The sequence below is a fragment of the Salvia miltiorrhiza genome, chromosome 3 (assembly GCF_028751815.1).
Source record: "Salvia miltiorrhiza cultivar Shanhuang (shh) chromosome 3, IMPLAD_Smil_shh, whole genome shotgun sequence".
NCBI classification, from domain to species: domain Eukaryota; kingdom Viridiplantae; phylum Streptophyta; class Magnoliopsida; order Lamiales; family Lamiaceae; genus Salvia; species Salvia miltiorrhiza.
This window is the reverse complement of record NC_080389.1, coordinates 58,012,178-58,247,043: the sequence shown is the minus strand read 5'-3', so window position 1 is coordinate 58,247,043 and position 234,866 is coordinate 58,012,178. Positions and strand designations below refer to the sequence as shown.

General features: G+C 35.1%; 20 protein-coding genes, 2 long non-coding RNA genes, 1 other non-coding gene and 1 pseudogene across 32 annotated transcripts; 11 read left to right on the top strand and 13 right to left on the bottom strand.

Annotated features, from left to right (window-relative positions):
• Positions 1 to 14,699: 14,699 nt before the first annotated feature.
• On the top strand, positions 14,700 to 17,091 carry LOC131014771 (phytol kinase 1, chloroplastic). Its single transcript, XM_057942860.1, has 6 exons — positions 14,700 to 15,132; positions 15,932 to 15,999; positions 16,094 to 16,225; positions 16,312 to 16,427; positions 16,502 to 16,616; positions 16,788 to 17,091. The coding sequence occupies exons 1-6, from the start codon at positions 14,836 to 14,838 to the stop codon at positions 16,972 to 16,974; spliced, it is 915 nt and encodes a 304-aa protein (XP_057798843.1). The 5' UTR covers positions 14,700 to 14,835; the 3' UTR covers positions 16,975 to 17,091.
• A 6,158-nt stretch (positions 17,092 to 23,249) lies between these two features.
• Positions 23,250 to 24,341, bottom strand: LOC131019060 (uncharacterized). Its single transcript, XM_057947741.1, has one exon. It carries the CDS (start codon positions 24,339 to 24,341, stop codon positions 23,250 to 23,252), a length of 1,092 nt encoding a protein of 363 aa, XP_057803724.1.
• Positions 24,342 to 38,808: 14,467 nt separating this feature from the next.
• LOC131014770 (glucosamine inositolphosphorylceramide transferase 1) lies at positions 38,809 to 44,078 on the top strand. The gene is made up of 4 exons (XM_057942859.1): positions 38,809 to 39,420; positions 40,316 to 40,438; positions 42,001 to 42,168; positions 42,253 to 44,078. The coding sequence occupies exons 1-4, from the start codon at positions 39,130 to 39,132 to the stop codon at positions 43,939 to 43,941; spliced, it is 2,271 nt and encodes a 756-aa protein (XP_057798842.1). The 5' UTR covers positions 38,809 to 39,129; the 3' UTR covers positions 43,942 to 44,078.
• Positions 44,079 to 45,578: 1,500 nt separating this feature from the next.
• On the top strand, positions 45,579 to 51,265 carry LOC131014769 (3-phosphoinositide-dependent protein kinase 2-like). The gene is made up of 11 exons (XM_057942858.1): positions 45,579 to 46,387; positions 47,725 to 47,905; positions 48,003 to 48,055; positions 48,553 to 48,654; positions 48,719 to 48,827; positions 48,912 to 48,990; positions 49,101 to 49,266; positions 49,453 to 49,590; positions 49,817 to 49,974; positions 50,156 to 50,378; positions 50,819 to 51,265. The coding sequence occupies exons 1-11, from the start codon at positions 46,172 to 46,174 to the stop codon at positions 50,900 to 50,902; spliced, it is 1,509 nt and encodes a 502-aa protein (XP_057798841.1). The 5' UTR covers positions 45,579 to 46,171; the 3' UTR covers positions 50,903 to 51,265.
• A 1,056-nt stretch (positions 51,266 to 52,321) lies between these two features.
• Positions 52,322 to 54,613, top strand: LOC131014768 (V-type proton ATPase subunit G 1-like). Its single transcript, XM_057942857.1, has 4 exons — positions 52,322 to 52,535; positions 53,455 to 53,562; positions 53,940 to 54,040; positions 54,160 to 54,613. Exons 2-4 carry the CDS (start codon positions 53,478 to 53,480, stop codon positions 54,301 to 54,303), a joined length of 330 nt encoding a protein of 109 aa, XP_057798840.1. The 5' UTR covers positions 52,322 to 52,535; positions 53,455 to 53,477; the 3' UTR covers positions 54,304 to 54,613.
• A 9,431-nt stretch (positions 54,614 to 64,044) lies between these two features.
• Positions 64,045 to 72,666, top strand: LOC131014763 (dihydrolipoyllysine-residue acetyltransferase component 1 of pyruvate dehydrogenase complex, mitochondrial). 2 transcript variants are annotated; one of them, XM_057942850.1, is made up of 23 exons: positions 64,045 to 64,274; positions 65,125 to 65,172; positions 65,508 to 65,562; positions 65,639 to 65,672; positions 66,429 to 66,478; positions 66,567 to 66,611; positions 66,743 to 66,816; positions 67,243 to 67,312; positions 67,767 to 67,955; positions 68,066 to 68,110; positions 68,192 to 68,265; positions 68,704 to 68,773; positions 68,915 to 69,304; positions 69,771 to 69,831; positions 69,915 to 69,959; positions 70,039 to 70,122; positions 71,021 to 71,097; positions 71,184 to 71,246; positions 71,354 to 71,424; positions 71,517 to 71,577; positions 71,819 to 71,879; positions 71,963 to 72,043; positions 72,266 to 72,666. In XM_057942850.1, the coding sequence occupies exons 1-23, from the start codon at positions 64,174 to 64,176 to the stop codon at positions 72,322 to 72,324; spliced, it is 1,908 nt and encodes a 635-aa protein (XP_057798833.1). In that variant the 5' UTR covers positions 64,045 to 64,173; the 3' UTR covers positions 72,325 to 72,666. The 2 variants fall into 2 exon arrangements, with proteins under 2 accessions (XP_057798833.1, XP_057798834.1); XM_057942851.1 differs by lacking the exons at positions 64,045 to 64,274; positions 65,125 to 65,172; positions 65,508 to 65,562 and having other exon boundaries at positions 65,656 to 65,672; positions 66,429 to 66,488.
• A 27-nt stretch (positions 72,667 to 72,693) lies between these two features.
• Positions 72,694 to 74,540, bottom strand: LOC131014767 (uncharacterized). The gene is made up of 4 exons (XM_057942856.1): positions 74,352 to 74,540; positions 74,162 to 74,281; positions 73,255 to 73,485; positions 72,694 to 73,165 (listed from the first exon to the last, which is right to left on the bottom strand). The coding sequence occupies exons 1-4, from the start codon at positions 74,538 to 74,540 to the stop codon at positions 72,815 to 72,817; spliced, it is 891 nt and encodes a 296-aa protein (XP_057798839.1). The 3' UTR covers positions 72,694 to 72,814.
• Positions 74,541 to 74,813: 273 nt separating this feature from the next.
• LOC131014765 (mRNA cap guanine-N7 methyltransferase 2) lies at positions 74,814 to 80,241 on the top strand. Of its 7 annotated transcripts, none has more exons than XR_009098316.1 (13): positions 74,814 to 74,947; positions 75,072 to 75,150; positions 75,322 to 75,416; positions 75,563 to 75,634; positions 75,726 to 75,835; positions 76,174 to 76,296; positions 76,390 to 76,482; positions 76,858 to 76,926; positions 77,500 to 77,588; positions 77,684 to 77,781; positions 78,447 to 78,528; positions 79,710 to 79,764; positions 79,903 to 79,993. XR_009098316.1 is itself a non-coding variant. In XM_057942852.1 (11 exons), the coding sequence occupies exons 1-11, from the start codon at positions 74,840 to 74,842 to the stop codon at positions 80,059 to 80,061; spliced, it is 1,095 nt and encodes a 364-aa protein (XP_057798835.1). In that variant the 5' UTR covers positions 74,814 to 74,839; the 3' UTR covers positions 80,062 to 80,241. The 7 variants fall into 7 exon arrangements, 3 of the variants coding, with proteins under 3 accessions (XP_057798835.1, XP_057798836.1, XP_057798837.1); XR_009098314.1 differs by lacking the exon at positions 79,903 to 79,993 and adding an exon at positions 78,293 to 78,361 and having other exon boundaries at positions 79,710 to 79,756; XR_009098315.1 differs by lacking the exon at positions 79,710 to 79,764 and having other exon boundaries at positions 79,903 to 79,969.
• Positions 80,242 to 80,310: 69 nt separating this feature from the next.
• On the bottom strand, positions 80,311 to 83,717 carry LOC131014764 (pyruvate kinase 1, cytosolic-like; annotated as a pseudogene).
• A 688-nt stretch (positions 83,718 to 84,405) lies between these two features.
• Positions 84,406 to 88,842, bottom strand: LOC131014762 (pyruvate kinase 2, cytosolic-like). Its single transcript, XM_057942849.1, has 16 exons — positions 88,598 to 88,842; positions 88,163 to 88,259; positions 87,601 to 87,698; positions 87,299 to 87,454; positions 86,983 to 87,060; positions 86,739 to 86,870; positions 86,559 to 86,639; positions 86,381 to 86,452; positions 86,203 to 86,292; positions 85,984 to 86,128; positions 85,741 to 85,829; positions 85,449 to 85,544; positions 85,223 to 85,290; positions 84,999 to 85,098; positions 84,839 to 84,898; positions 84,406 to 84,685 (listed from the first exon to the last, which is right to left on the bottom strand). The coding sequence occupies exons 1-16, from the start codon at positions 88,667 to 88,669 to the stop codon at positions 84,533 to 84,535; spliced, it is 1,587 nt and encodes a 528-aa protein (XP_057798832.1). The 5' UTR covers positions 88,670 to 88,842; the 3' UTR covers positions 84,406 to 84,532.
• An 11,817-nt stretch (positions 88,843 to 100,659) lies between these two features.
• On the bottom strand, positions 100,660 to 101,594 carry LOC131014761 (probable thionin-2.4). Of its 2 annotated transcripts, none has more exons than XM_057942847.1 (3): positions 101,203 to 101,594; positions 101,047 to 101,127; positions 100,660 to 100,975 (listed from the first exon to the last, which is right to left on the bottom strand). In XM_057942847.1, the coding sequence occupies exons 1-3, from the start codon at positions 101,441 to 101,443 to the stop codon at positions 100,887 to 100,889; spliced, it is 411 nt and encodes a 136-aa protein (XP_057798830.1). In that variant the 5' UTR covers positions 101,444 to 101,594; the 3' UTR covers positions 100,660 to 100,886. The 2 variants fall into 2 exon arrangements, with proteins under 2 accessions (XP_057798830.1, XP_057798831.1); XM_057942848.1 differs by having other exon boundaries at positions 101,047 to 101,115.
• A 2,991-nt stretch (positions 101,595 to 104,585) lies between these two features.
• Positions 104,586 to 105,285, bottom strand: LOC131014760 (uncharacterized). Its single transcript, XR_009098313.1, has 2 exons — positions 104,980 to 105,285; positions 104,586 to 104,862 (listed from the first exon to the last, which is right to left on the bottom strand). It is a non-coding gene; the product is annotated as an uncharacterized LOC131014760 (long non-coding RNA).
• Positions 105,286 to 114,314: 9,029 nt separating this feature from the next.
• Positions 114,315 to 116,028, top strand: LOC131014759 (uncharacterized). The gene is made up of 2 exons (XR_009098312.1): positions 114,315 to 114,967; positions 115,760 to 116,028. It is a non-coding gene; the product is annotated as an uncharacterized LOC131014759 (long non-coding RNA).
• A 5,131-nt stretch (positions 116,029 to 121,159) lies between these two features.
• On the bottom strand, positions 121,160 to 124,574 carry LOC131014758 (uncharacterized). The gene is made up of 2 exons (XM_057942845.1): positions 124,363 to 124,574; positions 121,160 to 123,492 (listed from the first exon to the last, which is right to left on the bottom strand). The coding sequence occupies exon 2, from the start codon at positions 123,422 to 123,424 to the stop codon at positions 121,652 to 121,654; it is 1,773 nt and encodes a 590-aa protein (XP_057798828.1). The 5' UTR covers positions 123,425 to 123,492; positions 124,363 to 124,574; the 3' UTR covers positions 121,160 to 121,651.
• A 7,945-nt stretch (positions 124,575 to 132,519) lies between these two features.
• On the top strand, positions 132,520 to 135,151 carry LOC131014756 (phosphoribosylamine--glycine ligase-like). The gene is made up of 4 exons (XM_057942843.1): positions 132,520 to 132,990; positions 133,428 to 133,801; positions 133,893 to 134,423; positions 134,605 to 135,151. Exons 1-4 carry the CDS (start codon positions 132,762 to 132,764, stop codon positions 135,019 to 135,021), a joined length of 1,551 nt encoding a protein of 516 aa, XP_057798826.1. The 5' UTR covers positions 132,520 to 132,761; the 3' UTR covers positions 135,022 to 135,151.
• A 151-nt stretch (positions 135,152 to 135,302) lies between these two features.
• LOC131014757 (GABA transporter 1-like) lies at positions 135,303 to 138,251 on the bottom strand. Its single transcript, XM_057942844.1, has 7 exons — positions 138,004 to 138,251; positions 137,444 to 137,674; positions 136,977 to 137,074; positions 136,464 to 136,650; positions 136,187 to 136,317; positions 135,878 to 136,111; positions 135,303 to 135,798 (listed from the first exon to the last, which is right to left on the bottom strand). Exons 1-7 carry the CDS (start codon positions 138,104 to 138,106, stop codon positions 135,418 to 135,420), a joined length of 1,365 nt encoding a protein of 454 aa, XP_057798827.1. The 5' UTR covers positions 138,107 to 138,251; the 3' UTR covers positions 135,303 to 135,417.
• A 19,467-nt stretch (positions 138,252 to 157,718) lies between these two features.
• LOC131014755 (uncharacterized) lies at positions 157,719 to 160,826 on the top strand. 2 transcript variants are annotated; one of them, XM_057942841.1, is made up of 6 exons: positions 157,719 to 157,914; positions 158,321 to 158,905; positions 159,064 to 159,152; positions 159,249 to 159,348; positions 159,826 to 160,032; positions 160,433 to 160,826. In XM_057942841.1, the coding sequence occupies exons 2-5, from the start codon at positions 158,360 to 158,362 to the stop codon at positions 159,955 to 159,957; spliced, it is 867 nt and encodes a 288-aa protein (XP_057798824.1). In that variant the 5' UTR covers positions 157,719 to 157,914; positions 158,321 to 158,359; the 3' UTR covers positions 159,958 to 160,032; positions 160,433 to 160,826. The 2 variants fall into 2 exon arrangements, with proteins under 2 accessions (XP_057798824.1, XP_057798825.1); XM_057942842.1 differs by having other exon boundaries at positions 157,730 to 157,914; positions 160,475 to 160,826.
• A 14,321-nt stretch (positions 160,827 to 175,147) lies between these two features.
• On the top strand, positions 175,148 to 187,604 carry LOC131019059 (transcriptional activator DEMETER-like). Its single transcript, XM_057947740.1, is given in 26 exon segments — positions 175,148 to 175,300; positions 175,836 to 177,093; positions 177,945 to 178,312; positions 178,314 to 179,663; positions 179,743 to 179,749; positions 179,792 to 180,139; positions 182,410 to 182,500; positions 182,592 to 182,814; positions 182,816 to 183,144; positions 183,146 to 183,573; positions 183,649 to 183,956; positions 184,046 to 184,125; positions 184,303 to 184,387; positions 184,467 to 184,558; positions 184,629 to 184,697; positions 184,802 to 184,838; positions 184,942 to 185,024; positions 185,163 to 185,594; positions 185,696 to 185,732; positions 185,820 to 185,877; positions 186,141 to 186,187; positions 186,189 to 186,281; positions 186,402 to 186,467; positions 186,662 to 186,776; positions 186,855 to 186,893; positions 186,985 to 187,604. Coding segments are annotated over 25 exon segments (6,057 nt in total). The 5' UTR covers positions 175,148 to 175,300; positions 175,836 to 175,931; the 3' UTR covers positions 187,095 to 187,604.
• A 486-nt stretch (positions 187,605 to 188,090) lies between these two features.
• TRNAR-UCG (transfer RNA arginine (anticodon UCG)) lies at positions 188,091 to 188,164 on the bottom strand. Its single transcript has one exon. It is a non-coding gene; the product is annotated as a tRNA-Arg (tRNA).
• A 920-nt stretch (positions 188,165 to 189,084) lies between these two features.
• Positions 189,085 to 189,698, bottom strand: LOC131014754 (protein LE25-like). The gene is made up of 2 exons (XM_057942840.1): positions 189,550 to 189,698; positions 189,085 to 189,466 (listed from the first exon to the last, which is right to left on the bottom strand). The coding sequence occupies exons 1-2, from the start codon at positions 189,622 to 189,624 to the stop codon at positions 189,188 to 189,190; spliced, it is 354 nt and encodes a 117-aa protein (XP_057798823.1). The 5' UTR covers positions 189,625 to 189,698; the 3' UTR covers positions 189,085 to 189,187.
• Positions 189,699 to 194,085: 4,387 nt separating this feature from the next.
• LOC131014752 (cytochrome P450 77A2-like) lies at positions 194,086 to 196,056 on the top strand. Its single transcript, XM_057942837.1, has one exon. It carries the CDS (start codon positions 194,371 to 194,373, stop codon positions 195,886 to 195,888), a length of 1,518 nt encoding a protein of 505 aa, XP_057798820.1. The 5' UTR covers positions 194,086 to 194,370; the 3' UTR covers positions 195,889 to 196,056.
• Positions 196,057 to 196,489: 433 nt separating this feature from the next.
• LOC131014753 (RING-H2 finger protein ATL73-like) lies at positions 196,490 to 200,157 on the bottom strand. Its single transcript, XM_057942839.1, has 3 exons — positions 198,937 to 200,157; positions 198,371 to 198,468; positions 196,490 to 197,012 (listed from the first exon to the last, which is right to left on the bottom strand). The coding sequence occupies exons 1-3, from the start codon at positions 199,093 to 199,095 to the stop codon at positions 196,643 to 196,645; spliced, it is 627 nt and encodes a 208-aa protein (XP_057798822.1). The 5' UTR covers positions 199,096 to 200,157; the 3' UTR covers positions 196,490 to 196,642.
• Positions 200,158 to 228,831: 28,674 nt separating this feature from the next.
• Positions 228,832 to 230,224, bottom strand: LOC131014751 (auxin-responsive protein SAUR32-like). The gene is made up of 2 exons (XM_057942836.1): positions 229,693 to 230,224; positions 228,832 to 228,967 (listed from the first exon to the last, which is right to left on the bottom strand). The coding sequence occupies exon 1, from the start codon at positions 230,080 to 230,082 to the stop codon at positions 229,741 to 229,743; it is 342 nt and encodes a 113-aa protein (XP_057798819.1). The 5' UTR covers positions 230,083 to 230,224; the 3' UTR covers positions 228,832 to 228,967; positions 229,693 to 229,740.
• Positions 230,225 to 233,239: 3,015 nt separating this feature from the next.
• Positions 233,240 to 234,178, bottom strand: LOC131014750 (DNA-directed RNA polymerase II subunit RPB1-like). Its single transcript, XM_057942835.1, has 2 exons — positions 233,885 to 234,178; positions 233,240 to 233,776 (listed from the first exon to the last, which is right to left on the bottom strand). Exons 1-2 carry the CDS (start codon positions 233,966 to 233,968, stop codon positions 233,399 to 233,401), a joined length of 462 nt encoding a protein of 153 aa, XP_057798818.1. The 5' UTR covers positions 233,969 to 234,178; the 3' UTR covers positions 233,240 to 233,398.
• Between the last annotated feature and the right edge of the window lie 688 nt (positions 234,179 to 234,866).

Sequence of the window (234,866 nt, the reverse complement as noted above, 5' to 3'; positions counted from 1 at the left end):
GGTAAATTAATTTTATGGAAAAATTGAAACAAATGCAAAGTTCATAATTAAAAATGTAAGTTTCAAAGTTCGTGTGCAGAATGAAAAAGTGACTATAGTTCATGTATTTTCATGCAATTAACCCATATATTTAAGAAAGTAATACCAAGTGCATCTAATTTCTAGGCAGGGTTAATTACTGAATTTAGAAAGTAAATAAATTGTAAAAAATCTGTATTGAAATTATTTAATTATTAATTTATTTTTCTTCTAATTTTACATACTTGCTCGTTTTCGATTATATATTTTTGCACCTGAAATGACAATATGAAATTCTATATGTCCAAATTTGCCGCTCGATTCCTTATATCAAGGAATCTTATGAACATTTTGTGCCACTCGAGCCTCTCTGTGTCTGTGTCGAGGAATTTCTCTATCCAAAAACAATAAGACTAAAAACTGAATGTTTAATTGAATTGTTATTATTGCAATTTTGATTGCAACAAGTAGAAATCGTGTGAAATTCCAACAAGAAGGAATCCAATGAATTGAATGTTTTGTTGCAGCAATTTTAATTTTAATTAGATAATTAGTGTTTGGGATGATAAAATACAAGGATAAAAGAGTTTTACGAATTTTAATTGTCTAGCAATTTTAAATGACGTCATATGTAATGTCACCGCGTCAGTATTCAACGAATATGTAAAATTAGAAAGAAAAAAAAATTAATAGTTGAATCATTTTAAAGTTGATTCAAAAATTCAGTAACTTATATACAATTAATGTTATAAAGTGTCCATCACTTTTTTTAGATACAAGTATCATGAAATTGTATAGTACATCGACAAATTAATCAAATAACATTCGTATTATTATAAATAAATAAAGTCAAACAAGTACAATACAATAAATTAAATAAAATACAACATTCTTATTATAATAAATAAATAAATAAAGTCAAACAAGTACAATACAATAAATTAAATAAAATACAATCCACACACCATCGGGGACAGTAAATGAATTTAAAATACATATTATAAATTGCCCATCATTTAATTAATGTAAACTATTTCCGAATATTCACCCTAATTTAACCTAATCATTGATTTAAACGATCCTAATTCCTAAAGGACAATAAATGATAATCTTTTGGAAGTAAATGCAAAACAAAGGATTATTTATAATCCACATATCGATCATAAACAAGCCATACTTTTTAATTAGTTCATAGCACATCAACCGTCAAATTCAAATATGCACTTTTATACTCATTTAATGAGTTGACTATTAATTATAGGGATAATTAGTGGTGCAACTTTAAAGTCAACGCTTTGCTGATTTATTGACTGAATCCGATAACGAGAAGAATATGCTCTTTTTTATTGGAATTCCATTGACAAGCAAGAATATATTGAAATACTCGTCGTTTTAAAATATAGTTCCAAAACTATAATTAAATATTTTAGCTCTTGTAGTTGCAGGCACAATTAGTTGGATTTTGCGGAGATTTTTGGGTCCTCTTCATTGTTATTTTTCCAATATTAATTTTGTGTTTTGGTAGTTTCTTGCAAAACTTTTTCTTCTGTCCTCTTCTTATATATATTTATTTATATATTAGAACTATATTACTAAATGATATATGAAGAGATCATTGTCGTATTCGTGTAAGCAAGTTGTGGTGCAACTTATATAATTTTACACGTACGTATGTTGCGTCAAGTTTTTTTTTTTTTTTTTTTGGAGGAGAATGTTGTGTACCTGTGTTGGCTTTTTATCATAACCAAAATTTTTTTTGTGAAAGTCAATAAAAACATCGATGAATATGTGGAATCCGGCGTGGATTCAAAACGTTCAATCTTCTCTAATAAATACCAACGATCTTTATGTTTCACGAGTCAAATTAAAAGGAGAAGAAAATGATTTTTCAAAAGAACGCTAACTTGAAAACTTAAATTGCTCAAGAGTAGAATTATCACAATTTCCTTGAATATTTCTATATTGTGTATAATTATAATGAATTTTAATGTCATTTATATACATTCATATGCTAGGGGCATAGTAGACTTTTCAACTATGCGGGCAAAAGGGTCCAAACCTTTCTCTTATAAAAAAATTGCTCATAATATCATCCACATTAACGTGTGACATGAACTCGAAATAAATAATACTAGAGTGGATGCGAATATAAGTAAATGAGGATACAAATTTTTTCTTGGACAATTTAGGGGGAAAAAGTATTACTACCCCATGAATAAAATACAACAAATTAGCGTAAAGAAAATGCAACAAAATTTTCTGCTATTTTAGATGATTTATAAACATTCTATCTTCTCAATAAAAACTCATGCACATGCTGAATTTTTATTTAAAAATAAAGCCCAATTCTATGTTTTAATAACAACCTACACAGGCCCATTTATATACTAGTCCCAAATAAAAACATCATAATCTTCTTATCATGTGGTGTGCATGAATAATAACACAACAGTCTCTTTCGTAAACCTAGCCCACACACCCATTAACCACACATAATATTTTAACAATCATTTTTTAAATCATTAAAATGGCACTCAATTTGTTATAGGAACTAGCAACTCAATATAACATGCCCCCACTCAACACGTGTACACCGCAGGCTCAACTGAAAATAAAAAACTAAAATAATAGTACTAATTGGATAAAAATATGTCCAAATAAAAATGATTAAATAATTTTAAAATTTAATTTACTTAAAAATTTTGATTCATTTTTTTTTTAAAAATAGTTTATTTTATTGTTTTCTTCACATTGTAGTTTTTTATACAATTTTTTAAATATTTTATAAATTTTTATTATTTTTTGTAATATGTATGCTTAAAAAATATTAAAATTTTAAAATATATATATTTAAAATTACAAAAAAAATAAAATACAAATAATATTAGAAATTAATTAAATTCTTTTTTTATTTGTAATAAAAAAATTAATTAATTTTTGTCCAAAAAGCATTATTAAAACTAAAAAATATGTGGATGGAATGGTAAATGCTAATAATTGTGGATTGTATTGAGTCGGGTTTTCGAGATATTTATCTATTTATTATCTGTTTATACGTGTCATCTTTGTGGAGTGACTTCCTGATTTTATATTTTTAAATATAATACAGTTTATATAATAAATTTGAATAATCTAATTAGTATAAATTAAATCAAACATTTAAATAAAATAAAAATACAATCAATTATCCTCCATCCAACCCTTCAATTATTTAAATTATATATATATATAATACTATAATATAATTATTGAAATTAAAAAATTGAGAGTTTGATGATATATAATTATTAAAAAAATCCTCATCTTTTATGTTATATTGTAAGCAATAGAGTTTAAAGGGCCTGATTTTAGAGGAAGAAAAGGATATCATTTTATTTAATTATATGAAACACTATATTTTAATTATCGACTAAAATATCACCTAATAAAATTTCGGTATTCATATGGGACTAATTGTTGCTGGAATTTTAATTAGGATTAAATTTTAAAATGGTGAAACTTCATATATTAATTGATAAAAAATAATATTAATTAAAAATTAAATATATTACTATATATTTATATGCAAAAAGAAGAAAGTTAGTGACCAAATTTCATTATGGTCACCTTCAAATTAAACCTATTACTAAACATTAAGCAAAAAGCGCCAAAAAAAAAAAAAACTAAATATTTAAGCATTTCATTTAAAAAATTAAAGATTGGACTTTTGACAGAGTTCAAAATTAAATATTTTGGCATATAAATCGAAATTGTCGGAGCATAACTTAGGGGGGTGTATTCGTTCTGAATTTCCACAGACTTTAAAAAGTCCATGGAATTCACATAGATTCCAGACGACTTTCAAAGAATTCGTGGTTGGATTTCACCCCGATTTTCACTGATTTTCGAAGACTTTACGGGATAATTTTGGAATTGAATTCTATGAAACCAGCGCCCGCGGAGAATCAGCGCCCGCTAGAAGAGACCCAGCGCCCGCGGAGTCCCAGCACCCGCTGGAAACCCAGCGACCGCTGAGTTCCAGCGAGCGCTGGAAACCCATTCAAACATAGAGTTAACACATTCAACATCTCAGCGAGCGCTGGAGTAGTTGTTGAATTCTTTGTGCTTCCAATAATCTCAAAATCATGAGCACTTTCACTCTCGCTTTGATTCTTTTCGTCACCATATGGAGCTCACGAGTAGCAGCATTATCATCTACTGACAATTTTCTTGAATGTCTGCACAAAGAATTCAACAACTACTCTTCCATCGCCATCAACGTCTACACCCCAATCAAGGCTTCTTACTCTTCCACCTTGTGTTATTCCGTCCATAATCTGAGATTCGCGTCGGATTCCACTCCAAAACCCTCCGTAATCGTCACCCCGGAACACAAATCCCAGATCCCGCCGCTCCTCTACTGCGCCAAACTGAGCGGTCTGCATATCAGAACTCGAAGCGGCGGACATGACTACGAAGGGTTGTCGTCTTACGCATCACAAGTCCCGTTTCTGATCCTCGGTTTGATCAATCTCAGGGAGATAACAATCGACGTCGAGCACAAAACTGCTTGGGTTGGCGGCGGCGCTATCATCGGCGAGCTGTATTACAAGACCGCGGAAACCCAGCGGCCGCTGGGAATTGCTGAGTTCCAGCGCTCGCTGGCTTCTTTGCCGCGAGCGCTGGAACTCAGCGCTCGCTTAAAATTTCATGGATTTCAATTCTCGTGGTTCTTGGCCGGATTTCGTCATGTGTATTTTTTGGATGAAATCCATGAAAGTCATTCCGGATTTTAAGTCAATGGAATAACGAATACACCTAGATTTGTATGGATTTTAAAAAGTCTTGAACGAATACACCCAGATTTATATGGACTTTTAAAAGTCTTAAACGAATACACCCAGATTTCTGCAGACTTTTAAAAGTCTTGAACGAATACACCCAGACTTTTAAAATCCATAGAAATCCATCAAATTCCACAACGAATACACCCCCCTTAATGGTGATAAGTAATCGATACTGTTACTCCAACAATAATAAAACTTACTCGGCAACTCCCACAGTTCGTGGTATCATTTTTATTTTTATCATTTTAATATATTTACAATATCACTTTCACTTCTCTTTATAATAATAGGGTCCACAAATTCCACTCATAATAATAGTGGAACTCAAACTTCACTCACAACAATACTTATTACTATTCATCATTTTTTTTAAAATTTGTGCTATCAACAAAGTGAAAACGATATCATAGACGAATGGAATATTAAAAATCAATCAATATATTGTTAAACTATTTATGAATTCGATATGTCAAAGCCCAATTTTTAACTTACGAATATGAACAACGGATGAATTGATTGAATTTCAAGACGAGCGTACATTTATAATAATTTAAAAGTAATATTGTAATTATTTAATGTGAAATAAATTCGAGTAAAATTTTGGAATAGCCAAAATGGATCATAAAACACAAATTATGGCCACTCATTGAAAAAACATAAATTTTGGCCATTTTTATAGCTTTGGGACGTTTTTGCCCTTAATTGGGCGGACTGGGTATGGTCAAGAGCGCGGGTCGCGTGCCGGGTAGAATCAGGCACGCGGGTCGGGTTAGGCACTTATGACACTATTAGTGCCATAAGTGCCAACGAAATTTTTTTTACTCCCCCTGCCCTGTCTACCCCCCCAGACCCCCGACCCCACCCACCCCCAAGCCAAAAACAAAAAAAAAAATTACTCCCCCTAGATAAAAATAAATCAAATTTTACTTTTGTTATTTTATTTTATGGCACTAATAGTGCCATAAGTGCCAACGAAAATCCAAAATAAAATAAAGTAAAATGGTCTTTTTAGCACTTATGGCACTATTAGTGCCAAACATGCAGAACAAATATAGAAACAATAGCATCATCTAAACCCTAAATGGAACATTTAAACCCTAAATGGATAATCTAAACCCTAAATGGAATATCTAAACCCTAGGGGAAGTGTTTAAAAAGTTCCTTTTGGCTTGGGGATGGGTGGGGTCGGGGGTCTGGGGGGGTAGACAGGGCAGGGGAGTAAAAAAAAATTTTCGTTGGCACTTATGGCACTAATAGTGCCTAATCCGACCCGCGTGCCTGATCCTACCCGGCACGCGACCCGCGCTCCTGACCCTACCCAGTCCGCCCAATTAGGGGTATTTTAGGCATATTGCCTAATTAATGGCCATAATTTGTGTTTTTTCAATTAGTGGCCAAATATTGTGTTTGCATGTTCAATGTGGCCATTTAACACCATTGTTTCAATAAATTCTTATATTTTTATATACTCTCTAAAATAAGAATAAATGAGATATTATTAGTTATAGAGTAGTATCATAAAATAAAAAAAGAAAATTACTTGAAGGATAACCCCAAAAATAGTTAAGAATTGTTGTATTTTTTTTGGGTCGTCCCAACAAAAGTGCATCGTTTTCTTTTTTGATAATAAAAAAGGAAATTTAAGACCACATTAATAAAACTAATTACATCCTTTTTTTTATCATAATGAAATTGGGATTGATATATAAAAAAGAAAGAGAAAACTAAAAACCCTTGTAAGCACAAAGAAGGAGACTAAGGGTCGAGCGTAATTAAAACATCGTTAAGGAAAACTCAGAGAGAAATAATTGAAAGTTCCTTATTCACGTATCCCTTTTTCTAAAATTATTTGTTACTAATTTTTTTAAAAATTTTAATTCCATATATAATTAAATACATTTACAATAATTTAGAAGACAACTTCTTAAATCTCAAAACCAAAAAAAACCGTTTCGCTTACGAAGGCACGGATGAAGTAGGTAGCTAGGCATGTGAGTAAAAATTTCAAGACAACCCACTGCAAGTCTACAACCATGTACATGTTGCAAGAAAAAAATAGTACTCACTCCGTTCCGCTTGAAATGTCATGTTTCTTTTTGGCACGGTTATTTAGGAATATGTTAATTAGATTATTAAATAGTGTGGTGTAGAGTTAAAAAGGTGATGTGGGCCCTAAAATTCCTACTTTTTGAGAATAACTTTTGCCCAAAAAGAAAAACAAGACATTTGAAGTGGGACGGAGGGAGTATTTCAATAGTTTAGTTTGGGAACAATATCTCATAATTTTGTGTGTATCATATATTCAGTCTTATAATTATTGTTTTAATAATATTTTTTCTAAAAATAAAATTTATTATGATACTATAAATTATACTTAACTTTTATTTCAACAAATTAAAAAATATTATATAGTAATTTTTAATTTATCAGCCTATTATTAGCTAATAAAAATATAATTAGATGATAAAAAATAATTATATACCCTAACTAGACAAAATAAACCCTAGTTAATAATTATAAAATTAAATTAAAGCAAACAAAGGTGAAATTATTAGCTCAGAAGTTGACTATTTTCGACTGTGTTTCTGCTCCTCACTATTTTCTTGCTCTGATTAGGATGAATTAGCTTGGTTATCCTAACTTTAGATTTAGATCTCATGTTGATAGTTAGTTTGTTTTGGTTTGTTTTTTGGTTCGTCTTTTTTCCGATGTTGTCTCTTTTGACCTTTGATTGTAGTTACTTTTAGGCTACAATTTTGTATGATTTTAATCTGTATGATTAATTTTTCTCTCTGTGATTTATGTTGGGCGTTGTCACTTTTGAACAACGTCATTTATGGGATAGTGGTTGAGCTTTTATTTATAGGTTGGGGGTCTGCCTAACCCCTTACCTCTTGGGTGTTTATTTTCAAAAAGAAAAGATGTTGAAATTGAAAAAAAATTATAAAAGATTAAATGAAATTAAAAATGGAACACAAAATGAGATATCAAATGTGATACACTCCCTTTTTTTTCACGTCCAAAATGCCCCTATGTATATCTTTAATATAATTTCAAATCTGAATTAATAATTTGTAGTTGAACTAAATTAAATTGTTTTAAGTAAAGATGAAGATTGAATAAAAATTTAAAAATAAATAAATTGAGAGTAAATTATTACAAGAAAAAAAAATATAGGAAAGATGCCCCTTTATTATTTTATTTTATTTGTACCGCCTTTAATTTTCTCTGCCAACAAGAACCATACAAAAATTTCATTTGTGGTGGATGCCGAAGAATTTATGGGTATTAAATAATTAATAATATAAATATCTCGTGATTCTCGTTTGTGATTGTGCATATGTATCGTGTATTGTTTTCTTAAAATCCCCGACGCGGCGCTATTTATTGATACTTGGTAGGTTGTACTCCCTTTCTTTTTTTCTTTTTTTTAAGGGAAACTATTTATCGATGGTTGATGGTTGCCTGTTAATGACAGTATTATTTATTGATAGAGTGTACTCTCTCTCTCTCTTTTCTTTTTTTAAGTCAAGCTATTTATTGATGTTGCCTGTTAATGATAATAAATCTTTCTTGGTTCTACTTTATTACAATATTTGTTGGATATAGAGTAAAATAATATTTGATAGATTAATATATTCTATAAATTAATTAATAAATTTATTCGATTTCGACTTAGGGTTCCATTGGCTTTGCAACAGCCGTAACAATAATCCCATTTTTTGTTGCCCAATCTAATAACCCCTACGAGATTTTCTAACCCCTAGGAGATTTTCTGTAGTTTTTTTTTTTTTTATCGGATAAAGTTATGTTAGATGTTAACAATTAGTTCTCCAAACACTCCAAGAATTCACCAAGCCCACCTTATCTCTCCAAACACCAAATTCGCTCCTAAAAGGGATCGAACCCGGATCTCATCACTTAAGTGAGGCCCGGTGGCCAGGTGAGCTAAGCCCCTGGTTAGGAGATTTTCTGTAGTATATGTCGGTTTTGCCATGCAATCAATTTCAGAAAGTTTTCCATGTTCCATAAGAGCATCCGCAATGGGTTACATATAACTTACATGATAGCCTACTTTATGATGGGGGATCACATGTTGTAAAGATGCTGCAGTGGGGTTACATGATAGTTTACATGATAGCATTAGTTTTGATTTTTTTATTTTTCATTTAAGTTTAATTTCATAAATTTAAATTACACAATTTACTTCAAATTTAAATTGCATTAATTTTGAAAACGCCGTCGGAAAAATGTAGGTCCGTACGTCAGATTATCGTTGAAGTAGTCTTGCATAAGACGTAGATGGGCTTCCTCTCTATCACGGTGGACGTAAGATCGGTGACGTTTCACACGTCCCGCCTCCGGCGCCGGCTGGGCATAGATGTGAGCAAGCAGTTGTTTCTGCAACTCTATCTCCTCCATGATCGCATGAGCTACACTGTCGGATGAATCAGACGAAGAACCGTGGTTGGATTCCGCCATTGTCGGAAGAAAGAAGATGAAAGTGCTTGAAGGAGGAAGAAGAATGAAAGAAATTGAAAGAAGAAGGAGAATTGTGGAGTGAAAGTGAGGAAGAAGGAGGAAGATGGATTTATAAAGAGAAGAAAAAAAAAATCAAACGGTCAAATTTCGGCACGGAAACCGAGAAGTCAAAGCTGCCAATTCATTCAAAATTCGAATTTTTGATTTTTTTTATAGAGGCGCGTGTTTTACGTTTAAAGGGCTACACGATAGAACGTGTAGCCCTCGTGTAAGCTGCGCCCGCAACGTTTACACGATAGCACACTTACACGAGTAAGCAGCTATGGTGTAGGCGTTGTGGATGCTCTAACATCACAACCCACAATTCATATTCATCATCAATAAATTATTGTAATTATCATCCCTTCTAGTGCTATTAATTACTTCATCCGTCCCGCGAAACATGAATCGTATCATTTGGACACGGAATTTAAAAAGGTAATATTTAAAAAAGTGAAAAGATGAATAAAAAAAATTGTCATATAAAGAAACATAACAAGTTTCATTGAATGACTTAAAAAAGAATACGATTAACCATGTTTATTGGAGGGAGGAAGTATTAATATAGCGTTGGTGGTAGTTCAGGAAATAAAAGCAACTTTGAGATATTTATTAGAACATATGAATCATATGATATGATACATTTTACTTTTATTCATATTTTTTTATTTACCTCGTATAAGTACTGAATGAAAAGGATAGACTGCGACACGACGGAGATCGCGCATCACGAGATGCGTGGAATTTTTATCTAAATAGAGACGTTTCATTTTCATAATCTCATTAAATATCACTTAAAATTAATATTATATTGATTTATTGATTTTTTTTTAATTATCAATTCTGTATTATCTCCCATCTATTTTCTGATTTCAAAAAATTGACGTAACTCGTCAAATTATCGCAGACTTGACAGTATATTTTACAATTCTTTTAACTGGCATAACTCAAACAATGTTGTTTAAGATATTACAAAAAAAAAAAAAAAAAATCGAGCTCTTTCAAATTTATTTAAAATAAGAAAACAACTACTTGAATTTATTTATTATTTTGAACAAACAGCAACAATGCACAATTCATTCCAAAAAAATATGTTGTCGTGCATTAAAAAAAACTTATTGCCCGCTAAAAAATGAAGAATATAATGTGATGAATCCCCAATTTTAAAATTAAGAACGAGATTTCACCATAATCCAAAGATTCGCGTAAATCTTGAATACACACAAACATCATTAACAATGGCCAAGAACACAACCATTTCATCTTGTTCAATTCGAGCTTGCTCCAAATTTAACACCATTTATTAAGATTTTTCATCGAATAATGTAATCGATTATCTTGGATTGGAGTGAAATCCCATTCTTAAAATTAAGGATTCATCGTGTTCTTTTTTCTTTTTTTTTCCTAGTGGGCAGTACTGGGTTTTATTAAGTGAGGGCAACTATATAGTTCTTTTTTTTTCTTTTTTTCTTTTTAATAAATTGTGTAATTAATTAATGTAATTTGTTCAAAATAATAAATTATAAAAATTTAATAGTTGTTTTATTTCCTTCAATAAATATATGATAGAACTCAACCTATTTTTCCATCTTTCCAATGTTTTCTTATGGCTACAACGACATCATTTAAGTGCCATTAGTGTTTTAAAGTTTTGTAAAATACCACTTTGCAATTTGGGAGTCACGTCAATATTTCGGAACTGAATATGGATACGGGTGTAATTGGTATAAAATCGATAATTTGAAATTAAGAAAATGTTTTTAATAATTTATGATATAAATGAAAGTGCGAAAATAATTTAAAGCTTAAAATGATAATTGAAATTAAATTGTTTCAGTACTACTAATATCATAAATTTTCAATTGTTAATAGGTTAAAATACCCTTACGGCCATACTCATAACTTGAATGCGGAAAATATCCACTTCGTATGAAAAATATGTAGAATCTATTCAAATTTAGGTAAATTAAAAATACATCTTTGATGTTGATTACTTTGCATGGATTTTTATGAAAATTTAAAATTTTTTTGTAGAATCTATTCAAATTTAGGTAAATTAAAAATACATCTTTGATGTTGATTACTTTGCATGGATTTTTATGAAAATTTTAAATTTTTTCTTATACAAAGGTATTTGCATAAGAAAAGTTATCAATGATAACACATTTCTTACATAATTGTCGATAAAGATGAAATCACCTCAATACACATGATTAAATTGTGTGATAAATTTAAAACATATAGTTAAATTGTTTTTAGAAAAAATAGATCATGTACATGTGAAATTAAAACACTAAATCTCAAAAAAGTCAAAATTTTATATCCACTCTAAAATTTATTTTTACACCTAAAAAATTAACTAATGTCGTATACCTAGCCTTTAATTACACCATCTGACCATCACTATCAAATACTTAGGTACGGTCGGCTAGTAAGATTGAGGTGGTCTCCTATAAAATCGATTTTATGGTGAAACCAATTTCACAATGACATTACTTCAACATACAAATAATACTTTAACATTTTAAAGTATCAAATCTATGTTGAAGTAGTGTCATTGTGAAGCCGGTTTCACCATAAAAGAGTTTTTGTGAGTAAGATTTTGGCATTTATTTTTGTTTTGTAAATTACTTTTTTAATCGCATTTATAGAAAAAAGAAAAACAAGAAAAAGAAACAAATATCCAAAATCATTTAATTTCTGAAACAAAAAGGACCAAAATCGTACTAGCCGGTCTAGCAGTTAGTTGAGAATTAAGATGGTCGGGTAGTGTAATTAAAGGTTGTCGTACGACGACTAGTTAATTTTTTTGGGCATGCAATTAAATTTCAAAGTCATAAAATTTTGATTTTTTTGGGCTTAAATTAATGTTTTAATTCAAATTTTACATGGTTTATAAAAAATATTATGTGTCCCCAAAGGGACACCAAGTGGTGCGACCTCCTATGTGTGAACAGTGAGGTCCCGGGTTCAAATCCCACTGCTCCCCCTCCCCAACTCCCCAAAATAAAAAATATTATGTATTTTAAATTTAACGCACAATTTAGTCATACGTGTTCTAACGTGATTCCTTCATTTCCAGCAATTATGCCAAAAAGGTGTATTATTGATAAATTTTCTTGTATAAGTAACTTTGTATAAAGGTATAAGAGCACCCGCATCGCGGGCTCCTCGAGCATCACTCGAGTAATGTACCATCCTCGAGCATGGCGTTGCAACTAATGTCTCCTCGAGTAATCGGGTAGTACTCAAGCCTCAAATAAAAAAAAAATATATATATATTTTAATTTTCAATGGCTGTTTTTATTTTGTTTTTTTTTAATTTTTTTATTTTATTAAAGTTTTATGTAATATTTAGGATTTTATAATTAATGCAATTTAAATTTGAAATAAATTGTGTTATTTAAATTTGAGCAATTAAATTTAAATGAAAAACATAAAATCAAAACTAATATCATCAAGTAGGCTATCAAGGAACCCCAATGCAGCACTACCTACTCAATAACACAAACACTATCAAGTAGGCTATCAAGTAGGCTATCAAGGAACCCCCAATGCGGATGCTCTAAGAACTTCAAAAAAAATCCATGCAAACTATTCAAACATCAAATGTGTATGTAAATTTTAATAGATTCTACTCCCTCCATCCAAGAAAATAGATCCTATGACTATCATGAAGGTGACTCTCTCGAGGGTCACTCAAATAGCACAGAATTACTTTTATTATTATTATTATTATTATTACACTTTTTGACTGAATGCTATCACCATTGCCTTTCTTCTTTGAAAATTTCCTTCTACGAAGTTTTATTCTTTGGCTTCATTTGTAATTTTTATCCACTAGACTTGACCCTAAAAAATGAACATAATATCATCCACATCACTAATACACAAAAAAAAACTATTATATCTAATCAAACTAATTTATATGTCGGGAGAGAATGGGAACATATCACATTATTTTAATCATTATAGCTTTACACTAATTGCTTAATATTATTATTATAGTACTTTGTTATATATATATATATATATATATATATATATATATATATATATAGGGAAGGGCTAAAATAAGAGCATTTCTTAAGATATAAAATAAATATCATTTTCAGCCCTTAGATCATCAAGATTTACGGTTGATTCGTAATCCTGTAGGATGGATTTATGGTCCTGAGTTCGAATCCCAAAGGTAGCAAAAAATTATTTTTCACAATTCATACCTTTTTACAGCGAATTCATACGTGTTCTACATAAAATTCATACATTAAAAATTGCTCTTATTTCTTATTTTAAGATGTGCTCTCACAGTAACCCACTCCTATATATATATATATATATATTGTCTCATTTATCTCTCCTGGTTAATTTTCAATATTGAGTTTGAGTCAATACTTTAGTTGAAATAAGATTGTGAACCAATAATCAAAATTAGTTTATTTTTATAGACGATGCAACGATTTGTAGAAGTGGTTATTTATATAATTTCAATATACTTGTAGTTGAATCAATGAAAAAAGAATAGTTATTCATTATAGTAAGCAACTGAGCCTAATTCTAAGTCATTCGAATTTCATCTGAAATACTAACTACTCAAAATATTTTTACTCCAAAATTACAACTCTCGAATCTTCGTATATTTACCTTCAAATTCTATACTTCAATAATTTCAACTCTTTATCGATAATTCTTCAATAATTTCAACTCTTTAGCGATAATTCCTAAATCTTCCTCTATATCAAAGTATTCCTTTTTCATTTTAAGCAACTAGAATGTATGTGCGGTAGCTGTTTATACACTTGCCTTGACCCCTTCGCGTAAAACAATAATTTTATCCAAATTATGTCATATAAAATAAAAAATATTTTTACAAGGTTCACTAGAGAATAAAACTAGACATAGAGAAAATTAACTAATAGATACTCTGTATTAATTAAAAAAATTGATATGATTTTTTTTCAGATCTGTTCAATAAAAGTTTGATATGTTTCATTTATAATAATATATAGAGAAAATTAACTAATAGATACTCTGTATTAATAAAAAAAATTGATATGATTTTATTTCAGATCCATTCAATAAAAGTTTGATATGTTTCATTTATAATAATATATAGAGCTCACATAATTTCACTCATATTTAATTAAAATGAGAGCTTTACTCTATTGATAACTCCATTTATATTTTATTACAAATTGTATCGTAAAAGTTCACAAAGTGATAAATTTTTTGTGGACGAACACAAAAAACAAAGAAAATAAATTATTACATATCTGATTAAAGAATAAATTAGTGCATATATGTCCCCACCGTGATATAAACTAGAACTACTATAAAGTATGTACTCGCCTCAATAAACGTTCAATTGACATCAATTAGTGCGGCAAATAAAATCAAAATTGGGTCGAAAAGGAGAGAACCGTACGGACCCTACCGCACTGCGTGAGTGACCTTAATATTTTAGTTACTGATGGGCTACGGTGCTATCGTGAGCCGAGGTGCTGCAACCACAGCCGCCACCTTATCCTCCGCACACTATCTCTGCCGCGGCGTGACAACTCCATCCTCCACTCCCCCGCTCCTTCCCGCCGCCCTCTCCGCACGCATTCTGATCCAGCATGGTAAGCTCCGCCGCCCGGGAACCGCCGCCGCCGGAGTTTCCGGCGAACTGCTTCAGGACGCCGGCGCCACCGCGCTGGTTTTCGGCGGTGCTTATGGTCTAGTCTCCACCTTCGATAATCTCACCCGCCGCAACATCATCGAACAGGTCTCTCCTCTCTCTCTCCTCCGGCTCGGTGCACGTATACATGCATGTCTGTGGATGTATACGAATTTCTGTGTGCTCTGTATGTATGTGTGTCAGTGTGTGTGAGAGAGAAAGAGGTCTCGTCTGACCTAGATCGGAAAGCTAAATCTGACATAAATATACATAGAGACTAGAGAGAGTATATAGCTGATTGTGCGGTGAAAATGGTAAAGAAGATTGTGCGGGTAACGGATTGCAGGCCGCAGATGACGAATCAAAAGAAAACTTTCCAATATTGGCAATAAATTTCCGTCACGCTTTTTGATTGCCATTGGTCTTATCCAAATACACGAAAGTCATGTTAGGGATGCAAATAGGGATAGGATTCTCTCTCCTCCTCTCCCTTTTGCTGGGAGTTGCTAGTTTTGTGGCTGCCTTTTTTCTTCTTTTTATTTGGGTGTACGCATATTTATGTAGAATTGATACTGCACTTGGTGTAAGCTTAGGGAATTTCATTTATGTAAAAGCAAGATTAGACTCCCATCTATGGAAATCTAAAATCACAATTTCTCTGTAGACCTGCATTTATGGAAATTATAAATCTGTATTAGCTGATTGCCCTAATTAAGAAGATTAAGAAGGTTAAAAGACCATTAGCACTGATTAGATATTGTAAATCTTGCATCCTTGATTGTAAATTGGAAAAAAATGATTGAATTCTGTATAAAATGTGATACTCTGATTAATGACATACATATAGATCTAACTAGAACTGTATTAGCTTTCATCATTTAGCTCTTCATCTCTTGTGCAACAACAGAAACTGAGCCGGAAACTGGTCCATATATTCTCAGGGCTGCTCTTTTTAGCATCATGGCCGATTTTCAGGTTTGGAAACATTCCTGCACTCTGCTTTCTTCTCTTGTTTCCATTTAAGAAATCAGAAACTTAAGCTAATGAGGGCTTTTACTCTTAAGATTAGCATCTCCACGGGCGCTCGTTACTTCGCCTCATTAGTGCCTTGTGTGAATTGCTTGAGGCTTGTGATAAATGGTCTATCCTTGAGCACGGATGAAGGGCTCATCAAATCAGTTAGTCGAGAAGGGAAGCCCGAGTAAGTGTTTGGACGTCGCGTTGATCTGCACCTTAATTTGTTGTAACTAGCAACCTAGCTGATGAATATTTGGGTTGATTGTGCAGGGAATTGCTTAGAGGTCCACTTTATTATGTTCTTGTACTGATTTTATGTGCAATTGTGTTTTGGCGTGATTCCCCTGTTGGAATGATTTCACTTTCGATGATGTGTGGTGGCGATGGTGAGATCTCCTCCGCCTTTCACTTCTCTTTATGATTATCTTGTTCGACCCCTTTAAAACTCGGCGAGCTGCAGGCATTGCTGATATCATGGGACGGAGATTTGGCTCCACAAAAATTCCTTACAATCCGCTCAAGAGTTGGGCCGGTAGCATCTCGATGTTTCTATTTGGTTTCTTGGTTTCTATTAGGTGTGAACAATCCTTCATGTTCTTGTCAATTGTATATGTCCTTTTGAAATTTGATTTAGGGTACCTATATTCGGATCTGGACGAGGGCTAGGATCCGATATAGGTACTTTTGATATGTTAGACGGTCTGACATAAGTTTTTGTGCAATATGAATGGCTCGTGTTTTGCCAGTGTGTTGTATTACTTTTCGGCCCTCGGATATGTGGAACTGGATTGGATGACGACTGTGGGAAGGGTCGCGTTGGTTTCGTTGGTGGCATCATTCGTGGAATCGCTCCCGACTAACGGAATAGTCGACGACAACATTTCGGTTCCTTTGGCAAGCATGGTAACTTCATTTTTGGTTTTTGGTTGGTAGCATTTCATGTCATAGACTGACAATACAGCCTGGGCTCAGATTTACTCTTCTATTTTGTTGTAGTTAATGTTCTGAAGTGTTTCTTTTAAGAAGTTGGAATTGTTTTCCTTGTTTTAATCTGTCCCTCTATTTATTGTTCATAACTTTTTTGACTGTGTGTTTATTGGTACATAATTAATTATTTACTCCATATGTTATCATGAGTCTGTGACCCATGAACAATTATTCCACTTCATCTATACTTACTTAGTTCGCTAATTATATTCCAACTAGACACACGTCACACACCAATCCTAAAATTTATCTCTTATTAGTTGAAATTGATCTTTCTCTTTTCTACATATTTTAACAAGTATATTTAAAAAAAATTACTTTCTCCATCCCACCGTTCCATTATTATTGGCATGTTTTTTTTGGGTGTCTTATTAATATTGATCTATTTTTATTTTTGATAATAATTATATACTATAAATAATATGATCCCATTATAATTTTATTTTTGTGTCTAAATAAAATAGGTTAATAATAATGGGATGGAGGGAGGAGTTTAGTTTATCTTGTTTTATTAAAAATTACTTGTTTCAGTAATCATAGCGTTAGATAGGGGACATGTAAACATGTTGCGTTGCATGACTGAGGGTCCTATCTAATTACATTCTGTTTATAACGTGTGTTTCTAACTTACTGTGTATGCATATTTTCCTTTTTTCTTTTTATAAAAGTACATGAAATTTAAAGATCTGTAAAAATATAGGCACAGTATTTTTTTTTTTTTATCAAAAACAAGTGTTCTTCCATTTAAGAATAAGTGGGTGTTTTTTTCAAAAAAAAAGAAAGAAAGAATAAGTGGGTGTTTTGGTTAGGTTATTTTAGAGAGATTATAATTTTTTTGATAAATTACATAATGAACTCGAACTCAGGACCTTAGGCCCTGGGTATTAACTAATAACTACCTACCGCTAGGTCAATACACGCACACAAAACAATAGTTTTATAAATAAATTACAAAGTAAATTCATAACTACTATAGTTTAGAACTTAAATATGAAGCACAGTGTCGTCAACCACGATTACTTAACATTCTCTTGAATATTGTAAGAAATATCAACTACATACGCTAATGCGCATTTTGATACAAAAAGTTAATTTCGTTCGATGCATTAAGATTTTGTTTGAGCATTGTATATTTCTAACATTTCCTACACAAAGTAAAATATAAAGAGACTCAATCCCTATAATTGATTTTTCGTTAAGTTTTCAAATTTCAAGAGGATCGTCAACGGTGAATTAAAGGAGCCAAGAGAATTTCTAATTAGTTAAATCAGATTTGTTTGGTGCTTGTAGACTTGTAGTTGAACCCAAATGCGAAGGAAAAATATATAAACATAAGCTCACATTTTTTTCCCAATATAACAGTAAATATTTTTTTGGAAATTTTGGACCTTAAATGGTAGCACTCATAGCTTATGGGCGGGCTATAGTCAGCCGGGCTATTTTATGTGATTGATGCTCAACAGTATAAAGGTGCATAGCACTCAATATCAGGGGCTGAAGCCCCCCCAATTTATTTTCTTATATAATTATTAAAAATTAAGAATTTAGATTTGATGCTAGGTTAAACTTTGTTGAATTTATGTTTATTTGTAAAAGTTATTATTCCTATTTAAATGATTGAGTTCAATTAATTTAAAGTTTTTATTTTAAACTTAATCAAAGAAGGATTTGAATGTTGTATATATTTCATCTTAAATATATTTCTAATTACAAAATCTTTTATTTGAAAAATCCTGACTCTTTTCCTACTCATAACTACATAAGTTCAATTAAAAATATATTTTTAATTAATTATTTTCCTATAATTGCATAATTATCGTTGTTATACACAATCCCTAAAAAAAAAAAATCATGGCTCCGCCCTTACTCAAAATCCGTCGTATTGCCCCTCAAAAAAAAAAGAAAAACCGTCGTATAGTAAGACTTTCAGCCTAATCGTATGGAAATTGCTGAAAATTTGTAATTGGCTTTTTTTTTTCTTCTAGTAATTACTAAAATATTGTTTCTCAATACACACTCATACCATCTCTAATAAAATAAACTATCCTGGCATGAATTCTCGTGAAATTATTTTTTATGGCGATTTATTTTTTCAATATGTGGATCGCATATTTTATGTCGATTGTGTAAGACATCATATGTTTGAAAAAGATAAGAATCGTAATCCACTTAGTTCGCCTCTACGTGTTCGTGCATCACTGTTGTGACTTGTGAGGTAAAGAAAAGAGTCAAATCCAACCTCGATTTGGTCGGTTGGATTTTCTTTTTTAATAAATTATATAAATAAATAAAGAAATTTTAAAGATCGTCCGATAGAGAATTGGAACTTAAGAGCTCAGATTTTGAACGTTAACCTCCTACCATTAGGTCAATACATACGTACAAACATAGAAAACCTAGGTTGGATTTTTTAAATATTGGTTAAGTAGTGAATATTTTACTAAAAATAAAGAAAATGTTACTTATTAATTTTATGGTAATTCTTTTATAAAGTTCTTTTTTATGATTTAAACTTTAATTTATTTTTTAAACAATATAGTCAAATGGTCATAATGAAGATTGAAAATCAATTTTTGGCCCCTAATCTTAAAACATCAAAATATGACCATTAATTAGGTGGTATGCCTAATTTGCCATTTTTACTCGACCGATGGAGTGATTGCTCGGCCGTTGGGATGATTGCGCGGCCACTGGAGGCTTATGGGTGAGTTGCGCGCTATGGTGGAAAAGCCAACGCTCGCTGCGCGTATGGCAGTTATCGCACTAATAGCGCCATAAGTGTCATACGCATCATTTTATTACTTGGTTTTATTTTGGATTTTCGTTGGCACTTATGGCACTAATAGTGCCATAAGTGCCAAAATGACCATTTTAAACACTTCCACGTAGGGTTTAAATGTTCCATTTAGGGTTTAGATTATCCATTTAGGGTTTAGATGTTCGATTTAGGGTTTAGATTATCCATTTAAGATTTCTTGATTCTATTATTGTTGTTTCTGTTGCACGTATGACACTTATGGCACTATTAGTGCCATAAGTGCCAAAATGACATTTTACTTGGTTTTATTTTAAATTTTCGTTGGCACTATTAGTGTCATAAGTGCCAACGGAAATCCAAAATAAAACCAAAGTAAAATCTTGGCACTTATGACACTAATAGTGCCATAAGTGCCTAACCCGACCCGGCATGCGACCCGCTTGTCTGATCCTATCCGGTCCGCCTCATTAATCGTGATTAATAAAAATGACCAAAAAATTATGTTTTATGCTTTATTTTGACTACTTCAAAATTTTACTCTTTAAATATTGTGTGTTGCAAATTTGTTTAACTTTTTTTTTTCCAAATAACAAAATTGGAATCAAATACTTGGATAGGTTAACTCTGTAATAAATATTCCTCGCGTCGTAGCTTCATTTATTTTAACATTTTAGCTCGAAAAATGAGTTTTGCGACTAATCTAGTTAAACATATCCAATGTCGGAATTTTGACGTGAAACATAATTAAACAAATTTACAGGTTCATTATTTAATAATAATAATAATAATAATAATATTATTATTATTATTATTATTATTATTATTATTATTATTATTATTATTAAAGGTTCTGGGCCTTCTGGTCTATCAATCAACTATTGCTTTTTCTTTTTAGTTTTTGCTGCCCTTTTTTCTCATTTTCTAACCTTTTGAAAATCTCTTTTAACTTTTCTAGAAATAATAATTATGTTTATTTTAGTTTTGACAACATTTACGCGGAGAAAGGTGTTCTTTTACAATATTGTCATAACAAACAAGAATCCACTAACTTTATTGTTTGCAGTCCCAATCACATCTATTTCAAACTTGAATTTATTTGACGTACGACAAACAAAAGTGACGCCATACCACACATCATATTAGTATATGTTATGTTGCACCGTCCATGCCATCAAATTAATACTCCCTCCCTCCATATTTGTTTTGAGCACCAAAATTAAAAATAGAAGATTAAAAGTGTAAAATGAGTATGAATTATTTATTTTATGTGGGTAAAGATGATAGAGACCACATACCATTTTAGGAAAGTATCATTATAAATGAAATAAATTAAAAAAGATAAGTGGAACGGAAGGAGTATTACTATTTTTGTAAAAATTTATAAAGGGATCAACCTTATATAGTTAGGTGTGACATATACCACTTTGGACCTAAATCACCACTTCACCTCATTGTGATAAAAGAAACAATTAAACAATGTGCGCTCAATATTTAATGGGAATGTTCCTTTATTCTAAACAAATGCACACCCCACTTAATAAAGAGTGAAAAAGGAAGCAAAAATAAATAAAACACACGCACAAGGCTTAGATAAACTCTTGAGTCCCCAAAGTAGTTAATTATATATCCATTGGCATAGGGAAAGGATAACTGTATTAAAATTAAATAAAGTAGTTAATTTTATATGAAACATTGGTTGATGGAGCGTAAGTGTTAGTTAAATGTTTCACGTTAATTATAAGTGGGATCCATCAGACAAAATTAATCTAGTACTTGTAACTACGAGCAAGGGCAGACCTAATTAAGAGAATATAGACCATGTGAAAAAAAAATTAATTTGAATTCTTTATTCATAGATCATAATTGAGAAAAAGATTATAAACTAAAAATATTTGATTAAATTAATAAATTTTTTTGTCAAACTGCTTAATAAATATATAAAAAATTAAGTCATATTACTTAAAAGTATATAAAAAAAATAAGGTGAAAGAAAGAAATTTTAAAAAGAGAAGCATAGAAGCGTCTGATTTGATTGCAGGCGTGTGATTTAGTGTGGTACATATATAAAAGCTAATTTGACAAAACAAAAAGAAAACTATGAGCTTCACAAATACAAAAAACTATGCTAACAAGAATTGATCCCAAGGTTAACATAACTTAAGTAGCGACCTTCGCCATTACATTATATTAAACGATTTAATAATCATATGAGTTTATATATTATTGAGGTATATATATATATATATATATATATATATATATATATAGGGAGAGGTTCAGGAAAGAACCATAAATAAAAAAAGAACGGAGAACCATTTTCAGCCATTCGATCATCAAGATCTACGGTGGATACATCATCTTGTTGGATGAATGCAGATCCTGGGTTCGAATCCTGAAGGGAGCAATTTTTTTTATTTTTTTGAGTGCATTAATTTTAACAGCGAATGCATTAATTTTTACAGTGAATGCATTAGATTTGATGGTTCTCCCGTTCTCACAAATAATGTAGTTCTCTCTAGAACCACACCCTATATATATATATATATATATATATATATATATATATATATTATTGAGGCCTCTACCATTTTGAAATCATGTGCGATTGATCATCCCACACAGCACTTAAAATCGTCCCTAATTACAAATTTACTTTGTGATTTACGTACGTTGGCTATCATGATATAGAGATATGAGTGTTACTCAAGAATGTTCCTGATTCTTGAGTAGATACAAATTTACCACATTACTTTAGAAAAAAGAAAAAAGTGAATATGAAGAACAAAATTTATTCACTTATTCAATGTAATATGATAAGTACTTAAGTAGTATAGAGTAACGATAACAAAGATGAGGACCACCAAATGGAATATCAAGAATATTTTTTCACTTGTCCGGTTGTCACAAAATGAGTCCAGAACCCATAATTTTTCACATGGATATTCCCAAGAATCATATTTTTGCATTTATCTAAATTACAGGAAATTTCAAGAATGCTATAAGCTTCTTTTAGCAAATTTAATGGAGTAATAAATTTATTCTCCCTCACATCGTAGTTAATTTCACATCGTAGTGTAAATAGTTCTGACATTGTCAAATAAATATACCATATGTATGAGGTAGATTTAAAAAAAGTGAGAATATCTAATATTATCCAAGTATCTCAAGCTCAATTTACAAAATACCCACTTTTTAAAAATGATTCAGCCTATGACCATTCCCATTATTAAATATTAAAAGGTACACTGAGTACCCTTAAACTTTGTGTCCCTTTGTGCGTGTCAAATTTGGGAGTTGTGTACAATTACTGAATTTAGTGAAGAAAGAGATGGGTAGGTAGAATTCTATACACATTGTAATTCTATGCACATAATATATGCGCATTTTATATGCATTGTAATTCTCTTTTTTTTTATCAAGAAAATTTCATTAATAGAGGTACCAGAGGTACCCAAAAATCATCTTACAGCATAGTTTTGAGCAGCTCATTTGAGCACCAAGATGTAAGATCCATCTCCATTCCAACTATCCCGAAGATCTTATTCCAACACCGCGTCCTAATTTTGATCTCCATGACTATGTTCTTTGACTCCCATTCCTTACGTTCAAACCGTTTCTCATTCCTTTTCTTCCAAAGAATCCATACACAACTTACCCAAATAGCGGACAAGAGCTTTGTAATCTTTTTTTCTTTCCCGAAGCAAGTAAACATACCATAGTGGCTTTCAACCCTTTGAGGACGCACCATTTCAATTCCCAGCCACTTCTGGAGCTCGTTCCAAACTTCCTCCGTCTTCGGACACGTAAGAAAAAGGTGATTTGTCGATTCTGGAAGGAGTTTGTATTCGTTGCACTTGGATTCTTCTTTTCCAAAATCAATACTTCTCTTCCTCAAGTTATCGCAAGTTGGGAGCCTATTTCGCATCAGCCTCCATGCTGTGACAATCGCTTTTTGGGGAGCCGGCGACTTCCAAATTGTTGCACGCCTTTTCTCTTCGCCGTTCGTCCTCGACTCCATAATTCGGCTTGCTTTTATAGTTAAGTACGCCGATTTTGTGGAGAATTTACCGTCTGGTGATACCTCCCAGACCCAGCTGTCGACTCGACCTGGAACCGGTACATAATGAGAGATAGAGTTTTTTAGTTGTTCAATTGCCTCATTTTCTCTCTCGAACAAATCTCGCATCCACTTCATCTCCCAAATCCAAGAGCCCTCTTCCCAAGTTCCCCACTCCCCAACTGTGACATCCTTATTGGCACTTAGTTGAAACAATCTAGGGAAGACGTACTTTAGTGGTTTTGTCCCTACCCATTTGTGCTCCCAGAACTTGGTCTCATTCCCGTTCCCAATCTTTCGACAGATATTGTCCAGGAACCATTTCCCAGATGTTGTTCCCCCCACTGACAAGACTTTCGGCCACCATCCACCCTTATTTCTTCTAGTACCCCTGAGGTGAAGGCCCTCCTCTCCACACTCAACGTCTCCATATAATGATCTCACGACTTTTGCCCACAACAACTCTCTCTCTTCCCAATATCTCCATATCCATTTCATGACTAGAGCAAAGTTAAACCATTGTAATTCTATGCGCATACTATAGTTTGCAAAATTTCTATGCGCATAGTTATTCTTTGCGCATAATATAGTCTGCACAATTTCTATGAGCATAGTTTGCATAATTTTATTTATATACTTTGCACAATTTATTTGTATGCGCAGTTTTATTGTTGCACTAATTTGTGTTGTGAGTTAATTTATTTAGTTTATTATAAAGCCAATTTATTTCGAAATGAAAATCCCTCATTTTGTAATTGCCAATAGGAACTGCGCATTGTTTACTTGTCTATAATTTAAAAAATTGCTTTAAAATGCGCATATATATTTATGAAATGTTAATTGCGAATTTTGTTGTTCATTTAGAAGTTTGAATTTTAAGTTTTGCATTGTAGAAATTGTGCATAGAAGCTTGCGCATAGAAACTTGCATAAAGAAATAGCGCATATAAATTAGATATAGGAATATATGCGAATATATATGAAATAAATAAAATTTTCAATTTAATGTGACGTAATTTCACCATTACTATTTTTTGTAATTGGGTATAGGAATAATGCGAATTGGAATTCCAGTCTGCGCAAAAAAAAAAATGGAATTTAACTTTGCGGAAAAAAGAGTCCTACAATTCTGCACAGATTGTGCAAATTGCGCATTTTACATTCTTATTCTGCGCAAAAAATAATCTAATCATATAAAAATAACAAAAACGCATACAAACGCAATAATTAGGAATTAATGTGCAACAAATTCCGCATAACATTAGAAGAATGCACAAATATCATCTTTGGAACAAAGTACAACTGTACTTCACACGCAAAACAAAAATCTTTCTAACACTCCCAATCATCAGGTATGCGAAAAATAATTGGATTCAAAGCTTTTCAAAACCAAAGAAAAAAAAAGATGGTTATGGGCTGTAGCAATTACAAAAAGTAGGTATTTTCAAAATTAAGTTTGTGGAATGTGGGTAGAATAGAATTTCTCCCTTTAAAAAATGTGGCTAGAGTTTAGTACATGTACATATGGTAGATTTAAAAAATGCGGCTAGAGTTTAGTATATGATTAAGGTGCAAATGCACCCCTAAGGTAGAGACCCTTATAGCGTATACCCTCCATTCTCGACATTGGATCAAATAGGCTCCCGAAGTCCCAAAATTCATGCAATTATACCCACCGTACAAACAGCGTTACACGTTCGTTTCTTTTTTTTTTCAAACCCTCTCCAGGCATCTCCGACGGCCATGGCCATGGAGGAGATCTTCAGCGGCACCAAGCAGTTCAAACATGAGGTCTTCAACAAGGTCCAGCTCGAGCTCAACCACTTCGGGCCAAAATCGACGTCGTTGAGGCCAGAATGAAGAGCGAGGTCGGCGCCAAGCAGAGAGACGGCCAAACCAAACAGAACGTCGCCATGATCGATGCCGAGACTAAGATCGTGTCCATGCAGAGTGGGGCGAATGGAAGAAACATGAAATCAAGGTCGTTACCAAAGTCAAGGTGTATCAAAATCAACAGGAGGTCGTGGCCGCTGCCAACCTCGCTAAGAAGAAGGCCAGGTGGGCTAAGGAGGCGGAAGTCGCACTGGTGCAAGAAGACAATTATGTATTCTACCAGAAGCATAAACTCGCGGAGGCGTGCCTCTACCAAAAGCAGAAGGAGGCAGAGGCAGAGGCGGAGGCTGAATTCTACGGGCACAAGCAGAAGGTCGACGACGATCTCTACGCCAAGAAGAAAGAAGTGGAAGGGCTAATGGCGCTGGCGGAGACGCAAGGGACGTATGTACGCATCCTTCTCAGTGCATTCGGAGGGAACTACGCGGCCATGAGGGATTACTTGATGATCGATGGGGGATTGTATCGTGATATTGTCAAGACCAACGAATCGGCACTGGAGAGGTGGAAGAGAAAGAGAAAGAAGAGTGGAAGGGGACATGTGACCTTCAACTATTGGACTATCGAAAATGTGGGACCCACATTTAAAATTAAAAAAATTAAAGAATTAACGGATGTGTAACGCCGTTTGTACGATGGGTTTAATTCCTTGAATTTTGGGACTTTGGGTGCCTATTTAATCGAATGTCGAGAATGAGGGGCATACGCTTTAGGGGCCTCTACCTTAAGGATTTGCACCTTAACCCTTTAGAATATAGGGTTAAAGTACAAATCAACCCCTAAAGTGGACACCCCTAGAGCGTTGGGCTCCCCATACTCGACCCAGGCCCAAATAACTCCCCAAAGCCCATGAAAATACTACGCTTAAGCCCACCCGTCAAACGGCCCTTTCACGCCGTTTCTTAATTATTATTTTTTTCGCATGGGGCCCACCTGTAATGTTCATGCCGCTACTCCTCAATTCGCCAGCGTCGATCATAGTTGGGTTAGGGTTTATAACTTTTTGATTGCTTCTGCACGTAAATGTGTGCAAACTAGAAATCGAATTTTCGAGTTTCTCTATAGATCATTTTGTGAGTAGATTACGTTATCAATCAATCCATGGCATCATTTGTTCCGGCGAAGTCTCAGCCGCTGCACAATTTTGAATTGTCGCCGCTGCTTAAATGGAGCAAGGACGGGAAATCGCAGCGATCGTGTGCTGCTTTCGACTCCCCAAATCGGTATTCTCCGCTGCGTGATTATGCTGTGGCGACATCGCCTCAGAGTCGGTCTCCGTCGCCCGAGTATCCGATTTTCGGGGATGAATCAATGAAGCATGCGTTCGTTTGTGAGATGATAAAACACTTAGCAGTCAGAGGAGATTCAGAGAAGTTGTCATTGCTTCGGGAGGAGGCACGAAGGTCTTCTCGCGACGGCGATTGGTCGACGGAACCAGAGGCTTTGCGGAAGGGCAAAAAGGCGTTGTAATTGAACACCATAGAAATCAATTGCAAAAATCTGCATTCTGTTCATCGATTTCAAAAGAGAGAAAACTTGGGAAAAAATCCAAGGCAGCAGAAGTCGATGCATCCGCAATCAGAAAATGTAACTTGTCGATTAAAATTGGTAGCAACAAGAGCAGCAAAGAGGAGGAAGAAAATCGCAAGGAATCGCCGGCGAATTGAGGAGCAGCGGCGTGAACATTACAGATGGGCCCCATGCGAAAGAAAAGAAAAAAAAATAGAAACGGCGTGAAAAGGCCGTTTGACGGATAGGCTTAAGTGTAGTATTTTCATGGGCTTTGGGAAGTTATTTGGACCTGAGTCGAGTATGAGGAGCCCAACACTCTAGAAGTGTCCACTTTAAGGGTTAATATGTACTTTACCCCTAGAATATAACAATATATTTTTCATAAATTTTCTAACGCAACAAACAAGTTGCCAAATTTTACTTTTCTTGAATGTCACATACATATTGAGATGTCAAATCGTCGCACCTAAATTTTGTAAACAACTCGACTAAAAGAAGAAAGAAGAAAGACATTCAACTAATTCCCCTAACAATTGTTTTCACCGAACAATTGTTTTTGAGCATATAACTTAGTCACGTTTTGCTTTCTATGGGAGAACTTGGACATATGCATGAATTCAATGCGTACGTAATTGATTAATTAGTGCAAAAATTATACTCCTCCGTCCCACCATTTTAGTCCCCACCCATTTTTCACACATATTAAGAAAATGCATTTAATTTTTATATTTTTATCTTTTATACCTTTATTTATTATTTTCACACATCATTTTCACATTTAAGTGAAGAAATAAATAAGGTTAATTTAGTAAAAATGATATTTTTATATAGTATTAATTAGAAATGTGGACTATCTTTTCGGGGCATCTCAAAATGGAATAAGAGACTAAAATGGTGGGACGGAGGGATTATGGAATTAATATATACAAAGCATGAGTCATATTAATTACATAAATTTGATTTTGTTTAAAATAAGTGAGATTTTTATCAAAAGTAAATAAGAGTTAAAAAAAATAAAAATAAGATTTTACACATAAAGCATAAGCATGAATAATTTTTCTTAAAAATAAATAATTTTTTCTTAAAAATAAATAATTTTTTTTATATAAAAGTAAATGAGACTTTTAACTGGTTCAATTGAGCGTAGATCTTGACACAAATCGAATCAGATTAAGGACTCGGAATCTCAATGGAATACATATGGCTTGTCGCATAGAAGTGTTTGTGAATGTATTAGGTTGCGATAAGAGCACATTGATTAACGATAAGAACGAATTAATGAACTCGTGTTTTTATTTGTTAATGAGCATCACTTTTGAATATTAAACTCACATGCCCAAAGGGGGAAAATAACTTTTGTTAAATAATGAATGCTTTGTATGGTTAAAAATAATAATTAAGAGGCATATGCAAGGTGCCGTACAGCTTGTACAATATATGATGTGACTTTAATTCCCTACATTATCCAAATTCCATATCTCCCTAGGGCTGGTAATTCGGTTCCGATTTATCGGTTATAACCGTAATCGAACCGAAAAAATCGATTAATAGATTAACCGATAATCGGTTTTTACCGGTTCAGTTCGATTATCGGTTATCAACTTTTAAATATACCGGTTAATCGGTTTAACCGGTAACCTACTGATTAATCGGTTTAACCGGTAATCGATCGGTTAAACGAATTAACCGGTTTGTAATTAAAATTTCAATTTCATGATTTTATAATTTTATTTCATAAATTAATAGAAAATAGAAGAAAGAAATAGGGCTACAACGCCTCTGTCAACACTCAATCTGTGACGACGCCTCCCCTAAAAGAAATAGGCATAACTTCAAATAATAGGTTTGCTACACTATTTCAATCTGCGACGACGCCACTCCTTGTGAGGAAATGTGAGAATTGCAAGGTAACTTGACCATTTTATTGAAATACATAGCAATACGTGTCCACTAGATGAACAATTGATGCTTGTCTAGTTTATAGGTTTGCTGCACTATTTTCTCATATAATTGCGAGGGGTGGGGAGAATTGGAATGACGGTCCATCTTGGTTATTTTCTGAGCGATTTAGTATATAGTCGAATTAACCGGTTAATTCGGTTAATCGGTTAACCGAATCAAAAATCAGTTTGATTTTCGGTTATCACTTTGGCCGTTAATCGGTTCGGATTAATCAGAAAATCGGTTCAGTTATAACCGAACCGAACTGATTATCAGCCCTAATCTCCCCCATTATATGAATAATATGATTATTAATACTATCCTTTTGAGTTTATATATATTTATTAAATAAGAAATATTTCAATACATTTTTCTTACAAAAAAATAAAAACGGAAAAACATATAAAATATTAAGATTGGACATTTTCGCTCACACATCAAATTGAAAATAAAATTCATACAAATATATTGAAAAAAATTAGGATTAATATTTGAAGTCAAAAGTCTTCAATTCGAGCTCATATTATCTTTAAAATTATTTATTGTTTCACTCAATGAAAAAGCCTCATGAAGTAATTAAAGGTTTGGGGAAAATGATGGCATACTTCGAATTTTAAATAATTTATCGTTTCACCATTTTTTTTGAGAAACTACAACTTTATATATAGTGAATATCTTTATAAAACTCGACAAATATTAATATCATGATCAAAACAATATGATATTCTCAAAATAATGGAGAGAAATTAGATACGCACTAGAAATGATAATGACATCGAGTCTTATGAATATATTAATCTTTCGCAGATTATTGGGTGCGACCGTTGCACAGGTGTGCGACGGGTCGATCCGGCTTCAAACCCGCCCTCCTGACCCGTGTGAATTTGACCCATACTCCTAATTATTACATTTGTTTATAATAATTGTTACTTTTAATAAACATAATATATACATTTGTTCATATAAATGTATATTGATATGTATAATGTTTTATATTGAATGAAGGTAAATATTTATATTAATATAAGTATACATTTGTGCGACCAAATATATATCTTATGCTTATTAAAAGTAAATACTCCCATTAGGGTTTAGTCTTCAGGCTTAGGGTTTAGTTTACAGGGTTTAGGGTTTAGTTTATAGAATTTAGGGTTTAGAAAATATAAAACTTTATATTAAATGAAGGTAAATACCTATATTTATATAAGTATATATTTGCGCGAACAAATGTATATTTCATGTTTATTAAAAATAATAATTATTATAAACAAATGTAATAATTTAGGATTCAGGATTTTGGGTCTGGGCACGGGTCGGGTCGGTCGCGGGTCGGGACGGACCCGTCACACTGGAGTGCGACCGCCGCATGCAAGACCGGCCCTTAATCTTTTTATTAATGAATGGATATGAATAAGAACAGACATGTTCGGTAACTATATTATGATAAATATCATTAAATTTTGTTTTTAAAAAAGACAAAATATACACGCAAAGGTAGAATAACAAGACGTGCAAATGTGGTGTGAAACGTGAACACACGCGTAAATGCACTAAAAAAAAGTCAATTAAGTAACAGAACGAAAGCGAAAAAGATATAATTTCCCAAAATATATAACAAAAGTACATTTTGATGTATGAATATTCAGATAGCGAAACAACAAAATGTGTGATGAAAGATGCAATTGGATGCATGTCAAGTGTTAACCACGTCTTTCTTTTTTTTTCTTTTTTTTAAGATTTTTTTTTTTGGGAAATGATCTTATTTTTAATTATAATTTTTTGTTTTGAAATTACAATAGGTATCTGAATATGATCAATTATGCAACTCGGATGCAGGCATGATCTCAACACCATCCAATAGCGGGAAAACATCACTTGAGAAACGCTCTGTTGGGACCTCAACACCAAACAACACCGCACATAGGCGAAAATACAACACTGCACGTACACGGGAATACAAAATTTCGGTTAATCCCAAGATGGCCATGTTTGTAAGTTTAATTATTTTCGTATTTTAAATACTCACAAGTATAGGATTTTCTGCACAAATAAAATCAAATAAGGAAATAAAATAATAAAACGAGGATGCCAAAAACTTCTAACAATATATGGCGGTGCATGCATGATAAAGTTATGTACATGTTCTTTTTTTCTTTTTTTTTTAATTATGGTTTGATTAATTTTGATGCAATGCAACTCCGAGCTTGCCCTAACCTTAAAATTTGAGAAACCATTTTTGGCGATCTTAAAAAATATTTATTGTTGACTGTCAAAGTGATATTAACTTCAACGGAATTAAATTACAAAAGTGGATTAATGTCCACGAGGATAAATAGAGTGACCTTGTAGTCGGAAACTACGAATTGAATCTGAATTTCAAGTTTCCACCAATATCTTACAAATTAAACTTATTGCATGTATATTATTTGTCTAATTCAATTTAATTTTCATATATTATGGAACGACATCTTCATAAATATGCATTATATATTTGAAAGTATATATGAAGTCAACAAAGTCATGATCAGTAATCCGGGTAGTTTATACGCCATTATATAGAATGATAAAAACACATGTGTTCACAATTGTGAAAATCTATGTGAGTATTGAAAATGATCGAAGAGCTTATAAGTTGTCAAAGTGTTTACCTGATTGAGCTTATAAGCTATAGAGAGAATTTTTAGTTAGTGAGAGAAAATTTTTGTTAGAGAGAGAAAATCAAAGAAAAATGAAATTAAAATGTTATATGATGAAAATAAAAAAATCATAATTGAATTTTTTTTGTAAAATGATTGTTGCTTATAAGATAATGAGAAAATAAGTTAGGATAGAGAAACTTATTTTTTTGAGAGCTTATAAGGTCTTAGAGCTTATTTTTACAGCTTAAAAACTGTTTATGAACTTATTTTGCCAAACACTTTGAAAGAATTTATAAGCTCCTAAATAGCTTATAAGCTGTTTCCAAACACCCTCTTAATTAATTGACAAAATTTCCGCTCCCTTTATTATTTGAACCCAAGTAAGATTTCGTCATTTAAATAAAAATAGGTAATATGAATTGAAAATCTAACGTTACAGACTTATTCTCAGTTCTTATCATACTTGTTTATTCTCATTTGATCTTCTTCCACGTGGGGATAAGATCTAATAAGAATAATATTTTGATGAGAAATGAGAATCATACATAAATACATAAAATACAAGAGATTATGACATTGTGAATAACTAAATACAACGCATGCACAAGATTGAAAATCAACTAATATAATTGTTTATGTACTATATTAAGTTGTTCAATCGAATTATATTTTATTCATAATTTTATGAATTTATATAATATTTTTACAATTCTCACGTAAAAATATTCGCCGTGTGTGCGCCCGCGCCAACACACATAAATATAAGCATATACTCCTCTGTCTCATAAAAGTATGTACTTCTTTCTATATTGGGACGTATCATTCATAAGAGTGTGTATTTGTCATTTTTGAAACTATCAATTTCTTATTTTATTTTTTTTGTATAAAATTATACAAGTAAATAAAGAAATTCAATTATAATCGTATCACGATGGATTCGAACCTAGGACCTCGGACTTTGAATATTAACCACCTAACACACACACTATTTCTTATTTTATTTTACAATAGAGTGAACAACTTTCTCCATTTTTAATATATGCATTTAATATTTATTAAAATTAGTGTCCATAAAAAATCATGTATATATATTATTATGGGATTTTGGTGGAGTAGTTCGTAAGAATGTGATCGTTTTTATTGCATGTTGTGGAAACATCCAACATGCTATATAAACCAAATTATTTTATTGAATATAATACTAATTTCAATATGCATTATATTTTACAACAGGGATCGTCGTTTACACTCTCGTATATGCATAATATATATATGAAAAAAGCGTGTGAATTTTGCTTTTAATAAATATATTTAATCGATTGGAGAGATCGGCCGCCAAATATAATTTGACCATTGGAACTTCCGACTCGCGGTGTCGGCGGCTGACGGCGGCGTTTCCCATAATTGGCGACGGAGACACCAACAAAAGTAATTAGCTCGAATTGGTCCAACTTAAATCTCTATAGCTCGCCGGCATAATATAACCAGACTATTTTTAATTACCATTTCATCATTGAATAATTTTATTCAAGAATTTTGGTTCTTAACAAATAATCGTGATAGATAATATGTGCTCTATTGCATAAAAGCAATCCCACGTTCAATAAATAATTTAAACTTTAAAACCCAATTCAGTTAATTAGGTATTAGTACTTAATTCTGCACATGACTTAATTTCTCCATATGCCCTGATAATATGACACCGTTAGCTTTTTTAATGACCTGAATTATCATTTTACCATTTTGAATCCTACAAATTACTCCCCTCATTTCACTATGCATAGTAATTTTTTTTAGCACGCGAATCAAGAAAAAATGAAAATGAATTAAAGTTGATAGGAACGATACTTTTTTAAGAATTAATTTTGCAATGGGGCAATCCAAAATAAAATACAAGTCACTCTTAATGAGACGGAAATATATATTGATCATGTTTAAACAGTCACATATGCTTGCCATATTTTAATACTAAATAAAAGCCTACCAAGAGAAAATATGACCAGATGAAATTAAATTAAAATGAGTATTCAATTCACTCAAACCTAATTACCATAGATTTCAACTATTGATTTTATGATGGAAAAAGAAACTATATTGGTTTTAATTAATGACTAGCCCTAACCTAGCTATTATGCTGTCACTTACCCTATAATATACTATATTACTCCCTCCGTCCCATTATTCATGGCTCGTATTCCTTTTTGGGCCGTCCCAAGCTACTTGGCTCGTTTCCTTTTTGAGCCATAATTAGGGAACTAATTAACAACTTAATCAATAGGTGAATAAAACCTTAAATTCTACCTAGATTTTCACCCCATCAATTCTCTCTCTTCTCAGCCACTCTCTCCTCTCTCCCTCTCGATTCATTTGCTCTCTCCACCAGTCGCCGGCCATCGCCGCCGCCGCCGCCTCCGCCGCGTCCGCCACATCCTTTGCCTCCATCCTCCGCCGTGTCCACCGCGTGTTCTACCTCTGCCTCCATCCTCCGCTGCATCATAAACTACTCCACCTCCACCATCCACTGCCTCGCGCCTCCACCTCTCCTTCACTGTTTTCCCGGCAGGTTCGCGGCGGCGGCTGAAGCCATAGCTTGGATTGTTGTGTATGCCCAGAAAAGGGAAGGGTTAGCGCGGCCGCCCCTTCTCCCCAAACCCTAGATCCTTCAAATTGCAGCCCCTGGCCTCGATTCCCGGCGATAGCACGACCGGAAAGCCACCGTCGCGTGAGATCTGCCATCTCTACCACCCTCACGCCTCCCGCCTCCTGCGCGCTCCACCGCCTCCATCATTTTCCCCTCTCTTACTATTTTGATTTTTGATTTTTGCTGTTATTGATTTTGAAGTTATGAGTTTTGATTTTTTCTGTTGTTGTCAATCGGAGCAAGAGGGAAAAATGGTGGTGTTGGCTCTTTTGCGGCTCTGTTTCAGATTTTGAGGGAAAATTGTAAGTTTTGAGTTTTGATTTTTGTTGTTGCTGTCAATCGGAGCAAGAGAGGGGAAACTGTGGAAGGAGAATATGAGAGGGAGAGGGAGAGCAGACGCTGGAGACGCCGGAGAGTGAGAGCAGACGTCGGGGACGCCGGAGACGCCGGAGTTTTCATTTCTGTTCCAGCCCCATTTTTTTGTTTGAATTTTCAATTATTTTTATTTATTTTATTGTATAAAGCACCTTATTAAGCAAAAGTGTTAAGGAATAAAATAGTTGAAAGAAATACCTTAATCTTGTGGTCCCTACTACTTTTACAACTACTTTAGCTCTCCTAAATACCCGTGCCGAAAAGTTTTGAGCCATGAATAATGGGACGGAGGGAGTAATATTTATACACACACGAGCAATCTTTTCCATTATAGATGTGACCACTCTCTCATTTAACATAAACTCGTATAATTTTTTTAGTCCACAAATTCGGTTATGTTTCTCTTATTTGTTGTAGATAAATTAACACGAACCCAAATTTTCAAATGCGTGACAGATGTCTAACATAAATTAGGCATATATAGATTCGTGCAATCTATATCTATATAATATATAAAAGAGGAGTTTTCTCCCTCTATTTTTTCCCACCATTTTTCCTCTCTCTTCTCCAATCAATTTTTTCATTATTTTTCATCTCTTTTTTCTTTTACAATTTTAACACTTTTTTAAATAATATCAAATTTAATTTATGAAGAAATATTTAATAAGCATCTTATGTTTAAGTTTGTAACAAAATATTTAATATGGTATAAAAATTATTAAAAATAAATTTAAAACAAATAAGTTCCTAAAATTTTAAAATATTCTATTTTCTTTCTCTTTGTTAAAATTTTACAATTCTTTTATTTTTGTCTGTGTATGAAAATATTTATTTATATATGAAAAAATTGATGGGAGAAGAAAGAGAAAAAATGGAGGGAGAAAACTTCCCTTTTATATATTATATAAATTTTTAAAAAATGAATTTCTTAATTTTGTGAAAGAAATTTTGTTTATGGGTTTAATTGTAGTACTTAATGAACTTTGGGGTGTTAGTTGCTATCAACGTTATGTTAGGGGCTTAAGTGTAGTTGGGGTGGTAACGTTAGGGGTGTTTTTGCATATTAGCCCTTTAATATACTGTGTGTATATTATATCATCTTAAATTTTTTCATGTATGTTTTGATTTGGACGAAATTAAAATTCAGGGCAAATTCTGAAATGAGCTAATGTTTATGTATTTATACTACAACTTTATATAGCTAAAAAAATATATCAAAATTCCCTAATAATTTTTGGATTTACAATCAATTAACGCCTCAAAAAAATATGTTGTAAAATGGAAATCAGTAAAAAGTAATTAAAAGTTCCAAAAACCCTATCAAGACCAACAGAAAATTTGAAAGAAAAATATCTAGATATTTTGGTGGAAATTTTAAATAGATAATAATAATCATTAGATGAAAAGGTTTTGTCAAGTTCTTGGTCATTCATTTGATACACCTCCAATTATAAGAGGATTTCATTTTTATTTTAAGGCTACTATCTTCATTTTAAATATAATATTTTAAAATATAATTTTTTTATCACCAACTATAAGATGGTTTCATCTTCATTTTCATGCTACTATATTCACATACTATAATATTTTAAAATATAATTTTGTTTTGCTATTTTAATTAAATAAGTATTACCGTGCATCGCACGGGAGTAAAACTAGTATTGATTATATATGACTTGTACGTAAATATTGCTTATAAGTAATTATAACTAAAAAAACATAAGCGCCGTTGAAATTACAATAGTTTGAGGAAAATCCATGAGATAATATTAAATCCCAAAATCACAAACGAGAATTAATCTATCGGAGCCACACATGAAATATTGATCTCGAGTCAGCCTCACTATTAATATCTAAAGTAAATTTAGCAAACACATTTAGATTATCTCAATCTCGATAACTACAAATTCGTTAATTAAGAAAGAAGGTTGTATTTTTTGGAAGAAAAAAAAGAAAAAGAAAAAAACAAGTTATAACACGAACTTAGTAGGTTTCGATTTGATAATGTAATTCACTATATATAACTCATATCTATAATTTCCTCCTAACAAAAAATGACATATTTAAAATTTAGAATTTAAAATAAGTAGGGGTCACGATGGTGCTGTTTTCACGTTTTGTTCACTAACGTACAATTTAACATCAAAGCACAATCGTAATAATTTAATAGTATATCATATCATATACAATATAAGTACATACTATATATTTTCAAAGTTTGTTAGCTGATAAAAATAAATTATATTAATTGACGAATTAAAGATACCTATATTATATTTTACAATATAAGTACATAGCTATTTTCAAAGTTTGTTAGTTTAATTGTAAATGACATGAGTTTTAATAAAATAGTTGAATGTATTGTGAGTGGAGTAATCTCACTTTATTGTGAGTGAAAAATTTACTAAAAATAGATTGTATACATTTTATATGTACTAAAATGTTAAAAAAGAAAGGAAGCATTTAAAGACAATAAATTTTTATTATCCACCATTTTCTCATGATAAATTTATTCATCAAAGTAAATGCAACTTTATAAAAAAAATTTATCATGAATCCTTTCTATTTATGAATCCTTTATAAAAAACATCAAATTTTCACGTAAAGCTCCAACGAAAAAAAATATGTTATTCAAAGTAAGGTGTTATCTTTTTGTCTAACTCAGAAAATGTGAATAGTTAGTTATGCATACTGTTCAAAATTTGAAGGCACAAATTCTTTAAACCTGCAAAAGTATCGGAAATAATGTAACTTTGCATAATTATTGGAAATACAAATAATTTTGCTTTACTCATTGTTTTTTGCTTCGAAATTCTATCTGAAGGCAACGTTATTATTTAAATAAATATATAAAATACAGTGCAAGGTTTAGTGTTGGAACCAACACAGATTTGGTTGGTAGCACATTATATTAATTCTAAATTTGACCACCCACGCAAAAATAGCAATTGGCACTAAGAAGCAAACAAGGCCAAATATTGAAAGCACAAATTTATTTATAGTCAAATATTAGATATATAGTACAAGTTAAAATTTAGCGAGTATAGACAATGTTAAACTAATTTAATAAAGCATTCTCTTTTTCTTTTTATTTTTTGAAGGAAAAGCATTCTCTCTTTATCACAAAAGTGGAGGATTTATAACGAACCGCTAAACCAAACACCGCGGCATAAATAAACCAAACACAATGGTGTGGTTTTTTCTTTTTAAATTACAAGAGATATCTATAATATAATTAAATAAATAATTCGCACGTGACGACCTGCATGTACGTGAGATTGAATCAAAAGACATTTCACAAAGAAATTTTTTTAAATATCTCAGTTTTGTCACTTAAACTAAGTCTTATTGATCATAGTATGAAAATCGATTTTAGTAATTTTCGCTATCACGTATCTGAAAAATGGATATTGCATCTTTAGATTCTGATTAATTTAAGAATGATATTCCCTCCTCAAAAATCAAAATCAAAATCGGGGGCATTGATTAGGGATGACTCCATAAATAATCGAGTCACATTGACATAAGTATTAAAAATAAATCACACACAAACCAAACATGAGGCGAGATTTATTTACTGTAATTGCAATTAAATTAAAAGCATGCCCCCCAAATAGAAAAAGCTCTCATGAAAACAAAATGCAAAAGTTCAATAAATAATTAAAAGAAAAATCTATTTAGTTCAGAATCTTTTCTCACTCACCGCATAATCGAGAGATTATGATCTCGGATTTCACTAAACATTGTAAGTAATCGTTTTAGAATTATCGTATTGGATAACAGAAAGCGCTAAAAACGTGTTGGCATATATGCAGAGAGAGAGAGAGAAAGATTACGTCTATGTATCTAAATTCTGAAACGCTCAGAAAAAGAGATGGATTATGAAATTGGAGTGATAGAGAAGGTGCCAAACCCTCAAATCCACCACCCCACCCCCACCCACCCCCCCTACCGCCCACCCATTTAAAACTGTCCGTAAATTCCATCACCTTTTCCAGTTTGTGTGTGTGACATTACATTCAAGAACCCAAAAATCTTTCTAGATTCAAATCACAATAATACGAAAAAAAAAAAAAGAAAAAAAAAGGAAAGGCGAAATTTTCAGAATTCGAAAGGTTTCCTTTACGGCGGACGAAAATTAATGCAGGAAATTATAGTTTATCCGTCGCATGCAGAGCCGGGGCTCCGACGGTGAGACTTCTCCGGCGGCTGCGGCGTCGATGGTTATATAACCCTTTTTGATTTTTTTTTAAAAGAAAGAAGAAAAAGGAATATTGTTTGAAGAAATGGGTTCGAGCCCGACCCCGAGCACCGGCGGCGGAGGGTGGCGGTGGCACGGAGGCGGGAAAAATAGCAACGGGAATAACGAAGCGTGTGTGTTATCGTCAACTTTTGCGTATTTCTTGTCGTCGTTTGTGGTATTGGGCGTGATTGGGAGTTTGTATGGGAGGTACATGGTCACGCCTAACGTGCGCCGGGGGATCGCGGCGCTTGGTTGTTTAGACGACAGTGAGGGCTCGTGGGCCCTCGGCGTTTTCTATGGGGACTCGCCTTTCTCTCTCAGGCCCATTGAAGCTGTACGTTTCTTTCATTCTTCCCAATTAACAATATATATATATATCTATATATATATATGTATAGTCTATAGAGAGATGATATTTGAAGTTTTTTTTATAAATTCTGGGTTTTCGGCTTTCTTCGTATTTCTGAATTCTGGAGTTATTTTTGGTAGAGAATGAGTTTAAAGTCCAATTTTTTATTTTGATATAATGATGTTTCGCCATCACGGTCTAATGTTTCTCTCTCTACTTCTTCTGGGCTGAGAGAAGTTTGACCATTCAAGAGGAAAATTAAGTTTAAATTCCTTTTTGGCCTATTGAAGGATTTCGTTTGATGACAAACAGTTGCTGAAGTATATAAAAATGAAAACTTCGGAGTAATAAATTATATTAGTAAAATGAATTAGAAGCATTGCATGAACAAAATTCATTTGAGTGGATGTAGATCATTCCCCCCTTAATTTTTTTTTTCTCTCTTGTAGTGGTTCCACTATTTTGAGGTATTTGTAAAGTACAGAACTTTATTAAGGTACAATTTTAGTGGGAAAAAAAAACGTTTCCTCTTGAATAGATTATTGTCTCTTTCAAAATTTCAACAGTAGAAAGATTGTGTATGCATCTGCATGCTTGTTGAACCATAGCCTTTATGATTCTTCTAGCAATTTTTTTTACTTTCTGCAAAAAGGTTTTCTAGAATTTGGATTCTATCAGTATAGTTCCTCTGGCGCTCTTGTTTCTCTTTTCTGAGAGTTCTAGGTTGAATACCAAGAATCATTGTTTAACACAACTCATGCTTTCTAAGATTCTATTTAATAGACTTAATAGTAGAAGTATTGGAGTCGAGAAGTGTGTGCTAATTTACATATGGGGTAAAGTCCCATGATATCACAACTTATTGAATATTGGATGGCAGATGAATGTTTGGAAGGATAAGAGTGCAGCATGGCCCGTCGCCAACCCAGTGATGACTTGTGCGTCTCTCTCCGATGCTGGATTTCCTAGTAACTTTGTTGCGGACCCCTTTCTTTATATACAGGTAATTTTTTTATGTTTCTTAAAGCAATCCATAATCACTTGCTGTTTTCAAGAATATGTTAGATACAGTTTCGTGAATGCTCTTTCTCTGACTTTGTTCTGTAACATTATATCTGCAGTTGAATTATTACTTGCAAGGCGTCTGCTTTCCAATCCTCTAACTTACTAATTTACGTTTCAGTGGCTTAAAATGTGCTATATTACTTTCAATGGACCCTGTGATAGTAAAAAATCATATTGTAATTAGCATCACATGGGATTTCCTAGTATTATTTTATCTGTGAAGTGGGAGGATGCTCGGAAAGATAAAGCAGAGTATAAAGTTGTAAAACTGGATATGGGGTGGAAGGATAAAGATTAAATTTTTTAATGGAAGAGCATTTAGGTCTTTATTGCTAAGCATATCCTTGCCTTTTGGGCAGCATGTTCCAACTATGGTTGTTCAAAGTAAGTTCTTGCCAGTTTAGAAGTCCATATGCTTAGTTTGGTCCAAAACAAAGGCAAACAGGCTCCGAGGGAAGATTATGTTTTCTTCTAGTATCAATGTGTTTGAAGGAGGAGTTTTCTTCTAGTATAAATTAGATTTAGTTTGACAAAGAAACATTTTGGATAGTGGGAACATTGTCTGCTGTCACCAATAAATTTCCTTGGAAATTTTAATGGTTGAAGACTTCGTCATGCAGTACACTGCTGTTCGAACCTAATAATATAAGGTTTGCTGTGAATTTTTCGTTGTAATTGTAAAAGTAAGGTTTGCTGTGAGTTTGGAGTTCAAAATCAGTTTAGTTGAACTCATGTATGAAGTATGCAAATATATTCATTTATGTGCCGAAGATCAATGGCAATAACTCTTTGATATCAATGATATGTCCTCTAGAATGTGGAGGACATATTTTCTAAACATAAAGCCCAATTGTATTTGACTTGATGTTTCCCTTAAAATTTGAGGAAGTAAATCTTTTCTACTTTGGTTTCTAAGGTAGATGTGGTAAAACAAAATTAATAGCTCAAGTACTAGTTTCATGATAATTTAACTTACACCTTGGAACAAGTGAAAGTGATTAATACTTCTTCGTTCAAACAAGTTACATCTACTCCAGTACATTGGCCTCTTAATAATTTAACGAAAGATGTACAGATGGTGTCAAATTAAATGTCTATATCTTATAATCGGTGTGTCTTCGTCATATCTCGTTGTTTAATACTAAGCTTGAATTCTTTGGTGTTCATGATGGGCAATAAATTCTCAGTTATTTCTCGTAAAATCATTAACACCTTTTTAGGGGAACAGACGAGCTGGCATATACATCTTCATGGCTTCCTGTGCCTTACAGTTTACTACTCCTTTTGATGCCGGTTATCGTATACAGAACCAATATATTATTGCTAGTTGTCTTTCTGAATCTTCGTATTGCCCAGCTGTGAATGTTACATTGAAGTTCTTTGTCATGTTTAAGTTCTCAGTTGAAAGATTACACCATTCCTAGTGGTGTGTTAGATGTTTATCTTCTGTGTCTGAGCACATAACTTCGTCTGATGTTCATGTTTGATCAAATGATTCAGGGTGATGTCCTTTACCTATTCTATGAAACGAAAAATTCGGTTACATGGCATGGAGATATTGGAGTTGCACAGAGTGTAGACAAGGGAGTGACGTGGAAGCAGCTGGGTATCGCTCTAGATGAAGAATGGCACCTGTCCTATCCTTATGTCTTTGATTACAATGGAAACGTAAGATCCCGACTTCCAGCAGCCTGCGTATTTTTTACCCCATTTTCATTTCTCGATTTCTTCAATTTCAATTGTTGCTTGCAGATATATATGGTGCCGGAGGGCAGTCTAAACGGGGACATTCGTCTGTATCGTGCAACTAACTTCCCGTTGGAATGGACACTCGAGAAGATAATTTTGAAAAGGCCACTTATTGATTCCTCTATCGTTGCACACGAGGGGAAGTTGTGGCTTTTTGGCTCGGATAACAGTTGGATTGGCACGGAGCAAAACGGTCAGCTCGAGATTTGGTATAGCGACTCGCCTCTTGGTCCTTGGAAGCCTCATAAGAAGAACCCCATATATAACACATACAAGACCATGGGAGCTCGGAACGGAGGCAGGCCTTTTGTGTATAATGGAGATCTATATCGCGTTGGTCAAGACTGTGGTGCGACGTACGGGCACAAGACTCGTCTGTTCAAAATTGAAGTTCTGACCAGCGATGAGTTCAAAGAGGTGAATGTTCCCTTCAGCCTTGAAGATTCAAATAAGGGAATAAATGCTTGGAATGGCGCCCGCAACCATCACCTAGATGTTCAGCAGCTGAGTTCGGGTGAATGGATTGGAGTCGTTGATGGCGACCGAGTCCCCTCGGGAGATTCCATTCGTCGTTTCATTCTGGGATCGGCTTCAGTTGTTGCCGTTGCTGCATTGATCATACTCGTTGGAATCCTAGTCGGGGCCGTGAGGGGTATCGTACCGTTGAGTTGGTGCCCTCACAACATGGGGAAGAGAAGCGACACAGTCGCTGTCTTGGCTTGGGAAAGACCGAACTTATCTTCGAAGCTCAGACTTTTATGCAGTCGTTTGAACAGAGCGAGCTCGACTCTCCGTGCCAGAACAAGGTCGAACACCTGCATTGGAAGCGTCATCCTCGCTCTGACAATCATGGTGGCCGTGGCGCTGACATGTGCTGGAGTGAAATACATATACGGTGGGAGTGGCGCACAGGAAGCCTATCCATTGAACGGTCACTACTCCCAGTTCACTCTCCTAACGATGACCTACGACGCTCGACTGTGGAATCTGAATATGTACGTGAAGCACTACTCGAGATGCTCCTCGGTGAGGGAGATCGTCGTGGTGTGGAACAAAGGAGCGCCTCCGCGGCCGAGTGATTTTGACTCGGCGGTGCCGGTGAGGATAAGGGTGGAGGAGAAGAACTCGCTGAACAACCGGTTCAGGGTGGATCCACTGATCAAGACCCGAGCGGTTCTTGAGCTGGACGACGACATCATGATGACGTGTGATGATGTGGAGCGCGGTTTCAGGGTGTGGCGCGAGAATCCGGACCGGATTGTTGGTTTCTACCCCCGCCTCGTTGATGGCGCCCCGTTGAAGTACAGAGGCGAGAAGCATGCGCGCAAGCATAACGGATACAACGTCATCTTGACCGGGGCTGCCTTCTTCGACAGCCAGGTAGCATTCGATAGGTATTGGAGCGAGGAAGCCGCCCCGGGTAGGACGTTGGTCGATACGTTTTTCAACTGCGAGGACGTCCTCATGAACTATTTGTACGCCAACGCGAGCTCAGGCTCGAGCTCGGTGGAGTACGTGAGGCCCGCGTGGGCGATCGACACGTCGAAGTTCTCGGGAGTGGCCATCAGCAGGAACACTCAAGCTCACTATGGGATCAGAAGCAAGTGTTTGCAGAAGTTCTCTGAAATGTATGGCAGTTTAACTGAGAGGAAGTTGGAGTTTGGTAGGAGAAATGATGGGTGGGATGTATAGTAAATTAAATTACTTTGAAAATTGTAGTTTTATTTTGCTAGTGTATTTCTACCTCCTGCTGTGAATTTTTTGCTTTGGAGGGACTTGCTATGGATAGTTTTGGTCAGATCTTCAATATTCTCAGTTTTGATTCACAATTTGAAGTCTAGAAATTAAGATTTTTTAATTTATACTCACGTGAATAGCAGCCTAATCATTTAAGATTAAAATTTGATTCGACATTATTGCTAAGTATTACAGTGAGTAATTATTGCTTATTCATCAGTGGTGAAGGATCCTTTATATTAACAGAGAGCTCGAAGGTATTAATAGAGAGAGAGAGAAAAATATATAAAATGACACTCATTAATAAAACTATTAGTACAATTTGGAATAGACATATTAAGTTGGTCGTAGTGAGTTTGCTATTTGTATACTATTATTAAATTGTGGGAGTGTGTGTAGGTGGCCTTTAAATATAGTGACAAGGGCTCCAAGTTTATATATAAATGTGATGTGATTTAGGACCATTCTTGAGAGAAGTGGATAAGGATACACATTCGATTGCAACTGTAATCTTTTTCTCCTCTGGAAATTAAGAACTATATATATTACTATTTTATATGTTAATATTGTTTATGTATATATTTTAATTACTTTCGTTAAAGCTCTTTATACATCATATTTAACGCTTCTTTTTATGAAAAATTTATCAACGGTTCAATTAATTTTTTTTTTTGAGGGAAAACAGGAGCCTTTCATTAAACCACCAAAGTAGAGTTTACAGATAAAGGCCACACATTCAAAGAAATAAAACCAGAACGAGAAACAAAAGCATAATTTGCTAAACTATCAGCAACAGAATTATCCTCCCTCGGGCACCTGCTAAAAACCACTTGGTTCAAAGAATCCACAATGCTAATTTTTAATTGATATGAGAAACTTCTATTTCATCATCTTCATAATCTAATATATATATATATATATATATATATATATATATATATATATATATGTGTGTGTGTGTGTGTGTGTGTGTTGTTTTTGTTTTACACTAGTTATGTATGAAGATTAAAGTTCACAAAAGTAATTTTGCTAAGGGTTGCTTTTGCTAATATTTTTGTTTTTGCAATGTAACTATATTAATAAGATGTAAAACATTTTGGTTTCAGTTTTACAAAGAGAAAAATAAAATAAAAATAAAATATATTTTTGCCTCTATCATTATTTTGGATATATTTTCGTTCACATGCATATATTCTTCATAGTGATTGCAGATATCCAGATTTAAGATGAAAAAGACACTAATTATCTATGAAAAATATTATGTTTAATTTTCAAATATATAATAAAATTGTTGAAATATATACAACTAGTATCATTACATTAACACTTCTACCTGTCAATATATTGTTATATTATTTCCACAACCATTAATATGGTATTATTAAAATAAAAAAACACGGTCAAACACACATTTAAATAAAAATTATTTACTTTACATAGGATTTTTTAAAATAATTTAATGCCAAATTACTACTAAATTCAAATTTTCATATAGAGCCATTAATTGATGATGAGATATACATATCACAAAAATGTATTGAAATTAAACACTTGATACAATATATAGATACATTAATTGATGGAATTTAAGTGAAAAAAGCAATGAGATATAGATGGTGGCCATCATTCAATTTCATGTGCTCTTCGATCTCCATACATGCAGAGACACACACACACACACACACACACACTTCCCCTCTCAATCCCACATTCATAGCCTTTTCCTTTTTGGGGCCTTGCAAAAATCATAAAGCTTTCACCTTTTTCAGGGAAGAATACATTCTCACATTTGCATACAAACACAAAACTCAACACCAAAAAGCATTTATAAAAGAAAACCACAATACATTGATCCATACATTAATATGTGTATGGAATCATTCGCTTTCTTGGGCCAATTCGAATTGGGTGTCGCGGCTTTATTACAGAGAGAGAAAAGGAATATGTGCATAGTGAAAAAAATCTTGATCTGATGTGTGATGGGCTGTCTTCTCTCAGGTTTCTGAGATTGATTTCCTGCTGTTCAACGGTCTTCGCATTCCCTTTTCACTTTCCAAGATTTTCTTTTTTTCCCAGTGAGAGAAAGCTAGAGATATATATATATCTGTATTCGTGAAAATTGAAGGGATTTAGCATGTTCTCTGCATGTGGGTGTGGAGGTGAGAGTTAGAGGATTTTGGGGGAAATGGCATTAATGGAGGAAGAAGGAGGATCAGTTGGCGAAATGGACAAGGAATTTAATTCGAAGCTGAAGATTGAGAGCAACAGTTCCTCTTCTAACAATAGCAGCAGCAATACACCTCAGAGATCTAAGAATTTTGCATTCAGAGCGCCACAGGAGAATTTCAGCATCCAAGATTTTGAACTCGAGAAGATTTATGGTGTTGGTTCTTATTCTAAGGTCTAATTTCTTCTTGTTTATCATCTATTTCTATGTGTTATTTTTTGGTTAATTCTTGTTTCTTTATTCCCATTTTGCTGTTTCTATACGCCCATTCTTGAAGCATTGATTTTAATGTATATTCATCTTTTGTGAAGTTGGTGAGGAAAATGAGCATATGGTCAATTCAATGTGTTTGGTGAGTTGTTTGTTCATTGATGATTGCCAAGTACTCCCTCCGTCTCACTTCACTTGGCCTAGTTCTTTTCGGAATGATTATTTAGGAGTAAGTGTTTATTGTGTATAAAGTGTTATGGACTAGGCCAAGTCGTATGGGACAACCTGAAAAGAAATGCAGGCCAAGTGAGGCGGGACGGAGTGAGCATTTGAATTTCTTCTATCTCCTAGCAGATTATTGGTAACTATTTTACATAAATTTCTGGTACTAGTTCTCTTTGGTAGGGGCCTTCTCTTGATGAGTTACTCTCGTGCTTAATCTGGAAATTCAGCACGAGGGAGAGATAGACCGTACTGTTATAAGTACAAGTAGAATTGGTATACGAGGAAGCTTTGCAGCAAACACAAGAAATCAGCTTCAGTGCTGATTTATGTCATTTAGAAATAAACTAGACTTATGGGCAATGTATGGGTGTGTTAACTCTCTTGAATGTGACTGTCTAGAATTTGGAGCTTACCAGTAATATGAGAGAATTAGTATAATATACTAATTGATGGATGGTAAAGGCCCCTAAATGAGTTATTGGTAGACATTATGGATGTCAGAGGTGAATTCCCTTGTGGTATCCTCGTATACATGATTACTTGCTTGACTATATTTTCAGCTTGATAATATGTTATTTTGAAGATTTTGTTTGCTGAGTGAGGATGGATGTTAGATAAAGTTGAGGGGTGATAGGAGAAAGAGTTATTTCTACTAATTTACCAGAGCTACTATTCCTGGTTCCTTCTGGCTGGTTCCTGCTTTTCGTATTTTAATGGTAAATTGTGTAATGAGCCAGAGATGATTGCACATCTATTCTATACCATTGATAGCAAGAGCTTGCCAATTTCTTCTAATATGTTCTAGGTCATGATCAATAGGTTTAGGCTTTTTGCACTAGATGTTTCGATGATTTTCCTATTGGTACTACATATAGTTTGCAATGCTGCTTATATGAAATGAAATACTTGACGATGACTAGTTACCTTTAGACATTTCTTAGCTTTTTCTCCTCTTCATTTCCAGCACTTCAATGGATATTCTTCCAAAATGGTTTAGAAGGAAAGAGGGGTTGTACTAATGTTTGGGCCGTGGTTGCAGACTGAGCATTTATTTGTTTTCTTCTTTATGTGCACAGGTTGTTAGAGCAAGAAAGAAAGACACGGGAATGGTTTATGCCATGAAGATCATGGACAAAAAATTCATCACTAAGGAAAATAAAACTGCATATGTGAAATTGGAGCGCATAGTACTGGACCAATTAGACCATCCTGGTGTAGTGCGGTTGTATTTTACTTTTCAAGATAGTTGTTCGCTCTGTAAGTATTCTCGCGTGACACTACTCGTGTTTCTTTTCCATGTCGGTTGATTGTTTTGTGAGGCTAATTTGACATTCTTGCATTTAACGTTATGAAGACATGGGGCTTGAATCCTGTGATGGTGGTGAGCTTTTTGATCAAATAACCAGGGTAAGTGAACTTTACAAGTAAAAAATGGGCTTCTATTTTTATTTTTGTTTTATTTTATAGATCTTTCTTGAAACATTACCATATAATAATGAATAATCCAACCATTAATATTTCACATGCTTTTGTGGGAAGAAAGAGCAGATATGAGAAGGATAGCAACAATGACTAATTAGATTTGCATGTGCTGTTGTTTTCTTTGTTTGTTCTGGAAAAAAATAGGATGAAAACGAGAGGCGTGTCAATTATCAAACTATATCTTTTATCACATGCTCCTGCTCATGGCACATACAAATCAATAATTGAACTTTCTGATTTCGTCTTCTACTTTGACCCATCAGATTGATCAATTGTTGCATTTTTCGTATATTTGAAGCATAGTACTCCGGTGGTAATTTTCGATAACAAAATTCTATAAAACAAATTAAATGCCAATTTTTCCTAGGAAGTCTATATCGTGTATCTGAGTAATTTTGATCTAGTTGGTTTTATTGGTGCAGAAAGGTCGTTTGTCTGAGGATGAGACTCGTTTCTATGCAGCTGAAGTTGTGGATGCTCTTGAATATATACATAGTATGGGATTGATACATCGAGATATTAAGGTACTTCACAACGTGGCACATTCCTATTTTCATATCAGTATGCTAACATTTCCTAAAATACCAGCCGGAGAACCTGTTACTTACTACTGATGGCCATATCAAGATTGCCGATTTTGGTAGTGTAAAGCCCATGCAAGGCAGCCAGATCACTGTCCTTCCGAATGCAGCATCAGGTAGTTCCACATTCTGCTAATACTTATAGGAAATAAAAGCCACATTATAAGACTAATTCGTCAAAACTTTTCTTGTATTTTCAGATGATAAAGCGTGCACCTTTGTCGGGACAGCTGCTTATGTACCTCCTGAAGTTTTAAATTCCTCCCCAGCCACTTTTGGGTATTAAAATTGTATTTTCCTAATTCTTTGTGTTTGCTCTTACATTTGTTTCAGAATTGACTGGGCAGTAGTTTTCTAGCTTTCAAAACTGACTCGAGACGTTTATGCAGGAATGACCTTTGGGCACTTGGATGCACCGTGTACCAAATGCTTGCAGGGATTTCACCTTTTAAGGACGCGAGCGAATGGCTTATTTTCCAAAGAATTGTTGCTAGAGATCTCAGATTTCCGGATTACTTTTCAGATGAAGCGCGGGACCTCATTGATCAATTATTGGTAACGCATAACCTCACTAAATTTTTATAGCTCCTGTTGATATGTAGTTGTATATGAATGTAACTATATCATCTCGAACTATTGGAATAGTTTTAGTATCATTATGCTTGAGGTTTCCATATATTGTATTTTGATTTACTATAAATTGTATCTTATTTGTCTAACTATATGCAATGTTTGGTGTAGGACATGGATCCGAGTAGGCGACCAGGTGCAGGAACTGGTGGTTATGCTATACTAAAAAACCATTCCTTTTTCAAGGGTATCGATTGGACTAATTTGAGGCAAGGAACAACCCCACCTATACTTTCCTTGGAACCGAGAGTAAGACTTCTTTTCGTTTTCCCATGCATGATTTTTCACTGAGCCTTCGATGGAAGTATGAGGAATAACACTTACAGTTACAGATCAACTAATAGTGACAAAGTAGCTCATTGGTTGAGTTTTTTCTATTTACTTGTCGGAAAAAAGGGAAAACGCAAAATGGCCTGCCTACATTTCATTGGTGTCAAATACTTCTGGAAGCTTGTCTTCATCTCTGTTCTTTCAGGGTCACTCGACAGGCGAAGACCAAGATTCCTCATGGAACCCATCGCATGCTGGGGATGGTTCAGTGAGAACTAATGACGGAAATGGTGGTGCTACATCATCTTCTGAAGCTGTTAACGTAACTAGGCTTGCTTCGATTGATTCATTTGATTCAAAATGGTTGGTGCAAAGAATTTTTCTTACTACTAACTGATAGACTGATAACTGAGCTTTCTTATTCTTTCCACAACCTCCATTACAAGCTTTTCCGTTTAGCTCATACTCTGCATCATCACATTGCGCGAACTAACCATCAATTTGTATCCGTGAGTTTAACTTAGGTTTCGTTTCTCTCGTACAGGCAACAGTTCTTGGAGCCTGGGGAATCTGTTCTTATGATCTCCTTGGTAAAGAAACTGCAGAAACTGACGAGCAAGAAAGTGCAGCTTATCCTTACCAACAAACCGCAGTTAATTTACGTGGATCCTGCAAAGTTGGAGGTCCGAGGAAATGTAGCATGGTCCGACAATCCTAATGAGCTCAATGTTCAAGTCATGAGCCCTTCAAATTTCAAGATTTTCACCGTAAGTCATGCTCTCTCCAAGTATTTGTTTACTGCAATCACTTTCTCATTGCCATATTCTTCAAACATATGGTTGTCCATTTAGAAGGCTCGTTGATATTGCAATTTTCTACAGTTTTATAAGAGAATGTTGACAAAGATACTAGACATATTAGAGAACTCATCTCATTTCTTGATTTCATATACTTAATGCATAAGCTGCGCATTTTTATGCAGAATTTTTCAAGAATGCATAGGTCTATCTAGTATTCATCTAGGCCATTGCGCAGCTGTTTCCTTCCCGAGTTTGTTTAACAACTCTTGAGTCCGTTGTTATCTTTGATGTCCCGATGGATCTATTGTCGAGTATCTTAAGAGAACTGTGCTTATGTCTATTACTTGTACTAGATGGATAATCGTAGTTGTTTGTGCATCTTATGCTTGGATTATCTGTTGTTACAGCCCAAGAAAATTTTCTCATTTGAGGATTCAAAACAAAGAGCAACACAGTGGAAAAAGGCAATCGAGTCTCTCCAAAACCTCTGAGTTCTTATTGATGATCTCGACAAATCATTTTCTAGGTATAGCGACACGCTGGTACAAAAACACGACGTCACTGGTTACTCTCAGCTGAAACCGGTTACAAAGATCGTCACAGATTTGATTCTTCTCGTAAGCTTACAAATGAGTCATCTGCAGTGCGACGACATCCACCATTTTTGACACTGTCTCTTTCATAATCTGTCTATTGAACCTCATTTGTTTATAGCAGGACCTCATTTTATGTTTTTTTATTATTTATAAATGTATTTCACTTCAGAAAAATATCGAATGAAATGTGTAACAGTGCACAGAAACATTGATGTATAGAGAGATCTGTGGTTAATACAGTCCATGTTTGCTGCTTCATTTATTTTTGCTGTGTTGTGGAGAAATTTGAAGTAGTTGAAATGGATGTATCACTTGTTTTCTTTTTATAGGTACTGTGAAAACATATTTTTGGGGAAACATATTTGTTTTATTGATACGAAAAGCATTTTACTGTCCCATAATTGAGGTGCATGTCTTCAATAAGATTTTTATATATATATATATATATACTTTAGTTTTATTTATTTATTTTATTTTAATAATCCGACATCCCACCATTTTATAACAGCACGTCTCATTTGTTGACTTGAACAAAATGAACCCTACTGATTATGGTGGATCGCCAATTTACATTAGTCATTTACAAATACTATGTGTTACCAATGAATGTTTGACTCATGTAATTTTGGGTAGAATAAAAACTGTGACAATAATCTTTATAACTAATTTATAAATTTGGTCCCTTCAAAAAAAAAATTTGGGCCGAAAAGTCACATGGATTTATAGTTCGGATTACTTTTCAGTGATAACTCATACTATATGATATGATTTGGATAGAGTGAAAATATACCTTATTTTAAAAAATGCGATGACTTATAGACCTTGTTAGATCTACTGTCCAATTATAAGATCTACGAAAAAATATATGTAATAAACATAGTTATAAAATCTACGAACAAATTAGTTATAATTCACGAACAACCGTATTAAATTAACGTGGTAAAATTTAGTCAATTTTGAGATTCGAAATCCTAGTTATAATGATGTTCGTCCGTTTTATTATCTTTTTTGTTAATCGCAGTTTCATATTTGATCTTATTTCTCATTTTAAAGAATTTTCTCATTTGATCTATTATATATAATAGAATAATATTAAAATTATATTTATTTGAAAAAATAGAAAGGTAATTTTGACGGATAAGTATAAATTATTATTTCCGACAATTATTCCCCTTTTATATGTATAGATTAGTAGCTGAATTTTGCTCTTCTGAATTTTGTCAATAGTTTTATTTCAAAGTAAAACCTTTTCTCCTCTAAGTCCTAAGTCGGTAAGTCCTAACCCTATGTGAAATCCAGTTTATCTGATTTATGGAATATTCGAATTGGTCTCTCTTTTTTTTTGCTTGCGAATTTGAATTCTACCAGACCCTCGAGTCTATTAGGAAAAAAAAAAAAAAAAAAAAGTTACTATTGTTTCGTCGGATTCTAATAATAAGAGCTAAAGTATTTAGCAACATACGTATTATAATAAGCCCCTGTCTTCCTCCTACACGCTCTGCTATATTGTTACTTTCTCTCTCTACAGGTGCTTACACTTCTCCAATCTCTCTGCTTTCTTCCTTTAACTGTCGGAATTTTGTTCACCTTTCTCAATTTGCTGATCATGTTCGATTTCTGCAATTGTTGGATGGTTAGATCTGTTGTTGTGCTAGAGCAAATTTCTCGTTAGATTGACTGGAATATGCAGATCTTGTAGTGATATACTCGTTTTTGCTTATTAGCCTGCCTTTTTTTAATTCTCGGGGTTTAGAATTTGGTTTCAAAACGTAATCTTGTTTGCGGGGTGTGCTGATTTGATGATGGGTTTTGGCAGTGGTGATCGTTTCAATCACCAGTATTGCGATCTTTTAAGTTTTTGTATGTAGTGATTCGATTTTTGCTCTAAATGAATCTATGCTTTTGGGATCGCATCAGAGTTGAGCTGTTGGCTTCCACTAATTTCGAGTAGAGGGAGGTTATGTAGTGAGGTTTGAATTGGATATAATTAGATAAGGGGATCTGTTGCGCTTCTTAGTTTTCTCAGATTAATGCGTGAATCTGTCTGAGATATCTACTGGCTTTTGGATTTGTTGTTTACTGAGAAATTTTGTACGGAAGGGTTATTCAATTCTGCTTTTAGTTCTATGAAGATCTAATCTAATAATCAAATTAGTTGTAGTAGTAGTAGTTAGTACTTAGTAGTATTCTTGATTTTATTTGAAACTGGTTGTTTCCTAATTCAGTTCAGTTAATTAAAATTGCTTCTAGATAGGAGTACGATTTATGTCTTCTTGTTTGAACAATTTTGTGAGATTTAATGGAACTTCATGAAGGTTGATTTGTTCTGGAAGATGTGCACGTGTGAAACAAAGTCTATTGCATTCAGTTTTGTGATTTCACGCTGCTGATGCTTTGGCATCACATTGATGCGAGTTTAATTTGTTTACATCGTTTTATCTCTGCAGCCTCATTTCAATTTTCCCCCGACATGGCCTCCAGTAGCCAGAATGGAATTCAACTCTTGCTAGCTGCAGAACAAGAGGCTCAGCACATTGTGAATGCTGCTAGGACTGGTGATGATTTTTTACTTTAGTAATGGTTTCTTGCTTTGCTTTGTTTAGTACAGAAACCTACGAACCCTTTTTCTGGAGACTGAAAATATGATGATGACGTGACTGTACGAAGTCTAATGTAGGACAATATTTCTCCATCATATAATACCCCTTGCATTCCTCTCATGGTTGTGGGGGATAGATGAACGTGATCTCATGCAAATGTGCCTTAAGTTTCTAGCCGCAATAAACGCCAGTTTATGTGGTGCTTCGTCTCAAAGGACTATATATAGTTTATGTGGTGCTTCGTCTCAAAGGACTATATATTCTTTGTGCTGAACTGCTCATAGAATAACTCTCTCACTTTTAGCTTTGTGTGCTTTGGCTATCATGAGCAGCAAAACAAGCCAGACTTAAACAGGCAAAGGAGGAGGCCGAGAAGGAAATTGCTGAATTCCGTGCTCAAATGGAAGCTGAATATCAAAGGAAGGTGGCCGAGGTAATAATTCAATAGGAATATTACACAAGATTTTATTTCATTAGCCCCATTAATCAATCTTCTTCAGTAGGAAGTTGTGCTCATCTGTGTTGTTGAACTTTTCTCCTTCACGTGTACAGAGCAGTGGAGACTCAGGTGCTAATGTGAAGCGCCTTGAAGAAGAAACGAATGGAAAGATCCATCACCTGAAGGCAGAAGCTTCCAGGATCTCTCCTGACGTCGTCTCCATGCTTCTGAGGCATGTGACTACAGTAAAGAACTAGGTCTTGGTTGAGCAGAGCACGCTGCAACTGCGTTGTCTTGCACCTGCCCTGATATGGTGGACTTTTCATTTGCTATTGTTTTATTTGGTGTTGCTGCAAATTGTTTCCTTGTTATCGAATAAAGCCGTGAAAGTTTTAGTGTTGATTTTTGGGGAGATAGACCTTTGTTGAATGACTGTGTCAGCAGTGTATATTTTGTTGTTGAGAATCAACTATGTAACTCAACTTCAAAACTTGTTACTCGACTTCCTTTCCCATGAGGTATTTCCAACTTTATGCTAAATTATATAAGTAAATAGATATTTGAATTTTCGTTTTCTTTTTTATTAATTGAGTTCTTCAGATTTTGCTCCCCTTCATTAGGTCCTTGAACATGTATTGTAATGTAATTGTGTAATGTAATTGTGTTTCTATTTCATTGAGTTAGATCATTAAAAATTGGGGAAATGCCTTCTTTAAAAAAAAAAAAAGATCAACAATGGTGCGGAGTTTACTCACAACTAGTTTTGCTCCCGTGCGATGCACGGTAATAGTTATTGCGATGCACGGTAATAGTTATTTAACTAAATTATTTAAAAGTATAGATTAAATGTTGAATGTCTTTTTATATTATACTAATATTTTTATAACTTAAAAGATAATATTGATAATTTTTTAAACTTATACAAGAGAGATCTCACTAATACTATAATTGTTTAAATAAAGGTGACTTTTATAATTGTTTAAATAAAGGTGACTTTTTATAGTTGTATGTAAGTTAAATCAATGACCAATATCAATTAACAACATACTTTTATCAACTATCATTATTAGCTAGTTAAAATGTCCATCAAAATATTCATCTGCTTTTATTTTAGGTTTCTATTAAGAAATAAATTTTTTCTAAAACTTTATTTATGCATAGTAGTAAAAAAGATTTTCTAGAATTTTTATTATTTGATGCATAATATACAACTCTGATTTTTTTCAAAATACTTAATTCGTCCCAGTTATATAGGCTAATTGAATTCTGCAAAATGATTAAGAAAATCATTGTAAAAGAAAATTATACAAGTATATTCCTAACATGTCCATATTTATTATTTGACAATACATTAATGCTAGAGTGAATCAAAGAATTAAATTAACGCGTATGAGGACAATAAAGATGAGAAGAAGTTTGATGATTGTTTTTAGCACACTAAAATTTATACTCTTTTGTCGTGTGACTTTATGATTTTTTTAAGGATAAATTTGAAGCTAAAATGAATTAATTTTTGAATGGAATATATAAATTGAATGAGAAAAAAATGACATAAGATAACATAAAAGTTTAAGATTTTTTTTAAGAAAGTAAATGATTTATTTTTTAAAATATTCAATGAAGTGAAATCATTTTGAATTGACATTTTCACATTTTTACTTTCTTTTTATATAGAAATAGACGCTTCATGAAAAAAATTGGTCATTTTCATAAGTTTAAATTGTAATAACGAATTTGATTTTATTCTAATTTTTTTGATCCTACTCACATCTTAGTTAGTATTTTTCATTGAAAAATTATAAAGTTGATAACAAATGTAGCAAATCACTTGTCTTGATTAAGAGCTACTACTCTATAATGTCCTCAAATTTTTAAAGGTGAAAATTTATTCCTTTTATGTTTGTGTATGTGAGTGACAAATTACTTTTAATGAACTACTTTGATTACATATATATAATATTGATATTATGAGTTATTTTGTTTAAACAATTATAATTTAGAATATTTGCATGTTTTTGCCCCTTCTATAGTATTATTTTATAGATATATATTAGATTAAATTAATGAACATTCATAGGCTATAATATCTTATCTATTATAGATTACAATCGATATATATATATATATATATATACACACATATTGTATGGAATATACCATTTATATAACATAATATATTATTAATTGTATATAAGTAAATCTTCTTAAGTTTATTACATGTCACTATAGAAATAACATTCAGTTAAAATATTAAAATTATTGTGTTGTCATGAGTTATGTCATTGTAACATTAATTATTAATTGTTGATCCAAAATTATCAATACATAAATATGATATGCCATTTAAAATTAAAAAAATATAATTATTTCTAAAAATAGTAAAGTGATTTTTGGCGGAAAAAAATAATTTGCTATTTTTGAAAATGGTTGTGCTTATATATATAGATAGTGTTGTAAATATATCTATAAGATATATCTTATGTGGGTTGACCAAGAAATCTCCCTAAAACCCTAGCTTCCTACTTGTATAAATAGAGGCATTTGGCCCTCATATTGGATACGCTCAATACATATTCTCTTCTCTTTTCTCTCGTTTCTCTCTAGTTTATAATACGTTATCAGCACGAATCTCTAATTCTCTCTGAGGCTGAAATTAATTGATTTAGATCTGAGTCTGAAATTAATTGATTTAGATTGGCGATATGCCCTAGGAAAGAATCGTGTCTTTCCAATAAGGTACGACTGATTTTTTTTATTTATTTACCATCTAAATCTCAATTCGTTATTTTATTTTTTTGATGAGAGAAGCTTTGAAATATTAGAATTTTATGTTGTTATTCGATTGATTCCAGTATTTGCTCAAACACTTGAAATACGTTATTACATCTTGTCGTCGTATATATGTATGGTAGCGTGATGCATTTATTCAATGTATTCAATTGATTCTTCGTTTCAATTAATCAATTGATAGTCACTGTATGTGTTCAATTGCTTTTTCTCCAAATTAAAGTTGTATTCTTGAATTGAGTTTAGAAATATATATGCCTTTTGTCTTTAGTTTGGTCACATATGACATGCCTCGGCGGCACACATGATCTTTTAGAATTTTTTTTTTTGTTTAAATATTTGGGATATTTGATTGGATTGTGATGAGTTTGGTTAATCTGTTGTGCTCTTTTATTCAATTGCATAAATTTTACAGATAATTGTGAGGATATGAATTGTATGGTTAACCTGTTCCCCCCTAATCCTCAAATTATTCCAAACTGTTCTCTAATTCAAACTCATTAAGCATGTTAGCTCCTATATAACCAGCTCAAAGCATACTAATATTGGATTTATCTTAACTTTACAATCGAAAATCTTTTTCTTTTACAAGGAAACATCATGCTTGCATCATTCCCTCAAATTATTTTTAGCACAAAATTATGAGTTGAAATTGGTTATTTGCTTTGGCTGAATAAGATTTTCATAATCTAATAGCCTTAATTTATGTCGGTTTGTTACTTGTATTCTTAATTCCTTTTTTTTTGTGCTCTTATTTTGAGATTTGATATGTTATATTTTGAAATTTTCACATATATATATAGTCTATTTTTTTAAAATGATCTTGAAAATTAATTGATGCTATTTAAATAGCACAAGTAGTATTCCTGAAGAATATTACATTCAAGATCTTAAATTGGTGCTATTTAAATAGCACAAGTAGTATTCTTAAATAATATTACATTCAAAATCTTAAACTGATGCTATTAAAGTAGCACAGGTAATATTCCTGAAAAATATTACATGTTCTAAGAGCAAGTAAATTAAATATTTGGATAACATATCCTTGAATCTTTATCTATTTGATTCATATTGTTGCTCCCGATGTAACACAATCAATATTCCATGAAGAATATTAAATAGTCTTCAAGAGCAATCCATATTACATGCTCTTGAAAATTAGACCTTGAAGGTCAAACGGCCCTAAAGGCCGAATGGTTGTACTCTTTTTCCCTTACTAAGTTTTTTTCCTACGAGGTTTTCTTAGTTAAGGTTTTTAACGAGGCAACTAGTGTAATATATGAGTAAATATATATGTCTTGCACTCTTTTCCTCTACCGAATTTTTCCCATGAGGTTTTTACGGAGAGGTTTTTAACAAGGCATGAACATTTATATACTAACATCATATGGAATCCTATGATATGTGTCTTGATGAAATAATTACACATATTATTCTTCAAAAGAAGAAGCAGTGTTTCCTTGAGTTGACATTAGATGAGAATAATGTTAACACAATATCAGGTGCATCAAACATCATTGAAGGCTCCGGAAGAGCTTGTATCATTTTGTCAAATGATACTAAATTAGATATTGAAAATGCCCTGTACTCTAGTACGTTTAAAAGGAACTTACTAAGTTTCAAGAATGTCCGTAATAATGGATACCACATCGAGACAATTGTGTGGAAGGTAAAAATGAATATCTTTGCATAAATTCTTTTGTTTCAAGCTATAAGCTGACAAAAGAAAAATTAGCATCACTACCTTCTGGAATGTATTATACATTCATAAAAGCAATTGAGACAAACCATGTCATGAACGTGAAGTTCAATGACACAAAAGCTTTAAGCTTTGGCATGATAGGTTTGGACATCCTGGAGCAACTATAATGCGCTGAATAATCAATAATTCATATGGGCACAACATAAGACCTTCTACAAATGAATTATAATGTGATGCTTGTGCGCAAGGCAAGTTAGTCATTAGACCTTCATATACGAAGGATAATACTGAATCTCTATCTTTCTTAGAAAGACTTAAAGGAGACATTTATGGACCTATACATCCACCTTGTGGAACTTTTCGATATTTTATGGTATTAATTGATGCCTTTTATAGATGGTCACATGTATGCTTGCTTTCTACTAGAAATGCAACATTTGCTAGACTACTTGCTCAAATCATAAAATTAAGAGCTCAATTCCCAGACAATTCAATTAAAAGAATTCGTCTTGATAATGCTGGTGAGTTTACATCTCAAGCATTTGATAACTATTGTATGGCTATTGGAATTGAGATTGAACATCCAATAGCTCATGTCCATACTCAAAATGGTTTAGTGAAATCATTTATTAAACGTCTTCAAATTATTGCTAGACCATTACTTATGAAATCAAAACTCCCAACTACTGCTTGGGGTCATGCCATATTACATGCTGCAACATTAATTCGACTAAGGCCATTAGCCAATCATGAATACTCCCCAATGCAGATTATTTTTGGCCGAGAACCTGATGTTTCTCACTTACGAATTTTTGGTTGCGCGGTTCAAGTCCCAATTGCACCCCCACAACGAACAAAAATGGGTCTCCAACAAAGACTTGGGATATATGTTGGATTTGATTCACCCTCGGTTATAAGGTATATAGAACCTTTAACAGGTGATTTATTTACTGCACGTTTTGCAGATTGTCATTTTGACGAAATGACATTTCCAACATTATGAGGAATAAATCTACATCCAGAAAAGCACAAGGAGCTCTCTTGAAATGAGAAAAACTTATCACATTTTGATTATAGAACAAATCAATGTGAACAAGAAATTGAAAAGATCAATTATTTGCAAAATATTGCAAATCAAATTCCTGATGCTTTTGTAGATACAAGAAAAGTGACACAATCTCACATACATATTGCAAATACTCCAGCTAAAATTGATGTCCTTGAAGGACAAATAAATTTGACAGCAAATGAGTCTAAAATTCGTCAAAAATGTGGTCGACCAGTTGGTTCCAAAGATTCTATACCTAGAAAAAGAAAGGGGCAAGATGGAAACCAAACAATGACGAAAATGACTAATCAACCAATGAAAGCGTTGTAATTCCTAAAGAATTACAAGTAGCTGAAAATCATGAGATCTCAATAAATTATTTACATCAGATACTAGAGATAGAAAATATCATTGTTGATGATATATTTGCCTTTCATATAGCTCTTCATGTTTTAAATGAGGATCCTCAACTAAAATCTGTTGCAAAATGCAAACAGAGACTTGATTGGCCAAAGTGAAAAGAAGCTATAGAAAGGGAATTAAATTCCTGTGATAACCGGAAAGTATTTGAATACATAGCCCTAACTCCGAAATCTAAAATCCATGTTGAATACAAGTGGATCTTTGTTAGAAAGAGAACCGAGAAAAATGAAGTTACGAGATATAGAGCAAAACTCGTAGCACACGGTTTCTCACAAAAACCAGGAATTGATTATGAGGAAATATACTCTTCCGTAATGAACGCTATTACTTTCAGATTTTGATTAGTCTGGCTGTGTCACAAAGGCTTGATATGCGCCTTATGGATGTAGTAACTGCTTATCTATATGGGTCATTACATAATGACATATATATGAAAATTCCTGAAGGATTTAACAAATGCCTGAAGGATTGCAGTCAAAACCCAAAAGCATGTATTCAATTAAACTGCAAAAATCGTTGTATGGGCTGAAACAGTCTAGTCGTATGTGGTACAATAGACTGAGCGAGTATCTTTTGAAAGAGGATACAAGAATAAAGATATTCGCCCTTGTGTTTTCATTAAGAAAACAGAAAGTGGATTTGCAATCATAGCAGTTTATGTTGATGATTTAAATTTAATTGGGACTCCTGAAGAGCACAATAAAACTGCTGAATATTTGAAGAAAGAATTGAGATGAAAGATTTGGGAAAGACAAAGTTTTGTCTTGGTTTGCAAATGGAACGTATCAGTGGATTAACGTTTATCCATCAATCCACATATACAGAAAAAGTATTAAAACGCTTTTACATGGATAATGCACATTCATCATCAATGGTCGTTAGATCTATTGATACTAAGAAATATCCATTTCGACCAATTGAAGAGGGTGAAACAATATATGGTCCTAAAGTACCATATCTAAGTGCAATTGGAGCGTTGACTTATCTGGCTAATAATACTAGAACAGATATAGCTTTTTCTGTCAATCTTCTAGCAAGATTTAGCGCTGTACCCACTTTGAGACATTGGAATGGTGTTAAGCACATTCTACATTATCTAAAGGGGTACCATTGACCTTGAATTATATTATCAAGAAAAATTTGATAATACTCTAGTGGGGTACTCGGATGCAGGATTTTTATCCGATCCACATGAAGCTAAGTCACAAACTAGATACGTTTCACATGTGGTGGAACTGCTACATCATGAAAATCTGTGAAGCAAACCTTGACTGCAACATCCTCAAATCATTTTGAAATCATTGCAATCTACGAAACAAGTCGAGAAATGTGTATGGTTGAGAAATGTGACGAGTCATATCCAAGAGTCGTGCGGGTTAGCTTCATCAAAGGCCAAACCAATCATTTTATATGAAGACAATATTGCTTGCATCGCGCAACTCAATGAAGGATACATCAAAGGTGATTGGACGAAGCATATTTCTCCCAAGCTCTTCTACACACACGACCTTCAAAAGAATGGCGATATCGACGTTCAACAAATTCGCTCAAGTGATAATCTGGCGGACTTATTCACCAAGGCATTACCAACATCGACATTCAGAAAGTTAGTACATGAGATCGACATACGTCGACTCAAAGATCTTCTATAATCTCAAGTTCAGGGGAAGCAGTTATACTCTTTTTCCTTCGACTAGGTTTTGTCCCATTGGGTTTTCCTAGCAAGGTTTTAATGAGGCAACAACTTTTGTTTTAGGGATTGGTCAATCAAGGGGAAGTGTTGTAAATATATCTATAAGATATATCTTATGTGGGTTGACCAAGAAATCTCCCTAAAACCCTAGCTTCCTACTTGTATAAATAGAGGCATTTGGCCCTCATATTGGATACGCTCAATACATATTCTCTTCTCTTTTCTCTCGTTTCTCTCTAGTTTATAATAGATAGATAGATAGATATGAAAATACGAAAATATTTCATGTGTATTGCACGGGGTGCAATGATAGTTCATTTGCAGTAAAAGTGATGAATTTGGGGGGGGGGGGGGGGGGGCATGACCATCCAATAAAATGATGAATTCACTGTAGATCTTTATGATCTAAATGCAAAAAATGGTTCATAGTTTATATCTTAAAGTGACTTTTAATTTATTTTAGCCAATCTTTGGTTCATAGTTTATATCTATATAACTAATATATTTTAGAGATACAAAATTAACTATATTTTAATTAAAATAATAGAAAATTTATAACAAAAAAATACCAATATGATTTGGAGTAGACGAAATGAAGACAAACTAAAAAATAAAAAAAAAATTCTAAAATTAGTAAGTTATTTTTAGTAGAAAAAATATAACTTATTATTTATGAGAATAGTTTTCTTTTACATACAATAAGAATATTAGTAGAAAAATTAACGAATAAAATAAGAAGATTAGTGTTGACATAAAGATAAAGCGATTAGTAGAAAAGTTATTTATTGCTTGAGAAAGAAAACTATTCTTTTAGAATCTATAGATCAAATATAATTGGTATAAATATTTCAAAAAAAAAATAGAATTTTAATGGCATAATTGAAAATTTGAAATTATGTGAGAAATTATCATATTTCATGTTATAATGTAATTCATTATTCTTACATTATATATAATGGACAATGAATATATTTGAAGGAATCATTAATTACTATACTATAATATTTGTAGGTGTGAACTAATTACCATAAACAAAAAATATATATAAATCATCATAAATATACATATGTTATGTACTAATTATAAACCATCTATATTATATGAAATAAATCACAAAAAATAAGTACATTGATATGTACATACATATGTTATGTACTGTATTAGATTATATACATGTGTATACATATAACCGACTATTAATATGTGAATGAATTAGTCAATATTGACATATTTATGATATCAACTAATTATCATATTTAATGCTTTAATTAATTATTAATTACCAAATTTAAGATAGGACTAAATAGTGATTGGTATAGAAATTATTACACTCTAGTTTTTGGCGGGAAAAAAATTGTAAAATTGGATGAGCTTTTATATATATATATATATAGATAGATAGATAGATTAAATACATGAGAATATGGTGCGGAGTTTACGAACTCAATCAAATTATAAAAGAGTTTTGCAACTTGAATACCGTTTATCAGAGTTGTCAAACTATTGGTTAGATCCATTTTGAACCCACTAAATTGTCAGTCGTGATCCTAATTTTTCTGGGCCTAAAAGATTGTGGCCTAGTTCGATTCAAAATCAACTTACTGATTTTGATATCTCTACATGTAACATAGATTTAAAAAAACTTTATCAAACCTAAGGAAAATTCTAGGAGCATCTACAACAGGGCTTTGGAGTGGGCGCGCGAGCCCCATGTCGCTATCGGGTTGGGGATGCACACCGCGGCTCTTGTTCACGAGTTGGGTGGGTGCGGAGAAAAGAGAAGAAAGTGCCATGAGAGAACAGTCCAATAATAAACAAAAAAAATATAAAAAAAATGAGAAAAATCTAGAACAACGGGCTATGAGACGAGACTCACTGACGGAGGGGTCCACCAGCAAGCTCGAGAGCTTGGCTCATTGTGGATGCCCTAAGACCCAATAAAAAAAATATGAGAAAGTTCATAAATTTTATATTTTTAAATATGTTTTATGAGCCCTTTCAAAAAAAAAATGTTTTATGAGAGCTAAAACGAAATTGGGCTACACATGGCATCTTATATGATGTGTTAGGTCGTACATGTAAACAAAATGTTGCTTATTATAATAGGTCAAGTCCACTTTTGCTCAGGTTCATTTTATATATTATAGTGATATATTTTTCATATTATTAATTGAAATGATTGTGAAATTCACAAGTTAAATATTTTCAAAACAGGCCTCTTCAAATAAATGGGCTCAGAGGAGCCCGGTTTCCATAAAGAGAAACAACAGCCCAACTGCCCAACATATTGGACTTTTTGATATTAAGGGGAGTAATAAATAAATTAATATTAATATAATAATAATGAGAAAGCAAAAAAGAAAAAGAAGGTACAGCACGAATTCGTCTTCCTTGTTTGTGCGTACGTAGAAATTACTATATTTAATTACAGAAAGGGAAGTAGGAAAAAGGTGAATTTGCTGCGAATTTGATCTATGGCGCTGTCGAGGCTACGGCATCCGGTGATCTCGCGTGCTCCGTCTCTCATCAGAGCTCGCTTCCTCTCTCTCTCATCTGCTCATTCATTTCTCAATCGGTAACTCTTGTTTCTTCTCTATTCTTTTTGGCGCTGAATTTGGATGAACTTATTTTGGGTTGATTTGATAGTATCATGAATTTTTGATCTGATCGGAACCTGAAACAACGCCGTTTTGGAAAAGATTGAGTGGTTGGTGGTTCGGTCGGCATTGGAATTGGTCGATTGGTGAAATAGAATGTGGGAAGCAATACAATAGTTGCTCTGCTGCATTTGTCGTTGTTGTTGTAATGCCTTAGTATGCAATGAGGAACGCAATTATGTCGAAATAGCAGCTGGTTTCTGGCGTAGTGTAGGAGGGATGACACTGTTTTACAGTATTTTTGCGCCTGTACAATGACAAGCTAAATCGGGTTTTTGGTGTAATTGGGCTTTTATGCAATTTCGGAAACTAGGTTATGTTTTGTGCTTAACGTGGACTTTGGTCCCAGCCTACTTATGGTGTGGTCGTTTCACAAAGGATGATAGTTCTCCAAGCATGGACTGATGTCACAGTTTAGATCACTGCCAAATATTTCGAGAAAGGGCAAGTGGTTGAAGAGGAACAATGTCTTATTCAGAATCACAAGTAGCTCTTTAGTGGAGGTGCTTGCTTGCTGCTTATATACTAGCAAGCGCAGATATTAAAGGTTCTATTGTATGTGCTTCAGGTTCATATGGGTTTGGAATCTGTTGCCTGAATGCAATCACTGTGCTTTTCCCCAATGTTTCGTCATATACCACTTAAAGAGAACCTAGATGATTTGACAGAGTTCCTGGACCATTTCCACTATTCTTCATACAGAATTTTCTATTTATGTAACAATTTTGCTTTGTTTATCATCTTATTGTCAACATATTGGTGCTGCAGTTCAAGGGGGCTGGATTCAAGTCCTGAAGTTGCAGAGACGTTGTTAAGGTATGCATCCACAGTCTAATACTTTAGATCCATTCCCTTGTTTTGTCTTCCTCAGCGTCCACCTGCATTTTCATGTTTGTATTAAACATACTGGTATTTTGATTTTTGATATTTAATGTTTTTCTATGAATTCTGTCCTGGCATATCCTCCTTGTGTTTCTTAAATTGTTCCATTTCTGTGTTTCCTTATTCATTGCCTCAAATAAAAGAAGAAAAGAACTTGCTGAATGTTGTATCTGATATTATTCATGGTGTATTATTGGTCAAATTGAGTTAGCATGTAAATCCACTGTCTAATGTTTGCTTTTCCACAATCTCCTAATTAAATTTTGCAGGCCAACATCATTTCCATTAGTTAATGGCATTCATGGTGATTCTTCTAAGAAAAAGGTTGGTAGAGAAACTGTATTATTAATGTATCTTACCATCTGCACCTTTTCTAACTATACTTATGGGGTGTATACAGTTCAATATCGGTATCCGCTCCTTTTCGTCTGCTGGTACACCTCTTTTCACTTAACATGAACTTACTATTCAAAATTTTATCTGTCACTCTGGTCTGTCAACTTCATCAAGCTGGCTTGGTTAAACTGTTAATAATTAGTTTACATGGCTTCATCCTTCAAATAGTTTTGCCAAGCTTACTTTATGTGTCATCCCAGATATTAATGTATAACCTTTTATACTCAATCCTGAATATGTTACCTCGAAATTTGTATGTTGAATATTATCTTAGCAATGTCTAAGGCAAATAGTGATAGATATGATAATCAATGTTGCATATTTGCTTCTCTGTCTCCTTTTGTACATTTAATGTGGCCCCTTGTTTGGCTTAAGATGATTATTGTTAGTTGAGCTCACATATTGATCTTTGGCCTCCAGTATTTGAAGCCTCTGTAATAGTATTAATCTTTCACTAGATATTACCTGTGTATAACTTGGAAAAGGAGGAAGGATAGACAGCATCATCATGATGGATTGCATAAGAAGGAACTGCATGCTGCTGTGAGATAAATAACATTACATTTGTTTGCTTGCTTATGTTTCAAGAGAGTATAAAGCATTTTGGCAAAGGAATAGTAGGAGAGAAGTCTCTGAAATAACCAACAGCATGGCCTTCATGTTAGATTTTGCTAAAATCTACCACGTGCAATTGGTCAACCCTTCAAGTTGTAGTAGTCTGAAAAACTAGATGAGAACATATTGTATGCTCTATTTCACTTTCTACTTATCATCAAGTTTGAATATTATTTCAGAGATGCCTGAGCATACAGTGCTTCAAATGCCAGCTTTGTCACCTACAATGGTAACGAACTGTATGTAATATTCACCTTGACAAAAAAATGTTTTAGTTCTGTCACTGGCATCCTTATATGCTTTTCCTTTTTCTGTAGAGTCAAGGTAATATTGTGAAGTGGATGAAGAAAGAGGGAGATAAGGTCAGTTGCTATTATTATGTCGTTCAGAGAACTTCCTTGACACAGAACATTGTTTACTGCAAAAATAGAGATGAGATATCTAAGGTAGATGTAAGTTGATCTGACCTGTTTCCTTCTTCTGGATCCAATAGATTGAAGTGGGGGATGTGCTTTGTGAAATCGAGACAGACAAAGCCACTGTGGAGTTTGAATCTCTTGAAGAAGGGTAAATTCTGGAATTGAAGAATCTTCTGTTGCATAAATATATGCATGACTCAAAATATTAAGATCATTGTATTATCTCGTGATGAACAATTTTTTTCCGAATTGGCTACCCATCATTAATCCAATCACGTTCGTTCTGTTGTACGTCATTCATAACCATCTTATGAGTTAATTGGTTTATGTGCATGTGTTAGTTTCAAGTTTGTTTGCATATAATCATAGTGCTCCGTACTTTATGCAGTGGTTCAGTTATAATTTTCAGGATAGCCTCCCAGTTTCATGGGTTGGTTTGTAACTATCTTGGTTCAATTCTTGTCAGCATGTCCGTCAATTGTTGGGATGTATTTGTTATGAATTTAGTTTTCCTTGGATACTAGTACTTCACACTTCCTGAAAATGTTTCTTATTAAATATTATATGCTTGCAGGTTTCTGGCCAAGATACTGGTGCCTGAAGGTTCAAAGGATGTTCCTGTGGGACAGTCTATAGCTATTACAGTTATGTGATAGGCTTCTAAAAAATTCTCTCTTATCTGTTAATTCTTTTGTTAATCAGAATAGTACTGATGTTTTTTCAAATGCCAAATATATCATTGAATGTGTGCAATCTGTCTGAATACTGCCATTTGCATGCTGGAACTTAACTCAATGACAGTGTTGTCCATGGCTTAACTGGGACTATCTTGGGTTCTTTTCTTCTACTTTATTCAGAGCCATCTGTAAAGTTTAACCATAAAGCTAAATCCTTTTATCAATAACCTGTATTCATTTTTAGATATATGTTCTTTTGAGCTTACTGCCTAGCATGTTTGACAAAACTATTTTGGAAGCTTAGTCTTCCTGAATAAGACATCTGCTTTATTGGTTCTGTTTCTTAGGAGAGGGACCAAGTTTAATTGATGTTACTGGAATCATCTGTTATCACATGACTGATTTTAATCCGGTTGCCCAGGTTGAGGATCGAGATGATATAGGTAGCATTCCTGCAACTGTAAGTGGGACAGAAGCTGCAGATAAAACTTCCACTGAACCAGCAGCGAAACATGGAGACAACACACAGGAGTCGAGCTCTGTGAACATCAACACATCTGAACTTCCTCCTCACATTGTCCTTGAAATGCCAGCACTATCGCCTACCATGGTAAGAGCAGCTCTAGCTATCAAGCTGTACGTTATACTATCATTTTAAATCCTTTTTCAGTGCTGAAGAATGTTCTCTTCTTTAATTTTCTTTTTGTTTTTAATCCACAGAACCAGGGTAATATTGCAAAATGGATGAAAAAAGAAGGTGATAAGGTCAGAATTTTTTTCTTTCACCAACATAGATCTCATATATATACTGCTTTCTGGTGACATGTCTTTCTGTGCCTGTTGCAGATTGAGGTTGGTGATGTTATTTGTGAAATTGAAACAGACAAAGCAACGGTTGAATATGAATGTCTTGAAGAAGGGTAATAGAAATGTTTGACTGTATTGGTTGCATGCATAAAAGTTTAGTATCTTGAAACATTTCTGATGTTCCATGGAAACATCTGAAGGACCACATAGTTTTGGCAAAACTACTGTGGTGACCTCCTCAAACAATACACCAGAGAAAATTGAAGTCAATTATCTTTATTCTTCGTTGATGTTTTGGGTCTTACGTTGATGAGTGGGTTATTTACTGCTAAACATATACAAAACTTTGAGAGGTTCCTCTATCCTGCTGGGAGATTGTTATATGAAATTTATTGTCATTCTTATTGTGGTATGGACTCAGCAATGCTTTTAAGCCATCATAGTTTGGTCAAATGCTTGCTCTCATGTATTTGCATGGCAGTTGGTGTGATTACTACAATCTCTCTTCAACATTCTCTTAGTTATTTATCCATTTGGCTTGTTGGTTTCAGGTTTTTGGCAAAGATTTTGGCTCCAGAAGGATCAAGAGATGTGGCTGTGGGTCAGCCCATTGCTATAACTGTAAGTTCATAATGCTTAGACTTCCACCAAAATCTTTTTTGTCATTTTCTCTGACTAAAAGAAGAAGGTGTTTTTTCATATTGCTGCTGATGCTTTATTCACAAGTGATTATAGCTTATATGGGGATCTATGCCTTGCTAGGTTGAGGATAGTAATGACCTTGAAGCTGTAAGAACATCTGTAAGCACGGATGTGAAGACCAAAAACGAAAAGCCAGTTCAGAAAATTGCGAAGGATGTCAAAACTCAAAAGACAAATTTTAGTCGGATTAGTCCTGCTGCCAAGATGCTAATTTCTGAACATGGGTTAGATGCATCGTCAATAACATCATCTGGTCCCCGCGGTACTTTGTTGAAGGGGGACGTTTTGGCTGCAATAAAGTCTGGGAAAGTATCCAAAGTATCTGGACCTAAGGAGAAGACTTCATCACCTTCAGTTCATCCTCAGACTTCTTCCTCCCTACCAGCGGGATCAAAATCTGATGTACAGGATGTTGCTTATGAAGATCTGCCAAACAGTCAAATTCGCAAGGTGCTGAGCCTATCAATTTTAGTTGATTATACATGAGCATGAATGTTCAAGGATTTATGGTGTCATATGAGTTTCCTTCTCTGAATATAATTTATAGATTCTCAACTGCTTTGTGGGTGGAGTATAAGGTGGATAGAATTATGATGTTCTCTGAAACATAGAACATCCATGTGATAGATCCATGTAAAAGTTTCTAATATTCACAGGGGTAAATCTCACCCTGAAGCTGTCATGCTTGTGCTTGTTTTAAACACGTAACAGAAACTTCTCTGGAAATACTGCTGGTATCATCAGGTCTAGAAAGACAGATATCACATTTGATTATCCAGATATATGCCTTAACTTTTTTGTAGGATTTTTCCATAAGATGATAATTATTATCATGATTTTCTATGCACATTAAATTGTTTGTTATTGCTGTTACCCATCATTTGGTAATTATAAAGATTTCCTTGATTGTTTGTAGGTCATAGCAGCACGCTTATTGGAATCAAAACAATACACTCCTCATTTGTATCTATCGACAGGTATCGAATATTCATATATGTTTCTCCTTCAGCATTGCATTTTGTGATACAAGTGTGATCTTATTTTGAATGCCTTGTACCAGATGTTATACTGGATCCTCTTCTCTTATTCAGAAAGGAGCTTAAAGGTAGTGGTTTCAATTTCTGATGTACCTTGTTGTGAAGAGCATCATTGTGATTCCTGATCTCACTTTGTTTGCTTTGCAGCAAAATATGACGTCAAAGTCTCAGTAAATGATATCGTGATCAAAGCGGTTGCTATTGCATTGAGAAATGTTCCAGAAGCAAATGGTAAGAGGTTTTCCATTTATCACCTGCTTCTAGTTCAGGAAAATGGGTCAACTGAACATCAAAAGATGGTAAAATGGGTAGAAACACACACAAACACACACACAGCGGATGCCATTCTTGGGTATCCAAAGGTTGAATTTGTATTTCATTCTTTCTTGACTCAGCTTGTGGTCCTTTTGCACTTAAGGGTGCTTTCTCTTTCATGGAAAAGGGTGGAAAACATATATTTTCACCCATTTTCCACTCTTTTCACATGTTTTGTATGATGGAAAGCCTTCTCCGGGCAGCATGGAAAAAAATCTGGGCAGCTCAGCTCCTTTCCCTCCTTTTCACTCTAATTCATGATAATATTATCATGGGGTAGAGGCGTGATAATATTTTCCCATGTTTTCTTTCCTAGAGAACATGAGATAAAAAAGAAGTGTGGTGTGATAAAATTAGCCTACCTTTTCTTATCCCTCATTTTCTCATAACTAGCAGAAAGAACGTACTTTGTACGTGTAATTAATGTTATTTTAATTGATAATCTATTATTTAAAAAAATCTATTATTTCATTACTTTTTATTAGATAATTTATTGGATGGATATATTTATTTATAAGTCTTATCAGTAGCTATAGATATAAAGTATTCTTTATAGATTTGGGTGACAAATAAATGTATATCAAATATAATAATAAATACTATATAACAAGGGTAAAATAGGCAATCCACAAGTTGTGCTTTAGACTGCCTTATGCTCTTTTTCTATTAATATAGATAAATTTACAACCAAAAAGACACACCCTAACTGTATACATGAATTCATTGAATTAGTTGTTATATTTATAATGTTGCTTTTTCTCTTTCTTCTGAAACTAATCTATTACAGTTCGCTGATTATTAACTAACCATGCAGCTTATTGGGATGCCAGCAAAGGGGAAATGGTTTTATGCGATTCAGTTGACATATCTATTGCAGTTGCTACTGAGAAGGTATTCTTTGAGATATCATTTGGTGTTTCTTAACAGTTAACAACCCTTATCACATGCTTCTCACCATGACATCTTTCAATTATCAGGGATTGATGACTCCAATTGTAAGAAATGCGGATCAGAAGTCCATATCATCAATATCCTTAGAGGTGCAACCCTGGACATTGTTTTGTCTAAAACGTCTTGCCATTTGCTATGCTTTCATTTATTTTATTGAACAAAGTTTTTCCTTACTCAACTTCTTCCGTTTTCAAAGGTTAAAGAACTTGCTGAAAAGGCACGGGCAGGGAAGCTCAAGCCAAACGAGTTCCAAGGCGGCACTTTCAGGTGCTTTATTTTATACTTATTTGGTTGTGTGAATATAATGGATTAGTTGTTCCTTCTCCTAAACCACCATAAATGTCCCTTTTTCCATGCAGCATTTCGAACTTGGGGATGTTTCCTGTTGATAACTTTTGTGCAATTATAAACCCACCTCAGGTTCTCTCTCTCGTGCACTCTCTTTTTTCACACACCCTAACGTCTATCCTTCAATTGCAACAATATATGATTATATTAGCTCAGATGCCGGCCATGATCACTAAGAGGAAAATTTGCTAAACTTGGTGGTCGTGGCCCAAACTAACATTTATGTTATTGATTATAATTATACATAAATATATACTCTACTATGGATTTGCACTACGTATCGTGATAAAAATAAGCCATTTTCTTCATGAAGGCCGGTATTCTTGCTGTTGGCCGGGGCAATCAAGTTGTAGAACCAGCTATCGGAGATGATGGTAATACATAAATGCATACGGTTCAATGCAATATTCTGTCAGCTTTACACCACAATTCTGAACTTGAAAAGTTTTTGTTCCAGGGATTGAGAAGCCCGCTGTTGTTACAAAGATGAATTTAACACTGTCTGCTGACCATCGTGTCTTTGATGGCAAAGTTGGAGGTATGTAATGCCAAAAGATTTTAACCTCTATCGGTGACAAGATATATCTTGGTTGCATTCTCATCTGTAGATTAATCAGCTGGTCAACACTTTGATTCGAACCTCTTCTTTCTTCATCTTTCTTGCTGAACTAAAGATGAAAATCAGTAACAGCTGTACAGTTGGCAGTCCCTTTGCTATATTCTTTCCTGTATGTGATGTTGTAAACAATCTGTTTCTCAGGCGCTTTCGTGGCAGCACTACAATCCAACTTCAGTGATATCCGAAGGCTTCTTTTGTGAAGACATGGAAGTTATCTTCTCAGAAAAATATAACACAACTGAGCGGGAAACATCTTAGATCATAATCTGGAAAAGCTCGGGTGCTGATGTCTTCTGCTGGCGCAGTTCACGTTTTTTCCGGGATTTGCTTTTCGACAGATAAGAGCCATTTTTGGGGCAAATATTCGCATTAGTTTGTTCAAATATTTGGCATCGATTGCTTCTTAGTTTTTCTCATTTCAACTATAAAGATCTCTTGGAGAGAGTGTTACCTTCAAAAAACGAAAAGGTAAAGAATAATCGGATGGGAATACTTGTCAATTTTTTCTGCCAATAAAATGGTAACTCCCTTGTTTCTATTTATAGCATTTTGTTGTAACAAGATAATCGTCATCGTAGAACCCTATATATCATTGCAACTTAAATTGAGCATAAAGGTCCAATTGATCATTACAAGAGACTAAAACAGAGATTAATCAAAATTCTTTGTCAAGAGAGAGAGAGAGAGGAACTAGTCTTTGACAGCAAGAGGTTGGTACCATTGAGGTCCAAATCCAGCAGCTTTTCTTGCTACCTCATTGAAAGGCGGCTTGAGTGGCCCTCTGAAGAAAGCCCTCACTATTTCGTGGAACTTAGGGATCACTTCAGCATTGACACGCCCGTCGTCTTCAGCTTCCTCTACTGCGACATCTTTGTCTTTCGATCCTTTGCGGAGAATCAGAAACTTGAACCACTTCACTCCAGCTGCACAGTGAGTTATCTCTTCTGGATAGACCACTGTCTCCAGCAATTCGGCTGTCTTGTCGTCGCCTCCTTTGCGGAAACGTGATATCGTTGTGGGCACAACGTCCAGCCCTCTAGCCTAAACCAACGCCAACAACGTGTTAATATCAACTCTTGTAACCATCCACATTCGATCTTCAAACTCTGAGAAATTATGGATATATATACCTCGTGAACACAATGCTCGATTGCTAAACGTGCTAACAGATCGTTGGAAGTAGCGGCGGCTGAATCCCAGAGACCGTCATGAGCAGGCAATGCTCCATAGAAAGATCCCAGTTCCTTCAATCTTTCTGCAAGCAGGGTGAAGTGCCGACCTTCATCTTGTGCCACTTTCACAAAATCTGTGAAAAAATCTCTTGGCATTGCCTCTTGCTTACCAAATCGAGCAATTATGTCCTGTACAAAACATATTCAAGAGAGACTGTATTAACACCACACTGCAACAGACGATAAAATCAAATGGTGGAAGCAATTTTCTTGAATTTAAGTTCTAAGGTTCAACAGAAAGCAAAAGAAACAAGCAGTTCCTAAGTTTACATCAACGTAAGGCCAACAGTTTCTCTATGATACACCGAGTTAACGCTAAGTAGAAAGGCGAATTAAGGTTGAAAGTAATCACTTTTGTGCTTGGAATACCTTCTATTTATGCATTACCACTACAGTCGAATGGATGTATATTTCAACGCAATCAAAAGGTAGAGTATGAGTATTATTGAGAAAGCAAAATGAAATACACAGTTGTAAGTTTACATCAAAATAAGGCTCAACAGTTCCTCTATGACACACATACAAGTCTGATCATAGTCAAAAGGTAAGCAGAAAGGCGAATTAAGGTAGAAAGTAATCCCTTTCATGCTTGCAAAGTTGCAATACCTTCCATTTTGTCAAAATTCATCCATCTTCAAGACTTCATTTTTCTCACACCACATCAATTTTAAGATTTCAAACATAACTACATCCAATCGAGTCCCACAAAAAGGCATGATCATTCTAATCTAGTTATTCGACTTCACACGAAAAATGCAAGCAATCTCGACGAGCAATAAAGCAAAGGAAAGAAAGAAACTAGTACCCAAGATAAGTCAATAGCCCAGCTCTCAGTATGCACAAGACTATGCACAAGGGCCTGCCTACTCTGCAGGCTCCCCGCCTTTCCCAGCTTCGGCATCTCACTAGGCGAAACCAGCTTCACCTGCACGCAAACCACACCCAATTCAACCAAAAACACTCGTTGGGGCATTTCGTCGAACAGCTTTTCTCACATTTGAGCCTCGGGAAGGGCGATCGGGTACTTGGATGTCCTTGGAAGCATCGTAGGCGACTTTGATATCTCCTTTGAGCCATTTGTTGGCGATTTCATCGCCGAGTCGAGCTTTCTCAAAAGGATCCGCCGTGTTCAGCACTCTCAGCGCTGCCTCCACCAGAGTCGCCTCCGCAACTCCGCCGCCCATTTCTGTATCTTTTTTCTTTTCTTCGGGATTGGAATGTGGTCGAGATGAAGGAGAAGGATTGGAGAATCAAGCAAGACTGAATGTTTATATAAGCTTCGTATAAACGATCATTTTTTTTTTGATTATGTAATTCGTATTTTTCCCATTAAGTCTTAGTATTTGTGCTTTCCTCCTATATAGGAGTATTAAATTCCATTTTTATCCAAGGACTTTTGCTCTTTATTTTATGGGGTTAATATATCACTACTGATTTTTCCCTCCGCTATCTCTCTCTCTCTCTTGAGATTTCAGAAATTCCGATGCTGAGTTCATTCCCTCCTCCGCGGCCCACCGAGTCAATCCACCACCGTCTAATCCACTTCGTCAAAGCTGCTCTCATCAACATCTTCGTCTCCCCTTACGCTACCGTATCCATTTCTTCCTCATCTATTTTTACCATAATACTCCTTCCAACTCATATCATTTTTGCGTATGGTTTATTTTCCCACTCCTCTATCTCACTGTTCGTCATTATTGATGGTTTTTGTGCAGGTGTGTGATTTGTACTGTGGTAAAGTACCTGATGAGGAGAAGTTGGATGAAGCTCAGATTGGTCACTACATTGGCATTGGTAATTCCATTATCTTTCTTCCTATTTGGGTTTTGATGACTTTATATATTTCTGTCAGTAGAAGTTTTGTGTTGGGCTTCTGTCAATTTCATATTCTTTTAGGCTTTCTGTAGACTAAAGGTGTTAACTGAGGATGATTTATGTGTTGGATTTGGAATTTCATTTATGCAGATGTTGCCACATCTGGGGTGAATGAAGTAAGGGAAGCATGGGAGAGCCGACGGAAGGCTTACACTTCTGAGTTCCTTGAGTTTGATCCTTGCATTGTGAGCTGTTTAAATCCCTCTGTACATTGATGTTGTTGCTACTTTCATTGGGTCGGAGTATATTTTTTTCCTTTTCTTTTTCGTTATTTGTTCGATATAAGAAAAATGAGATGGTGTTTTGTTTGACAAATGCTTACCTTTTGCAGGAAGATGTGGACTTGCATTGGAAAGACAAGGAAAACAAGGCTGATATTGTTTTCTGCATGGAACATTTGCCGGTAGGAGATTTTTCAATTGGTGTCTCTCCCAATCTTTTTGTCCTAAAAGAGACAGTGTTGGATATCTAATCTTATACCTGCGTGCTGGCAGTTATGTGTTGAGACTGAGGAGAAAGTGAGGAGATTATTGCACAATGTCTCATCTTTGCTGAAGCCGGGAGGTTATTTTCTTGGTATTACTCCCGACTCATCTACTATATGGTATGGGACTAAATTCGGAAGGCTTTGTAGTGTTAATATGGATTCTTCCTACCAGCATATTCTTTACTACCTTCACCATATATGATTAAAGTATTTTTCCCACGGCTCTTGGAATTTTTGTGCATAGTTATTTTACCAGTATTGCTGTATTGGCAGTATTTCATAAAACATTCCTCTGTCCTGCGCTTCAATATGAGATCATATACTGTGCTCTGCTGGGATGCTGTTCATCATGGTTTATCCACTGTTTATGCAAGCTTGTTCCACTGGAGACTAGTCTAAGGTTTTGCGAAGCTGTGTATGATTTCCTAATCTGAATTCCAGATTTTGATTTGTAGGGCTAAGTACCAGAAAAATGTGGAAGCATACCACAATAAAGGCGTTGGACTGAAGCCCAACATATTTCCAAACTGCATTCGGTCTGAGAGCTACATGATTACTTTTGAAGTCGAGGAAGAGAAGTATGTGAACTACAGGGATCTTGGCTTATGTTTCTTTCCGTATTTTCTCTTGATGTTTGAGCTCCTAATGATTTTAATATGAATAATTTCAAGGTTCCCTTTTTTTGGAAAGAAGTACCAGCTGAAATTTTCCGGTGACATGTCTGCCGAAACTCAGTGCCTAGTCCATTTCCCAAGCCTGATCAGGTTGATATTTTCTTCTCTTGTGCATTGTGGTATCATGTATATGATGGTTATCATTTGATCCTTCTCAGTGTTCTTTTTGTTGACACCTTTAGAGTTTACGCAGTCTAACTATGCATTTAGCTCTTCCATGCTTGCTGGTTTTGAGATTCAGAGATGTGTAAAGCAGGCTAGATTCATGACAATCTATAATTTCCCTGTGCACAGTTTAAATATCTAATAATGTATTTTCACAACAAGCAAGTTGGTCTAAGTAATTTAATGTTTCAAGCTGCCAAGGGCATGTGAAATATTTGCAGCCCAATTAATCTCTGCAATGTTTTTTGTTTTTCCATCATATTTAGACATCTTTTATCAGATTGATCTTTTTGCTCTTAGGTTGGCTAGAGATGCTGGTCTTGAGTATGTTGAGATACAAAATCTGACTGAATTTTATGACGACTACAGGTGAATTTCTCTTCAACTTCAAGTTTGAAATGTTATGTTCTACGGTTGTTATTTGTCTTGTGTATTTACTTAATTTATGTGCTTTCACAAGTTTTCACTGACTAAATCGTCAGTGTTTTCTTCAAGTGGTCAGTAACATGTACCAAATTTCATTCAGTGAATGTAAAAGTTAATATGTTATACATCAACCATCACATGCATAGAAACTGACCTTGTTGGGCCTTATCAAATATTTTCATGTGTATCAGACTATCAGTGATGTAGTGCTACAATCTTGCTCTGATGATATTTATATTTGACAATAGCAGATACTGCATTATCTATACTCTGGCATATATGCTCAGTAGACGATTCGAAGTTCTATTCTACTGAAAAGATTGAGAAGTCATTTTTCTTGTGGTTCAATTCTTGTATTTCTTTTACTTTCTCCCACATGCATATAAACTTTTAACGAGCTATACTGTGTTGTTTAATATTCAAACCTGCTTATATTTCCGTTTTGGAAACTTATAAGTTCATGCTTCTGGTTTATTGTCATATAGAATGCTCACAAGTTTTTAATTGTCTTTAAAGAGCACAATTAACAGGAATGCTCATGGATGCTGGCCATAATATTGTGGATCAAAGAGGACGGCTTCTTCAGAGATCATATGATGTCTTAGGTGATTTATCCCTTCATTTTACTCAGTATTGAATTGGAGTTTTGTATTTGTATATTTCAATAGTCTGGATACTTATGTTAGTTTATATACTGCAGGTCTGTACACCACATTCATCTTTCGGAAGCCAGATCCAGATATTGCTCCTCCTCTCATGACCCCATTACTGGACGATGGGAGCCACAATCACGATGAGGCAAGTCTTGCAGCATTAAGAATGCTGTGTTAATACTGGAACTTTATTGTTTAACATCTATAAGTTCTATAATAATCCAACGACCAAGTAGCTAGTCGATGTAGTTTATCATAAAAAAAACTAATCGTATTTTCTCTGCTAATTGCTTCTCTGGTAGGAAAGGTTTTATCCATGATGGTTCTTCTTCCCTTTGTTGTTTGACCTTTTAGTTTTCTAATATTACTTCCTGTTCTTCAAAGAACATTAGAAAAAAGTTATCAAGTTGACGTACAACCAAGGAAAACCCTTAGCAAGAAGAAATACAAACTTTAACCTTCATTTTGCAAAGAAATATTTAGCAAACTAAAATATGATACTTAAATATTATGTTTGTTCATGTTTATGTATGCATTTGTCTTGTATCATACTTGGGTATTTTATATGTTCATGTATATATGTGTGTGTGTATATATATTTGTATAACCAACAAAAATCATGCTCAATTTAATCCTCCTCTTTTCCTAAAGTGAAGGGATGGTTTTTGGGAGATGATATGAAGTAAAATTTTGCCGAGCAAGAGACCTAGGACAAGAGACACCTAGTATGATGAAAGATCTTTCAGATATGTATCTTTACACCACTTGTTATAGGGTCTAATGAAGGTACATTTTTATCAAACCTCACAGGTGGTACAATATTTTTAAGGGTCATGAGGGGCCCCAACAGATCGAGGAGACTCGGATCTGACATTATGGTCACTCCTTTCGAGTATGTCTAAAGATCTTTTAAGCTTATAGTACTCCTGTTGCTTATATGAATTAGCTCCTTCAACTTATTATTGTATTGAAGACTTCAAACAAGATGAAGAAAAATGTCTAGGAATAGGGATATACCAAAAGGACCAGCTGAAGGAATTTATATTATCAGGAGGAATAGTAAACAAATGAATGTGATCAAAAATCAAAATATGAACAATGGGAAAATTTTGAAAAAACTTCAGAAAACAAATCAATTTCATATCACGAGATATTACAGTTGCAATCATAATGATGATGAAGTATTGGTCAGGATCTACTGAATAAAGAATATAATATATTGAAGCAACAATGTTAAAATCTCAAGAATTAAGAAGTCATATTATTTTGATGATTGGCAATAGAAAGTAACTTCTAATATGAAGATCAAACTAGCATGGGAATTATGTTTAGCTGAACAGTACTCAAAAAGCATCCAAGCTTTTTCCATTTCAGTTTTTGGTTAGACATCAGTTTTTCGTGTATAGAGTGCCTGGGTTATTATATATCTAAGCCATAAAAAAACTTAAACATCGGGTGCTTTGAGTGTTGTGAACTTGTGATACAAAGAACCTTCTTGTTCCTAACCACTTGGCCAGGATTAAGAAAATGTCAGTAACCAAGAAACAGATTGTGCCTTCTATATATTCTAAATTGAAAGAAAGTTGTTGCAGTTGTAGTTTTAAGGCAACATGCACAGAATCTCTCTCTATGGTTCTCATGATATTGGGTGAAATTTTGGGAATGGAAACAAACCTCTAAAATTCTTGGAAGAGTGAATGCAGAACCTGCTATTGGTTTTTAGTGAATATTAGACCTGGCATTATCAAAAATCACATGGTATCTTTCTATCCATTAGTAAATGAATTGGGGAAGATATTATAAATGATCATGCAGTGAAAGCTGTATTGATGCTTTCATATAACATTCATGGCAAACCCAATCCTCAAAATTATATATTTGTTTTACTCGTGTCAGCTATATTTGGACTCTTTCATGTTTGACTATGTTATCTTCACTTCGCATCATGCAGCAAATGTTTTGGCATACAATGAATATTTTCCTGATATTCTATGTTTTTGACTGCATGTTTACATTCTCTTTGGGATATCTACCATGTTTGCATGCTGTTGTTTCCACTTTGCATCGTGGTAGAGTGGGAGTGAGGATCATGCCATGCTAGCAGAATGTAGGATTAGTTGCTTACAAGGTTTCATCCTCATCATTTTTGTAAAATTCTTTGTTGCATGTTAGAACTTTGACATCTTTAACTGATTTGATGTCACGGTTTGCAAATCATACTGATCATGGGATCATCTACTAATATGATGTTCGATGATTATGTCAGGCTCCTCTCACGGCACAGAGAGAATGGCAGGTAGTTGGCTGGAGAGATGAAGAAAAGAGCGTTCCACCTGATTCGAGTTCAGGACTGGGTAAGATAACCGAGCAAAAAGGCATACTAGGTCCCGGTCCAGCAGAACTGCGATTTCCAGAAGCTCTTTGAAGAAGCAACAGTTTTGTACACAGTCTTTGTAAAATCCAGCAGTTGGAACATAAAATTTTATGAATGATACTAACATTTTATCGATAGCAGGTATGTACATAATTACTAGTGTTGTACTAGGCAAACCTTATTTAAATGGTCTCTTGATTATAATGAATTCTTAGGAATCTCTTCTTCTTCTTCCTCATTTATTCTTCTCTACCTATAAACTCGATGAAAATAAGGTGGGAAACATGGTCTCATTGTAGATTTTCTTGGTAACAATTGGCATTTCAATTAATCAAGAGGGAGAATGAATGCTGGTGAAAATTTGGGTTATCTTCATCTTATTACAGATTAGGACAGAATGTGGAAAAATCCCAAATCCCTCTACATAAAAGTCCCAGTTTATTCAGATGAACAAGCAACGGTTATATAAGGTGAATCTATTGGTCTTGATCAAGCTCAATGATCTTGACAACAGAAGCATCACCAATTTTCTGGAAGACGACGACGCGGTCGTGGGATTGTATAAGGCCAGAGGCCTTGCCGTGATCTAGAGCAACCTTTAGGATCGACTCGCCTGTTGCACTTGTCGACTCCGCCTGCAGCAATGGAGATCATGAGAGAGAGAGAGAGAGAGAGAGAGAGAGAGAGAGAGAGAGAGAGAGAGAGAGAGAGAGAGAGAGAGAGAGTAAATGCTACTATTATCATTATTACCGGATGTCTGGGATCTGCAAGCATGGGGAAGAGGCCTCTGACTATCAAAGATTGCCTTGCCTGCCAAGAGAAATTATGCAAATGGTTTAAATTAATCTCTTTGTTGTGCATTCCAAATACACATGATTTTTTGACCATTTAATCTTCAAATGTAAGTAACTGCTCCCATAATAATAAGCTTGAAACAGATAATGACAGATGCAATACAGCATGACTTGAACACCAAAAAATACCTCAAAAGCTCCAGTAAAGGTCCAACGAAGCTGATTCGTCTTCACACGTGGAACGACAACAGATATCACAGGCATTGTAGGCCTGTACTTAGCTATCAACCTGCATCATCATGCCTCATCAGAAAGAGAGAGAGAGAGAGAGAGGGGGGGGGGGGATAGAGACCTAGCAGCTCTTCCTGATGAAGTGAAACAGATGATGACTGATGCCTTGACCTTGATGGCAGCTCGGACCTAAAAACATTTTATGAATTTTAATCATTCCATATATAGGAGACAAAATAGAGAAATGTATATAGATAGAAATGGAAAAGAATGAGAGCAACATACAGCAGATGAGGCAATTGATTCAAGGTGACTCATTGGTTCCCCAACAAACTTCACTGTCTTCTTGAAGTAGAGATTCTGATTGTAAACCTTTTCTGCCTGCAAACAACATATAATCGAATAATCTTGTCTCGTCTCGTGTCTGAAAAACAGTTGGTTTTTACATGATGAACTAACCTCAGCACAAATCTTACGAACAACGGATATAGTCTCTACAGGGTAAAGCCCCCTCACTGTTTCTGCTCCTAGCAGGATTGCATCACTGCCTGCAAACAAATCATCCTAAAACACAACGAGCAATGCAGAATCATCGATGTAGCAAGTCAGATTATAGCTAAGATACCGTCTAAAACAGCATTGGCGACATCAGTTGCCTCTGCACGAGTAGGCCTCAAGTTGTCAGCCATACTGTCCACGACACGAGTCACCACTGCCGGCTTCCCTGCCATGTTGCACTTGTGAACAGCTTCCTTCTGGAACAAAAACACCTGAATGCAATACAAATAGTTGATGTTAGAGCAATCCTGGACAGCGTTTCGTATCAAGATCCTGAGAAACGTACCTTCTCTGGTGGGAGATCGATCCCAAGATTCCCACGAGAGAGGATGATTCCATCAGCTTCTTCTAGGATCTCGTCAAAATGAGTCATTCCCTCCACATTGTCGATCTTTGCAAAGATCAGAGTCTGGTTGAGGTCACCCAACGTAGAAAGAAACTCGCGTGCCTGAAACCACCATCATTAAGAATCGAGCCACATTAACTCAACACCAGCCAGATGGTACCTATACTTACAAGCCTGATGTCCTCAGCACGCCTCGTGTATGACAGTGAAAGGAAGTCAATGTTGTTGCGAACTCCCCACGTTCTTATCACCTATTCTTACCACAAACCAACACAAGTTTCTTCACAATAAGGAATGATTCGAGTGCTGTTGAAAGGTCAAAAACAAATACCTCCTTATCTTTATCAGTCAGAGTAGGAAGCTCGATGCGAATCTGAGATGCATGGAGAGTGTACAATGATCCAGCCAAGGTGGCAGAATTCTTGATCAAACAAACCACATCCTTCCCTTTCACCTCTGTGACCTGAATCATTAATTCCAACCAAACTATACTTGTTTAATTACATAGCTAGAGAGAGAGAGAGAGAGAGAGAGAGTCTGTTGGTAACATGTTAATAAGCTCACTTTCATGTCAGCAGCATACCTCAAGCCACACTGAGGTTGTTTCACTTCCAGTAAACAGATATTCACCGATAAATATAGTATCCCCCGTCTTCACCGCCTGCAAAAAATAATAAGCTCACTTTTATGTTGATCTTGAAAATCATCAGAAACTCTCAAGTGATAGAGTTAAATTAATGGGTCGAATGCAGCAACACCCCTCAAAAAATAATTACCTCGGATAAGCCTGTGAAATTGATGGGAAGCAAATTGGGAGTAGCTTCCTTGTCTTGATCAGGCGTTAGAACGACTGTGGAATCTTCCTCGAGGGAGATAGGATGCTCAGTCTTGTCACAACTTGCAGCTCCGGGCCCACGGTGTCGAGCATGAGCTGATGAAGAATCAACAGAAAAGTAACCAGATTTTGCTCCTCTTTCACAAAATAAGTGCAAGAAAGCTTACAGCACAGAGCTTTTTGGTGCTCTTGATAGCCATTCTCAAATTCTCCAATGACTCTTGGTGAAATTCAGCATCACCCCACGAAAAATCAAAGCGAGCAACTATTGCAAATAAATATACAAAAGTTCAACATAACCTTATTTGTTTCCCAATCAAGCAATATGTTGCCGTTGATAATCATGATTCCACTCAATATATATTGTTTTATTTAGATTTATGAGAGATCTCTTCGTTTGCAAAGTGGCATTCATGTCTAGATATTAGCTACATATATACTCCATCTGTGGTCTATGAATCATGGTATAAAAAAGTCAAAGAAAATAGCATACATTTAGAATCTCAATCTAAGTAGTCCTGAAGCAAGAAAACAAAAATACTAGTAATAAATAAAAAGTGGTTGAATGGAAATTGACCAGACATCCCAGCTTGCAGGCAGCCGGAGATGGCCTCCACCGATCTTGATTTGGGGCCCAGCGTTCCAACTATCTTTGTCAAGGCTGGAAAGAAATTCTGCAACAAACACATCACAAACAGAGAGAGAGAGAGAGAGAGGAAGTGATTAGAATCACATGAATTACATACAGGTTTGCTGGGCTCAAGAATGGAGGCCATTCTGATGGGCTCTTCAAGAAGCAAGTGATTGGAAACCATATCTCTGAGTGATGATGAAGATCAAGAACACACAGTGGAGGGTGTGGATGAGAGAAGGCAAGCTTTTTGGAGATCTAATGTGGGAGCTAGCTAGGAGAAGACACTTTAACTCAAAACCACTTATTACCAGCAATAAATATATATATATATATATATATATATATATATATATATATTTTTTTTTAAAAGGAAAGATTCTGTTTGGAGTTGAGGGATTAGTTCTTACAGACAGTTGGCAAATGATTTAGCACCGACATTCAACCTATATATCCAGATATAGTGATTAGACAGAAATTGTAGTTACTTATATCCAAATAAATAAAGAATGAAAAGCAACTGCAGTTCCAATTACCGAAAGCAACTGCAGTACGAGGTTACTGTAAGTGTCGAATCACCAACTTTCCCAACTCATCTTTCAATTTTTATCTTCTCATTTTCAACATTCAATGCCTCTTTATTTACGACCGCTTTCAATTTTTGCATCATCTCCTTATCTATCCAAATTTTTTAAGATTGATTTTTTAGTTTATTTTTCAATACTTACATAATCAAACACGTTCAAAATGCATAATTTTATTTTTAAGAAAAAAAGTCTTATTATTTGATATTTTTAGGGTGTTAATAAAACTAGTATATGATGTTTGATAATGGAGTAGAATAATGCTTATTTTTGTAGTGGATTGATTATACATAATCTTTTATCAAAAGTTTTCGAATGAAATTTTTGCAATTTTCATAATTTAACTTCATTGGGTCTTTGTATTTATTTAATCTAGTTACCCCACCATATCCAAACATACAGAAACTGACCATTCATGAAGAGGTAAATCAACATTTTTTATTTTCTCATCTAGATAAAACACATAACATGATAGATCCCCATTGCAAGACTCTCTTGAAGAATTTACCAAAGCCAAAATAACAAATAAAATTGAGTGGAACCCTAATCTTCAAGCTCAATGATCTTCACCACAGACGCATCCCCAACTTTCTGGCATACCACCACGCGGTCGTGCGATTTTATCACGCCGGAGGCCTTGCCGTGTTCCAAAGCCACCTTCAAGATGGACTCGTTGGTCGAGCTCGAGAGTTCAGCCTGCAAACACAACATTACACACTTCAAACCCAAAACACATTTTTATCACAATGAGGCTACACATCACCAAATGATCGATGAATGCAAGTAAATATATAAAGGCTCCATCTCTACGACCGAAAAAGGGGAAGAGAAACACAAGAAACGCCTTACTGGATGTCGAGGATCTGCAAGCATGGGGAAAAGGCCTCTTACTATCAGAGATTGCCTCGCCTGCCAACAACGTATACGTATATGCCAAATGATTAATACGTGACCAACGGAATTTTCCAAATTAAGTCTATAATATATATCAGGTTATACAGTAGAGCACCTCAAAAGCCCCACTGAAGGTCCACGAGAGCTGATTCGTCTTCAGACGTGGAATGACAACAGACAAAACCGGCATGCTAGGTCTATACTTAGCTATCAACCTGCATTATTGTTTGGAAGGCCAAATATATATTTAGTTACCGCATATGTGTTTTTGGAGATAAACAATGTTCCATGAATTTCAAAGTTTTCAAAAATATCCAACTACAGAGAGCAACGGCAAACCTTGCAGCTCGTCCTGATGAAGTGAAACAAATAATGACCGATGCCTTTACCTTGATGGCAGCACGGACCTAAACAAATAAAAGATGCAGGGGATGTTACAAATAACTCAAAACACCAATCAAACACCTGCTTTTGTTACTTTAACTGCTGAAACAGATTGACAGAAACGAAATAAAGCAACAGATTGAAAGGAACGAAATAAAGCAAAAATGGTGTAGATGCATACTGCCGAGGAAGCTATTGATTCTAGGTGCGTCATTGGCTCGCCAACATGTTTCACAGCCTTCTTGAAATAGAGATCTTGATTATAAGCCTTTTCTGCCTGCACGTGTTGTAAAAAGTTCGATAAGCCAACTCAGATGAGAAACAGTACCTTCTGAGACAATATATCGTTGAAGTTCTTTCCTTTTCTTTAAGGAAAGTAGGAAACTATACAAATAATAATAACAACGTATCATGGGAAGCAGAGCATTTTCAAATTGATACATAAGCAAGGGAAGAAGCGGGATAAACTGCACCTCAGCACATATTTTCCCGACTGTAGATATCGTCTCGACAGGGTAAAGTCCTCGCAAGGTCTCTGCACCTAGTAGAATTGCATCACTGCCTGACGAGTGCAAAAGACGTTTGATGAGCTTTCAAGTTTTCACACTCATAAAGCAGACTGTTGCCACCAAGGCATAGAATCACAGTTTTTAATTCTAATTGCACCTAAAGAAGCTACCAGGCAACAAAAAAAGTTATTATCAAACGGAAGATACCATCAAGTACGGCATTTGCAACATCAGTTGCTTCAGCACGAGTGGGCCTTAAATTGTCGGTCATACTGTCTACAACACGAGTCACCACTGCGGGCTTCCCGGCGACATTGCATTTGTAAATGGCTTCCTTTTGGTATAAGAATACCTGCATACAGAAAAACCAAGTCAGACCTTCAGGTAGTTAAGAAAATAAATTGCGTATTAAGTTTCTAGACAGACCTTTTCGGGTGGTAGATCTATTCCAAGATTTCCGCGAGCAAGGATTATGCCATCTGCTTCTTGGAGAATCTCATCAAAATTAGCCAAGCCCTGTAAATAAAGGAGAGGGAAATAACAATGACAAACATTTATGTCTAAGATCTGTGCAGCTTCACGTGTAGATTTATGAAATTTTAACCTCCACGTTCTCAATCTTTGCGAAAATCTGTGTCTGACTGAGGTCAGCTAATCCAGAAAGAAACTCGCGTGCCTGAAGAAAATTATAAAATTTTCAAACCAGCCTTTTGTCACAGATGATAAAATAATTGGTTCGAAGAGAGAAACATTGTAAATCAAATCTAAGATACTATACTTACATGTCTAACATCTTCAGCCCGTCGAGCATAAGAAAGTGAGAGAAAATCTATTTTGTTTTGAACTCCCCAAGTGCTTATAACCTGATAATGGTATGAAACGGAAATGCCATGTAATTCTGTATAGTTAGTGTGTGCATGCGTGTAAACAAATTATTTATTAGACATGAAAGAAGTTTATACCTCCTTATCTTTATCAGTGAGAGTAGGAAGATCAATACGGATCCCAGAGGCATGTAGCGTGTATAACGGCCCAGCCAACGTGGCAGAATTCTTGATCAGACAAACCACATCCTCCCCTTTTACCTCCGACACCTGCATCAAATAACAGACAATATGATCAAGAATTCCATAACTAGTCATTCAAATATGAAGGTCAGAAGATGCAACAAACCATGAAATGAAATATAATTCTGGTCTACCGTACCTCCAACCAAACCGAAGTCGTTTCATTTCCGGTAAACAAGTATTGGCCAATGAAAATATCATCTCCCTTTTTCACTGCCTGCAAAGAAGGAAAACTAGGCTTGTCAATCAGGTTATGTTACACCATCTCGTTACAACATGCTAAAGACTCGCAAATCATTGCAAGATACAAGATCAAAATGTGACAGGCAGGGTTGAGGCAGGAAATATCGAGCACCTCTTGTGTGATTAGAAATAACCGATCCATAATCGTGTATGTAACATCACAGTTCACAGCAAGTTAATACATCTTATAGATGCAGATTCAGCATCTTTACCTTGGATAATCCACTAAAATTAATCGGAAGTAGATCCGAACTAGCTTGCTTATCTTGGTTGGGTGTTAGGACAACCAAAGAATCTTCCTTAAGGGCGATGGGGTGCTCAGACTTGTTGACAAGTAGCAGCTCTGGACCCAATGTATCTAGCATAACCTGATGGAAACGAAATGTCTTTATATATTCTAAACAAAAATATATATATTAATAAGAGCCCTGTAAGCCTCAGCCAGTTAAGATTCCATTATCATCTACATGAATTCATGCCATTCGAAAGTAAATGCAAGAAACATCAAGCTTACCCCGCACAGTTTTTTGGTCGCCTTGACTGCCATCGATAAGTTCTCCAATGTTTCTTGGTGAAATTTTGCATCACCAAATGAGAAATCAAATCGTGCAACTATTTATACATCAAAAGTGTTTGAATTAGATGAACATTGAAGCAGTAAATTCTATTACTGACTCATCTATCTTACAAGTAAGCAATCTTCGAATGCTTCTTACTAAAACTAAATGCAGAACAATTTGGTCCAAGAAATCATGAGCTATATATATGACATATAACTAGTTGTTCATTGATCTCCCTTTGGGCAAAAGAAACAACACTACTTGTGTTATGCATCGACAAGATTCTTAACATCGTAGTTAATTACAGTCCACAAACAAAACAGGAACACATCTTCATTTCAAGAAAATCCAACAAAACCAATGCAGACAATTACAGAAGCTCATACATTAATAAACCTAAACGCCCAAACTCAGCAGTCCAGCAGCAAAGAGGCAATCTGAAAGCAGCAACACATTACCAAATAGGTAGACACACTCACAAAACACAAACAACAGGAGCTGAGTTAAGGAGATCACCAGACATTCCAGCCTTGAGACAGCCAGATATAACCTCGACGGACCGCGAATTTGGGCCTAGTGTCCCCACTATCTTCGTCATTGCCGGAAAGAAACTCTACATAAACAAATCACATTTCACCTCAGAACAAAAGAAACAACACAACAACAACAGCAACAGCAGCACAAAAATTGCACAAATTCAAGATTATATGCTCAAGAAATCATCCGTTATGATCAGCTCACACAACCCTTTTCTCCAATCACATCAAAAAAGATCAGGATCGCAAAAACAGGACACAAACAACACCACAAAATGGTACAAATCCAACAAGCCACGACCAAGATTGTGGTCGAGAACAGTTCAAACAACCCCCTTTCACCACATTTTGACAAATTGAAAAGAAAAAAAGATTGTATTTTGAGACATTTTCGTGAAGAAGAAATGGTACATACAGGCTTGGATGGCTCGAGGATGGAAGCCATCCTCAGGGGCTCTTCAAGAAGCAGGTAATTTGAGACCACCATTTTTCACGCACAAACACACAGTGGAGAGTGAGTTCTTTCCTCTGTCCGACGATACGATGATAAATCGAGTTAGGTTAGGTGCGATGACACCAATGATGGAGGAGTGAAGGGAAAACGGGACATTTTGCCATATTTCTACGTAAAAAATCAATGTGCTGTCGCTGTCTCAATCATTCGTGTTTCAAAGCAGTTGAGTTCTCATTTATTTCAACGTTAATTATTCCTAAAATTATCATATTATTACCTTACATCAATTTTTTTTTGAATATTCTCACATTTTTAATCTCGTATGAATAATAGTTTCCTCTTCTAAAACGGAATTAATTTGAGGATGGTGAATCATTTAGTAGTTTATATATTTTTTTATATATAATATATTCCTACAAAATTCACTAATTTTTTTTATGTAAATTTTGTTTTTCAACATGTCCTATAAATTACTACAATACTAAATCACTTTCCAATTTGTAAGCATAGACATGTTTAGATATTTCAACGATATTATTTACATTCCAAATAAAAAATTATGTAACTATTTTAAAAATTAAACGTGTTTACTTGTAACAATTAATCCTTAATATTAAACAATTCAATCTGATATGCTCTATTTGTCTAACACCTATATTATATGTTCTCCACCTAATAAAAGTCCTTTGTATAGGAACAAGAAGATACCAAAATTTAAAATGAATATACTATGTTCAAATCTTTGAAGTGTGAGTGTCTTATTTTGGAGACCTGCAGCTAAATAAAAGTAGAGATTGTTTGGAAGGAATCTATAAAAGTAGTTTGTGTTTTTTCTTATTTTGGCATTATTATTTGGATGTTGTAGCGTCACTATCAATTTAAATTTACTTTGAATTCACTCGATGGATTCACTCAATCGGCCTGCTGCATAAATGATAAAACTACTCCAGTCTCCAAGCCAAGAAAAACCATGGGTTTAGAGACGACACGTGTCAAATGTTTCCTATCAAAATTGATTTAACGTTTGGTTGAGTTAATGGCATTTTCCCAAACCCAAGGAAAGGTTTCTGGGTTTGGGCCAGCAAACTAAAATGGGCTCGGTGTTTCGTATACTCATCTTATTAAACTATGCTCAATTACTTTATTTTCAATTTATATTTTTAGTGAATGAACAAATAAATTTGAATAGCATATCACAATAAAATTCAAATCTAAAATTTTTGACCTCGTGTATTAACAATTGGACCAACACACACACACACACACATATATTTTTTGCTCCCTCCAGGATTCGAACCCAGCACCTGCATCCATCCACCAAGATGATGCATCCACCGTAGATCTTGATGATCGAATGGCTTAAAATGGTTCTCCGTTCTTATTTTATTAGTGGTTCTTATTTGAACATCTCCCTATATATATATATTTTCTTCATGTATATTGTTAATGCGTAATGTACACAAATATATATATATATATATATATATATATATAATTTCTCAAAAATAAAATATTTTATTCGTCCACAAAAATAGGCCATAATTTATTATTTTTGTCCGTTCACGAAAACATATCCTAACCATTTTTTGTCATTCATGCACTCACCACGTTCTAATTTGGGCGGCCCTTTCTTTCACTCACTCTCTTTATTTCTTTGAATTTGTGGAGTCTTTTATCTACTCACTAAATAAACAATTGACTTTTATTAAAATCCGTGTTGCTCTTCCTTAGGACTTATATGGAGTAGTAGTTATAATATTAACAACATTCTCAAAAAAAAAGTTATAATATTAACAAATTAAAAAACTTATGAAAAATTATTTGTTGGATGACTTTATATATATTTAGTGTTGGAATAAATGGCTTAATTAGTCCATAATTACTTTGTAATTAATGGAATTAAATGGCATATTTGGAATCTACATTTTGAGTAGATTAATTTGGTATATTTACTTGTTCAAATCTATTAAGAATTGAATGAGTAATTAAATGCCAAAAGATAGCCATTGAAAATAGAAATGTGGAGTGTCATCCCACATTGGAAAAATAAGGAAGTTGAAAGCTATTTATAAAGTGCTCTCCACCATAAAGGAACAATCAAGTGTGCTTCTATATGGTGGACCTTATGGTGCACCCAAATGGGTTTTGACTTAGCCTTTTAAGGTTAAAACTCAAATTCCTACGAGCACCATCCGAGGCCGAGGCCGAGCACGTGCACGTCGCACTTGTCGCAATGGGCGCTTTGTAGGCGCACTTTGCACTTCGGTCGTCGCGAGGAGCTTTGAGGAGCCTTTAGTTTTGACAAACTAAACGGTGGCTCGTGTGACGTGGCAGTGACATGGAACATGTGGCTCGGTGACGTGGCACCGCGTGGCGGATAAGGAATCTGGGTGGATGAGGTTGCTGACGTGGCAGCGGTTGGATCAGACTGGTGAGGTGGGGGTGGTTGGCTCGCACCCCTTTGACCGAACCAGTGCGATGGTTCGGACCATTGGTTGGTTCGAACAGCCACCTCCTGGCAGACACCTCTTCATCGCACCCTTCATTCTCCTATAAATACATCCCTGCAGAATGAGATTAGACACACCAAAATTAATTCAAATAATTAATTTTACTCATTCTCTCTTCTAGTTCATACTCAAGTCCCGAGTATTCTGTAGTTCGCTGGAAGTTCGAGTTCCTAGTACAAGGTCTCGTTCTCATTAAAACCGTTGTATCTTGTGGACATTTGCCATCGAACCGTGTGTACTGTGCGGGGCAATTTTGTCTTACGGAGAAAGAGTCCAACTCTTGCCTCGGTTCCTACATTCACGTCGTTATTTTGTCCGCATTTCTACACCCTTCAATAACATTTAGCACTAGTTCGAGTAATATATCAGCGTTCTATATGACTTCATTTGCAGAAGATGAGATGAGAGACGAGAGAGAATATACACTTACATATTTCAATAATTTAACAAATTAAAGACATTTAGAGGATCCAAGTCGTAAAGTGGGTCTCTGTATCTTTGTTTGGTTACTTGGAATTTTCCAATCCAAAACTTTCCCTAACTTTTACACAAGAAGAAGATATAAGATATCAAGTATATTTAAGATACAAATGGTGTACGTAGTGAATTTTGTGTTTTCTTTTTGGTCTCAAGCCTCAACTCTTAACTCTTAAGAGCGGGTTTCAAGGAATGGATATATCATCCCTACCACCAAACAATCAAACTTATTTCTCAACAATTAAATTAAGTGGATCATAATATTCTTCTCAAAATGACCAACTTGAGAGTTGAGACTAACCGATAAGCGAAAAAGATTTTCAAGTTAAAGAAGAAGATTAAAAAGACACATTAATTGATACAAGATAACAGCAAGTAGAAGGATATACAATCTAGCTTGCTAGGATCGGCACATACACAAACAGAAACAAACTTGCACCTGCAGACTAGCATTACAATTATTGAAACCCAGAAAAGCAACAACACATATTAGATTTAGATGCCATGTATAGCCCTTTATCTTTACATGCAGGGATGTGGATATACATTCATGAATGCATGCTTGTTTAGGCTGCAGTAATAGAAGCCTTGGTGCAAAAAGCAGAACATGCTTGGCTACATTTTTCAACTGCTCCATTCACAACGTCACTTGCATCTAGCCACCCAAAACAAGAAATTAAATGCATGCGTAATTAGAAGAATCACAAAGGAATAATTTAAAATAAATAACCAGAGTTTTGGAGAGTGGTTATGGCAGCGCAGACGGAGGATGCACACCCCAACTTGCAGTATTCATGGACTGCATGCAATTGGCATATATATATGAACATGAAATTATTATGTTTTAATTTGCAGCAAGTAAAGTAAATATTAGCTCAGAAATTAAATGTATCATTTATTTTCCTTTATTTCCTACAAAAGATAATTCCATTATTTCTTATTCATTCTTTTCACTTCAAAAATGGATAATATTATCTCTTTATTTTTGGTGTGATAATATTATCCCTATTTGAAATGAAAAAGGGTGAAATATTTTCTTTTGTATGTAATGATGGTAAAGAAATGAGGCATTTAAATGAAGAATTTTTCGTTATCCCTTTTTTTCATGATAAATTTATCAATTAAAGAGAACATACTCTTAATAAATAATGTAATTCGACTAATAATAAATTATTCAATATGTATATCAAATTAAATATCATGATTTGAGCTTTAATTTGATATATGTATTATGCCAAAAAAAAAATTTAAGATTAAAAAGTTATACTCTGTCCCATTGATCTTGTCCCGTATTTCTTTTTTGTTTGTCCCACTGATCTTGTCTCTCATTTCTATAAATAATACTCCCTCCATCCACAATTTAAAGCCCTACTTGCTCTTAAATTTTTGTCCACAAATTAAAGTCCAATTCTACTTTTTGTACTTTTTTTACTCTTTTTCTTTTCTTATATTTACTACCCATTGTCACTAATGGACCCACCTTAAAACACATTTATCATTTTTATATTATATATTTACTACACTTTATCACTAGTGGACCCACTCACAACACCTTTATCACTTTAGTCAACTACCCTTATATTTCATCCACACCACCTTTTTCAGCTTTCTTAGTCTCTGTGCCCACACCAAAGTGAGGCTTTAAATTGTAGACGGAGGAAGTAACAATTAGCTAAACAATAAGAATTCTTAATTACATTCTCTCTTCTACTTTATCACGTTATCACCTTCTTTCTCTCACTTTATCACTTTATTACATTATCTCTCCTACTTTATCACATTACATCTCCTACTTTATTACACACTTAAAACACTAATAATACTTTTCTTAATAACCGTGCCGAAACCAAATGGGACAAGTCCAATAGGACGGAGGGAGTACAAATTATAAGTAGATGTTAGTAATTAGTTCCCCCATCCACTCCAAGAACCACCTTATCTCTCCATTCACCAAAATCCACCTTATATCTCCAATCTCCCCAATTCGCTTTTATGAGGGATCGAACCCGGGTCACTTCACTCAAGTGAGGACCCGGTGGCCAGTGGGCTAAGCCCCATTGGTTAATGCCCTTATATTTCTCTTTTACAAAATATATAACACCATTATAAATTCACACATAGAAGCCTTATTTATTTTGACAAACCATATAACGAACAGCTGGTTACAACATGCTAAAGACTCGAAAATCATTGCAAGATACAAGATCAAACTGTGACAGCAGGCAGGGTTGAGGCAGGAAATATCGAGCACCTCTTGTGTGATTAGAAATAACCGATCCATAATCGTGTATGTAACATCACAATTCACAGGCAAGATAATACATCACGAAATTTTCTTATATATAGATGCAGATTCAGCATCATTACCTTGGATAATTCACTAAAATTAATCGGATGTAGATCCGAACTAGCTTGCTCATTTTGGTTGGGGTCTCTTTGATCAACGCCAACTGCTCAACGAAAGTTCTGTTAAAGAATTTTGTAGAAAACAAAATTGATGATGAACTCAAAAGTGGATACTTTATTGACTGATACGTAGAGGTATATATAGCCCTCTGAATAACAAAAAGGTTACAACGGGAAGATACGTACTCTTCAACAGAAAATCAGAAATCCTCTACTAACTTGAAATGTTAAAGAATAGGAATAACAAAATAGTAACTAACTATGACTAAGCCCATGCATATTTGGTCTAAATGCTGATGTGTCAACGATGGATCAACAACTTCATTCAACACTCCCCCTTGATTCAATTTGCAAACTCCAAGCTGACTTGATATGCTCAGCGATTTCGTGAAAATATCCGCCATTTGATCTGCAAAACTTCAAGGAAATGGTACCATCAGCAACTAATTAAGCCTCTTATAGTTAAAAATGCGTTTAACTAAAGTAATTATTTACAGTATAATGAATACAATAAAAAAATATAATTTATGAAATTTATATATATATATATATATATATATTTATGCTGAAATAATATTCTTTTTAAATGGTAATTGATATGCTTACAGTTTAACTATGTATATAAAAATAATACTATGTGAAATTTATGCTAAATTTTATGGACTCCTTAATAATATTTAGTCTTAACATAATTAAGTATTTATTAATTCAAATGTTTAAGTTCTATAAAGTTAATGAAAAAAATAGAATTACAAATATTTAAATCTAATCTATCGACAATCGATTTTTTTTTTTTAATTTCAAAGAAAAAAGTGTATAACTTATAAAATTACATATTACATCCACAAAATTACCATTTTAATTTAAATTTTTGTAAATATTATTCGTTAAATATATCAATAAAAATATTTATCTACTCAATTGTATATTTGTATTTATATTTTTTATACTTTTTAAGTGATGTAAAAGATAATTTAGTAAAACAAAATAATTTCGTTCCTAAACTTTATTTCTAGCTACCGGTCATAGAAATAAAAATCAAATAAAGTATCAGAATTGCATTCTTTTGATATTCCTTGTGCATACCAAGCATAGTCACCTAAGTCACCCTTTCCCATCTTCATTTCATTCCATCGTACCAATCACCTCCCAAAAGTAAGCTATCTTACAAGTAAGCAATCTTCGAATGCTTCTTACTAAAACTAAAGCAGAAGAATTTGGGCCAAGAAATCATGAGCTATGTATATGGCATACATTGATTTCCCTTTGGGCAAAAGAAACAACAGTAGTAGTTGTGTTATGCAACATTCTTAACATCGTATACTAGAGGTGTTTGATAGGTGGTTTAAGCTAAGGGAGGTGTATAGGCTTTTTGAGGCGTTTGATAGCATATATTCGTAATCTAGGTGGATTAAATTTTAGGATTTCAAAAAAGGCCTTCCCTTTACAGATTCAAATCGAACACAGGAACACATCTACATTTCAAGAAAATCCAACAACCAATGCAGAATCCCATTTCACCTCAAAACAGAAGAAGCAGCAGCAGCAGCACAAATAAGATATTATCTAGTCCATAGATAATTAACCTATTCGAACTATTTAATTTGTCAATCAATGATCCGAATAAGATCTGAATTCAATAATTAATGGATGATTCTAGTCCTAGATCTAGAACTGAAATAATTAATTTTAATGGTTCCTATTCGAATAAAATTCCCCCATTAACATCTCTAGGTGGGGGCGGAACAGTTACGGTGTGTTTGCTTTTTATCCCTCTAAATGGAGGGATAACAAAAATTTATGCCTTTAAATGTGTCATTTCTTATTCCACATTTTACACAAAAGAGAACTTCATCATTTTTTCTTCCTTATTTTCATTATCCCTCCATTTTGGTGTGATAATATTATATATCCCTCCTTGAAGTGAAAATAAGGAATGAAAAATGATGAATTTCTCTTTTGTGTAAAATATGAAATAAGAAATGAGACATTTAAAGGCATAAATTTTTGTTATCCCTCATTTTCTCATCCATCAAAGTGAACGCACCTTTGGTGTGTTAAAACATGCTATTATCATAATGCATAGAGAAAGATAAAAGAAGCAACTGATTGTTATTGTATTGCTTGATGTATTTCTTTAGATTGTTATTGTATTGCTTGATTTTCTTCCGTATTACAATGGTACCTATTTATAGGTTAAGAATGATCAAAGTCATGCATGATCCCTATAATTAAGGAACTAAAGTCATACAAAATATTTCTTTTGACTTTACTTGTTTTTCTTGACTTTGATTATTGAGTATTTTCAACACTCCCCCTCAAGTTGAGTAACGGGATTCCCGATATTCAACTTGCCAAGAACTTCTGAAAAATTCTTGGAGTTCACAGCTTTGGTTAGGATGTCTGCGAGTTGGTCTTCAGATCTTACGAATGGGAGCGTCACAATACCTCCTTCAATTTTTTCCTTGATAAAGTGTCTATCAACTTCTACATGTTTTGTTCTGTCGTGTTGAACAGGATTTTCTGATATGCTGATGGCTGCTTTATTGTCACAGAACATTTGACACGTCTTTTTCGGTTGAAGACCCAATTCAGTCAACAGTCTTCTTAGCCACAGGACTTCGGTTAGTCCACTCTTGATTCCCCTGAACTCGGCTTCTGCACTAGAGAGTGCTACCACTTTCTGTTTCTTACTCCTCCATGAGACAAGGTTGCCTCCAATAAAGGTGAAGTATCCTGCTGTTGACTTTCGGTCGACGGGATTTCCAGCCCAGTCAGCATCAGTGTATGCCTGTATCTCGAGATGTCCAGTCTTCCTGAACAGTACTCCATAATCAAAGGTTCCTTTCAAGTATCTCACAATTCTGAGTGCTGCTTCCATATGGTCAGCTTGTGGTTGGTGCATAAACTGACTCACAACTCCAACAGCATATGCAATATCAGGCCGAGTATGGGAAAGATATATAAGTTTCCCTACCAAACGTTGATATTTTCCTCGATCCGCCAATTCAGCTCCCTTCACAATCTGTAGCCCATGATTGACAGCCATAGGCGTCTCAGCTGGCTTGCAATCTAGCATCCCAGTTTCTGCAAGAAGGTCAAGAGTATACTTCTTCTGATTGATAAAAATCCCTTTCCTCGATCTGAGTACTTCGATCCCGAGAAAGTACTTTAGTCTCCCAAGGTCCTTCATTTCGAACTCCTTGAAAAGATTTGCTTTCAACTTCTGGATTTCTTCTAAGTCATCCCCTGTTATGATCATGTCATCAACGTAAATGACTAAGCAAGAAATAAGATCACCTCGTTTCTTCAAGAATAAGGTGTGGTCTGAATTGCTTTGCTGGTACCCGAACTTCTTCATAGCTGTGGTGAATCTTCCAAACCAAGCTCTGGGAGACTGTTTGAGCCCATATAAAGTCTTTTTCAATCTGCATACCTTCCCTTCCTCGAACTCATCTGAAAAACCTTGGGGTGCATCCATGTATACCTCCCGTTCTTCTTCAAGCTCACCATGAAGGAAGGCATTTGTAACATCAAACTGATGAAGATCCCAATCCTTGTTTGCAGCAATGGAGAGGAGCACCCTGACAGTGTTCATCTTTGCCACAGGTGAGAAAGTTTCTGCATAGTCGATCCCATATGTTTGTGTGTAGCCTTTTGCAACCAGCCGAGCTTTGTATCGCTCAATAGATCCATCGGGTTTTCGTTTGATTGTGAAAACCCATCTGCATCCCACAGTTTTCTTCCCTTTCGGCAACCGACACTTTTCCCATGTATGATTCCGGTTTAGGGCCCCTATCTCTTTCTTCATAGCATTTCTCCAATGCTCGATCTTCAGGGCTTGCTCCGCTGTTTGTGGAATCTCCTCATCATATAAGGCTGCTTCATAGGAGGTCTTGATGGGAAGCGGGCCGGCGTAGCAGAGGGAACCAGCCATAGCCATATCGGAGAATTCGTGGGCTCGTGCGGCGGCGCGTGTGGTTCTGGCTCGCTGTCAATCGGAGCAGAGGGCGTCTGGTGGCGGTGGTTCGCCGCTGCTGCCCGGGAAGAGGCGGCGTGGTGGTCGGCTGAAAGCAGACTTCCGGCCGTTGCCTGATGGCTCCCGATGATGAAGGGTCCGGGTTGGTTGCCGGCTGTAGCCGGGCAGCCTCCCATCTCACTCTTGAGAATGCCGATTCGGCTGAGGGAACGGGAACTTCCTTGAGAATGTCCCGACGAAGTCTGTCATATCTCCTATCAAGTCCGGAGAGGAACTGAAATAATCGGTGATTTCCGATCAGTTTTCGGTGCTTATTGGTCCCTTTTTCACACCAGTCGAGTGGATTTGGGTAAGTTCGATCCATTCTGTGGATTTGTTGAATTGATTCATTTGAATCTGTGTGGTTTATGGTTTCTTTGATCCATTCTGTGGATTTGTTGAATTGGTTCATTTTGAAGCAGGAGCTGCCTTGATTTGGTGAATTGGCTAGGAATGGTTTTGGTTTTGGATTATGAACGATGATGATTCGTTTCTGAGTTCCTATGGTTGAACCTGCTCTGATACCATGTTAAAACATGCTATTATCATAATGCATAGAGAAAGATAAAAGAAGCAACTGATTGTTATTGTATTGCTTGATGTATTTCTTTAGATTGTTATTGTATTGCTTGATTTTCTTCCGTATTACAATGGTACCTATTTATAGGTTAAGAATGATCAAAGTCATGCATGATCCCTATAATTAAGGAACTAAAGTCATACAAAATATTTCTTTTGACTTTACTTGTTTTTCTTGACTTTGATTATTGAGTATTTTCAACATGGTGTTCCACCGACACCACGCTATCCACGAGCTTCCCTACCACCTTATCTAAAGCTCACAGGGTGGGTTTGTTTCCAGAAAATGCTTCCAACAGTAACAATAAATAATGGAGTACATTATTGAAGCCTTACCAACCAATATAAATTAAGCCTACGTTTGGTTGGGTATTTTTAGAGGTTGGAAAGAGAATCAAGTAATTGAATCCATTACTTGTTGTTTGGTTTGGGTAATGAGATCATCATTACCCTTACTTGAGGTAACCCAATCACCCAATTTGTTACCCCTCAAAATAGAGGGGAAACAAAAGAAAGGAAATCCCTTACTAATGATTCATTTTCATTGTTAAACCAAACACTCAATAAAAGTAATGGTTATTGTTACCATTCCACTCCTTTATTTGATTTCATTCCCATTCCATTCCTCTACTTGAACCAAACGAGCACGAAATATACTCATTAAAGCACATTTAACCTCATTCTCAAAACCCCACATTAAACCCCCCAAGCATAAAACAAAATTTACTGATCCATCGACCAATACAAATGGTCTCACTATAAAAAAAAGCAAAAAATGAAATAACTTAATGTACATGGTTGGAGGTCTATTTATGTTTTTCTTAACTTCTTCCGCACAAACTCACCATGCATGGTCGCGACCACCTTGTTTGAGAGTCGAACCTTTTTCTTTGAGCTCATGTGCGACTTAGCCTGATCGGGCTCAAAATGTGTTATGAGGATGATCATATTTGGCTTTATTTTTGCAAAACGGTAAAAGTTAGGGATGTCAATCTAGCCCGAAACCCGTGGGCTAGCCCGATTAACCCGTCATCCGAGAGGGTTAGGGTTGAATATTTTCAACCCGATTAGCCCGTAACTGAATAGCCCCGGCACCCGATAGGGTCGGCCCGACTAACCCAATGGGCTAGTCCGAAACCCGAATACTTAATATTAAAATTTTAGATATAAAAATAAAAAAAACGATAAAATATTATAAAGTCTCATCATTTCACTTTTCTGTATTTTTGAGATGCTTTGATTCTATGAATTCAAATTATTGTTGGATATTTTATTGTTTTTTCGTTAACAAAGTTGAACATTTTATTGTTACCAACTTATTTGATATGTTATGTAATCTTGATGTTTTTTTCAATATCTTAACGAGTTTGTGCATTTTCTTATTTTTGGCATATTATACGTATACAAATTTCGGCATACCGTACCAATCCACCCCTACTAATAGATGCATGAGACTTTTAAGATACTATACTTATGAATGTGACTTTTAATCTATCCAACACTAAATATGAACTAGTATTCAAAAGGTCAAGAGACAAATTATGTCATTTAACACGGTAGACTTTGAATATTTTTATAAATAGAATTAGGTGTTCTTATGCACGAAGAGCATTTATATCTTATGTGTGTTTTCCAATCAAGCAATATTTTTATTTAGATTTATAAGAGATCTCTTAATTAGTTTGCAAACTTGTATTCATGTCTAGACATTAGCTACATATATACTCCATCTATGATCTATGAATCATGGTATCAAAAAGTCAAAGAAAATACATAGCGCATACATTAATTTGAGGTGGTCTCCTGTACACTCGGGTGTACCGTACATACGGATGTATAGGAGATTTTGTGCATTAATTTAGAATCTCAATCTAGCTAAGTAGTCTTGAATGGGAATTGACCAGACATCCCAGCTTGCAGGCAGCTGGTCATTTTACCTGAGAACAAAAGAAACAACACAACAACAACAACATGCACAAAAATTGCAAGATAACCGATAAGCGATGAGACGGAAAAAATATATTTTGAAGTAATTAAAGAAGACTAAAAAGACATACTCTTTTCATTGATACAAGATAACAGCAAATAGAAGGATATACAGTCCTTCTACGACATAGACGGACGTACACAAATAGAAAGAAACTTGCATGCAGCAGACTATGAGACTAGTCTAGCATGACAATTATTGAAAGCCAGAAAAAGCAACAACACATATTAGATGCATGTATAGCCCTTCATCTTTACATGCATGCATGCTTGTTTAGGCTGCAGTAATAGAAGCCTTGGTGCAAAGAGCAGAACATGCCTGGCTACATTTTTCAACTGCCTCGTTCACAACTTCACTTGCATCTAGCCACCCAAAAGAAATGGTAATTACAAGAGTGACAAAGGAATAAATTAAAATAATAATGAGACTTTACCGGAGTTTTGGAGAGTGGTTATGGCAGCACACACAGAGGATGCACACCCCAACTTGCAGTATTCATGGACTGCATTACCACCTTGCATGCAAATGAAATCTTTTAATTTACAACAAGCTGGTAAATAATTAGCAAGACGAGTTTATTTATTTTTACCAGTGTTTTCGAGAAAACTATAATTCCAACCATTGGGACATTCCCCATTAACGATTTTGCATCCACTGAGTGATGCACAGACTGAATCGCTGCCTCCCGGCGTAAAGCTACAGAGATTAAAGACATTTCTGGCTTTGGGGTTTGGGCAACAACTCTTTGCCGCCCCAACTTCAAATTGTCCCAAAACAAGGCTCACTAAAAGAGCACTCATAATAAGACTTTTACCTTCCATCGATATCATCTTCTCTTGATTACAAAATATACACAACTTTTATTGATAAAATGCTGATCAAACTAGCAACTTAAATACTTGGTGTTGTGCATACCCTCACCACATACTTCATTTGTCATATCTTAATAAGCTTCACCTACCACCTTATCTAAACCCAACACTAACAATAAATCATTTACATTAAAGCCTTACCAACCGAACCCCACTTGCTGCATAATACAATAAATTCAATTTCTCAAAACCCCACATCTAGGGGTGTAATCGAGTCGAGTCGAGCCGAATAGTGTCTTGCTCAAGCTTCACTCATTTAGCAAATCGAGATGTTTGCTTAATTATCAATCGAGCTTTAATCGAGTCGAATACAGTGCCGAGCCTAATCGAGCTTTTTAAATTTGAATTTTTATTTAAAATTTTAGTTATTTTTCGAGTCAGGGGATTTTTTAGGATAATTAATAACTTATGTTGATTTGAAAATTAGGACAAAAACTTTCGGACTTGTAAAAATAGGGCACTAATTTTTTTTAGGGTAAAATAGGACACTAATTAATAAGCGTCGTAAAAATAAGACATTTCTCGGCCGATAATTGGCCAAAAAATGTCATGCGGATGCAACACTTATTAATTAATAATTAGTGTCCTATTTTACTCTAAAAAAATTAGTGTCCTATTTTTACAAGTTCGAAAGTTATTGTCATAATTTCCAAATCAATCTAAGTTATTGTCCTAAAAAACCCTCAAACTCGTTATTTTCCTAATACATAAGTTAATTTTCAAATATATAAGTTATTTTATCACAAAAATAATATATTTACTATTTTCTTGTAAATAAATGATGTTAATTAGATACTTAATCCAAATATTACTAATTATAGTATAAAATCTAGTAAGACATTTAATGAATAATCTTATATTTTTAAATCACTTTACGAGCTTGTTCACGAGCTAACGAGCCGAGCATCGTCAGGCTCAAGCTTGACTTGTTTAGCTAAACGGATTGTTCATTAAATTATCGATCAAACTTTTATCGAGTCGAACGTCGAATAGCTCACGAGTAGCTTGGCTCGTTTACGGCCCTACCCACATCAAACTTAAATAAGTATTTAAGAGTCGATTATGTCAATTAGATTTAGGCTGGGCAATGTATAGAAATTCATATTTATAGTGATTAATTTGTTATTCTTTTGTCTTATTTTCCTTTCTTAGTTAATAAGACTTTTACCTTCCATTGTATTGATGAAATGCTGATGACCACAAACTTAAATAAGTATTTGGTGTTCTGCCGACACCACGTTATCCACGAGCTTCCCTATCACCTTATCTAAAGCTCACAGGGTTTAATTTGTTCGTTTCCAGAAAATCCATGCTTCCAACAGTAACAATAAATAATGGAGTACATTATGAAAGCCTTACCAACCAAGCCAGGGGCGGATCCGGGGGCCAAAAGGCGGCGAAGAGAGACAAAAGAAAAAGAGAAAGAAGAAGGTAGAGTCGTCGAACGAGCAAAAAAGAGCTGTGGAGGTCATGAAAAATATGGTAAAAGTCATGCATATCTTCTTCCAAACCTAATGGGACCTCGCCGACTCCATCATTATGAGCAAGATCGTTATAAATGAATCACGACGAATTGGCATTTCATGACAAACGTTGCAATGGACTTTAAATTTTAGTATTATAGGATTTTCTTTTTAATTTGCATTAATTTAAGCTTTTATTTTTTTAATGTAATTTTATTTTTTTAAATCAATATAGTGTTAAATTTTAATTTAAATGCAATTTATGTTAAATTTAGTGTTAAAATAAATTGTAAAGAATATTAAAAGTATAGAAAAATTGGGGGAAAAAAAATAAGAGCTCGATCGTAGAAGGAGCTCAGAATTTTTATTTTTATTTTTAACCTTGGGGAATTGGGGAGGAGGAGCAGTGGGGTTTGAACCCGAGACCTCACTGTTCACAGACAGAATGTCGCACCGCTTGGTGTCCCCTTGAGTCACGAATGTGGATGTTGTTGGTATCTTATTTAAATAAGATACCAGCATGCAGCTAAATAAAAGTAGAGATTGTTTGGAAGGAATTTATATATAAAAGTTGTATGTGTATTTTCTTATTTTGGCATATATATTATATGTATATTTTGGTGTCCCTATCAATTTAAATTTGAGGTGGCCTTGGGTGCAATCGAATTGCATTCGCACTCAAACCCCGATCCGCATTTTGATCCGAACTCTCATCTTGATCTGAACCATATAAATGATACGGTTATACAAATGACATTGTCGGTAACTGACACTATTCGGTTATACAAATGACACCGCGCATAAATGACATATAACATTGTAAAGGACACTGTGTATAATTGATATTATTCGATTATACAAATAATACTAACCGTGTAAATGATATTATCCGGTTATACAAATGTCACTGCCTATAATTGATACTATTCGATTATACAAATGACATTAATCGTGTAAATGACACTATTCGACTATACAAATGAAACTGCCTATAATTGACACTATTTAACTACACAAATGGCAATATTATAAGACAAATGGAGTTGAAATCCTGTCAGCATGCCAAAGTTGGCAGAAAATATATTAAATATGCCTCCTTTAATTTATGATGAACTGCTTCCACAATTGGCTTCCACTTGCTCTTCACTCCATATGCCTCGAGTCTTAATTTGGATATTTTCAATCCACGCACACCAAAAAACCAAAAAAAAACAAAAACAAAAAATAGTATAATTAAGATAGTTGACCTTGACTCTGTGTATGTATTGAAGTCTATTGCCTTAATTCAGATGTAAAACTTACTGTAGTTAGAAAGTAGTTTGGAGGTTTAAAATTCTATTATGCCAGCTAAACAGTTGTTTGCAGTTAGCTCAATAGCACTAGCGACTTTATATATATTTTGTAAACTTGTATCTTTGATTCATTAGTTCGAAAACAGAAAACCTTTCTCAAACTCAAATCTCTCTTTCTCCTAAATCCTCATGAATTCACACTCTCTCAGTTCATTCAATATAGGGGAGTCCACTTTGCATGATTGAGTATTTTTATTCTAAAGAAAATGATTTCTTCAATCTTACTCTTTCAATAGTATATGAATCAAGCAAAATTAGCTTAAATGGTAGAAATAATCAAGGGTCTTGACTCTTAAATATCTGAAAGCTTCAATTCAGTAAACAAGGGACCTTGTTTCAAATGTAACACAGACTTATTCATAATCTAGATCATATATATCTCATGATATAGAGACACTGTGTCTGTGTGTATTATTATATATCCTTGAGCAGTGGTAGAAACTCCAGAAGCTTCGGAAATGAAGAATCCAGCCTTTGTATCCTCTATGAGTAGTAGAGAGCTGCATGTGGCTGTGCTGTGAAGTTGTATGACCTCAATCTTGACATTGGTGCCAATACCAACCTGCTTCCAAATACACAAAACATATATATATATATATATATATAGATATATAGAGTACAAGAGTGAGCTAATTAATGAGAGAGAGAGAGAGAGAGAGAGAGAGAGAGAGAGAGAGACCTGTGGGAGAGATGAAATTTTCCCATCTTGTATGGAATTAAGAGATGAGGATTAATTAATGCCAACTCTATCATCGCCTCCCTCTCCGTTTTCTTCCATGCTCATCAAATCTCACTTATGCGGATCCAATATAGTGCAATGGGGTTGTACCCTCAATTTTTTTTTAAAAACCAATAGTAATATATATAAATATTAAAAAATTACTTCTAGTTTTTGTTATTTGTACCCCCTTTTAAATAATGTTAGTTCACCTCCAATGAAATTTATTGGAACAAGTAGACATACATAATTTATCCTCTAGTTTTTTCTCATCAAGTTGGTATTAATTCTTCTTATTATTGCAAGTGTAGAGATAATGTTTTCTCAAATGACTTATGTTGCAAAATAGTTGCATGAATGATTAATTTTAAATGGCTGTTTGGTTATTTTAATTGAGAGAGTTGTTGGTATTAGATATTTTTTTATGATTATATTTATATAATTATTTTTCGCACCCCCAATACATATTTTTGGATCCGCCACTGGAACAAAGTTGAGAGTTTTATGGGGAAACCACAATTATCATCATTTTTCTTTTCAACAAAACGATAATACTTTTAATTAAAATTAAGGTATCTAGCAAAACTTATGGTCTAGAATCTAGATGCATCCAAAAAGATAATAAAAAATATATAGATCGAGTATATTACGACTTTTTGATTTTATCATCCATGTACGTAAATCAATAGGGAAGAGGTACATCATGCCAAAACTATATTTTTGCGTATTTAACTGCAACTCTAATTATTTTATGAAGTTGATGGATCGCCTAACTCCTACTTGTAAAGAGGAGGATCTAGGTAGAGATGTCAAAATCGACCCGGCCCGATGGGCCGGCCCGGCTCGCCCGGGTTAGGAGGCGGGCTGGGCTTGAAAAAATAGAGCCCAAAAAAAATCGGGCCTAAAAGCCCGGGGTTTTTGGCCCATCGGGCTTATCGAGTTTCGGGCTTTTAAGCCCGGGGCTTTCGGGTTTTTTGGCCCGCCCATTTATATATATATATATATATATATATATTAATTATATTTATATACATTAAGGAAACTTTAAAAGACTAAATTATCTCAAGCTGGATTACAAAAACAAAATTTAATTCATGTTTATTTATATTTAACAATGATATGATTTATGATTTTTATTTTTTTATGAGAACTATATATCTTGTCGATTAATAATGCACTAATTAAATACATCATTTGTTATGAATTTCTAATTGTTCCATTTATGTAGAGCAGCAATGCAGTATATGGTGTATTCTAGCTCAAATTTGAGATGTTTGTGCCGAAATTAAGATATAATTTCGGCTCCTTCGACGAAGATTATCTCTCATCGACGAAGATTCTCCCTCACATACAGACTGCAGAGGCCGAGCCCTAGCTCCTTCGGCTCCTTCTCAATCCTTCGCTGCTGATTGTGTTTCTCCGGCGAGCAAATCGCTGTTATCTGGGTGTACAAGCAACGCCAGTCGCTGGCAAACACTTCCATAAGAAAAGGGAGACATCTCCAGGACTCCCCTAATTGTTTCACGCAGACCTTGAAACTGATATTATTGCAATTTGGCTTGGATTTGAAGACTGATTTCACTACATTTCTGCTCTAATTGCTTTGAGATTTTGCTATGCTTCGGGATTGATATTATCATAATTTTGCTCTGATTTTGAGTTTGAGATTGTGTTGTGATTCCGCTCTGTTTTTGGGCTTGATATTACTTTAATTTTGCTTTGGGTTTTAGGTACAGAGGAGGGGCTGATGCCCACTGGAATCACAGTTGTTGGGTTTACATCGCAAGAAAATTCAGATTCCTCCCGTCGGAATCCAGCATAGAAGCTCGACAGCGCAGCCAGCGCAGCCGCCTCTCTCCTTCGTCGTTGCTCTGCTCGGCAGCGTAGCCGCCCCATGCCCTCGTCGCTGCTCTGCTCGGCAGAGCAGCCAGCGCCGCCGCTCCTCGCCCTTGTCGCCGCTCTGCTCGGCAGAGCAGCCAGCAGCGCTGTCCCTCGTCGCTGCTCTGCACGGCAGCGCAGCCAGCACCACAGCCCCCGCCCTTGTCGCTGCTCTGCTCTGACGGGCAGGCACTTCTCTGCCACAGCAGGAACTCCTCGGCTCTGACGGGCAGGCACTTCTCTGCCACAGCGGGAACTCCTCGGCTCTGACGGGCAGGCACTTCTCTGCCACAGTGGGAACTCCTCGACTCTGACGGGCAGGCACTTCTCTGCCACAGCAGGAACTCCTCGGCTCTGACGGGCAGGCACTTCTCTGCCATAGCGGGAACTCCTCGGCTCTGACGGGCAGGCACTTCTCTGCCACAGCGGGAACTCCTCGGCTCTGACGGGCAGGCACTTCTCTGCCACAGCGGGAACTCCTCTGCTCTGACGGACGGGCACTTCTCTGCCACAGCAGGAACTTCTCTGCTCTGGCGGGTGGGCACTGCTCTGCTCGGCAGCGCAACCAACGCCGCCGCCCCTCGCCCCTGTCGCTGCTCTGCTCGGTAGCATAGCCAGCTGTGCTCAATTTTGCAAAGCTAAGTTACATGTCTTCACTTTGTTGTAATTCTATGAATCGGTCATGCTTTTGAATAGGTTTAGCTCTGATTTTTGCTTTGGTTTTGGGGCAGATGATGCTTTGTTTCGAGGGTTCAATGCTATCACGCAGGGAATTGCTGAGTTTAGTTGCCTGATTAGGAATCTGAAGCATAGAAATTGCACTGTTAAGTGGTGAACTATTTTACTCGTGTTTGGGATTTTCATCTAATTCTCGAGGTGATACAATTTGATGATTTTTATTTACTTGTCTGGGGACAATTTGACATGTTAAATGAACTTGTGAAACATACTTGAATTTTGATGTTCATAGATATTTGTTGGTTATTATAGTGAAAGGCATGTTCCTTACAAGTCATCCGTTATCTGTCATGAATTTTGTTAGCTTAACTGCGTTAAATTTTGATTTGGGTACATACGGGCTCAAAGATCGTCTTCTTGTGAAAATGAATATTGTTGGGGTAAATGAATTACAATTGTTGCTTTTGCCTATATCTTACCTTGGTGGAATTCAACTTAAATTCTAGACAGGACCAAATGGGCGATAATTCGTAATTTATTTCTCATTCTTATGAGGATATATTCTGTATTTGAATAGTTAATTGCATTTACTTGCTGATTAATGCGAGGGTCATGTGGAGTGGAGCAAGACAAAATAGCAAAAAAAAAAATAGTGAAACAAGAAGATAAGGTATATTCCCTCGAGCCGGTGATAGGGAGAATAGCTCGGCGAAGAAAATGGCGACTTGCTTGTCAATGGTGAAGTTGGGTTATATCTCTCTCTCAACTCCGTCTGGTTTTGAGTTAATTGTGAAATGATTATGCAAACTGAAGATGCATGTACAATTATTGATTTATTCGTCTCCTTTGGCTTTGTTGATCTTTTGTGAATCAATCATGTTTCTCCTGCAAACTTCTTGGCTGATGTTGATTTAAACACGCGAGTGTCGATTCTGATGAGTAATTAGGGAAATACAACTTCAAAGTGACATGTGTGATTGTTTTCTTATGGGTGTACATGATCAAAATTTTGAGTGTTCTCAATAATTGGCTTATAGCCCTATCTCTAAGGGCTCTCATATTTTACTAATATATATGTGCTTAATAATTCTTGTAGCACAGGATAAGCTAATTTGGGGAATGATTTGAACAATTATGGTAAATACCATAATGTAAAACAGGGTAACCCACTAACAAGTGGCAATTCAGGTACTTCGCTGAACTCTATCAATGGGAGGAGCATGATTGGGATATGTGATATTTTATCGCTTGGGCAAAATCATGATTTATACGATCTTTGATGGGATTTGAAATTTGAATGAATTCATCGGTATACGAATATGGGAATCAAGTGATGGCAATGGATTATATAACCTAGGGCTCGAATTCTCTTTGCAGCCCTGTCTTAAAGGGGCTTTCATATTTGTACTAATATCTGTGCCTAAGAGATCTTGTAGCACAGGGAAATTAAATTTGGGAAAGCTTTGAACAAAATATGGGAACCGCCATAACGTGAAAACGGTAAACCACTTGTAAGTGGTAATTCAGGTACTTCGCTGAACTTTATCTCGTGGAAACATGTGAGCATGATGGGGGAGTATTATGCTTTATCACTGGGTAAAATTATAATCTTAGGGTGTTTCATGGGAACATGTAAGCATGATAGGGATTTGGGACATATTCTACTTCTTTACTTTGGCAAAACCATGACTTATATGATCTAGGCTGGGACTTATGCAATAATAATTATGTCTTGGAGGCTGCACACCTTCTGCATATGTGCCTAGGGCTAGATTATGAATTGACTAAATACACGAAGCTGCACACCTTCTGCATATGTGCTAGGGCTTGAACTGCAACTTGAATTATGTTACTTGGGAACTGTAGTTATGCTAACTCTCTCACAATCATCACAAGCATGAGCACCAAACACACACACACTTAACATGTTCATAACAGAGTATTGCACATGTCACCAGAGGGGGGAGTAGGGTGTATACCCGTAGTCCCCAATTTTCAAATTCAAAAATTGCTTTTAAGCAAGTCAAGGGAAAAGCAGAGGGAGGGAAGCGCTCGTAAGCCGCGAAAGTTGGTTGTGCCACCCGGGCCCTCCATGCTCCGCGCAGAGATAGCACTTAATCATAAGCCGCGAAAGTTGGTTGCACCCCCCGGGTTTTCCATGCTCCGCGCAGAGGTTGCTTTAACCGTAAGCCACGAAAGTTGGTCACACCCCCCGGGTTTTCCATGCTCCGTGCAGGGTATTCTTTCAATCGTAAGCCGCGAAAGTTGGTTGTGCCACCCGGGCCCTCCATGCTCCGCGTAGAGATAGCACTTAATCATAAGCCGCGAAAGTTGGTTGCACCCCCCGGGTTTTCCATGCTCCGCGCAGAGGTTGCTTTAACCGTAAGCCACGAAAGTTGGTCACACCCCCCGGGTTTTCCATGCTCCGTGCAGGGTGTTCTTTCAATCGTAAGCCGCGAAAGTTGGTTGTGCCACCCGGGCCCTCCATGCTCCGCGCAGAGATAGCACTTAATCATAAGCCGCGAAAGTTGGTTACACCCCCCGGGTTTTCCATGCTCCGCGCAGAGGTTGCTTTAACCGTAAGCCACGAAAGTTGGTCACACCCCCCGGGTTTTCCATGCTCCGTGCAGGGTGTTCTTTCAATCGTAAGCCGTGAAAGTTGGTTGTGCCACCCGGGCCCTCCATGCTCCGCGCAGAGATAGCACTTAATCATAAGCCGCGAAAGTTGGTTGCACCCCCCGGGTTTTCCATGCTCCGCGCAGAGGTTGCTTTAACCGTAAGCCACGAAAGTTGGTCACACCCCCGGGTTTTCCATGCTCCGTGCAGGGTGTTCTTTCAATCGTAAGCCGCGAAAGTTGGTTGTGCCACCCGGGCCCTCCATGCTCCGCGCAGAGATAGCACTTAATCATAAGCCGCGAAAGTTGGTTGCACCCCCCGGGTTTTCCATGCTCCGCGCAGAGGTTGCTTTAACCGTAAGCCACGAAAGTTGGTCACACCCCCCGGGTTTTCCATGCTCCGTGCAGGGTGTTCTTTCAATCGTAAGCCGCGAAAGTTGGTTGTGCCACCCGGGCCCTCCATGCTCCGCGCAGAGATAGCACTTAATCATAAGCCGCGAAAGTTGGTTGCACCCCCGGGGTTTTCCATGCTCCGCGCAGAGTGTTCAAGCAAAGGAAGGAAGCAGCAAAGGAATGCATACAAAGGAAGGAAGCAGCAAAGGAATGCATACAAAGGAGGGAAGCAGCTGAGGAATGCTCCACCGTGATTTCACTGCTCTGCCGTGATTTCACTGCTCTACTGTGATTTCACTGCTCTGCCGTGATTTCACTGCTCTACCGTGATTTAACTGCTCTGCCGTGATTTCACTGCCCTACTGTGATTTCACTGCTCTGCAGTGATCCCAATGCTCTGCCGGGATTTCAATGCTCTACCGGGATTTTAATCCTCTGTCGGGATTTCAATGCTCCGCCATGACTTCAATGTTCTGCTCTGACGGGTGCTCTGCCGGGTGCTCTGACGGGTGTTTCTCTGCTCTGACGGGTGCTCTGCCGGGTGCTCTGGCGGGCGTTTCTCTGCTCTGACGGGTGTTTCTCTGCTCTGCCGGGTGCTCTGACGGGTGTTTCTCTGCTCTGCCGGGTGCTCTGACGGGTATTTCTCTGCTCTGACCGGGCTAGGCTTTTCTCTGCTCTGACCGGGCTGCTCTGAGGGACAATTCTTTGCTCTGAAAGGGCATTTCTCTTCTCTGACTGGGCTGCTCTGAAGGACAGTTCTCTGCTCTGAAAGGGCATTTCTCTGCTCTGACCGGGCTGCCTCTGAGGGACAATTCTTTGCTCTGAAAGGGCATTTCTCTTCTCTGACCGGGCTGCTCTGAGGGACATTTCTCTGCTCTGAAAGGGCATTTCTCTGCTCTGACCGGGCTGCTCTGAGGGACAACTCTCTGCTCTGAAGGACAGTTCTCTGCTCTGAAAGGGCATTTCTCTGCTCTGACCGGGCTGCACTGAGGGACAACTCTCTGCTCTGAGGGACAATTCTTTGCTCTGAAAGGGCATTTCTCTTCTCTGACCGGGCTGCTCTGAGGGACATTTCTCTGCTCTGAAAAGACATTTCTCTGCTCTAAACGGGCATTTCTCTGATCTGATATGCATTTCTCTGCTCTGATCGGGCTGGGGTACTTCTCTGCTCTGACCGGGCTGGGGTATTTCTCTGCTCTAACCGAGCTGCTCTGATGGGAATTTCTCTGATCTGATAGGTATTTCTCTGCTCTGATCGGGCTGGGGTATTTCTCTGTTCTACTCTACGGGCTACAATATTTTGCGCCTCTGCTCTATGGGCTGCTTTGATATTCTACTCGCTGCTCAGCGAGAAATAAGCCGCCTTTTGGCGTGCTACTGTCATCAATTGGTCTTCTCACGCGCTGGATTTCTTACGCGCTCAACAACAGGGTATATTGTTCAGACTCGACAAATATTTATGACGGGTTTTCTCACATGATCAGAGTATCATATTTCTCAACTTCGACATGGGCCTTCCTATGTTATTCGGGTATTCTTGCAGCGGTCTTCTGGTTCATCCAACACAAAGCATTTATATTGCTTATCTATGCAAAGTATTCAATATGGGGTATTCTCAGCGCTGGTCTTCTTATGCGCCCAAATAAATGGAAATTATTTATCTTTGTCAACATTCAACAAACAAGAAGGAAATCTAACTTGGAACTACAATTCCAAAGTTAAGGGGAAAATGCTTATCTTTGCTTTCTTATAATATTAAAACTCTTATGTCTTCATGATTTGCAGGGATTAAGGAAAACAGCACAGCGCTGGCTTTAACGATACTTCGCTGGTTGAACACGAAGAATACCCGGTTCAACCAGACTAGGGGGGAGTGGTTGATGAGGAGTGATATGTGCAGAGTAGGGAAATGATGTAAACCAGAGAAGTCATCCTCGCCAGAGGAGTCGCATCTGACAGAGAAGTCATCCTCGCCAGAGGAGTCGTGCTCGCCAGAGAAGACGCCCTCGCCAGAGAAGACGCCCTCGCCAGAGAAGACACTTTCACCAGAGGAGTCACTAAAAGCGCGGGGAGGTCTCCCGCGTAAAACCGAAATTACTATCCTACCCTTCAATGTATTAAAGGGGGCTTAAGCCCAATTATCTTAGGGAATGGGCCCTAAGGCTTATTTACATGCATATAAATAGAGACTTAGTAGTAGGTTAGGGGGGGATCTCATTTTTTACTCTTTCATCTCTTGTAAAATGTAATTCTCTCAAAGTATAGTGGAAAAACCCCAAACACCCCGTGGACGTAGGTCTTCTCGACCGAACCACGTAAATCCGGTGTCGTTTACTGCTTTCTAGTTTAGGTGTTGGTTTCTCGATTCACCAGAGCCCAAGTTTATTAATTTAAATTTGAGTTAATTTTTTTAATTTAAATTATTTTTTATTATTTTTGTAAAAAAAATAATATTAAAAAAATTATGGGTCTGTTTAGCCCGACCGCCCGATGGCCCGAGAGAGGCTGGGCTGGGCCTAGAATTTTGTAGCCCGATCTAATTTCGGGCTGGCCCAACCCGGCCCGAAAAAATCGAAAGCCCAGTGGGTTCGGGTCGGGCTGGCCCGACCCGTACCATTTGACATCTCTAGATCTAGGGGAGGGCGGTGGGGGCATTGAAATATACACAAAACTAGGGGTATATAATTATATATGTTTATATATATATATATATAATAATAAAAATATATATTCTCTCCGTCTATACTTTCTACGAGTGACACGAATTTTAAGAAAAGGTCGTTGAGCATACTGAAAGTTGAGAAAAAGTTATTGAATGTATTGAGAGTGTTGAAAATGTGTTGTAATTAGTATTGAAAGTGGTGAAAAAGTAAAATAGTTAGGGTAAATGGAGTATTATAAGTGGTGGAGTATAGTCTAAAAAACAGTTTTAAAAAAAATTGTCAACATCAACCAGTGTTCCATACAAAACATTGTCCAAAAGTGTCAGCGCCCAACGGAATCAACAAGGAAAAACAAAAAACAGACCGAACAAAAACATAAGAGACGTAACCCAGAAATGGCTACACCCACAAGATAAAGGAAACAAAACCAGAAAAGAAACAAGCCAAAGCAAACTAGCTATATATCAACATGAAAACTGAATATAAAATTAGGATATATAGTTAAGTTGATCCATCCTGACTAAAACAAGAAACTGTCGAGGAGCAGAAGAGTAGTCAAAAGTCATCAACATCTGAAACTGATGTCCTTTCCTTGCTATAAAAGCAGCATGTCGGTTTCCCTCGCAGGGAATGTGAGTGAACCGGGCTCGCCGAAGCTGAGTAAGCAATCGGATCCAAGCAACAGAGTGACGAATACTAGCGTGACCGTGATGCAGCCACTTCCTTAGTTACACCTAATTTCATATGTGCACTTTCTCGCTAACAAGTCTTCGAATATTTGCTTACGTGGATCATTATGGAAGTTTGGTTAATTACTATAGTCCATTATGACATCTTGCAATAAAAGAGAAAAACAATAGCAAAAATTTAAATACTAGTACAAATTTGTTAATTAAGCATCATTGTGGAAGAATTACGTAGTACAAGAAAAGCAAAACAAACCCAGTCCATCGTTAAGAGTTAATATATAAGAATACCCACTTTCATATAGTAAAGATAAATTTTACCCATTCAAATAAAAACTTTAAAAAATATCCATTTTTGTGTTAAAAGACTAAATTACCCTTAATATTAAAATTAAAAAAATACCCACTTCTAATCCCTATCACTCTCTCTCTCTCTCTCTCAATCTGAAAAACGTCTCTCTCTCTCTCTCTCTCTCTCTCCCCCCCCTTTCTTTCTCTCTTCCGGCGATCAGATCTCCGCCGCCGCCCTCGACTTCCCGGCCACCGCTCGCCAGTCGTCTCTCCTCTCGTTGTCGATCGATCTGTTCTGCCGCTCGCCGGTCGTCTCTTCCCTAGAAATTGGACAATTCGTCCATGAAATTGAGCATAGTCGATGTGGAAACCCTAGGAGCCGGATTCTCGGAGACGTAGCGGTTGAGGTCGGCGTCGTCATCGTAATTGAGGAAATTGGCGACGGCGGCGATGAAGCTGGATTTCCCGGTGCCAGAAGGGCGTAGAGGAGGTAGCTCCGCCGTTCTCATTTATCGCTAGTCGCCACTTCTCACTTCTCTTCGTCCGATCGCTGCCTCTCCGGGACTCCGGCCATCCGCCGTTCGCCTCGTCTGTCGCCGCCTCTATCAGAAATTGACATCCCCCTATTCGATTTGACGATTTTCGTCGACGCTCGCCTCCACTGTTCAATCAACGCATCGCATCGCGCCGTCGCCACCGCCCACTGGTGCACTGCCCATCTTTTTCCGTCTCCGGTCGAATTTAGGTATTTACGATTTGTCTTTAATTATTGAGTGGTGAATCGAGGTTGTGAATGGGAAGGAAATGATGGTGGAACGAACTCTTTTGTACATCCCATTCCATTTAAATGATGATATGGGATTTAGCTTGTTCGATTAGGAGTTTTTGCATTGTTGGTTTTGCTCAATTTTTATTCAATTTGAGAGATTGAGATTCTAAATGAAGAGAAATTTGAGGAAAAGTTAAATTTAATTTGAATTTAATCGGAAAAAAAATACAAATAACGAAGAAATTGATGAAAATCGCGCAATTTTGTACAAATGTTCTTGAATTCACAACTAGATTTATGAATTCACAACTGAATTATCAGCGTTGGTTGTGAATTTACAATTGAAATAATGTTGGTTGTGAATTCAAGTTTCATTGGTTGTGAATTCACAATTTAAAATAATGTTGGTTGTGAATTCAAGTTTTATCGGTTGTGAATTCACAACTCGAAATAATGTTGGTTGTGAATTCACGCGAATTCACAACCAACACTTGTTATTCACAACCAATATTTGAATTTAGTTGTGAATTCGAGTTGAATTCACAACCAGTGAACAGTGGGTATTTGTAAAATTTTATATGTAAAGGTAAAATGGTAAATGTGGGTATTTTTTTAAGTTTTTATATTAGTGGGTAAAATTTATTTTTACTATATAAAAGTGGCTATTTTCAAAATCCACTCCATCGTTAAATCCATTAGGATGCTCATTTTCAATTGATGATCCATCATCTTCATCTTCTCGATCGTCACTACTATTATTGTTTGTAGTTGCAGTTGAGATCAAAACTGCAATGGTTAACATTTGGTACGGGCCGGGTGAACTATTTTCAGCAAGGTGAATGCTAGAATTTAAATCAATTTCTTGAAAAGGTGAGTGATTTTGTAAGTTTAAATTCATCGTGCTTAATTTCTTTTGTTTATGAGAATATGTGAGTTTCTTCGTTGATTGACATCGTGCAATCAAAACTTTTGATTCTTTAAAAATCTTGGAAGTTTTATACATATAAATAAAGGTATGCATGTAAATTATACTCCTCTTTGATATGTAATAATTTTGTATTATATGACATTTAAAGATTGAGGGGGCCGGGTATATATTAGCTTGTATTCCTCGAATTGGATAAAAATCATTTTCTATATTATAGTTATAGCACATGAAATACTAGTATTTATATAAAAAAAATATTCCATTTCGGATTGTCCCGTGATAGTTATCGGTTAACCGAAAATCGATTTTTTCGGTTCGGTTACGGTTAAAATCGGTTAATCGGAACCGTTTTACCACCCCTACTGCTCAAGCTTCACGGGACGGAGGGAATATATAAATTGTACCTATTAGGACTCTTTTACCCTTATGTCGAGCATTAGTGTAGTTTGCACTGATGCTAGACATTTGATGCTTGGTGATCGTCGTACACCACTAAATAATTCTTACAATCCTACCAAGAATTAAATTAGTATAACAATAAGTAAGGTCGAACCACAGAGAAAGGATAAATGTGCTCAATTTCCTAAAGATCAAATTTGGTATAGCTATCACGCCTCAATTTTGATAGACTGATTAAGAACTAAGAAAACAAGTAAAATAGCAAATAAGAAATAAATCAAGAATAAAAAGGACTTGGTTCGAATAAATCCATACTAGTCACTAATCTGATCATAGACGCAAATATAAATTAATTCTCATGGACCAACTAGATATAGGATACCGTGAATGCAACGGACGTACCCCAATTCCACTTACTTATCGATAGTTAGCTGTAAATGTCAAACCTAACTATTTTCCTTATCAAACACAATTTAGTTGTAGACGCCATACCTAAATTTAATGTTTCAATAGCACTAAGATGAAGGAACCCAATTTAGATAATTTATCCAAGAAATTAAGTAATAATTCGTCTATCAATTTATTCTCTACTACCGATACGATAGCTTCGTTAGTCAATTTCAATAATTATGGATTGGGGGAACTAATTGATACTAATATAAATTAACTTAAGGTGATCAGGCTGAAGAAAATCGCATTAAAACACTCCAGTGAAGAACAAATTAAAACTCAATCAAATTAATTAAACACACAATTAGGCCTCACAAGAATTTTAGACTAGTATTTTATTATTTTCACAAGAATCAAGAAATTAGTTATTGACACTATTAAAATCAAATAATGCAAAATAATAACGAGACACCATAATCACAACTAATAATTACATAAAAGCAAAGTACAAAATTAATGGGGTAATTGCACGTAAATCCATAAAGTATACATGGAATTGGTTTTTGCACCTAATTTTATTTTTCTACTTTTAAATACATAACCTTTTGTTTTTGTCTCGAATTTGTTCAGTGATCGATTTTTTGTCTCGAATTTGTCCAGTGATCGATTTTTTCACGCCGACGTCGGAATTGACACCGTAGCAGCCGAAAATTGACACCTAAGTTATTTTTGACATGTGCAAAAAAAACAAAAAAAAAACCACCCCCACCCCCCACCCCCTACCCATCGTTTTTCCCTTTCTCTTCCCCACCCCAAACCCTAGTTTTCCCTCCCCCCACCCGCCGCCACCGTCAGCGATTGTTGCAATCGGCACCGCCATTCCCGTACCCAACTCGTGCCCGTCCCTCTCCATCTCGTGAAAATGAAGAGCCCGTACAAGCTTTCGTCAGCTCCTACTTCCAAATCCGCCCTACTGTGATGTCGGAAGCTCATAGAGCCCAAAGACCTGCGAAGGAAGAATTTGGCCGTTGCGGAAGAATTTGCCCGTCAGTTGAGGAAGAATTTGGCCATTGCGGGTCTGGGGAGGGGTAGGGGGAAGTGGCGGCGCCGAGGTGGGGGCAGATTTGGGGATTTAGGGTTTTGGATTGCAGCGATAAGATGAGGTTTGAGGGGAGACGATGGCGGCAGCTTTGTCGCTGCTATCGCCGGAATTTCAAGGTGGGGAGGTCGGCGAGATCTGGGGAGAGGGAGGGGAAGGCCGACGAGGTCTGGGGAATGGGAGGGGGCGGCGGGCGCCGGCCTGGTGGCAGGCGGCGGCGGCGGGTGGGGTGAGGGAAAGGTAGGTTTGGGAGTTGGGGAAGATGATGATATGAATTTTTTTTTTTAAGTTTTTTTCCACATGTCATAAATGTGCTTAGTTGTCAATTTTAGTTTGCCACATCGTCAATTTTGATTGTCACGGTGTCAATTCTGGCGTCGGCGTGAAAAAAAAAAATCGATCATCGGACAAATTCGAGATAAAAACAAAAGGTTATATATTTAAAAGTAAAAAAAATAAAATTAAGTGGAAAAACCAATTCCGCATATACATTATGAATTTACAGACAATTACCCTAAAATTAATCGACACCAGTTACCAGAATGTTTCTTTCAAACTTGTGCACAAAACAAAAAAAAAAACTAAATAAGAATTTGATATACTAGGTCTTCATCATGCGCAAGCCAAGGTCAAAGTCTATTTCCTAAAATACCTAACGTCCAGCCATTAGTTCATGGCCCAATTTATAAAATCTAATCAAAGTCTAGCCTACTAATGTTCGCCACTTTCGATAATTGGGTCAGACAAATAAAACTAATTAAATTCTAGCCCAAACTAATATGCTCGTCGCTTCTCGTGTCTTTCGAACTTGCCAGCAAATGCTCTAAAAATTTCTTCTTTTTCTACTTCTTTTCACACGATCTTGTCAACATCAAATTCTTTCTGAACAAAAAATCATCTAATTGAGTATATTAAATTTTATTAAAATATAAAATAATTCAAAAATATGAATAATTAAATTATACACATCAATGCTTGACTTGCGGTCGACAAATGGCGAGCATTGTATTTTTTATGAATGTTTGACTATTAATGCTCGATTGCTCGACTCGCATAGGTCGAGCATGTCAATCATTAATATATTTATCACAAATACGCTAATGCTCGATATACTCGATTCGCAATGGTCGAGCATGAGAAGCAAAGTTCGCGATTTCAGTAAATTTTGCGTATTAAATCAAGACAATTTTATCCTTTCAAGCTCAAAATGAGTAATTTTTATAGTTCTCTTGTATAGTGTGTAATTTTTATTTTTTATAGTTTTAATTTTTGGTTAGGAGATGCACCATTTTCCTACTATATGTAAAATACTCCCTCCGTCCACGAAAGAACTTCTTATCTTTCCTTTTTGGGACGTCCACAAAAGAACTTCCTACCTATTTTTGGACTATACTCCACCACTTATAATCCTTTTACTTTTCACTTTTCACAACTCTCAATATTAATTATAACACCTTTTCACCACTCTCAATACACTCAACTACCTTTTATCCACTCTCAATAACACTCAACAATATTTTTTTCTTAATACTCATGCAACTCCCTCCTAGGAAGTTCTTTCATGGACGGATGGAGTATTATATTATAATTTATATATATGATTGCTTAATACGTATGCGTTTGGTTTGAGTGATAAGGCTTGATTGATAAAATAATTCATCATAATCAAGTGTTTGGCTTGCATGATTAGGCCCGTGATTGGTAATTTGGCCTGTATGTAATCAACCAATTAAGTGATTATTTATCACCCCAAAGTTGGATGGATTATTTAATCACTCTTTCAATCCTATCAATCTTATCTATTACATTCACTTAAAACTGATACTCCCTTATATTTAAAAAATAAAACAAACAGTAATACTTCTAATTAAAGTAAATCTATATTAGATTATGCAATTACTTAATTCATATAATACCCTTACGATGAGAACTTAATTACATTCATCTACTCGAATCAAGTATAACGAGCGAAAAATATAAATAAAAGCAAAGACTTAGCCTTGGAAATCCACCCATGTAAATCCATTCGTGGAAGCTCACCATTGACAGTCTAGCTATGACATCCACCTATAGAAAATTGGCTATGTCAAACTACATCTGTGTCAAAAGCTACCTTTGACATCCAAGTGTGTTGAATTGCACCCGTGGAAATTTATCCTCGATGCTCCAAGCATGTCAACGTTCTCCAACTGTGTCAATTTCCACATGTGGCAGCCATGTCAACGCCACCTTGACGCCTCTAACTGTGTCAACTTCACCCTTGAGCCTCCAGCTACGTCAATGATTTGAGCCTAATTGTGTTGTTTAATTGGCTTTAGGGCTAGGTCCACTTATGAATACGGCTCTTATGTATAGAATTAGGACTGATTATTCATTATTCCACTTTATAATTGTATAACTCTCCTCATATAGTGAAATTTATCGGGTGACCTCCATGGACATAGATTTTCACGATCGAACCATGTTAAATATTTGTATTATTTTTATAATTTCTATACTTTTACTGTTCAGATTAATTCCACGCTCATCACCTTATATTACTCATTTAAAAAATACTATATAACATCGTTATAAACACAAATTATGTTTACTATGCGACCGGTTTGAAAGTATACATTTTTTCACAATAATGTTTACTTTTATTCATAAGAATTTTTACTTTTAGTTATTTTCACTTGTTAATACTTATATTCTTAACTATTTGATCAAGTAATCATTGTCATAACAAAAAATAATTCTTATTAAAATAAAATGTAATATTTATAAAGTATTACATTTATTCACAATAAGTGTTACTTTTATTCATGAAAATTTATACTATTACATATGTATACATTTGTACGAATAAATGTATATCTTTATCTTATGCTCATTAAAGGTAATTGGTCGCATACTATACGACCGGGTGCATGCAAGACCAACCTTGTTATAAATTTACACATAGAAAGCTTTTTTGTTTTGAAGAAAAATATATTGCAAAAAAGAAATTCTAATAACGGTGAACGTGCGGAGGTGCTCATTTGCTGAAAGTTTTTCGGAGTTAAGTAACCCTAAATGGAATAAAAAGATCTTTTTTATTTCCTTTCAAAAACAGAATAAAAAGTTTGTTGAAATGTCAAATTCGATTAGTTGAAATGTCAAGATGCACTATCTAAAGAATTGTTGGTGGCCATTTGCATTCATAAGATTATTGTAATAAATATCATTAAATTAATCCCGTCTACATTCGCATGATTCTTGATGTTTATGTCAAATTAATCTCGTATTTCATTCCATCAAATTAATTAAAATGATAGTACAAGATTCAGAGTTTCTAGTATGAGTAGAGCCCAGAAAGAACCACAGCCAAAGCTAAAGGTCCAACTCATGTATCATTTCCCACAAATAAAAATCACATCCAAAAACTCGAAAAATCTTGATGATAGCTATAAATCTCAGGACAAACAGCAAGCACTATTGAATCATTCGTGTAATCTAGCAATACAAATTTAAGTAGACATGAAACTGAGACGAGCAGCAAAGCTTGATCAGACAAAACCCTCATTTTCTAACATACACATACGCTATCAACGATCATAAAGGAAGGAGGCAATATTGGCTGTACAATTTACCAGGAATCGAACTGACCGGAAGACGAAACACGGCCTGGGCGGCGCAACCTCGGATTCAAATCTGCTTCCAAAGATCCATCACAGCGGACTCCCAAGGTTGTCATCACCAAAATATTCAGACACCGTGGTCTGAAAACGTATCTCGATCACTGAAAGGAGCTCCTTTCGCCCGACATGGTGTAGGATGATGATGATATATATACACACACACAAACACGGGAGAGCGCGCGATATCAGTCCTGGTATTCATCAAACGTTCTGCCACTGGCGCATTCTGCCAGCGATTTGGCAGTGATTTCTCTCCCAAATCTCCATATGTAGTTGAGACCAACGAGAAGCTCAGTGATTTGTGCTTCTGTCTTTTCTTGATTTGCAAAGTAGAGTGTTTGGACGAGGAGGACGTTTGTTCTGGAGACCAAGCTCTGGTGCTCAAAGCTTCGCTCCGACTGCCATCTTATCATGTTATGAGCAAGCGGGGCGAGCCATTCGAGTGTTTTTGACATAGCCTCATTCCATTCATTCGCAAGAGCAGTGTCGTAAACTGATGAATTCAGGCTCTTTGCATAAGGCTTCAGCTTGGCCCTGAGGGATGCTCTGATGCTAGCTGGCAGCATATTGTATACATCGTCTCTAGCATCATTTCCAATCAGGTGAGGAGACGCCACCAATTTCTCGATGAATATGATGAGATTTGCATAGTGAAGTGCTAAGGCGGAAGCACCAAGAGTTTCAGGAGGCGGATTCAACAGCTTGCTCTTTGAAGCAACTACAGAGAGGTTTCCATCACTTGAGTTCCCATAAATTTGTCCATCCATGACTCCAGGATGAGCATCACCAGGTACCGAGTAGGTGTTACTCGTCTGAGAGCCATTTCCACCCATAACAGATCCAGTTAAAGGTCCTGACATGGTTCCATTTGGTTTTCGTTGAGAGATTTTCTCAGCTTTGTGAGATTTATCACGGAACTGCCACAATCTCAAAGAACTCTTGCTCGTTCTTGAAGTAGGAGTGGATTTGGCTGTCGAACTGGATAAGGGACCCGAATAGTAACCACCAACACCATTATGCTTTCCAGAGATCGGACTAGAGGTAGCCATTGAGTTCCCAAGAGGACCTGAGCGGAAATTGCCCATGTTGCTTGTTCTCAAGAGGGGGCCTGACGAAGAGATAGACTTCCCTTGTACGCCAGTAGAAAATCTAGGAACATAATTTTCGGATGGGTAAACAGACGATTGCATGAAGACAGTTGAGTGGCTACGTCGGTTGTTAGAAACATCTATGACTCTAGAATTAACCCCCATGTCAGCAATCTGGTTAACTCCAAAAACATGTCCAATCCTGCCATACGTAGTAAAAAGGGATCTCGCCATGAGAAGAATGGTGTAATCATAAGTCCGACTCCAAAGAGAATTTTCCTTGAGATGCTTCACCTCCTGCCGCTTCCATGCAATCTTCTTCTCGTATTCAACCAAGGTAATGCTATCTGTGCTATCATTGCCCTTCATCCTCTTCAATGCCTGTTCAAGATCTGCGAGCGTCTCCATCTCTTGATACAAATTAGCATTTGCAACAATAAAACGTTCCATCTTCTTGACTTTCCTCTCCATCTTCTTCCATGAGAACTGCCAACCATACGGGTCTGCGCCACCCTTGATCAAATCGTTAAATGCTTGCTCAAAACTTCTTAGCAGGGGGTCGTTGCATTTCTTGGACAGCCTAGCCAATGCTCTTGCCACGTGCACCAAATTTTCCATCATCTCCGCACAAATCAACCTCCCAATATAATCATCACTCTCCGATACAAGCTTCTTTATACCCAACGAGCTATTTATCTCCTCTCTTAACCTAGCAACCTGCTTATCAGTCATTGATTGCCACAGGTGAAGCAGTTTAGTCATCAAGCTAGCAGCCTCAAAGGCCAAAACCGCAATCTTTGCCTTTTCAGTATGAAACTCATTCTTCTTCGATGGTGTCCACAGACTACGGAACCATGATTGGGTGACCATTTCTAAAACCAGACAGCAAAAATTTCTCACCAAATCCTATTGACCGTTTCTTGATTTCGAAGTAAAAGCTGTAACAACAAATGGAAGAGTTCTTTCAAAAATGGCACAAGTAGCAATTCAGGAAAGATACAGCATAACTAACAAGCATATTTCACCATTCAGTCATGAGAAGATCGCACTGCTAATTTAATGGGGAAGGTGCAAATCTAAATACAGAAAAAGGAAATAAAGCCTAAAACAGAAAGCTAAAATTTGGTAGCCAGTTATTACAAACTGTTTCAGCAATTTTTTTTCTTTTTTCAGAAACACACGAAGCTTAAAACTGAATTTTCTTTTTTTAGTTCTATCATCTTCATGATTCGTCTTTTTTTTTCCTTTAAATTATATTTTTTGCAGCTTTCTTATTAGTCTCTACAATCATTCGTGAAACTGAAACCATTGGGACGCAGGAATTAATTTTCTTAATGCAAAAGTATTGCCAAAATTAACATAAAGCTATCCGAGTTCATAAAGTTTTGATATTTTACCATTATTCTACTCAAATTCATTTTTGCCGACTAAAAAATTGATAAAATACTTTGAACAACGAAAAAACACAAAAAATGAAATTAAATCAAAACAGATGCAAACCGATTTCATCTTTCCCGAGCATCAAATTCACCACATAAAAAGAGGAGAGAATTAAAAAAAGGACTGCAACTCTTAAGCAAAAAGCAAGAAAATAGAGATTGAATGTTTCTCTTCTAGCTCCAACCTACTTCAAATTTACTCAAAAGAAAGAAGATTGAAAAAAAAATCTCTTCTTTTATTTAAACAGCTCAACAGACATACAAACTACTGATTTTCCGGCCAACGGGAAAGGCAAGCACAGTACAAGCAGACAAAAAAACAAAAACAAAAACCAAAAAAAAACAAATTAGCACTGATTTTACGCTTACGTATAATTGCCCTTGGAGGTGAGAAAACAGATACCACAAAATTGAATCTACCAGAATCAACACAATTAACGAGGCTGTGGTTAAAGAAGAGGAAAAGGAAATGGAAAGAGAAGGGAAAGGTGGGAGAGTGGAGAGCAGCAAGCAGGTGAGAGAGAGAGGAGACAGAGAGAGAAGGGCACATGCAGGAAAGAAGCCGAAATTGTAGAAAGTTGAGGAGAAACCGTGTGGAATTTATGAATACATTTATTGCTTTGCTCACTGACTCCTCCTTTTTTTCCCTAATTCGGTTTTGCCCCATTATTTTACAATTTTCTTTCTTTGAGCTTTTTTTTTGGGGGGGGGGGGGGGGGGGTATTCAGATATTATTAGAGATTTCTTGACATTTATAATGGATATATGCAGCAAACTCATTTTTTGATTTGGCGATGAGGATAATAAATGTTTACTTACCAATTGAGTTGGGTTGTAGCTTGATTTTATAAAGTCCAATATATTATTGCTTTTTATGCATCTAATTGTGAGATGGGTAATCAATTTTGTTGTATGTGTAATATTTTTCATGAGAATTTTTCTAAAATACATTTTTAATTTAGAGGTGTTATTTATTGGCATGTGGTTGGTATACATGAATAGATTGGGAATGAAACGTCGGTTCTAACATTTATTCCTAATTATATGGTTACTACAATTTTAATATTAGAAATAGTATTCTTGTACTCAATATTCCCACGGGCATGAGATTAAAAAAATGGATTTTTTCTTTTTTGAGAAAAAAAAGATCTATATGCTTTGAAATTTTATTTAAGAGAATTTTAAATTGAATTTTCATTATTAAATTGTATGTTTTTAATTTACTATTATGACCGTGTAACTAGCTAGTATTCCATACAATAATTTCCTATAGCATATCTTAAAGAATAAATTGATTACTTTGAATTAAAAAAATATTCAATTTGTGCATTTAATATGACTCGTCACCAGTGAGAATGAAATCAATATAACTCGCCACAGCCCACGCCACCCCACCACAGACGGTGGCTCCGCCAACTTTTAGGGTTCATGAACGTCGCGAAGGTGAAGGAGAAAGATGGGTGGAGGAGAGTAAGAAAAAAGTAAAAAATTTGCCAAACAAATGAAATAAGAGTAATGATGTAATCTTATATAAAAATTAATTGTTTTTAATTTATTATCTTGATGAATACTTTTTTTTATAATGAAAATGGATAGTTTCAATTTGATTTTTTTTTTCCTACGATGAATTAATTAGTGTGGGGGTTTTCACAAATAAGAGAAAACATAGGGGTAAAAAGAGGAATTGGGAGCGAACACAATCATTATAGGAGACCATGTGAAGAAATTTACTTTTACAAATTTGACCCCCGCGTCAATTTGAAGTGACCGGTTCAAATTGACCCCACATGTAATTCCAAATCAAAAGAGCCGCCCACTCCCGGTCCAACCGGGCGCTTTGAAATGGTGGACTGATAGTAATAGTGATTAATGCTATTAATATGCTCGAAATTAATTTGTCACTAAGTAACTATTTGTTGGATAGTATCTCTTTCCTGAAAATGATTATGGATATTTTTCCCCTCTTAATAGGGGTGGACCCAATAATTACAGAGATTGACCATGTTTTGTCACTCATTAGCCATTACTACTAAAAGTGGGGCCAAAATTCCCATTTTAGTAGGATAATTATGATGTTTTGGGGGAGATTATATGAGTGTATCTTATCTTATTTTGAACAAATGTGTAACATTTATGATTTTGAAGGATAGTTTGGGCCTTGATATTGGGCGGAAAAAATTCGAGTTAAAAAGTCAATTTATACATTAATTTAAAATTTAAATTGCAAAGTGTAACTACTAAGGTTTCTATGGTAATTTTAGGTACAACTTGTGGTTTATTTTAATCTCATTATAAATTGGTTGGTGATGACCATATTTTTTGTTATTATAAGGAGAATCGTATAGTTTTGGGAAGTATTCGTGAGTTTGATAGAACTGGTTCGAGTTTTAGAGAAAGAAAAATTAACTTTCTACGTAAATTCATCATCGTAGATTTTGTATACTTCTATATGATTTTATGATGGATGATGTAATTATTGAGGTTTCTAGTTGAAGAACAAAACATTTTAAAGGAGAAGATTTCATATGTGATTTTGAAAGGTGCATGTGTAATTGGATTATTTGAATTTGTTTGTAACTTTGAGACTTTTTAGGCGATATGATAAGATTTTTTTAAAAGCTTCTTTTGAAAGTGGAATTAGCGTTCCTACTTTAGATAATTATTATGGTGTTTTCTTTAGTAAAGAAAGGTGTTTTTGTTTGCATTATTTACTTTTCAAGAATTTAAGGCCACGTCTCTTGTGGTCACTAATTCAATTATGTGGCGTACATCTTGATACTTATGTTGACCATATCATCATTTTTCAACTTTTAAAGTCTTGATTTTATGCAATGGAAACTATATTTGAACCAAAGTTTGGATTTACTTTTGGAATCGTGTAATTACAGAGTATGTGGACTCACGATTAGGTTGAAATTCACAAATAATTTCATATCGTATATATTCGTCACATAAGTTGTCAAAAGCACGGATTTACAATGGTATATGATTAGAGAGTGACATTTTTTCTCGTTTATCTACGTGCGCATATACGTGTAAGTAGGGATGTCAATCGGGCCAACCAACTCGATTTCGGGTTATTTTCGGTTCGGGCTAGTCGATTTTTTATTTTTCGGGCTAAAATTTTTCGACCCTAACCCTAACCCACTCGGTTTCGGGCTTGCCTTTTTGGCCCGCAAGTTTTACGATTATATATATATATATATATAATCATATTCTTTTAATAAAAATATGTCATATTTTTTAAATCATGATATTTCGCTTTATTTTAGATACAAAAATTAATATTTTTTTAACATAAGTTTACATAATATCTAACTTTAATTTCGTTTATGATAAAAATTGTATATAAATTTAACATAAATAACTATTTATTTGACTTGTATATTATAGATGTTTGTTATTAACTGTTGGAAAAATTCAAAACATATTCTATAAGCATCAAAATGTTATATATCGAATTAAAAAGTAACGTATTAAAGTTTAAAAATCAATTATTAAGAATGTGTTAGGTTAATCGGGCCAACCCACTCGGTTTTCGAGCCAATCCTATCGGGCTCGAGTTATTTTCAGTTCGGGCCATTCCGGCAAAAATTTTTACGGGCTAAAAATTGTCAGCCCTAGCCCACCTTTTTTATCAGTCTATTCGGGTCGACCCGTCGGTTTCGTGCTTTTTTTACATCCCTACGTGTAAGAGATGGGGGAAATTACAATTTAATGTCCAACTTACTAATTCTTTTAACCCAAAAAAAATCAAACAAGACAAGAACCTTTTACCGTGAGGAGGAGATTCAAATAAATACGTAAGAAGTGGTTCAAATAAGAAACACTAAATAAAATAAGAACATAATTATTTTTAGCCGTTCGATCATCAAAATTTACGGTGAATTCATTATCTTGAATGAACCTTTTTTAAAATAGGAACTATAGATCATGAACTTTCATGAATTCTCTTTAGAATATGTATAAATTCAAAAATCAAAATTTTCTTCTCATGTAGAATTCGAATCCAAGACTATAAATTTATCTGACAAAGTAATGAATCCCCACCATAAATCTTCATGATTTAAGAATTAAAAATACTTCCTATTTTATATTTTAATATACTCCCTCCGTCCGCGATATCGTTTCCACATTGTGGACGGCGCGAGTTTTAAGAAAAGTGATGAATAATACTCCCTCTGTCCACGATATCGTTTCCACATTTTTCATTTCGGTTCGTCCGCGATATCGTTTTCACTTCCATTTATAGAACTAGGGTCCACAAACTTCCACTCACAATAATAGTGGAACCCAAGCTCCATTTACTACATATCCATTACTATCCACCATTTTTCTTAAAACCTGCGCCGTTCACAATGTGGAAACGATATCGCGGACAGAGGGAGTAATAGATAGTAGTGGATATTGCAGTGAGTGGAGTTTGGGTCTTACTATTGTTGTGAGTGAAAGTTTGTGGACCCTACTTCTATAAATGAAAGTAGAAACAATATCGCGGACGAACCGAAATGGCAAATGTGGAAACGAGATCGCGGACGGAAGGAATAGTTTTTATTGCAGCATATCCCTATATATATATATATATATATACACACACACACACATATATAAGGAGAAGATCATATGAGAATGGATAAATGTGGTGAAAATGGAGAATGATTGCATAAGCCAATATATATGTTGCATAAAATATTTGTAATTTCCATAAGCTGCTTGTAATGACTGCATAATAAAATTCAATTAATTAGATAAATTTTTATATAGTGTTGCATAAGCTGCAGTATAATATTGCATAAAATTTTTATCTGGTTTGAATCCTGGAGGGAGTGAAAATTTTATCTAATTAATTGAATTTTATTATGCAGTCATTACAATCAGCTTATGCAAATTACAAGCATTTTATGCAACATATATACTGGCATAAGTTGAAAATGGTTCTTATGTATATGGTCGTTCTAGTGAGAACTACATTTTTAGTGAGAACCATTATAATTAATGTATCCGTTGTAAAAATTAATGTATTCGATGTTATAGTTAATGCATTTGAAAAAGAAAAAAAATGGCTCTCTCTAGAATTCAAACTCAAGTGATGCATTCATTCGCTAATAAAATGCATCAACCATAGATTTTGATGATCGAAATGCTAAAAATGGTTCTCCATTCTTATTATATTTAGTGATTCTTACTTGAACTTCTCTCTATTGTGTGTGTTGTTGAGTTGGATTTTAGACTCAACAACAAGTTTGTGAAAAATGAAAAATTCTATCTAATAACTAAGAAATTGAATGTGAAGAAAAATTTGAGAGGATTATAACATTTGTTTGTTTTATTTCCCTTTTTAGAATGACTTGTCTTACATTTGAACCTAGGAACCCTATTTATAGCATATTGCTTAGATACAATACCAAAACTCATTTAACGTGGTTTCGAAGTCCAAATAATAATAAGAATATAATTTAAATTACACGCGCTTTTATCTTTTAACACTTGATCAAATCTGATCGACTTTCAAATCTGTTAAATGTCTAGTTTTTCGCCTTCCTTCTAATCTAACTTTTCAGATATGAAACTTCCAAACATTAGCTTATTTTTGACATGCAACCTCATTTAAAATAATTATAAATATTTTGTCATTAGTTTTGAGCCATGAACTAACTATTGAGCTTTTAAACCTTTATTATTCATAAATTGAGATTTTTGGGCAACAAAGAGGATCGCTTAAAAACGTACTCAGCAGTACGTGTGTGTGTGTGTAATTATATATTAATGAGTAATGATGTGTTTAATAGAGTTGTTGATTACCGAGTCATACAAGTTAATGCGCCCGTGAGTTGGTTTTCCTTTTAAGAAATATTTTCCAACTTTGGAGTGTTGTAACAACTAACAGCCCAGCTTAAAGAATCAAGACTTTGAAAACGTCAATTTCGTATCAATATACTAATAATGTTTAGGGGTGGTAAAACGGTTCCGGTTATTCGGTTATAACCGTAACCGAACCGGAAAACCGATTAATCGGTTAACCGATAACCGAAATTTTCCGGTTCGGTTCGGTTATCGGTTATTATTTTCGGTGTTAACCGGTTAATCGATTTAACCGATAACCGACCGGTTAAAACCGAATTAACCGGTTTATATAATTAAATTATATATATATATATATATATATATATATATATATATATATATATATATATATTGAGCTTTGGCTGGAAAAGTGTGTTTTGGGCTGAAAACTTATGGCCCAAATGTATTTCAACTTAGTCCAGCGAGTCCTTTTGAAACAACATGTATTCACTTCCCAAATTAAATTAAATCTAAGATAATAGCGTGCTCTGCCGACCTACTTTTAAAAAATTTCAAAATCTTCAATGTCAGTTCCAGTTGCTTCTTCTCTCTCTTCGCTTTGTGCTTCCAGTTCCAGTTGCCGGTGAAATTGCTGCTAGTGTGAACAGCCACCGCTCCTCTTCTCTCTTCCAATTTCCGCCGGCGTGAAATTGTCGCTGGCGTGAACAGCCCACCGCTTCCAATTTCAGAAAACCCCTCTCCCTAAATCAAATCCCTAGTTTTCTCCTTCTTCTATCCTCACCGTGAACAGCCACCGCTCCCTCTTCTCTCTGTCCCCTCCCCTTCTCACTCGGCTGGACAGCAGCAGTCCATCAGCCACCGCCGCCGCCGTGATTCTCATCCCCAAATCACTCGACCGAGACAACAATCACTGCTCAGACATGTAATTGACCGATTAATTCGGTTAACCGATTAATTGGTTAACCGAACAACCGGTTTTTGGTTCACATTTTTGCTGCTATTCGGTTCCGGTTAACCGGCAAACCGGTTCGGTTGGACCGATTACTAATGTTATAACAATGAATAAATGATACTATATCATCATATGTATGAGTAAATTTGGCAAAACTAATTTAAAGGAAAATATTATCAAGTTATTAATTTTATATAAGAATTAGCTAATTTATTTTAACCAAACAATTAAAAATGAAGATTTGGCTGATTTTTTTTTGTTACATATTTATCTGAGGGTATGCATTTAAAGTCTAATCTCTTCAATACAAAAGAATTTTTCTTAGAACGCCTTTAATTTAGTATAAATTACTTATTGAATAATTCATATTGAAAAAGAGCGGGGACCATTAAAATGTTACAAATTTTCTTATCTTTTTTTTTTATTATTTTTTCATGATAAATTTACAATCGAAGAGAACACAACCTTAATATATTTAGACCATTTTATGTTTAGACATTTTATGTCCAAACAATATATTTTTTTTACTTGGGAGAGGGGGCGGTAAGTTAATTTGAACCCTAAACTTTTAATGTTCACGTATAAGAATTTGCATTGCTTGGATCTCGACCCCTCGAGAATACAAATAACATTAATTATTACAAAATCAAAATTGTGTCTATCATTTTAACTGTTAATTCCGAACTAAATATATCTACCTATCTAGAAAAACACTAATTATATGTACAACCACTACTAATATGGTTACGTGTAAAGTATTTCAATTTTAAAAACTAACTAAATATATCTACAACTACTGTTAATATGGTTTCCGCGTAAAGTATTTATAAACTTTGAACTGTTAAGTCTGTAAAGACTAGCTCATAACTTCTAAATTATGGGATATACTTTTACCAATATATTTACCCTCGTGACATTTATACAAATTTAATTTGACTAGTTGGCAAACCTTTAAATTCAATTGAATGTACCGCAAATAATTTATTTAGTGTTTTTCGTCTTTTCGTAAGGGTGAATAATTTGAGATTCTACTATTTCAAAGCAATAGTTAATGGATTTAAGCCCCCCCAAAATTGGATTAATTAGAAACATTGGTCTAACTGTCGGATGTAAGGAGTGAATATTGGACTCCTTTTCTTTACATATAAAATTATACGACTTCCTCTATTTACAAAATGAATTTTTTTGTTCATTCATAAATGCATTCTCATTTCATATTTTCATTTTTGGTATATATATTCCACACAATTCATTACTTATAACCTTTAATATTACCCCTTATTTATTAATATTGTCATTAATAGATTCACCACTCAACCAATTAACCAATTCAAAACTACAACAAAAATGATACTCTTATTTCACTCACACACCTCACTTAATTAGTATTACTATTAATTTAATATAACGCTAAAGATTAATCCATGCTGGTGGGAAAGGGGATGACTTGATCAGATTCATCAGAACTCCGAAGGCTCTAAATTTTTTTTTTTTTGATAAATTACATAAGTAAATAAAGAAAATTTTAAAATCTCGGGACGGAAGACTCAACCCAGGACCTCGGGTATTAGACATTAACCTCCTACCGCTAGACCAACACGCGCACGCTCCGAAGTCCGAAGGCTCTAATCTTGATTTCTTTGGTATTTGCCATACAATAAAAAGATAGTATCCGAAGTTTATCATGTTATTTTAATTTACTTCCGGTGCTGGGCCTATTTTCTTTTTCAAGTGTTATTTAAAGAGCCCAAAATCCATCACCCTAAATAAAGAAGTAGGGCCTCACTTACAAAAGTTTAATTACAAGGCCCAATAATAATCTTGTCTCTCTCCGCGGTGATTCGCGTCTCGAGTGGCAGAGCCGTTCACAACGCTGCTGCCCCTTTTTCCAGCCGAAGGTAGCACCGAGCTTCAACCTCTCAATCACATCAGCAATAATTAATAGGAGAACTACAGCTATCCAGAAACCAACTCTTTCAATCCCAACTAAAGATTCAAAACATAGAAAAATATGGCACTCGCTTGCTCAAATAGTATTCACCTTTTGGACGGCCATAGTAATTTTCTCAGTTCGACGCCAAAATCTTTTACCTCACTCTGTTTTCGCGTGAGACCCATCAAACGGGTCGCGCAGAAAAGTGGTTCTAGTAGCTTTGCTCGACTCTGGAGGAAAAATAATCAATCTGCTATGCTTGTATTTAACGCCATTGCTTCAAACAACGAGCCCTCCTCTGCTTCTGGTACCATTCTTTTTTCTTTCTTTTTATTCTATTTTATTTCAAGAATTACTTGTTCAAGGTGGCAGTAATGGATGAAGAGTTGATTATGTTTATGCGCTTGTATTATTCTGTTATCTGATACAAGAAGATGGAAGTAGCTAATTTTGTTATTTAAAAATTGTGTCTTTGTAAAAGGGTAAACTCCTAAATAAGGAATTCCATAGCATGTTATTGGCAATGCTAGTAGTATTTCATACCATTCGATATAAAATGCTCCCTTAACTTAAAGGTAGTAACTTGTTTAGTTAAACTGGCCGAAATTTTGATGTTATGCACAACGTTAAAAATTAGATGTTCTTACCAATACTTGCCTATCTAATAGTAATGAATAGGCTGTGAGGAATGCTTAAATATGAGTATTTGTTTATGTTGGTTGATGCTTGGTATTGGAATTGTAGAGGAAAATATAGCTGTGCTGGTTATTGGAGGGGGAGGAAGGGAGCATGCTCTTTGTTATGCCCTGCAGCGATCTCCTTCCTGTGTTTCTGTGTTTTGTGCTCCTGGGAATGCTGGAATTTCTGACTCGGGCGATGCAACTTGTATAGAGGATCTTGATATCTCTGATAGCTCAGCGGTGATTGCCTTTTGCCGTGAAAGGTCTATTGGACTGGTTGTAGTGGGACCAGAGGCTCCCCTTGTAGCCGGTCTTGCTAATGATCTTGTTAAGGCTGGGATTCCTACTTTCGGCCCTTCTTCAGAAGCTGCCGCCTTAGAAGGTTCAAAGGACTTCATGAAACGGTTATGTGACAAATATGATATCCCAACTGCCAAGGTTCATTACCTATTAGCTTTGGTTACTGGATAGGCTTATTCCTAATACTTTCAAAGCTTAGTTACGTTTCCTTTTCCATTTAATGGTGCAGTATCGAACTTTTACTGATCCATCTGCTGCAAAAGCATATATTGAAGCTGAAGGTGTTCCCATTGTTGTTAAAGCAGATGGGTTGGCAGCTGGAAAAGGTGTTATTGTTGCTATGACAATGGATGAAGCATTTGAAGCAGTTGATTCTATGCTCGTGAAAAATGTTTTTGGGTCTGCTGGGTGTCGTGTCATCATTGAAGAGTATCTCGAAGGAGAGGAAGCATCATTCTTTGCTCTAGTGGACGGGGTGCATGCCATACCTCTAGAATCTGCTCAGGACCATAAACGAGTGGGTGATGGTGACACTGGGTCTAATACCGGTGGAATGGGGGCATATTCTCCAGCCCCTATCCTAACAAAAGAAGTAGAATCTGTTGTCATGAAATCCGTAATTCTTCCTACCGTGAAGGGAATGGCTGCAGAGGGCCGCAAGTTTGTTGGGGTTCTGTATGCAGGGCTGATGATCGAGAAGAAATCTGGAATACCAAAGCTGATTGAGTACAATGTCCGCTTTGGAGATCCTGAGTGCCAGGTTTGTCCTAGTTTTTTCCCTCCTCACAAGAATGCTATATTTGCTTTTCTCAACTGCTATGTGCTGTGTCATTATTGTTGATCCATTTTGTTCATTAAAAATATGTTAAAACTTGAACATAAATACATACATACTGTTGATGAGGCGTATGCTGGCATGACAAAGGCGAAGATTGCAACAGGTGTTGATGGTTCGTTTGGAGTCAGATCTGGCACAAGTGTTACTGTCAGCGTCCATGGGAAAGCTAAGCGGTGTATCTCTGGAGTGGTCTCAAGGGTCTGCAATGGTTGTGGTAATGGCGAGTGAAGGTTACCCGGGCAGCTACAAGAAGGGTACAGTGATTCAAAATCTCAAGGCAGCAGAGGAAGTGGCTCCGAGTGTAAGGATTTTCCATGCTGGTACAGCCCTTGACTCCGAGGGGAACTTCGTTGCTACTGGTGGTCGTGTTCTTGGTGTCACTGCTAAAGGGAAGGATCTGGAAGAGGCCAGAGATCGAGCATACCAAGCCGTAGAGCAAGTGAATTGGCCAGCCGGCTTCTTCAGACGAGATATTGGCTGGAGAGCTCTCGCCCGGAAACAATGTGCTGCAAGAGGCTGACTGCTCAGGATTTGTGCCAATGTTTTGTAAGAGGGAAGAAACCATTTTACTACATTTTTATTGTTGAGATATTTAAAGAACAAAACTGTATGTATGATATCAAAGGTAGTAAAATGTCACTTGTTTTAAATTGAAGCATTTTGATTTGGTCATTTTCAGGTATAAGATAAATATAAGTAAGTTTTTAGAATAGAAGTAATGTATAAAACGAAAATGCAGGAAATTTAAAGCACATTCTAAAAGATGCACATTCGTTCTTATTTTGATTGTACTAAAAATAAATTTATAACCTTCTAAGATATAGTACTATAAACTAAATGTTATTACAAACCTTTTTTTTGAACTGATATTCTTATAAACTCATAATAACAAAAAGAAAATATTTATCGTGCATTATCACATGTTAGCAAACAGTTTGTAAGTTTTGGCATCCAGAATGATTTGGCGGACAGACGCAACTGCCCCAACGGCGACCAACACGGTAGAAACGGCGGCGATGGCAGTGTTGACCCAAAAGATTAAGCTCCTTTTAGAAGGTTTGAATGCCACGTTATATAAAACCATAGGTAAAATGAAATCTAGAGGAATGATGCCGAGTGCGCCGGCCAACGCCATCATGTCACCAAAGAAAGGAAGCATCGCCGCCACCGTGGCCGCAGACGCCACCGATAATGACCGGAAAACGAGCCGCGGAACCACGTTGCGCCTCGAAAATTCCGGCTTCTTTGGGTCCGCGAACTTGCGCTCTATAACCACATTCGTTGGTTGCATGTACACCTATTAAAGCATTTGCATGCATGTCAAGATCTCTATTCAAACTCATATTAATAATAAAACGAGTGTTGGGAAATCTTACTAAATTGACAGCTGAGATTTGGATAAGAGTGAAGACATAGATGATGAGGAGAAACCATTTGGGGAGCAAGGGCTGTCCATCAACAATGAAATTAGAGAGAATTGACGGTTGTGATTGATTTCCAAATGCCCAATATCCAGAAATGGCTACGCCGAAGAAAGTTGATATCACCACCGAATAACACACCAATAATCCTTTATACATCTTGCCTGTCACTGGTGGTGCGATAGTGGCCTGCCATGCAGATTCTCTCTATTTTAATTTATCATATTCAATTATCAATTTATGAGTAGGAGTGAAATCAATTACCTGTATTTCTGGAATAATACCATTTCCATAAGCAGTGGAGATGATTGAGATAGCGTTGAAGATACCAAAAACAAGATTTATGCTTTTCCCGCTCACTGTGTAATCCGTTTTACTCGCTTTGTGAGAATGTCCTACGCCACGCCAAAATTAATATATTCAATTTCATCACTAATAATTGGAAAACTAGCTAGATTTATTTAGCATCAATTAACGAAAAAACTAAATTTGTGTAAATGAAAACTTTTGTGTTATTTGACATCACAAACTATATTAGTACCTATATAAACAGCGCCAGCTGTGGTACAAGCACAATAAGCAAGGCACAAAAAAAGGGAAACAAGGTTGATGTGTCTTAGAGAATGAAATGATGGCATTTGAGCCATGATTAGGGTTAGCCCTCCAAATATCGCTATGAATTGATGAAGTTGCATGCTTCCATTTGGTCTAGATAGCAAATAAATATACTGCAAAAAAATAAGTGTCAACTGCATTGTCTATTTCATTAAAAAAAAAAAATCAAGTTTACATAAGTGCTCCAGCTTTCGTTTTGTCTCATTTAATTTATCGGCCTCGATTTAAATACTTTGATAGTAAATAAAAACAAAAAGGCCTAACGTTCGATGCGTGATTGCAGATTAAATATATTGTTTAAATAAATAAACCCTTTTCTTTAATGCCCTTTTTGCTTTGAGAATAAATGTAGAAGACAAAATAATTGTAATCTTGTTTGTGTGAAACTACAGAGAAGCCCACAAAATCCAATTAATGGGCCAAAAGGAGAAGGCCTAACCTTAAGGCTCTGCCCACCAAGAAGTGTACATGCAATTACTGCAAAGTAACATATGCCTAATTGAAGTGGGCCCACAAAGTAACGTCCCCATGCCGGCCCTATCAGCACATTACAAAATAATAGAATATTCATATTCCAAAATCAAAGTCAATAAGTCATCGAGCTATGTAAGAAAATTCAAATAAAATAATTTAATTCTAGGACTAGGAGGATAAGAAATGAAATGGTTATTTATTATTTATCACATAAAAAGAAAATAAAAGAACCCCCTCCCCCCAAAAAAAATATATTATAAATATCTAAAGCATATGAATCATATTCTACTCTTTTTTTTATATATAAATTACATAAGTAAATAAATAAATTTAAAGATCACGCGATAGACTCAAACCCAGGACTTCAGACCTTGAACAATAAATTTATGATACTTAATACTAATGTTACAAAATACAAATATAAAACATTACCTAAAATATCGTGGGCCATGTCACGGAATCGGAGATGACGCCTTCCAAGTTGTGCGAAGTGCTCCAAGACAATAGAGAGAAGGCTATAGGAGTAAAACGTGATGAGTCCGGCAGCCGTGAGGCAAAGAAGGCCGCCGCTCCACCCCAATAAGGTGAAGGCGAAGGGCAAGCTCAGCAGCACAGGCGAAACTATAGCCATCGTTAGATGGCAACCGCAATGCAGCCATGAACCTATAAACGTAACCAATATTTACTACTTATGTTCGCCTCAATTTTGATTTATAACTTTAACATAGGAGAACTTAATGTATCAAAGGTTAAATAGAATTCATGATCCTGTAAAATCTTAATTTGTACCATATATATATACAGGATTTAGGGTAAAATAAAAATTCTGAAATTCTCTATTAATTCAAGAAAACCAACACAACTAATATAAGAAATAAGAAGGTGACTAATAAATTTATAGATTATCGTAATATTATGTCGGCACCCATGACACGAGTATAATTAACAAAAAAAGTTTTTTCCCTAAAAAAAAAGGTGATTTGGTTGCTGACCTCGAGATTTAAGGACAAAGAGGGCGCCGGCGTCGAGATTCCTAGAATCATTTTCACCACCTTCAGGGAATCTTCCGGTGGAATCCACTGCAAGAGTTCCCATTCTCTCTCTCTCTCTAAGGGGGTGTGTGTGGAGGGAATTTTAAGTGCGTTACGTTATTGATAGATATTCATGGTCAACGGAGAAATGGGGAAGTACATTATAAACAGTGACACTCAGATTTTTTCGACGGTGCAATACTTCAAGAATTTCAACATCATGGGTAACTAACATAATATAGTATATATAATACGATGATATAATGAAATGAAAAGGAAAAGGAAGACTTTCTAGGAAAAAGAATTACTACATAAAATAAATTAAGCAGTATGAAAGATTGGGCCAGACTCTTTGAAAACTGTTTTGGAATTATATATACTCATTTTATATACTTGAATTGTTGAATGGATTACAGTGTTCTGTTTTTAGTGATCTTTAGCTGAAAGCCTGAAACTGTGCTACTATTCTCTGTATTTACAATATGGTGTTGATATTTCTGGTTGTACAAGTTTGTAAAACAGTAGGTGTTGCTTTCTTTGATGATTTCAACTATTTTTATTTGTTTTTTCTGGTATACTAGTATTATACCCGCGCTACGCACGGTCTAAATATTCATATGTATTTATAATACATAATAGGAGTATTGTAGAATTCTATAAATGTATTTAAGTTATACAAAAAAAAATACAAACTAATGTCTAAAAATTGAATCATAAATTCTAATAATTTAAAGTATAGTATTGTTAGGGTGTGTTTGGTAGCCATGCTTAGAAATGATATGATTTTCTTTTAAAAACTAACCAAAAAAAAAACACATCACATCCTAATCATCTAGTGACACGAACTCTCAACTTTGGTATGCAGGAGTGCAATTAAGAGGGAATGAAATGAACTAAGTAATAAAATTTCTATGGTTGGTATTCATAACGAATGGAATGACAAATCCTTAATTGATTCCATTCTTATGGTTGGTAATGATAATAACATGAAATAAAAGCTTCTTCTTTTTTCTCAAAAATCCATTTTACCCTTTACACTCGTCGAGACATTTAGTTTGCTTTTTTTTTTCATGAGAATACGTCTTTTTAAAATAAATATGTTACCACAACAAATTATTTCTCTAATCAAACTTTTGAATTTGTTTTTTTTTTCGTTCTGATGCATCACAAATCCACACATCCTCTCACATATTTATATACTGATGTTTGATTAAATTATTATTAGATTTATTATTTTAAAATAATAAATTATTAGATTTATTAAATTTAGAGATGGCAATCGGGTACGACGGATACGGATAGTGACTATCCATACCCATATCCACGAACTAAATGAATAGTGATTTTTAACCACGAAACTATCCATGGATATCAAATGGTATCTAAACTCGCCACCTGCGGATACCCGCTACCCATCAGGTATCCGCGAACTCGCTATCCGGCGGGTATCCGTCACCTGCTATCCGCCGGATACCCGCGAAATAGAATTTAAAATTGCGATCTGCTCGTTGAAAAATTGTGATTATTCAATGCGTATTTTATTCATGAGTATTATTAATTTATTCATTGTAGTATTTTCATTATTCATAATTTATGATTAATATATATTGTTCACCAAATTATTTTGAAACAATAATATGGTTTATAAAAAAAATATTAAACATGAAGCTTTTTGAATAAACGGCATAAAATTATGAATATTCTAGTAAGGATGTTTGAATATTGATCAAAATGAACCGATTCTAAGCTTATTCATTGAATATATATGACTTTGTTTATTATTGTTATATTTTATTAGGTAATCAAATCATGTTTTAGAGTGATACATAACAATTTAGTAATCAAAATAAACTGATTCTTAGCTTATTTATTGATTTTTTTTACTTTGTTCATTACTTTTGTATATTTTATTTAGTTATCAAAATGAATTTGTTTGATATTTTTTTTATGAATAAACTAATATATAATAATAATAATAATAATAATAATAATAATAATAATAATAATAATAATAATAATAATAATAATAATAATAATAATAATAATAATAATAATAATAATAATAATAATATGCTTAGCAAAAGTGAAGAAAACCCAATATTCACAAATGAATCACACGTCGCAAAAATATTCAAATGAACCACACGTAGAAAACCCAATAATGGTTCCAAGTGACAAAAATATAAAACCCAGAATTTTTAAATGAATCACACGTATATATATAATGATTCCAAGTGGCAAAAATATAAAACCCAAAATTTTCAAATGAATCACACGTATACTATCTCATTTATAATAAAAGAAAAAAGAAAAAAGAAAAAGAAAACACGTAAATCTTCCAAGAAAATAAAGATTGTTGGTAACTTAAAAATAGATAGAATCGGTTACAAATAAATATAAATTTACATAAATATCCAGTCCTTAAACATAAGTAACCGTATAATTAAAATAAATAAATATATAAAAGGCGGAAGACCTATTAACCGTCAGATGTAATCAAATCAAAGGCTATGATCAATTCTTCATTCTCAAAATATTTACCATTCAATATATATATATATAGGGAGAAGATCCATGAAGAATGATAAGTAATTTGAGAATGAAGAATTAATTCTAGTCATTAGATTAGTATAATCTCACGGTGCAGATTTAATAGATTATGTAGTAGGCGTTTTTAATTTTAAGGTTATATAAGTAATTTTGTTTTTTAATTAACCGTATCTCATTATATCAAGTTGACCGAATCTCTTTTTTGGGTGGAGTTATGAGATATCCATAATTTTTTTTTTATTTCCTCAGTAACCGTCTTTAATTTTTATTTTTTTTATCAATAAAAGTGAAATAAATTAAAAGTAACCGTCTTTAATTAGTTTATGATTTTTACCGTTTTTTCTACCCTAAAGGTAGTCATTAGTATAATTTTCGTAGCTTTTTCTTGTTTTGTCATTTGAAGATGGAAGAAGGTATTTTGTTTTTGTTATATTAATTTGTTTTTTTTTGTTGTAATTAGTTTCGAACATATGCAAACATAATTAAGTTCATTTTTTGGTGGTTTTTGTGACACCCAAATCCATTTTAATTTTAAAAGAAAACGCACGCGGAAAATTATGACTATAAATAAATATTTGATGTGAAAATAAAGAAATAAATTTTTATTTAAAGTATATTACTCAAAATAACATCTTTAGTTAAAGCTAAATACAAAATATTTGACTTTCAGAAAGTGAAGGAGCTTAATAAGCTAAAATGAGGCGGTGGAGTCTAAAATTAATAGAAAGATTTTGTATTTCACAAGATTGAGAAAGAAAATTGAATGGCTGAGGAGGAAACTTAAACCGGAAGAATCAAAATTTGTGGCTGAAAATGATACTGAAATTCTACAAAATTAAGAGAAATTTTCGATCATATCATAAAATGTTATGGGCTTTCTAAACTTTCAGCCCATTAATATAAATAAGGCCCAAATCTACAAGCTTATAAAAATATTATAAGTAAGGCCCAATTTTTGAGCAATAAATTTTCATTTGCTAAAATTATACAATTTATAACTTAAAATTATCTATCTAACTAGGGGCGCGACTAGATTTATCACAAACTCGACTAATATATATATATATATATATATATATATATATATATATATATATTAATAACTCGAAACTATAATAATTTTCAAATAAAAATTACAAAGGAACTAAACGGTTTTGGACTGTGACAGTTTTGTTCGTAATTTTTTTAAGCTTGTTCTAAATGTTTTTTATAAAATTTTTACATTTCAACAAATATAATTCAAAAGTTTTATTTAGATGTTCGTAATTTTTGTACGCTTTGTTCGAAATATTTTTCATAAAATAAATTTTCAATTCTCAATCATATGTCAATAATATTATTCTGTAATGAATAATCATAATTTTTTAATGAATGAAACATAATTTTTCAATGAACAAAATACAAATTGTACTTACAAAAAATTACAATTTGTAAATTCACAGAAATTGTGATTACTGAATATTCATGATATAATAATCTGTAATGAATATTAACAATTTTTCAATGAATAAATGACAATTGCTCAATGAACAGAACAATTATCCGATGAACAAAAAATTAAATCTATTAAACACGAAGCTCTGTGACTCGGCAAGGCGGCGGCTGTCTTCTACCATATGCCAATTGGGAAATCTTCATATACTTTTTCATCGGCATAAAACTCAAGATCTATAGATAAAAATCGAATCTTTATCAAGAAACATCATACCAAATCATGTTGGGAAAGTGACAATCAATTAAAGAACTCACCAATAGCAGAATCGGAGCTATGAACGTGTGCTGCAATATAAACGAAATCAAAAATATCACAAAACTAACTCAAATCCAAAGAATAAAGCAGTAGAGTCGCTGAATATCATAAATCTAAGCTGTCGCGTTCTTCGATGCAGTAGGCAACATACAAAACTAATTAAAAAATATTAAAATGATGATAAAAAAGAATACAAAATGCTGTACAACTTTACTATCTAAAAAAAATGCAGTATAACTGTTTTGAAAGGCAAAATGGAGTACAACTTAAACAACCCTAATTTTAATTGTAAAGTAGCGGTGCTTCTCATCTTCTTTCTATTTCTTTTTCAATTTCTTCTTTCTCACTCTTGTAAAGCTGCGCCACTTCATCTTCTCTCTACTTCTTCTCAATGTTTTCATCCTCTGTGTCTCCTTTTCTCCATTAACACCTCCATCAACCCTAATTCACGTCGCACACACCACAACACACTCACGCACACACACCTGTCAAATACACACAATCACTCACACACACAAACACTAACACACATTCTTGCACAAAACACACAACACACTCACACTCACACACTCACACTCACATATACTCTCACCATCTCGGCTACTCTTGTGCCACGTCGCGCCGGCGCCGTTGCTGGAACACTACAAAAAAAAAACGGTTTTTAGTGGCAACAATACGAGTGACGATCATATTTCTGTCACTACAAATAGCTTTTCAGTGACAAAAAAAATCGTTGTCACAAAATAATGTATCAGTGACAAAAAAATTTATTGTCGATAATTTTTGTCACTATATATCAGTGACCAATTGAGTGTTGTAACTATAAATATGCATGTAGTGACGGTACGATATACCGTTGCAAAATAGTGTAGTAGTGACATATTTAATTGTTGTCAGTATTTATTGTCACTACATGTTAGTGATGATCTTATTTTTATCACTACAAAACATATGTATAGTGACAATATTATGTATCGTGACAATATAATGTAATAGTGATAAATTATATTGTTGCGGATATTTAATGTCACTGTATAGTAGTGACAATTATATTTTTATCACTACAAGTTTGAATATAGTGACAACACGTATTAATATCACAAAATAACATAATAGTGTCAAATTTTGTTGCTGTCATTATTTATTGTCACTATATATTAGTGACACTTGTTAATTTGTCAGTATAAATATTTTTATAGTTACAATAATTTATTTTCGTCACAATGATTATAACAGTGATGAATTGTATTATTGTCATTATTTAATGTCACTATACGTCTGTGATGATTGTTAAATTTGTCACTGCAATCATATAAATAGTGACAATATATTATGGTGTCACCGCAAAGTGCAATAGTGACATACGATATTAATTATTCTTATTTATTGTCACTAAATTTCTTTGTTAAGTTGTGACAGTCGTTTCACTCGTCACCAAAAAATTCATTAGTGACAAACTTAATTGTTGGCGGGATGTATTGTCACTATATGTCACAAAAATAACAATGATATTATAAATATTAAGAAATGGGATGATAATATACAAATTAATTTGTATTTTAATATGAATTAGTTTGTAATTCTTCAACCACACTACTGCACATTAAACGTGATCACGTTTATAATAAAAAAAGCATAATGCAATGAATTGATATGCTAATATCAGGCTTTGGTTCACAAAGATTATTGCTCAGAAGACATGATCAAGCTAATTATGAAATATGTGTATTGCTCAGAAAACGTGATCACACTTATTATGAAATAAGGAGTATTGCTCAGAAAATGTGATCACGCTTATTATGAAATAAGAGTATTGCTCAGAAGACGCGATCAGTAGATTTGCATAACAAAATCAGGAGATATACATGGAAATAGTCAAAAAAAATCTAAAACAAATCTCAATAGAACGATGAACTTGTTTCGAAATTAATTGAAAAGGATGGTACTTAAAAAGAAATGAAAAAAGAGACATGGAATTAGCTTGAAAGAGTCCAACGACATTAGAGATTCTTATAAAATAATCCTAGATTTATTTTGATATTTATTTTATTTTTCAATTTTTATTTTTTATTTTGCGAATTATATGTTAATTTTATTTATTTCTACTAATTTAGAGATTCCTTTCAAAGTATTCCTAGATTTGTTTTCATTTTTATATTTTTTTCAATTATTTAATAAAAAAATTCGAAGATGATTTAAAAAAAAGCGAAATACAAGAAAAAAAGGTGTTTGGTGGATTTGAACCTGAGACACCAATAATATGTGAGTTATACTTTGCCACCTTGTCCGATAGTGGCAACCGCATTAGTGAAGCGTTAGAAAGAAAAATAAAATTAATCATATGATGGGGCATCGATTGAAAAAATAAATAACATATACTTGGATTAAATGTATTATAATAATCCAGTAAATGCTATATAACAATAGGAAACAAATTTTAATTAATTAATTAAAATAAATTAGTGAAGTTCAAAAAAAAAAATTGTGAATACAATGTAATTTTGGTTGGAAAACTATATAACATATACTTTAAGAGAATGTATTATAATATTTTATTGAAGTCGAAATAATTAAACTCAACGTTCATCAAGTTTAATTACATAATTGAAATAAATTAGTGAAGTTGAAAGCAAAAATACAATATAATCAATCCTACGTAGAGATTTTACTCGGAAAACTATATAACATATACTTTATTAAAAGCCATATGATAATAAGAAAATGAACTACTATAGTGTGAGTAACGAAACAGAAAATTTTCAACTGAATCATGCGATGAGATTTTGCTCGAAAAACAATATTACATATACTTTATTGTAATATATTATAATAAAGTATTGTATTATATTACATGTTATATGGTTCTCCGAGCAAAATGCCATTGTATGATTCAATTTTTTTTTCAAATTCACTAATTTATTTCAATTAATTAATTCATCTCTATTTCATTGAGTATAATTATTTCTTATTATTATATCGCGTTTAATACTATATTATAATTCATTGTATTAAAGTACATGTTATATAGATTCCGAGCAAAATCTCTACGTAGGATTGATTATACTTTAATAAAATTTCCTTCATTATATATATCTTATAAAATTTATTTTTATTACAACTTCACTAATTAATTAAACTTCATTTCATCGAGTATAACTATTTCGACATCGTTACTCACACAATAGTGGTTCATTTTGTTATCATCATATCGATTACAATACTTCATTATAATATATTCAAATAAAGTATATGTTATATAGTTTTTCGAGCAAAATCCCATTGTATGATTCACTTGAATTAATTTTTTTTTTCCATTACTCACACTATAGTAGTTCATTTTCTTACTATTATATCGCTTTTAATAAAGTATATGTTATATAGCTTTCCGATAAAAACCCCATCATATGATTCGTTTTTTTATTAAAACTTCACTAATTTAATTCAATTAATTAATTCAACTTCATTTCATTGAGTATAATTATTTCGACTTCATTATTTACACTATAGTAGTTCATTTTTTTTATTATCAAATCGACTTCAATACTATATTATAATACATTGTCTACAAGTTTTATAACGAATAGTTGAATCGACCTGCTATACATAGTCTTGCAAGTGAAATACATTCATATCAACCATTTCACCTCATTTTATTATATTTTTCCTCAAAATCACTAATTTACTTTAAAATAATTAATAAATATTTATTTTATAACGAATAGTTGAATCGACTTGTAATACATAGTCTTGCGAGTGAAATACATTCATATCAACCATTTCACCTCATTTTATTATATTTTTCCTCAAAATCGCTAATTTAACTTAAAATAATTAATAAATGTTTATTTTATAACGAATAGTTGAATAAAGAATTTGTTATACATAGTCTTGCAAACGAAATACATTCATATCATGATATCAACCATTTCACCTCCTTTTATTATATTTTTCCTCAAAATCACTAATTTAATTTAAAATAATTAATAAATATTTATTTTATAATGAATAATTGAATCCACTTGTTAAACATAGTTTTGGGTGCGAAATATATTCATATGAACCATTTCACCTCATTTTATTACGTTTATCCTCAAATTCACTAATTTAACTTAAATTAATAATTAAATTTTAATTTTATAACTTATATGTAGAACTTTCCAAAAGAATATATATGTAGAGTTTGATTTAGCTTATAATATGAATTAGTTCGTATTATATTCTCTATCAAAATTATTGCAAAATAAACGTGATCATGCTTATAACAAAAAAAAGCGTGTATAATGATTTGGCGTCAATAATATGTTTTGTTTTACAATTTGACCAAGAGTATTTAACAGAAAACGTGATCACGTTTATTACCAAAAAAAGGCAGACTTAATTAGCAGTGTCTTCAATATTTTTAGAGGCAATCCGTTAGTATATCTAAAAAAAAGAATTAAATTTATTTTGAAAAATATATGAAACGTGAAATTTAAATTTTTGGAGAAAATCTAAAACATAAAACTTACCGCCAATATCAAATATTTACCGCAAAATATAAAAGAATACATATTCACACGTTCTCATCCACTCACGTTCTCCCACTTCAGTCACCACTCAACAAATTAAACCCTATTCTTCTTCTCTCATTCTCAACTCACGTTATTCACTTTGCAGCAAATTTCTATACTTCTTCTCCTCATTCTCGTCTAAATCTTTGCTCTCCTGCAAACTACAAAATTATATTATTTTCTTTTGCATCTTCCCAACATCATGTCAAACGATCGCATCGTGAACACCTCGTGTAAGTTGTTATTTTTGTTCATTGAATTTTTTTCCTTTTCAATTTTTTGATTTCTTTATATGAGAAATAATATATTTTTTCTCTCTAGCTACAGTTGATGAAATGGATGAAGATTTTCAAGAAGAGTTGGTGGAACCATCAATGGAGGAAACAATAATTTCACAACACGATACGGCTAATGGTTTTATTATTAATTTCATGTTTGTATGTAATGTATATTCGTATTGTGATTGGTTAGCTAAACCATAATATATATTTGATATAAGTGCGCCCAAACGGAAAGTCAGAGGTGTTACGAAAGGCTTATCACTCCAAAAGAAATGTCAGCGTACTCCAAAATTAGACGTGATTATACATCCGACAAGAAATCGGATTGTTGGCGAGAATGCTAAAGACTTCAAGACGGAAGCGTGTATGATGGTAAAACAATTTGCACAAGTTCAACACCCTCGTTGGAAAGACATCCCAATGGAAAACAAGAGGAAGATGTGGATTGGAATGAAGGTATACAAAATATTTATTTTCAGTATCAATCGTTCATTCCATGAAATTAGTGGGAAAGTTTTCTGTGTTATCACGTTTATTTTGTGTTTTTCTAAGCAATCACCTTTTTCTTGTAGCAAAAGTTTAATCTGGAAGAAGACGTCCACGTCAAAAAAGTAGTATTTCACCAATTCAATCGCCAATATAGGAGTTACAGGCATAAGTTGCACGTGCACTATCTTGAAAACAAGGGCGAAAGAACTATCTTGGATAAGTCTCCACATGGAGTAAATCGTGAAGATTGGAAACTACTAATTGATTATTTTGAGAGCGATGCATTCAAGGTAATAGTTTTTTTTTTATTCAAGCTTGGTTGTGGTTGATAATGTTGATATACTTTGTTCGATCGACATTGATTTTATTTGTGTGGTATGTGATCTTTTGGTAATTTGGTTTCAATGAGCATATTTAGATTCTTGAAGCATAGTATGAACTAGACATGACCATGCCTATTGTGTAATTGAATGTTTAAAGCAATTTTGAAATATACATGACCACGCCTATTCTTCATTTGTCTACTGAAAGCTATTTGTAAAATATGCGTGATCATGTTTACTCTTTTCTGACCAACTGTTGAAACTCATGTGGAATATATGTATGATCATGGTTATTCTTAGATTGTCTTACGTCTTTTTTTGGCTGCTGAAAGCTAATTGTAAAATATGCGTGATCACATTTACTCTTAAATTGTATTCTACCACACTGTTGAAACCTATTTTGAAAATATGCGTGATCACGTTTATTCTTAGATTGCCTTATGTCTTTTTTTGATGTGTGATCACGTTTATTCTTAGATTGTCTTATGTCTTTTTTTGCTGCTGAAAGCTAATTGTAAAATATGCGTGATCAAGTTTACTATTAAATTGTCTTCTACGCAACTGTTGAAACTTATTTCGAAAATATGCGTGATCACGTTTATTCTTAAATTTTATCATATGTCTTTTTTTACTGCTTAAAGCTAATTGTAAAATATGCGTGATCATGTTTTGAAACCTATTTCTAAAATATGCGTGATCATGTTTATTCTTAGATTGTCTTTTGCCTTTTTTTTGACATGTTTCACGTGTACTGTTTGAAGAAAATTAGTGGGAGAAATAAAGAGAATAGACAAAAACTTACAATGAATCACTCATGTGGAACAAAATCCATTGCCCAAGCTTGCTATGAAGAGGTACATGATTATTAATGTTTGTCCAATCGAAATAGTGCATATTTGAATTATATGTTGTTAACATTAACATGTTTACGATATTAGCGTGATCCTGAAACTGGCGAGGAGCCTACTCGTACAGCCGCATGGAGAAAAAGTCGATACAACAATGAGAAAAAACAATGGGTTGATGATGCTTCTAAAGAAGTTTATGTGAGTGCATATTTCTGTTTATGTGTACATACATATGTATGAAGTACAAATTCTAATATAAATTGTTATGTTCAGGAAAAGCTTATTATGTGTCAAAGTCTACCAGAAGACGGTGGAGAACCTATGACCAAGGATGAAGCATTCATAAAAGTTCTTGGAGAAGAAAAATCTAGCAGATTACGTGGATGTGGAGATGGGATCAAGCCAACTTCTAAAAGAGGAGAAAAGATAAATCTTGATCTTCAAAAGGAGAATGAAGAATTAAGAAAACAAAATCAAGAATTGACAACTCGATTTGAGTCCTTAGAAGCTCAAGTTAGTAACAATGAAGTCAACCTACAGACTCAAGTCGAAGCTGTTTTGAGAATGCAGCTCCCAGGTCTCATGCAAAGCTTGAGTCAAAATAGTGAAACTCTAAATTCCAATTAATGTCGTTTAGGTGTCTTTTAATGTATTTATTTCCAAACAATGTGATATGACGTTTAATGTGTTTTATGAAATATATTATTTTAATTTAATTTTCTCAATTTTTATATATATATTTCATATTTTTAATGAAAGAAGAATTGATAATATTGTATATTAACTAGCAAATTAGATAAAAAAAATATTAAATATGATGAATAATTTAAATTTAGTGACAAATTGTATACTTGACATTATATTAATATTGTGACAACCTTCAAAATTATTTTCCATCACTAAATTATTATCAATTTGTGACACTAATTATAGTGATAATAATTTATGTCACTATAGAATTTCTTTTAGTCACTATATTAATTTGTTTCAGTGTTGAAATAGATTTGTCACTAAAATAATATTGTTATAATGACAATAAAAAATATTTATTTTGTGACAACTATACTGCGTGACATTATTACAGAATAGTAGTGACGATTGTATCATGTGACTAAATCGAGTCGTTTTAGTGACGGTAGCCACACGTGACTATATACAAATTGTTTTGGTGACAACTATAGAATGTGACTAATTTATGTGCTTCTAGTGACGATAAAGACATGCGACTACATACCAAATTATATAGTGACAGTAAATAGACGTGACTAATTGATGGAGTTGTAGTGACGATAAAAAAAATGTGACTATATATCGAATAATTTAGTGACAATTATAATGTGTGACTACATAAGTGATTTATTGTGACAAATAATTCATGTCACTGAAACAATGAACTATAATGACGATCATTGTACGTGGCTATAAAAATTCTATATTGCGATGACTAATTATTGTCACAACATCATCATCTTCAGTGACAAGATCCTCTGTCACTATACTTCAATATGTAGTGACGTTATTTTTGCTGTTGTCACTAATACTTTTAGTGTCGGTGCATACAGTCTCGACTCAACGACGAACACAAAAGTCGTCACTAAGCACTTATAGTGACAATTTTGATACATACAGTGACAAAAAATGTCGCCACTAAAAACCGTTTTTTTTGTAGTGCGCCTCTCTCCCTCTCTGCCTCCGACATCTCTCCCTCTCTGGCCATCTCTCTCTCGTCACCTCGCCGGAATCCATCCTTCCTCGCCGTCTGCCCCTGTTCTCCAGATCTGGCGCCGGGGCCGCCCTTCCATCCATCTCCTTCGCTCTCTTATCAGAACCAAGAAGAGAGAGAAAAATTATTCATTGTGAAAAAATGTTGTTTGATCTAATCTGATATTTATAGGCATGAGATATCAACTAATTAATTGGCTCCAGATGTTGGATGTGCACACTGGATAATAGTGAGATGGATATGCACACTGGATAAAGAATTGCTGTTGTTGGCGGAAATGCACTGTGCATTAATATTCTTTAGATGTGTAAAGAAAAGGAAAAATATTAAAATATTAAAAGCCAAAACTGCAGATTTTTTCTAAACCCAACAGATAATCGGGCAATAACTTTTGGGCTAAAGGAGGCTGCAATTGGCGGGAAACACATTCCCCCACAAATCTTTGCTTTAATATTAGTATAGATAGATTTCAACTATTTTTATTTGTTTTTTCTGGTATATTTATGGAAAATTAAATTATCCCAAAACTGTTTGCTTGACTTGTTTTTACTTGTTAATTAGTAAATTATATGTTCAGCCAAACATACACAAGATTGGTGTTCAACTAAAATTGAAAATGGATGGATGACAATTGAACTTTTAACTATGACAAAAACTTGCGTGCGGGCGACTATTGCATGAATGAGGCAACCACACATTCTCTAATAGGACACGCGATGAAGGACTGAAACCTAGAATCTCAATCCTCAGATATTGGGCATTAACCCCTACTGTTAGGCTAACACACAACACACGCATATGTGACTTTGCTTAGATGTAATTCAATTTTTTTTATAAAAATAAAAAAGAGATTTTATGAGATTGAGAGAGCGCCAAGAATGAAAAAGAGAAGAATAATCGAAGATAATAGGGTTTGTGGTGATGGCCGCCGAATTCTGGAAGGCAAGAGGGGCGGCGTGAGTGAGAGATAGTAAGGAGGGAATTTTAGTGGGTTTTTTTAATAGGCTTCTTAATTTAAGAAGCTCGTAAGTGTCTTATTAGCTATTTTGCTTTATTGCCGCATATTTGCTCTTTAACTATTTGACTGAAATTAGAGATTGCTTATATCTTCGGAAACAAGTAAAATCCCTTGAAAAAAACTCTCTCTGACATCACCTCGATCAGAGGGGTGGTGACCATCGCCGATCAGATGTTTCGCCCATTTGATTTCCCATCGCCGATCTGATTTGATTTCCCATCGCCGATCAGATGTTTCGCCCATCGCCGATCTGATTTCCGCCCATCTGATTTCCCATCGCCCATCTGATTTCCCAGAACTCAGCGACTTCGCACGCAGGCGTTTCGCCCATCGCCGATCCGCCCGATCCGACTCATCGCCGATCCAGCAGCGCCTCCAGTCGGAGCTCGGCGTGGCGGAGAGATCAAGCAGCAGTCGAACATTTACTGTTCAGCGACGACTTTTCAAGCAGCGCCTCCAGTCCGGAGCTCGGCGTGGCGGAGCTCGAGAAATCCAGCAGGAGATTCAGCCTCATCGCCGATCCGCCTCAACGCCGATCCAGCAGCAGTCGTCCAGCAGCGGTGCTCCGCCTCATCGCCGGGCAGCAGCGAGTTCGCCGCGCCACCAGCCCGGCGTTGCTCGCTGCACACCGGCCGTCTCAGTTCGCTGCTGCTGTGCCCGTCAGCCCGGCTCTCGGAGCAACCTCACCGCAGCTTGAGAGAAGCGACGCCATCGACGTCGCGCGGCCTCGACGTTCGAGGCTCAAAGCTGCGTCGAAGGAAAGCGGCGACGTCGTCACAGATTGCCTCCGTTTGTGAGAAATGGCATCGCTCCAGCCTCCCCTCCAAAATTACCCGATTGTGTCTAATAACTTTGCTCCTGTCAGTCGATCATCATCGCCACTCCACAGTTCTACTAGGGATTTCACCACTACTGATCAGACGACAATGAACTCTACGACAGTAATGACGGCGCTTCTCTTCCCCGAGTCTGGGATCACGATGCCTCCGAGCATCACTGTCACAGATAGTTCGGCGGAGAATGCTAGAGCTACTGCTGATGTTTCGTTCCCGAAAATCGCTGCGGTGATGACTGCCCATACTGTCGGTGTCTCTACTCAGGCCGATGGTCCTAAGGGCCTGATCCCACCTCGCTCGATCGGGACTGCCCATCCGAATGTGCTCAGTCCACCGTCTGCTTCTTTTGCAGATAAACTGAAAGCTAGGGATGGCAGTCCGACAGAGCAAGTTTCCAAGCCTAGGGACGTCCCCGCTCATGACTTTACAATCCTCCGGCCAGAGTTGGTGGATCTCAAACGTTGCCTTGTTTTAGAGCCTTCTTTCCACCAACGACAAGTCCGGCGTTTCGCCCATGCGGTTCACGGCCGGCTGATCCTCCGCAAAGGTGAGTCACCTCGGTTTGCAGCGGATCTTTGGCAGGAACTTCAGCAGCTTTGGAAACCGTCTGTTGGTTGGTCGATTCATCCTCTCGGAAAAGGTTACTTCACTTTTAATTTCGCCACCGACGAGGATAGGGCAGCGGCCTTCGCTAAAATGACTTGGCGTCTACGCTCAGGTATACTCCATCTCCAGGCTTGGGTGCCGAATTTTGATCCCTACAAAGCGAATTCAACCCTTGTTCACGTATGGATTAGAATCTTTAACTTGCCACATGAATATTGGCACCCAGAGGTTCTTTCCGGGATCGCACGAGAAGTGGGTACGCCTATCTTGATTGATGGTCAGTCTGCACAGGCTCATGTGGGTCACTTTGCTAGAATTCTTGTTGAGTTAGATGTTTCGGCTGATATTCCTGAGGCTTTAGATATTAAGTGTGGCGACATTGATTTTACTGTCAAGTTTGTATATGAGAATTTGCCTTATTACTGCTCGGTTTGCAAGGTTGTGGGACATATTTCTAACGAATGCAGAAGGAGGAAAACAAACACGACCGAGGAGGGCTTTACGGAACATCAGGGCCGGGAACGTGGTCAGTCCAAGGTAGATGACCACAGGGTTCATCCTCGTCCCTACACCGGAAATCACGAATCTCCAGCAAGGGCTGGAAAGGCTTTTGCTGAGGTTGGACAGAAACTGAACTCTTCTTCAGACTCTCCTACCTCATCCAATCCCTTTGCTGTGTTGGTTTCTCTAGAGTTGCAAGATGAACATAGACTTGTTTGTGATGATAACATGGAAAAGCCGCCATCTGATGGAGGCCGAGCTTCAGATGCTTGCATCTATCAGGACAATCAGGATAGAAAGGATTTGGAACAGCTTGAGTCAGATGACGAAAAGAACCAAATTGAGGTAGTGGACCAGGAACACGAGAGGACTTCTGCACCTTTGGTTGTTCAGCCGCTTGCTGTGATGACTGACAACAACGATTTGCTCACTTTGACTGGGACGACAGGACCCATTTCTCGTAGACGAGGGCGTCCGAAAGGGGCTATCAACAAGAAGGGGAGAGTTTCTGATTCTTCTATCAAGCACAGGCTCCGTCGTATCATAATGAATGGCATGTCCTCGGATTTCCAAAACTCAGCACGCCGTGATGATATGCAGGGCCCAGGTCTTGACACTTCTTCGCCTGTGGAGTTCCTGAATAAAGTGAAGTATGCTCAGTCTAGAGGACAGATTCTGCAAAACTTTGTGATCAACTCCGATAACTCTACCGATGCAGCCCATGCTATGTCGGTTGTGGCCTCTAAAAAATGGGGCGATATGTTGGACGATGAAGATGACGATGTTTTAGACGAGGACGACCCTCTTAAAATGTTCTCTTAGTCTTGGTTTCTTTTTTTTTTTGGTTACCCGGGGTTTCTTGCGGGTGCTTTTGCTTGTTTCCTTTGTCTCTGGTCTCTCTTTTTTCTTTTCTTTTTAATAAAATTTCTATTTCAGCAGAGATTGCTTATTTCTTCACACGCACAACTTCAATATCTACAGAGCAAATATATATGTGCACAACTTCAATATTTATAGAGCAAACATATATGTGTATGTTGTTATCTCTATTTGGATCATTTGACTTTTTTTAGATGCCTTGAATATTGAATATTTATGATAAAATGTGTGTGCAAATTGTTATCTGTATTTGATAATCTAACTAGTTTGTTGTGCGTCGAAATTCGACGGAAATTAATTATTATATATAAATTTTATTAATAATAATTTTAACTTTTAAATATCTAAGTAAAAAAAAATCACTACTCTTTCTCATTTTAAATTTATAATACTAATATTCGCAATTACTTGACTATATTTAAATTTATCGAATATCTAAATCATCAATATAAATTGTTACGATAATTAATTATCCATCTCAACTAACACTCTGGAACATTTCAAAATAATCATTTACAATAAATAGTAAATAGTAAAATATTATCAATATAGAAAATTTCACATAAGCATGTATATAATCTTTTATTTAGATTTTACCATTAGTGAAGTCACCCGAAAAAATAAACGTGGATTCATGAACATGTATATGTGCGTGTTAATAATAGATAGTACAAATAATAAAGAAACAATGTAGTCAAATGGCCATAATGAAGATTGAAAATCAATTTTTGGCCCATAATCTTAAAACATCAAAATATGGCCATTAATTAGGTGGTGTGCCTAATTTGCCCTTTTTACTCGGCCGCTGGGGTGATTGCGCGACCGCTGGATGATTGCGTGGCCGCTGGAAGCTTATGGGTGAGTTGCGCGCTCGCGGGGAAAAGTCATCGCCCACTGCGCGTATGACACTAATAGTGCCATAAGTGCCATACGCATCATTTTATTACTTGGTTTTATTTTGGATTTTCGTTGGCACTTATGCCAAAAGAACCATTTTAAACACTTCCCCGTATGGTTTAGATGTTCCATTTAGGGTTTATGTTCGATTTAGAGTTTAGATTATCCATTTAGGGTTTAGATTATCCATTTATGATTTTTTGATTCTATTACTGTTGTTTCTGTTGCACGTATGGCACTTATGGCACTATTAGTGCCATAAGTTCCAAAAGGACCATTTTACTTGGTTTTATTTTGGATTTCCGTTGGCACTTTTGGCACTATTAGTGTCATAAGTGCCAACGAAAATCCAAAATAAAACCAAAGTAGAATCTTGGCACTTATGGCACTAATAGTGCCATAAGTGCCTAACCCGACCCGGCACGCGACCCGCGTGCCTAATCCTACTCGGTCCGCCCCATTAAGGGTAAAAACGTCCAAATCAATAAAAATGGCCAAATTTTATGTTTTTTCAATGCGTGGCCATAAATTGTGTTTTATGCTTCATTTTGGCTACTTCAAAATTTTACTCAATAATAAAAGCTATACAATCTATATACTCATTTAACATTTATATATTTTTACCCGTGTCAAACCCGATTAAAAAAGTAATTTTAATCCATTCTCAACTTAAACATTTATAGATAGTACAAATAATAAAAGCTATACAATCTATACACTCATTTAACATTTATATATTTTTACCTGTGTCAAACCCAATTTAAAAAGTAATTTTAATCCATTCTCAACTTAAACTCATAACAATTAAATAACAATTGAAAAACACAAAATATATTTAAATTCATGATAAGATGAAACAATAAAATAACAATTTGTTTTTATAATTTTTTTAGTAGGTGAGTGGAGTTTGATTAGAAGTAGAGATTGATTAGAGAATTGAAGATTTTGATTTTGACATCCTCGAAACCAAGAATTTTTACAACAACATTTTTTTAAATGATTTTATGAGCAACAGTTAATTTATAAAAATAACTTTACTATATTTTGTGATAATTTCCAACATATACCATTCGCTATCTAGAGTATAAATTCAATTATCAAAATATTGTGACAATTTATAAACTTTTATAACTTTAAATTTTATAAATTTTGAAACTTCTTATTAAATAAGATTAAATGGTGGAGCTTATTAGATTTCTAAAATAAGCCTATAAGTCAAACACCTCAAATTAGAATGAACACTATCGTAATTAATGGAATACTTTTATATGTTGAGTTCTTGTAGTGTTGATCTTAGTGACACTCAATTATTTTATTCTCATCTTATTTTAGTAATTATGTTTGCTAATATGTTATTATTATAAAAATTATAGTAGGATAAAAATTCTAATCTATATATACATATTAATTTATGAGTATGAAGTGATAAACTTAAACTAATATTACATAATAAAATAAAATGCAAGCATAAATATTTTTTCGATATGGAAATTGATTAAAAATTTAGAAAAAATTAAGAATGAATGAGAATTGAGGAAAATTATATTGGAGTAATTATACAGCGCCACATAGGATTGAATTTATTTTGCTTTAATATATATATAATATATATATATATATATATATATATATATATATATAGATTCGCTATCTATATTTGATCATCTAATTCTTTTGGGAAACTTTGAATAGTGAAGAGAATTTTGCAGTAAAAAAAATTATATCTCAACTCTTCAGATTTCCAATTATGATTTTGATACTGATTTTAGAACTATATAAAAACCTCGATATATAATTGTAGGAAAGATCGGGCTTAAGGCTTGGACGTGCATGATATTGGGCGGCTAAGATGAAGCGATTTTATTGATTCTTGATTTTTTTTTTAATCTCAAAATTCAAATGCAGAATACATCAACATATCAAATCAATAAATAAAGATGTCAAATCGATAAAAATATAGTATTAGTTCACGAAACTAACTAGAATTCACGAAACTACAAAACTAAATAAAGATATCAAATCTATAAAAATATATTTATTTTTATTCAAAATTATTGTGCCTTCAAAATCTTTATTGACAATATATCTTATTTAATCTTGATTTCATAAAATTTCAAAATTAAATAAAAACATCCAGTTAATAAAAATAAACATTGACAAAATCTCGTGCCTACACTCGTGGAAATTTTTTTGAGCGTGTCGCATGAATATTTGTGATTTAAAGGCAATTAAATCGAAGTTATGAAGAGAATAATACTTGTTGGTTGAGTTGAAAGTTGAAACAGAAATCCGAGAAAATTTCCACCCCTAGGCCCAGTTGCCCAAAGTCCAAGCCCACCCAACCTACGAAATCTCAGTTGAAATTACCAAATTGCCCACGCCACCCACAACTTCTTCCCACTAAGCCGCCAACACTATATAAGGCTCATAACACGAACTCCTCTTTTACCACTCTTCACTCTTGAAACCGCCTTCATCAACCGCTCTGCTTCAGCTATTCTCCGCCATCAATGGCCAAAACTATCAAATTTTAAGTCCAATAACCGAATTCCTCATCGGAGGCCGCTTCCAGTATACCCGCCGAGAGCCGCACCCAATCCAATCACCGTCGTCTCTGTCAGGTCGTTTCTTAGTTCGCTATTCTCCGCCATCAATGGCCAAAACTAAAAATTTGAGCTTTTTCTTTTTCTTTTGAAATGGGCTTGATGATTTATGTCTCCTGTTCTCATCGTATGGTTTTTGTGGGCTGTATCGAGGAATCAAGATTCTCTTTTTAATTGTCTGTACTGTGATGAGGTGTTTCGATCAGTTGATTTTTCTTGAATCATGAGTGATATGTTCATAGGAATGATTCTTTGAGGAATTGATGCTACCTGCCAAGAAATCTTTAGGTGTGACATTACTGATTTGATTGATGATGATTGATGAATCATAGGGTGATTGTTTTTTAGCTGCAATGCTGTTGTGTAGTTTACATTGTAACTTTTTGTTGATTTTTTTGGTTGGGATTGTTGTGATTAATCTTAGGTGATTGATACAAAGAGGAAGATAAGTTCTACAGAAAGTATGAATACGGTGGAAACCAAAGTTGGTAGTTTATGGAAGGGCTGTCACAACGACAATGCTGTGCGTTCAGGTAGTCGAAAAAAGGAGAGTATGGAGCCTGAGAATTTGGAGAATGGAATGGCAGAATTGGTTAGGTCTGTTGGTATCATTGGACAAGAGATTGCAATTGATGTAGGGAAGCCAACATGGCGGATTATCAGATGGGACGACTCCAATCATTCTTGGGAAGAACTTGATGCTGACAGCGATGATGGATGCCCGTCAAAATTCTTGATTCAGTGCCTTAACTCAATTCAGAATGCTCTGGAGCTTAGTCCTGAAGAAGGCAGACCTTTTTTCACTAATTCTTGGGGGTATGAGTTTTGGAGTTGTTACAACAATGGAAATGATGTATTGGATACGGATGGAGTTTATTCCAAGATTGAGAAGATTGCTTGGATAACATCAACTGCCACTGATTCCATCTCAATGAAGGAGAAAGAGGGTGTATCGTTAAATTGCCCTTTTCTTTTATATCTTGTGCCGTCTCAAGACATAGCTTGCAAGGTTGTTGATTCTTCTTGACATGCCTCCCCCGTTTATGCTAAATAATGGTTAAAGACATTGTATTTATGTGGCAACTAGCATTATGTTATTACCTCCATTGACTTAATTAAAAGCATAATCTAATTATTACTATATTTTATCTCATCGGGTATGGTCAGGTACTTGAGGTCTGCAAGCCTTTGGAAGCTCTTGGTGTATGTACATTGTTTTTGCATTCTGGTATTTCCATAGATCTCCAAATTCAAAGGTTAGCACCCCAGCAATGTTATCAACTTTGCCATTGACCATGTTTAATCCTTCTAAACTAGTCTTTCGGTTGCAATATAATGTTTGCCCATGGCAGTTTAAAGACTTCTGAGCCCGAGTTTATAATCTCCACCCCAGAGAGGCTCCTGGAGCTTTTGTCCTTGAAGGCTGTCAACGTATCGGATTTATCCTTAATGGTAGAATTCAATCAGCCATCTCATTTCTGGATGTTTGCCAGCTTATTATCAAATTAATATTTTCCTTTCTGACGTCATGTTTTCCATATGCCTGCTTAGTCATTTTTTCTTCAGTAATAAAGTTAAAGATTGGTTAATCTCTTCAGGGAAAGACCATTGATAGAAACATTCAGATATTTGTTTCTTTTATGTGTCAATCCCAATTAGGCAATTACTGTTAATTTGATATTTGATATTAGGCAAGCTTTTCTTTCTCAACATAAACCTACTCGAGATTCTTCTTGACTATTATTACTTTTCTTTGGAGCTTATGGCTCGTGTTGCAACTGGAACTCTTGTTTGCATTGCATTTTCTTGCATTTCAAGTGTTACTTAATTCATTTAGGCCAGTAGCCCTCTATTTGAGTTGTTTTTGCTTCTGATTAATAATTAACACAAACACAGGTTTATTTTACCTAGTTACTTTTGTAATTACAGGTTATTGATGGACTAGAAGTCCCTTTTGGAGGCACTTACCTTGATGCTGTCAAATCAATGCGGCAATTTATCTCTGGAAATACTCAAACTGTTATTTTCTGTTCTAAAGCTGCTGGAGGATCAATCTGCTAATGATTTGTCGGTGCTTCTGTTAAACGTGAAATGTGATCATCTCAAATTTTTTGAAGCGGATGATAGCTATTATGGGTATGTTTTCTGATGCCTGGGATCTCGCATATCTTATGCTGCTGCATCGCACTCTTTTTAACTTGCATAGTTTTCTTAAAATAAAATGGATGGAAATTATTTTGGACTGCTGTATTATGCATTTTAGATTTATGAAGGGACAACCATTACCTTCTTGAAAACTACAAAAATTTACCGGTTTTGTGTGATAATATATAAGATTTGCATCCCCTGATCTGAATAATTCATTGAGTTGGACATTATTGAACATATAGTCCTTGTGAATGATTCGACAATATGAAGATCTCCACCATCATTATCTAAAAAACTATATTTTGGATATCTTGAAGCGTCTCTTGAGATCTCATTCGAGTGACTTCTCTTCGTCTGTTACAATTGGCTCTCTTTAACTATGTGGCAGGGCTCAAAGAGTTAGTTCCAATAAGTTTTTCTTATGTTCCAGTCTGGCTAGATTGCATACAATTTTGATGCTGCTTCATGCACAATAAGAGGTGGTTTCAGTCTTTTGAGGACTTCGCTTTGTTCGTGGCACGAAGAAATTTTTACATTCCGACTACAACTGCAGACAGATATTGAACGTTACAACGACGTGTGAGTTTATGTCACATACAGAAACATTTAGTTTCTTTAGCAGAAATAAGTAAGTTCTGCTAATCATTCATTATTTCTTTTGTTGAAGAGTTTAAGGGCAGAAGTTTTGTGGATGTGTTTCTCCTACTTCTTTGGGTTTGTGAAGACAATTTTTTGGTGTGACACTATTATTGCCAAATGAAGAAAGCTTGATTATGGTTGCATGGATTATTTTGTTAAAGTTATTTTTCTTTTTCATTTTTGGGAAATAAAGACATTTGTATTACCTGTATTATGTGAAATTTATTTACGCATCAAAAAAAGTTTCTATGTTATATAGGTATATTTGGATCGGCGTAACTCATATTTCATTTAAATTTGGTAAGGGTTAGTAGGTTCATTTAAAATTCATGTTGTTCCAAAATTTTCAAGTTGACGTGTAACTCATGTTCGTAGATTTTTAATTATAATACAAGTAGATTTGTAGGAAACACAACAGTATCATTTACTAATTTCTAAAACTTAATGCTAACCTTTTGTACTGCAAAGTCTTGATATGCGTAATTTTGTAAGTATTTTTGCATTTGGAGGATTTACAATCATTCTTTAACTTTATTACTTTAATCATGGTAAGAAAATTACCCATTTGTAAATCTTGAAATAGAGTTTTGGTGAAATAAAATAAATTTGGCGTTATCTTTTGGCAATTGAGATGTATCATTAAGAAATAATACAATTTAATAGTGGGATTTGCACTAATGATCTTTTAGAAAATAGAAACTTTTTCTATTTTCTATATCAACTTTGTTACTTGAACAAGGTGTGATTGACAAGAATATTTTGCTTTTAAGGTCACACGTTAAGTAAATTGTAATGACCGTGATTAATTGAGTTGTACCAATTCGTAAAAATAAATTTATTGTCAAGATTTTTATCTAACAATAATGAGACACATTATTTTTTATTTCTTAAGTCTACGACAAATTTAAAACAATTTTTTTTCCTTTTACAAAAAATTTGTCACTTTCATTTATAATAGTAGAACTTATACAATTTAATTCACATTTAAAATGTGATTCTTACCTCACCCATAATTTTACTCATATTTTATTAAAGTTTATGTCATTTTATAATGTGATAAATGTTTTTGTGGATGAAAAGAATAATAAAGCCAATATAAATATAAAGTGTATAAAATTGAAGTGACTCAAAGACAACATCAGCAATCATTTTCAAGCGTATTATTAACACAAAATACACGTGCAAACAATTTATTTCGAAGTTGACTATAAATGCAAATGTTCTTTTCATCTTATTTTGGCATGTATTCTTTTCTACATCATCTAATTTTTTTTTCTAAGTCATCTAATTTAATTTGGTCTATTTCATTTTTGGATAATAAATTTTTATTAATAAATTAACATAATTTTAAACTGTAATTTTATTCTTCTAAATAGTTATACCAAAAAAAAAGACAAATGTTCATTGACTGTCGAATTGATAATTTTATATATAACGACAAATTCAATTAGAAGTATTTTTTATATTTAAATCAGATACTGTGCAATATGATTACGATTCAAATAAAGAATTTACTCCAAGATGTAGTGTGTGGGGTGTGATTTAAATGTGTATTTATAAAAGGGTTAATTGCATGATAATACACGAACTATAGTCACTTTTTCATTCTGTATACCGACTTTGAAACTTTCATTTTTAATCATGAACTTTGCATTTGTTTCAATTTTTCCATAAAATTAATTTACCCCCAATTTGATGATGATGTGGCTCCTATATCTCAGCCGGAAGTGTGCCATTTAAACCGCCGTCCGAAAAATTAAACGACGTCGTTTTTATAAGTGTAAAATGACATTGTTTTGCTCCAAAAATGGTTGAAAAAATAAGGTGGAGGTTGTTGATGGGCGGCGGTGGTGTCTGTTACTACTGCTGTCGTCGGGCAAGGGAGAGGAGAAGAGGCGACTGCCGGTGTTTGAGGAGAGTCGACTGGTGCTGTTGTTGTACGGTTCAACGTGAGGAAAAGAGGCGACTGGTGGTGTTTGAGGGGGAAAGATTTTCGATTTGGGGCTTTAGGTGGAGGAGAGTCAGGCGAGATGGAGGTGTCGAAGGGGCGGCGACGCCGACGATTTTCGTCGGGTGGATGTTGTTGGAATTGGGAGAGAGGGCTGTGAAATTGATGGAACTAGGGTTTTCAATTTGAGGGTTTGTTGGGTAGAGGGTCAGAATAGAGAGGGAGAGAGGATGGCGCCAGGCTGGAGAGGTGGCGGCGCCGGTGACCGGCGCTGCATGTGCAGCGACGGTCCGCGATCGTGCGCGGCGATGGAAGAGAGTCAAGCGAGAGGGAGGTGTCGAAGGGACGGCGGCACCGACGATTTTCGCCGGGTGGCTGTTGTTGGAATTGGGATTGAGGGAGCTAGGGTTTTCAATTTAGGGCGAGGGGTGAGGCGAAGCGCCGCGGCGTGGCTGCCTCGCCGGAGATGGAGGCGGCAAAGCAAGGAGCGACAGACCAGTATTAAAACGACATTGTTTTCGTGCCACGTCATTTTAATTAATGAAAATGTTACATACGCGTGTCATGTTTAAAGACACGTTAGCTTTCCGGCCGCCGGATTTTAATTTTATGGAAAAATTGGAACAAATGCAAAGTTCATGACTAAAAATGTAAGTTTCAAAGTTCGTGTGCAGAATGAAAAAGTGACTATAGTTCGTGTATTTTATTGCAATTAACCCTTTATAAAACAACGTACAAATTTTTTTGATTCAACTAGCTCACAACAACAAAATTATTTAGCAGTGACATAATTTTAGTGACATTAAGAAATATGTCATGAAATTTATTACATCTTTTATTGTAATAAAATTTAGCTATACTCACATATGTATCTATATACTTTAGTTACACATAAAAATATAAGTAAATTTTATTACATTTAAAAGTGTAACAAATTTTGTGACATCTATTGAGTCAAAATAAAAAATAAAAAAATTTGATATCTATCGATATAATAAATTTTGTGACATCTAAAACCATCACAAAATATTTTTGTTACACATAAGTGTCATAATATATTTTTGCTCTCTCTCTCTCTCTCTCACGCTGTCACACACACACACACACACAAACACACGCTAGTGTGTCACACAAATTAACACACATATAAATATAATTATATTATTATATTATTCATAAGGGTAAATATCATGAAAATCCTTGAATTATATCCGCTTTATCAAAAATACCCTGAAACTTTCGAAATATTCTCTAAACCCTCAAATTATCAGGTTTTTATCAAATATATCCTACATCTATTTTTTGGTCACCAGAAACGTGAAGTGGCTCGCTGAATGCCACAATGTAATTTAACATGTAGTGAAGAAAAACCTAAGATAGACACATCTTTCCTCGGTCTTCCCGGTGCCTTCATCGGCTGTGTTATCTAATAATACAACAATGTATTGAAAGAGTTTATTCTTAATTCTAAGTTATTAGCTTGAATTTCAAACACGATAGAAGAGTTTTTAAATTTCATAGTGATTTTTATTTTTAAAATGATATGGTTCGAAACTACGCCGTTTTTTCCATGTCATTTTAAAAAAATAGAATATAAATTATATTGTGGCATCGGGCGAGCCATATCACGTTTCTGGTGATCAGAAAATAGATGCAGGATATATTTGATAAAAAAAACTTGATAGTTTGAGGGTTTAGAGAACATTTTGAAACTTTCAGGGTATTTTTTATAAAGCTAGTATAGTTAAGGGGTTTTGATGATATTTACGCTATTGAATAAAATTATATTTATTAAAGAACTAATTATAATATACTATAATGTCATAAAAAATAATTATATTTTCATATGCCACAAAAATAACTACACTTTTTTGTGATAAATTACACAAGTAAATAAAGAAAATTTAAAGACCGAGCGACGATGAACTTGAACTCAGGACCTCGGGCCATGTCTTTATATGTCACAAAAATATTTACACCTTCAAATATCATTAAATTTAGCAACATGTTTTTATTTTTGTGACACGCATAATAGCTACTCAACTCAACATGCCACAATTTTATTTAGTGGCATTTATAAGTGTCACTATTTGTCAAAAATCATGTCACTATTGGAATATTTTATTGTAGTGATAGCTTAGTATTTGTTAGAGTATAGATACTCTTTGTTGGTTTGTCATTATGTAGATTGTACATGTCGGTGTCTCATATATGAGGTGATATAAATTTTGAACAGGTGATAAACTTATGGATAAGCACAAGACTCCTAATTCATGTAAAATTACATATCAGATATACTTTCACTATTACTGATAGCCAACGAATTTGATCATCAACAAATCTATGGACTTATTATTCTTGGAGGATAATTAACATATTGATCGAGTTTATTATCCTAGACGAGTTCTTATCAATTTAGGACTCCAACATGATTCATCTATATAAAGAAAAAAGAAGAACGAGTTCTAGTTGTTACTTCAATATTCCTTTGAGTTGATAAGAGTATTTTTTTCGTGGTGTGGCCAGATCATTATTCTCTTAAGTCATAGAATATTTCTTGAGATTTGTTTAGTTCATACATTGAGTTTCTATGTGTGAAATTGTGTTATTGCTCTTTGTGTTTGTGAGCGATCTTGTGATCGAGAATATGGGGGTTCAGTTACTTTGCTATTGACGTATTGTTTTGTAAGGGTGTAATTAGGTGGTGTTCGCCAGAGTTCACACCTAGAAGGTTTGTCGCTGTTTAGCTTTCAATATTTCACCATTAGGTGAGATTTCCGAAAGTTATAAAGTTTTATTGTAAGTTCTTATGTAAGACTGGAGTCTTATTGTGAGTTCTTCTGTAACTTAACTTATAATGGAACATTTTCCTTGGACGAGGCCCTTTAGACGTAGGTGCTCTATCACCGAACTGAGTTTCCATTCTTGGTGTTTCGTTTGTTACAACTTCTGTTACATTCTGTATTACAGTATGGCGTTACTTACTAACATTGTCTGTTACGAGATTTTATGTGCAATTGAATAGGTGACCGTATCAGTATTATATACATATATAAGTTAGTAATAATTAATAAACAATTTCTTCACAATTTTCACCCTACAATTCAGCCTACCTATAATCAATTTTGGTCCTAATATGGGTGGCCATAATAGCTCTAAACTCAATGTATATATTTGCATCTTTTGTCAAAATAAAAATAGAATGTTGCTAGTTTTATTATTTTGTATATATTGTAATTTATTTTTGCAATTTTTTTAAAAATAAAAATAGCTACAATGTGTTATTTTAAAATTAACTAAATTCTATGTTATATTTTAAACATAAAAAATTAAATACATAACTTTTATAATTTTTTTGCCACATCATAGCTAGCCGGTCAAATTGCTTTTGTCTAATTAAATAAGATTAAAGTAGCTTTTGTAAAAGTAAGGTTTTGGCATATACTATGTTGGTGTTTCTTGGCATATAGTAATATCTTCTTATGTTGCTTCTCATAATACTTTTGACAAATAGTAATTATTATTGTATCTTTTTCATGGGTATTTGTTATACTCCCTTCGTCCCACGAATATTGACACGTTTGGTTTCGACACGAAATTAAGAAGTTGTAGATTAGTGTTTTAAGTATGTAGGTAATAAAGTATAAAAGTGATAAAGTAGGAGAGAGAATGTAATTAAGACCTCTTATTTTTGGACTAATTATTATCTTATTTAAAAATGTGTCAAGATTCATGGGACGGTCCAAAAACAAATACGTGTCAAGATTCGTGGAACGAAGGGAATACATGATTCTTTGTAGTTAGTACTTTATTATGCTCCTGAAATTTAAACGTAATACTCCCTCCGTCTCAAACGAAATGTCCTGTTTTTCTTTTTGGGCTGTCTGTCCCAAACGAAATGTCATGTTTCATTTTTTGACAATACACTCTCTCTCTATACTTAATATTTAAATAATTTCCACCAACCCACTTTATTTACTTTATACACATTTCTTAATCTCCGTGTCGAAAAGAATGACATTTCGTTTGGAACGGAGGGAGTATAATGTTTGTGATAATTTATGCTTCGAAAAAAGCACTACTACTTTTTTTCGGAAAAGAGGTAACCACAAATCGATCGTACGGCTATTTGGCTTTAAGCTTTTAATGTGAACCATTCGATTTTTTTTTTGATCAAATGCACTTAATTCCCCGAGACGAGACATTACTGCCATTTGTATAAAATTTGGTGCAGAAGTAAAGTCCTCGTCAACGAGATGGCACCGAATGTATTGCGAAAAAAAGAAAAAGATTATTATAAATACATTTTCTTAAATAAATGTTTATCTTAACACAAGCATGGAAACTCATGTCTTTTTTTTTTCTTTTACCTCCTATACTTAATAAATTCAACAAGAGAAAAATATGAAAATGACGATATTTTTTGTATGTGACTTTTTTTTTTTTTTAAGTTTATAACTAATTTTTAGAATTACAAGAGGTATCTAATATATAATCAAAAAGCAGGCGGAATCACTATAAACCCCAAGATCTCTCACAAAAAAATCTTTGGATGCCTCAACTTTTTCACTTGAACTAGGCCTTTTTGGATGACTTAAATAATAATAATTGCCAAAAAAAAAAAGACAACAACAACAACAAATATAGTGTTTTAGTTTAGCATTGATGACTATTGTTTGAAAAAAATCATAATGTTACAAATTTACAATACACATGTTTTATGAAATTAAAAATACATTATATACTCCATATTGCTCACATTTAAAAAATTATTTACATCGATCTTTTAATGTACGTTCTTAGAATAAAAACTATTGTAAATTAGTTTTGACCTTCATTTATTTCACTTATTTTCATATTTTATTATTCTTAGCTAAACAAATTTTAATTTGGATCTTGGACATATTCGAGTATATTAATTCTACACGGGTGTATTATAAAGTAAAGTATTTGTCAACAACATTGAATTAAATTTATTGCGAAAAGAAAGATTATTATCGATACAATTTTATAAAATGAATGTTTATCTTAACAGATATTTAATCATAGTCAATATTCATGTATGGAAACACATTTTAAATTTAACCTCCTATACTTAATTAATAATTTTACAAGATGTTGGTTTAGAATTAATTAAAGTGAAATCACTCATGATCATAGTTAACATTAATTAATGCATTCATCATTTTGTCAAATTTTCCCGTTAATCAGTTTTATGTTATATTTTTATTTATGCTACGTTAGTGAAAAGATGTTCATTTATTTTGTGGTCATTTGATTATTGGAATGGTAACAGTATAGTTAAGCAGTCGCATTAACAATTTTTTTACAAAATAAGTTGTAAAAAAATATATACTAAATTCATGTAATAATAAAAGGCTGAAGGCGACATGATTAGGCAAACAATAGTGCAGAACAGCACGAATGGTGCAAAACTGCAGTATTTCATGGATTTGGTGCTATTTACTACAAATCATGTTACAATTTTTTTTATTGATAATGCACCAATTTGCTTTAGTAAGGGATTTTAATTTAATAAAATCGATCAATTTGTTGGTCTAACTGGTTTGTTTCATGATAGTCCCTTTTTCTTGGACCCACACACCAAACTCATTTGGTGATTTTTTTGGCTACCTATCTACTGCAATTTTTTCGAATCTAATGCAATTCTTGTATATCCTGGGGACAATAATAAATATAGTACATTTGTAATTGTTCAAAATGGGATTAATAATTAAAAGTTATGTTAAAGTTGTTTGAACTATTTGAAATAGGGGGGATTTTTTTGGACATGAGATCCAGTATAGATATTTCACTTAGTGTTATATATTTTTAATTTTTTATCCTTCTTTTGTTTAATTTCAAATTTATATACTTTAATTTAATATTATAATTGTTAACTAGGATTTATCTTATTCAATTATGATATGTAGTTATTTTAGAGGTGTTTTCTAAGGTAGTCATTCTAAAGTAATAAAAATAAATAATTATCCACAAACATAATTTCAATAACTTGTAGTCAAAATTAAGTGTTCTTAACGAAAATACTCCCGTTTTCTATGTACAAAAAGCACACCGCTCTCTCTCTCTCTCTTTCATTCACTTTCGCATTCCCACTTTCTGAAACCCTAGTTCGCCGCCGCGCCTCAACCATTCTAAGGTATATATCTACAAATTTATATCTTTCTCTTGCTGCTTTCTCTCCGACAAACTCATTTATCTTTGATTTTCTTCGTCGCCGCCGTCGACATCATCTCATCTCCTTCTAGAAATTCGACGAAATATGAGTTCAAAGAGTTACAATAGTTCAAAAATTTTCAAATCTACAAAAATTATGAGATGCAAATCGAGATCTGAGAAGATTTAGAACGAAATGGTACGAACATATCTGTATCATCCATTCCAAGATATGTCGTATCAAACGGAGAAATGAATGGAGCCAACGTACCCATTAGCTTCGTTCATCCTGTTCGTACCAAGATCTGTCGAGACAAGGACTGGTACGGTTGGTGGTAATGGTTCCATTCGTGTTAGTCGCCCCGAGATATGATGCGAGGAATGTTTGTAATGAAAGCACAATTTCGTTCCAAACCGCGAAAAGTGTGCATTCAAAGAAGAATTCATTCCATCTGTGCCAACTGCGCAAGATTGGGATGAGGAAGTTCATCTCCACCGCCCATGCTCGACATATTTCTTCAGTCCAAAAAAAGTAAAGGAAAATGATGAAAAATGCAGATTTAGTTTAGAGATTTAGTTCTATTTTGTGTTAGTTGTAAGATTTGACGTTGATTTGTAATTGTATTGTTAATTTGCAAAATGAATAGAATGTTTATTCAAATTTTGTTCATCAGTTATAGTTGGATTTGTTAGAACAATCTGTAAATATATTATTTTTTATTTGCCATTTTGCTTGGATAAATGGTACGAAACGATATATTCAAACCATTCGTCTCAAGTTCTTTCACGCTAAGCGTTTGGTACAAATATATTACTAGTTCACAACATTCACCCCAAGGTCTTTCGAGCTAATGTTGGCACGAGTAGACCATTTCACACTTATTACCACTCGTTTCAACAATTGGTGTGATGAACCTTGACACAAATGTCATGAAATGGAATAATGGTACAATTCGTACACTTGGTGAGTAAAATATTGAGACGAATGGTACGAACTAGCATATTCACACCCATTCGTCCCATTCTTGCTCGTGCCAAGCGTTTTGCATAAACGGTGCCAAATAACATATCTGCACCATACGTCCCAGTCTTTAGTGCTAAATATTTGGATGAATGGTACGAATTACAAGATAGCATACTCATTCCAACACAAGCGCACGAAGAACATTAGCCTCAATGGTGTGAATAGATCATTTCATACCATTTGTCTCAATATTTGGCACGACAACAACTGAGACTAATGGTTCGAATATGGCATTTCGTATCATTCATTCCACCAATTGGCAAGAACAGACCTTGTGACGAATGGTGCGAATGAAATATCTTTCCTTTGTCCTTCCCCCTTAATTTTTCTCCTCACCCAAATCTCCGAATGTAGCTTTAATGCCCAATGAGACAGTCTGTGCGCCAATATCCATCATTTTCTCATTCAAGACTTCAACAATCGACATGATCATTGATTCGTATTGTTCTCTCTAGCGTTCCCTCTTCGGGTAGGCTCAAAACAAAACGGTGTCATCATTTTTAAACTTTTCTTTACCGTTGTCACCCAGCTTCAGAGCGAGTAAGACAAGATATGAAGTTAAGTCCAATTTTCTTTCCAAGTAATGTTCTACAGTGAAGTGTGTAGAGAGCGAAAAAAACATCAATGGGCTGACACTGACATTGAGAGACAAGAGCGGGCAATTATTCCACATCTGATATCCCGATGGAGTAATTCGCCGATGAATAGCAAGTCTCATCTAACAATTCCTATAGGATAGGCGTATAATTGCTACTCTTGTGCAAAAAAGTCTGGAATGCCAAGTGTGGTTACATGCATTTCTATTCGTACCATTAATCTTCTCATGTGCTTACACAATAGATGATGAAATGCGGTTGTATATTATAAAAAAAATAAGAAAAAAAAAACGGAACCTAGAACCCTTGAAAGCACAGCAAGAAGCAAACTAAGGGCCGAGCCTCATTAAAACATTTGCAAGGAAAACCCAAAGGGAATGTGCTTGCGCAACAGAAGTATAAAATAATAGATAATAACACTAATTTGAAACAATATACATCTTCTTCATTTTAAAACAAATCCAACTACAAACATTACAAAAATAAAACGAAATCTTGCAAATTTAAATATATTTATGCTATAACTAAATCTACAATGATTTTAACGAATACTAATGGGGATTGTCATTGAATCCATGTTCTGGATACTTGTCGGTGGTGCTAATGATGGGCGATAATGAAGTTCATGTAGACACCCTGACCACCAATTATGGGTGGTGCTAATGGCCGCATTGATCACCTAACATGACAGATCTCGACACATATGGTTTCTATGTTCCAAATCTTCTTAGATTTGCATTGTATGTCATAATTCTCTTAGAGCTTGAACGGAAGTATATCTAGATAAGAGGGAGTTGACGGAGGCATACTTGTGAAATTTGAGATGGATAGAGAGAAAGATAGAAGCTCGACGGAGGAAGCATGGTTTTCGATATAAAGAAATAGCGAAAGTGAGGAAAATAGAGAAAACTCGTGCTTTTTGTACATAAAAAAGCGCAAAGGAGTAATTATATCAGAAACAATAAAAATTGACTACATATTATTAAAATACTGTTGGGTGGACAACTATTGATTTTCACCATCATTAACACTTATTTTCATTATTAAATTTTATGATAAATCAATTCTATAAATATTGGAGGATCAAATATACATTTATTCTTAAATATTCAATTGTACGTAATTTTATATTTATTAAAATAAAATATAAAATTTATGTTCACATGGACAAAATATCATAACTTTATATCCAGAAATAGATTATAAAATAAGGTATTACGTACATGATCATCATCATATTCATAAATAGCGACTATGAATATCACATGTACTGGGGGAATTATCCCCACAATATTTACCCGACTTAATGGCTTTAAACTTTTTTTTATCATTGCATAATTTGCATTGTATATGTCACCCCCTTCAACAAGACTGCTCCATAATTAAATACATGTCTAATTGATTTTGTCAATACCCAGATTACTTATTCCAGGCACTTCAACCATGAAAATGACTCCACCCATCAAACCCTTTTTCTTTGAAGTGATGAACAAACCAATAAATGTACCAAAATGAAAATATTTATTTTCCCATGTTTTTCGAAAGAGAAATACATACGAGTAAAGAATCACTTCTTACGGTGCCTTATAGTGGCTTATAAAATTGTCACTAATCCAAACATTAATTCTTGCACACAACAAAAATAAGTATGTGTGCAGATATAATATTATAATAGGTACTAAAACAGTAAAGAACAATATGCCAAAAATAATTATCCAATTCAATGAAAAAACACCTACGTAAGTAAATGAATCGAATAGTGTCGAATACCATGATTTTGTATTCGTATTTGAATACTAACCGAATCGAATCGAACATGTATATTTCAAATCGAATATTTATCGAATACGAAAATCAAAACTTTGATATCGAATCGAATACGGATTATTTGATTAGTTTACAATCGCAATGAAGAAGCGCGACTTGTGGTGGAAGAATGACTTAAATTTAAAATTTTGAAGTTATAAATTGTGAAGAATGATTTTAATGCATATATAATATTATTCTTTGCATTTTTTCTTTTTAAAATGGTCAATTATTATATAATACCATAATTATTATATTATATTTTTTATAATATTATAATTCTTATATATATATATAATTAAATATTTGTGAATATAAAATTAAATTCATCCAACAAAGTGATGAAGCCACCGTAAATTTAATAATCTAAGGATGAAGAATAGTTCATAATTTATTTTAGCTCATCCACACACACATATAAAAATAAGATTTAAATATTTAATTAGATATCTACGAATATCGAATTGAATCGAATATCATAATTTCATATTTGAATTTGAATACTAATCGAATCGAATATTTTTGAATACGAATATCAAAATTTCGAATCGAATACCGAATCGAACAAAAATATTTGATTCACGCGTTTACGAACCTCGCTCAGGATAAACGATCCACTATATGAAGTTAAGATATACAAAAGACTTACATAATAAGACTCGATCTTACTTAGCATCTATATCTTCTCAAAACCTCACCAACATTGCACAATTGAGAGCAAGACAATAACTTATTCCCTATGTGTGAATACAACACATTCACCACCTAAACCATACGAAAACATCTTCCACCACCAGCCTGGTGAAAGAAACAATGAACAAAAAAGCACAATTCCAACCAATCGCTTAAGAACAACATGAAAAAAAACGACTAACTAGATCACACACTCACACATTATATAATATGAAAATAAGCACGAAAATATTATCTCCAATATTAGTATCATAACAATGAAATGGGCATGCAGCTGCAAATCGTCCTCTTCATAACTCTTAAATAATCAAAGCTTGGAAAGATTTTCCATTTGAATAGGACTCGATTAATAAAGAAAGAGTCTATCTGTAAAATTGATCCATTAATACATCAAAAGACCTGGATATTCGAATCCATACATATTCAAAAAATAACTCTAGAAATAACAGCTAAAAATCCATAAGGATAACTATCGTGTTGTTCCAAACATGAACAAGTACAAATGTACAATGATAGATATTGTACTAACTTCAGGAAGTATATCTGCTGATACTTTCGAAATGTCTATGTGATGACAATATAGTTGAGTAGCTTATACTACTATCATTTATAAAATTAATTAATTTCTTTATTCATCGATTCTATAAATATCGAGCCTAGCTTTTTTTTTGGATTGAAAATGTCGAGCCAAGTTAATTCTTTCAACAGGATGATGAATTGCGAAAAATAAATTTTTGCTATCTTTGAAATTCGAACTCAGAACCATGAATTCATCCAATAGGATGATGAATCAACCGTAGATTTTGATGATCTAAGGACAAAAAATGATTCTTATTTTATATATATACACTTTATTCTTTTCTTTGTTATTTCAGCAAGTTTAAATTATATACTACTCCTACATTTTAAGAATACCTAAATATTATAGAAAATATATGGAAGCTTACACGTACTACAATATTACTTTTACCCACAATAATAGTATAATCGAAATGAGATCACAAAATATAATTAAATTGCAGTAACATCTATTCAGACATGCTAACAATTAAGTAGTTGAAGTCAATTATTTGTCCGTCTTTCACTTTTTGTTGACTACCCGATTCTCGTAAAAATAGAAAATTCAACGAACGTTTAAATCTGCAGATTTATGTAATAAAAAAGGAAAATTGCATCTAAATACACAAACTTTGTCAAAAATTCACATTTGACGCGAAGTTAGGATTTTACATTTTAATACACCAATTTTCGTTGTTGTCCAAATTTGACACAACTTAATTCTTAAAAATTCAAAAAACAACCCCTTTTTGTAAATAATTATACAAAGACCCACTTATGTTATAATTTGGGACATTTAAACCAAAACAAGATATTTCCTTATGATGTTTTCTTTTAAACCATTTTAGGCGCGGATCAAAGATTAAAAGAAAACATCATAAGGAAATATCTTGTTTTGGTTTAAATGTCCCAAATAATAACATAAGTGGGTCTTTGTATAATTATTTACAAAAATGGGTTGTTTTTTAAATTTTTAAGAATTAAGTCGTGTCAAATTTGGACAACAACGAAAGTTGGTGTATTAAAATGTAAAATCTTAACTTCGCGTCAAATATGAATTTTTGGCAAAGTTTGTGTATTTTCACGCAATTATCCCTAATAAAAATGATATGATGATTATTTACAATTTTCTTACAATCACGATTATTTATAATGAAAATAGTACAACCACCTATGCTATACCAGTCATTTTTTAGTTTTTTCTTTTATGGCGTCTTTTATTTTAGGTAAACTACCCAATTCTCGTAAATATAGAAAAATCAACTAACATTTAAATCTGTAGATTTATGTAATAAAAACGACATGATTATCTATAATGGGAATTATCCAATTACGTATAGCTATATATTACTCTCTTTGTCCGTTAAAAATCTATAGACGCATATATTTTAATAAAATAATTGATAATGTTAATTATAAGTGTGTAAAGAACTCAATACTATAAATAGGGGTTACAATTTTTTTTATAAATGAAGTGAAAAAGAAGTTACCGGTAAATTTTTTGTAGACAGAGTGAGTATATATCATATTTGAAACATTGAATTTATGTATATTTAGCAATAGTAGGAGTGCCCTTAGTTACTGCAAGAATCTTCCTACCTGCCTAACCATGCAAATTTCTTTTGTGTAAATATAAAAGGGGGTAGCATTTCATTGTTTTATAGTTAAGTACCACTTAGCTCTCCTCTCTCTTTCTCTCTCTATAATCTCTCTCTCAACCTCCACTATTGTAACGAATGCGGTTTTCTGGCATTGACTCGTGGCGGAGCTGATCTTTTATGTTGTTTCCAAACAAGGAATACTATGTACAGATCGGTTGGTTTGATTATACCTGATTGAATTGCTGTTAATTTTTTCCAATTTAAGCTTCTTGTGCTGTGCATTTTTTCTCTATCTCTCTCTCTCTCTATTGAACTAAATTGACATGCTTTTAATTTGGGTGTGAAGTATCTGTTGTTTGATTGCATTTCTTCACATGCTAGAGCCTCCATTAAAGTCTTGTAGGTTTCGTTTAGCTGGATGCATTATCTTTGGAATTAAAATCCTACAATTTATTCTGATTCGGAATTTGCTACTGTAATCTCTCAATTTTGTCGTGTTTCTATTTTCAGTTTATTTCTAGCTTTTTAAGGCAGGTATACAGTAATGTGCATTTGTTAATTGGTTCTTCTTCTTCTTGTTTGTTTTATTTTTATTTTTGCTAAAACTGGGAACTTGACATGCAGATTGTTGAGGAATGGTTGGTTCTTGGAATTGAACTTGTGAGGATTAAATTTTCTCATCTTGGTTCTGATGAATTTTAGTTTTAGAATTAGTCTCAGTGAATTTCTTTTGTTGGAATTTTTTCCAGGAAGGTCAAAAGAGTGTAGAAATTCAGTTACAAGCAGTTGATGGGGTGATTTATCTCACAAATAAGGGGTAATTGGTTGGACACATCCAGTGGATGATGGAGCAGGGGAGGGGATCTTCAATGCCCTGGGAGAAGGGAGTTACACAGAATGGAAATTTATGGATTCCATCTACACCTGGCAAACCACTTTTGCAGAGTTCTAATAATGCGCGGTCTGATGTGCAACAGAGTCAGATTGGGCAACAAAATTGGGATGTGTATGAAGATGTTTATCGGAATAAGCAACTTCATAGTTTTGATCTAAACAGAAGTGAAGGTCCAAGCTACACGGAGCATAACCATGACACCTGGATTATGGGTCAGGGGAGGGGATCTTCAGCACCCAGGGAGAAGGGAGTTACACAGAATGGAAATATATGGATTCCATTGACACCTGAAAAACTGGTTCTGCAGAGTTCTAATAATGCCTCGTCTGAAATACAACAGAATCAGATTGGGCGGCAAAATTGGCACAATTTGGTTGATGTGTATGAAGATTTTTTGCGGAATAAGCAACCTCATAGTTTTGATCTAAACAGAATTGAAAGTCCAAGCTACACGGAGCATAACCACAAAGGTGTCCCTCCAGCTGAAAACTATAGCAGGCTGCAGCCGAATTTGCCTGCAACTGGGAATTTGGGGTTGAATGGCAAGGTGCAGACTAGTCAAGCTGTTGCTTCTGTTGAAGCCTATAATAGCTTTCCATTGAACTCTGACCGAAATGGCTGCACAGGGGTGGATGACTTGCAGCTCAATAACCAAAATATTAGCATTTTACAGAAGCTCAGATGCTTGAATCACAATGCAGGAAGAATTGGCTCTTATGTGCAGAATTCAGGTGAAGTTGTTTCCAATCAGGAGGTTAGTTCATTTGCAGACTTAATGTGCATCGTGAATGCTAAGCGTTCCCCTCCATCAAATGGATCACCGTACAGAAGCTCTTTTTTGGAGGGCAAGCCTGCCGTCCCTAGTCCAGTTTCTAAAGTTGAAAGCAATCACCCTTACGCATCACTTGGTGTCAGAGCACAGAAAAATCACATTTTGCAGGGGAGCAATCAGGTGGGTTGCACATCAGTTGGTGTGAGAGCCCAGCAAAATCACATTTTGCATGAAAGCAATCACGTGGCTTATGCAACGGTTGGTGCTGGATTCCCGCAGAGTCACATTTATTATGAAAACCATGACGGTGGTGGTTACAACCAACAAGAGATTCTGAACAGTGAGTATACTGCATGCAAGACAAGTGTTTTAACCTTTTCTTTTGCATGTGACTTCCCCTTTGCATGATGCCTTAAATATGGTCGCATAACTCTCCAATGACAATTTGATAAAACCTTAGATTCATTGCAAGCACTTCTAACTTCTTGTCACTATTTTATATACCACTTTTTTAACATAAAGATGGTTTTAAAATGAATATCTTATTGATATAGAATATTCATCTCAGTGAAATGGTGTGGACCACATAGTCTAAATAAAGGGTCTTTTCTCTCTCTTATCCAATTTGGAATTATATTGTATTGTATCAAAGCTCAAGTTTTAAGTAAGAAGTATGTAGCTTAAACTCTGTATTTGCTTTTGTTGGTAGAAAAGCTAGCATCGGAAAGACTTGGTCCACATATTACTTATCCCTAACTAGGTAAAGTAGATGGGTTAAATTTGTTTCCTACTGACCAGTGACATCTGTATTAGGCACTTAATTTCAAGTCAATAGATCTAAATTGTTAGGAATTTTAAACAACGGCTCATTTTCAGAATGTTACTTTTATGTTCCCGGTACTTGATAAAAGATGTCATTAGTTGATCACTTACACTTACTCATCCATTATATATTTATTCAGCATGATTGACTATTGTCCTTTACTTCCCAAGTTTCTTATCCCCCTTCTTGCATTTGATAACTGAACTAGGTCCGTTTTCCAACTGAGATAATGTAGTGGCTATGTGTATTAGTGAACCAAGTTTTAGATGAATTTTTGAAATTGACTATTTATAGGTAATGTCGTGAGTGGATTGTATCTTGTTGAAATTGCATTGTGAGACCATAACTCAAATGCTGTGTTTTCATAGGTAGACCTTTAGTGGCCAAATCAGCCCTAAATTTGACACCAAGATCAGAAGCTAGGGAATCCTCAAGTGGTTCAAGGTCCTTCCCAGTAGGGCCGGTAACACCAGCCCAACAAAAGCAGTTCAAGACTCACCAGATCATTCAAGTGCCACAGTTGTTGATAGAAAACACATCAACCCCAGAAAACTGTATCCTTGGAAGTGTTGTCTTATCTTCAGCACCTGAAATTATTGAGAAAGAGCATGGTGACATTTTAGATAAATCTATGGGTATATCAACTGCGGCAATTTCAACATCTCCCCAGGAAATGAAATGTTCTGATGGTGGTAATGGAGGAATTGATCTGAACAAGACACCACAGCAGAAAACTGCCCAAAAGAACAAAACACCGACCCAAGGTAGTGGTTGAAGGGAAACCCAAACGATCACCAAAGCCTGCTTCTACAAAAAGCAACACTGCTGATGGAACTCTTCCAGCAAAAAGGAAGTATGTGTGGAAAGATGGCACCAAAAACTCAACTCCTCCAATGACTGATACACTAAAAGTAGTTGAAGCATCTGATATGAGGCCTGCGACGAAGTCATGCAAGAGAAAATTAAACTTTAACATGGAGACTGTGGAAGCCAATAGAGCAGAAGAGGAAGGCCAGGGTAGTCGACTTGACCACCAGGAGCAGAATAATGAACGGCATAAGCTTCGCATGGATTCAAGTGGACCGTCAACATCTGCAGCTAAGGCAGGTCACCACAACACATTTGATAGAGAGGGACAACAGACACCGACTCCCTACAATTATGTTCACTCAATAAATAAAATACCTTATCCAGAATCAACCCCTCTGGAATCTGCAGCAGCACCACCTACTTCTAGAGACCATAGCTTGAATGTCATTGCAAGAAGTTTCAATAAACGAAATTCCAGCATATGCCAATCCAGAAGCGTTAGTAAGTACAATCAAGTGCATCATCAAAGCAGTGGAAGCCGTGCCCATGTTGTCTTTCAAGAAAATTCCGGTGAGCAAAATTTGGGCTTTGGAGCACAATCATCTGTGCAGACTACGCCTCAAGTTTTGGAGGATTTGATAGATGTAACTGATAATCAAGGAACCAAGAGAGCATATAAACATACTGTGATTGGAAGTCCGCAAAATATGGCATTCATAGGTTCCCAACTCCAGTCTCAAGGAATACCTGAACGGAAAACTGGTTCAGAAACACGCCATAAAAAGCACGCTGAGGCTAAATTTAGTGGAAGGTCACTCAGTAGGCAATCTGGCTTTACAATTGTTGAAAAAATTATGCAAGAAATTGAAAGCAGAAGGAATCAGAGTTTCCTGGCACAAATGTCAACAGAGCCCCAGAATGATGAATCAAGAAATTCTGATTGTAGAAGTCAGGCGATTAACTTTAATTCAAATGATAATTCCACCAATGTCATTTGTGATCGCTACACGAACTACGCCGATATTAGGCATAAGTTTCAGCAACAGCATGCTTTATCTCAAGAGCATCTATATTCAGAAAGTATGCTACCAAAGACATCCCCCAACTTTGCTGATACGCAAATCACCAAATCCGTCGCTGCAGGGATAAAGAGGAAGGAGTCAGCTGCGATAAATGGAAACATAAATTATCCTCTTGGTGTTGTAGTCAAGAAACGGACTGCTGGACAACCAACATATAAGAAGAATCCCCTTGTGGACAAAGTTGCACCACCAAGAGCCTGAGAACAAGAGAAGTTATAGGAATTCCTCCAAGAAAGTTGCAGGTAAACATTTTTCTGAACTGTTATTCTGTTAGTATAAAGGTTAAAAGATTAATTAAAGAAGATGGTATCTCTCTGTCTCAGGGAACACAGTAGACATATATTCCACCGTGGATGATATAACCAATGGCATGGAGCATCTTCACATCACTAACAGTGGCAAAGAATTAGTTTGGAAAGAGCAAAGTGCACTTGTTCCATACAAAGGAGATGGTGCTGTTGTTCCATATGGTCTTGTCAAAAAGAGGAAACCAAGGCCTAGAGTGGACCTTGATCCAGAGACAAATAGGCTGTGGAACCTTTTAATGGGTAAGGAAGGAGGTGAAAGTCCAGAAACAATAGACACAAATAGAGAAAAATGGTGGGAAGAAGAAAGAAAAGTATTCCGAGGTCGAGTGGGCTCATTTATTGCACGAATGCATCAAGTCCAAGGTATTTTCTCCAGAATACTAATATCAATAAACCAGTAGATATATAAATCACTATCACTTAGTGTTACAATGATCCATACTTGATACTACAATTTAAAAAGAAAAAATACAAAAAGAGAAGGTAGCTAGAATTTATGCATTTTATAAAATCTTATGTCATAAACCAAAAAATTTGTATCAATACCAAAATTAATATTGGTAAACTAGGTTTCATTTATTTACACCAAGACCTGTATCTGTTGGAAACATAATTCGATAGGCTTCAGTTGGATATTGGGAGGATAATGGAACTTAAGTCAGTTCAAGATCCCTACAGCATAAGGATAGCAATAGGAAGAAAGATAAGAACTTACTTATTAGAAATGAGAAATACCTTATATTTTAAAACAACCACACCTTAATCTCTGTGACTCAAAGATGATTAGATGAAAAAATATATCAACATTAGCTCAAGATCCAACTCCTAGTGCACCCAAATTTGGTGTTTGTTGTGAGGTAAAAAAGAGACCAGAATCATGGCCCACTCTCCAACAGATGAATCTGGAATTGACATTAGATCCCAAACTTAAGTTTACTGCACTTACCCAAACTGATTTATGTACATTTTTCCATGTATAACTTTCAAATTTTTGGACATTACTATGTAAACTCTTCTTTTGTTGCAAATTGTGCGTACAACTTTGTGGAGTTGCGAATCACCAACTCTGACAAAATATTCTGGTGAGGTTCCCAACGTGCGTGGCGCATAAAGGCATAATCTCAGTTCCTCCAAAAGTTATTGCAGTTTATCATCTAACTTTTGTGGTTTTCAGTTTACCACTATAATACAAAGAAAATACTAATATATTGAATAAATCACACCTTTCTATTTTATTAATTTAGTAAAGACAAGTAACTAGTGTAAAACATATAGGCAATAGTTATTGTTCATGTAGTTTTAGATTTTTACTATAGTTTGTAAGTTGAAATAGGACAGTTAGAATTTGTATTAATATGTATTAGTATTAATTTTTGAGTATAGGAATCTAGTTATGTTGTAAATTTCAGATAATCAATTGCCTTGATACCATACTTATTTAATGGTTTTCTTTGAATTGTACTTTATTTAGACTAATTTATTGAAAATTTAAAATAAATTAATGAATGATATATAGTTATCATTAAAAAGGGGTCAGATTTTAACCAATACTTTAAATTGTAAGTATATGACAATCAATTGCATTAGTATTATTGTTGTTCTAATGTTTTTCTTAAGAAATACAGTCACATATAAATATATCTTATATTTATTTTCAAGTAAAGTGGCAAAGTAATAATAGCGTAAAGTTCAGGTGGTAAAAAAGAAACAATTTTGTCATGTGTAATGCACATGGCGTAATTGTGAGTATTCCCTCAAAGTTCAAGATGCAACTAACAAGAAAAAAGAGTTTTACATAGCAATGTCCAAAATAGTAAATGTATAGGTGGAAAATGTAATTAACCTTAAACATAAATATTGGGTTAAGGTCCTTGTGCTGGTTTAGTTTGAATTAAAATTTTAAGGAAAAGGGGAATAAAGAAGAAAAAGAAGTTCTGGACTCAAGGAATGATTCTTGTCTGTGGAAACTTCTTTGCATTCTTTCTGTGTTTCTGGTGCAGAAAGCTATGATCAAATCTACAATGAGTTCTTTTATTGTAACTCTCATGACATGGATTCAAATTGGATCTTTTTTTAATGCTATCTGTGAGGATCACATTTTAGCATTATGGGTGCCTCTGGCAGTGCTTGTTCGCCAATATTTGGGGATAAATCTCCATGTCAACCCTTTTTATGTTGGTATGGGAAGTACATTTTGCAGAGCTTTAAATCTCTGCTGATGAACTTTCTTATCATATGATTCTGTTTTTGATAAATTAACAGTATTAAATAAATAAATTTAAAGATCCGCGCCACAGGGGACTCGAACCCAAGACCTTTGGCCTTAGGCATTAACCCCTTGCCGCTTGGCCAACACACGCACACTCTTATCATATGATTATTACTGCAGAAATGTCCAACTCCAAGTTACTCATCATAAGGTAACTTTCTGTTTAGGGCAATTCGACCATCTTTCTGAAGCACAATATTCCTACTATATCAAGCTTTGACAATATATACTATAAGTTAGTAATTAGCATACTAATTTCATGGTACGGTATCCCTGAGACCAAGCGACATATGGACTTCAAAAACGGTCAATTTATTGAGGATGTCCTACAACTAAAACCTGAGATAGATTTGTATCTGTGCAGGGGACAGGCGATTCTCCAAGTGGAAAGGGTCTGTGGTTGATTCAGTGATAGGAGTATTTCTCACACAAAATGTCTCAGATCATCTTTCAAGGTAAAGTTAATGACCTTGATGAAACATAAAAAGCATTTACTTACTTGGTAGAAGCTAATCACAGTTTTATAACTTCTTTCCTTGCTCGCAGCTCTGCTTTTATGTGTCTTGCAGCCAAATTCCCTTTAAAATCAACAACTGCTAGAGAACCATACTGTGAAAATGGTGGAAGTCCAGCAGTTGGAAAGCATGAGGTTCGCATAACATATCCAGATGGCACAACTTATCATCAAAAAATGGCAATGGAACCAGTGTCTGGACATAGTCAAGTGACATCAACTGAAACATCCACATACAGAACGGACAGTGTTATGCCAGAAAAAAGGACTTCTCTAGGTTAACGATCACTATACCAGGAGAACAGAGGAAGATATCATTTCATCACAAAGTTCCTCAGAATCTTTTGTTTTTCAAGCCACAGAAGATGTTAGATCCAGCTCTGCCTCAAATTCAGACGCCGAATGTGGGTGCAATATCAGCAAAAATGTTGGGCATCAAAGTGTTTCCCAACAGGCTGAAAGAATTGCTGCATTGCAGCAAAATAAGTTCCACCTCCAAGATAGTGTTTATATAGATAAGATACGTGTGATTGATAATCAACAATTTGAAAAACCAGCAAACACGCAAAGTCGAGGGTGGGCTGGCATCTCTAAAGCCCAACAGCATAAGAGCTCTCATCCTCCCATTCCCTAATTCATGGACAAACATGTTGATGGGAAACTGGGAAGCAGAAGATCTTGCTTTCTTGGGAAGAGAGAGCATAGCTACTTTGACTTCAAAAGATTCAAAAGGAACGGAACCACAATGCATGGATGATTACAGAGGTCAAAGTGCAGAAAGTGCTTTTATGGTCTCGGAAGATGGAAGATCCGGATTTCAGACATCATTAGCTAATCACACAGTTCTAAAAAAGGGCCTTGAGTTGCAAAATGATTCTCTAGATGAGTCTTCTAACAGGAATTTTCAACATTCCATGAAGCATATGAGCGAAAAGCAAGGTGCTTTGCATGCTGAAGGCACACTTCTGACGGACCCAAGAAGACCTGCTGAAGCATTCAGCAAACAGCCAAGTGGTACTGCATGAAATACTTTGATGTAACTTCATTCATAGGAAAAATTCTGATAAAGGATATGATTTTTGGTTGCAGATAATAGCAAATGCACAGAAGTTGAAACTGATATGGGACAAAGACAATCTTCTGACAAACTGTCCAGAAAGACCAGTATCTCAACTTCAAATATAAGAAAGCAAAAGGCTGAGAAGGTAAAAGCTGAACCATTTAATTGGGATACGTTGAGGAAACAGGTTCAATCGAAGAAGGCTGGGACAATAGGAAGAAGCAGAGAGGCCATGGACTCTCTTGACTATGAAGCAATGCGAAATGCTGATGTTGGTGAGATATCGGAGACAATCAAGGAAAGGGGTATGAACAACATGCTAGCAGAGAGAATGAAGGTACATATAATGGTTATAAATGATAATTGATGAATCCTACAACTTTGAGGACTCCAAAATACCAATGTATGTTCATCGAATATGTTCAGAACTTTCTTAATCGTTTGGTTGAAGATCATGAAAGAATTGACCTTGAGTGGTTGAGAGATGTTGAACCAGACAGAGCCAAGTAAGTTTCCTCATTAAAGTAATAATTCCATTCATATTTCTTAATGCACATTAAGAAAGGCACAAGCATATTGGAAAGACAAAGAGATGAGCTTATCTTCTATCTAGTATATCCACCTTATGTTTTTATAGTAATGTAGAATACACTCTTCAGTTTCCGTAATAATATTTCTTGCAGGGATTATCTATTAAGTATACGAGGACTAGGACTAAAAAGTGTGGAGTGCATACGGCTTTTAACCCTTCATCATCTTGCTTTTCCTGTAAGCACATCTCAAAGAATAGATCAAGTATATGTACTATGATGTGAAAGAAATCTTGATGCTGACTATCACTTGTTAGGTTGACACCAATGTTGGGCGTATTGCCGTTCGACTTGGGTGGGTTCCTCTACAACCCCTTCCTGAGTCACTCCAGTTGCATCTCCTTGAACTGTAAGTGTATGTGAGCTGATCGCGATATATTTTTCGAGCTGTTGCAGATACTAATATCATTCCCATGCAGTTATCCAGTCCTGGAATCAATTCAGAAATATCTTTGGCCAAGACTCTGCAAGCTGGATCAGGAAACACTGTAGGTGTAAATATATCAATATTAAAACTAGAATTACCTATCTATATTATAAAAACTCTAAAAATTCCAAGATGTGAACTATTTATTATCCCATGGTACTGCAGGTATGAGCTACACTATCAAATGATAACATTTGGAAAGGTATGCTGGGGCAGTTCACCGTTAAATCAGCATTTGTGTAGTAACCATAGTATACAAACCACAGAAAATGAGTTTCTCATTGGTTTCCGTATACTGGGTACAGGTTTTCTGCACAAAGAGAGATCCAAACTGTAATGCTTGTCCATTGAGAGGAGAATGTCGACATTTTGCCAGTGCTTTTGCAAGGTTAGGTTTGCTGTCTACCTAGAAAACCAACTGTCTACATTAAAAGCAGGAATCTAGGCAGTCAAAGGCTATATTTTTTAATTACTCTATATGTTCATTTGCACAAAAATTATGACAAACATAATGACTGTGGTGCAGTGCAAGACTTGCTCTTCCAGGGCCGCAAGAGAGGCAAATAGTAAGTTCAGCTGCTCCAAAAGATGCTACTAATAGCAATGACGTTATAATAAAGCATATGCCACTGCCTCCGTCTGAGGATACCATGGATCAAGGAGTGAGGTTGTCAAGGGATTGCGAACCGCTAATAGAGGAACCAACAACCCCAGAGCCACCCATAGAAGTGGAAGAAAGAGATATTGAGGATGCATTTTATGAGGATCCAGATGAAATCCCTGTCATAAAGCTCAATATTGAAGAATTCACTACAAACCTACAGAGCTTTATACAAGGGCAAATTGAAATTGGCGAAGGTGATATGTCTAAAGCTCTAGTTGCGTTAAATCCACAACTTGCTTCCATACCAACACCGAAACTAAAACACATCAGTCGACTGCGGACTGAGCACCAAGTGTAAGTTTATAACTGCATGCTAAAACTTGCAAGTTTGAAGAAATCCTACCAGGAAATATGAGTAGAAAACGTCAGTAGCTAATAATTTTATATTGCTGCAGCTACGAACTTCCAGATTCACATCCTCTACTCAAAGAGGTTAGTTATGTCCCCTCTCATTTGAACTTCTGTAGTTCTGTTTTATACATAACTGGATTTCTGCTGACCTACATTTTACATGTCTAGATGGATAGACGAGAACCTGATGATCCAAGTCCATATCTTCTGGCAATATGGACTCCAGGTAGGTTATATTATCTAGAAGCACTTGATGTGATCCAAAATGCCCATGAATGGGCATTAATTGCCACGATAGTAACAAGATGCAAAAAGTTCTACTAAGTTTAAGCGTTCTAGTTAAGAGAAACCCATCTACTGAATCCAGTACGGCATGCATACAAAATTAAATGAAGCCCCAAGTAATAAAAGCAATGGGGTAATATTAAAGAAATATACCAAATTGTTGGATGTATGCAGCTGAATATGTCAAAACAACATCTTAACCAGGTGAGACAGCAGATTCTGTTCAACCTCCAGAAAGTAAATGTAGCTCCGCTGGGAGGAGGTGGTCTGTGCATCAACATGGCTTGCTTTTCATGCAATAGCACAAGAGAAGCACAGTCTCAGACAGTAAGAGGCACAATTCTGGTAAGAATGGGAGTGTTATCATTGTCATTAACAAAATGTTGTGGACAATTAACAAAATATACCCATTTTTCCTTTCCACTTTATTTTTGTTGTGTTTGCTGAATTGAAATCTCCTTGTAGATACCTTGCAGAACGGCAATGAGAGGGAGCTTCCCACTCAATGGCACATATTTCCAAGTCAATGAGGTAACAAGATGTTTATATTCTCAAGCACTTTGTTACATAGGTCCTGTCAATTGGACATTTCTGCAAATTTAAAGAAAAAAAGGAAATGTTACTTTACTTAATACCCAGCCTGTATGATGTATCATGTATGCTAATTACATGCGTTAATTAACAAAAGAGGGATGTATCATGTATGACATGTCACTCTTATGCAGGTATTTGCCGACCATGAATCCAGTTTGAACCCTATAGATGTGCCAAGAAGTCTGCTGTGGAACCTTCCGAAAAGGACCGTATTCTTTGGGTCATCTGTCTCATCAATTTTCAAAGGTACATGAAAGTCTCATTAGTTTATATAATGCATGGCAAAAGTATTAAAGTGACTGAGATACGACTGATTCTTCTTAGGCCTGTCAACTGAAGATATACAGTACTGCTTTTGGAAAGGTATCAACTCTCATAGTACTCCAACTGGACCAGTTTCTATGATGATCCAAAGGGAAATTTCACACGATCATAAATTCTAAATGCAATGCAGGATTAGTGTGCGTCAGAGGATTCGACAAGAAAACTCGAGCACCACGACCTCTAAGGGCCAGATTGCATTTCCCAGCAAGTAAGACGGTCAAGAGAAATGAGGAAACATAGAGTAAAGCTGCAGGTAAAGCTGAAAGTTAGAATTGATAACGAGCACATTCCCTCACCGAGAAGTAAAGAAACTACAGAAGTAGGATAACGGTAGACGTGCTAACAATTCTTTCACATTCATCTCTCCTCTCCTATGAGCTGCCAATAACCTATTCTTTGATTGGTTTCTTGGACCTTGCCACGTAACAAGTAAGTCTCCCTCTGCTGCTCAATGTGACAGGCCATTCGTTGATATGGATGGCTCGTACGTTATAGACAGCTGCAACTTTTTTCATAGGTCGATTATGTTCATAATTTATGCTCACAAAGTGAGCCTCTTGTCAAATGGTGAAGAGGAAGAGCAGTGAAATGAATGTAGTTTACTGATATATCAGATGTTTATGTGCATCTGTCACAAAATTCTCTCTGGTTGTAGGAATCAAGAAAGATACTATTGATGTGTACCGTTTCACATATGTTGTAAACATTCTTTTTATTCAGAGAATAATACAGATTTAAATTATTGATAAATTCAAACATAGCTTCAATGCAATTTACACCGCAACCTTTTTAGTTAAGGCAATAGAGTGTAATATGCCTTGTAATTTGAATAGCTGCCAATGTCAACATTCCCAGAAGATTCATTGACATAAATATAACATCTTTTGTGGATCAGAGATTCAAATATTTTTCTACTGTTTTGCAATATTTTTCTACTGTACAAAACAGATTATGAACATGAATTCGAAATAAGGACTAGGAGTTCGAGTGTTTGATAAACTGGATGGAATAATTAGTATTGAGAGTGGTGAAAAGTGAAAGTAAGAATAAATAAAGTATTATTAGTGGTGGGGTAGTTGTCCAAAATAGAAAGAAAGAGGAACTTATTTGGGGGACGTCCCAAAATGGAAAAAGAGGAACTTATTTTAGGGACGGAGGGAGTATATATCTATCTATAATATATATACATTGAAAACAAGATCGAAAAAAGAAGAATAATTTAGAAAAAAAAATGATCGACCACAGTGGGAGTCGAACCCACGACCTTTTGATCCGAAGTCAAACGCGCTAATCCACTGCGCTATGCGGTCACAATGAACTACAGTCTCTAAATCAGTAATATATCTTTACAGAAATATTTGTAATCACGTATATATACATTCTCTCATTTCATTGATAGCATAAAAGTTACATATTTTTTCCTACCCAAAATGAATAAAATAAAATATCACATCGTATTAGCAAATGTTGTCGTGATCTCGATGCAGAGAGGTATGTAGTCACACTGCTTCTTAATTGGCTAGGTTTTTTCTCTCGATTTTACTTTCTGGTTTGCTAGTTTCTTTCTGTAATAATCATTTTTACTGTCGCAGTTGGCTAGTTTCTTTCTATGAACATTTTTACAAATGAGTAAATCTGCCTTTGATGTTCACAACATTTCCACATCAAAATTCCTGAAAGCTATTGAATAGTAGTTGATAGTTTCACGTGAGAGGTAGAAAGCAGATAAGCATTTATTTCGTCCAACACGAGTGATGATGCATGAAATTCCAGACTCGACTAAACATATTCTTCCTTTTTTTTGATAAATTTATAATATTAAATAAAAAAAAAACTAAATCACCGCGGCACGGAGAAATCAAACCCAACCAAGACCCTTTCACATTAATCCACCGCATGGCCAACACACAACTAAACATATTCAATTTATATATAATTTAGTTCAAATACAAATAAAAAAGTTAACCACCCTCGACTCATGGGTGGTAACAAATTAAATCATTAGGTATCCTCCATCCCAAGTTCCACTTCCCCCTTAATTTTATATATTTTTTAACTTTTTTTCATTAATTTCAATATATCATAGTATAATTTATAATTTTACAGCTGTTATTTGAAGTTCACCTATCCTACTAAAGTTAATATTATTTTTTATTTGTATGTTTATAACTACAAAATAATTAGATCGATATTCCAAATTATTACGAATCTAAAGACTTACTATCAAGAATTAAAATAACACGTACAAACTTAATTACCAAATAAAATTACAGAAGTATATAAAGTTACAACAATTCACCCATTTATTCTCGCAATTTTAATTACTAAACAAACTAATAGGTGCCGCCGCCGGTGTGCGTGCCGTGATGTCCCACGCCGCCAGTGTGCGTGCCGTGATGTCCGACACCGCCGCCCATTCCCTCCGCCGTGTATTCCGCCCCAGTCGGGTGGCCACCGAACACCCCGGTCCCGGTGGTATGAGCGACTTCAGCAGCGGCGGCGTTGTGATGACGCGCTTCGTGCTTCCGGCGCTCCGCCTCGTGGATCTTCGCCTCTTTCTTCTCCGTCGCCATCTCCTTCTGCAACGGGTCCCGCGCCGTCATTCTCTCACCCTGTATGTTCCAATCACCATATTAATATCTCAACATGAGAGAGAGAGAGAGAGAGAGAGAGAGAGAGAGAGAGAGAAGTGAACCTTTTCTTGGAGCGTGGCCTTGGTTTTCTCCATGCCAGCCTTGGCCGAAGCCGCGATGTCCTTAGCAGACTGCATTTTTTCTGCGTCGTTTGCTTTTTGATGGAATTAAAATCTTTAGCTTGATCTCTCTACAGTTGGGAAGAGAAGGCGCGAATTTAAACGGTATGAATGGCGGTTAAAGGGCGTTGAGTAGCGCACACGTGGCGCCACTTGACACGTATCCCACAGGTGTCAACTGGAAATTACATACACGATTTTCTTACATCTTTATCCAATACGATATACATGCGGATAGGAACTACAATCGCGCTATATTATTTTTTAAAATAAGGTTATAATGTAACGTATTAAATAAAAGAATAATATAATATTATTCTTTTACTCTATTTTAAACCAAATTTGAAGGGATATGATCGAATTTTGGATTTGATTTAAATTTTGAATTTCGATTTGATTTTTGTAAGAGGTGGGGTAGGGTGGGATGGGCGGAGAGAAGGAGTGGATGGGCCATTTAATATGGTTGTTTCCATCCTTACTCGTGAAGTAGTAGTTTAAATTTACTTTTCTGAGTTAAAAGGAAGTGGTTTGATTTGTACAATTAATGGTCCCATAAAATGTTATGAAAAGTTAACATGTAGATTAAATGTGTGCATAAGTTGGATGAGTATGGAATAAGTGAGGGGTATGCTAGCTAGAAATTAATTAGGGGCTGCAGTTTCAAAACTGAAAATAGTTCTACATGAGTGATTAGAGATACGGAAATTGTGATCAAAATACTGAAATTGTGATGAAAGGTGTTGGGAATAATACCTGAAATTGTGATGAATGGTGTTGGGAATAATACCTTATACTTAGTTACTTGTTAAAATCGTATATGTTTCTAATTCTGAGCAAATTATTACAATTAAAAACAGTATCTGAAGAACAAATTTACTCTATTCTAAGTTTGGGATGTACAAAAGAAACCCTTAGAATGTAAGGAGGTGATTCGTATATATGATGAAATGGAGGTGAGAATGGAATGGTGACTCCGATCTTCATTTTATTCCTTTAATTGTTTGGTATGTTTTTTTGGTAGGAATCACCATTCTATTTGAAATCATCATTCCTACATCCATGAGAATCACCATTCCTGGCACCTACGATGATATGAGCTTATAAATTTAAGTTTTGACATGTATATTTGTATGAAACATGCATCATCATCATCATCATCATCATCATTATTATTATTATTATTATTATTATTATATCCAAAATATAAAAAGTTTTTTTAATGAAAAATGTTTTTTTTAATACAGTATTATCAACTTTTATAAACAATAGTCTAATATATGCAACATAGTCTAATTTTACACTACAAATCACACGGACCCACATACCATTATTTATGGCACATACCTTTTCGGCAAGGAGATTAAGGAAAGTAAGAATGTAAGTGATAAAGGTACGTGAGCCCATGTGACTTGTAGTGTAAAAGTGTGTAAAAGTATGTGGGCCCGGCCAATGCGATTTGTAGCGTAAAATTATTACAAAAAAATAGAAAAATGAACCATTTAACTTGGGACACCCCTAAATGTACGTGCCATTAATAATGGGACAGAGGGAGTAAGATTCTAAGTATTTATTTTATATAATTTATTCTTCTTCTATCATTAATGTCTCACTTTTCATAATGAGATGCTCTATTACAAATGTCTTATTTATTTTTTGGCAATATATTCTCTCTTTATACTTAATATTTAAATAATTTTTATCAACTCAATTTATCTATTTTCTACATATTTCTTAATATCCGTGTCCAAAAATAATGGGACATTTATAATGAGACGAAGTGAGTAACATTAATTATGTGTACAACGTACGTTCATTATGCTAATTTATTAAATAAATAAATGTAATATATGCACAATTACATTAGTGATTTGTCAATTATTGGTGTACATTATAATTCCTTACATATAATCCATTTATTTGGTAGTGATCATTACCTATATTCACTTATATATAACAAAACAGTAGAATAAATTACAGTTGTGGGTCTGCAAATTTTAATGGAGGAGGAGAAGTTGTTGATATAAATTAAATCTACCTCAGCCAACTGTCTCTCTCTAACCACTCATTCCTATTTGTCACATGCCTAGTTTTCATCCATCTCACTCATAAATTAATTGCACTAAATTTACACTTACTTTTTAGATTTTTTTTGTTAGCATTGAATTTTTGACCTAACTCAGTAAATGTTATAATTAACTATACTTAGTATGAGGGGGCGGTTATTCAATAACAATAAATCTATGCAGCCACATTGTGGGCACCCACACACTAATATAATAAGAATAATCTTGAGTTATTTAATTTATTTTTTTAAATAAAAATAAGATTTAGTTATTTTATTATATTCTCTACATTGTACTTATTTTTTAAATTTTTTTTTGCATTTTTTATTTTTTATTTATTTTTTAATAAAAATAAAAAAGTTATCAAAAAATTGCAAAAAAATTACTATAATGTAGAGAATATGATAAAATAACTAAATCTTATTTTTATTTTAAAAAATAAGTTAAATAAATTAAATTATTTTTTACTTAAGTAAATTGTGGGTAGCCACAATGTGGCTGCTTAGCATTACTCAATTCAATAAACCACCCTTATTTTAAGAATTACGAACCAGCAAAAATGCATGAATTTTATGTATAACACGCATGAATAAATTGTATAAAGGTATGAATTGCGAAAAATAATTTTTTGCTACCTTTGGGATTCGAACTCAGGACCATGAAAGTATGATTAATATTGGACGTATTGGGCGGTTTGTCCATATAGATTGTGTTGGATTTAATGGATTAAATAAATTTAGTCGACATCTTATGATAATATGTTATTTGATTAAATAAACTCGGTGTGTGACTTAATTTCGAGATAATGTTACGTAAGATAGGATGAATCATAACTTGTGAATATAGGTTAACAAAATGAGGTGGTCTTGGGTACATTCGAGTAAAACCGTACAATCGGGTATCACTCTCACTTAGATCTTGACCTATACCCTGATCCGAATCCATATTTTAACTTTAAAGTGATAAATAATCACTTAATTATATGATTTGAGTGCGAGCTAAGTTATTTATCACGGGTCAGTCATGCAAATCAAATATTGATTAAATTGGATTATTCTATCAATATTCATGTCTTATCACTCAAATTTTAGTGATGTGTTTAGTTGCTCAAGATTATATAGGCCCAAAATTATTCAGGATTAAGTGAGCTCAAGATTATTCAAAATAAATTTTGTCATAGTAAAGCTAAGATCTAGATTAATTTATATTATTCGACACGCATAGTGAAATTAATTTGATTATTTTGGTTACTCGAACCCGAAATATATATGCCATATTTCCCTAACCGTTCCCGAACCGTTTTGGGTGATCAGTTACCCAATAACCGATTTGGTTATTTGGGTACCAAACACACTCCGTTTAACAAAAAAATTCAAAAATCTACTACCTTGGATCGAACTCCGGTCTTCAACAATACAAAAAACAATTCATCCACTAAACCAAAACAAATTCTTATACTTTTAATACAATATAATTTTATTTTACCAAAAATTTATTTTTTTTATTATTTTTTTAAAAATATCATAATTAAAAAAATTATATAATAATTTTAATTTTTAAAATATATATAATAATTATTAATTAAATATTTATCGATTATTCGGTTAACCCGAATAACCGATCGAATTAACTGATACTTGAAATTCCTGAAAAAACTAATATCCAAACCCAAAATTTCTCAATTATTAGATAACCGAACCTGAACGGTTCGATTCGGTTATTGGATATCCAAAATCCAATATCTATTTAGAGAGCCCTACCTACATATATGATTATGCTGATAACATAAAATTCATGAGATTGAACATAAATCAAACAGCCTATATTTTGAACATATGTAAACTAGATTAATAAACCTCGTAAATCAAGTTGGATCCTCCGTTGCGTCAATATTGCGTTTACAAATAATTGATCATGTGTCAATTAGAAACTTTATACTATTTAATTTCACATGACATTCTTGAAATTTCCTAATTAAAATTTGGTAGATTTGTAAACTTTCATCGACATGTATCAACCATATATCATGACGATAGAACTACAATCATGATAGTAAATATATACTACCTCTATTCAAAAGAGAACTTTCTAAATTTTTTTTTTGGACGTCCGCAAAAAAAATTTCTATTTATTTTGGACTCTAATTACAACACCTTTTCACTATTCCTAATACATTCAACAACCTTTTCTCCATTCTCTCAATACACTAAATAACTTTTTTTTTTTTAATTTGTGCCACATTAATTAAGAAGTTCTTTTGTGAATAGAGGAAGTATGATAATGCGGTGAAGCTAATTTTTTTGAGTACCAATAGTTAATTTTGGAATGAATACAAAAGTCCCTAATCCTAATCAAGTGCATATTATTAAAACATTAAGGTCGTCTTGATATACTAATTAATACTATGATATAGTGAAGCTATAATATTCAGATTACCAATAGTTATCGATCGAATGAACACATATGCATGTACATTAGTAATTACAGTATATATATGGTATGGTATAGTGAAACTAATAATTCCTGACAAAAAACCCTAGCTATCCCCAATCAACTGCATATTATTAAACCCTAAGCTAAGCTGACTTCTTAGTTGAACGATTTCAACAGCCATAACTCATCTTACCTGCAATTTCATGCACTCCTCCATTAATATATCCCCACCATTTTCTGCAACTTTCCTCATTCGAACCCTGCAGCCATGGATTCTCTCTCCCTCTCATCCCTACCATTCCTTGTAATACCACTTGTTATCATCTTCCTCCTCTCCCGCAGCCGCAGCCGCACCTCCTCCTCCAAGAAGCTCAAGCTCCCACCGGGGCCCCCGGGCTACCCGGTGGTCGGAAACCTCTTCCAAGTGGCCTTCTCCGGCAAGCCCTTCTTCCAATACATCCGCGACCTCCTCCCCATTTACGGCCCCATCTTCACCCTCAAAATGGGGACTCGCACCATGATCGTGGTGGCCAGCAACGACCTCGCCTACGAGGCCCTCATCGAGAAGGGCCCCATCTTCGCCACCCGCCCCTCCGAGAATCCCACCAGGATCATCTTCAGCTCTAACAAATTCAGCGTCAACGCCGCCTACTACGGCCCCGTCTGGCGCTCCCTGCGCCGGAACATGGTCCAGAACATGCTCTCCACCGCCCGCATCCGCGACTTCCGCAAAACTAGGGATCTCGCCATGGACAGGCTCGTCGACCGCCTCGCCGCCGAGGCCGCCGCCAACGACGGCGCCGTTTGGGTTCTCAGAAACGCCAGGTTCGCCGTCTTCTGCATTCTGCTCGATATGTGCTTCGGCGTTGAAATGGATGAGAAAACCATCCAATCCGTCGACGACATGATGAAATCCGTGCTCATCGTTCTGGATCCGAGGATGGACGATTTCCTCCCCATTTTGAGCCCATTCTTCTCCAAACAGCGGAAGAGAGTTCAGGCGGTGAGGAAGAAGCAGATCGAAACCCTAGTTCCCCTAATCGAGAAAAGGCGGCAAGAGTGGATCAAGCACGGCAGCGCCTCTAATTCGTTCGCCTACCTCGACACGCTCTTCGACCTCAAGGTGGAAGGCCGGAAGTCGGCGCCGACGAATGAGGAGCTCGTCACGCTCTGCTCCGAGTTCCTCAACGGCGGCACCGACACCACCGCCACGGCGGTCGAGTGGGCGGTGGCGCGGCTGATCGAGAACCCTGCGATCCAATCTCGCCTCGCCGACGAGATCCGGGCGACGGTGGGGGAGAAGAAGGTGGACGAGAAGGACGTGGAGAGGATGCCGTACCTGAACGCCGTGGTGAAGGAGCTGCTGCGGAAGCACCCGCCGACCTACTTCGCGCTGACGCACGCGGTGACGGAGCCGACGAGGCTGGGCGGCTACGACATCCCGACCAGCGCCAGCGTGGAGTTTTTCTCGGCGGGGATCGCGGAGGATCCGAAGGTGTGGAGCGACCCGGAGAGGTTCGACCCGGATCGGTTCTTCGCGGGGCGGGAGGAGGCGGATATAACGGGCGTGACCGGGGTGAAGATGATGCCGTTCGGAGTCGGGCGGCGGATCTGCCCCGGCTTGGGTATGGCCACGGTGCATGTCAACCTCATGCTGGCCCGGATGGTGCAGGAGTTTGAGTGGTCGGGTTACCCGGATACCGCCAAAGTCGATCTTACTGAGAAGCTCGAGTTTACGGTCGTGATGAAGAATAGTTTGAGGGCTGGGATCAAGCCACGTGGATAGATGAGATGGAGATGGATATGGATGGGTAATAAAGCTTCTATTCAATTATTGTTGTTGGTTTTGATAATTAATTATTTGGTATTTGAGTTTTGAAGCTTTAATTTGATTCGTAGTTTGTACTCTGCTCAACAAAACTTTACTTGTGAAGATTACTGTTTTTTTCTTAAATGCGTAGTGCTAAACTTTTTGTGCAATAGGCTAAAGAATCAATTCATGCTTATTTATGGTCACTATTCTAGAGTTCAACTCAATGCATGCGTGCCATCAAATTATTATTATTATAAAATAATAATACAAAAGTGTTGAAGATAAGGCAAGTTTGAGAGGAAAATGGAACGGTTCATTGTCGGGATTCCAATTCCAATTTAAAATGTCAAAATTACAAACCATCTTTGTTTTTTTGCAATCCTTAATGTTTCAGCAATAAAATTAGGTTGTTTTAGTAACACATATTGACAAAATTTGATGAAAAAATAGAGAATGTTGTGAATTACAACATTTTACAAGCTGTGTGAATGTTGTGCTATTTCTGAAAATTAAATCCAAAACCTTGAAGTGATTAGGAAGTTCAAAGAAAACCTTAGAGAGAGAGATCTGAGACTAATAAGACAAGCAGGAACTATATATATGACATTGCTTTCCAAATGAAGTAAAAGGAGAAAAGAAGAGGAAAATACAGGAGCAGAAACCAACAGCATATTTACAGAAAGCCAAGGTGAAACCAATTCCAAAGATCTGGTCGGATAATGGCTCACTATTGGTTCGACGACGGGCTCTCTGGTTTTCGACTCTTTTCACGACCGTTGCTGTGCCCTGCGCCTCCCTCCGATGGCTCCTCGACATGGTGGTTGGACAGCTGCCTATTCCCGTTTGCCATGCAGTGGCAATAGTGCGCGTTAACTGATTGCATCCGGTGCTGAGACCGCACTGCTTGGCTAAACATCGGCTGCATATACCACTTCCTCTCCGGAAGCTCGAGCAGAGAGATCCGACAAACGGGACACGTGGATTGCTGCTGCAGCCAGATCCCAATGCACGTTGCGTGGAATGCATGCCTGCACACTGGCAGCACACACAGCGTGTCTTCGTCGTGGTAGTCGCCCAAGCACACCGTGCATCTCTGGCTGAGATTGGTCAATAAATTTATCACTTACGGATCAGAAAAGGAATAAAAAGTGGAAATGGTGGTTATGTGAACATGAGTTGCATATTAAAGAAAGCTATGATTCTGTTAAATCTATGGTCAGTTTACGAGACAATACTAAGCACCACGTTTACCGTTTGCAACACGCCTAGACTATGTGCTTCGAGGAAATCATGAATGCACCTATGTCTCGATGAATTACAACCAAGGTGATCTACATGTTTACGCACTTCAAATACGGAGAGGTTTAATTGGCAACGCTCAAATCTACACGGAAGGAGAGATGAGAGACCGAAATTGGGAAGGAAATGATTTAAATTTCGACAATAGTCTCATATAAGCAAGTCTTCATACACAAGAAAGACTCCCCTTAAACAAGAATGGCAAGTAAAGATGGAACTTTCTTTGCCCTTTTTTCCCACTATTCATAGGCAGGGGTTATGCTTGGTACTTCTTTTTCGACAACAAGTTTTTCAACTACCTTGTATAAACAATTTTCTAATAAAGATATTGAGATACACTTCACTTAGAAATTAGAACGTGAATATATCATATATAGGTCGGATGACGGGGCGAGAGCCACAAAAGGTTCACTACTAGACCCCTAGCACATACATCATTCCATCGGGGCTTAATACACGGAGAAGGAAAACTCGACAAAAAATAAGAGAAGCAATCAGTTCTTCCAAGGCTAACTTAACCCCAAGCATAAGGTGGCTCCCAAACTTGACAGTACTGCTTATAAATTTTCAGAGACTAGAGATGAAACAAGGTTCGTGTAGAGGATAGTTGCGTAGAAATATAAACACTTCAAATAGTGAGTTGTCGAGTAGGATGAGGTAACAAACAGGGAGAAAAACCAGCAGCCAGAAATCCAGACGAAGTCAGAAAATTAAGCAAGATACTATAATTAAGGTTGAGACAAGAGGATAGATCTATGTTAAAATGCCCATCAAAGTTTTTCTACGAGAAAAGTTCACATTACCATGGATGGGGAACCATTCAACTTGACTATCCACTGAACAACAGACAGAGTTGTCGCACTTAAAAACGTAATTTGACCTTATATTGTCTTTTAAATTCGCATCCCAACCCAACCAAACTCTATCAACATTCAGCAGGAAGCACCGCAGGAATGTAATAAGTAATATAGTGATACAACAATATTATACTCTGCTACACACGTTGTATAATCAAGGATTTGCAAAAAAGGCACACAATTTAATCATGAAGAGTTCAAGTGAGTTAAATAGCGTTTAGGGAAAGCTAAAAGTTGCTCATTCAACAAGAATCCCATAGTGAGGAGAATAGGAGAGAGACTATAAACTATCAACTTACCAAGCATTTTCTTCTGAGGACAAACATAATTCTCTATACTTCATCATAGGAAAGTTGGCCAGCGCTAGAGGCTCGAGACCATGAAAACCCCTCTCCAACTGTTCAACAACAGAGCAGAATTAAAACGAGTAAGAAGAGATCCATATAGAAAGATAGCTCTTGGTTAACTATGAATCTATGATGAAACAACTTTCTCATTCACAAACACAAATTGATCAAAAACATTATTTGGCTTAACATAAAAATGACAAGCATAAATCTTACGGGGCATATTAAACATTGTTGTATCTATATATAAAGAAGTGGCATTCCCTCATACCAGCATAGAACAATGCAACTCGATTCCAAACACTCATCAATCGTTTTTGTAAGTGTCTAGAACAGCATAAAACCTCTCTCGAACACCTCCCACACAGTCTATAAATCAAATTGCACAAGATGTAACTAACTACACACAACTAAATTCAAGATTTGGATAAACATGGGAACATGAAAATCAGCAACAAAATCGAAAACGAAACAATTAAGTGCAGCAAGTAGCTAAAAATTAGAAGAGGAATGCTTACATTGCTAAGATCAGATCTATTTGCCCTGGCAAGAGACCTGCGTGATGCACTCAATTGTATCCTAGCACAAATCAGCCTCGTGCACACAAACACTATGAACATGATACTCAATCCAAATCCAATCACAGTCATCACTAAATTTATGCCTGGAGTTATCATTTTTACCCTTTTTTTGCTATTGTTTGCTGCCTACTGTACAAAAGCCAAACACCCCAATTCGCCTTTCCTTTTTTGAAATACACCGCTCTCTACTCTTTCTTCTAATTATTTGAGTGTCCCACAACTGCAAATACCAGAAATTTTCAAATCTTGTACTGTTCATAACAGCTAAAATGAAACCCCTCCAAACAAACCTACAAATCAAGAAATTAAAAAAGCTAGAAAAGACTGCATCTTTGAACAACTACTGCATACCTATATTCTAATCTTTCCACACACACACACACACACCAAAAAAAAAAACAATCTTTATCAAGTCTAACCCCTCTTATACCTCCTACGACTCCTCCCTCTCCCCCTCTCTCTCTCTAACACAGAAATGCCGATGTGTGTGCAAAGAAACATTTGCTATTTAGACCTCACATGTAAAGAAGAAGGTAACGGTAAAGGTGGGGGAGAACCCATGGTGGAATTTAGCTGAGCCCAAGTCAACGAGCCCCATGGTGTGAAATACAAGCAACCAAAGAAAAGGGGTACAAATTCAAATAAGGGAGAGAGAGAGAGAGAGAGTGGCACCTCTAATGGTGAGAATTAAATTGTAAAAGAAAAATATATTTATATAGTAGTATTAAGAAGAAGTGAATGAGAAGAAAAGATGCATCTGAAAACAAAACAATATGAGACAATGAAATGAATGAATCAATGAACTGATTATTTAATGGCAATATCACTAACATTTACCTATTCCTATGGTCATTTTCCAAAGAGAAAAAAATAAAGAGAAAAAGATTAGATATATTTGACTTGATGGAGACAAATTGTCAAGAATTAAATATTGGAAAATAAATTTGAAATATCTTGCCATTTTAGTGAGCTGTGATTAATGCATAATCACAGTGGGCAGAGGAGATAAGTGTGCCCACCATTTTCTGTCCCACTTCTCTATTTTGCTGACTGCAACTCATATTATAAACAATAAACCCCTAATAATCACATCAAAATATGAGAGTAGCAGCATCAAATGTGATCTCATTATTTTGTGGGTCTTGTCAATGCTCAAATAGCATGAATTCGATTAGTACCAATGTCTTTTAAATAAGACCTGTTGCACTGAAAATGTCTAGTATGATTTGTCTCCCCTTTGCGTAGGTAGAAATTGAATCACCTATTTCACAAAATTGGAGTTTACCTAGAATATAGGATTGGGATTGGGAATGGAGTAGAGTTGGTGGGCTTGTTTATAGAAAAATAGCGATTTTTTCGTGCACTCTTGTACATTCTGATGCACATACATATGTAATGAATTTGATCTATTTAAAATATAATTGTGATTATTAAATTTTAGTTAAACTTTAAAAATTCTAATTAAAAATTAATAGTTTCTTATAAAAATCTTAATTAATAATTAAATAATTATTATATAGTTAATTAGTTAATACTTAAAGTATTTTTTTTTTCTCTAGAATCTGATATTTCATGTTGTGGTGATACTGTTTTTGTTGGTTATTTGCCCCATTTCTAGCTCAAGGCATTATTTTCCCCAATTATTTATTATATTCGAATTGGCTTTTTCAATATTAAAAAAAGATAACGCAATTAACTTTTTCCTTTTTTGACAAAAGAAAAGAAAGTGGCTCTACAAATTTGAAACTGACATGGAAGAATTTCTCCTTGAGAATGTTTCATAATTATAAATTTGCGTATAGCCATGTAGATTTTGCAAATCTATAATTTTATTATTGTATTAATTAGACCAAATCTATGATTAGTAAATAATCCAGAGCAGCATCTATTAGAAAGATGGACTAATAAAGATTCTGTCGTGTTTATGCAACTTATAAATCCTTGTACCTCGTATTTAATTAAGGCAAAATAACTTTTTGGGTGATAATTGACACCGACCAAAATATTTGGGCAAACGTATCAATAGATACAACTTATCCTTTGCTGTGACAGATAGGCTATATAGTCTATTTGCAATTGAATAGTTTATTATTATGTTTAAATTTCATTGTAAATAAATCTTATAATTGTAATTGATAATTGTTAGTATTTTAATGACTTGTATTTCTGTGAAAATATGCGTAACTCTATGTAGATTAAAAAAACATACTATATACTAACCCGATTATTTGCTCGATATAACATTTATGCGATTAGAATTGATTGTTTTCGTAAAACAATTTGATGTATGGAATTGTAGATCTTTTATGGTTAAGTTAAACATTTTATTGCTGCTAGAAAAAAGTACTAAGTGGCAAGAAAATTGTTGGGAGGGTGGGGAGGGAGGAAGAAAAGTGGTTTAGTGGCAATATTCAAAGGATTATGGGGAATGGTAGAGAGGTTAGTTTTTGGGGTGAGACGTGGGTGGGGAACAGCAACCTTAAGATCCTCTTCCCTAGACTTTTTAATCTTAGCCTCTTTAAAGATGGTAATGTGGAGGAGGCTGGGAAATGGACGGAGGAAGGGTGGGTGTGGGATCTCAAGTGGCGAAGGGAGCTGAGGGAGAGGGAGAAAGAGATGGAGGAAAATTTGCGGTCAGTCATTGGGGCGCTTTCTCCTTGCCCAGACCTCAAGGACGACTGGAGCTGGAAGGACGCAGCGGGGGGAAATTTCTCGACTAAAGCGGCCTATGAGGAGTGCGCAAAGGCGGAAGGTCATCAATTTGGGAGACACATTGAAGCTAGCGCACAACTGTGGACGGCACCGGCCCCTAACAAAGCCAGAGTGACAGCTTGGAGAAGCATTTGTAACAGGCTGCCAACATGCGAAAACCTTCTCAAAAGGAATGTCCTCATCCCGGCCGAAGAACAGTGGTGCAATGCGTGTGTGTGGAGGGAGGAAACAACTGAACATTCTTTTCTCCATTGTCCGAAAGTCGATCGCGTGTGGGACAAAATCAATCAATGGATCGGAATGAAAACGGCTAAACCACAAAAAGTCGAACATCATTTCATGTCTTTCATTGGAGGAGGAAGAGGTAAGAGAAACAAGAACTTCCTTAAAGCTCTTTGGATCGGGACTGTTTGGCTGATCTGGAAGTATAGGAATGAGAGTAGGTTTGAGAACAAGAATTGGGAGGTGTCCAATCTTGTTAATGAGGTCAAAGGGAGGCTTTGGAGTTGGAACAAAATCTTCCATGTGGTCGAGTCCAATGTTCCTTTTACCTTGTGGTGCTCTAACGAGTACGCACCACTTGTATGATGTTTTTGGTACTCCTGGTACCGTCCCAGTTTTTTAATAAATTTTTAATTGATCAAAAAAAAGAAAAAAGTACTAAGTTTTTTTGTTTTGAAAACTGGTAGGGTAAGGTAAGGTAAGATATTTTTTTAGCCGATTATTACGTGGAATTTTAATCTATACTTAATTATATTTTGTATTAGGCATAAGTGCGATAATCTTCCGAATATGCCAAATTACTACCTATAAATATTGATAGCTCGTCCAACTTTTCATCTTCAAATTAAGGTAGGTGAGAAGAACATTGAATTCCCACAAGCAGTATACCAAATTATGTTGACAAATAAATATAAATATAATAATAGTAATTAGCTTAGCTGATTGAGTGATGTGATTTCAAGAAATTGAAAAAGTCCTTAATACTACTTTTTAGGTAGACATATTGTATGTGAAACACGATTGTGGTTCCAAATGTCTATAAAAAAATGAAAATTAAAGTGTAATAATATTTCTATAGTCAGCGTAGACAAGAATTGAACATTAACCTTTAATTGTTTATAATTGTCATTTGCCACCTAAACCTAAATTTAGGGCAGTCACATGTGTACCACAAAACAATGCCAGTCATGCTAGCTAGCCTATTAATTTCCAACCCTTTTTTAGATTGATATCCTAATTCCAACCTTATGTACGCTCTACTACTAAAATCATATTTAAAATTTGATTAAATTTGAAATATCATTTTAAAGCTTCTTTCATATAATCTATAATTGAATATTTGAGAGAGCTTAATTTAATGAAATGCAAGCCAAAAATGAATATTTATATTATTTTTCAAACTCAAATTTTATCAAACATGTATATAAAAAAAATTGAGTCAATATGTTAAATTGAAATGATGGGTTCCTTATCTAATTTATTATACGCAAAACCTTGCATGCGGTTGACCGCATGGTATGCGGCGGTCCACCTTGACACACATCTATATATTATAAATTTTGATAATTAAAACAAAAATTGTGGTGTGGTACAATGACGATAACTGCATCTTGTTTCCTTATCCCCAAGGGCATGGGTTCAAAGCATACAAGCCGCAGTTATTGCCATTGCACCATATCACAGTTTTAATTTTATTTACCAAAATGTATAATATATATGTTGATGGTTTTAATTTTATTTACCAAAATGTATAATATGCATCAACTGATGATGCGCATGGTATATGCCGTTGCAGTTATTACCATTGCACCACACCACAATTTTAATTTTATTTATCAAAATTTATAATATATATGTTGATTAACCGCATGCAACATCAACTCTTTATTATATACAAATAGCATATGATCGAAGCGATACAAGAAGGTATATATTGAAAAGTAGTTAAATCAGTGCGACCATATTAAAATCTCCCGACAATAGGATTTGAATTTTGGAATAAATTAAATTAAAGTCATAGGGTCCATTAGTTTTGTAAATTGAAAAAGTAAAAGAAGTTTAAAATAGTGGTAACTTATTTTCAAGTGATTGGCGCACGGTTTTATATGAATATATTGACCGCAAAAGTTGAGTAGTAATCCATACAACTTTGGAATCTAATCTTCATATGGAGATGTGCAGGTGTAAGGTATAAATTTAAAGTTAAGGCAATTTAATTTATTTTATTAATTTTAGTATTCAATGCTCATCATATATGTGAATCATCACATGCGGTTGATTAAATATGATTTCGTCATTATAATTTATTAGTTGATTCGTTTATCAAATGTTCGATACATGGATATCATGAAGGGTAAATATCATGAAAACTTCTAAATTATATTCGTTTTATTAAAAATACCTTGAAACTTTTAAAATATCCTTTAAACCCTCAAACTATCAGGTTTTTATCACATATATCCCGCATCTATTTTTCGATCACAAAAAACGTGATGTGGCTCGCCGGATGCCACAATGTAATTTATATTCTATTTTTTTTAAATGACATGGAAAAAACGACTTCGTTGCGTACCATTTTCTACCATGTTTATCCCTAATTTTAGGTTATTAGCGTGAATTTCAAACACGATAAGAGTGAATTTTAAATTTCAGAGTGAATTTTTTTTTAAATAATATGGTACGAAACGATGTCGTTTTTGCCATTGTTTCGTACCATATTAATCAAGCACCAATGCAATGGCAAAAACGACATCGTTCGTACCATATCATTTTAAAAAATTCACTCTGAAATTTAAAATTCACTCCTATCGTGTTTGAAATTCACGCTAATAACCTAAAATTAGGGATAAACATGGTAGAAAATGGTACGGAACGAAGTCGTTTTTTCCATGTCATTTAAAAAAAATAGAATATAAATTATATTGTGGCATCCGGCGAGCCACATCACGTTTCTGGTAACCGAAAATAGATGCGAGATATATTTGATAAAAACCTGATAGTTTGAGGGTTTAGAGAACGTTTCAAAAGTTTCAGGGTATTTTTAATAAAGTGGGTATAGTTCAGGGATTTTCACGATATTTACCCTAAAATAAAAATTATTTTTAGCCCTTAAATCATTAAGATCTACGGTTGATTCATCATCCTGTTGGATGTTGAGTTCGAATCTCAAAGATAGCAAAAATTTATTTTTTGCAATTCATACATTTATACAACGAATTCATACGTGTTTTACATAAAATTCATACTACATTTTTTTTAGTTCTTATTTCTTATTTTAAGAGGTGCTCTCACGGTATCCCTTCCCTATATATATATATATATATATAGGGAAGAGTTCTATGAAGACCATCAAATAACCAAAGAACGAAGACCAAATCTGGACCCTTGATATATGTCGATCTGATGGTTCAAAATTTCACTGATTAAGATATCATGAACTACGAACGTTGTATGAACGGAGGCTAGCATAGTAATTTTGGCTGAAGAGAATCCGTTACTACCCAAATTAGATTCAATCAAATCCCACATTTATGGAAAATACAGTTATGTCGTAGGTTTCTTATGGAAAATCAAGGTTATTTTTATTATTCATATTTCAGCAAATTCTTACGAACTGGTATACATGTTTCATATATATGAAAATTATCTGTTTATTTGTTAATTTCATGAACATAAAAAGCATGCGTAGGCTGAACTTATTTCAATATTGAAACGTTCACACCATGTTCATCAGATTCGTATGCAACGTTCATTGAAACATTGAACATGTTCAATATACATGTTCAATACACCGAACTATGTTCGTCAGATTCATAAGCAACGTTCAATATACTACACCATGTTCACTTATTCATAAGCTACGTTCATTGAAACAATGAACATGTTCAATATACATGTTCGTCAGATTCATAAACAATGAACATGTTCAACATATGGTCAGAGGGAAGGCGACGCAGCGGTCAGAGGCAACAGCGACTCCTCTTAGACCGTCCGCTGCTGGAGCAGAGAGTGAAGGATGAGGGAAGGCGGCGGCGGTGGCGCTCCTTCCTTGGTCGTTCGCTGCCGGAAACGCGAGAGACGGATAAGGGGGAGGCGAGCGGTGGCGGCGACGTTCCCCAATTGGCCGTCTTCCGTCGGTTACGCGAGAGAGGGACGACGCCGGAGGTGGTTCTCGGCGATGATTTCGTCGGAAAAAGGGGGTGGCGTGGCTGGCTTGCTGTGAGAGAGGGAGAGAGGGGCGATGAATTAGAGAAGATAGAGAGAGCCGATGAGAGAAGAGAGAGAGTGAGGAGATCAGATAAAGAAAAAAGGAGAAATTTATGGGATTTGTTCAACATACCAAATTCAATGAATTCAATGGAGACTAATTTGTCCTTCTGCGATTAAAATAATATAAGTAAACAATATTTAATTGCATTAAAATTTATATCAGGAAATTATATGGACCCTTGATTGAGATTAGATGGATGGCCTTGATTTGGTCTTTATTCTTTATCTAAGGGAGTGGTTTCCATTGAATGCGACCATATATATATATATATATATATATATATATATATATATATATATATATATATATATACAATGAATAAGACATACTCCCTCCGCCCATGATTCAGTGCCCCATTTGGGTGTGAGCACGGAGTCTAAGAAAAGCTGAAAAAGGTGATGTATAAGGGTAGAGATTAAGAGATTAGATGACTTTTACTAATTTTGTGTTAAGAGAGTGTTTTTAATTTATGAATTTATTTTTAGCACCATTTGGGTTTATTTTTTTAATTTAAAATTTTTAGTTTATTAAATTTTGTTTTTTTGGCCCCATTTTGCCTTAAATTTCACTTTTTTGGCTAAATTTTTCTGCCATTTATTTTTCCCATTTTTTAAATTGAGATACACTAATTGCCTTATTTCAATTAATCAAAAAAGCATACACAACTTCACAATAAAAGCTAGAGTACAAAATGGAGGCAAAATGAATTTTTCTGATCTCGGCGATTCGTTGTGCTCCTTCTCGATCGCGTCTGAAAGATTCTCGGAGGGCTGCAATTCGCTTGGCCTTTTCCTTATCTCTTCTGATTTGTTCAGAGAGATGGAAGCCATTGGAATCGTATTCCGGCGGTTCAGAGAGAGGTTCCGGCGATTCAGAGAGAGGGAAGGGCGCCGGCTCAGTTTCCGGTAGCAACCATGGTCTCCGCCTTCGTAAGGAGGCAAAATTTGCTCCGATTCAGAACGAGGGAGGGAGGCTGCCTCGGTTCCCGGCAACATCCATGGCGCCGCTTCGGATTCCGATGGCGACGACTCTGATCCTGTGAGAGGGAGCAACCACGGCACTGCACACAAATCGTAAGCCCCAGTTTCAGTTTCAGTCACAATCGACTTCGATCCAGAGAGAGGGAGGCGCGCCGCTACGGATTCTGGCAGCAACCACGGCGCCGCTTCGAATTCGGGCACGAAATCAACCGATTCAGAGAGATCGGGAAGAGGAAATTCAGTTTCTGGCACAATCGTCTCCCGCAACACAAATCCATCCAGATAATCCATAAAAATGCCCTCCATCGATGAAGATGTAGGAGATTTGGATGGAGGTGGATTCATGAATCGATAGTCTCAAGATAGGGAAGAGAGATGATTCTAGGGTTTTCAGAATGGAGAGTGAGAGAGGAAGCGGCGTTGGGTTCGAAAGAATGGAGAGAATAAAGGATATGGTAGAATACTTAATGAGAGCGCCGACCGAGGTAGTAAAATAGAGAGAGTAATATAATTAGGTGTTAATCAAATTTTAATGAACTGTTTTTAAAAAATGGGTGGGGTAATAAATGGCAAAGGGTACAAAAAGCAAAACATGTCATTCAATTGTGGACACTTTTTAAAGGCCAACAGGGCACTGAATCATGGACGGAGGGAGTATATACTGATGAACACGACAGTATAGGTCGTATATACTTATGAATAACATAATTTAAAATATTCCGCTCCCTCCAGGATTCGAACCCTGAGAGAAATTCACCCTCTAGGTACAATATCAGCCATAAAATTGATAAAATAAACGCATGAGATCGTATCTAAGATCTCACGAAAAATAAGGGAACTCATATATATATATATATATATATATATATATATATATATATATATAGAGAGAGAGAGAGAGAGAGAGGCAACACCGTGATCTATTCAAAAGCAAACAGTAATAGAAAATTAAAAAATATGAAGAAAAAAACTAGTTATTTTGGATTAATATACCCTTACATACATGAATTCGTGTAACAATATAAATTGAATTATTACAGAATTTTTACTACACACAAAATTTGTGTAAATCATATAAGTGTGTAAGAGCATTATAGTTCAAAATAGTCATTATTTTCATATTTTTATCTATATGATTATAATTTCTTTTTACTATATGAGAAAGTAGAATGGGATATTCTCTTATTAGTAGTGTGTGTGTATATATATATATATATATATATATATATATATATATAGGGATGAGTTCTACTGAGAATAGTGACGTAGTCAGGATTTTGTTTCGGGGGGCCCAATTTATAATAATTTTAAAATAATATATATATATATATATATATATATATATTAAAAATAAAATTATTTTTTTATCAATTTATTTTATGTACAATGCATCGTTTAAAATTAATAGCTAGGCATTGCTATATTATAACATATAGTATTTTAGGTTTTATTAGCGGCCGTTCCATTCACGATTGTATTCTGATTGGGTCGGAAGGAGTGAACTGTATGCATCGTACGAGCCGTGGTCAAAACATGGCTTGCAAGATTGACATCAAAAAAGCTTTTGATACTCTTAACTGGGACTTTCTGCTTAACGTTCTTCGTGTTGCTGGCTATGATCCAAAGTTCATTAGTTGGATTGAGATTCTGCTTCATTCGGCTAGGATTTCTATTCTGTACAATGGTCAGCTTAAAGGCTATTTTGCGTGTTCAAGGGGTGTTCGTCAGGGCGATCCTCTTTCTCCGATTCTTTTTGGAATCGCCGAGGATATTCTTGGTAGGCTCTTTGCAAATTGTGTTAGCGCGGGCACCCTTACACCGATGCAAATGAGACAGGGAATTAATTTTCCCACTCATCTTTTATATGCGGATGATATTCTGGTTTTCTGTCATGCCACGGTCACGAACGCTCATACCATTCAGAAAATTATGGAGTATTATGGTCAAATTTCTGATCAAATTGTTAGCCAGGATAAGTCGCAAATTTTTTTTACGAGCAAAGTTCCATCTCAGACCTGCAGGGCTATACGAAGAATATTGAGGTTTTCTCAAGGCAATTTTCCGATTTCTTACCTTGGGGTTCCTATCTTTAAGGGCCGTGTGCGTGCTTCATATCTTCGACCGATACATGATCGTGTGATCAACAAGTTCGCGAGATGGAAGGGATTACAGTTGTCGATGGCTGGGAGGATGTGCCTGATCAGGTCGGTTATCCAAAGCTCCCTGACGCACTCCATGATGGTTTATAGATGGCCGACAGCTCTTATTAAGGAGCTCGATGCGTGCTGCCGTAATTTTCTTTGGACTGGCAACATCAAGCAAACGCCGTCTTGTTCTGTGAGTTGGAAAAGGGTCTGCTCGATTAAGGAGGAGGGCGGTCTCGGGGTAAGGTCGTTCGAGCTCATGAATAAGAGCTATCTCATGAAAATGGCGTGGAAGGTGGTTGGTGTGCGTGAGTTCGGATATGATTTAATTAGAGATAGATATCTCGATCGCTTTGGGCGTAGTAAATCTCTGGTGGCTGCTTCTACTATCTGGATGAGCTTACGTGAGGAAATTGATGGTTTGGTGGCGGATTCGTACTCGTATATTGGTGATGGCGCTTCTACTTCGTTCTGGTATGACGACTGGCTTGGGTATAATCTTTTGAATAAATGCGGTATTCCACATTTCATGCTTCCGTTTCTTACTCAATCGGTGGCAGATTACTTCTATGATGGGGTCTGGCATTTCACGCAAGCCTTTGTTAATGCTTTTCCTGAGATAGTGTGTGATATTTTGCTCACTCCTCTGGGCACTGACGGAGATGTGCGTTTCTGGAAACCCTCGTTGCACGGGAATGTCACTACTGCGCTGGCCTTCAACAAGCATTGTCATCATTTTCCGAAGGTGTCTTGGGGTTCTTGGCTTTGGGAATCCTTTGTTCCGATTCGACGTTCCTTGATATGTTGGCGTCTTCTTCATAATAGAATGCCGACTTATGATCGCCTTATCCGCTACGGTATGATCACGCCTAACGTTTGTTTGCTTTGCTTAAAAGGAAGTGAGTCTCAGGATCACCTTTTCTGGAATTGTGAGCGTGTGAAGAATATTTGGGTAACGTTCCTTGGGTGGTTCAATTTCAATCAAGGGTTGCAAGAGAGTGATATTCATAGTTTTTTGGTGGTAGCTTGGCAGTATAAACTTAGTCCCCTCATCGGTAATTTCTGGAAAGCGGGTATCATCACGGTCATCTGGGCCATTTGGATGCAGAGAAACAATTGTATCTTTGATAATCAAAAGTTCGAAGCACGTCGTGTCATCCACACTGTGAAAGTAGCTTTCAAAGAGATTGATAATAACTTTGCTAAATTAGGCTACATGTGGAATTCTTGGTCGGATTATCTGATTCTCCGGGCAGTGGGTGTTAATACCAGGAGTGCTCCTCCTCCGGAGTTTGTGGAGGTACATTGGTGGCCACCGGTGGCGCCGTGGATCAAAGTGAATACTGATGGTTCAGCGACGGGAACTCCGGGCACTATTGCTGCAGGTGGGGTGTTTAGAGATAACTGGAATGTGGTGCGTGGTTGTTTTCACTTCAAAGGTGGCTCGGGTTTTGCCTTTGAAGCAGAGCTACTGGCAGTTATCTCGGCGATTCAAATTGCTCACAATCGTGGATGGCACAGACTTTGGATTGAAGCCGATTCCACCTACGTGATACTCATTCTTAATTCTCGTTCTTTGAATGTGCCTTGGCGTTTTAAGGCGGCGTGGAATAGGATTTTAAAGATGTTAGATGATTTCTCGCTGCAGGTTTCTCACATCTTTAGAGAAGGAAACAAGGCGGCCGATTTAATGGCTAACCAACAACGTTCAGAAGGGTGGTGGCCGCACGAGATTGAGGAGATTAGGGCTGCGGTTCGTCTTGACATGGATTCGCATAGCCATCTGCGTAAGAAACGGTAGTTGGGGCTGATGTGTGGATGTTTGGTTCTAACCGCCCGTTTAGTTTTTTTCGTGGGGTGAGAGCCGGGCTAGTTTGGGGACGATGGTTACGCCGGAGTTCCGGAAACTTTCCCTTCCGCTCTTCCCTACTTTCGTTTTGTGTTTAGACGAGTACTCTTTTTCCTTTTCACGGTTTTTCCCTCTGGGTTTTCAGTGAAAATGTTTTAATGAGGTTCGGCCCTTAGTCTGCTCCTTCTGTGCTTTCAAGGGTTTTTTTTAGGTTTTTTCTTTCCTTTTTTTATATAAAATCGTCATTTAATAAAATAACATATAGTATTTTTTTTACATTTAGTATTCTAAAATTACAATATAAAAACTTAATTGTAATATTTAAAATAAATCTCTTTCGATGTGGAATCAAAAAAATCTCTTTCAATTTGAGGTACTAAGATTAATTAAAATATGTCCTAAAAACTAACATAACAAAATTTAGGATTATTAATAATAATTAATAACTTGATATATGAAAATAAAATTAATAACTTGATATATGAAAATAAAAGTAATAATTGGATTCATTCACTAACGCACTACTTCACATAACTAAAGAAATACTAAATCCTCATTAATGATGTAAATACGAATAACATATATACAAAAAAGAAATGAAAATTAAATTACTAGCATATGGTTTGAGCTAATAACTGATATGAACTAGGATTAATTACTTAAATATATTAACTATAATATCTAATATTAAATGGGAATTTTATTAAGGAAAACTATAATATCTAATAGTAATACATAATAAAATTAAGTTATAATTAAAAAATATTATTAATAAAGAAACTAAAACAAACAAACCATAACATAATTTAAAAAGTAAAATAAACATGGAAAGTAAATTGCAAGGTGATTATAAAAAAAGTTACATTTAAAATTCAAAATTTATGATCGTTCATTATAGATAATTCAAAATTCAAATTTACTCTTTCAATAAAAAATATAACAAACAATATAAAATAACATCAACCTAAATTAAAAAAATATTGTGAATTTATGATTGTTTTAAGGAAAAAAAGAGATTTTTTTAGAATTAAAAGTACATATTTTTAACTAAAAATATAAATATTACTATATACTATACTAGTAATTATTTTGAAATTTCCAGTGGGGCCCAGTGCCCCCACTGAACCCCCCTTCCTCCGTCACTGACTAAGAATGCTATTTTTCGTGAGAAATGAGAATGATTGCATAAGTCAGTATATAATGTGCATAAGCTATCGTATAATACTGCATAAATTTTTTACCTGGGTTCGAATCTTGGAGGGAGTGAAATTTTTATCTAATTAATTGAATTTCATTATGTAGTCATTATAACAAGCAACTTATGCAAATTGCAAGCATTTTATGCAGTATATATATTGGCTTATGCAATCATTCTACATTCTCACCACATTTGATCTTCTCCTTATATGTGCGCGTGTGTGTGTCTTGTGCTGCAACATTGACGAAGAAGAGGTGACGAGCGCAATTATGTGATGTATTGTTTAGCTTGAAAAACTTCGAGAAAATTATTAGAATGACGACTGGAAGTCAGACTTCCCGAGCTGGCTTTTAGATATTCTTCATCGGGATTTTAATTAAGTTTTTCTTTCCTAAAAAAAAGAATATTGACTATAATTCAAACTTATTAAAAAAAAAACCTAGTACACATGTTGTGTGATATTAAAAAGAAAAATATAACCTATATCTAGCTCATTGCCATGTGCTAAAAGATTCAAATAAAACCCAAAATTCCTTTATTTTGTTTGTTTACTTTTTTCATGTTTCTAGCATGTGGAGGAGCAATAATTCAAATGCACCGATTTTTTTATTCAGGTCAAATTATGGATTCAATTTCGAGTGATACGAAAAAAATAGGGTTAAGTACCAAATACCCCCCCAACGTTGGGGCCCCTATCGCGTATAGGACCCTATAGTCAGGGTCCGCGCTGTTTACTACCTCAACGTGGCTAAACCTAAGCAAATCCCCCCCTCAAATACCAAATACCTCCTCTGCATTAAGTCACCGTTGGGGGGGTATTTAGTACTTAATACCTGACTATAGGGTCCTATACGCGATAGAGGCCCAACGTTGGGGGGGGGGGATTTGCTTAGGTTTAGCCACGTTGAGGTAGTAAACAGCGCAGACCCTGACTATAGGGTCCTATACGCGATAGGGGCCCCAACGTTGGGGGGTATTTGGTACTTAACCCAAAAAAATATATAGTTCATTGGCAATGCATACAAAAAATACACATCACAGATAATATTTTTAAATAGACATTTGTCTGACATAATATCTTCCCCACCTGTTCCAAATCTAGAATTTACTTTTCTTTAATTCATTTTACCTAAGTCTAGTAGTAAAATTTTCCCACATTAGTGGTCCAAGACGTAGTGAAAAATTGATCTAGTTCATTACTTATAGTATTTACATGATACATCTATAATATATAGTGTACTCGGACTTCGCAGCCACGAAATGCTATTAATTAATATTACCACTTTCTGCTTTGTATATACGACAAAATCACACACTTATTAATTTATTCAGAGACATCCAAATCCATCAATGTGCAAAATATTTATATTTTAGAATATAATGATTTATATGAGAAGTAATGGTCAATTGAATAAATATACCATTATATGAACTTAAAATATCCATATACATTTTTACATATTTTTTTAAAACTAGCATTTTGGGCTCAGTCGTCAATTAATTTTTAAAAGAGAGTAAAATTAAATAATTAATTAGAATAATTGTGAATTTTGATATTTTATCTAACTAGAGGGTAAGACCCAATAATTATACACTAGTAATGACATTTGAAGCGCGGCCTAAGGGTAATGGTTCGGCCGGAATCCTTGAGACCTCCTAACTCAGCTCTGTCAACCTTGATCCTTGACGAGTACTCTTTTTCCTCAAATGTTTTGAGGTTTTAACGAGGCTCGGCCCTTAGTCTGCAGCTTTGTGCTTTCAAGGGTTTTTGGTTTTCCGTTGTTTCTTTTTAATAAAATCTTATTTCAGCAGACATTTGAAGCGCACAATATTATAGACTTTTTGTTACCTAACGTTTCGAAAAAAAATAGTTACCACCTATGATATATGAATAGCATATTAATTTAGTACTAGAGTATTAGTAGTATTGTAGCATGAGAGCTGAAAGAGACCCAACCATAGTAGATCCCATGTTACTGTATACACTATGAAAACAGATAATCACAATCTATGGCGATGTAACACTACAGTACAACTACGAGTGAAGGACAAGACAAGACACTTTAAAATAGTGGACTTCTTATATTGTTTAGTTGTAAAAAAGATAATTTTATACTAAAAAAAATAACTTAGCATTAATAAATTAAAAACATTGTTTAAAAAAATAAAATAAGGAGAATCAACCCTCTCATCGAGTTCCGATCTTTCTGTTTCTTCCCTAGCTCCCGTTTTCTCTTCACTCTTGTTTTCTCTCATTCTCGCCTACCTTCCTTCTCTTATACCGAAGTTATGTGTAATCTCAATTGTGTCCTCCTAAAAGTGCATTTATTTAAGTTTATTATTCCTTAATATGGTATTAAATGTGAAAAAAAAATATTTTTGTGTTAACAAATCATGATGTAGATCTCAATGTATTTTCAACTGTATTCTTTAGAAATTCAATTGTGTACTTCAAAATATTGTGCAAAAATTAAAACTTCACCAATAAAATTATCGTACAATGCGTTGAATATAAGATATATATAGCATATATATGCACCTACCCAAAAAATAATTAATTAGTAAAAAAATGAGAAATTTAGAGAAATGCAAATTTTGTATAATTTTTTTATGCATCCAATGAGACCTACCAACCTCTCTTACATATCCTTCATGAAGCAATTATTTCTCCAACTATAATCCAACTACAATCTAACTGCATGATTTTCGAAGAGAGGGAAAGAAATGGATATTGGAAGAGAGAAGGATACTGAAAGAATTGAAACACAAACTTTTGAAGAGAGAGAGAGATATTGGAAGAGAAATAAAGATATTATTTATTTAATTTAGTTGATGGGAGTAATTTTTCAAGTAATTTTTATCAATAAAATTATCTTTTTATTAAATAAGATATATAAGAGGTCAACTATCTCAAAATGACCTCTTTATAGTTTTTTGTTCATAAAACAATTTACTACAGTTGATTGCACATCTCTTTCGCTAGGGTTTGACTTTAAAGTTTGCACTAATTTAGTGACCTAGTACAAAAGTTAGGTATATTAATTTGATCAATTTAGTACGGTTGTTATATTACAAAGTCAATTCTAAAACATAACTACTGTCACGGGGCAGGCATGCTGCACGAATACACCAATTAAAATTTAAATAATTAAGTTCTCCATTATATATATATATTCAATTATCTAGTTGGTCATACTAGCTAGTACAAGTAATTAATACATTATATAGTACGATATATATAATAATACAATCAAGGTAAACAAAAATTCATAATTTGGGTTATCTTATTTAAGCTATCATTTCTCTGTCCCATATTAACTTTGTAATGTGTCTCTAATATACTTCTATAAGTTTTAAATTATTTTTTCTCCTTACGAAGTCTTTTAAATGAATAATCGATGAATCATATTGATCTACGTACATGTGCGAATGTAAATTAAGAAAATACTTATGGTTTATGTATGATATTATTTTGACGATGAAACGCAAATTAAGATAAAAGGACAATTCACAGTAACCACTTGTATAGATTAACATTAGAGAAATTAAGATAATTAAGAATGCAAGATACGTTGCAATTCCACTTAATTAATACTTTATTGCTATAGATAATTCTCTTTAATCACGGTTGGTTTCTGGCTAGAGCTACTGAGCTACAGTTAGGGGTAAAGTAATTAACAAACGGAATGGTTCATACCACAATCAAATAAAACTAAAAGAAAAGTAAAAAATTAAACCTAACCAAAAGCATACCGAAAAACCGAAAGAATTGCTTTTGTTTCGATTCGATTTTTCAGTTTTCCTTAATTTGAAGAAAGGAATGCATGTATAAATTCATATCCTTGGGGCTCCTTTGGTATATATGTTAAAAGTTGAATAGCTATTTAGAGCATTCTAATATATATGTTGTTTGTTTCAAAAATCAAAATCTGTATAAATTAATGACTCGTTATCTACTATTTATATATTTTTTTATATGTAATCATACACCATAATACGTTTTTATAGTATATGCTACTAAATATGATATTAATATCTAATAAATTAATAAACATTCTAATTAAAAATATCACACATTATATCACATCACCTAGGCTAGCGTAGTTGATAATGTGCCACTTATTTGTAACAAAATTGTAAGCCGGCGAATTGGGCTTAATTGGGACCTTCAGTTGGGCCTGGGATTAATCACATTTGCGACCCATATTCGTGGGCCACTGCGATTAGCCCACATTCAGAGCTTAGCTTTGTTTTTGGGACATTTGTGCATTCTAGGCTTCATATTTGAACCAATCGTGGTTGAATATTAATATTTGTACACCTATTAGGATTTGTTTTATAATTAATTGCACATCATGTTCCGTAGCCATAATGTCTTAGTTAATCAGGATCGATAATTATTAAATTTTATGGTTCACACTTAATGAATGGGTTAAAACAAAAACTGATTTTAAAATATAAATTAAAATTATTTACAATCTTCAAATCATGAACATTTGTGATAAATTCATCACTTTATTTGATAAATTCATGATATTCTATTCAAATCTCACAAGGAACGAAAATTTTAATTTTTGAATTCATACATATTTCAAAAATAATTTATGATTTGTAGCTCCTGTTTTAAATAAAAGTTTATAACTGAACTCCTCGCCACACCTTGATTACTTATTATTTGAGTTTAGATGAATAATTATGGTGTTCGCCTTTATAAAATTTACTCCATATGAATGGGGTGAAGGTTAGCAGGCGGGGTAAATTTACTACGCACTCATTAATCAAATTATGCGAGGCCCACCGATCAATAACAGTGGTTATTGCGAATAAATGTGAATCAAAGATACACATTTCATGTATTTAATATGCACCCAATTACTGGTTTTAGCATGCGTGTATGATTTATCAGGCGATAGCATTTAAATAATCTTTTTTTTTTTTAATCTTTTGGTCGAAAATTATAAATGGCTTATTATATTGGCTTGGAAAATCAATATGCAATGCGGCGGACTAACATGCGCAGAGCTGGGCTGGGTCGAGGTCGTTGGGTCGGATCGGGTTAAAAAAATGTAAATAAATTAAAGCACTTCCAATGAAGATAGATAAAACCCGAATTCTGTGTCCCTTGTTGCTTCCGTTGGGCGCTGTTACTTGTGGGCAGCGTCTTGTATGAAACATTGGTTGATGATTTATTTATAGGTTGGGGTCTGTCTAACCCCTTATAACATGAAAAAAAAAAAAGATAGATAAAACCTTAAGTCTCTGGGTTCATAGACAAATGTATTATCTATTGAGTCATAAAATCTATGTTGACTCTTATTATATACATTTTATTTAATAATATAAAAGTATTATTTATATATAAATAAAGTGTTATTTACGAATAAAAAATCTTATTTGATTTTATAAAATATCTTATTTTCATTTACGAATAAGATTGCTATAAATAAAAGTCTTATTTACAAATAAAAAAATTTATTTGCTATAAAGAAAATTCTTATTTGATTTTATGAAAAATATTATTTACATGTGAGACGCCACATACAAGTTTTTTGTAAAAAAAAAAAAAAAAAGAGTATATAAAACACACATTTTTTTGTGAAAAAATAAATCATAGATGAAACCGACTCATTTGGGTTCGAACACAAGTTTTTGTGAAAAAATAAAACTGTAGATAAAAACGCCTTCACTAGGGATCAAATCCATAATCTTAGCAAGGCCCATGGACTAGCGCCTTATCTGTTGCTGGCCACACAGTCTCTGTTGACTCTTATTATAAACTTTATTTATGAAGTATGTAACATAACATTTCTATATATATATAAGACAGCATAGAGAACCCAAAATCTCTGCTTTCATAAACCAACACATTATCCATTGGGACACAAAGTCTTTGTTATATTATTTTATGAAAATTATTATAAATGTCATTTGTAAAGTTGCCTCACGCCCTGCGGTATCTATGATTAATACGATATAAGTTTCAATATTTTTATTTTCAAGATTATAATTATCACGATTTCGCCCTTTTAATATAATATAAATCATAAAAAATTAACTCAAAAGATAGAAGTTATCAAAAACTTTAGAATATTCCAATAATAATAATAATAATAATAATAATATAAAAAAAATTAACTTCACTATTTTTATTATCTAAACTAAGCCTGAAAATTAAATTTCTCCTAAAAGTTAAGATCAAACTTGCATAGATTCCACCCCCCCCCCCCCCCAAAAAAAAAAGAAAAAACCTTTGCTTGTTAGCTGTATAATCTATTTAGTTGATTTTCCTTAGCATATTGTCGGTAGTATAACTGTATAACATATTTTATCAGATTAATACTTAATACTATAATCTTATAATATTATATTTTATTAATATGTAATTAAAGTATTAATATGTAATTAAAGTATGAAGATTCTAGATAATCTTACTAAATGTAAATAAGTTATTGCTCTAGTAGAAACTTCAGCTTGGTAATTTTATCACTTTGTATAAATAATTGCACATGGATACAAAAGTTGAAAATTGAATTATTATTAAAAGCTGGTAGGCAACTTTTTTTAGTATTAAAATTCGAGTGCAAAAACTATAATTATATGTACGTATTTGCGGGGCCAAAAGGAAAATTCACCCTATAAATAATAACCACTACTTTTGGAACATGGGGTTTGAAATCAATTAAAGTGGCGTGTTTAATGGAATCCTAATGAAATGCTTCCTCCTTTAATCAAAGCCCTCTACTTTGTCATTTTTATTTATATTATTTTTTTGGTGGAGAAGTATTATTATTATTTTTTTTTTATCGGTCAAAGTCATGTTAGATGTTAGAAATTAGTTCCCAATCCACTCCAAGAACCACCTTATCTCTCCATTCACCAAATCCACCTTATATCTCCAATCTCCAATTCGCTCCCAAGAGGGATCGAACCCGGGTCACTTCACTTAAGTGAGGATCCGGTAGCCAGTGGGCTAAGCCCCCTGGTTATGGAGAAGTATTATTGAAGAGTGCAAAAGAAGGAGCTGCTAGCTTGCAGCTGTTGAATCTCCAAATATAAAAATAAAAAAATAAAAAAATATCGTAATATTATACTCCCTCCATCCCACATTTTTTTTTTTTTGATCGGTCAAAGTCATGTTAGATGTTAGTAATTAGTTTCCCATCCACTCCAAGAACCACCTTATCTCTCCATTCACCAAATCCACCTTATATCTCCAATCTCCAATTCGCTCCCAAGAGGGATCGAACCCGGGTCACTCCCTCCATCCCACATATATAGGCTTATTTTCATTTTTCGGATGTCCCATTTACATAGGTTTATTTTAATAAAAAGTAATATTTTTTTATTTATTTACTATTATATTCCTATTTAATTCTTTAATTTACTTCAATTTTAATATATAATTAAATAATAAATATGAACAAATTAAAAAAATTTACTTATATATTTTTATTTTTAATGATTTTTTTTAATTCTTGTGAAAATTTCAATCAACATATATATATATATATATATATATATATATATATATATATATATATATATATACGAGACAAAGGGAGTATTAACATAATTAAACAAAAAGGATTTTTTTTCTTGCTTGTATACGGGGAGCTCTCCTCCGATGAGCTGTGATTATGACCTGTATGAGAGCATAATTTCAAGCACAATCAGAGAGAGAAGAATCGGAGATCTGGTCGCGCCGCTGCCGCATCGGGAACGCCGTTGCCGCTTCGAGAAGGTCACTGACTGAGGATCGTGCGGGAGAGAACGCCGAAGGATTCGCCGCCGCGCCGCTGCTGCTGGAGAAAGATCGCGTCGATGCTGCTGGAGGAAGAACGTTGCGCTACTGCTGCACTGAAAACGTCGCTGTCGCTGAGAGAACATCGTGTGCTTCGCTGTGAGGGAACGACAATTTGAAATTGGGGAGAGAGAAACTGATGATACTATAACAGATCTGCCGCCGACCTTCGTGCGCACCGCCAGCCGCCGTTCAGACGCCGTTCAGAGCTCAGCCGCCGTCCCAGATCTGCCGCTTCTCATAACAGATCTGTGAGTGTTGTCTCCTCTCAACTCTCAAGCTTTCGTCGATCCAGACAGCCACAGCCCAGCCGTTGACCACAGACAAAGCCCAGCAGTCAACCTCCGCACGCATCGCCAGAGCTCAGCCGCCGACCTTCGTGCGCACCGCCAGCCGCCGTCCCAGATCTGCCGCTTCCCATAACAGATCTGCCGCCTCCCAATCGAGTGAGTGATCTGTTGTAAAGCATCCCATGGCTATTTGAGGTTGATGAACTGTGATTATGCTAAATATGGATGTGAACTGAATTGAGTGCTTGAGATAACAAATTACCTCGATTGTGTTCAACTGATTGGTTGTTGTTGGAGTTGAGTGAATGGTGATGACAGATTGTTGGTAAATGATAATGGCAGAATAGTTCCAATTTAAGAGATGGGAGATGAGGTATGGAGAGAGGTGAGGAGACGAGGGGTGGTGAGGACCGGACAAGATGGGATGGTGAAGAAGCAGTTAAACCAAAAGACTCAAAGGTTTTCGAAACATTGGAAAGAAAGAGACGAGAATGAAGCAAAAAGAGTTACATTCTTTTTCAACAACATTCCAGAAGAATGTAGCTTCGATTTTTTGAGGAGAAAGTTCGGTTCCGTGAGAGAACCGACAGACATCTTTTGTCCAAGAAAGAGAGACAAAAAAGGGAAACCTTTCGGTTTTGTTCGCTTCGAAGATGTGGAAGATAGGGACGGTTTGCTAGTGCAGTTGAATAAGTTGTGGATTGGGAGCTATAAAATTAGGGTGTTCAAACCGAGATTCGAGAGAGAAGTGAAGGTCCAAGGAAGTAAAGGGAAGGGAATAAAATCTGACGCAGGTAGAAAGCCGGAAAAGCATAAGCTCGTGCATGCCGCAAAAAGGATGATGGGGGTTTCTTTTAAGGAGGTACTCACTGGATCCAAAGAAGGAGAGTCAGGACTTTCAGATTTGCTTCAGTTTAAAACTTCGGATGAGGAAACACGATGGCTAGATGGAGCTTTCACGGGTTTCATCAAAAATGAGTTCTTGTGGGAAGAGATTAATGAGGAAATCAATAGTGAAAGTGCTGGCAAACTGAAAGTGACGACGATGGGAGGAAATTTGGTGTTGATTCGTAGTGTCTGCGACGCGCCAACAGAAAAAGTTTTAACGGAGATGGATGAATGGAGTGAGTTCTGGTTTCAATGGAAGAGGAAATGGAACGTTGTGGATGTGTTTCAACAACGAGTTGTGTGGACGAGGTGGGCCGGGATTCCACTACATGCATGGAATCCTCGTTTCTTTGAGTTGGCAACTGCAAAGTTCGGTCGGGTGTTGAAGATGCATGAGAAGACGAAAGAAAAAGAAAAATTGGATGTTGCTTTGATTCAAATATCCACGGGCCTTAGATCCATTGATCAAGTGACGGAGTGTTGTATTAATGGAGCAAGGTTCACGTTTCGCATTGAGGAAATTCACGAGAATCCTTTCACTTCCATGATCGGAGAGTCGGAGCTCGAGGATTCGGGGTCGGATTCGGGATGGACGAGCGGGGATGATTCCATGGATCCGGCATCTGCAACCTTCGGAGATCGGAACGAGAGCGGTGAAAGGGATGGTGATGTTTCGGTTCTCCAAGAAATCATCGTTCCGTCTCCTTTGTTCCAAACCGTTGAAGACACGTTTGTTGAGGAAACTAATTTTGAGGGGGCGGTGAAGGGAGGATCGAAAATGCTTTTAAATTTGGTTGAGGTCGAAGGTGAGACTCAGCCATTCGTTAAGGATGGGCAGATGGACTGCCACGCTTTTCAAAGTCCAAATCAGATTTTGGAGGAACAGAATTGGACCGACTTTCAGAATGTACAGGAAAAAAGTCCAACTGGTGGCTTTACTGGTGTTTCTCTTGATGGGCCACGAAGAAGCGTTTATGAGGGAGGTCCTACTTTAATGTCGACCCAAGCGCAAGGAGAGAATAGAAGCCCTATTCCGGAAAGGGAAGAAGCCGATTCAGTTGTGTACAGTGATTGTCAAGGTGCCAAAAATGTGGTGGAGGACAAGGCGTGGAATGAGGAAGGGCAAAGGATCGAAGTCAACGAGCTTCAGATATTAAGCTCTGAGGAACAAAGTCGTTCAAAGCAAAGCAAAAGGTATTCAAAGCAAAGCAAAAGGTTTGGTGAACAAAATTCAAAAGGAAAAAAAGGGAGAGAAAAGAAAAAGAATAGAGCCAGGGAGAAAGAGAAATGGGAACACTTCATTTCAGATTTAGAGCCAATTGATGGAAGGGGGGAGGAAGTGGCAGAGCAGGAAAGACAGGGGGAGAACGAAGAAGGGCATGAGACGACAGTTGGGGAGCAAATTTCAGGTCAGCAGATCTGGGATTTTGGAAAGAAGATCGGGCTTTCAAGTCAAATTCCAGACGAAGATGTTGCTCGACAGATTGAGGCGCAAGGTAATTTTCTTTCTTGCGTAAATGCTAGGAGTATTTTGAGGAATGTTTAATGAATTTGTTATCTTATAACATTCGGGGCTTGGGGAGTGTTGCGAAGCAGAGAGATGTTACTGATTTGGTGAAAGGGCAGAAGATCGATTTTTGTTGCTTGCAGGAGACAAAGATGGAGGTGTTCAGGGATTTGTTTTGTAAATCTTGGTGGGGGTCTAATTATACAGACAGAGCGATTAGGAATTCGGAGGGAAGGGCAGGAGGAATTGTATGCTTGTGGAATAGGGAGGTTTTCGAAGCTTCTAGTACGTGGGATTTACCGGGGGCGGTGGTGGTGAATGGTAGGTACAAGGAGGGTGATATTTTATGTTGCATCATCAACGTGTACGCACCAGTCGGCACAGGGGATAAGCGGATCTTGTGGGATGTCTTAAGCTCAATTGTGGAACAAAATACGGATAGGAGTGTATGTATCTTGGGCGACTTTAACTCAGTTAGGAGGAGGGATGAACGTGTGGGCAGTGGGGAGACGTTTTGCGCGGCTGATGCAAGAAGTTTTGAAGAATTTATTCAGGGGAACGATTTGGAGGAAATTAAAACTCAAGGCCGGAAGTTTACTTGGCACAAACCAAATGGAAAGTGCAAGAGTAAGATTGATCGCTTCCTCGTTAATGAGAATTGGCTGGCTGCTTGGGAACGGACGTCGGCACGAGGACTTCAACGTTCAATTTCGGATCACTGTCCGATTATTCTCACTACAAGATCGGAGGATTGGGGACCAAGACCTTTTCGGTTCCTCAATGCATGGGTGAATCATTCGGAGTTCGAGGAGATGGTCAAGCAGGTTTGGACAGGGACTAAGGTGGGGGGATGGAGATTTTTTGAGGTTAAGGAGAAACTAAAGAAACTAAAAGAGGCCTTGAAGGTGTGGAATCGGACATCTTTCGGTGAGATTGATCACAAAATTAAAGAACTTCAGAAGGAACTTCAAGAGAAAGATAAGGTGGACGAACAGAGAGGTCTTCAAGAATCAGAGGTGATTAAGAGAAATGAGATTCAAGCCCTGCTCTCCCTTCAACTGAAGAATAAACAGATGATGCTGCAACAGAAAGCCAAAATCAAATGGCTCAAAGAGGGAGACATTAATTCGGGTTTTTTCCATAGGGCAATTCGTGGGAGACGTGTTAAAAACGAGATTGGCGGAATGCTCTTTGATAACTCGTGGATATCTAAACCGGAAGAGGTTAAAGCAAGAGTGAGAAATCATTTTGAAGCTTTTTTCAAAAGGAATGAACGACTGATGCCCGATTTCCCCCTGGACTTCATGAGGAGGAAAATTTCAAATGACGAGAGGCAGTGGCTGATCAGGGATTTTGATCTGGACGAGATTAAAGAAGCAGTTTGGAGCTGTAGTGGAGACAAGAGTCCGGGACCCGATGGATTTAACTTCACATTCTGGAGAGCGGCGTGGCACGTGGTTAAAGAGGACTTACTCCAGGTTTTGAAGGAATTTCATGAAAGCGGCAAAATACCGAAAGGTGGTAACGCCTCTTTTATTGTTTTGATTCCGAAGAAAGAAGGGGCTGGGTCGCTCGATGATTTTCGCCCAATTTCTCTTATCACTAGCTTGTTCAAAATTGTGGCTAAAATCCTGGCTGAGAGATTGAAGAGGGTTATGGGGTCGATCATTTCCGATAATCAAAGTGCTTTTGTCAAGGGTAGCTTCATCCTAGATGGGGTGGTTATCCTGAATGAAGCTATTTTTGAGGCAAAAAAGAAGAGAGTGGGCCGTATTTTCTTCAAGATTGACTTCGCAAAAGCATACGACTCTGTGCAATGGGATTTCTTGGATATGCTTCTAGATCGACTTAACTTTGACGGAGTTTGGAGGAAGTGGATTAAAGGGTGTCTGGAATCTGGAATGGCAAGTGTATTGGTGAACGGGTCATCGACGGGAGAATTCAAAATGGAGAGAGGTTTGAGACAGGGTGACCCATTGTCACCTTTCCTGTTCCTTATCGTGGCGGAAGGCCTTAACGAGTTCATTGAAAGAGCAACGGAGAGGCAGTTCCTGGTCCCGGCGAAGATTGGCAAGGATAAAGTGCCCATTTCACATCTACAGTACGCGGACGATACTATCTTCTTGTTGGAGGCAGATGACAAGAATATGGAGAGCGTAAAAAAACTCCTGATTCTCTTTCAGTTCGCCTCGGGTTTAGCTGTAAATTTCGACAAAAGTTGTCTTCTGACAGTGGGAGTGGATGAGGCAGTTGAGAGGAGATGGGCATCGCTCCTCATGTGCAAGATCGGTTCCTTTCCGTGCAACTACTTGGGTACTAAAGTGGGGGGGCGCAGCAATGGTGTTGGAGATTGGAAGTTTTTGATTGAAAAAGTTTCAAACAAAGTGGCAAGCTGGAAGAAGAGACACCTTTCATTGGCAGGGCGAATTACTCTAGTCAAGTCGGTGTTGCAATCCATCCCGGTATATCAATTATCCCTCGCTTTCATACCTAAAGCGGTGATTAAGGAACTTAATTCACTGTTCACCAAATTTTTGTGGGGAGGAGGCACACAGATGGGGGGTATCACTTGGTTCAAGTGGAATGCCTTGTGCCTAAACAAGGATTCAGGAGGTCTGGGGTTTCGGAATATCGATTGGTTTAATCAGGTCCTGTTAAGTAAGTGGCTCTGGAGATTTTTAGGGGAGGGGAAAGCTCTGTGGGTAAGGGTGATCAAATCGATTTATGGGGGGCTAGTGTGGGGGGAAGGGGGTGAATGTTCGGTGGCGGGAAGAGGTGGACAGAAAGGGTGGTGGCAGAAAATTGTGGATAAGGTAGGAGGAAGGAGAGATCGGTGGTTCATCAATAATTTGAGGCGAAGAATTGGGGATGGGCTTGATACCAGCTTTTGGGAGGATGTGTGGGCGGTTGACAAACCCCTTAAGTTTGTGTTTCCGAGACTGTATAATTTGAGCCTGAACAAGAAAAGGCTGGTTGGTGAAAGTGGATTTTGGGAAGGAGGGTCGTGGGTGTGGAGGGTGGAGTGGAGGAGGGAGTTAAGGGAGAGGGAGAAAGGGTTTGCGGAGGATCTCCAGTTGGTTATAGCTGATTTTGTTCCTTGTGTAGATGTAATAGACGGATGGAACTGGAAGGCGACACCAGATGGATGCTTCACAATCAAGTCGGCATATGAAATTGTGGCAAAAACAAGAGAGGAGCAACAAGTTTTACCTTTGGAGATGGCAAAGGTTTGGAAGGCCCCAACACCAAATAAAGCCAAGGTGACGGCATGGAGATGTCTTAGAAACAGATTGGCAACATGTGATAATCTGAGTAGAAGAAATGTCCAGATCAGCGTGGAGGAGAGATGGTGCAATGCCTGTGTTTCTAGTGAGGAAACGACGGAACACCTGTTCCTCTATTGTCCTAAAGCAGCGGCGGTGTGGGACCAGATCTTTCAATGGCTTGACATCAAAACGGCAAATCCGAGAGGTATTTTTCAACACTTCATTTCTTTCATTGCGGCTGGAAAAAAGAAGAGAGAAAGAAGACTGCTTAAAGCTTTGTGGGTGGGAACAGTGTGGTTGCTCTGGGAAAGCAGGAATGATAGTCGTTTCCGGGACAAGGCTTGGGATATTGATAGACTTGTTTTACAGATTAAGGGGAGACTTTGGAGTTGGAACGAGGCCTACAAAATCGTGGAGTTAGGAATTACTTTTACTTCTTGGTGTTCCAAAGACTTCAAACTTGTTTTGTTGTTTTGATTGGCATTCCTGATGCCTTGATCCCTTTTCTTTTAATAAAATTTTTACTTTACTGATCAAAAAAAAAAAACATAATTAAACAAAAAGATATCATTACAAGACATCTCTTGTTTTCCTTATTATTATTATTATTATTATTATTATTATTATTATTATTATTATTATTATTATTATTATTACAAGACATCTAGGAAAGTTTATCCTTTATTTGTACTATATTTTGAGGTTATATAACCAATGTGACTTTGCGAAGTGACAATGGAGCGAGTGGAGCGACTCAATATAACTTTTTGTTATGGATCATTTTTAAGGAGTAATATTTATCTTTAAATTACATTTTAAATGTATGAACTTTGTGATTTTAGATAATCGTATGCCTATTTAAACTTACACAAACATTTTAGAAAATATAATTCGATGCATGTCTAATTAAGTTATAATGGAATAAATAGATATATACAATAAAATATAATTTGAGGTGGATTTTCTTTTAGTGGTTGAATGAAAAATTGATTTTAGATGAATTCAATATTTACATAGCAAAGAAGCCGTTTCTATAAGAGCATCTGCATCGATTGAGTCAATACTTGACTCGCTCATGCTCTGAGTCCACTTATGAGTCAATTAATATATTGGGTTGTCTATAATATTCACTTATATGAATTAGTTTGAGTTTTTTATTTTTAATTTTTGATTTAATTTAAATGACACAAATTTAAATAAGATAATTTTCTTAAATTAAAATTATATTAATTTAAATTACTAAAATTTAAAATACATAATAAAATTAAATGACATAAATTTAAAACTACATAAATTTTAAAAATGAAAATCAATCATCCCTGACTTCCCTTCATGCTAGAATTTCTGCCACCCGTTGTGCATGTATTTCTTGTTGCTCCAGTGTCATTACCGACGTATCCATGAAAAATAATTTTCATGTTCTTTGCTTCGCGCTTAAGTCGATTCTTCTCCTCGTTGATCTCGGCATGTATTTCTTGTTGCTTCGGCTACATTCGCGATGTCTCCATGAAAATAATTTTCATATCCATTGCCTTGCACTTTAGTCGATTTTTCTCCTTATTGGCCTTGGCGATTTTGGCGAGACTTGTTTGCGTCTTGCCCATGAAACTCAAAAACTCGGTTGAAGGCATTGAGGTTTCTGATCCTTTGCTCTTTGCCGCCGCCTTCGCCACCTTGTTACCTATTGGCCAGGTAGAAGAATTTTCTTCGCTTGAGGCCGATGTTGTCAAATCGCCGCTTTCCAACATTTTTATCTACTTGGAGGCATGAACGTCGCCTTATAAGTACAAGGACTTGAACTTTCAGTTCGGCAGGAGAATTCTCCACGCATTCCACCACTTGAATAGAACGCCCTTGTTTCTAGATGTGTACAAGGTTTGCGCCTTCTCCTGTACTATGTCGTCGTTGTGATCACTTGGCCACTTCGCATTGGCTTCAACCCATGTTGCCTCCCTAAGCTTCACCTCAACAGTGACACATCCCCAATGAGATCTCACTTGTCAAATGGTGAACAGCTCGGGCACCACGGCACGCGATTACCCTCTCCAACACTCTCTCATAATAGGCATCGCCTTTTTGGTCGACACCATGGATAACGTCGTTCGTCTCCTCGATCCAACTACATATGGGCAATGAGATCTGTTTCTTCAAGCTTGTAAGTTTGGCGCCCCTTCTTTTTGCCTTCATCCCCTACCGCATTCTCTTTATTTGCCTTCGCTTTTCAAGCCGACCACGGTTGTGGCTTTGCCGAGCCATGACTTTCTTGCGTATCCTCCTTATGCTCACTACTGTGAGGTCCGGCTGGTAATAAAGTATTTGAAGAAAAGAAATCGAAATTGTTGGGATTCATTAGAGGGATTTTTTTTTTGAGAGAGATTGAGAGTAAATTAAGAGAGAATAAAGAAAAGAACCTTGATTTTTGTTGTGAAAATTGTGTAGAGTTAATAGGCATTTATAGAAGAAAAAATAAATAAAAGATAACAAATGGCTACAATAGCCATTAAAAATCTAGTGGAGCAAATTTCAATTTTTTTTAATTTGACGCATGTAATACACCCGCTTTTTTTTTTCACCGTTGAGCTCGACTCGTTGGAACGAGTCTCGCCTCAGTTAGAGGGGTTGCATCGGGAGGCTCATCGTCATGGCTGACTCAAGTCGGCGGATGAGCCTGATCGATATGAATGCTCTAAATCTCAAAGTCTGAATATTTTTTTAAAAATACGTTAAATTTTGGAATATAAGTAATTAACAGAACCGATCACCTACCCACCGTGGGCATGCATAACGTGTCCACCATGATGTGGCAATTGTAATTATAGTAAGATAATTTTAATTAGAGTAAGATTTATTAGTTATCTTTTCTAATTAAAATTGCCACATTAATGGTGGGCACGTTATGCTTGCCCACGGTGGGTAGGTGATCGGTTCTGAAGTAATTAATACAAAAGATTTATCTATACACTAATAATAAGTGGTATGCTTTTGAGCTAAAATGATATTTTTGTAGGCTTCTAGTAATTGTAACCACCCAAACCAATCTTGATTATATTCAACTCCCACCTGAAAGAAAAATATGGAGTAATAAATTTAAAGCATAAATAAATGATCCTTTAAAAAAGAACAAAAAAAAGGTGGATGTCAATTTGATGGTGGACCCACGTCCCCAACGTCATTGGTTCAACATACTGCACCTAATCACCTTCAATTCTTTCTCCTCTTTCTATTTTTTTTCCTTCCAAACAATCATATCTCATTGCTTCATCATCCAAAAAATATTTTTTAGGATTTAATATTTAATTATATTAATCTCATTTCTTGGTTCATGTATATTATACACAGAAAATATATAAATTTCACGATGAATTCAAAACGAAGAAATCGAAGATGAAGTGTAACATATACAACTATAACCATTTATGGAGGATGAAATAATTACTAGTAATTGAATTACAAGGATTTTACGTTACACTTAATTAAATTTTGGGTTAATTAATCCTTATAAATAATGTTACATTTATAATTACTAGTTTTAGGCTTGAAATCATTACTAGTTTTAGGCCTGAAATCATCCTAAACTAGAAAATTAACGGCAGTGTTAGCAATCAAATATATGAAGCCTACAAAGTAATATTGATAATATAATAGAAATTACGCAATATTTTTGATTGATTGATCAAAAAAACGTAAAACAATCATGAATTCTGTAATCTGTAAATTAAAGGCAACATAAAACCAAAAGAATAAAACGAGTTTTGATTTTACAGCACGTCAAATTTAAAAATCACCTAACAAATAACGCCAACCGCCATTTTTCAACAAACGCGTGAAAAACATCAAGCCTTGAAGCACAAAAACTGGTGGTGGTGGTGGTGGTGGTGGTTGAGATGGTGGTGGTGACCGCCGTGCTCCGCCGTCTCCTTGTCAATCAGGCCGCGGACGTGACAGAATTCCTCGACGTGACACGGAATATTTATCGGACCTTTCTGATCGAAGCCGTATTCCTCCTCCGACGCCTTGAGCAACTGCGTGAAGAGCGGGTGGTTCACGTACATCACCGGAATCACAAACCGCTGCTGTTCCGCCCCCTGCCCCACCATCACCGCCAGGCATCCCTTCGGAATACTCCGCCGCGCAGCGCCGCCGCCGTGGTGGAAGTGAATGTGCGGCATGTGCATATGAAAATCGACCGGATGTAAAATTGCTGTACAGAATTAGATGAGGAGAAATTAGGGTTTTTCCGAGGGATCTGTGCTAGAAGAGGGAGAGAGAGAAGGGCCAGGGATCGGATGCCGAGATGGCGAGTTTGAAGAGGGTTAGAGCGGAATCGGTGAGAGATCTAGGGATATTGCTCATGATATATGATTATGCGAGAACTGAAACGCATGAATGGGTTGTGGGATGAAAAGAGAGATGGGATTCTGAGAATCAAAATTCGAGCTTGAGTTTTGCTTATATAGATGTTGAGAGAGAGACAGCGTGTTTGTGTTTGAGTGTATGTAGAATCTGTAGGGTTCGTTTCTGGTTATGCTGCGGATTTCTGAGTTTATACGCCAAGGTGGTGTTTCTCTCACATCAATCTCTCTCTCTCTCTCTCTAGATATATATATATATATATATATATATATCTAGATAATTTGTTGTTGGGTTTTTCTAGAGGCGATAGGTTTGAAGAGGAAGAGTTCTGGGCTGGGGAGGGTGTATTGGGAATTTCGTGTCAATTTGTGATTTGTTGACAAATTAGTTTTTTTTTTCTCTCTCTATAGTTTTTTTTTTTTTTTTGAAGTCAAACAATTATAGAGGTTTAGTATTATCTAGTTACAATTCTAAAAAAATATTAGATCTAGTTACGTCCCAACGGAAAACTTGATTCTTTTCTTTTTTCAACTTTAATCGGTAAATAATTCGATCCCATTTTGACATAGAATTTGTAGATGGGTAAAATATACATGCCAGATTGTGAGATATGATTCCTAATTTTTCATACCTAATATTGTATACACTGAACTATCTAAATCCTGAAATGGTAAATAATCTATCTTTGCCAAAATTAAAACTTTTAAAAGTCCAAAAATTGATAGAATTCCTTAAAGTTATCAATGACAATAATGAGTCAAACAATGACAGTAACATAGATAGGAACAGTAAAATCTTCATTGCATCTTATAATACGTGGGAGGGATAGGCAAAAAATAGAATTATATTTCAAAATATAAATTATGAATGGATCCAATAATTATAAATTACAATGTCGGGTACATCAGAATCGATGGGGAATTAGTAATCTGAAACCACAAATGCATAGAACTATTTTAGGAGCATCGGTGAGGGTGTCGATGGAAAAATTTTTGACGCTCAAATCAGTCACAAGTGAATATTTTATTTTAGCCTCCCTATATATCACCAAGATGTTTTGTTTTAGCCTATATATATGTATATGTTGATGGTCTTCCTCTAAAGGACGATTAACCCACTTTTATCTTATAACAAGAGTGGAGACCACCTGTACCTTCAAACAAGTCGGTCTATCTACAATCAATGATTCCGCTATTGGGACCAACGAAACTAGACTTGCACAGGCCACACAAGAAGGCCAGAGGTGGATGTGAGATTCACTACTTATATTAGCTACCCTCCGTCTTCGATTAGGCTCGTTCTACCTTTACTTTAAGGCATAAAGAAAGAAAGGCAGCGTCGATTAAAGAGCCCTAATGGGTTTATAAAACCTTCTTTATGGTTGGATGCTACTGAAGATGCTACTTCAAAGGTATATATATATATATATATATATATACACACACATACAATATTGTTCTAATGATCAGAACGATCATATATTGTGAGAATGATATTTGATACGAATAAGTTATTATATATATAGTTGAATAAGTTGCTGGTAATGCATGAATTATCATTCAAACCTCGGTTCGAATCCTAGAGGAGGGGGGGGGAAGGGGGCGAGGATTTCACCAATAAGCTTATTGCGGCTATTCATGCATTACAAACAGTTTATTTAACATTATATATACTGGTTTATTCGTTATTCTCATTTCTCACAAAAATAGGCATATATATATATATAGAGGTTGATTATAGTAAAAACAACAATTTAAAATAAAAATTGAGAACACTTCACTGACGTGTAAAGTTATTGCATTCTCTGTGCAAATAACCGTACTGAAAAAATAAAGTTGAGCTCCATCTAGAATTCGAACTCAGGTGGTGCATTCATTCATCAAAATGATGCATCCATCGTAGATTTTCATGATTCAAGGGTTGAAAATAATTCTCCGTTCTTATTTTAAATTCACGTTCTCATTTGAACATCTCCCTATATATATGTGGAGGGGTTAGACTATATAAACTCCTCTTAAAATATAAAATACGAACCAGTTAAAACGTTTGAATTCTATGTAGAATACATTTCAATTCGTTGTGTATATATTTTAATTTTGAAAATTAAAATTTTTGCTCCTTATAATATTCGAACTCATGACCTTTTTCATCTAACAAAATGATGAATCAATCGTAGATATTAATGATCTAAAGACTAAAAATAATTTTAAATTTATATTTAAAAATAAGTTTTTATTTTAGTCCATCCGTATATTTATACATAAAAAAATTGCACGTTATAAGAAAGTTTTAACTGTATTTAAAAACATGATTCCTCATCTTGTAAATTTGAGAGAACTAATGGTGGGTTCGCAATGTGGCATTCAAACGGTGCAAACTCTTATTTATAAATAACTAGCACGCCCACTCGTGCGATGCACGATAAATTATATTTAAAATTTCATTTTTAATATATAAAATTATTTATTCATCCACAAATTTATACTATTAAAATTAATACAAAATTCTCTTATAAAATTTTTAAATATAAGAGTAAAGAGTTTTAAAATAACTCAATATAATTGCTGCACTTTAATTGCACTAAAAATTATTATATGTAAACAATCATGTTAATAAAAAATTCCGCTTCACCGATTAACAAAAATAATATATAAGCGAATCCGATTCATGATAGCAAGACAAACCTTAAAAATTATAGCAAATTATTTCTACCTATAAATTATAGGTATCAACTAATTAAATAAATTACAGAAAGAAACATTTATATATCAGCAAACTCTTTTATTTTCTGAAAGTTGGTACATCAACGGTTAACTAATTAAAATAAATCGCAAGAAGAAGCATTTAACGCTAAGATTATCTAAAATATTTAATTCAAGTGAATCACAAGAAGCATTATTACATCTCAGCAAGATTATCAAATAAATCACTAAAATCAATTGTAAACTACCATCAACTAAAGTAATTGAAATACAAAAGTAGACAACAAAATCCACGATCGAATATATATTAAAATATTTTAAATCGGTAGTCATCGAAAAAAAATTATATGCACATAAAAAAGAAAAAGAAAAAAAACAAAATATAGGCTAGACGACTAAATTCATATGACTGTACAAATTCATACTAGAATTCATACTAATATAGGCTATACCCAATATCAATCAAGTGAAGATGACTGTACAAATTCATACTAATTAAGCCGAAAGCGTCCATAAACTTCAATCTAAATACTCGGGAAACGTACAATACCTCATCAGTTAAAATCTTGGAGCAATTGAAGCAGACACTGCGGAGAATACTGAGCACAGTCTTCATGAACCCAATGTGAAACATGGGTTTGGCGAGCTCAAGGTGACCGAAGTGGCCGGGGCAATCAGCCATGTTCGCCATACAAGTCTCGCACTTCATCTTCCGATCAATCGTCCCCAGACGCGGGTCGCTCAAACCACCGATCTTCGGCTTGCCTCTTTCCGTCGTCTCGCTGTGCTCTATATGCACAACTGACATTTGTCTCTATAAAACACACCATAGAACAACAGACCGTCATTAACCGATTCCAACTCAATCACAGACTCAATACTGAAACTGAAAGTTCAAAACATTCGAGGAAGTGAGAATTACGATCTCATCGGGGCTGAGTATGCCGAATTGGACGACGCAGACCTTCGCAACCTCTGCCGGCGAGAAGGGGAACCGCAGATCCATTGCGACACCGGAAATTGTTCCCTAGGTTTTCGATTATGATCTATGATGCTACTAATAATTTCAAAATTAAAAACAAAATATGGTTTTTCAGTACTTCAAATTATTGTTGATTTCTGTTGAGTAATTAATTTTTTGGGATTTGAAAGAAACTTATTTCGCGCTGCGCTCGTCTCAGAAGGTGGCGGTTTTGAGACCAATGAAGAAGATGGGGGAGAATTGAAGGGGTATGTATTTATAGAGATGGATCCTGAGATAACCGTGTCGGTTCTTTATATAATCAAATAACGGTAAATTAGATGATGTGAAATTGGTTCTTTATATAATGCGGTCAGTTACAATTTTTAAAAATTGGTTGAAAAATATAGCCGTTGAACTGCTCTTTTATATAATATATAGATAAGGTGTAGGTTTAAGTTTTATCGGTTTTTTTTTTTCTCACCGTTCTTTTTTGTAAAATTAATAATATAGAAATAAAAATTAAGAAAAAGAAAGAAAGAACGAGAAGATAAGAGAACTAATGGTTGAAAACTTACGATGCTGACGATGGACTTTTTAATTTTTCACAAATTGAATCACCAAATATTATTGCGACGTACAGCGTCCAAATGGCAGATAAACGTCATTGCTGCATACATGATAAATTAATTCTCTGTACAAATTGAAAATTTTAAATCACGTGATAAATTTTACAAATTTGGCAAAAAGATGGTAATTAAATCGAATTTATTACTATCGTGTGGAAGTTGTCTAATTAAGCCTTACAAATCATATATTGGTCATTTGACTAATTCATTTATCATATGTGGAAATTGTCTAATCCATATAAAGAATATATATATATTGGCCATTTGACTAAGCTATATAAAGGACGCTCTCTTTTTCTTTTTTCCCCCTTTTT

Coding starts and splice junctions, on each gene's coding strand:
- LOC131014756 (XM_057942843.1), top strand. CDS start 132,762: ATGGCACTCGCTTGCTCAAATAGTATTCACCTTTTGGACGGCCATAGT. Junction 132,991..133,427: donor CGAGCCCTCCTCTGCTTCTG/GTACCATTCTTT, acceptor TTGGAATTGTAG/AGGAAAATATAGCTGTGCTG. Junction 133,802..133,892: donor ATGATATCCCAACTGCCAAG/GTTCATTACCTA, acceptor TTAATGGTGCAG/TATCGAACTTTTACTGATCC.
- LOC131014755 (XM_057942841.1), top strand. CDS start 158,360: ATGAATACGGTGGAAACCAAAGTTGGTAGTTTATGGAAGGGCTGTCAC. Junction 158,906..159,063: donor CTCAAGACATAGCTTGCAAG/GTTGTTGATTCT, acceptor GGGTATGGTCAG/GTACTTGAGGTCTGCAAGCC. Junction 159,349..159,825: donor TATCGGATTTATCCTTAATG/GTAGAATTCAAT, acceptor TTGTAATTACAG/GTTATTGATGGACTAGAAGT.
- LOC131014757 (XM_057942844.1), bottom strand. CDS start 138,106: ATGGGAACTCTTGCAGTGGATTCCACCGGAAGATTCCCTGAAGGTGGT. Junction 137,075..137,443: donor CATGGCCCACGATATTTTAG/GTAATGTTTTAT, acceptor ATGTGCTGATAG/GGCCGGCATGGGGACGTTAC. Junction 136,112..136,186: donor GTATTATTCCAGAAATACAG/GTAATTGATTTC, acceptor TCTGCATGGCAG/GCCACTATCGCACCACCAGT.
- LOC131014767 (XM_057942856.1), bottom strand. CDS start 74,540: ATGGGCGGCGGAGTTGCGGAGGCGACTCTGGTGGAGGCAGCGCTGAGA. Junction 74,282..74,351: donor GCCCTTCCCGAGGCTCAAAT/GTGAGAAAAGCT, acceptor GTTTGCGTGCAG/GTGAAGCTGGTTTCGCCTAG. Junction 73,166..73,254: donor TCGAGCATTGTGTTCACGAG/GTATATATATCC, acceptor GCGTTGGTTTAG/GCTAGAGGGCTGGACGTTGT.
- LOC131014771 (XM_057942860.1), top strand. CDS start 14,836: ATGGGCTACGGTGCTATCGTGAGCCGAGGTGCTGCAACCACAGCCGCC. Junction 16,428..16,501: donor GATGATGTGTGGTGGCGATG/GTGAGATCTCCT, acceptor GGCGAGCTGCAG/GCATTGCTGATATCATGGGA. Junction 16,617..16,787: donor GGTTTCTTGGTTTCTATTAG/GTGTGAACAATC, acceptor GTGTTTTGCCAG/TGTGTTGTATTACTTTTCGG.
- LOC131014765 (XM_057942852.1), top strand. CDS start 74,840: ATGCTGAGTTCATTCCCTCCTCCGCGGCCCACCGAGTCAATCCACCAC. Junction 75,151..75,321: donor TGGTCACTACATTGGCATTG/GTAATTCCATTA, acceptor TCATTTATGCAG/ATGTTGCCACATCTGGGGTG. Junction 75,635..75,725: donor TCTGCATGGAACATTTGCCG/GTAGGAGATTTT, acceptor GCGTGCTGGCAG/TTATGTGTTGAGACTGAGGA.
- LOC131014762 (XM_057942849.1), bottom strand. CDS start 88,669: ATGGTGGTCTCAAATTACCTGCTTCTTGAAGAGCCCCTGAGGATGGCT. Junction 86,640..86,738: donor TCACTGATAAAGATAAGGAG/GTATAAACTTCT, acceptor TACCATTATCAG/GTTATAAGCACTTGGGGAGT. Junction 86,293..86,380: donor CAAAGATTGAGAACGTGGAG/GTTAAAATTTCA, acceptor CTTTATTTACAG/GGCTTGGCTAATTTTGATGA.
- LOC131014758 (XM_057942845.1), bottom strand. CDS start 123,424: ATGGTCACCCAATCATGGTTCCGTAGTCTGTGGACACCATCGAAGAAG.
- LOC131014753 (XM_057942839.1), bottom strand. CDS start 199,095: ATGATAACTCCAGGCATAAATTTAGTGATGACTGTGATTGGATTTGGA. Junction 198,469..198,936: donor ATAGATCTGATCTTAGCAAT/GTAAGCATTCCT, acceptor GTTGTTGAACAG/TTGGAGAGGGGTTTTCATGG. Junction 197,013..198,370: donor TCCTCAGAAGAAAATGCTTG/GTAAGTTGATAG, acceptor GACCAATCTCAG/CCAGAGATGCACGGTGTGCT.
- LOC131014750 (XM_057942835.1), bottom strand. CDS start 233,968: ATGGATCTGCGGTTCCCCTTCTCGCCGGCAGAGGTTGCGAAGGTCTGC. Junction 233,777..233,884: donor TACTCAGCCCCGATGAGATC/GTAATTCTCACT, acceptor TGTGTTTTATAG/AGACAAATGTCAGTTGTGCA.
- LOC131019060 (XM_057947741.1), bottom strand. CDS start 24,341: ATGAAATGGATATGGAGATATTGGGAAGAGAGAGAGTTGTTGTGGGCA.
- LOC131014754 (XM_057942840.1), bottom strand. CDS start 189,624: ATGCAGTCTGCTAAGGACATCGCGGCTTCGGCCAAGGCTGGCATGGAG. Junction 189,467..189,549: donor AGGCCACGCTCCAAGAAAAG/GTTCACTTCTCT, acceptor TGGAACATACAG/GGTGAGAGAATGACGGCGCG.
- LOC131014761 (XM_057942847.1), bottom strand. CDS start 101,443: ATGATATCGATGGAAGGTAAAAGTCTTATTATGAGTGCTCTTTTAGTG. Junction 101,128..101,202: donor TAGTTTTCTCGAAAACACTG/GTAAAAATAAAT, acceptor TTTGCATGCAAG/GTGGTAATGCAGTCCATGAA. Junction 100,976..101,046: donor AACCACTCTCCAAAACTCCG/GTAAAGTCTCAT, acceptor TTGGGTGGCTAG/ATGCAAGTGAAGTTGTGAAC.
- LOC131014768 (XM_057942857.1), top strand. CDS start 53,478: ATGGCCTCCAGTAGCCAGAATGGAATTCAACTCTTGCTAGCTGCAGAA. Junction 53,563..53,939: donor TGTGAATGCTGCTAGGACTG/GTGATGATTTTT, acceptor TATCATGAGCAG/CAAAACAAGCCAGACTTAAA. Junction 54,041..54,159: donor ATCAAAGGAAGGTGGCCGAG/GTAATAATTCAA, acceptor TCACGTGTACAG/AGCAGTGGAGACTCAGGTGC.
- LOC131014763 (XM_057942850.1), top strand. CDS start 64,174: ATGGCGCTGTCGAGGCTACGGCATCCGGTGATCTCGCGTGCTCCGTCT. Junction 65,173..65,507: donor GTTGCAGAGACGTTGTTAAG/GTATGCATCCAC, acceptor TAAATTTTGCAG/GCCAACATCATTTCCATTAG. Junction 69,960..70,038: donor ATTCAGAAAGGAGCTTAAAG/GTAGTGGTTTCA, acceptor TTTGCTTTGCAG/CAAAATATGACGTCAAAGTC.
- LOC131014769 (XM_057942858.1), top strand. CDS start 46,172: ATGGCATTAATGGAGGAAGAAGGAGGATCAGTTGGCGAAATGGACAAG. Junction 46,388..47,724: donor GTGTTGGTTCTTATTCTAAG/GTCTAATTTCTT, acceptor TTATGTGCACAG/GTTGTTAGAGCAAGAAAGAA. Junction 50,379..50,818: donor CAAATTTCAAGATTTTCACC/GTAAGTCATGCT, acceptor CTGTTGTTACAG/CCCAAGAAAATTTTCTCATT.
- LOC131014751 (XM_057942836.1), bottom strand. CDS start 230,082: ATGCACATGCCGCACATTCACTTCCACCACGGCGGCGGCGCTGCGCGG.
- LOC131014752 (XM_057942837.1), top strand. CDS start 194,371: ATGGATTCTCTCTCCCTCTCATCCCTACCATTCCTTGTAATACCACTT.
- LOC131014770 (XM_057942859.1), top strand. CDS start 39,130: ATGGGTTCGAGCCCGACCCCGAGCACCGGCGGCGGAGGGTGGCGGTGG. Junction 39,421..40,315: donor CTCTCAGGCCCATTGAAGCT/GTACGTTTCTTT, acceptor ATTGGATGGCAG/ATGAATGTTTGGAAGGATAA. Junction 40,439..42,000: donor ACCCCTTTCTTTATATACAG/GTAATTTTTTTA, acceptor CAAATGATTCAG/GGTGATGTCCTTTACCTATT.